Source organism: Rhinichthys klamathensis, unplaced genomic scaffold, assembly GCF_029890125.1.
Source record: "Rhinichthys klamathensis goyatoka isolate OS25496 unplaced genomic scaffold, OSU_Roscu_1.1 h1tg000692l_1, whole genome shotgun sequence".
Lineage (NCBI taxonomy): Eukaryota > Metazoa > Chordata > Actinopteri > Cypriniformes > Leuciscidae > Rhinichthys > Rhinichthys klamathensis.
In genome coordinates this window covers 2,117-290,474 of record NW_026607119.1, presented here as the reverse complement: position 1 = coordinate 290,474, position 288,358 = coordinate 2,117, and the positions used below count along the sequence as shown (strand labels likewise).

At 41.7% G+C, this 288,358-nt stretch overlaps 1 protein-coding gene across 2 annotated transcripts; it reads left to right on the top strand.

The window, feature by feature from the left end:
• Nucleotides 1–117,011: 117,011 nt before the first annotated feature.
• htr2cl1 (5-hydroxytryptamine (serotonin) receptor 2C, G protein-coupled-like 1) lies at nucleotides 117,012–280,930 on the top strand. 2 transcript variants are annotated; one of them, XM_056242058.1, is made up of 5 exons: nucleotides 117,012–117,146; nucleotides 249,209–249,310; nucleotides 265,666–266,271; nucleotides 278,255–278,455; nucleotides 279,929–280,930. In XM_056242058.1, exons 3-5 carry the CDS (start codon nucleotides 265,881–265,883, stop codon nucleotides 280,885–280,887), a joined length of 1,551 nt encoding a protein of 516 aa, XP_056098033.1. In that variant the 5' UTR covers nucleotides 117,012–117,146; nucleotides 249,209–249,310; nucleotides 265,666–265,880; the 3' UTR covers nucleotides 280,888–280,930. The 2 variants fall into 2 exon arrangements, with proteins under 2 accessions (XP_056098033.1, XP_056098034.1); XM_056242059.1 differs by lacking the exon at nucleotides 249,209–249,310.
• The last annotated feature ends 7,428 nt before the right edge of the window (nucleotides 280,931–288,358 follow it).

The following is a 288,358-nucleotide window of genomic DNA, read 5'->3' as shown; positions in this document are numbered from 1 at the left end:
CAGCCGAAGATACAAGCACCGTGGGCCCTGTTCTTGGCATCACATCCATTAGAGGTGGTTGCGATGGATTTCACCACACTAGAGCCTGCATCGGATGGGCGGGAGAATGTCTTAGTTGTAACCGATGTATTTACTAAGTTCAGCCAGGCGTTCCCCAACCCGCAATCAGAAGGCGGACACTACCGCTAAGGTCCTTCTGAAGGAATGGTTCCTTAAGTATGGTGTGCCACAGCGTCTCCACTCAGACCAGGGGAGGAACTTCGAGAGTGCTGTTATTGCAGAGCTCTGTAAGCTGTACGGGGTAAGAAAATCCCGCACTACGCCACATCACCCCCAGGGAAATGCGCAGTGTGAGAGATTTAACTGCACTCTGCACGATCTCTTGCGTTCATTACCACCTGGTAAAAAACGGAGATGGCCAGAGTACTTACCTGAGCTGGTGTACGCCTACAATGTGACTCCCCATTCTTCCACCGGTTACTCTCCATACTACATGCTGTTTGGAATGCAGCCACACTTACCAGTAGATGCCTTGTTGGGTCAGGAGACAGGAGGGGGGATAGAGCCTTCCTGGTTGTCTGTCCATAAGGAACGGCTTCAGGAGGCACACTCCAGAGCACGAGAGTATGCTGAAAGAAAGGCAGCGGACCGTGTTGCCAAGCGTGAGAATGTGGTGTATTGTCCAGAGGTAGCAGTGGGTCAGCAGGTGTATTTGAGATATCGCCCCCCAGGAAGGAACAAGATCCAGGATGCCTGGGCCCCCACGGTGTATACGGTGGTTGAGGTGCATGGAATAACATACACCGTGGAACCGGTGGGAGGTGGTCCTGCAAAAAGGGTGCATAGGTCAGACATCAGGCCTTGTCCGAGACCAGTCCCAGTGCCAATGCCTAGGAAAAGAGTGACACCTGTAAAAGTTCCTACCACGGAGTTGGTAGAAGGGATGCCTACACTGGATGCAGAATGTGTGCTTGTGGAGGAAACCAGATGGACTAAGGAGGATCCAGTGGACAAGGTGCTTGGGAGGTTGCAGCAGCCAGTGGTGCAGCCAGAGGATGATGCTGAAATAAGAGAGACAGAGGGCAATGATGAAGTGCAAGTAGATGATGAGGCGAGTATAGTCAGACAGCTCCCTCAGCCTGCAGCAGAAAGGAATGATATAGCGTTGGATGTGGTGGTGACTAGGCCAGTTCCTGTTCCCCGAAAGCCCAGGGCAGAGAGTGCCCAGGTGGATGCACCCTGTCCTTCACCACGCAGGACCCAGCAGTCTACTCAGGGTTCATAGCAATCCAAACAGGCTGCCTAAGTCGGCTTGCAATTCTGTGTCTTTCAGTCCCGATGTTCTTTCCCAGGTGTTCGCGGGAATCGTTTTGTACACATATGGAAAACTACAAGGGGTAGTAGATGATTAAAGCATGTTTGCAGTCATCGAGGACGTTGACTGTAGGCAGGGGAGAGTGTAACCGGGGCAGGAATAGCCTGATATTTGATTAATTTCCCTGGTGATTTGCCCTTATGGTTGCTTTGACTCAGCCGCGTGCGCTGTCCCCTTTAAGAGTGTGTGCATGCGCAGATGAGAAAAAAAGAGCACGTCAGACTGGAAGAGAGCGCAGTTTGAGACGGAGTCACACAGAGGGAGAAATAGTCGATTAAACTGTTAAAGAGAGAACATTTCCAGTTTGATTTTGACTAGGGAATTTGTGGTGATAACAGTCGTGTGGTAGTATTGAGTGTATCGTTGTTTCCGCTGCTGATACCAGTGTGGTGTTCCTGCACGTGAGGTCTTCCGTGGGGAAGGGAAACTCAGACGTTGTTGGTGGAGATTGAGCGTGAGTTAATCTGTAATATGTTATAAAAAGTTGATAGAAGGTTAAATAATACTATTTATTTCTTATTAATGGAACATTTAGTAATTATTGTTTTTTATGCCGTATTAGAGGGGAGAACAACCACACGTGATATTGCACGTGTACCAGCTACCGCGTGAGCTTTTTCTGTGTGCTTCAGAGTCTCGATAAGAGTGAGTTTTCCTCATTTTATTCTCCTAAGGGGTTTACATATAAGTTATGAAGAATATTTTGTGTATATACAAGTGTATACTATTTTCTTGAGTCTATTTACTGTTTGATTTGAACAAAAGGGGTTAAATTGTGAATTGTAATGTATTCATTAGGGGTGCACGATTCAGAAAATGTCACGATTCGATTCGATACCGATTTTTTGTCTCAAGATTCGATTCAAAATCGATTTTCGATTCAAAAACGATTCTCGATTCAAAAAACGATTTGCAGCATATAAATGCAGTTTACTTTTTCCTATGTGATTGATTGCAGTAGACATAATTTAAAAGAAAAGAAACACAACAAATTAAATGTAGTTTGATATTACTTTATATGTCTTCATACAAAAATAAAAACTTAAAACTTGGCACTTTGCAACTAAAAAGTGCAAAGTGCCAAGCTTTGGCCAGCTTTCAAATACATTTAATTCAAGTTTAAAATAAAACTTAAATAAAAAGCTTTTACATTTAGCTTTAAAGTGCTGTAGTTAGATCAAACAAACAATTATGCTAAATGTGGTTTAATAAGGACTACTTCAGCTACCAGGTTGACTGTTGAAATGTGAACTCGACTGGGCACATTGAACTTCCTAAAAATAGGCTATATACTAATGTCATAGAACCCTTGCGAAAATATTTTAAATAGATTTTAAAAAGCCACCGCTACTGGTAACATCTATGGTTAGATTGATTTGTTTAGATCCAGTGAAGTCGTTCATAGGCGTAATTTGCGGGTATCTCCAGTTAACTAGCAGAGCATTCATTTAGTTCGCTATTAAATAAGAGATCTGTTGTTTTTGAAATCAAGCTGCGCGCTCGTGTCCGCTGCTATCAGTGTCATGGATACAGTGTTCTCTGTGGCTCGCGCAGTCTTCACTCGGACACGCGCTTCAATCCATCGCTGTTGTGGAGACTCCGGTGCAATCACAAAATAAAATGCACACAAACGTGATGAACATATTGGGTTTTGATGAGAGAGAGAAAAAACTATACGAGTGCGGTTTAGAACCCGTAACCTCTGACACGCTTGGCAAAAGATCTACAGAACTCAAACATAAGATCTGCGGATCGATGCATTCATTTACGGGTTGAGCAGAGAGGCTGCAGTTTGACCAGTGGGCGGCAAGAACTTGCAATGTAACTATTTATCAGACCGGCCCTCGCGGCCTCGAAACACTACCGGACCACCGGTAAAAGTCCCGACTCACCCGATTTCCACCCCGCCCCCGCCCCTGCACGCCATTAAAAAAAATATATATGAATCGATTTTTGGAATTCTGTGAATCGATTCTAAATCGGTAAAGATTGAATCGCGATTCAAATGTGAATCGATTTTTTTGCACACCCCTAGTATTCATGTGGTGAAATGTGCAGATTTCTCATGTATGCTGTGTTTTATTTCTTTCATTAGGCACATACAGGCCACTACCGTTGTTTTTGGCACTCATTTTATTTGATTTCTGAGATTATAAATGTAAAAAACCACCCTCTTATTTGTTTTTGTTTTGTTAGACTCTTATTACTTTGTTTTCTGCACTCATTGGAGTCTATTGGGCAGTTTATTTTGTTATATATGCCAATTTCTCATATTAATTAGAATACTTTTCTAAAACTGTTTTTCTCCTGAAAAAAATACATTAACGCTGTATCTCACTTGAGGCTCAGTCGGGAATAAAATAATCATTTTTCTCTTTAGATGTTATGGCTGTGTCTTATTCTTTGAAATAACATTTGAACGGCCACATATATATATATATATATATATATATATATATATATTAGGGCTGGGAAAAAATTAATCGTGATTAATCGCATCCAAAATAAAAGTTTTGTTTACATAAAATATGTGTGTGTAGTGTGTATAATTATTTTGTATATATCAATACACACACATGCATGTATATATTTAAGAAAAATGTGTTATTAATATAAAAAATATGTATATTTATATATAATATAAATGATGTATAAATATATATACAGTATATACATGCAAATATTTCTTAAATATATACATGCATATGTGTGTATTTATATATACAAAATAATTCTACACACTACACACACATATATTATGTAAACAAAACTTTTATTTTGGATGCGATTAATCACGATTAATTTTTTCCCAGCCCTAATATATATATATATATATATACTGTATATATATTAGTTGGTGATTGGAACCCATAGCGTGATCATATACTGTAACGCTAGCCAAAGGATGCCAGGAAGGGGAAAAATGGATGCTGCATTAATTGCGTTAAATATTTTTAATATGTTAAGAAATTATTCTTTTTACACTCCTAATATATTTTTGACACCCCTAATATATATTCATATATTTAAATATTGAATCATAAAAAAACTGGAAAATCTCTTTCTGTAATCAGTCCTAACAAACACAGCCATACAAACACTATAAGCTCTCTGTTTCTCCATCTCTTTGTGTGTTCTTCTCTGTTTCTCTTTTTCTTCACCAGCTGTCAAGAGACAGTGGTTATAAAATATCATTAAACCGATCTGAAAAGACATGTTGTTCCTCCACAGGGACGTCCATAACCAAAATAAAGCCACAGATGTGCATGCGTATGTGCAATTTCTCTGTATGCGAGTCAATTTAAAATTCTAGCAAAGAGCACATCTCGCCATTGAAAAAGTCCTCTATTTGGAAGCAGAGTAATCTGGAGCAATGCCTTTACAGTAACACCGCCCCCCACGCTAGTTGATGTTTCAGCTATAGGGTCGGAAATGTAAAAATACATATAAAAATGACATAAGTGTTACTCTTTTTCCCTTCTGTCCTTAATTCTAGACATGCTGTTCCTCAGACAGGACAGATGGTACAACATATTAATAAGAAAAGGAAGGTTTAACCCTCTGGGGTCGGCGCGGTCTCGCCGGCGATACCAGCTCACTTTTTTTCCTTATCAGTGCAAAAGAGACTCAAATTACTCTGTTGATTTTGATCTTACATATAAGTGTTGTACATCATTCGATCCTGTTAAGTTTGTATTTTTTTTGTGGAACCTCATAATAAAAACAAAGTGTTGTGCTTTTCGCCTAATAAAGAAAAATAAACATGATGCGCGTTCTGCGTTCTCTCTGTTAGTGAAGTCCATTCTGAAACGCGTCCGAAAAATCAACTGTAACTCTGCAAATACTCAGTTAAACAAGTATACAGGCACACAGGCATGAAGCCTGAATTATCTTCTTTTAAATGAAGTAATTTATATAAAAAACAAATTTTCTCATTTTATGTAATCTGTACGAAAAGAGAGAGATGATAGTCGTTCTCGTCTCAGCTCATTAAAGTTAATTTGACCACGCCCACGGAGCGCGCGCTCTATTCAAACACAAACGCTCTACCAGCTGGATAACCCACCGAAAGAGACTCAGATTTACGACGCTGTGAGGAATAATAGTACTATCTTAATAATAATCCTGGAAAAAAAATACCTCAGAAGTAGGCTACAGGTAGTTTCATTTGGAGGAGCAACGGATCCAGCCGAGGAAATAGGTACATTATTTATTTTCAAGTGCTTTGTGCTAATCGCGATATGGAATAGTGTCTGTAAACAAAAATACTGTTTGAATCGCGTTTTTGTGTGTGAATGAATGAACAGCTTTTACCTAACTATATTCCAATACTGAGATGAGTAAAAATCGACTGAAATATGTTGAAATAAAATATTTTTGTATAAGCAACGTATTAAACTGCAAATTAACATTTATATGTCCTAATCATAAAAACGATATGTTACATATGAAAGACAAGATGTCGTTTTTACTGTAAAATACTGCCACATCAAATAAGCTTGTTTGCTAAGATGTTATTATAGTGTTTGTTCGATTGTAGGCTATATTCAAACTAATTAATCCGCAACTGTGAAATATGTGATAAAATGTATACTTTAGTATATAATACAAAGAAAGATTACATTTGAAATATAGTTAAAATTTTAATTGTTGTTGTAATTGTAACCTTTTTTTTTAAATAGCAAAAATATATGTAGGCTACATATAAATAAATCTTAGGTAAATCTTAAAAGCTCAATATAAGCCTCCTCTTTAAATTATTTGTATTGTGTTTTATAAGTGACACATTTGGGATATATTCCCTAACTTTCTGTAAAAACAGTATGATAATTAACTGCACAATTACTAGAAATTTTTACATTTAATATTATACAATTTGCAAGCACAATTTGAAAAATAAATAAATAATTGGAACTGTGAACCAATTTTGTATTATATAGGCATATTTATATATATATATATATATGTATATATATACACTCACCGGCCACTTTATTAGGTACACCTGTCCAACTGCTCGTTAACACTTAATTTCTAAGCAGCCAATCACATGGCGGCAACTCAGTGCATTTAGGCATGTAGCCATGGTCAAGACAATCTCCTGCAGTTCAAACCGAGCATCAGTATGGGGAAGAAAGTTGATTTGAGTGACTTTGAACGTGGCATGATTGTTGGTGCCAGAAGGGCTGGTCTGAGTATTTCAGAAACTGCTAATCTACTGGGATTTTCACGCACAACCATCTCTAGGGTTTACAGAGAATGGTCCGAAAAAGAAAAAACATCCAGTGAGCGGCAGTTCTGTGGGCGGAAATGCCTTGTTGATGCCAGAGGTCAGAGGAGAATGGCCAGACTGGTTCGAGCTGATAGAAGGGCAACAGTGACTGAAATAACCACTCGTTACAACCGAGGTATGCAGCAAAGCATTTGTGAAGCCACAACACGCACAACCTTGAGGCGGATGGGCTACAACAGCAGAAGACTCCACCGGGGTACCACTCATCTCCACTACAAATAGGAAAAAGAGGCTACAATTTGCAAGAGCTCACCAAAATTGAACAGTTGAAGACTGGAAAAATGTTGCCTGGTCTGATGAGTCTCGATTTCTGTTGAGACATTCAGATGTTAGAGTCAGAATTTGGCGTAAACAGAATGAGAACATGGAACCATCATGCCTTGTTACCACTGTGCAGGCTGGTGGTGGTGGTGTAATGGTGTGGGGGATGTTTTCCTGGCACACTTTAGGCCCCTTAGTGCCAATTGGGCATCGTTTAAATGCCACGGCCTACCTGAGCATTGTTTCTGACCATGTCCATCCCTTTATGGCCACCATGTACCCATCCTCTGATGGCTACTTCCACCATGTCACAAAGCTCTAATCATTTCAAATTGGTTTCTTGAACATGACAATGAGTTCACTGTACTAAAATGGCCTCCACAGTCACCAGATCTCAACCCAATAGAGCATCTTTGGGATGTGGTGGAACGGGAGATTCGCATCATGGATGTGCAGCCGACAAATCTGCGGCAACTGTGTGATGCCATCATGTCAATATGGACCAAACTCCCTGAGGAATGCTTCCAGCACCTTGTTGAATCTATGCCACGAAGAATTGAGGCAGTTCTGAAGGCAAAAGGGGGTCCAACCCGTTACTAGCATGGGGTACCTAATAAAGTGGCCGGTGAGTGTATATATAATATATATATATATATATATGTATTGTCATTGCATTCTTGTGGCTGACACACCTGAATGAAAGGGTCATTAGTATGCAGCCCCATTATGCGCTCATTATGCGGGCCATTGTCTTCTCAGGTGTGAATCACAGCAGGTCACACCCCTGCGCATATTGCCTTTCCAAATAAAAAGTGTCATTTTTAAATTTAAACCAATCTATTGTTTTATGTGAATGATAAGGCAGGATGATTTTCAGATCATTTTGAAGAAAAAACTCTAGGCGACAACATCCATTAGTCAAAAGTCTTGTGGACACATATTTAGTATGTGTTTTGTGGCCTTATTTCAGAAACTTTAAGTTTTAGTTTTTTCAATAACCACGCATAAACAATATTCTCTCAAAAATACAAAAATGTACATACATGTTGATAACACATTATGGTAGCCCTGTTTGTGCTAAATAGAGTGTAATTACACCTTTGCCAGTAATATGTTTATAAGCAACTGAAAAAAGCACAAATGTCAGAGTATGTCAAAACATCTCAAGGACCCCAAAAACACCTTAGACCCCAGAGGGTTAAACACCCAAACATCACATTTATTTTATTTTCTGTGACTTGCTTACAGCTCATCTGGTTGTAGTGCCCTCTGAATGGAGGGAGAGACAGATAATGAAAGTCTGATGAAAATAAACAGCCTGTGAGGGATACTAGATGAGCTGATTTATTTTCTTTATGGACTCTTTATTCTAAACCTGCTTAGTTGTACTGAAGAAAGCAGATTTGGTTATGACACATACATAACACCATAACTATTCCTTCTTTTTTAGTTTGATCATTTTATAATAATGCCCTTGAGCTGCCCACATTCCCTCTGCTAATAAACAGTGTTGTGATGATAGCATATGCACCTCTGCAGATCTGACTCATACATATATTTCCAACAGAATTCAGAGACAGTTTTATACTGTCACAAGCCGTTACACTCGGATTTGAAAATGTACTTTGAATTCACTCTGAATTCTTGATTTCTAACTTCACTTTCTGAGCCACTCTTTAAATTATTTTTAACAAATTGGTCTTATGGTCTTTTTTAATGGTGCATGAAATCAGTTCCCATTAAGTTCACTCAGGTGTTACAGCAGAATAACCAGCGGTGGGGTTCATTATGTTAACATATAAACATGTTCCACAAAGTTTGACAAAAGTGTCAAACAATACATTTCTTGCTTCATATTTTGAAACCTTAACAACATTCGTTTTGTGAATTTTGATGGAAAAGTGTGCTTGTTGTGTCTTTAAAATAAATGGCACTTTTTTTTTCTTTTCTTTTTTATATAATGCAAAGACAATTTAATTGTGGCTTAATTATCCAAATATTTGTATTTTTCAGAAGCCGAAACAATATATTTTTTTTAAGCAAAGGTGTTTGGATTGAATAATAAGCTGTCTCTTTACACTGAGTGCAAATAGCCATGTGCAATTGAGTGTTTTCATTCAGAGCTGAGAGAGGAATAAAGCTGTAAAGCTTTTTACTCTGAATCCCGCACAGTGTTTTTAAACATCTGTGGGAAATATATGTGACAGAAGGACTACACTATGTCATGAGGGGAGAGAGAGCAGGCTGTTTAAGAAACAGTCGTACAAAGCGAGAACCTCCTCTTGGGGGAAAAAAACCCCAGCAGACACAGACAGACACACGCAGACGCAGACAAACACGTGCCCATAACACACACACTTGCTTCGGGACATAATACATACATATTTGCCTTGGACAGAGAAAGAAGCCCTCAAGGTTGCAGAAATAGTAACACAATAACAACTGAAATGTCAGGCATCTGTAAAAGCATTGGAAGTTAAATACATAAAAAAATTGACGAGCACATTTTGTTGTGTTGATGTATTTCCTATTGAACTATGAAGCTGGGACAGGACATAGCTGAATGCAATGATCACATGCTGTCTCCCAATTCACCTATACTTATACTATGCCCTACTCTTTTTGTGAAGAAAAAGTAGATACTTTTCGATTGTGTAGCAAAAGAGTTGGCAAGCTTTGGGATGCAAATTGCATCATGTAACAGTTAACATCCTCATATACACACTCATTTGATGTACCGCTAATTAAATGAACACTACTCAAAAAATTCCTCATGCTATATTACAGCGAAAAGTAGCTGTTGATCTACTGGTTATGGGTCTTTCCCCCTTTCAGGGCATTTCTACTTAACTATTGGTCTCACGACCCGCATACATCCGGCATGTTTGTAGTTCCTTTTATTCACGTTTGTAGTTCTGAACCGAAACCTCCGCCAAAGCGCAATGGGTTGTGGGCAATATCAGCCGAGTGTGCATGGATCCACACTTCGAAAATCGAAATAGTTGACCATCCGGGGACTGGGACATTCATTTAGGATGAATAGTATGCACATTGAGACGCAGGCAGTTTAAAAATGATAAAACTATGAGCGTTAGTATACAACAAAGACAGTTGCTAGTATAAATAATTTAACTGAAATATGCACATTCTAGACAACATTCTGATGAACAAATATTTGTATTTGACTTTGTGTGCAAGATGAGTCATCAATACTTTTTTGGTCCAGAAGACTTTTATGAGTACAGACATGGACTAAAAGCCACAAAATTAAAATTTTCAGATCTTTCATTGATTTGATGCCTTTATCCATACTTACAGAAGCCTACTCAATTTACCTTTGGCTAAGCCCCGGCCCCCCTTAGTTACTGTTGCTACGTCCGACAAATAAACTTCATCTGGGCTCTGGTATCAACATGGCTTCTGCTGTGACAGCTCTTCCTGCTGAAATTTTATCAAACTTTTATAAAGCAGCAAATAAAGTGTCCGATAGAAGTAGGCAAAAGGGGCTGCAATATCCGTTCGAAGGCTATATTCACGACATACAGGTGAAACGCAAGGAACAACAAGGCATCCAAATAGAGGCAAAAGCATACCGGTCACAGTCAAAAAATGAACCACCGCATATCCTTTTAATCGAGACGAAGGCTGGGACTAACAATATCAAGGAGCAACACTGTTCATGCAAAGCTGGGTAGGTCTCTATTCACTTCTATAATCGTTATTACAAAGCAAACGGACTACGCGAGTATAACGTTTTATTTATTAGCAGTGCTAGACGACACTTGTCAGGATTTGACTTAGGTTTTGGGAAGGGAAAAAAAACGCACACCCCCCTCTAACCTCTCTGGGAAACGTGTATCTGTGTTACAAATGCCCCAGGCACAATGTTTAACCATATTTTTGATAAAACTATGACGGTAATAGCCTGGCGAGACCAAAAATATGAGACGCCTGTGTTAAAGTCAATGGAGCGCTGTGAAAAAGTGTCGGACCTCTGTGGGAGCTCGTTCTTGGCTGCGCTGTGATTGGTCAATCTACATTCTAGGGTGTGGCTTAGCCAAAGGTGATTTTTCCTAGAGTAATTTGAGGTTAAGTAAGTGTCTTTCTCCAGAAGGGCACAATGGTGATGGGTTATGACTCTCCTTATAGGGACAATGTGTACTTTTTTATGTATTTTATTATTTAAAATCAATATTTTTATTCATAAATATATCCTCAATGGTGTACAAATACCAATTATCTGACTTATCCTCGTAAACGAAGAATGTATTATTTTATATACATGGGACGCAGGGCTGGACTGGCCATCGGGCATACCGGGCATTTGCCCGGTGGGCCGACGTGCTTTGTGGGCCGATACATCTCATACTTCTTTTTTTTTTTTTTTTTTTGTCTGAACGGCCCATAAAACTCGTATATCGGCGGCCCATTGCGTTTAGTTTTGTTTAATTGGCGGCTCTGGGATCTTTGTGCCGGTGAATGCATTGGACAAAAAAGTCAGCGTAGGTTTTTCTTTTTCTCACAGACCGGCGCATGATGAAACGCATAAATCAGCAGTCCATTGGTTATTTTCTTGATTGACACTGGGCTGGTCCAATCACATCTTTAAACTCCTGCCCCTTTGAGCTCTGAGTGAGCGAGCAGTGTCAGTGTGTATCTGTCAAAATAGTCAGAGCGATGGAGAAGAAACGCAAGGAATGTGCAGAGAAATAGCGTGAAAAAAGAAACTTCAAACTTTCAAAGGCTCTTCAAGTGTCTGATGAGGATAGTGAGGAGGATAAGGAGAGAGATGAGTGAGTGCAGAGAACTGTGGTAAGCAGAACTAGGCTACTGTCACAACAACACTTATGGTGTGTTCACACCGAACGCGAATAGAGCGTCAAATACGCGTCTATCGCGTTTAGTTAGACGCTTGAACATTCGCTCGAGTTCAAATTTTTCAACTTGCGCGAAAGACATTTGCGGCAAACGCGTCGCCCAATTCGCGTCATTCGCAACGCCCGGCGCGAATGTTGCGTCTATTCGCGTCTTTGCATTGACTTTGTATGTAATCTACTCGCCCAAATAATTAAATTCGCGTTCGGTGTGAACACACCATTAGGCTATGTAGGAACCCACTACCCAGTTACGCATTATTTACACATCTGCATATTTGACGATTACGCATTTTATTAGAATTGTAATGAGACAATAATGAGTAATGAGTTTGTAAACCATATTTTTCTTCAAAATAAAAGCTCGATGCCGTTTCCGTCAAAATAAAAGATCATGTGCTTATCTCTGTATAGAAATTAGTACGAAACTAATTATGAAAGTTGCTTTTATTTTTCAGTGCATTTGTTTTACAACATATGGCTATTACTGCCATGGGATTAATATTATAACTATTATTATGTAGTAGTGTAATGTAGACAGACACTATATCACAACTAAAAGAGTTTTGAGTTTTTCTTTGTTCAATTTGCACACTGAATATGGGTTGGAGCTCTTTATTTTTAACTCTCAAAGTGCACCAGATTGATGAATTTAACATTAAAAAGCACAAAATTTTCTTACGGGGGAGCATGCCCCCGAACCCCCCTAGAGGGACAGAGGTGCACTCACCACAGATTTCCAAAAATCCTGTGGGAAAAACCCGTATTGCTATCCCACCTTATAGCTTTCTTTAGGATTCATCACTGTGGAGTATAGTTCAACTTAGTAGTTATTTTCATCGGTTAACTCTTACTCACTCCTATTCACTTATGGCATTAGTGGTTTTCATAGGAGTTGGTATACATATTCAAGGGCGTGCAAAAGTTTGGTTGTGTTATATATTGGGCCAGTCTGGGCCAAAATGCCCGAGCCGATTTTTTGTCCCAGTCCAGCCCTGATGGGACGGTTAGGTCCACGGAGGCTTCCATGTAGTTACGCCATCTTGAAAACTATAATAGCAGAGAGGGACAAAAAGTACTAGGCCAACGCGTTTCCACAGCACGTTTTTGTTCAGAGCCAGCGTCACGTAACTTAACGCAGCAGAAACGGACGAGCAGAGCAGGGAGAGGTGCTTGTCACTGCCCCGGCAAGTTTAAAAGGCTGCATTGCAAATCCTCGTCGCCAGAAAAGTCCAAAATAGATCGTAAAAGGAAACGTGACCGGAGATTACAAAAAACACGAGTTAATGTCGGGATAGCTTTTTCCAGGTGGATAGAGCTAATGCAGGAGAAAGATTTCAAAAGAGACGCTGAAGTCCTGCTTTCTTCTCGACAGGTAAGTCAATGTTACAGTCTTAATTACAAGCTTTTTTTCATTGTTTGGTTGTGTACTTTATTTTATAGACAGATGAACATTCATAGTTAAAAGTTGATGATATCTAACAATGCACGTTGCCTACTTTAGAAAATATAACGAATAAAGAAGGCATAACTACTTATTGCAATAGTTCATGTTTTTCACAGTCAGTAATACAGTAACATTCGTTTGTTCGTTGTGTCAAGTTTCTGTTTGTTTGAAATAACAAACCTGTTCACCCGAAGGAACACTCGACAAAGTGCTATTAGAAGACATCCTGTCATAGCTTTTTGGTACATAATGGCTACCGTAGATGCAACACGCATTTGAAAAAGCTAGGCGCTGGAGAGCACAATTCGTTTAAATTCAAGATGGGAGAAATTCCTACACAATGTCCCTTTATAGAGAGCCACTTTCTTATTACCAGAAATGAGCATTAGGCATGATGCCATGCCATCTACCTAAATATAAATACTTTATGACAAAGTGTGCATTAACCATAGATATTTCAATATCGATCAACCAACTATCTAAAAGTCTAGCTATATTTGCTTGTTTTAATGTCCCCCAGTGGGTGCAGCCCCGCAAAATGCCTGTTATATGTATTTGAAATAGCAGTTGTGCTTCAATGCAAACTATTTGATGTTTTGGGATGAATAAAAGTGGGAATTGTTATTTTGTGATTGTATTATTTGAGTGGTTTAGGGTTCTCAACATGATTTTGTTCATTGTGTGTAGGTTGTTGGTTTTCATTTCCTTTTCATTATCGTTGATTTGATTATTTAATAACCCAATTTGTGTAATATCTTCAGGACATGTTCAATTGTGCTGCCATTCCCTCCTCTTATTTGCTGCAGGTGTTGTGCTTATAAAAACAAATCTCACAGGTCTCGGCAGAGTATGGTGATTGTGTGTGGGCTTGAAGTGATGTATTTTTGACTTCCAATATTTTTAATTGTAATATTACACTGGACTCTTCTGAAAGGTTGTCAATTGTTGGTTCTACATTGGGCATTTTTAGGAATGATGTGTAGCCACCATGCTGTCAATTAGTGCTTTAATTTTTTAATTACAAATGCATCTTTTTATGCTGTTGAACTTTGGAACTTTATATAAATGTCATAAATGTACTGATTTAAGTGTTGAGGTTTTAACATGTTTTTATGTTTGTATACTTACTACTTGTTTTAGTACCATTTCTCTGATACAAGTCACTTCCCTCACAAGAAACTGATTAACAAAATCACTTTAACTTAAGTATTAATATTACTTAAACTGTTTTCTTTTAAGCTTGTTGTGGACCTATATAAATTACAAGTTGCACAAATAAACTTGTATAATTTCACAATTTCAATTGGGTAAATTAATGCATTATTAGGTATAATGAACATACTGGATTTATTTTACAAAATGTATTTGTCTAGATTAATGTTAATTCCTGTTCATTCATCAATTTTAATTTCTACACATTAATATTAAAAAAGTGTTACTATACAAAGAAAGTAACATTAACACATGTTATTTAATGTTATCCATTTCATTAATTGTACAGAATTTAACCTTATTGTAAAATTTTACTTGGTAATTTATATACTTAACTTATAGGTGTTACAGAGACTCAGACAGGAAGAACTGTTTTGAACCCAAAACAGTTTATTAAACAATATGGAAATTGATGAAACAGTGCAGCACTGAGAACAGGCAACAGGTAAGTGTGCAGGTAAGGTTGAAATCATGAAATGGCAGAGTTATGACAAGAGTATGAGTCTTAACTCTTTCACCACCGTTGATCATTTGGACAAAAATGTCATGGCCCCCCGAATATTTTGTTATATGAATATCTGAATATGCAATATATCAAAAGAAAAAACAGACCCTCTTCCAAACAAAAAAACAACAACCCAGTTTTAATCTAGCTTCATGCATTTTTGAGCAAAAAGCTGAGACATTTTTTTGTCAAAGACTACTGGCAGGGCTGCCAACTTTTGAGTTAGGTGTAAAAAAAAAAAAACTTTCATCACAAACAATAAGTGTAGGCTATTGTGATTGTCAAAACTTTTGGTAGCCTACCTAAACATAATTGTATTAAGTTTAGTGACAGCATGGTGCAATAATTGGTATAGGCTACTGCTTTTATTGTTGCTTGATACAAATTTTACAATTTCAATTTAATTCTTGTGGTTTTGTTCCGATCTTGATTCAATTTGGATGCATATTAGGTACTGTCACAGTCATCGTCTGCACCATCCTGTCTTCGTCTTCACTACACTTCCCAGAATCCCTCGTGTCTCCACACCTGAACTCACTCCCTCATTGCCCACCTGTTCATCTTCATCTTCATCTGTGTCACCTATCTTCATCTGTCACCTGTCCTCACCTCATTAGTGTTCATTTGCAGACTGATCTCATGAAATGGCGTATGTATGACACGCCAATTCGTATTTCCATTTTTGGCGTGGTATCAACACGCATAATCGCTTTTCAGTGTGTTTATTAACACCGTTGACTTAACGTTACATTACTGTACAGGTCCTTCTCAAAAAATTAGCACATTGTGATAAAGTTCATTATTTTCCATAATGTAATGATAAAAATTAAACTTTCATATATTTAGATTCATTGCACACCAACTGAAATATTTCAGGTCTTTTATTGTTTTAATACTGATGATTTTGGCATACAGCTCATGAAAACCCAAAATTCCTGTCTCAAAAAATTAGCATATCATGAAAAGGGTCTCTAAACGAGCTATTAACCTAATCATCTGAATCAACTAATTAACTCTAAACACCTGCAAAAGATTCCTGAGGCTTTTAAAAACTCCCAGCCTGTTTCATTACTCAAAACCGCAATCATGGGTAAGACTGCCGACCTGACTGCTGTCTAGAAGGCCATCATTGACACCCTCAAGCAAGAGGGTAAGACAGAAAGAAATTTCTGAACAAATAGGCTGTTCCCAGAGTGCTGTATCAAGGCACCTCAGTGGGAAGTCTGTGGGAAGGAAAAAGTGTGGCAAAAAACGCTACACAACGAGAAGAGGTGACCGGACCCTGAGGAAGATTGTGGAGAAGGACCGATTCCAGACCTTGGGGGACCTGCGGAAGCAGTGGACTGAGTCTGGAGTAGAAACATCCAGAGCCACCGTGCACAGGCGTGTGCAGGAAATGGGCTACAGGTGCCGCATTCCCCAGGTCAAGCCACTTTTGAACCAGAAACAGCGGCAGAAGCGCCTGACCTGGGCTACAGAGAAGCAGCACTGGACTGTTGCTCAGCTTTGCATGTCATTCGGAAATCAAGGTGCCAGAGTCTGGAGGAAGACTGGGGAGAAGGAAATGCCAAAATGCCTGAAGTCCAGTGTCAAGTACCCACAGTCAGTGATGGTCTGGGGTGCCATGTCAGCTGCTGGTGTTGGTGCACTGTGTTTTATCAAGGGCAGGGTCAATGCAGCTGGCTATCAGGAGATTTTGGGGCACTTCATGCTTCCATCTGCTGAAAAGCTTTATGGAGATGAAGATTTCATTTTTCAGCACGACCTGGCACCTGCTCACAGTGCCAAAACCACTGGTAAATGGTTTACTGACCATGGTATTACTGTGCTCAATTGGCCTGCCAACTCTCCTGACCTGAACCCCATAGAGAATCTGTGGGATATTGTGAAAAGAAAGTTGAGAGACGCAAGACCCAACACTCTGGATGAGCTTAAGGCCGCTATCGAAGCATCCTGGGCCTCCATAACACCTCAGCAGTGCCACAGGCTGATTGCCTCCATGCCACGCCGCATTGAAGCAGTCATTTCTGCAAAAGGATTCCCGACCAAGTATTGACTATTGAGTGCATAACTGAACATAATTATTTGAAGGTTGACTTTTTTTTTGTATTAAAAACACTTCTTTTATTGGTCGGATGAAATATGCTAATTTTTTGAGACAGGAATTTTGGGTTTTCATGAGCTGTATGCCGAAATCATCAGTATTAAAACAATAAAAGACCTGAAATATTTCAGTTGGTGTGCAATGAATCTAAAATATATGAAAGTTTATTTTTTATCATTACATTATGGAAAATAATGAACTTTATCACAATATGCCAATTTTTTGAGAAGGACCTGTATATATATAAATATATGACCTACCCCAACCCCGTCCCTAAACCTACCCGTCACTGAGGTTAATACTATTTATGAGTCTTCCCCTACCATCCTAGGAAAAAAAATATTGCTCCACAGATGTAGATTTTAATTTTGCTTCGTTTCGCTCGGACATTTAACGGCGTACACATACACGCGGAATCACTCAGATGTTTAACGGCGTAGACATACACGCAAAAGATGACGGTTCGTTTCGGCGTGGACATACACGCGGATAGCTCAAAATGCGTATAGATAACACGCCACTTGACTTGAAAGTGGCGTGTATGTTTACGCAAAGTCATGATGTCATGTTGTCATTTGTGTCTGTATTTGGTTTCCCTCTGTTCAGTCAGTCCTTGTCGGTTGTTAGTTGTTAGTTGAATTCAGTGTGAGTTATCATATCTGCTTGTACCTGTGAGTTATAAGTAAATCGTTTGTATTGGAGCCGTTGGACTTTGAGTCTTCTTCAACCCACACCACACCGTGACAGAACAACCGACCGCCCTAAATGGACGACGGTGTGAAAATTATCGTCCTGGCCCAGGAGAGCCACGATCTCCTAACGTTTTCTCTAGGCTTTTGCCGTCTTGCTGCCCACAGCGACCTCAACGATGAGAGACTGTGTACTTTGTTCCGGATCGGGGCCACTTTCAACCAGCGTATAGACCTCCCAGACACCATCGGACTGGACTGGAGAACGGCCGTCATCCGATGTCTGGAGAGTGTCGGGCCTCAATCCGGGACACAGCCAGCCCCAAGAGATCGTCACGTCATGCCTGATCACCACGCCATGCCAGATCTTCTTGGCAGTCTTGACCGTGATCTCCACGTCTTGCCCGAGCCCTTGTCGCCAACCAAGATTGCAGAGCCCTCTCCGCTGGTCCCGTCCGGCGCAGAGCCCTCACCGCTGGTCCCGTCCGGAAACCATAAAAATCCTCTCCGCCGTGGCCACCCGAGGGGTCGTCTCTGTCGTGGCCGCCCGCTCATCCTGCTCCGCCAAGGCCGCCCGCTCATCCTGCTCCGCCCTGGAGGCTTCCTGCCCCTGTTAAGCCACGCCCTGGTCAGCCTTCAGGGCGCCCACCCTCCCACCCCTGTTGATGTTCTACGGCGCGAGGTCGCGCCTTTTTGAAGTTATGTCACAGTCATCGTCTGCACCATCCTGTCTATGTTTTCACTCCACTTCCCAGAATCCCTCGTGTCTCCACACCTGAACTCACTCCCTCATTACCCACCTGTTCATCGTCATCTTCATCTGTGTCACCTGTCCTCACCTCAGTGTTCATTTGTATCTGTATTTAGTTTCCCTCTGTTCAGTCAGTCCTTGTCGGTTGTTAGTTGTATTCAGTGTGAGTTATCCTGCCTGCCTGTTTGTACCTGTGAGTTCTAAGTAAATCGTTTGTATTGGAGCCGTTGGACTTTGAGTCTTCTTCAACCCACACCACACCGTGACAGGTAGAGTAGATGTATTTAAATTTTTCTCAAGAAAGAAAATCTCACCTAATGGTGTAAACAGGCTACAGAGAGCCCTGTCAGCTGGTATAATTAAAGGTTAAAATAACAACTCAAATTAAATATAGGCCTAATGTGGTTTTTATTACAACAACAACTTTATAATATTTTAATAATGTAAGTAAAAAGCTTTTAATTGTACTAAGCCAAGGTTTTTAAGATCGTTGTGACCTTCATAAATAAAAAATAAACCTATATTAATTAATTTAATGTACTTGTACTTTGTGTAACTTTTTGTTGTGTCAATGTGTTTATATTCTTTATATCTTTTAAATGTTCTCTTGATCTTCTGTGAAGTGCCTTTCTCTCTTCATGTTTTTGTTTGGTATTGTGAACTCGAAACGTCTCAGGTTACGAATGTAACCTCTGTTCCCTGAGAACAGGGAACGAGACAATACGTCATCGACGTTATGGGGGAACGCCTCAGGCGTGACAGGTGTCTGAAATCACTATCAAATCACGTCAATCACATTGACCGGCGACAGCCCGTGAATCATTAGCGTGAATGATTAACGTGCGACCTGGAAGTATATAAGGGCGCCTTGCAAACATGACAAATCACCTTATCGTCTGAAGGGACTGTACGGCAGGCAAGCCCCGAGGCATGGCAGGGAGACGTATTGTCTCGTTCCCTGTTCTCAGGGAACAGAGGTTACATTCGTAACCTGAGACGTTCCCTTTCGAAGGGAACTCAACAATACGTCATCGACGTTATGGGGAACGAAATACCCACTCCGCCATGCTGAGGGGAGTGCATGCCCTCAGGCAGTGACAACTGTCCGAACCAGCAAATTCAAATGAAATGCTAGAACCACTCACCTTCAGGTCACACTGGGCTGTCAGTGACAGCATTCCCTACGGTCATAGCCCAAGCTATAAGCCTAGCAGGAAAACCTCCATAAACATGGTTAAATGAAAAGGCCTACCTGGGCCTGCTCAAAGGCCTAGGACCACAACTTCAATTAGAAGGGGTCCCTTCTAGGGAATGTGGCTAGGGAACCCGAAGGAACTCCAGCCAGTCACTATTCAGGGGAACGTACTCACCCCGAAGTGCCACCAGGACGGCCTGACCTGGCGTCAGAGCATAGACACTTAGTCTGGCCACTTCCTGTCTGTCCGAAGACAGAGCCTCTGGACACTTGCCTTAAGTAAGGCATCCAACCGGAGGGACTGCAAGCTGGCAGTGAACCACTCGGCCCGGATCTCAGAGACGGGACATCCCGGAGAGTATGACTCAGCAAGTGCTTTCCAACCCTTACCAGCGAGGGAAGTTTCTCTACTCGATCCATGGATCTACCCAGTGCTTGTGATTCAAACACTGAGGAGGCCTGTGAAGGCCTAAGGGCTGATCTAACTGGGAGGCCTCACGAGAGGCCTACGACCGTCTGACCAGACTCAGGAGTCCGCGTGCTCATAGTGACCCTCTGTGAGGGGAGCACATGGTCCGCCTGGTACACTTTAGTCGAGCCAGGGCGCAAGCTCGCCTTCAGCAGCTGCCTGATAAGGCCAGCTGAAAATGATAGCAAGAGGCCACTAGCCTCCTGAACCCAGCACCACTAGGAAACCACTCACAGGGAGGCCTGGAGAGGCCTACAACCTGATAACCACAGTATGTGGGGACCCTCAGGGAGGCCTGGAGAGGCCTACAACCTGATAACCACAGTATGTGGGGACCCTTAGGGAGGCCTGGTGAGGCCTACTACCTGACCGTACTCACTCAGGGAGGCCTGGGGGAGCCTACTACCTGATAACCATAACCTGTGGAAACTCACCGTCAGAGAGGCCTGGTGAGGCCTACTACCTGACCGTTCTCATTCAAGGAGGCCTGGAGGAGCCTACTACCTGATAATCACAGCATGTGGGAACTCACCCTCAGGGAGGCCTGGTGAGGCCTACTACCTGACAGCCATAATATCTGGAAGCATTTTCTGCTACCCGATAGAAAGTCAGGCTAGCTGTTCAGTTACCTGACCTTGGGCTTGTCTCCAGGGAGGCCTGGTGAGGCCTACTACCTGATAACCATCTCAAATGGGAATTCACCTTCAGGGAGGCCGGGTGAGGCCTACTACCTGATAGCCAATGTAGGTGAGGATTCGCCTTCAGGGAGGCCGGGTGAGGCCTACTACCTGATAACCATCTTAAATGGGAAATCACCTTCAGGGAGGCCTGAGTGGCCTACTACCTGATAGCAACTGGTAGCTGAGTTCGGGTGACAGTTCCAAGGCGGCCTGTTAAGGCCAACCAGCTGGGGACTCGCCTATCAGGGAGGCCCGGTTGGGCCTACCAGCTAATAGCAAGTCAATTCCTACAAAGGAACACTGTTGGGAACCATACTACACCAACGTAACTATTGGGCCCACCCACAGGAGGCCTAGTACGGCTAGTTACCTGCAGCAGCTATAAAGTATGTCCCACAACGTTGGGACTCACCTCCGAGGAGGCCTGTTTAAGGCCTACTACCCACCGGTGAGTCAACTGCCCGAACCACCAAGGCCAACTATTTCTCTCGAGAAGTGGCCTACAGCGCCCTATTGGGGGCTGCCCATACAAGGAGGCCTGCTGAGGCCTACTACCTGATGGCGCAGCCTTCGTTGGCAGATAAGCTGTTTACACAGCGCCTACAGCATCCTGGTGCCTAATCACATTGCCCACGGCAGTGTACTCAGCAAGAGAGCTCAGCAAGAGAGCTTAAAAACAAGGGGAGTACAACATACGCCACTCTGCCTCAACGGAGGCCCCAGTTAGTCAGGGGCCTACCATCTATGAATGGGCGTCAGCTCAGGGCAATGCTCTGGCTACAGGGGAGCGTACTTCGACCAAAGAAGAAGTGAAGGCTTACTTCATACTCGACCCGAGCCATAGTGGTGCGAGGTAGGATAAACAGAACTGGGAGTGAAGTACTCAGACCTACCCTGAATCACAGGGGAATACTCACACCTCCCCCTGAGGTTACCAGGGGGCGGGCCTGCCAGCGGCTCTAGGGGTGACAGAAATGTATCTGTGCCCAACCTAGGGGAGTGGGGCTTGAATGAAAGCCACCCACCTACAACCCGGCGCTCGAGCAGTAGCTCAGCGAGGTAAGTGAAGCCCATACTGGCGGCCTAAATCCGTAGCCAGTTCTGCACGGCAGGGTCGGGCAGGAGACTCAGTCTTCTTCGTGAAGCGAAAGACGGCCTAACCCTGCTCAAAAGGACTTATATACCACGGAGGCCTAACTGAGGCCTACCGTATCCTTATAAACCATCCTCTGCACCACGCTGCATTACTCTAGTCACCCCGGAATGCAGAGAAGGGGGCGGGCCTTGGCCTAACGACTCCCATGGGAGGAGGCTGATTATACAGGGATGCCAAAAACCTACATTCACAAAGTGAAGGGTCAGAGGAAGAAATGCTAATTTTAGCAGAACGCCTCTAATATCCCTAGCACAGCCTAAGCCAGCTACAGAGGCGACCCTGGTGAGGGCCAACCTGTAAGCATAGATCTATCTGAGGGCTCAGAGGAGCCACAGCCTAATAAGGAATAAAATCTGTATTATTCGATACAAAAGGCTGCAGAATCGCTCAGCCTAATGAAACCCAAACAGAGCTCAAAGGGCGAAATACTCAGGAAAGTCAAACGGTACCGTGGGCCGGACTTAAGATCTATCTGAAGCTCTAGCATCAGTCAACACTCTAAATAAATTTTTTTAAGAGAGAGACCAACTACTCTACCCTGAGGTGGCTGACAGCCCGAAGGCTAACATAGTTACCGTTCTGGCCACCTACCGGGGAACTTCAGGGCCCTGATATCCAATAAAGTTCTCTTACCTTATTACCTTGACATGGCCCCATAACTCTATACAGGGAACGAGGTCTGTAAAGAGAAATATGTTATTTTTTAATCACAAAAAAAATACTCTTTGAGAAGACCAGCAGGTCACCTGCGGCGTGCAAGGCGAAGATTCACCAGACAGTTCTTTATGAACCTGGGAACCGCCACTTTACATGCCTGAAAGGAGCGTTTCCACCAACCAGGCCCAGGTGGGCCATAGGCCCATCCCCAGGCCTGATGTAATGAACGCCTGGGGGTCAGAAGAGAGAGGGCAGATTTCGTGACCCTCCGGGGAAGTTATCCACTACCGACGCTGTGAGCGTCTGTTCTGGATAACCTCCCTCAAATCTCTTCTGTTGCGGGAGTCACGCCTCCTCTGCGACCTGCTCCTCGAGGGAGGGGGCGCACGAGAGGCGACTGCGGACGCGGATCTCAGCGGTATACATGTCCTAAATGCTGCTGAGCGCGCCTTCGCCTCCCTGAACTTCCCCACCACCTCTTCTACAGAGGTGCCAAAGAGTTCAGAAGGCGAAAACTGGCGAATCGAGGAGAAAGGTCTTTTCTTTCTCCCCGATGTCAGCCAGGTTTAACCACAGATGCCTCTCCGTGGCCACCATCGCCGCCATCGACCGACCGATCGCGGCAGCGGTTTGCTTGGTAGCCCGGAGAGCCAGATCTGTGGTGCGGCGCAGCTCAGCCACCGCCTCAGGGGACATCCCTGCCCCCTGGTCGAGATCCCCCAGCAGGTCGGCCTGGTACGCCTGCAACACTGCCATGGTATGGAGTGCAGCACCGGCCTGACCTGCTGCCGTGTATGCTCTGCCATTCAAACGAGCCGATGTTTTCAGCGGCTTGGATGGCAGGGTTTGAGCTCTCAGTGTCGATTGTTTTCCCATCGACGCATACCCACGCTCTCCTATCCTCTCAACATCAGCGAGACTAGCCTGCTGATGTTGGTGGATACAGGCAGAGTATGGGTTCTTCCATGTCTTCTCGATCTCAGTATGAGATCGGGAAGAAATGAAAGGCTCACCTGAGCTGGTGGTTCTATGACCGGGGAAAAACCGCTCTCCTCGCGAGCGATCTCTCCCCCAACGAGCAGCCACGGCAGCTGCAGCCTGTCCGCGGCGCGTTCTATAATATCCAACCAGCTCAGCATACACGGGGCAGGGTGGCTGAGAAGATACAGGAAAATATCTTATTATTACCACCCTCATCAGCCATCTCCTGTTTGTCCAGGAGAGCGCTTGCTGCCGGACTAAGTTTTCCCTTTTTTTTTTTTGTGGAAAACTTCACCCAATTGCAGCTTCTCGTCAGCCGCCGCATCGTCTGAGAGGATTACACCCCTCTCAAGGCGATCGGCGAGCTTCATCTGTGACATCCAGACGCTGAACCCTCTTCTCTCGAGAAGAGGGACAGGCGCGATCACAAATTTGTACAGGCAGTTCCCTCGAGAACTGCCTGTGCGCGTCTTCCTTCCCAGACAGAAAAATGCACAGTTCGCGTGTGTCACCCGGCTTCAGATATCTTGAGCACGGGTCTGCACACTTCTGAAAGCATTTCATAATTACCTGATTTTCAAAGCAGTTACAGACAAAACAGTCCCTGAAGACGAAAAGATGATTTGTCATGTTTGCAAGGCGCCCTTATATACTTCCAGGTCGCACGTTAATCATTCACGCTAATGATTCACGGGCTGTCGCCGGTCAATGTGATTGACGTGATTTGATAGTGATTTCAGACACCTGTCACGCCTGAGGCGTTCCCCCATAACGTCGATGACGTATTGTTGAGTTCCCTTCGAAAGGGAACCACAGTTTGTTCTGCTTGCTTTGTTCAGCCTCTGGACTTGAAGTGTAGTTATACCTACTCACCTATTTATTTTATTTAGCAAAAAAAAAATCTATAAGCTACATAACTAATGTCTCTCCCTCTCTGGATTGGCAGTGGAATATGAAATATTCAATGTGAGGCCCGCTGAACTGCATTCCCAGCTGTCCCAGGTGGTAGTGGTATCGCGTCTTTATTTTTACCTCCCTGTAGAAACTCCATTTGGTATAACTGAGTTAAGTGGCAGCAGTAGCACCTCTCTGCCGCTCGGAGACTCATTGTCATCCCATTCATGTTGGGAAATAGCTGTTGTGACATTTCTCCCTGGTACATTTTAAATGTAATTTCCTGAATTAAAAGCACTCCATCACAGCTAACTCAAAGAACCACTTTTCATTAATAGTCTGAGAGAGTGAGGACTGAATATTTGAGCTTGTTGGAGATGAGTAGGTGTTTGCATACAAAGCTTTAGATTGCTATACTGAGAGTGATGACCTGTCCTTTGACTCTATAATAGGATGTGAGCACTGTTCCCTTTTTAAACATCTCTCTCACACCTTCCTCTTTGTCTATGTCTTTCAAATAATGGCAGCAGAAACTGTAATTTTGTTGCTGGCAGGTAAGTACCACTATTGGGCACCGGCACAATGGCTCATGGGGAGTGTTTGAGACTACTGAGATGCTTTTTAGTTTGATGAGAAAAAAATGAGAAAATAGTGACATTTTATAGCACTCTTCTTCTTTCTCCCTCCCCACCCTTTAATCTCCATTATAACCAATGTGTCACTGAGCACATTTCTTATCTTTCTTATCTCAGTTATCTGAGTGATGATTATGGAATCACAAATTTTGAATAGCATGTGAATTTAAACACAATTTAATGCAAATCCACCCAAAGGCCTCAATCCAGTTTCTCAGCTGTTCTGGACAAAGTTTAACATCGGCTGAGCCATAGACTTTAAAGAGCTCATTGAAATTTTCACAGCTTGACACGTCCAGTGCAACAGAAATGGGATGAGTTTCTCTTTCCCTCCCACTGTTGTTATGGTTAGAAAAATACTGTCAGCTGAATAGACAAGTTCTTGCTTATTTAGCAATCAGATCCTTAAAGCAACAGGTTTTTAAATGTGACATGTAAATAACCGTAAAAAAAAAATCCAACTTCAAAATCTATTTTAAAGGTTGATTGAACTGTCAAATGCTGAAAGAGTTGACATTACATAAAACTATAAATAAAGTCAACTTTTATGTTTTTTAGTACAAGTAATTTGAAATGTCAAGTTTGGTGGTCAGGGTTGGTGGTCACTAACATTGAGCATGCTCAGTTTGGTCACCAATGATGCACTAGAATAATTTGTTTTTTTTGTAATACCATGGGAACTTGATGACATAAATATTTGTTATTCAGAATTAATTTGTTTTAGCTGTGTGTGTTTTTTTTTCATTTTAAAAAAAAATTGTTGTAAGTTTTGTGTTATGTTTAAGATCAGCATTAGAGTGATTAGTATCCTCTTCAGTGAAGTTTCTTCCATTTCAATGAGTAGGCTATGTACAATTGTTTTGGTGGATAGAAGTAACTATATCCAGTATAACCTTGTCAGTTTGCTTGACAAACTGATACACAGCTTACACAAATTAAGTTAGTTCTACATCACTTTCATAACATCTTGGTTACTATTGTAACTTCCGTTCCCTGATGGAGGGAAATAGACGTTGTCGATGTAATGACACTAGGGGTCGTAATTGGAAGCCCCAAACACCTCTGATACTTCAGAAAAGGCCAATGAGAATTGGCAAGTAGAATTTGCATGCCACTCCCCCAGACATATGGGTACAAAAGGAGGTGGCTTGCATCCACTCATTCAGGTTTGTTTTCATATTTTCAAGCTTGTCAACAATAGCAAAAGCACACCTCCATGCACTTAAGTTTTTAGCATGGAGACTATCAGGCAAAAGCGTGCACAGCCTTTACTTTTAAAATAAAGTAAAATACAGTCTTAGGCCCCGTCCACACTACTGCGTTTTCGTTTAAAAACGGAGACCTTTTGCTACGTTTGCACCTCCCGTCCACACTAAAACGGCAAAAACGGAGACCCAAAACGGAGAAGTTTAGAAACGCTGCCGACCCGTTTTTCGTTTTGAATCTCCGGAGGGCGTTTTAGTGTAGACGGGTCAAAACAGAGGACTTTAGAAACGTTGACGTAGTAGAGGCTCACGCTCGGCTCTATGATTGGGTGTCATCATCAGTCATGGCGTATATCTTTGCTAGCAGCTGTTGTACAAGTAAATTCTGCATTTTACAACGCTATAACTGCCTACATGCGCCGGAGTCAAGCTATTATTCGAGTGATCTGTGACAATTCCCATGTGCAGCGGCGGCGTTGACCGTACGGAGCGTCGGTTTGTGGTTAATCCAGAGCATGGTGGGATAATTTTATCAATGAAGTTGTGTTTACACCGGGACGCGCATGCCCAGTGTTGGTGAATGGTCACGTGATCCACGTTTTCAGTCGTTTTAATGTGGACGGAGATCAATTCTAATACGCAGCTAAAACGCTGGTGTGGACGGAGATCGTATTCGTTTTAATTATCCGTTTCTAAACTAAAACGCAGTAGTGTGGATGGGGCCTTAATGGTGCTCAGCCACTCTCTCCTTTAACAGTCAGACGCAAGGCATGTTGGGAACTAGAAATTTGCTGTAAGTGTAACTCATTTCGGTAATGTGTGTATATATGTGTGTACATACATTCACATTTATATGGGAACATCTATGTGAAATATATGTGCACAATAAAGGATACAAATTTATGAATATTATATATAATGCTATTTTTGTCTTCATTTCTAAATGTTTTATATGTATCAATATATAGCCATATGTGGTCAATGCATATAATGCAGTATATTGAAAAATATAAGCACTAGTTTCCCATATAAATGTATTATGTAATTTATCACATTATATTTTGCAGTATATTCGCATACGTTTTTGTTCCGTAAGGGTATGGCGGCCACATACACTTTTAAGGTGGACGGGGACAGCCGCCCCTCCAACCTCTCTTGAAGGGAGACTGCGCATCTCTGTGGATCTTCACTTCACTTCACTCAAATCATACAGCTGCCTCGTAGAGAGAGCTCTGGCTTGAGTGATAGTGTATATCACCACCGGTGATGGTCCACTTAGGTTTTCCGTGCCAAACGTGGAGGTTCCACAGGCTCACTGGGGTAAACGCATTTTGCGCAGGCCCTGGGGCAAGCTGTGTGTCTGTGTTGAGAGGGGTCTCGGTCAGTGAATTCCACAGTGGCCATGGGAAGATTCCCTTTTGAAAATAAACTAATATTTTAACTTATAGTTTTATAATAGTAAAAGTGTAGTGAGTGACCATGTTTTTTTTTGTTTTTTTTTGGCAGGTTTGATTACCATTTGTATAACCACAGTTTTACTACAAATACCATGGTTAACCTATGTATGGTTAGTGTAGCAAAACGTACTCGGTTACCTAATGTAACCTCGGTTCTCTCTAGAAGAGGGAGCGAGTATTGCGTAAGTTGCTTACGCTACGGTAAAGTCATCTTTTCTCGAGATCTGAAGCCCAAAAAATATCCTTAATTTTGTATTTATTGTCAACGCAGTGCAGCAGACCATAGCAGACTGAGTAAGTGTGCTCATTGGCTGTCCTGCGGCAAATGCAGCAGCCTATCGGTGAGCCGCCCCTCTGCGCGTCACGGCCCGCCAAAGTCGGAGTGACCAACGTATATGTCACAAGGTGACAAATCTAGCGGAACTAATTTCCGCTAGGAGTGTGTTTCCCCCCGGGACGATTTCACCGGCACACCGTGCTGGTTTGCTGTTGTCAGTTGCCATGACAGCGGCAGCTGATTAGCTAAGCGGTACCAGGTGCGGGTGTTTGGTGTGGGGATTTGTGATTGGGAAACACGACCAAAAGAAGCAGTTAAAAGGAAAAGGAAAAGGCATTCGAGGGTGGTACTCCCCCGGGAGAGATCGATTCCTTTGGCAGTGGCTTGGCTTTGCTGGGATCTTTGGAGCGGCTGTGAGGATCTGACTGGAAAGGGGTGCAACGGTGATTGAGGGAGTGCAAGCTGGAACGTGAATTGGATGTGAAGTGAGTGAATTGTGGAGATTGAGTCAGGATTGGAGAATGCCATCACTCGAGGGAGAAAGATAAGTAATGAAACACCGGATCCGTGTGAATGCATGTCTTGCACTGAATTGGATTAGGAATTGTGAAGTGTATTGACCACAAATATAATTACCACTAAGAGTGTGAACTGATTCATCTTTGAAACCCTGATATCTTCTTCTGAGTGTGAAAGAGTGTTGAAGACGCTGTGTTCCATGCGATGCGAAATCCTCTGCATCCCATCCGCTTCTGAGTGTTGAATCAGCGCAACAGTGGAAGGATTGAACATTGGGTGAGTGCTGGCCTTATTGCACTAAGATTTGAGAGTGGATTGCGGTGCCTGAATTGAAGTGTCACACAGTATTGGACTTGACGTGAAGTTGCAGTGTGTGGATGTACATGTTTATTTAACCGCCAGTGTTCTCCAGTTCACAATCTCGCCAGTGTTCACGGAACGAAGCCCTCAGGTTGGATGTGTATGTTCCACTTTCGCCACCAGGTCCTGTGATATGGGAGAGGAGTGTGATTGTCCTGTTTAACTTGTCCTGTCTATCTAAATAGAACGTTCCTCTGCCTGTTCGGAGGAAAGACACACCCCAGCCTTCGTGTCGCTGTGGGAACCACCCAGCCCAGCCGGTACCCTTGTCTCTGGCTGGAGCCGTCAAGGGCGGAAAGGCACTCGGAGGACCTCACGCTTGCTGCTCAGTGACGCCACGGGGGAGAGCACCCTGCACGGAGGAGACTTGCCTACCCGACCCCCTACCTGATCGGCAGCGAGTCCCCCTTCTGGACTCCATCGCCCCCTGTGCAGATCATCTGCCGAATAGCTGACGCTGGGAAGAAACTTACCTACTACCCACCTGTCCTGTGGAGAGAGTCCCCTCCTGGCCCGTGGTCCCGGCCCTGGTCTGTCCGGACCATTGTCCGCCTGTATTACGCCGAAAAGAGCCGCCTTACCACGTTACTTACCTGCACGCCAGACGGGCTTTCGGTCTCCTCCTCCTCTGTGGCTGCCAGTAACCCGGGCCCCCGCAGTGAACCCCTCGGCCTCCTCCTCCCAGGAAAGAGAGACGAAGCCCGTATTAAGACTTTTAATTCTTGCTTTTATTCAAATAAAGATTGTTACTTTTAGAAAATCTTCTTGTCTGTCTGGTCTCTGGTACGCTCCTCGAGGTGGTCCTGGGTTTGAGGGGTGGGCGCAGTCTGGCTTGGCCCCCCCGACCTGTGACATATATAAAAGAGGGGCTCAACAGGCTGAACAGGGGCTCTGGTTTTCATTGACTGAAGCAAATAAGCTCGCGGCGCGAGCATGGCAGGTTACGCAATACTCGTTCCCTCTTTTAGAGAGAACTGAGGTTACATTAGGTAACCGAGTACGTTCTCTTACGAGAGGTTGTATTGCGTAAGTTGCTTACCGTAATTCCTCAAATAAAAGCCGGGGCCTTTATTTACCTAAACTGCAGAAGATAACCGGCTTTTATTTGAAGCAGGCTTTTATTAGAGGCAGGCCTTTATTAAAAATAAAATCAAAATCAAATTTCCGTCTGGGTTCCAAATGCTCCTCAAGACATTTTCGTTTTCAATAAAGTTGTTGAAAAGACCGTTATACTTACTAGCAGCACTAAATGATATCTGTGTTACATCTATTACTACCATCTATTGGCTGTACGTTACGATGAACTTGAATGCACATAAGGGGGGTGTTTACACGTGGCCACCTCATGCGTTTTCTCAGATCGGAAAGCTATCTGATTTATCAAAACAATTCTACTTAAATCTGCTCACAAATGCATTTTCGCAAAATGGATATAAATCGCGCTATGTGCATATTTAATGGAGTTCACGCAACCGAAAGCAACAGATATGAGCTGCTGCATTTGATAGATCAGCTAATTTCAAAATCAAAAGACCGCAATAAGAGAGCGCGGCAACAGCCCTGGTAAGATCATTTCGTTCCTTTACTTTTAATGATGAGGAGTATTGTCTGCGACTTACTTTCACTTTAATTTGCAATAGTTTGCTTTATGAATAGATGCTCAGCTGCCGTAATGCGTGTTGCAGTAGCGTTGTCACAACTTGCTATAACATTACATAGCCTATAACACGCTTTCACACATTTATTTCTTAGAGTTTTTGGGAGGAGTAAAATTTAGATACGTGGTTTCAACAATCAGATGCATTTGATTTACACTTGTGCAGTTTCGTCTGGGATCTTGTCTCAGATCTCCTCCTGAAGAAGTGGTTTGAGTGATCGGCTTTAAATCGTCTCGAATGCGCTTCGGATGGCATTTATACCTGGTCTTTTCACAATCAGATAGCCATCAGATCACAGAACACGCATGAAGTGGACAGGTGTAACATCTCTTCAATGAAAGGCATTTAGGAGATTATCCACACTAATTTCCCCCCGGCCTTTATTTGAGACCGGCCTTTATTTGTCCGCGTTGATCACGCACCTGGCCACTATCAGAGGCCCGGCGTTTATTTGAATACCGGTTTTTATTTGAGGTATTACGGTACGTTACGGGAACCCATTGTCAACGCCGTGCGCGCCAAGCATCCGCTGTATGAGACCCGAGGAACAAACATGCAGAACAACGGCGGGCAGCAATGCGGGCCAGCACATGTAATAGACACTTGATATCAGCACAGAGCGGCACTGCCGGTCTATGTATAGACTTAGAGTAAAGGCGGCCAGCAACGCGGGCCAACAGTGTTCACAAGCACACAATAGAGCAAGATTTTGCTGGACTATGTAAAGCGAAAAAAAAGCTTCGTGCAGCTGTTAGGGAAATAGGCGGCCAGCAAAGCGGGCCTGCACATGCATACTGACGCGTCATAGGGAAACACGGACGGACTCAGCCGGCTTACATACGGCGAGGCGAGGCTCCCTGAAATGAGAGTGGTCTGCACATGACAACTGGGCAGAACATACACATCCCCTTAGACTGACAAAAGTCTATACAAGCCGCGAACTTCCAGGTTATAGAACCTCACGAATGTAGAGGGGGAGGCCCAGCCTGCCACCATACAGATATCGTGAATAGAAATCCCGCTGGACCAAGCCCATGACGAGGCCATGCCTCTAGTGGAATGGGCCCTGATGCCCATAGGGCACTGCAGGTGTTTTGACGCGTAAGCGGCTGCGATAGCGTCCACTATCCATCTGGACAGGCTATGTTTCGAGGCGGCGAGACCCCTGGTGCGCCCTCCAAACGAAACAAAGAGCTGCTCAGAGTGCCTAAAGGCCGCGGAGCGTGTGACGTAAAACCTCAGCGCTCTGACTGGGCACTAGGGCTGGGTATCGATTTCGATACTTTTTAGGTACCGACCGAATTGGACCTCGGCGGCGTCCATGTTCAAATCATCCGCCTCCTCCTCTGAAGCGGCGGCGACGCGAGCGGGAACCGGCGGCTGCGCGTCAGAGAGGAGGGGCGGGGAAGGCGAGAGAGAAGCTCGAGGGAAGGGTTCCGGCGGGCTTCTGGGCGCCAATTCGGTCTCCGGTGGTCTCTGGGAGCAGCGCTTCTTTTTGACATTTCTATTCATCAAAGAATCCTGAATAAGAATGTATTATGGGTTCCACAAAAAATTAAGCAGCACAACAAGATGAGTTCCCTTTCAAGGGAACTTCGAGCTGCGTTTAGAGACGCGGTGGGAACGCTCTGCGTGATTACGTCGTGAAGCACATGTAAAATCAGTCCAATGGAAGCCCGAAACGTCATAGGCGGGTGACGTCATAGAACAGGAAACTATAAAGCACCCCTGAATTCAGACGCGCCAGCTTCTACCTTCAGCAAGCGCTCTCTGTGAAATCTGTCCTTGTCTATTTATTGTTGTTTGTCAAGCCCAATATATATCACTATCTATCATTATGGCGAGCAAGCAAGATTATAGACGTTGTGTTGTTCCCTGCCCTCGTTACATCACGGGTGGGGACACACATCAGCTTTTTTGTTGCTGTTTGGGAGTGGAGGATGCCAACAGTCAGTTCTCGAGGGAGCTGACTGTGAGCATTGCGAGAAGCTGTCCGTGAGGACGCTCCACTCCCGCCGGGCGTTCTTCGAGGAGGGCGGTTCGGTTCGGTTCGCGTTCCCCGCGCGGTTCGGTTCGCGTTCCCCCCGTCTCTCTGTTGCCGAGGCACGGAGACGGCTCGCATTTCGGGGTTCGCAAACGGATCTGACAGCGGGGGTTGGAACGGGCTCCGCCCTTTCTCAGCTTTCACATGCCAGATCTAGTGTGCTGCGATTTCCAGTTCCGAGGAATTGGTATCGTTAGTGTTTTGTTTAAAAAGAAAGAGAACAAAACAAATAAAAATCTTAAGAAAAAGGCAGATGTTTGAGTTTTCAATGAATAAATAAGTCAGCTCATAACTCTGCTGAATAAAGAGGAGCTTTTTAAAAAAAGGAGGTTTTATCTAGTGCTGTTGCCAGTTAAATATTTACTGGCCAGCTGAACATTATGAGATTGAAAATAAAGAAGAGTTTGTTAGATGAACTGTATCTTAAAACAGGAAAACTCTGTATCTCAGCCTCCTCGTCGGGGACTGCGGTTTTTTCCCTATCTCCCCACTGAGGTGTCGAGATCGTGGAATAAACCGGTTTGTATTTTATGTGTTTAATCCCCAGATGTCTAACTATAGTAATGTTTGGGTATTAAGTATCATAGTATGACAGTGCCTCGGGTTAAAGAGACGCTTGCGAGCTTTCTCTCTCCCGAGTCGGCGTCATCGTTATTAACCCCGACGTTTCCCACCAGCCATCTTAAATAATGAATACATTTTTATTAGGCAGCGCTGGTGGGTAAAGTATATAAGGACATGGATAAATGTGAGGGGCGACTCTCTGAGGTCGCTGCGCTGCCAGTTCAGTTGTTTCCTGCTGGTGGCCACAGAGTGATATATATGTATATATATATATACGTTTTTCTGATATAAAGATAAAGGAAAATAAAGATATAATTATGTCTGTTCTTCTGGACGCTCCGCTTTCAAGAAAACTAAGAAATAAACCATTCAGCGGCGTTCCAGTCGTTTCTTCCTCACCAATCTAATGTTCCTGAGACTGCTGGGCGGGAGCAGTCTCGGCCTATTAAGCTCCTCTCAGCACAAAGTGCAAAACAGAGCGTCGCCATTCAGGCTCCTCCGCAATTGAGGGGTACCTGGGTGGCGGTCACAGTCTAGCCAGTTAGAGACATGCAAGATCTGAGGACTGTTTTATCTCTAAAATAGCTTGGACAAAGAAGAAGCCCTGACGCCGAGGCGATCAGGCTTCTAAGGGTGGTCCACTCTGGGGTAGGGGCGGTTTTGAGAAATCGTTTCCCCTCAGCGCCCTTTGGGGTGCGACTCTCTGAGGAGGGTCGCAGCACTGCCAGTTTGGTTTCCCTGCCGGTTCGCCGTTTCAGGGCACCAAGGTGTCAGTGTCCCCAAACGAGCCTTCAAATAAGAAAAAAGAAGAGCAGTCAGTTCGGTTTCCCTGCCGTTCAGGAGGAGGATCAGGAGTTGTAACTGTTCTTACAACAGTTACCAAGAGCTTTCGTACTTCTTTGGCAAATAGTACAGTGACTGACTACAGAGAACTAGCACAACTGGCAGATGTTTATCAGGCAGCATCACACAAGTGTACAACTGCTGACTCAGTGGCTGCGGGTCTGTATACCCGGTTATGAGAGCTGCAGCACAATGTTCAGATGAACAACCAACTTTTGCTGCGCTACAATCAGCGGAACAAGGACTATGTTACTTTCATGCCCGTTTCGGGGCGAAAGCCAAAAGGTGCCGTCCACCATGCACGTTCAAGGGGAGCCATAACACACCAACAGTCAGTAGCATAGTAGCTAACGACAACGCTTACCTACTGTTCGTCACTGACTCATTATCTGGCCGACATTTCCTGTGTGATACAGGGGCGCAGGTTAGTGTCATCCCCGCATCCCCGGTGGACAGATGCTTGGGTGAAGCTGGCTCACCGCTCGAGGCGGCCAACCAAGGCAAGATACGCACCTATGGAAAACGGCTAATACCACTGTGCTTCAATGGACAACGTTTTACATGGGAGTTTGTCTTAGCGGATGTGAGTAGGCCCCTCCTGGGTGCAGACTTCCTGTGCACTAATGCAGTGGTTCCCAAACCTGTCCTGGCGACCCACCAACACTGCACGTTTTCTTTGTCTCCCTAATCATACACACCTGATTCAACTCATTAGCTCATTAACCCATGTGATAATGAGCTGATGAGTTGAATCAGGTGTGTTTGATTAGGGAGACAAAGAAAACGTGCAGTGTTGGTGGGTCGCCAGGACAGGTTTGGGAACCACTGCACTAATGGACTGTTGGTTGATGTCAAAAATTGCTGTTTAGTCACGGTGGAAGGTTTTAATGTCTTACCCTGTTCGAGGAGCACTTTTCCCACAACCACCCTGTCTAGCGCATTGACAGGGGACTGTGGGTTCGGCCAGCTGCTCGGGGAATTTCCTAATCTCACCAAGCCCACTTTCTCCTCAGCACTGGCCAGTCATGGGGTCATACATCATATCTCTACATCTGGGCCGCCAGTTCATGCCCGGCCCCGTCGATTAGATCCAGTGAAGCTAGCAGTTGCCGAAGCAGAGTTCACAAACAAGGAAAAACTGGGTATAGTGCAACGCTCCAACAGTCCTTGGGCCTCACCCCTCCACATGGTTCCCAAAGGAGACGGCGGTTGCCGCCCTTGTGGGGATTATCGTCGACTCAATGACATCACCATGCCTGATCGATACCCGGTTCTACACATTCAGGATTTTTCAGCCCGCCTGGCTGGGAAAACTATTTTCTCAAAGGTGGACCTTGTTCGAGTATACCATCAGGTGCCGGTATTCCAGGAAGACAGAAGTGATAACACCCTTTGGCCTTTTTGAATTTTTGCGGATGCCTTTTGGCCTCAAAAATGCAGCACAAACCTTTCAGCACATGATGGACTCAATTCCTATGAGATCTGGACTTTTTATTTGTGTACTTGGATGACATTTTAGTCACCAGTACCTCTAGATCAGAGCACCTGGCGCATCTGCGATTGATGTTTGCTCGTCTCAGCCAGCATGGCTTGATAATTGACCCCACTAAGTGTCAGTTTGGCCTGACTGCTATCGACTTTCTTGGTCATCGAATCACAGGCGAAGGGGCAGTTCCCCTACTAGACAAAGTCGACATCATTACACAGTTCCCTGTTCCCAAGACAACCAAAGGCCTACAGGAGTTTGTGGGGATGGTGAATTTCTATCACCGTTTCATTCCTCGGGCAGCCAACCTCATGCATCCTTTGTACAGGGCCCTCAAAGGACATGGCAAGAACAAAACGATTTCCTGGTCAGAGGAGATGTCTAGGTCATTTGAAGGTGCTAAACTCGCTTTGGTGCAAGCGACCTTGCTGTCCCATCCAGTTCCAGGTGCCCCTATTGCTCTCACTTCTGATGCTTCAGACCGCACTGTCGGCGCTGTACATGAACAGCTGGTTGGCGGTGTTTGGCAACCCCTTGCATTGTTTAGTCGCCAGCTACACCCAAATGAGCAGAAGTACAGCGCATTTGACAGAGAGTTGCTTGCACTGTACCTTGCAGTAAGACACTTCCGTTTATTTTTGGAGGGACGTGTTTTCACAGCATTTGTAGATCACAAACCCTTGGTTCATGCCATGTCTAAAGTTTCTGAACCCTGGTCGACACGACAACAACCTCACCTGGCTTTCATATCCGAGTTCACGACAGATATTAAGCACATCGAAGGATAAAGCAACGATGTGGCAGATTGTCTTTCCAGGGCCACAGTGCAAGCAGTGCACTTGGGTATGGACTTTGTTCGTTTAGCAGCTGACCAGCACTCTGATTCCAAGGTACAGGCGTACAGAACAGCTGTCTCAGGTTTGAAAATGGCAGATGTCCGCTTTACAGAGGTAGGAGTTACACTGATGTGTAATGTCTCCAGGGGCTACCCTCATCCAGTGGTACCTGGACAGTGGAGGCGAGCTCGTTCGAGGCGAACAAAGTCCACGGTTTGTCACACCCTGGACGGAAAGCTTCACAGAAACTGGTCTCTTCAAAGTTTGTGTGGCATGGATTGAAGAAGGACATCCGAAACTGGGTCTTGGCTTGTGTAGCATGTCAGCGAGCTAAAGTACAAAGACACGTCAAGGCACCACTGGAAACTTTCGAGGTACCAGAGCGACGTTTCGACCACGTCAACGTCGACCTGGTGGGACCACTGCCACTATCCCGGGGGTTTACTCATCTTCTGACTATGGTGGATCGAACCAGCAGGTGGCCGGAGGCAGTTCCTTTGACCTCAACGACAACAGCGGATGTAGCACGGGCCTTCATTGACACTTGGGTTGCACGTTTCGGCACACCATCAGACATATCTTCAGACCGCGGACCCCAATTTACATCTGATTTGTGGATGGAGGTGGCTCGGATTCTGGGAGTGCAGCTGCACCATACTACAGCATTCCATCCACAGGCAAATGGCCTCTGCGAACGCTTTCATCGCTCTCTTAAAGCTGCTCTGAGGGCCAGTTTGACAGATGACAGATGGACCGAGCGGCTACCCTGGGTTCCGCCCAGAACGAGTCACTGTCGATCGACTCAAACCAGCTCATGCGGAGCTGGGTCAGCCGATGGTTCCAGCGCAGCCACCATCAAGGAAGCAGCCTCCAAAGCAGAATCTCAGACTACGCAAGAGGTTCAAGCTGCTTCCGATTCGCGTCACTTCACACGTTCAGGGAGACAAATTCGAGCTCCAAGCAAGCTGCTGTTGCCGGTGTTGGTGAATTCTGGGGGGACCTGTGTAGGGGCAGATACAAGCTCACACATCACTGATCTGCTGACATAATTCACTCATCACCGACACGCATGTATATTGGACATGTCCCCCTTAAGAAGACGTTCATGAGAGTTTGGGGGTGGGTTAATGCGCGTCTTTCTGACGCATTAGTTCAATAAAAAAACTGTTGTTGTTCTGACACTGCAATCCTGCCTCCATGTATTTTTGATAGCACAAAAGCTACATATGCATATTTTTTAGAATTTATGCGCATCTTGGTGTTTCCATCCAGTGTTTATTTTTATTTTTTATGCGATATCCCAAAATTTGCATAAAAATAGGTGGATTGAAACATAGCTACTGATGGCCATGACCTTGTTCTTGCAGAGGTTGTTGCTGAGTGGGTTGTGGCGTTGTTCTAAGGAGAGGAATAGAGAAGACTGCAGATGGTATAGGTAACTTGTAATTTACATGTGTGGGTGCATGTTTGTGAGGGAGATACACACTGACAATTCAGTTATGGTGCTGAGTCACCTGTCTCTCACACTCATTCACTTTGAATGGTACATCTGCTCAACAGCCTAACATCTCTCTCTTTTGATTTTTTTTAACTGACTGGAGATCATTTGTGCCCGAGCCCCCAGAATCTATTTCATCCTGTTTGCCTGTGAGCAGATGTATATTTCAGGCTTCTCAGCAGGAGAAGACCAAATGGGATGAACTTTTCCTAGACATCTAGTCATGTTGAGTTACCTTTGAAAAGGAGAGAGAGAGAGAGAGAGAGAGAGAGAGAGAGAGAGAGAGAGAGAGAGAGAGAGAGAGAGAGAGAGAGAGAGAGAGAGAGAGAGAGAGAGAGAGAGAGAGAGAGAGAGAGAAACCGCTTTGGGGAAATTTTATGTGCTCAAGCAATTTATTGAATATTCTATATTTGAATATACTTGAATATTCTCTGTGGTAGTACTAGTGTATTTTCAAAGTCTATATTCAATATATTTCATTTTTGTCTATTGTGTAAAGACTTATTTATTTTTATTTTTACTCATAAACAATTTTTTTAAATTACATTTTAATTGTCCCCCCCCCCCCCCCCCCCCCCTGCATTTAAAAAGTCAGTGACTCAAAATGATAGAAGGTTTCCAGTAATTCCAGTAATGCAATTGGTTAACTGCTCATTTTAGTGCATCTACTCCTGTCTTGGCATCATACTGCGGTGCCTTTCAGCTTATTGTAGCAGGAGTGCTGTGTTATCTCTCCCAGAGTTTTCCAATAAAAGCTTTTTCTATTATATTTACATTTATGGCCTTGCCTCAACCAAATAATTCGGCCATTATTATATCTTAATAAAATATGGATGCTGTACTGATGTGTAGAATTTGATGTTGATTTCATCCATTGAACAGCTTATATGCAAGCAGAGCTATCTCTTTTGTTCTGAATAAAATTGGTACCATTCCTCTTGGTTTTCCTTGTAGAAAATATCCCCAAACAGTCTACACCATCAGTTGAGTGAAGTCAACATGTTTTTGTAGGTGGTTTAACCCTTGTGTTCTGTTCGAATTCTGTGTACTCCCCTTATGGACCGGGTCAAATTGACCCTAATTGGATTCAATACAATTCCTCAAAAACCACACTATGAAAAACAACAAAGATTTAGATACAAACTGTAAACTTTTAATATCAGCATTTGTCAAACATTACAAAAACATTATATCTGAAAATATGATTTATGAAAATGTTTTTAAAACATTTTTTAAAACAGTTTTGTTTTGACAAAATTGGAAAATAAACAGTATACTGATTTTTTTTGCATATATTTTTTTTTCCTTTTTTTTCCTTTTTTTTTTTTTTTACATTTTATGCTTTGAACATCGTAACTGAACAAAAAAAATTGCTGTATAATGAAAATTTTTCAGTTTCCTAAGTTAACTTTCCCTAGTTTCCTAAGACCTATTTTCCTAGTTTCATTATTCACTCACTGGGAAGTGAGAAACCAAACATAACAAAAACATACATCAAATAAATGTTTTTTATTTATTTTTTGGCTCTGTGAAGCTGCCTTTGAAAATCCTACATAAACGTTTTGGTTAAAAGCTAGGTATTTTACATATTTTGAATATTGAAATGAGAGCTTATTTTATCTGTGTCTGACAAAGATTTTCATCTGTAATTTGCAAATAATTCTGAACACTGTAATTTTAGCTTTTTCAAGTGTGTTTGGTTAGGGTTAGAGCACTTTTAGATACACTTGCACGTTAGAACTGGAGTTGAAGTGCCCTGACATACAGAAAATAAATGTTTTTATTTTGTGTCTGTATATGCTTTTGAATGGCTGTCTATGAGGGTCAAATTGACCCGCGAACATCACAAACGTAACAGTAATTTTGTTTGTATATGTCAAAACACATCAGCATGTTGAAACTTTGCATGCATGGTCATCATGATAAATGAGAAAAAGTCACAAAATATCAAGAAAAAAAACAAAGGTTAACCAGTATTTCCAACAACTTGAAAATCGAAACGGGTCAAATTGACCCGCAACATAACACAATTAAAGGGAATGAGGGAAATCATAAGTGTTTGGCAATGTCAAGCATTTAATGCATCCTAAACCATAAGATGCTTTGCTGAAATGCATCCTAAACCTATAGGATGGAGGTCTAGTAGGTTAGTTTATCTGGTCAGCCAGATAAGTGCTCAAAAGTCCTAAACCCAGCAAATTAGCTGTTTTTTCTCTTTTTTTTTTGTTCAGTGGGGAAGTTCACAGCATAGCTAATAGTATAAGCAATGAATCTCTTAAATCTTTATTGGTTTTGTTTTAGAGGGGCTTTCTGTTTCCTTTTGACTTCGTGTCATTGAGTGGGATATTCCCTCTAAATACTGTGGAGGCCCAGAATGGGTGGCTGCCTGTAGCCAGGCCAAGCTAATCAGACACAGATCGATGACCTGTTAGCAAAACTCGGCATAGCCTGAGATGTTTCTTTAAGGTTGTTAGTGCAGGGCAGTGATAATGAAGGGTCTGTGTTTTGCTAGATTGACCTTTTTAAATCAGCTTAGTGGCTAAACGTTAGTTATTTGTGTCTACAAATGGACAGAGCAGGGTCTTGCTTCAAGAAAATAAGCAAAATGTCAAAACTAATCTGTGCGGCAGCTTAACAAATTAGTTCATAGTTCAGTGGCTAATGAAATTCAATGGGAAAAGGAGAGTGTGCCGCCAGACTGAGCGCTCGGTGTGCTGTTTAATGTTGAAAGATACTGCCAGTAGTTTCTTTACAAACTACAGAAAGAGAAGATATGTTTTCCACCATTAGTGTGTAAGCTGCTTAGAACAAAAAAAGCAATGAGGTGAAAAGAAGATGAAAAGAGGATTCGTATTCATTGATGCAGGTTCCCCCCACCCCTGGCATTGTGATTATCCGACATATCCCAAGATATTCTTCCTTAGTGCCACAACAACATCTTTATAACCACTTTTATCCACATGGGGTTGAAGACTCAGCTACAGCTGGGTTTAATTATGTTCATTAACAACCAATTACAACCTTTAAAGTGATAATGAGATTTGTGTGTGTCTGCGAGGGTAAACTAATATAAGAAAGTGTTGCTAAACAAACACGCTCAGAATGGAACACTAGTGTGCTGTTTACCGTGCAGTATACACTGTATAATGCCTACTTTTAAGTCGGCATTAAATTAAAATTCACCCTATCTATTTTGTGAATGCATGTTATAGATCGTATTGCGAACAATCATCCGTGGGTGCACAGAGGTGTGCCATTTTAAACATTTTTTTGTTCCTGAGCATATAACAGAAGATATATGTACATTTTTAATATTTGATATTTCACTTAAAATTTAATGTTACTTGCATTTTCTTTGTAATTATTTGTGAAATTATTCTCTCCGCTTAAAGGGTACCATGTGCGTCGGTATGTTGACGCATTGTCAAAAGTGTCAGTTAAATGACGCCTTGGGATGAGAATGTGTTGTCGTTGTATATCAGAGCAGAATATCAAAACAAATCTTTTTTTTTCTCTCAAATTTTCAATATGCTGTTCAGTGTTGGTGTTTTATGATCAATCGTTTGTTTTATATTGCATCACAAAATGGAAAAAGCAATAATTTCCCCTATTCTTTTACCAGGGTCTCAAGTGGTATAAAAGTTTCCATTTGTGATCCTTTTATTTGTTTGTCAGGGAACTTGAGAGGATCCGGGCACATAAATCTTTGCTTGAAACCATTTTTTTCAAGTGCTGAGTGATGTTTTCGATCATACTAGTGTTGGTATCAGCAGCCCACTGCTGATTAATTGTTTGCAGGACCCAGGTGGAGGAGAGGAAAGGAACAATTGTGTTCTTAATCTCCCCTTTACTCTCTCTGCCTCCCTGTTTCTCTTTCCCAGGTCTGACAACAGGGCTGATGAAGGTGCTCATCCCATGAATATTAATGGCACCATGTTTCAACAAGATACTGCCTAATCTTTTCTCTTTCTCTTTCTCTCTCTCTCTCTCTCTCTCTCTCTCTCTCTCTCTCTCTCTCTCTCTCTCTCTCTCTCTCTAAAGTAACGTTCTATCGCAGAGCTGTCATCTGCAGAACAGGAGCTGCCCTGCTGGAGTTTTCCTGGACACTCTATTTTTATACTGTATCAATTAGTTTGTGGTGTTTTAATATGTGAGTGTGTCATCTTTTTAACTTTTTTATTTGATACTTTTATATTCACTTTAGTTGCCCTCATGTAACCAAGACTCCAGAAGTCATCTTGCGACAAAGCCAATGTTTAATGACACCACAAAGTCTAACTAACACTGTGAGTGTGTAGAAATGTGCCTACAAGCAACCGCAGGCTAGCAGTACATGATTGTAACTTCTGTTGATTGGTGTGTCAACACAATGGTGACAAGAAATTATGTTTTATTAACAAAGTTTAGAAGGAACACATTCAAATGATCTATCCAATCAGCACGAGAAGAGGCCTATGTATGTATGTATATGTATGTGTGTATATATATATATATATATACATAAATACATACATACATACATACAGTTAGGTCCATATATATTTGGACACAGGCACAGTTTTTTTTCCAGGTATTTACCAAAGCATATTCAAGCTATAGTTATATAATGGATATGGGCTGAAAGTGCACATTCTCAGGTTTAATTTGAGGGTATTTAAATCCGAATTGGAGGAAGGGTTTAGGAATTACAGCTCTTGAGAGTAGCCACCCCCCTTTTTCAAGGGATCAAAAGTAATTGGACAATTGAATCAAAAGTGGTTTCATGGACGCGTTTTTTTTTTTTTTTTGGTACGGTTCGCTTTCACACTGCTCTTTTTGCAAGTGAACCAAAATTTGTAAACAAAACCACTCGTGTGGTAAGGTCGTCCATTCACTGGACAAGGATTCTCAAGTAGGGAAATCAGGAAGTGCAAAAAAGGCTCAGCATGGAGATATTTCGTACTGCAATATTTGTTATTTGACTAATTTTGTGTTATTCTGTACAAACGCAATATGAAGAAACTGCGCAGAAGACGGATAAGGAATAAAGTTTTCATTCATAGAGAGGGGCTATGTTCACACATTCAAATAATGAGATTCTTTTTGTATATACTGCTAACAAGTGCTGTCAATGTTAATGCTTGCGATTAAGTTTGTCCAGTTTAACGCAGCATCATCCTTGTATTGTAACTATCGTTACATTATATGCAGCAGAGGTGGAAAGAGTAATAAAATATTCTACTCAAGTAAAAGTACTACTACTTCAATGAAATTTTACTTAAGTACAAGTAAAAGTACCGGTCTAAAAATCTACTCAAGTAAAAGTAAAAAGTAGCTCATTTAAAATTTACTCAGAGTAAAAGTTACTAAATTACTTTTTTAACAGCGGGGGTGGGGGAATCCCCCGTGTAGGGTTATATTAATGGTATGAGATTTTCACAGTATGATAACGTCTCAGAAAATATCACGGTTTACAGTATTAATCAATTATTAAAGGTGCTATATGTATTTTTTAGCGGGCTCTATCGGTGATGTTTCAGATTGCAACCAATTTTTACAAGAGCGCTCGTGCTCTTGCGCGTGCTCGAACACAAGAGCGAGCACTCGTGGTACCGGCCACACTGAGACTTTCAACACACTGGAGAAAGCGTCACACAACATGCTGGAAACTCATGTAAACTCCCACTGCAACGTTACAATAATAGGCTACTTTTATCAGCTTGACGTTGAACTAATGCTCCATGCTCGTACCATGATAACGTTACATTTGTGGTGTTATCTAGCATAAGGCATTTCACTAACTATTCGTGTATCTTTCACAATCAGCAATGTCAACATAGATGAATGTGACAACGAAAACGGTTAGTGAACTAGACTGAACAATTTCAGTGTAACAGTAAGATAGTAGGAAGTAACATTACTGTACTGAACGTGTCTGGAAATGTGTATTATAAACAATATGATAGTGGGATGAGTGACGTTAGACAGTAGATCTAGTACATAAAATAAAAGTTACATCCTAAAGCACCTACTTTTTGTTATCCTGGAACAGTCTTTTGTATTAATTTCATGTCTCATGTATGTTGTAGTTTACCTTGCTATTTCATTATAGTTTAACATTGTTTCAGCATATCTGAAAACTTGTAATTTATCGCAATAAAAATAGCGGAGGTCTCTCCATAATTCAAATGCTCTGCCGATGTTGATCCGTGTTTTCGTCCTAAGTCGATCCGATTCACGTTTGGCCTGACGAGCTTCAGCAGATACATTTTTGTTTTGTTTTTTATATTTTTGTGGTGTTTGTGTTGGAGTGTGTGTTGTGCTGGAGGCAGGTCGTGTTTAGTGTTATCAGACTCAATGTGGTCAGCTGCAGTGCCGTCGCATAGACTGTATATAAAAAGGACAGAGGCTCGGGAGCACACATGTACGTCACATCCGATGGCTTTCGCAGAAAATCCGACCCGGAGACTTCACATAGAAATAGGAATACCGGCCTTCAGAGGTAATAGCTAAACCCGACAAGTGGATCATTGTAATGTGTGATTACAACCCCTTTACACACAGGCAATAAAAAAAGGATTCATTTTAGAAGAAAAGTTACATATAGCACCTTTAAATAAATAAACGGTATTATTAAATTATGGTTATTATTATCATTAGTTAAAATGACAGTTAAATTAATGAAAACAGGTTTTTTTTTGGTTGAACAAATGCTTTTACTATAACAAACTTGAAACCATTTGTTTGTTTTGTTTATTAAAATTTCAATAAAACATGTCTAATCAATTAAATTCAATAATTGATAATGAATTAGATTAACAACTTATTTTTAACATTAATAATTTATTAAAATGTTTAAGAATAATATAGTCCTATGAAATGTATTTTATTCAGAAAATGAATGTTTCTTTTTATGATTTAATCCAAATATATTATCAAAAACGGTGGTAATCAAATGTAAATTTAAACTGTGTCCTTTTATTTTTTGGGGAAGCGCTGCAAAAACAGATTTACTAAATTAAACCATGGACAAAAAAATATATATTCCTTTAAATAATGTTTAAATAAAATGTATTATTGTTGTTATTATTATTTTGAGAAGTTCGTTCTATTGTATGCCCAGAATTTCTCCTTAGTAAAACGTACTCGGTTACTAACGTAACCTCGGTTCTCTCTAGAGAGGGAACGAGTACTGCGTAATAGCTTACGCTAGGGGAAAAACTCTTTTCCGCGAGATATTGAAGCCAAAAATTATCCTTAATTTTTTATTAATGTAAAACGCTTTGCAGCAGCAAGCAGACATAGGCGAAACAGCTCGCGCGCCTATTGGTTGCTCTGCAGCAAATGCAGCAGCCTATCGAGAGAGACTCTGCGTGACGTAATGACCAATGGGGGCAATTCGCGCCCATATCGTCACGTCCCGCCAGAAGGGGCGTGGTCTCACCCTATAAATATGCTCGTTAGGCTGATACAAGCTGGTTTTTATCACTGAAGCGAACCAGAGCGTATACCAAGCACGGCAAGATACGCAGTACTCGTTCCCTCTCTAGAGAGAACCGAGGTTACGTTAGTAACCGAGTACGTTCTCTTACGAGAGTATCTCTCGTAGTGCGTAATAGCTTACGCTAGGGGAACACAATGCAACACGCCGTGCGTACAGGGATCCAACACCAACGTCCCGGGGGCCGAAGCCCAGGGCTCATGTAGTGCATAATTACCATAAACTCACATAGAGTGTAGGAAGAGAGGCTGGAAGCGTCATTCCCTATAAAAAAGCACCTATTATATGACAATAAAACGCGCAGCCAGGGTGAAAGCTTTCAGCCTGATCTGGGTGGCCATACGTGTGTCAACACTCATGGGGCTGCAGTAAACTCAGCATCTGGGCCGCACAGCGGGGCAGATAGTACTGAATTTTAGACCGCCAAAAGCTTAGCTTGTAAGGCGGGTACCTCCAGGTTATAGTATTTTATAAATGTAGACGGCGAGGCCCAGCCCGCGGCCGTACAGATATCTTGCAGGGAAACCCCGCTCGACCATGCCCACGAAGAGGCCACGCCTCTCGTGGAGTGCGCTCTGACACCCAAGGGGCACTGTAGGCCCTTCGCAGAGTAAGCGAGCGCAATGGCATCCACTATCCATCTGGATAAACTCTGTTTTGAGGCGGCGAGTCCCTTGGAACGCCCGCCAAACAAAACAAAAAGCTGCTCCGTCTGTCTGAAAACAGACGAGCGTGACACATTGAGACATGACTCCTCACTGAGAACCGGAAGGGCGGACAGGAAAATTACCTGGGCCCTGAACGGTGTATTGAGGGATTTCGGGACATACCCGTGCTTTGGTTTGAGAATGACCTTCGAGTCATTAGGCCCAAACTCCATACACGACGCGCTTACTGAAAGCGCCTGTAAGTCCCCTATGCGCTTCACTGAAGCGAGAGCCATGAGAAACACTGTTTTGAACGACAGGTGTTTCATGTCCACCAGCTGGATTGGCTCGAACGGGGCGCCTTTCATGGCCTCCAGGACCGTGGAAAGGTCCCACGTCGGGACTGAAGGGGGCCTGGGAGGGTTCAGCCTCCGAGCTCCCCTAAGGAAACGCACGACTAAGTCGTTTTTCCCCAGCGACTGGCCAGACACCGGTTTTGCAAACGTTGCTATGGCCGCCACATATACTTTGAGCGTGGATGGGGTCCTGCCCTTATCCAGTAGCTCTTGAAGGAAGGAAAGCACTTCCGAAACCCCGCATTCCACAGGTGAAAAGCTCTGGGCTTGACACCATGCAGAGAAAACAGACCATTTCGAGGAGTAGAGCCGCCTGGTAGACGGAGCTCTAGCCTGCGCGATCGTGTTTAACACTCCTTCTGGGAGGCTAGCGGGTACCCGTTGATGGGCCATGCGTGCAGGGACCACAACCCCGGGCGAGGGTGCCAAATCGAGCCCTCCGCCTGAGAGAGGAGGTCTCTCCTCAATGGTACAGGCCATGGGGCAGTGCTGGTCAGCTGCATCAGGGCAGGGAACCACGTCTGGTTTGTCCAGAGCGGAGCTACGAGCAGCACTGGGCATCCGTTCTCCCTGATTCGTTCCAACACCTGAGGCAGGAGCGAGACAGGAGGAAAAGCATATAGGGGGCAGCGGGGCCAAACATGAGCCAGCGCGTCCTTGCTTTTCGAGAAAAACTCCGGGCAATGAGCGTTTTCGTGGGACGCGAATAGGTCCACCTGTGCTCTGCCGAACGTTTTCCACAGCAGCTGGACCGTCTGCGGGTGCAGCGACCATTCCCCTGCTGGAACCTTGTTCCTGGACAGTCTGTCTGGTCCCACATTCAGGTGACCAGGCACGTGCGCTGCTCTCAGTGAGAGCAGGTTGTGCTGAGCCCAGACCAGGAGGCGTTCCGTCAGCCTGTGAAGGTTTCGTGACCTGACGCCGCCCTGGCGATTTATGTATGCCACCACTGACATGTTGTCCGACCGGACCAAGACGTGGTGGCCTGTTACCTGGGGACAAAAACGCCGTAGCGCTTTGTCGACTGCTATCATCTCCAAGCAGTTTATGTGAAGGAGCTTTTCCCGTTCTGACCACAGGCCAGCTAGCGGTCTGCCCTCGAGCAGCCCTCCCCACCCCGAGGTGGAGGCGTCCGTAGACACCACCTTCACACTCGAAGCGGTCCCCAGACTCACACCTGACTGATACCAGTCGGTTATTTTCCAAGGTTCCAGAGCTGAAACACACTGAAGGTCGACCCTGAGGCGAAACAGACCCGCTGTCCATGCCCTGGGTGGAACCCGCGCTTTCAGCCACATCTGCAGTGGGCGCATGCGGAGTAAGCCCAACTGGAGTACAGAGGCTGCTGAGGCCATCAGCCCCAGCATTTTCTGAAACCTTTTGAGCGGAACTATCGCGCCGTGGCGGAAGGATTTCACGCCGCGCTGAATATTTAGCACGCGCTCTGGTGACAGGCGTGCTGTCATGGACAGCGAGTCCAACACGGTTCCCAGAAAGGAAATTTTCTGACTGGGAGACAGTGAGCTCTTCGCCCAATTGACTGTGAGGCCCAGCTCCTCGAGGTGCTCGAGTAATGCGGCCCTGTGTTCTATGAGCTCCGATCGTGATCGAGCTAGAATCAGCCAATCGTCCAAGTAGTTCAGGACTCGCATGCCCTGAAGTCTCAGGGGTGCGAGCGCCGCGTCCATGCACTTCGTAAATGTACGAGGTGCTAGGGACAGGCCGAACGGCAGGACTGTGTATTGATATGCCTGGCCCTCGAAGGCGAATCTCAAGAATCGCCTGTGATGGGACGCTATTTGTATTTGGAAATAGGCGTCTTTCAGATCTATCGACATAAACCAGTCCCCGTGGCGCACTTGCGCGAGGATTTTCCTGGTCGTAAGCATTCTGAACTGGCGTTTGACAAGCACTCTGTTCAGCTGTCGTAGATCTAAAATGGGTCTGAGACCCCCATCCTTTTTCGGCACCAGAAAATATCTGCTGTATAGGCCCCCTTCGCTCTGAGCCTGAGATAAAGGTTCTATAGCCCCTTTGCTCAGTAGTTTCGCTATCTCGGCACGAAGTAGATGAGACACTTCGTTTTTCACCGTAGTTTCGACACGCGCCGTATAACGGCGCGGGCGTCGAGCGAATTGTAGCGAATAGCCTCTCTTTATAGTGTTCAGCACCCATTCTGATACCCCGGGAAGCTTTGACCACGCATCTGCGTGAATAGCTAGGGGCAGAATGAAATCCGGGCTCTGGTCGCGGCAAAACGGCAGCTCGAGAGCCCGGGCATACTGGGAACACAACACCGTGTTTACAGCGTTCGAGGCGGGGGGCGCGCTGATCACAGCGGGCGGCCTGACCGCGCTCAGCTTTTTTATGGCAGATTGTGCAGAAAAAGCGAGCGGGGGAGATCCCGTAGGAATCGGCGTGTCTGTGAGAAAATGTGGGCGCGGGGCTGCGGGCACATTTATTACACTGAAAACACTGTCGTTCATGGCCGACTGAATGTGTGTTGGTTTCGTTTTTACAGAAACCAAGGGACACGCAGCATGTAGTGTGAGCGGGCATGGTGACATGGGCGCGTTTACTACATTGTTTGCACAATCGACCGGAGTCGATTTTATTTGTGCTAGCCCTGCACCGTGGCGGGCTGTGTCTGTGTGTGTGAATGGGCACTGGGTGGGCATTCTTACAACACTTATAACACCATCGGCCGTGGCCGGAACACCAGAAAATGCACTCTTTATTGGATTTATCTGGGTAGCCGTAAAAACGGCTTTTGTGCGCAGGCAAACGGGCTGAGACACTGGCTGGCTCACTGCGAAATACACTGGGACAGTCGCGATGTTTGGAACTGACCGAGCGAGAAGTTTTGGTGGAAATCCGGCCGCAGCGGGATCTGAACACCGTCGCTTTCCTAGAATGGCTAGGAAGATTTTGAGGCCTCGGGCTTGATCTCAATCCTCGGCCGGGGCCCGCGCCGAGGGGGGCGGCGTCCAGCAGAGCGAGAGCGCGGTCTTTGGTCTCGGGCATGGCGGCGCTGTGAAGCGGCGGCGGCAGGCGGTGCAGGCTGCGGCTGAGAACTGCGAGCAGACGGCTGTTTTGAGCGGCCTGCAGCGGAGCTCGAGCGCTTCGGAAGGAAGTGCTTCATGGCCTGCGAAGTCTTTTGCACCTCCATGAATCTGTCCGCGAAATCTTTGACGGCAGATCCGAAAAGGCCCGCTTGTGAAATGGGCGCGTCGAGGAACACAGAGCGCTCGGCTTCCGTCATCTCGGACAGCGTCAGCCACGGTAAGAGAGGCCATGTTTCGTCCAATGGCTTGTGCAGCGGCTTTAGTAGCGCGAAGAGCGAGGTCTGTAGCGCTTCTCAGGTCCGCCACGCAGATCGCTCCGGGTCCTTCCTCGTCCAATTTAAGGAGAAGGTCGGCTTGGTAGATCTGCAGGATAGCCATAGTGTGCAGCGCTGAAACTGCTTGCCCGGCGGCGGTGTAAGCGCGACCGTGCATGGTTGACGTCACTCGGCAGGCTTTAGAAGGTAGCGTCGTGTGAGCGCGCCGTCCAGCGGAGGGCGGGCAGAGATGAGACGCTACAGCTGGTTCCACAGGAGGAACAGAAAGGTATCCTCTGTCCTTCGCGCCATCCACCGAGGAGAAAGCAGCAGAGGCAGAGGTACGCAGCCTGGCGGAGAAGGGAGCGTTCCACGATTTAGTCACTTCCTCGTGAAGTTCCGGGAGGAAGGGCGCGGGCCGCGATTTCGTCGGAGCCTCGTCATTTCCGAGAAAGCGTCCGTCCATTCTGTTGCGCGGCGGCTGCGCGGGCGCCTCCCAATCGAGGCCGATGCTTTCCACGGCCTGAGAGAGCAGACGCATCAGCTCAGTCTCAATGCCGGCTCTCTTACCAGTGGTCTGGCGGGAAACGCTAGCGGAGGGGAGATCCACGGAGCTCGCCCAATCCTCACTATCGGATGCCAGAAGAGAACACGCCTCGGTGGGTTCGTCAAACTCGTGGATGGACGCGGCGGCAGGTGGCGGCCGTTGTCCGTCAGTGAGCGACTCGAGCGAAGCCGGCGAAGCTGGCGGGCGAACCGGCGAGCTTTGGCGGGCTGGAGAAAGCTCGGGAGCGCGCTGGGCGCTGCGCTTCTTGCGGCGCGGCACCACGGCGGGCTGCGGTGAAGGCTCGGAGAATGATGCCAGGCGAGTCCTCAGAGTCACCATAGGCAAAAGCTCGCAATGAGGGCATCCGCCGTCAGCGAGCGCGAGAGCCGTGTGATCCTCACCCAGGCAGGAAACACAGATGACGTGCCGGTCTCCATCGCTGAGCGGGGCGCGGCACGAGCCACAGGAAGGCATCTTTAAAAAGACGCAGCTCTTTTTGTGAGAGAAGTGTGAGTCGCATCAAGTAAGCGAGCAAACACTCTCAACAGAGTAAATACACACAGAGTATGAAAAGGATATAGAACGCCGGAAAGCGCAGCAGGTACGGCAGTTGAAGGCGGCGAGGCCAGCGACTCCAGAGCTCGTCCCGCTGAAAGGCTTGCTTCGACGGCGCGGCTTCTCACTCCGGATCCAGCGATGCGTGTGCTTCGCTGAAGAGGTAAAAATCAGCTTGTATCAGCCTAACGAGCATATTTATAGGGTGAGACCACGCCCCTTCTGGCGGGACGTGACGATATGGGCGCGAATTGCCCCCATTGGTCATTACGTCACGCAGAGTCTCTCTCGATAGGCTGCTGCATTTGCTGCAGAGCAACCAATAGGCGCGCGAGCTGTTTCGCCTATGTCTGCTTGCTGCTGCAAAGCGTTTTACATTAATAAAAAATTAAGGATAATTTTTGGCTTCAATATCTCGCGGAAAAGAGTTTTTCCCCTAGCGTAAGCTATTACGCAGTACGAGAGATACTCTCGTAAGAGAACCAAACTTTTATTTTGACAGGTTGTAGTGAAGACCCGTTTCAAAGTGTATTTTGACAATGGTTTTTCTCAAATAAAATTATGAAAATGCTCATTAGGCGTTCTCTCAGAGCAGCTCTGGAAATGTTCATGTATTCATGTCCTCAAATTGTTTGTGAGACGCTGAAAACACCATGAACGTCACGCGTACTTGAGTATGTAACGTTAGTAGACAAAGCGGCGCAGCTCAGCAGAACAAATATGTTATATATTTACATAGCAGTATTTTTGTGCTTAAATATTCACAGACCATGTCGCGATTGGATTTATTGCACAGTTCTACTTTCCATGTATTCATCCATCCATTATTTTGCGTGTTTTACGTGACATCTGCGTTATGTGAATAATTCCATTTTCATGACTGGATTCCGGGATTCCCTCTGCATCACGTAAGTCATTCGGCCTTAAGTTATACTAATCGGGACATACCTTTATCTGCAGGAGGGATGGTGTCCTATATGTATCCTCCTTTTGCAGCCACTTTGCGTCCACATTTTTTGCAAATTAGATATCTATCCTCGAGGACAACCACTCGTTTTTTCTACAAAGTATTTCCATACTGGCCATAATTCGCTTCATAAGAATTCGAGGGCGCTTTCTGCTCAGCTGGGTCTGCGTCACCTTTCTTGCGCGTTTGTTCTCCCGCCCTTCAATCAATGCAGTAGTTTCCGGAGTGTGATTTTTTTTTCTCCCTTGTATTATTATTTTTTACTCAGTAACGGATATGATTTCAAATGTAGCGAAGTACAATACTTCAAACAAAACGTACTTAAGTAAAAGTAAAAGTACAGATTTTAAAAACTACTTAAAAAAGTAGAAGTACACAAAAAAACTACTCAATTACGTAACGCGAGTAAATGTAATTCGTTACTTTCCACCTCTGATATGCAGACTGATCTCATGAAATGGCGTATGTATGACACGCCAATTCGTATTTACATTTTTGGCGTGCTATCAACACGCATAATCGCTTTTCAGCGTGTTTATCAACGTCGTTGACTTAACGTTACATGTATATATATAAATATATGACCTACCCCAACCCCGTCCCTAAACCTACCCGTCACTGGGGTTAATACTATTTATGAGTCTTCCCCTACCATCCTAGGAAAAAACATATTGCTCCACAGATGTAGATATGAATTTTGCTTCGTTTCGCTCAGACATTTAACGGCGTACACATACATGCGGAATCACTCGGACGTTTAACGGCGTAGACATACACGCAAAAGATGACGGTTCGTTTCGGCGTGGACATACACGCGGATAGCTCAAAATGCATATAGATAACACGCCACTTGACTTGAAAGTGGCGTGTATGTTAACGCAAAGTCATGATGTCATATATAAACTGCAAAAGCTTTTTTTGCATTTATGCGCGATTAGACTAAAGAGAACGCTCTGTATGTGAATGTCCTGATGCACACACTCATTCATTCATTCCATTCCAATGATGCACACACGACGCTCAGAAAGACGCGCAACAGTATCGTGTGGCCGAACAGCGCGCCGGAATGGAATTCTCTTTCGCACTTGAACAACAATAACACAAACTATTATGCCAAAATCTCCGACTACGGAAGCCTGTTAACTCAAAGGCGCAGCAGTGCTTTCTTGCAATTGGGTCGGTTCATGTTCACACCGTAAACGAACCGTACCAGAGTTCGTTTGGAACCGTACCGAGACCACCTCTTCAGCTGGGTCTCGGTTCGGTTGTTTGGTCCGCACCCGAGTTCGATTGCTGTTTTCACACCTGCCCAAAAGGTCCGCACCAAAGGGGGAAACGAACTAGAGTTCGATTCAATCGAACCAAACAAGGCAGGTGTGAATACACCCTAAGTGTGGTATTTGCATTTGGAATCTATTGCTATGAACCTACATCATGTGTTCAAAGGAGCTCTCCATGCAAGTCAAACAGGCCATCATTAGGCTTCAAAAACAAAATAAATCCATCCGAGAGATAGCTGGAATATTAGGAGTGGCCAAATCAACAGTTTGGTACATTCTGAGAAAAAAAGAATGCACTGGTGAGCTCAGCAATATAAAAAGGCCTGGATGTCCAGTCCACGGAAGACAACAGTGATAGATGATCGCAGGATCCTCTCCATGATAAAGAAAAAACCCATTCACAACATCCAGCCAAGTGAAGGACACTCTCCAGGAGGTAGACATGTCATTGTCAAAGTCTACAATCAAGAGAAGAATTCACGAGAGCAAATACAGAGGGTTCACCACAAGGTGCAAACCATTCATAAGCATCAAGAATAGAAAGGTGTTTATTGATGATGTGACAGAAGACAGAAGCAGCCGGATGAATGCTGAAGTGTATAGGAATATACTGTCTGCCCAGATTCAGCCAAATGCAGCAAAGTTGATTGGAAGGTGCTTCACGGTACAGATGGACAATGATCCAAAACACACTGCAAATGCAACCAGGGAGTTTTTTAAGGAAAAGAAGTGGAAAATTCTGCAATGGCCGAGTCAGTCACCGGATCTCAACCCGATCGAGCATGCATGTCACTTGCTGAAGGCAAAACTAAAGGCAGAAAGACCCACAAACAAACAACAACAGAAGACAGCTGCAGTTAAGGCCTGGCAAAGCATCACAAAGCAGGAAACCCAGTCTTTGGTGATGTCCATGAGTTCCAGACTTCAGGCAGTCATTGTCAACAAAATATTAAAAATAAACATTTTAATGATTATATTAATTTGTCCAATTGCATTTGAGCCCCTGGAAATGGGGGACTGTGTATAAAAATGGTTGCAGTTTCTAAAATGTTAACTTGATATTTTTGTTCAACCTCTTGAATTAAAGCTGAAAGTCTGCACTTCGAATTCATCCTGATTGTTTCATTTTAATTTTATTCTGGTGGCATACAGAGCCAAGCGTATGAAAATTGTGCCTGTGTCCAAATATGTATGGACCTAACTGTATATCCATATACACATAGCCGACTCACCTATGTTCATCGACAGTTTTCTGCATCCCTCTGCCACTCCGACTCCTCACTATTGACTGGTTCCTATCCCAGCCAGAGATAGTGGGTGGGGGGTACTCTTGGTTTGGCCCAAATTCCAAGCTCAGAGCCCTCCCTCGGACAGCATACTCAAATATACTTTTCTATACTTCTATCCTCACTTTTAGAGACGTACAATGACATGAAAGAACATTAAAATTAAGTGTAGCGTCAGTTCTGGCAGGTCACGTTAGTCATCTCGCATTAGCTGATCCACGTCTATCTAGAAATACGACGTCTATCACTGTATACACAGCGCCTCAGTATTATCATATATATCTCTCCTATAATATATCTCTCCTTCCTGGTCCTGTTAGCGGGAGACATCCGGCTTAACCCCGGCCCAGACGCTGACTGTGCGCCGCGGGTCCATACTGCCAACGTGGGGCCGGGTCCCAGTGCGGAGACGGAGCGGGGAGTGGCAGGCTGGATTGGTGGGCGGCGGGAGCCTCCAAGGCGGAACTAGAGCGTCATCTGCGGTGGCCGGCGGACCCGGAGGTGGTTGGCGGATTTCCAGCGGGAGACAGCTCTGGGCGCTCTGTGCGGGCGAGTGTTCGAACGCCGGCACCGGAGGACCCGGAGGGAGTGGATCCGTCTGCCTACGTCGACCGGGCTGCGGCGGGGGTTGCGCCCACAGATGGCCCGGCGGACTGTTGGAGCGACCTGGCCCAAAGTAGCGCCCTTCTTTTTGCGGATTCTTCTGTCGACAAGGCGGAGGAGGCCACACTGGAGACGGATTTAAAGTCCCTGTGAACCGGAAGTTGCAAACGACTTTTCTCCAGTGTTGTGACGTATTTCCGAGAGAAACGGAATACTAAATGAGGCAAAATAGTGGGCGTGGCTTTTTTTCCAACTAGCACCTGATTGGATCTAGAAAAGTAGGTGTTTTCATTCAGCCTGTCTGCTGTCAGTTGGAGGGGTGTGGTTACGGATGTTAAGCAGACACCCAAACCGTAAAGCCTACGTCATCAGGGAAGGTCCTCCAATGCAGAGGGGAGGGGCATTTTCAAAATTTGATTAAAGATTACGAAGCCAAAAAAATTTTTTGTGTGGATTGACTTGCATGGATGAATTGTTCACCACAAAACGATCAATTTAGGCAAACAAAGTAAGTATGGTCAATTTTGATTTCATGGGGACTTTAAAATCATTGTGTGCGCGAGGATCCAGAGGCGCTCCTAACCGTAAGACTGACTATACTAAGGGTAAAGTCAATACAACTCATAAAGTCAAGTATAAGCGAACAAACAGAGAAACTACTGACAATATAAAAACTTTGCAGTCACAAGCAATAATAAAGCAGAGACAATATTTATTTTTCCAGACAGTAAATCACGCAAAAATAATCTGGGATCCTACAGTAAAGCCTAAGGGTATTTTGGGAGGGTATTTAAATATTAGAAGTCTGTATCCAAAATGTGATTAAATTAGAATTCTTTTAATTGGTTCCAATCTTGATTATTGATGCATAGGTGAAACATGGATGCATGATAAAATCCCCACCTCAATGATAGATGTGCCTGGATATAAGTGCTATAGAAAGGACAGGGTTACTGGTAGAGGAGGTGGAGTTCTGGTTTATATTAAAGACTCCTTTAAGACTAAGGAAGTCCAATTAGATGAATCTCTATCAATTGAAAGTCTATGCGTAAATGTGGCTCTATCCTCACGCATGATGTTTAACATCCTTGTGGTGTATAATCTATGGGATGATTATAGTATCAAAATGATTAACACGTGCAAGCACACTTATCAATGAACTTGATACATGTTGCAGAAATGTTTTATCCATGCCTTTCAACTTGTGTGTGCAAAATTCAAAATTGAATGAATGTGAAGCAATTTGTACAAATAGAGACATTTTTGTGAATACAAATGTTTTCCTTTGTATTAGTGTATCATAATTTGCACATGCAACACAGAAGACGTGCATGTGTGGATCAGGTGACGCGCGTGCATTCATTGACTCGATTCATTGAGTCGATCCTATTTGATTCATTTGGATTTTGAGACTTTCATTTCGCGGGTTTCGCCTTGCACGATCCACACACAGCTGTCTGAGAAAAGCTGCTACCACTAGATGGCAGTATTCTGCTAAAACAGACAACGGCAGCATAATCAAGCGTTCTTCCGCATTTAAGACGCTTAATGAGAGTGATATTGAAGCACCAAATTTAGTACACAATAATATAGGCCTACCCTATTAATAAAGCATACTTTATAGAGGCAAACATTACGTCAGATTATGAACAACACCCATAGAAAACCATTATAAAACGCTTAACGTGCAATCGCGCGTTGCATGTTCAGTAAGGTGTATTGGCTACTGAGTTTAAATATCACCGTCTTACTGCATTGACGTTAAGCTTTTTCTTTATAATATGCTCTATGGGAGGAAAACTATATAGCCTACAGACAAGAGACTACATGAACGCAACGCACGGCGTTTCAAGTTAATACAATTTTCCTTCCTGTTAAAAAAAGGTGAAATTTCGCAGTTGCGTTCATATTATATGCTTATTTTTATCTGACTACACATTGTGTACATAGTATACAAGCAGGAATTTGAAAATGTCTGTTTTTAAATATTAAAGACGATTTTCGCAGTAGGCTACATTTGTTTTCCCTTGACCCTTAAGCCATAGGCTATAGTCTTACTATAGCACGATGAGTTTTAACAATATGCAACCATTGTATATCGACATGAAATATTAATTGAAAATCAACTGGCGTAGCGGGCCTGTAGCTGCATATTTCTACACGAGAATGCTTTGACGCGCTAACCACAGCTCATGATGCACAAGGGAACGTCTGCCAATTCCACTAACTGCGTTAAAACCACTGATCTATAATGTCATTCTATATAGATCAGTGGTTAAAACGTATAATTTGTTTTAATTCAAATTACTTTTTAAATTTAATAACAGACATTTTCAAATTCCAAAGCTCGTAGAAGGTTTCTGTAAGACTGACTTACAAGTAAAATTTGGACAATACTTCCCTTCATGTAGCCTGTATTCTGCAGAAAAATACTGTAATTCACCAAAAGGGTTTTTTCATGTTCAAAATGGTTGTAGTATGTTCAGTGACTAGACTGGCTTACTACAGGTGAAATTGCCCCAATAACTCCCTTCATGTAGCCTATTTAGTAAACAATTATTATTTTATAAAAAAATTACTGTAATTAACCAAACGGGTTTTTGGTGACTTACTACAAGTGAATAATGTAAAATTTCACCTGACTTGTCACTAGGAACGTACTACAACCTTTGGAACATGAATAGAAAAACAATTTACAGTAAATTAAAAAATTGTAGGCTACTGTTCAATCGAGATATTGGCTGGACATAGTACAGTAACAGTAGGCTAAGTCAGTCTGCCCACTAGACTTCCAAGGTTATAATATAACCTTGGAAATATGTTCATTTGAATGAATGACTGGACGTTTATATTTTTTTGACTGTGAGTGGAGTTTGCAGATGGTCCCTTTATAAAATGAGGCGAATATCAAACTTCACTGCACTCTCGGACCGGTTGCTCTCCCATTCACATGCAAAGTTAAACGCAACTGCAGAATTTTTATTTCATGTTAAGCTTTTTCTTTTTAACAGGCTCGGGAAGGAAAATGTTATTAACTTGAAACGCCGTACATTGCGTTCATGTAGTCTCTTGTCTGTAGGCTATATAGTTTTCCTCCCATAGAGCATATTATAAAGAAAAAGCTTAACGTCAATGCAGTAAGACGGTGATATTTAAACTCAGTAGCCAATACACCTTACTGAACATGCAACGCGCGATTGCACGTTAAGCGTTTTATAATGGTTTTCTATGGGTGTTGTTCATAATCTGACGTAATGTTTGCCTCTATAAAGTATGCTTTATTAACCCTCTGGGGTCCAAGGTGTTTTTTGGGTCCTTGAGATGTTTTGACATACTCTGACATTTGTGCTTTTTTCAGTTGCTTATAAACATATTACTGGCAAAGGTGTAATTACACTCTATTTAGCACAAACAGGGCTACCATAATGTGTTATCAACATGTATGTACATGTTTGTATTTTTGAGAGAATATTGTTTATGCGTGGTTATTGAAAAAACTAAAACTTAAAGTTTCTGAAATAAGGCCACAAAACACATACTAAATATCTGTCCACAAGACTTTTGACTAATGGATGTTGTCGGCTAGAGTTTTTTCTTCAAAATGATCTGAAAATCATCCTGCTTTATCATTCCGTAAAACAATAGATTGGTTTAAATTTAAAAATGACACTTTTTGTTTGGAAAGGCAATATGCGCAGGGGTGTGACCTGCTGTGATTCACACCTGAGAAGACAATGGGCCCGCATAATGAGCGCATAATGGGGCAGCATACTAATGACCCTTTCATTCAGGTGTGTCACTGAGCCACAAGAATGCAATGACTATATATATATATATATATATATATATATATATATATATATATATATATATATATGCCTATATAATACAAAATTGGTTCACAGTTCCAATTATTTATTTATTTTTCAAATTGTGCTTTCAAATTGTATAATATCAAATGTAAAAATTTCTAGTAATTGTGCAGTTAATTCTCATACTGTTTTTACAGAAAGTTTGGGAATATATCCCAAATGTGTCACTAATAAAACACAATACAAATAATTTAAAGAGGAGGCTTATATTGAGCTTTTAAGATTTACCTAAGATTTATTTATATGTAGCCTACATATATTTTTGCTATTTTAATAAAAAGGTTACAATTACAACAACAATTAAAATTTTAACTATATTCCAAATGTAATCTTTCTTTGTATTATATACTAAAGTATACATTTTATCATACATATTTCACAGTTGCGGATTAATTAGTTTGAATATAGCTTACAATCGAACAAACACTACATTTTAGCAAACAAGCTTATTTGATGTGGCAGTATTTTACAGTAAAAACGACATCTTGTCTTTCATATGTAACATATCGTTTTTATGATAGGACATTTAAATGTTAATTTGCAGTTTAATACGTTGCTTATACAAAAATATTTTATTTCAACATATTTCAGTCGATTTTTACTCATCTCAGTATTGGAATATAGTTAGGTAAAAGCTGTTCATTCATTCACACACAAAAACGCGATTCAAACAGTCTTTTTGTTTACAGACACTATTCCATATCGCGATTAGAACAAAGCACTTGAAAATAAAGAATGTACCTATTTCCTCGGCTGGATCCGTTGCTCCTCCAAATGAAACTACCTGTAGCCTACTTCTGAGGTAATTTTTTCCAGGATTATTATTAAGATAGAACTATTATTCCTCACAGCGTCGTAAATATGGGTCTCTTTCGGTGGGTTATGCAGCTGATGTGTGGGCGTGGATCGCCTCAGAGCGTTTGTGTTTGAATAGAGCGCGCGCTCCGTGGGCGTGGTCAAATTAACTTTAATGAGCTGAGACGAGAACGACTGTCATCTCTCTCTTTTCGTACAGATTACATAAAATGAGAAAACATTTTTTTTATATAAATTACTTCATTTAAAAGAAGATAATTCAGGCTTCATGCCTGTGTGCCTGTATACCTGTTTGACTGAGTATTTGCAGAGTTACAGATGATTTTTCGGACGCGTTTCAGAATGGACTTCACTGACAGAGAGAACGCAGAACGCGCATCATGTTTATTTTTCTTTATTAGGCGAAAAGCACAACACTTTGTTTTTATTATGAGGTTCCACAAAAAAAATACAAACTTAACAGGATCGAATGATGTACAACACTTATATGTAAGATCAAAATTAACAGAGTAATTTGAGTCTCTTTTGCACTGATAAGGAAAAAAGTGAGCTGGTATCGCCGGCGAGACCGCCGACCCCAGAGAGTTAATAGGGTAGGCCTATATTGTTGTGTACTAAATTTGGTGCTTCAATATCACTCTCATTAAGCGTCTTAAATGCGGAAGAACGCTTGATTATGCTGCCGTTGTCTGTTTTAGCAGAATACTGCCATCTAGTGGTAGCAGCTTTTCTCAGACAGCTGTGTGTGGATCGTGCAAGGCGAAACCCGCGAAATGAAAGTCTCAAAATCCAAATGAATCAAATAGGATCGACTCAATGAATCGAGTCAATGAATGCACGCGCGTCACCTGATCCACACATGCACGTCTTCTGTGTTGCATGTGCAAATTATGATACACTAATACAAAGGAAAACATTTGTATTCACAAAAATGTCTCTATTTGTACAAATTGCTTCACATTCATTCAATTTTGAATTTTGCACACACAAGTTGAAAGGCATGGATAAAACATTTCTGCAACATGTATCAAGTTCATTGATAAGTGTGCTTGCACGTGTTAATCATTTTGATACTATAATCATCCCATAATAATCCACCATCTAGTTGCCTACAAACTTTTTATCAAAATCTAGAAAAAATTCTCAAATCTTTTAAACCGAACAGTGAGGTGCTTATTTATGGAGATATTAATGTTAATTGGTTAAATAAATCCAGTAGGAAACAACTCAAAGAACTAGCATCAAAATATGACTTTCATCAATTTGTAAAGGGACCCACTCGCCTGACAAAAACATCACAGACAGCAATAGATTTAGCTTTCTCAAATAAGCCGGAAAGAGTTTTAAAAACATACAATCTGGTGTGTGGCTTATCAGATCATAACATGATATTAATTTCCAGAAAACTCTCAAAAAAGCGTCTAAATGAATATAAAAATCACCAAAAGGTAACCAAGTTAATAATTCCCCGTAAGGATCTTATTAAAGTTGAGAATGAGTTAGCAAACACTAATTGGGATGAAGTCTCACAACATAATCAAGTGAACGAGTGTTGCGATATATTTACTTCCACAATGAGTAACATTTTAAATAAGTTCTTAAAACAATGTGAAAGGCCACAAAGAAAAGTACAGCTTCCATGGGTAAGTGATTCAGTACGACAGTTAATTAAAAAAAGAGATTTTGCTCTAAAAACCTATCTTAGAACCAGATATGACACAGATCTGATGTTATTTAAAGGTTTACGAAATCAAATAGTAAAAGAATTGTGAAACGTAAAAGCAAACTATTATATGAAAATTCTAACTGAAGCTAAAGGAAATTGTAAAGCAATATGGAAACAAATAAACAGCCTAATTAAACCTAATGCAAATATAAATAATTCATATGAACTAAAATGTGAAGGAAAAAACATATCAGACCCTGTCCAAGTTGCTAATGTTTTTAATCAATTTTTCATCAAATCTGTTGAAGATCTTGCTTCTAATTTTTTAGATGAGGAGCCCAATAGTAGCAACTTAAATATATTGTCACCAGCAAATGAGAATTCTTTTAAAATTAGAGAAGTGGATCAGGCAGTGGTATTGAAAGCCATTTCAGACCTGAATACCAACTTTTCCAAAGACAACTACAACATAGTTGCAACTTTCCTCAAACAATATGCTCAAATTATCATTCAACCTTTGACCCACATTATAAATGTCTCTATTAAAACGGGGATATTTCCAGATGCTTGGAAAAAGGCACTGGTTAAACACATCTTTAAGTCCGGGAATACCACAGACGTTAGTAACTATCGACCAATAAGTCTAGTTCCGGTAATGTCAAAAATACTAGAAAAAATAGTTTCAGAACAGCTAACTCAATACTTAGAAACACAGAAATATATACACCCTCAACAGTATGGTTTCAGACAGAACCATTCTACTGAATCAGCTATCTGCGCTTTATTGGAAAATATTGTGCAGCCACTTGATAAAGGAAACATTGTGGGTGCAGTATTCCTGGACTTAAAGAGGGCATTCGATACAGTAAACCATAGCCGTCTTATCTCAAAACTGTCATCCTATAATACGTCACACCAGGCATTATCATGGTTCGAGTCATACTTACAGGGACGAGAACAATGTGTAGTAATTGATCATGTAAAATCTGCCCCATGTAAAATTAAGACCGGAATCCCTCAGGGAATCATACTGGGGCCTATTCTCTTCAGCCTGTATGTGAACGACCTGCCTGAAGTGTGTCCTGAAGTGGGTCTTCAGATGTATGCCGATGACACTGTGGTTTATGTGTCCGGCAAAAGCCCTGCTGTTGTCGGCAGTACACTGACCAAAAGTCTTGTGAAAGTGTTTAATTGGCTAAACAAATCATGTTTAACACTTAATCTGAAGAAAACTAAGTCTATGTGTTTTTCGATAAGAGCTCGGACAATAAATGACCTTAACATTAAAATGAATGGCGAACTAATCGATCAGGTAGAACAAGAAAAATATTTAGGAGTGATTTTAGATTCTCAGCTAAATTTTAAAAGTCATATAAAAAACATTTAAAGAAAAATGAGGGCCAGTATGAACTGTTTCAGAATGATCAGGAGCTGTCTTACATTTGAATGTGCACATGTATTTCTGAACACTATGATCATGTCCCACCTGTCGTACTGCACCACCGTTTGGTCCCAGACCAGCCAAACTACCCTGAAGCCTATTGAGAGGCTTTATAACCGGGCCCTAAAAATTATAGATGAAAAGCCCATTCGATTCCACCACTGTTATATTTTAAGTAAACATAAAATATTACATTTTGTAAATTTTGTTAATCTCAGACAGATTAAGTTGTTTTTTAAATGTTTAACTGGACTTGCACCTGAGCCGCTTTGTAAATTTGTGAACAGGCTGGAACCCTCCAGATCAACAAGAGCTGCTACTCGTGGAGACTGTAAAGTTCCATTTTTTAAAACTTCTTTTGCCCAAAATGTTTTTTCAGTGAAAGGAGCCAATCTGTGGATATGGCTTCCTACAAATATAAAGATTTTAACTAAACTATCCACCATTAAAAAACTAACAAAAGCCTGGTTCATACAGCAGCAGCAGTGTGATCATGCCATATGAAATGTATATCCGTGTGTATGTGAGGTGTGCATCTGTGTAAGTTCCCTTTCGAGGGAACTCTACACTGCGTCGAGAATCGACACTTTGGGGACGCTCCCTAAGCGTGCGCCTCTGAAGTATGAATTAAACTAATCCAATCCTGATTGGTGTTGCGTCGTGACGTAACATGTGACGGCATACCCGGAAGTATAAAAGTGACACTGTCACAACACACACTAGCTTTCGCTCTTCAGCAAGCGCTCTGTGTTGAAACTGTCTGTCTTATTTGGTGTTGTTTGTCAATCAGTTGATCAGAATGGCCAGCGAACAATTTAAAAGATGTGTGCACCCTTGCCCTCGTTTTATTACGGGTGGGGACACACATGCTTTGTGTGTGAATTGTTTGGGAGCACAGCATGCACAAGCAGCTCTTGAGGGAGCTGTTTGTGCAGACTGTGAAGCACTTCCTATTAGAGTGCTGCGCTCCCGGCTGGCGTGCTTTGATGAGCACGGTCAGGCTCGCGTTCCCCACGGTTCTGGTCCCGCGTCCGTTGAGGCGGCGCGACGATTGAGATCGCGGGGTTCGCAGCGGGATCTTACAGATGAGAATGAGACTGCTGCGGCACTTTCTCATTCTTCGTCTGAGGATCCCGTAGCCCCTGAGAGTGGTATAGGAGCCCGCATCGCGGCTTCTCCTGCCCACGATCAGGTCCCAATGCTTGAGCTCTCTTCTTCCGAGGAAGTGGATGTGCTCAGTATTGATGCGGATGACCGTGATTTGGGCGCGCCAGTTCACGGCCAAAGCTATGAGGAGCTGGTAGAGGTTGTGACTCGTGCTGTGGCCAGACTTAACATCAGCTGGCCACATGATGAGCAAGGAACGCAAGTGAAAGCAAGCTTGATGAGCGTTTCCTGCAGCACAGGTCACAACCACAGCGCCGGGCTAACTGTTTTTCCCCAATCTTACAAATAAAGAGATAAGATCTCTCCTGAAGAGAGGAGATCTCTCCTGATCTCTCCTCGTCGACAGGTTTATGAATAAATAATAAAAAAAAAAAAATATATATATATAAAACTATATATGTTGTCCCGCCGTTTTTGAACGTTTCGGGCTACATCGATTTCCAGCGAACGCACACCGTGGCGTTCACCCCAAGAGCTTGCAACCGGGCACCGACTATGATCACAAAATTTTTCTAGACTTTTTCCTGCCGGTCATCTGCTTCAGGAAGTCGAGAATAGTGCTCGAGAAACACCCGAGGCCGGTCCCAAGGGGCTGGTTCCCTTAGTAGATTTTGTAGAATGGCAACGCCTTCCAATTATCTCTATGGGTCCTGAATATTTTTAAATATGGGTACGGACTGCAGTTCGGTTACCGACCTCCCAGCTTTGTTGGGGTCGTACCGACCGCAGGGGTTCCAGAACAGGCTCGGGTTATGGAACAAGAGGTACAGACTCTACTGGAGTTAAGGGGCCATAGAGAGTGTTCCCCTACCAGATAGAAAGTCCAGGTGTTACAGCCGTTACTTTTTAGTTCCAAAGGAGGATGTTGGACTGAGGCCAATTTTAGATCTAAGGCTATTGACTTGTTCTTTGAGGAGATCCAGGTTCAAAAGGCTTACAATTTCCATTATCGGAAACCAAATCAGATCCGAGGACTGGTTTGGCATGGTAGATCTAAATGTTGGGGCTGTCCACTCAGTTGCAGGGCAACCGATGTTGTTCTTGCAGCGGGGCCCGGAAACGATGTGTATTGCCCGCCGTCTATGACGCTTTGGGCCGCATCATTTTCCAGGGAACGCACTCTGCGTCGTCTGTTCTCGAAAAATTAAAGACGAGCATCAGTTATGGTCACGAAAACCGTATCGACTACAGCCTGCCGGTCTTCCGCTTCAGGCAGTCAAGAAGGGTGCTCGGAAACCACCAGAGACCAGTCTCGAGAGGCTGGATCGGATGTGGTTCTTGCAGCGGGGCCTGGAAACGATGTGTATTGCCCGCCGTCTATGACGCTTCGGGCTGCATCATTTTCCAGCGAACGCACTATGCGTCGTTTTTCCTCAAAAAAACAAAAACAAAAAAAAACGAGCATCGGTTATGGTTACGAAAACCGTATCGACTACAAATACTCTCTATCAGAGCAATGTATATTCCGGGGGTTCAGAATCAGGGAGCAGACATCCTGTCGAGGCAGGGGCTGAGGCCCGGGGAATTTAGACTTCATCCAGATGTGGTGAAGTCAGTATGGGAGAGGTTTGGACCATTGGAAGTGGATCTGTTTGCGTCTCGAGAGACGTCCCACTGTCCACTTTGGTTCTCCCTCTCACATCCAGCCCCACTGGGGTTGGATGCCATGGTACAGGCCTGGCCGAGGCTTCGCCTGTACGCATTTCCCCCGATCGCTCTGCTTCCGGGAGTCCTGGAGAGGGTCCGTCAAGAGGGCATCAGTCTACTTCTGGTTGCCCCAATGTGGCCGACCCGAGTATGGTTTTCAGACATAATATCACTCCTGATAGCTCCGCCATGGCAGATTCCTCTGAGGAGGGATCTGTTGTCTCAGGCGGAGGGCACAGTCTTCCACCCTCACCCAGAGCTGTGGAAGCTGTGGGTCTGGCCTCTGAGGGGGTTCAGTACCTAGATGCTGGTCTATCAGCTGGAGTGGTTGAAACCATACTTAGCTCTAGGGCTCCGTCCACTAGGAGATTATATGGCCTCATGTGGAATGTCTTTTTCACTTGGTGTAGAGAACAGGAGTTAGATCCAGTTAACTGCCCAGTGGCTTCAGTTCTGGAGTTTCTTCAAAATCGTTTTTCTGCGGGTCTCTCCCCTTCCACACTTAAGGTGTACGTGGCTGCCATTGCGGCTTTCCATGCGCCTTTGAGTGATGGGCCTGGGACCTGGTTCCTGCCTGGGACCTGGCAATAGTTCTTGAAGGGTTATCCCTGGCCCCCTTCGAACCTTTGCAGTCGGCTTCGCCTAAGGACTTAACGCTAAAAGTGGTATTTCTCTTGGCTATTACCTCACTTAAGAGGGTGGGAGATCTCCAAGCCCTGGTACACCAGCTTGCTCGGAGTTTGCCCCTGGCAGAGTAAAGCTTTTTTGCACCCGAGTCCGGGCTACGTGCCTAAAGTATCGAATACGGCTCGGTCTACAGTTCTTCAGGCATTCCATCCTCCACCTCATGTGTCGGCAGAAGAAGAGAAGCTTAATTTGCTCTGCCCCGTCAGAGCTCTGAGCGTGTACCTTGAGAGGTCCTCTTCTTGGAGAAGGTCGGACCAATTATTAGTATGTTTTGGGTCACCTAAGAAGGGGCTCCCGGCATCCAAGCAAACTATTAGTTTTTGGATTGTTCAGGCTATTACTGAGGCTTACAAGGTGCGCGATTTGCCTTCACCTTTAGCCGTGAGGGTTCACTCAACTAGAAGCATGGCTTCTTCTAGGGCCCTTCTTTCGGGAGTTCCTCTACAGGAGATCTGTGAGGCAGCCGGTTGGGCTACTCCACATACTTTTATTAGGTTCCACAGTCTCCACCTTCCTAGTACGCCTGGCACACACATGCTCAGTCCTTGCTGAGTGCCTAAACAGTTTCACTCCGGGACAGGCCTATTCGGTGCGTGGCCTAGTGGGCACTCGTTCCCCAAAGTGTCGATTCTCGACGCAGTGTAGAGTTCCCTCGAAAGGGAACGTCTCGGGTTATGACTATAACCCTTGTTCCCTGAGAAGGGAACGAGACACTGCGTCGTTCTGCCACGCCCCTTGAGGCCTTGGAGCGTCTTGCTTCATCGCGAGGCTAGTGTGTGTTGTGACTAGACATGTGCCGGTATTCGGTAATGCGATAAATCGCGGTAATGAATATGCACGATATTGTTATCGCGGGGACTTCGAAATACCGTGAAAAATAATAGATCCGAATTTAGATTTTTAGAACGCGCATCAGCTTATTTTCCATCAACCGCTTAAAAAAACAATGCGTATATGCTGCGCAAAACACGTGCGCACTTTGATGTAAACAATCCCCACATCACATGTATAAGCACTGTGTGCATGCAGTGCGCACTCTAGTCTAATGTAAACAATCCTCACATGGAAAAGAAGCACGGCGGAAGGAGGAACGCTGCCGACTATTTATCCCCCGCATGGCTGCCAACTCTCACGCATTCAGCAGCTTGAGACTCACGCAATTGACACTTTCACACGGTCTCGCGCCACACATCCATTTTCTCACGCAGAGAAAAATCGCGGAGCAAAGAGGACACTGACACCGACAGACTAGACAGAGCAGGTTACTTTTGATATGAAAAAAATATCAGCTCTCAGGTTTTATAACGAAATTCAGACAATAAATACTGTTTTGGTGCTTGTAAATGACGTGACAGATCGCGCGCCTCAGTTCAAGTAAACAGATCATCTGTTACTTTTTATTAAAGATACAGTACAACCCACCGAAAGGTACGTACTTTCGATCAATCAGTGTTTTTCAACCACGGAAAGAGGTCAATAACACTGCAGGAGAACAATTATGTCACAGAACGTTACATTTACCTCAGGAAAGCCATTTAATGTTAGTTGACTATAAGAAAATAGCTATAAAGAGGAGTATTTTGCTAAATATGTGCACTATATTACATATTTTAATATATGTTTACTTGTCATTATATAATTGTTATTATAATGAAAATTACGGCATATTACATTTTTATATTTATATTATTATTATATTTATATTGTATGCATTATATTTAATTTCTCTCTGTATGTTTACAGCATTATGTGAGATATATTTTTTCTTGAGAAAAAATTAAATGCAGGCTATCTACTGTAGCCTACCTAATATTTATCCAAATGAGTCAATATTGAATCAAGATTGAAATTAAATCCAAGAATTTAATTGAAATCATGAAAATTGTGTTAAGCAATAATACAAACAGTAGCCTCAGTAACTGTACCATGTAAACATTATAACATGTTGTCACTAAAAAATAAAATTAATGTTTTGACAATCACAATTACACATTGTGATGCAAGTTTTTTTTAGATACCCCCAATCGGTCTGTTTCTCTTGTGCAATTAAAATATCGTGATAATACCGTATACCGTGATAAAAGCTCAATCAATTAATCGCAGCATGAAAATTTGATACCGGCACATGCCTAGTTGTGACAGTGTCACTTTTATACTTCCGGGTATGCCGTCACATGTTACGTCACGACGCAACACCAATCAGGATTGGATTAGTTTCATTCATACTTCAGAGGCGCACGCTTAGGGAGCGTCCCCAAAGTGTCGATTCTCGACGCAGTGTCTCGTTCCCTTCTCAGGGAACAAGGGTTATAGTCATAACCCGAGACGTTCGAGTGAATGTGTTTATTTACTAATTTTATTAGTGCTAACTGGTTTCTGGACATTTTATTGTATTCACTGTCATTTTTTTACTCCTTTATTATCCTAACTGTTAAAAGCCCTTCTAGGGACAGGTGTTGCGAATTAGCCTTGGCTATAAACACTGTGATACAGGCATCAGATTGTTCTTTATGTAATAATCTATGTTTTTTTTTTGTATCTGTCACTATTCAAATAAACAATAAATAAATAAATCAACAGCTATCACGTTTCTCAGGAGCCAATTCCCTCCTCCATCCCCAGCTTCTCCTCTCGTCAGTCAGGATTTGGCATTCTGATTCCACCTGAATCAGACTAAATTTCTCTAATTATGTTGTACATTAAAATGAATTAATGATATCTGCAATACATTCATGTTGGTTCTGTTCTGTTTACCCTAAGGGGGGTTATTGCTGCTCTCCCTGCTCTTATCCATGCTAGGCTGCATGAATGCGTAGGGAGTTCTTGCCCAGAACAGAAACATACCGCCAATTCAAACTGTATGCTAATTGTCAATCGTATTTGACCATAGTGGTCCTGACAGAAACAAGGTTATAAAGATGTTTTTTGAAGAAAAAGTTTAAGCGTAGCTGTTGACAGGCGTTCTGACCAAAATGGCTCTGAGTCTTAAATATTGGATTTTCACAGTGCATGAAGTAAACCTTAGAGTTTACAGGATTGATTTTTGGAATTTCTTTTTTTACTTCAGGAATGGGTTTTTGATAGTGCACCATTTATTTGTGACATAGACAAGTGACAGATAGGCAGCACATTTGTTGGTTAATTTGCAGATAACAGGATATAAAAAGGTCAAACTTTTTTAAAAGGATGTAAAAGTTAGTAACCACACTGGCAAAAGATAAAACTCCTCTTTCACAAAAGTCGCTCTATAGAATATAAATAACTTACACGCAACCATGATGTGGTTTTTAAATCATGTTTAAATAGATAAGATACAAAAGTATGTATTTTTGTAATAATTATTTTGTGAGTCTGATTTAAGTACCGTCCTGCTTTATATGTTATAAAGTGGAACTGTAGCTTTTAGAATAGATAAGATTAAAGTTTATTGTCATTACTGGCATAAACAGGTATACAGTGGAACAAAATATCAACTTGTTGGACTGACAAACAAAAAATTCTTCCACCATGTTTTTAAACCTGCCCAGTTGTGTAAGATGACACACTGTTGTACTATAATATATGTGCCAGATGGTCAGAGTGGAAGAAATGTAATTTAAAGCATATACATTACAGTGTAGTATGATTTAAATCCATAGTGCTCCACATTCGGTTCATGTAAATGTAGCCAGAAATAGGTACTGTTGAAGCAAATAATCTTCATGCAAATTATCTGGATTTCATTTTGCTTATCTCTTGCACTCAGTGTTCTTGTGCCCTGAAACTTAATTCAAAGTTGTTGTTTTTCTATAATTCACAATAAATGTGGACACTGCAGGTAGATTAGCATAATTTATCATAGACAAGCTATTAGACAATATTTTTTTTACATTTTTATATTCTACTTGTTATTCTAATAGTAATCGATCAAGGCATAAGGCTCAGATTTTATCTTCAAGACCAACTTTAATTCTTCAAAATAATAAATATTCCACGTTTTTCAGTATATCTAGTAGCAGTTTTTGGTCGACAGAGATATGTGCAAGCCTGGTCATTGAAATTCTAGTACTAGCTCATGGCACAATTGGGTCATTGCTTTTTAGTGCCACCCTTCAAACTCTGGGGCAGATTTTTGGTTGTTGTTGTGGAAATTGCTGGTGGATTGGTAGGGGAAGAAGGTCCAGGCTTTTTCATTCACTCCCTATGTGACTGTGCATTTTGATAGCAGCACCAAGGATTTATCTAATTCATTATGAGACTTTTATGTAAAAGGGGTAAATGAGCATGAACAAGGGTTTGCCCAGTATGCCTCCCTTTTTGTACTTCCCCTTTGTTTCTCCATCCTGTTCTTTTCTTTCTTTCAAGCATTTTCCACTTAAAATGTAGTCGACTCACAGGTTTGTTTACCCAGTTGAAGGAAAAAAACTACGAGTTTTCAACTATTGAGTGGGACACACAAAAGCAAACAGTAATCAGGCAAATTAACAAACAGTTCTTCCTCCTACATGGTTCTCTACAGCTCTAAACAATCTGGCCCAACATAGGAAGAGCACAGACACACATACACTCACCTAAAGGATTATTAGGAACACCATACTAATACTGTGTTTGACCCCCTTTCGCCTTCAGAACTGCCTTAATTCTGCGTGGCATTGATTCAACAAGGTGCTGAAAGCATTCTTTAGAAATGTTGGACCATATTGATAGGATAGCATCTTGCAGTTGATGGAGATTTGTGGGATGCACATCCAGGGCACGAAGCTCCCGTTCCTCCACATCCCAAAGATGCTCTATTGGGTTGAGATCTGGTGACTGTGGGGGCCATTTTAGTACAGTGAACTCATTGTCATGTTCAAGAAACCAATTTGAAATGATTCGAGCTTTGTGACATGGTGCATTATCCTGCTGGAAGTGGCCATCAGAGGATGGGTACATGGTGGCCATAAAGGGATAAACATGGTCAGAAACAATGCTCAGGCAGGCCGTGGCATTTAAACGATGCCCAATTGGCACTAAGGGGCCTAAAGTGTGCCAAAAAACACCCCCCACACCATTACACCACCACCACCAGCCTGCACAGTGGTAAAAAGGCATGATGGATCCATGTTCTCATTCTGTTTACGCCAAATTCTGACTCTACCATCTGAATGTCTCAACAGAAATCGAGACTCATCAGACCAGGCAACATTTTTCCAGTCTTCAACTGTCCAATTTTGGTGAGCTCTTGCAAATTGTAGCCTCTTTTTCCTATTTGTAGTGGAGATGAGTGGTACCCGGTGGGGTCTTCTGCTGTTGTAGCCCATCCGCCTCAAGGTTGTGCGTGTTGTGGCTTCACAAATGCTTTGCTGCATACCTTGGTTGTAACGAGTGGTTATTTCAGTCAAAGTTGCTCTTCTATCAACTTGAATCAGTCGGCCCATTCTCCTCTGACCTGTAGCATCAACAAGGCATTTTCGCCCACAGGACTGCCGCATACTGGATGTTTTTCCCTTTTCACACCATTCTTTGTAAACCCTAGAAATGGTTGTGCGTGAAAATCCCAGTAACTGAGCAGATTGTAAAATACTCTGACCGGCCTGTCTGGCACCAACAACCATGCCACGCTCAAAATTGCTTAAATCACCTTTCTTTCCCATTCTGACATTCAGTTTGGAGTTCAGGAGATTGTCTTGACCAGGACCACACCCCTAAATGCATTGAAGCAACTGCCTTGTGATTGGTTGATTAGATAATTGCATTAATGAGAAATTGAACAGGTGTTCCTAATAATCCTTTAGGTGAGTGTATATCCACACACAATCAGCTGTGACCACCAACTTCTGTTCATCTCATGCCTCTTAGTCTCGTTACCCGAAAAAAAAAGTGTGTGTAATGCACCATGGGCATTTTACCCGATTAAGATGTGACCTGCCGTTCTTTTGTTTCTAAAAACAAGGCGGTAGGTTAAAAAATTATGATAAGCATGAGTAGATACATTCTGCCTGAAGCTTGCTGTGACTCATGCTAACAGATTAATTGAGATGATTTTGGCAGCTTTCTTTGCCCTGTTGTATTTATTTTAAGCTGGTTTTACTCCCTGGTTGCACCAGCACTATCTTTTGGCGGCAGAGCAGGTGCCAGATTAATATCTCCAGTAAATGCCATGGTATGAAACACAACTCTTGCCCCAACTCTTGCAAACTTAAATTTAACTGAAACGGCAATCTTGGTCTTCCTTTCCTATGCACCTATCACCTACAGGTGTGCGATGGCATTTGTTTATTGTAACTCTAAAGGTAACATTTTTGCACAATACGGCTGGGCTTTGCATATAACACTCGAAAGGGAGAGTAAATGCTATAATTAAGTGTAATATAATGTTTTTTTTTGTGCAAGATTAATGTTAAGTGGGAGATTTAGTACTGATTAATGTTTTATGCTAATTTAGAAGAATTTCTGTTAATGTTGGTTTTAGGATAGTTACCATCATGGTGACAAGTGGTGCATGAGGCTTGGTTTGAAAGCAAGTATTGTTAAAGCTTAATATTGCTGCACTCATACAGCACATGCTGTAGCATGCTATTGTTAACATGCAGAGAGGAGCCAGGCCATAACCAGAGGACTCGGACAGATGGCAACTTTGATAGCTGACACGTCTTCATTGTCAAATGCTTTGCATTGATTTTTCCTGCTTTATATACCTCTATCAATCTGTCTCACTCAATCTGTCTGTCACCCTTGTTAAAATGAATGTCTTACAGAAGTGCTTGTTTATCCTGCTGTTGTCCCATGCATGTTATTAATTTAGCTTCTATTTTTCCGCCTTGTTTACAACCAACCCGCCTCCATAACAATGCCAGTGTCTCGTTCTTTTTCACCTTCTTTTCGCCCGTGGACACAATTGTGCAGATGACAACCGTTTTCCCTACCTTAATTAGACAAGTGATGCCTCCCGCAGACACCCCCTTTGTTCCACTGTCACAACCATTGCTGCTAACATGTATCACCTCATACGCCTCCCTCCCAGCAAGCGACAAAAATATGAAACGGTCGCAAAAAAAAGAGAGTTTTCCCGAGGCAAAAATCATTGTTAGTTAATATCTGTTTGTAATAGTGTAATGCTAATTCATCTGTTTTTCTTCTCTGTTAGGAACTACACTGAGCTAATAACTCTCTTAACTCTAATAACATGCTCTCACCTTTTTGCTCTGAGGTGTCTGCAATGAGGGATCAAGACATGGTTGTCACTTCTAACTCCTTCGATCCGCTGTCAACGGGTCTGAAATCTAATGCTGCTAATTTCATACCCTGGGAAAAGCTTTGCACAGCTAGATGAGAGGAATAAAACTACCAGGAAGTTATCACAAGCATCTTAATTAAAGTCTTTCAGTGGCAGAAAGCGATAACAGCTGGGGTAACACGATCTTGAAATGCATAGGCACAGATTTATCAGACTTATCAGTCGTACGTCTGATGCGTCATTTTAGCAATGATCTCTAGAAGTCATTAAAAGTAAATCTCGCTGTCTTGAGTCTGCTGAAAACTTTCATATTTCTGTACTGTTGCTCTGAACATGCACCTCACAATTATCACATCTTCAAAAATCCACATTTGACCGGTATATGGTATCACAGCTGTTTTATTTGTGAAAGTACATTTGATGTTCAGAGTCGAGCAGCTGTACAATTATCCCTATTTTAATCATCTGCGCCTGCAATATATTATCTCTTCTGTGCACAGAAGCATTGACTAAAACATTACTCGTTACTCTGGAACTGAAGCATGTTCCGAATCGTAATGTTCAGTGTCTTATAAAACACCTGCCAATTATGTCATCAAAAGCCATTAGCAAAGTGCACATCTTTCATTCTTTTCTATGATGCTTTGTCCTTTGTGGCCTGTGATATTAATAGGCTCTCTTAATAGGCCTTGTGATATTGACTATGCCCATATTTGCCATTTGGGATTCGATAGAAATGCCTTTAGAGGGTCATTAGTTTCTGCTTCTAATAGTTAACAGGAATTTGAGATATACTTGGAGGACAAAGTCAGTGTGACGTGCTGTGTAGTCACCCTTGATCACATCTCCAGATCTGGTTATTATTTGTGACGTTGAAACATATGGTATTCCCAGACCATGAGCGCTGAGCCCATGAGTGCTTTGAAACTGATCCAAGTTTAGTCTATTATTCCAGCCTCCAACAAGAGCCACAAACACCGCTATTTACCTCGCCACTGTTTACTGTAGAGCATTAAATTCCAGGGGTAAATATTTGATCTGATGGCTCTGATAACCTTGGCAGCATGACAAAGCTTTTTTTCTCTTTCCAACTAAATTATTATATTGGTAAAACAAGCTATCCACCCTCTGGGTATTTAAAAAAAAAAGAGAAAAGTCAGATTTCCTCAGGAGGGTGAGGAATGTCAACCAATGTTCTGATCAAAGATATCGACCAATGAAATAACCAAATGTCTTTTATCCTCCCCTCCACTGAACCTTGTATTGTTTCTCAGGCGTAACTGAGAATTCTGTAATTCTCTTTTCTTTTCCCTCTGTCTTCCTTTCCTGTTCTTTTCTTAGTTCTTTTTCCTTTTAGAAATGGCAGTGAAGCGACGTAACTGACGCTGATGATAATGACATGCTCAGTAAAAACTTCAGTAAAAAACACTCAGAAAATCATTGGCAAACAACTACCAGCAGTTGGGGACATCTACATTACACACTGCCTCAAGAAGACAAAGCTTATCATGAACGACCACAGTCACCCGACACAGGCTCAGGATTATTCGTACACGCAAAACACGATTCAGGAATAATTTTCACTCCAATGCCGTAAGACTGTTCAACACGAATGTTTAATCAACACTAAAGTCTAACACTTATGTTAGTATTAGGTAAGAATACTGGACACTCATAAAATCAAAAATTTCACACTGTCACTTTATTGTTTAATGTCACTTATTGTCTTATTTCTTTTTGTCACTGATTATCTTATTGTCATATGATTTAGCAATCATTTGCTAATGTGTGTAAATATGTATATTTGTTTTGTTTATATAGCAGTGAGGTTTATTGTATTTGGTTTGTCTATAGTCTGTGGAGTAGCATTCAAGTAAGTTTTCCATTGTACTTGGCAACTTACATGACAATAATAAACGACTTGACTTGAACATGGCGAACTTCCGGATTATTCATACACTCAACAAACATACTTTTTTAGTGCCCGTCAAGTAAAACCTACTCAAGAGAGTATGAGATTTTGGATGCAGCCTTAGTTTCTTTTCTTTTATTCTTTTCTTTCCTTTATTTCTTTTTGTCTTCCTATTAATACCTTTTCTTTGTCTCTGTCTTCCTTTTCTTTTCTTAGTCATTTTTTCTTTTCTTTTTTCTTTCCTTTTGTTTCCTTTTTTCTTTTCTCTTGTCCTTTTATATTTCTGTTCCATTTCATGTTTTCTCTTTTCTCTTTCTTTTCCATTTCCTTTTTCTCCTTTCCCTTTTCTTAAAGGGCTGCATTTTCTATATTGTATGCAAATTCAAAGAAAGGAGGATTCTGTACACAGAACTCATTCAAAGCAGTAAAATGCTGCAACCAGTTCCTTGAATTATCGGTGTATTTCAGAGGTAGATCAAAGGCAGCAATAATTGAAACTGTGTACTGAAAGGTAGTTTAATTTGGTGTGTTGAATCCGTCTCAATCGTGGCTTTCACACTGTTCTTAGAAGGTGAGCTATAGGGAAAGGAGGCGAGCTATATATTGTTTTTTTTTTTTGTATTGCCGAGGCATAGAAAATCAGACATGCAATTACCTTATGGTGTGATCACTCATGCAGAGGCATTGCGAGAGAGAATAAGCCACGGTGCTTCCTGTAAAATCAGGCAGTAGATTATCTCCTCAAGACATAGACCTCAAATGGCCCAGACCCAAACAACATTCCCTGGATTCCCTAGACAACCTTTTATTTTTCGCACCTAACCTTTACTGTACAGAAAAGCCCATTATGAGCCTTTTTTAAAGCTAATTAAAGCTGTATTTGTAACTTAAACAGAAAAATAGTTTGTAGAGAAGATGTAGAATGAGGTGAAGGTTTTGAGTGAAGTCATCTGTCTGTGAGTTTGCTTCAAAGCTTCTGCAATAATTGATAATAAGAGATTTTTTTGGATCAGTACAACAGCTCAGTATCTTGTCAGAATAAATTTAAAATAGTTTTGGCAAAACAAGCCTGGAACAGAGCTAGATTTGTCGTATCTTTCGCAGTGCTGTGTCTGAAGGCTTAGTGTCACAAGAAGCGGTATCAATTTTTTCCTCTGTTTCCTCTGTTTTGGCAGCTATAAGCATGCAAACTGGAATATACTTGTTGGTACATCACTCATTAACTCATTGCTCATTTTCTCTCTTTTTTATTTTATAATTTATTTTTATTTTATTCTTACTTTTTGTATTATATAGGACATTTACATACACAACAACTTGTCCAGAGAAAGCCTGATTGTCACACGCAGCCTGTCTTGAGTCATTGAAAAGGAAGAGGAAGTTGAGAGCAGGGCTTATCGATTATTAATGATGATGATATGGCCATGACAATGTCTCTTCAGCTCTCTACATATCATTTTAGTACCTCTTAGCACTAACCCTGTCAACTACTTATCCTGAACATAATAACTTCATGATGTCAGCTGTAAGATGGTAAGACAGTTTAACAAAACTATTTTACTCTGAATGCACAGGCTATAGATGGGAACTGTAAGAGTATACAATAACAACATCATTTAATTAATGAGCCAAATCTCAGGGCCTAAAATAATTGTTATCTTAAAGTAAATTAAATTATGTCGCCATTATTTATCAAATGCAGCATATGGTCCTATTTTGCTGGTGGTTCAAGAGATGTTTACTTAGTTTTATATGGGGACATAGGCCTTTTTTATAAGCTGTTTATTATTATTTACCTTTTTGATGAGTTTTTCTTGTTACACAATTTATGTCAGGAGTGTAGGATGAATTTTGAGAAGGATACAAAGATGGCCCTTTTGAGGGTACTGCCCTTGTGAAAAGCTGCTGTACCTCTAAAGGTACAAATAGGAACTCCCGCACAGGCTAAAGCAGGTCGTGCATGCCTGATGAAGGTCGTAAGACCGAAACGTTGCCGCTAAAGTAAAGTTTTATTTGCAAGTACTGATAGTGTGCGGGAGTTCCTATTTGTAGATTGTCGACCAATCTTGGTCTTCCTTTCCTACGCACCTATCACCTACAGGTGTGCGATGGCATTTGTTTATTGTACCTCTAAAGGTAAATTTTTGCACAATACCCGAGTGCAACAGCAGGGTTCTGGAAGTAAAAACTCCAATCCTTTTCTCCAATAGATTTTTAACGATAACCTTTAAACCTTTAAAAACAGCCCAACTGTGAGATACGAGTTTGTTAATCACTAGTATTTGCTTCAAAGCCATCAGCCCACAATATTTCAGCAAATTTTTTAAATAATCGTGTTTAACGTTTGTTGTAAAAACTACCTTACCCATGCTGCTGTACAGAAAATTCCACCAATCAGTGTCTCGACAAGCAAAACACACCAAAAGAGCTATTTAGCTCCGCCACTCCCACGAAGTCCCGCAAATGACGTAATCGAGTCGATCTCTATACGCTCTTCATAGTTTTTAGTTTGATTATGCTGTTCGCAATGCTTCCTGGGATTGTAGTTCTTATACTTTACTCATACTTTTTTGCTTCAAATCAAAGTTTGCAATGTTATGATTGACCTAGCTGGTTGGCTTGGTTCATGGCTTTAGCGCTTTAACAAAGACTTTTTTTAAAATCCCTATGGGAGAAATGAATGGGAAAAATACTTCTGGAACCAACGGCACTGAAAAAGTGGGTGTGCACTGTTGCACTCTGATTCACCCTGTATTCAAACTGACATCATATTTAGAATGTTTAAATGACATATTTCACTGAAAAGGTTTTGTTTTATTTTATATTTTTTTTTACTGCAGATCTGACATCTATATCCATTTGTGTCCTTAACATCAGGGTTTTTTTCTCTCTACAATGCTGGACTCTGAAAGGCAAATTAATGGTCAATATACATACCAAATGGACTCCTATGTGAGCTGGTCTGTGGTGTGGCTGCTAATGGATTCTAGGACAAACAAAATGTCCATTACAAGGTTGTGTGAAAACCTTTTGAGCTCTTGTTTGCTGTGAAATAGTTGATGAATCACACAATAAAGGGTGATTTATTAAACCTCTGATGTTTTAGGCTAATGGAGGGTCGCTTGAGGTTTTACAATGACAGCTTCTGCTACTGTGCCACTCAGTCTTTTATTTATCGTATGAAGATTTGTGCAGAAAGGGACATAGATCAGCACTGGTCATTTTAAGTCTAATGAAAGTCTCTTCATTGAAAATTAGCAGAGGTGTAGTGTTTCCTATTCACTCTCTTTCTCTGCTTCTCCCCTGCCGGTCTTGACCATTTCTCTGAATTTCATCATTAAACAATAAAAGTTTAAACTCTGGTGAAAACATGAATATGATATTAAAAGGAAGGCAAAAATTCTCTGTCCTCTCATTCATTATTATTTCATATTTTCTCTCTAATTATACTGCCATAAGTATTATTGATCAGCTTATTTGACTATGGATATTTGTATTGATTAATCGCCTCGGAAGAGTGGCCTGTTGAATGAGCAGCAAATGTATGCAAATTTGTTAGAGGATGCACTCTGTGTCATTAGCCATTTAAACAGGTCAGAGTAATTTGAAGAATCATTTTAAGGTGATTGTATTCCTAATCCAAATTTTTTCTTCTTACAGAGTGAAGAACATCCTCTCGTTCAAGCTTCTTGTCTGCATTCCCCTACCTTCCACGATTAAAAGTGCTGACCTAAAAACCATCTTTAGATCCTGCATATAATTGCATTCGACAACCTATAGAAAAGCCCAAACTAATCCAGGACTTTGGCAGACCTGCTTCCCTGTCTTACTTCTGCATTAGTATGCTGTCTGTAAAGCGTATATGCGAGAATCTGAGGCAGGTATGCAGGAGGCAGGTATGCTTGGTTACTCTCTCATCCTTGACTGTGTGAAGCAGTTTGAGTATTTTGCCTGGCTTCCCTCATCCTATTTGTGCAGCTTTTCATTGGTTCAAGGTGTATAAAATTATATGGAAGAGGAGTGTGGTCAAGAGCTTTCAGCAGCTCTCAGTTCAGCTGCACAAAGTATTCAGCTGTGCAAAATTGTGCAGAGAACCTTTTGTAAGCTCCTTGCTGACTCAAACTTACTTTTATGTTTGTGTGTGGTAATTCTGCTTCTGGGGTTTACACAGCAAGGAATTATTTCTTATAGCCTAATATTTAAAAGGGAAATCAGTATTGCAGTCAGATCATAATCTTTTTGTACCATAAAGACCTGTTTTGACATTACATACAAAGGATTAGAGATGCAAGTGAACTGTTACAGAAAAATAACCTAAAATGAATGATTAATATACACCCATGCAAAAGTGTGGGGGCGGTAAGATTTTTAAATATTTTTTAAAGAAGTCTCTTTTTAAGGATGAACTCATTTGATTTTAAAACACAGTAAAACAGTGTTTTAAAATCAGTGATATGGCCAGCAGCCATATCACCCTGTAGCCCAAGACTGGTTGCCCACTGAAGCTAAGCAGGGCTGAGTCTGGTTAGTACCAGGATGGGAGACCTTCTGAGAAAACCAGGTTGCTGCTGGAAGAGGTGTTAGTGAGGCCAGCAGGGGGCGCTCACCCTGTGGTCTGTGTGGGTCCTAACGCCCCAGTGTAGTGATGGGGACACTATACTGTCAAAGAGCACCGTCCTTCGGATGAGACGTTAAACCAAGGTCCTGTGGTCTGTGGTCATTAAAAATCCCATGGCACTTCTTGTAAAAGAGTAGGGGTGTAACCCTGGTGTCCTGGCCACATTCCCTCCAATTTGATTGAAAAAATTGAAAAAAAGTTATATTGTGAAATATTTTTTACAATTTAAAATAAGTGTTTTCCATTTGAATATATTAGGGCCACTGAAGTGCCTTGAAACATGCAGCATTATTACTGTAAGTATGTTGACGTAATTTCTCCTGAAACAGGAAGACGGGACATATCGAACAGCTCCTCCCCTTTTTAAAAATAGCCAATAGCGTTTGGTTTATATCACAGCTGTGCTCGGCCAGAGCCGTTGAGTCGGTAAAGCCGCAGTTTCCTCCTAATCTCAAACCGTTTCTTCTCCTAATCTCCTTCATATCGCTTTAAAATATAGCATTCTGTGCAGAATTCAAATGAGTCTGATATTTTTCTGGTATGCGCCGACTCGCACATTTGATCCACTCTGTGCTGTTGTGTCTCTGGACTGGAGCAGACTGTGTGTGCGCTCTGCTGCGGTTCGCGAAACCAGAAACGTGAAACCAGACTTCAATCGCCCCAATGGAAAGCATAATCTAGAAATGCTAGATTTAGGATTCTTTGATGAATAGAAACTTCAAAAGAACAGCATATATTTAAAATATGAATCTTTTGTAAAAGTATTAATTTCTTTAAAAATATCCCTCTGACCCAGACTTTTGAACTTTATTTGAAACTCCAGATTTCATCCTCCTAAACAATTAGATCAGACTGGAGATCTTATTTAGCCAATCAGAAAAAAGCTCTGTTGGAACAGTAGGAGAGAATTTACTTGGCTTTTATGTTTTAAAAAATTGCTTTCAGATCAGTGCAGACATGTTCTGTGAACATAAGTTTGACTCGACAACAAGTGACCTGAAATAATCTTTAGGCTTCATTTCTGCAAACCGTTGTAATCATTTAAATTGACATTTATTCATTTAGCAGACGCTTTTATCCAAAGCGACTTACAAGTGAGAACAATAGAAGCAGTTAAACTAACAATAGGACAACAATATGCAAGTGCTATGACCCTTCCCTGATCATCAGATCATTTATTCACAAACATTTCTTGTGAGGATTAATGTGGTTGTTGAGTGATGTAATAGGCGTTACCTGTGGCCTCTGTTGCCCTGCAGCTCTTCAGCTTACTCTTATCCACTGACCTTGAGATATTTGACTCTTTAATAAGGCCCTGAGGCTTCACCAAAAGGCTTGTGAGTGCTCTCTCTCTCTCTCTCTCTCTCTCTCTCTCTCTTTCTCTCTCTCTCTCTCTCTCTCTCTCTCTCTCTCTCTCTCTCTCTCTCTCTCTCTCTCTCTCTCTCTCTCTCTCTCTCTCTCTCTCATCTTCATCCTCTCAGTACATTTCAGATTTCACTCTGACCTGTGTTTCAGAGCAACGCTCTGAAAAGATCAGATCTCTCCGGTCAACTGCTTTTAATCTGTGGGTTTCCATATCGCCACTGTCAATGGTCAATGACTGCCGTAACATCAAAATGAAACCACTGCTTTAAAATCTGGTTAACTGCAACACTTCCAACTGAAAAAATTATTTAATCGGTTCACTTCCGAGCAGAATCAGTATTTTAAAGTTTCTGTTCATACGTTCCTTCTGTAACATTAACATTCTGAAAATGGTTTGATTAGAAAACATACCGGTTAATAACGCTTTTTTTTGCCTATACTTTATAGCAGCGTGAATGTAACTTTATAGCTTGTGACTAAACCTCGTAACTCAAGTGGATCCTCAGTCTTTCAGCAAAACCTCATACAGTAGCTACACCCGCCTCAATCGTGAATGAAAGTCCTGCTGTAACTGTCACCCTTGAGAGCCACCAGAGGGCACTCCACATCAGACTATTGTCATTCCCTCACAAACTACATCTCCCATAGTTCTCTGCCTGGACTCATCAGCACTCATTGTATCCACCTGTATGTCATTATCTTGTTTATTCACCCTATATAAGCCTGGTTCTTTCTGTTATTCCCTGCGAAGTCTTGTTAGTGTTTACACTGCATCTCTGAGCGTTTTCCTCTGTTTTCCATGTTCAAAGGTTTTTGATATCTGCCCATGTCCTGGTTTTCCCGTTCCTGTCTCACCCTCTGGATTTGTTTGTTTGATTGGACTGATTTACTGTGCTCTGACCTCTTGCCTGTTTTCGACTACGATTGTGGATTACCCTTTCAATAAAACTACATTTGGATCCTCAACCTCCTCGTCTCAGAGCAGTTTGTGACACCTGCATGCATTTTGGAGACTTTCTCTGATTATTTGCATTGCAAGGGCAAATAAAAAAACTGCTTCTTTAAATAAGTACAGCGTTTAAACTTGATTTTGTTTTAGGTTTTTTTGTTTGTTTCTGTTAAAATTTCATTCGTTTTTGTTTTAATTCCTTGAACTGGGTCCGACCCCTGCTTCTAAGGCTCTGTCAGGTGGAATCCTAGGAAAAGTGTTAGATTATCCTCCATTTTTTTGTTTTTCAGTATATCTGATGCAGCGGTTTGTAACAACATCTGGTGGCGATTGATGTCACTTCTCATCAGTTTAAATGTAGGGCTGGGTGACATGACCAAAAATATTATCACTGTAATTTCCCCCCATATTACTAACTCATTATCAAAATATTCAGTGCATACCATTAACGGGGAAAGAAGGGCAGAAGAAGCTAAGGGGGAAGGGCAGAGGCAAAGAAAGAGGAGAGGGAGGGAGGTTATTTTGGCTGTGGGATTATGTTCCAGGTTTTTGTCCAAAGCATCTACGATTTTTGGCAACGACCTTTGTGTCCTGTCCAATTACAGGCTATCATGTCAAGCTCTCAGTGCTCTGTGTGTGCGCATGTTTCCAGAATTTATGTGTGTCCACAGCATGCTTTCTGTTTTATTGGAGTGTAGATCTTGGCAACTAACTATAGACTTGTAAATCAGATTCCCATTATGTTAATGGAAAGATCTTATTCTGCTGTCCAGTTAGCATGTCATTGCTTTTGGCTTCATCTGTTTTCCACCTCCTGTTTATTTATACTGATCCAGGAGAAACCACGAGTCAATATAAGCACTCAAATTGCGTAACTGCGAAAATATTTCACCCGCCACACTGAAGTCAATGCAAGGAGTTGCATTTCCCGGTTTGCGTTGAACCGTATAATTAATGAGTGACGGGCTGTAATCTCAAGACATTTCCTGGCACTTCAAGTAGCAGCACTCTGACACAGGTGGATCAAACGCCCTGCTGAAAATCACTGTAATGTGTTAGTTTAGAAGAGTCTGACACTCTGGCTTGCTGCTGGTAGACACAGCTCTAATAGCTTCACTTTCACATTGTTGTTAGGCGATATTGCTGAATTCTTGAGGGGATGTGTGGGCCGGTGTAGTTCCCGTAGCAAGATATTGTACCTTAGTGTATCTCACCACCAGTCCGGAATTGCCTATTTAGAAACTTAAACATGACCAACAGTGTTTGGCAATGTAATTTTCAAAAGTAACTCATAACAATATTGAGATACTTACTATAAGTACATTAGTTTTGCTGCATCCGAAATTGTGTTCTAAATTCCTCACAAATTGTGTCAGAGTAGGTAATACATTCTATGAAGACCTTATGTCGTGAGTCATGACCATTAAAAAGTATGTTTTAGAAAGTATGCAGGTGTGTAATATGAAAAAATCTGGACATGCTACATACTGACCTATTACATGAGTTGTGTCATGCACGTTTCTTGTTGTTTTTTTACCCACTGTTTTGTTGGTACTGTGAATTCAGACAGACCTATAATTTGACTCACTGCTTTTCAAATACTAATTAAAAGGGATAATGGGCTTATTTGGGCAGTTACTTCTGTATGTAAAGTGACATGTTAAATTACTTTCATAGGAAATCTATTTTAAAACCCACGTAAATTATTTTTGCAGTATGGTTCAATGGCTACATATACACTCACCTAAAGGATTATTAGGAACACCATCTTAATACTGTGTTTGACCCCCTTTCGCCTTCAGAACTGCCTTAATTCTACGTGGCATTGATTCAACAAGGTGCTGAAAGCATTCTTTAGAAATGTTGGCCCATTTTGATAGGATAGCATCTTGCAGTTGATGGAGATTTGTGGGATGCACATCCAGGGCACGAAGCTCCCGTTTCACCACATGCCAAAGATGCTCTATTGGGTTAAGATCTGGTGACTGTGGGGGCCATTTTAGTACAGTGAACTCATTGTCATGTTCAAGAAACCAATTTGAAATGATTCGAGCTTTGTGACATGGTGCATTATCCTGCTGGAAGTAACCATCAGAGGATGGGTACATGGTGGCCATAAAGGGATGGACATGGTCAGAAACAATGCTCAGGTAGGCCATGGCATTTAAACGATGTCCAATTGGCACTAAGGGGCCTAAAGTGTGCCAAGAAAACATCCCCCACACCATTACACCACCACCACCAGCCTGCACAGTGGTAACAAGGCATGATGGATCCATGTTCTCATTCTGTTTACGCCAAATTCTGACTCTACCATCGGAATGTCTCAACAGAAATCGTGACTCATCAGACCAGGCAACATTTTTCCAGTCTTCAACTGTCCAATTTTGGTGAGCTCTTGCAAATTGTAGCCTCTTTTCCCGATTTGTAGTGGAGATGAGTGGTACCCGGTGGGGTCTTCTGCTGTTGTAGCCCATCCGCCTCAAGGTTGTGCGTGTTGTGGCTTCACAAATGCTTTGCTGCATACCTCGGTTGTAACGAGTGGTTATTTCAGTCAAAGTTGCTCTTCTATCAGCTTGAATCAGTTGGCCCATTCTCCTCTGACCTCTAGCATCAACAAGGCATTTTCGCCCACAGGACTGCCGCATACTGGATGTTTTTCCCTTTTCACACCATTCTTTGTAAACCCTAGAAATGGTTGTGCGTGAATATCCCAGTAACTGAGCAGATTGTGAAATACTTAGACCGGCCCGTCTGGCACCAACAACCATGCCACGCTCAAAATTGCTTAAATCACCTTTCTTTCCCATTCTGACATTCAGTTAGGAGTTCAGGAGATTGTCTTGACCAGGACCACACCCCTAAATGCATTGAAGCAACTGCCATGTGATTGGTTGATTAGATAATTGCATTAATGAGAAATTGAACAGGTGTTCCTAATAATCCTTTAGGTGAGTGTATATAATCATATAATTTAAAGGTGCTCTATGTAACTTTTCTACTAAAATGAATCCTTTTTTTATTGCCTGTGTGTGAAGGGGTTGTAATCACACATTAAAATGATCCACTTGTCGAGTTTTGCTATTACATCTGAAGGCCAGTATTCCTATTTCTATGTGAAGTCTCCGGGTCGGATTTACCACGAAATCCAACGATTGTGACGTGCATGCGCGCTCCCGAGCCTCTCTCCTTATATACAGTCTATTGTAGACGGTCAGGGAGTTAAAGGCGCACGTTTTTCGGCTTATATCTCAGTCTATCTTTGATCAATATTCCCAAGACTCTAATCGTTTGTAGTGCTGGACGGGGCCTTTCGAACGAGCCCACCCCCGAGGTCCAACTCGCCCGGCTCCCCTAGTTATAGCCATTCGAAATTGGGGGTCCCAGCGAACAGCGATCCGGTAGGGGGCATCCCCGAGGCCCGCCACTCTAGCGTTCGGGCAAGGGTTCCCCTGGGACCTCCTCCCCGGAATTTGAGCTCTCTGTGTCTTTGCGCTCCAGAGATACGAGCGATTTTCTTCTGAGATCGTGACGTCACCGGCGTCCGCAATTTTGCAGTGCGCCCGATGGTTTTCTGCTAATATCTCCGCGAAAACACCACCAAAAACTATGGAACTTATATGATTCTTTTCAGCTCGACTAGATGGTCCCAACGAGCTCGGTGCTCGCCGAATCCGTCTAGTATTCGCCGAGATATTTGCGTAATAGACGGTATTGTCTATGAGTTCGAGCACGAGCGCTCTTGGAAAATTTGGTTGCAATCTGAAACATCACCACTAGAGGCCGCTAAAAGTTACATAGAGCACCTTTAAAGCAGTCATTACACCAGTCTTCAATGTCACACGATCCTTCAAAAAACATTGTAATATGCTCATTTGGTGCTCAAGTTACATTACTTATTAATATTATATATCATATTATTATATCAGAGTGATGCTTAATATTTTTGTGGAAAACATAATTCATGTTTTTCAGGATTTTGGAGAAAAAAAGATTAGGAAATAGATGTTTTTGAAATATATAGGTCATTTGAAAAATATGTAATTTCTTTTGTCTTTTTTTTTTAATCTACATGAACACTAAATAAACAGTACGCTCTTCATCAATTTACAGTGTTTTAGATGGAGAACTCTAGAACAACAATATCCATCATGCTCACCTAAGCTATGGTTTTGCAATCGCAATTGTTAGTAAATTAATTAAATAAATAAAAACCGGCACTTGTTAGTTTAGTTATTTGAAAAAGTCCTGACATTAGCTCATGGCTAGGGTTCTGTTTTGTCCTTGTGTGTGTTGATACACCTGTCAGCGAGGGATAACTCCCATACAGCAAACATACTCTCAGGAAAACCTCAGGCAGTTTTATGCTTCCAGCACACCAATAAAGATTCCATGAGCACCTGAAGGATCTTTGACTGGAATTTTCTTGTTTTCTTTGTGTCTCCTATATTTTTATACTGGCCTCTCTCGTCTCCTCACTTCTGCACGCGCCATGCAGGCTCCCGCGGGCTGTTTGAAAAGGGAGCTTGTGAGATGCCGTCCAGATGGAGTGCATTGAATACTTAGTTCCCTTTCGAGGTAACTTAACACTGCGTCGAGAATCGACTCTTTGGGGACGCTCCCTTAGCGTGCGCCTCTGAAGTATGAATGAAACTATTCCAATCCTGATTGGTGTTGCGTCATGACGTAACATGTGACGGCATAACCGGATGCATAAAAGCTGCGCCGGAACAAACACAAACTAGCTTTCGCTCTTCAGAAAGCGCTCTGTGTTGAAAACTGTCTGTCTTATTTGGTGTTGTTTGTCAGAAAATATTGTATATTATGGCCAGCGAACAATTCAAAGCTTGTGTGCCTCCCTGCCCTCGTTTCATCACGGGTGGGGACACACATGCTTTATGTGTGAGTTGTTTGGGAGCGCAGCATGCACGGGCAGCTCTCGAGGGAGCTGCTTGTGTAGACTGTGAAGCACTTCCCATTAGAGTGCTGCGCTCCCGGCTGGCGTGCTTTGATAAGCACGGTCAGGCTCGCGTTCCCCATGGTTCTGGTCCCGCGTCCGTTGAGGCGGCGCGGCGATTGAGATCGTGGGGTTCGCAGCGGGATCTTGTGGATGAGATTGAGACTGCTGAGGCACCTTCTCACTCTTCATCCGAGGATCTCGTAGCCTCTGAGAGTGGTGCAGGAGCCCGCAGCGCGGCTTCTCCTGCCCATGATCAGGTCCCGATGCTTGAGCTCTCTGCTTCCGAGGAAGTAGATGTGCTCAGCATTGATGCGGATGACCGTGATCTAGGCGCGCCAGTTCACGGCCAAGGTTATGAGGAGCTGGTGGAGGTTGTGACTCGTGCTGTGGCCAGACTTAACATCAGCTGGCCACATGATGAGCAGGGAACGCAAGTGAGAAGCAAGCTTGATGAGCGTTTCCTGCAGCACAGATCGCAACCTCAGCGCCGGGGTTTGCCGTTTTTCCCCGATCTCCACAAAGAGATTTCGAGAGAAATCGGAGAGACATCTGTGGCTAAATTTATCTGGCATGAAGGAAAAGGATAGATCCTTTCTGCTGGATGCGCCGCTTTCGCCTTCTGGCCTGTTCGGCGACGCCGTTACATCGGTCGTCGACAGGTTTCAGGAGGCGAAGAAACAATCTGCGGCGTTCCAGCAGTACCTCCCCCGTAAGGCGAAATCCAAATCGAGTAGGGTGGGGCCAAAAGATCAGCCCCAGCCATCAGCCGGCTCCTCACACCGAGCAGAGCAGAGAGAGAGCGTTTCCTCTAGAGCCCCTCCTCCTGGAGCTTGGCAATAGAGGAAACACTCTCAAAAGTCGAAGTCCTCCAACCAGAAGGGCGACCTGAGGGACGTCATTCAGGCTAGGAGGGCTTCGGGGAAGAGGTCCTAACCGAAGTGGTAGGACCTCTGAGGGCTGTCCCCTCCGCTGTAGGGCAACCGAGGTTGTTCTCGCAGCGAGGCCTTTAGGAAACGATGTATGTTGCCCGCCGTCCACGACGCTTCGGGCCGCATCTCTTTCCAGCGAAAATATTCTAATAAAGAAAAAGCATCAATTATGGTCACAAAAGCCGTATCGACTACACCCTGCCGGTATTCCACTTCAGGGAGTCGAGAAAGATGCTCGAAAAACACCAGAGGCCAGTCTCGAGAGGCTGGTACCCCTAGTAGATTTTGTAGAGGCATGGTATCATCTTCCCAACATATCTGCATGGGTCCTGCATATAATAAAATCAGGGTACAGACTGCAGTTCGCGCGCTGCCCCCCCAGGTTTTCAGGGGTAGTGCAGACTACAGTGGTTCCAGAGCAGGCTCAGGTGATGGAACAGGAGGTACAGACTCTGCTGCTAAAGGAAGCCATAGAACGTGTTCTTCCTTTGGACAGGGAGTCCGGGTTTTACAGCCGGTACTTTATAGTTCCAAAGAAGGATGGGGGGTTAAGGCCAATTTTAGATCTCAGGGTTTTGAACCGGTCTCTGAGGAGGTTCAGGTTCAAAATGCTAACCATTCCTGCAATCGTGAGTCAGATCAGGTCCGAGGACTGGTTTGTCACGATAGATCTAAAAGACGCTTATTTTCACATCTCCATCCTTCCATGTCACAGGAGATACCTGAGGTTCGCTTTCGGGGGCGAAGCTTACCAATATCGGGTTCTTCCGTTCGGCCTAGCACTCTCTCCCCGCACATTCACCAAATGTATGGATGTAGCCCTTGCTCCACTGAGACTTCAAGGCATTCGTATATTGAATTATCTCGACGACTGGCTCATTCTGGCTCAGTCTCGGGAGATGGCAGTTCGGCATCGAGATGTCGTCCTTGGCCACATTCAGAAATTGGGGTTGAGACTCAATACAAAGAAAAGTGTGCTAGAACCATCCCAGTGCACGATGTTTTTGGGAGTCGTGTGGAACTCGATTACGATGCAGGCACGAATATCTCCCGCACGTATCGAGTCAATTCTGGGGATGGTATCCAGGTTAAAGCTAGGCCAAGCCATCACTGTAAAGCAATTTCAAAGAATGCTGGGCCTCATGGCAGCGGCATCCAACATCATTCCTTTGGGCCTTCTACACATGAGGCCCCTTCAGTGGTGGTTAAAAACCAAGGGGTTTTCTCCCAAGGGAAATCCGTTTCGTATGATCAGAGTAACGCGCAGATGCCTTCGTTCTCTACAAATATGGAAGAAACCTTGGTTCCTGTCCCAAGGGCCAGTGTTGGGAGTGTCTTGTCGCCGGAAAACCGTTTCGACAGACGCCTCCCTCACTGGCTGGGGCGCGGTCATGGACGGCCGCTTTGCCAGGGGTCTGTGGCAGGACCATCATCATTCTTGGCATATAAATTGCCTGGAGATGATGGCTGTGTTCAGGGCTCTGAGGAGCTTCCTCCCAGACATCAAAGGTCACCATGTATTAGTACGATCAGACAATACGTCAGTGGTAGCCTATCTGAACCGACAAGGGGGACTCAGATCGCGCCCTCTGTGCAGACTGGCGCATCAGATTATTCTTTGGTCCCAGGGGAAAATACTGTCTATCAGAGCAATGTATATTCCGGGGGTTCAGAATCAGGGAGCAGACATCCTGTCGAGGCAGGGGCTGAGGCCCGGGGAATGGAGACTTCACCCAGAGGTGGTGAAGTTAATATGGGAGAGGTTTGGACCGATGGAAGTGGACCTGTTTGCGTCTCGAGAGACGTCCCACTGTCCACTTTGGTTCTCCCTCTCACATCCAGCCCCACTGGGGTTGGATGCCATGGTACAGGCCTGGCCGAGGCTTCGCCTGTACGCTTTTCCCCCGATCGCTCTGCTTCCGGGAGTCCTGGAGAGGGTCCGTCAGGAGGGCATCAGTTTACTTCTGGTTGCCCCAAGGTGGCCGACCCGAGTATGGTTTTCAGACATAATATCACTCCTGATAGCTCCGCCATGGCAGATTCCTCTGAGGAGGGATCTGTTGTCTCAAGCGGAGGGCACAGTCTTCCACCCTCACCCAGAGCTGTGGAAGCTGTGGGTCTGGCCTCTGAGGGGGTTCAGTACCTAGATGCTGGTCTATCAGCCGGAGTGGTTGAAACCATACTTAGTTCTAGGGCTCCATCTACTAGGAGATTATATGGCCTCAAGTGGAATGTTTTTTCCGCTTGGTGTAGAGAACAGGAGTTAGATCCAGTTAACTGCCCAGTGGCTTCAGTTCTGGAGTTTCTTCAAAATCGTTTCTCTGCGGGTCTCTCCCCTTCCACACTTAAGGTGTACGTGGCTGCCATTGCGGCTTTCCATGCACCATTGAGTGAGGGGCCTCTGGGGAGGCACCAGTTGGTCATTCGGTTTCTCCGTGGTACTCGGAGGATGAGACCGACAACCAGGTCCAGGGTTCCTACCTGGGACCTGGCAATAGTTCTTGAAGGGTTATCCCTGGCCCCCTTCGAACCTTTGCAGTCGGCTTCGCCTAAGGACTTGACGCTAAAAGTGGTATTTCTCTTGGCTATTACCTCACTTAAGAGGGTGGGAGATCTCCAAGCCCTGGCAGTAACACCAGCTTGCTTGGAGTTTGCCCCTGGCAGAGTAAAAGTTTTTTTGCACCCGAGTCCGGGCTATGTGCCTAAAGTTCCATCTAGTACGGCTCGGTCTACAGTCCTTCAGGCATTCCATCCTCCACCTCATGTGTCGGCAGAAGAAGAGAAGCTTCATTTGCTCTGCCCCGTCAGAGCTTTGAGCGTGTACCTTGAGAGGTCCTCTTCTTGGAGAAGGTCGGACCAATTATTGGTATGTTTTGGGTCACCTAAGAAGGGGCTCCCGGCATCCAAGCAGACTATTAGTAATTGGATTGTTCAAGCTATTACTGAGGCTTACAAGGTGCGCAACTTGCCTTCACCTTTAGCCGTGAGGGCTCATTCAACTAGAGGCATGGCTTCCTCTAGGGCCCTTCTTTCGGGAGTACCCCTACAGGAGATCTGTGAGGCAGCCGGTTGGGCTACTCCACATACTTTTCTTAGGTTCTACAGTCTCCACCTTCCTAGTACGCCTGGTGCACACGTGCTTAGTCCTCGCTGAGTGCCTAGACAGTTTCACTCCGGGACAGGCCTATTCGGTGCGTGGCCTAGTGGGCACTCGTTCCCCAAAGAGTCGATTCTCGACGCAGTGTTAAGTTCCCTCGAAAGGGAACGTCTCGGGTTATGACTATAACCCTTGTTCCCTGAGAAGGGAACGAGACACTGCGTCGTTCTGCCACGCCCCTTAAGGCCTGAGAGCGGCTTGCTTCATCGCTAGGCTAGTCTGTGTTTGTTCCGGCGTAGCTTTTATGCATCCGGTTATGCCGTCACATGTTACGTCATGACGCAACACCAATCAGGATTGGAATAGTTTCATTCATACTTCAGAGGCGCACGCTAAGGGAGCGTCCCCAAAGAGTCGATTCTCGACGCAGTGTCTCGTTCCCTTCTCAGGGAACAAGGGTTATAGTCATAACCCGAGACGTTTTGTAGCAAGAAATAGACAAAGAAATTTGTTTGTAATGATCTGGTCTGTTTTTTTTTTTTTTTTTTCTGTTTGTTCGCCAATTTGCAAAGCAGAAGCTGAAATTAAATTAGACTTAAAGTAGCCTATTCGAAAATATGATAAAAAACAAAGTATTTACAGTTTTAGTTTTTTGGTCATTTAAAATTGTCCTTAAACTAAGTCAATATTTTATCATTTCATATTCCTTAAAGGTGAACTAAGTAACTTTTTTACCTTAACCAAACAGCTTTGGAGTCATTGTAATGTTTATATTACTGATTTCGTGTTGAATAGGCTTTATGCCGAGCGTCACGTGACCAAGCCGGAAAACAGCTCACATCGCTTCCGATTCAGGTCTTTTGTATGTGCTTCATGACATTTTTTGGCGGTTTTACTCAAGATAACTTAAAAGGAGCAAGCAAAAATGAGCATAACCAATGTCCATCGCATGTGCAGATTGATATTTAAAAGTTTTTCAATTTTTCTTCTTCACACTAACGTTTAGATATTTAAATAGCATAAAACACCAATAACAAAGTGAACTCAGTAGGTTAGCTGATTACCTTAAAAATCCATAGATATCGTAGTTAGTTCTTACGGCCGTTAACACTTTCTCTGACAAGCGGATGCAATGAGACCCGTTTTCCGGTTTGGTCACGTGACGCTCGGCATAAAGCCTATGGTGGTCGTCTCGCACCCCCCTGGTGCCTGTGAGCCGTAAAACCACCCTTGCAACTTTGGGCCGGCGAGCCGCCGGCCTCAGTGTTAGGAAGTATCGTGTGATGTCAGGTCTCGCGAGGTAACGAATTGCTTTACGGCAAAAAACAGATCTGATAAAATTCTGATCAAATGAGCATCAAACAGAAATAACCCAGCGCCGAATACGGTGTTGGGTGCGCGCAGCTCTTAAAGGGGCCATACCTTATTTCCACTCGTTACAGCGTCCATCCTACTGAACAGGTACCGGTGTACAGGGGAAGGGGATCCGGCCGTGAGTGCGAGCCATCTCTGCGTGAGTGCTATTCACGACAGTACAAGTACTCCACAGCGACTCTAGGGGTCGCTGTTTGACAAAAACGGAATTCCTACTTAGTGCTGCTTTAATTATCATGAACCAAATATTCAAACATTTTAAATGTAAAAACATTTATTAAATGAAATGTATAAACATACTTTTTTAAATCAACATCAACAAAATACAACTTAAAAAACTGTCCTTGGCAATCCTTAATACCATGATTAGATTATTTCAATCAATTATATATTTGATTTTCTTTTTCTGAATGTATTGATAATGCATTGGTAATATATTGCCGTATCCCTTCAATCAACGACAATCAAAAATCTCTAAAAATAAAATAAAAATGAGTATTTTCCTAGATGTGATTAATGCTGGCAGTCTCTTTTTGGCTTGGAAACTTCCAAAACTGACCTTTGAATGTGCATTGGTGTTCTCTGCCACAACACATTTGATGCACTGTTTGAATGAAATTAATTAAAAATCAACTTCATTCATGCTTAAACTCAGTAATGCTATTCAGAGGCAGATTGACAGAGTTGGACTGTGAATTATAGAGTAGGGAGATGTTCTTGTTACAATATTCATACAGGTCACTAGCAGTTTTCCATGGTGAAATGTGTGATGGCACGTATGAAAGACTGGTCTTGTATGAATATCCCTTCACTGGCATAAGTTTGTTTGGAGACAAACATAAAACTTTTAATTCCCTAGACCTGATTGCAAATAACCTTTCATGCATGGATAATATATATTAGACTTGTGCCTAAATTTTATTTCCTGAGTCTGACGATTAGTGTTAGAATCACTCAACTGATTGAACAAACCATCTGTGACTCTGTTGGGTTATTTGCACTGCTGCTTTGATTGCTATGTGGAAAAGGTATGCAAGATTCTTATATAACCTTGATTTGTAAATTATTATAGGAAAACTCAACTGGGTGTTGCCTGCGGAAGTTGCTTGGTTACAATTTAAATCTAAATGTAAATGAGGGATTCACATTGTAGTAGACATTGCCAATGAATAGCAACATCTGTTTGAAGCAACATCTATGAAAGTAGCAAAACCACAAATCTGACAGAACTGTCAACAATTGGAAAACCAGCCTTACAAAGCTATTGAAGACCTGTGTCTTATTCGTTGAATATTGTTGTTAAAACATACTGTGGTGTAGGCTTCCCCTTGAGCCAAGTGTATAATAGATTCAATATAATAATAATTCAAAATATATGATAATATTGTATGTGACAATAATATTAGGAACAGCCTATTTTGCTCATTGGGGTTCTGCTTTAGTCTAAGGGAATAATCTGCCTCACAATTTTAATAGAGCCTGAAACCCGTCCTGGACGTGCAAACACAGACAGCTTAGAAAAATTGTAGACTCAGTTAAATATAGTTTATTTTTATTTATCCAGAACTTTGTCAGTTTTTTGTTCTTAATTTGGCAACTTCGGTGACATTTCTTTGCTCTTATAAGGTTCTAAAATCGTATCTATATTCACTTTTTATACAGTTGTGGTCAGAATTATTGGAACCCCTGGTGATCAAGGATGGCTGTAAAAATAAATTAGCATTGTTTATCCTTTTGATCTTTCATTCAAACAATTTGCAAAAATCTAACCTTTCATTGAAGTAAAATAATTGAAAGTGGGGGGGAATCAATTATTTTCTCCAAAACACGTTGGCCACAATTATTGGCACCCTTTTATTAAATACTTTTTGCAATCTCCTTTTGACAAGATAACAGCTCCGAGTTTTCTCCTATAATGCCTGATGAGTTTGGAGAACACCTGACAAGAGATCAGAGACCATTCCTCCATACAGAATCTCTCCAGATCCTTCAGATTCCCAGATCCATGTTGGCGCTTCTTCTCTTCAGTTCAGCCCACTCATTTTCTATAGGGTTCAGTTTAGGACTGGGATGGTCTTGGCATAAGCTTCATTTTGTGCTCAGTGACACATTTTTGTGTTGGAATTTTGATGTTTGTTTTGGATCGTTGTCCTAAAGGAAGATCCAACCTCGGCCCATTGTAAGATTTCTAGCAGAAGTCGTCAGGTTTTGATTTTTTATATATTGGTATTTGAAAGAATTCATGATACCATGTATCTGAACAAGATGTCCAGGACCTCCAGCAAAAAAATAGGCCCACAACATTAAAGATCCAGCAGTATATTTAACCGTGGGCATGGGGTACTTTTTATCCCTGTTTGCACAAAACCAATCTAGTGTTTTTGCTGCACAAAAGCTATTTTTTTGTTTCATCTGACCATAGAACCAGGCTACTTTTGAAGTTCTAGTTGTATCTGAAAACTGAATATGCTGGAGTTTGTTTTTGGATGAGCAAGGGGGATTTTTTTCTTGAAACCCTCCCAAGCAAAATGTGGGGATGTAGGGGTTGTTTGATTTTTTCTTTTCTTTAAGGCTTTCTGACCCCAAGACTCCACTAATCTCTGCAATTCTCCATCTGTGACCCACGAAGAGTCTTTGGCCACTCAAACTCTCCTCCTCACCGTGCATTAAGACAATATAAACTCACGACCTCTTCCAGGCAGATTCGTAACATCTTTAGTTGATTGGAATTATTGCCCTGATGATGGAAATATGAATTTTCAATGCTTTTGTTATTTTCTTACAGCTGCTTTCTATTTTGTGAAGCTCAACAATCTTTTTCTGCACATCAGAATTATATTCTTTGGTTTTACTCATTGTGATAAATGATTAAGGGAATTTGGCCTTTGTGTTTCCTCATATTTACACTTCTGTGAATCAAGAAGTCATAGCTAGACAATTTCATGTTCCTAGTCACCCTGGTGTGCTAAAAATGTAAATATTAATGGGAATATACTTCAGAGATATTTTACTCATAAAAAATTCTAGGGGTGCCAATAATTGTGGCCAACGTGTTTTGGAGAAATTTCATATTCAAATTTCAGAAATGTTTCATATTTCATAATGTGACCCCCCCCCACTTTCAATTATTTTACTTCAATGAAATGTTCGATTTTTGCTAATTTTTTTAATGAAAAATCAAAAGGATAAACAATGCAGATTTATTTTTACAGCTGTAACGCTCACCAGTGAGAGTGCCCGGGATAACCATCAAAGAGCACTCAAACCCGGACAATCACCACACATCCACAAACTACATTTCCACAATCCTTTGCCCAGACTAATCACCCATGATCACATTCACCTATGTCCTTACCTTGTTTAGCTCACCCCATATAAGCCTGGTTTTTACATTCATCGTTTTCCTCTGTTTTCCATGTTCCTGGTTTTTGATATCTGCCTGTGTCCTGGTTTTCCCGTTCCTGTCTCACCCTCTGGATTTGTTTGTTTTATTGGACTGATTTACTGCTCTGACCTCTTGTCTGTTGTCGACTACGATTGTGGATTACCCTTTCAATAAAACTACATTTGGATCTTCAACCTTCTTGTCTCAGAGCAGTAAGTGTCAGAAGCCATATTTGATCATATTTACCAGGGGTGCCAATAATTCTGACCACGATAAATATATAGATACACATACAGCACTGTTAAATTTTTTTGGGTTGGTAAGACTTTTTAAAAATGTTATAAAAAGTCTGGTATTACTCACCAAGGCTGTATTTATTTGGTGCTCAAGAAACATTTCTTATCAGCTGTGCTGCTTAATTTTTTTTTTTAATAGAATAGAAAGTGAATAGACAGCTCAAAAGAACAGCATTTATTTGAAATAAAAATCTTTTGACATTGTAAAGGTATTTACTGCCATGTTTGATCAATTTAATGCATCCTTGCTATTTAAAAGTATTAATTTCTTACTGACCCAAAATCTTTGAATGGTAGTGCGTATCAAATCTGGCCCTTATTAGAGCAAAGGAACACCATCAAATTGGTCTGTGTCTGTTGGTGTGAATTGGCCTTTAAACAACTCAATCTAGATGAGTTTCAAGAGCCAGAGAGATATTATCATGATTAGAAGATCTGTGTGCACCATTTTATCTTGCATGTATAGAGATGCACAAAGAACGGGCAAATCCAGTTGCTACTATGTGTGGATTGACTGACACTCTGAATAGAAAGTGTGTTTCATTAGTATTGCATGATTCCTTTGGCAGTGCTCCATTATTTGAACAGCGATCTATTGTGTCATCATTGACTTGAGATTTACCTAACCCTAAATGTTTACTGTGTAATCTAGTTCATGGAATAATATATAATGATGAGCAGACATTTCGCTAATATTCACAAGTTTGACTATACTTTTAAGTAACCAACAGCCATCTCTAGTCTAGACAGTCTTTATTTAGGGTCAGTTGCATAAACATAGGCATTATGTTAAGACTGTGTCTTAAGAGCTAGTATGAGCAACTAGCAGTTAGTTAGGGGCAATCAGTATTACTTTTCAGTATCAAATAAGACCAATCAACGTTTTTATGTAACTGACTTAAAAAGTTTTGAACAGTCTTAAAGAAAAAGATTGGATGACTAAGTAACTTTAAAGACTAGTCTTGGCAGTTTATGCAACCAGCCCCAGGTATTGAATGAACCGGCAGCTGCATCACAGCGTTACCCTAACCCTAAAGCGTTAGCCTCTTTTTCTGCAGTATAGACCCAAATCTAAGCCTGCACCGTTTCTTTTCTATTGAATGTTTTAAAAGAATGTTTGTATAAGCTTGTATGGACATGTTTTCAATCTTGTTTCAAGCTTTCACGATTCAAATGAATTCTTCCTCTAGGTGAGTCATGCACACTATGTAGCGTAAGCACCAAAAAGTATATCTTAGATCAACAAATCCTACTTAAGCATGTACCACGGAGGCTTTACAAAAGCACAAGCAGAATCCAATTTATGTAAACACTTTCTGGCTGATTTTAATCTCGTATATCTCCAAAAAGGTTCTGCTATATCCTATTTGCCAAAACATCAAAAAGTCACAGTCAATTAACGTCTTTAAGAAGTAGGATGCTATCTGCAGGATTTCGGTTTAATATATTTGAGACAAAGCAAAGCAACTTAAATCCCTCTGCAGCTCCCTAAGACCTGTCATACCCCTGCTGGGAACTGAAAGAAAAGGGGGGAAATGGAAATGCACAGAAAGAAAAAGAGGAAGAGTAAAAGGAGACACAAGGAGCTCTAGGAAAGCAACAAACCGAAAAAGAACAGGAAGCATGCAACAAAGACTTCGCCGCTTCGCAAGCATGATTTAGATGTAGTCAGTGAGATAATATGACAAGCCGGACGACAACAAAACAATATGGCGAGACAAGACGTTCCCGAAGAGCATCAGCATGTGTAAACTGATAAATATTGCATGTCTGACATGTTAAACTCTTTCTTTATTCCTTTATGCTGGTGAGAAACAAGCTGTATTGTGTTGTCCCTCTGCAGGGCCCAGGTTTACTGGAGCTTGTCACAATTGTTATCTCCAGCCAGGCAGGAGGGTCTGGCTCTCACCCTGGGGGATGCTGGGATTCTGGGTTTCACTTTGAGAATGACAGTTGAAGCTGCTATTGTTTTAGCATGTGCTGGATCATTGTTTTTCACTGCTGGCTCTACCATTATTCAGGTAGAAAGGATAGATATTGAGGGTATGATGGTCTGTGTGACAGATAGCAATGGCCAATGGTAGCCGTGGTGGTGTGGTGCTCTGCTGATAAAGGATCACGCTTTCACTCTGAGGTTGGCTTTCCTGTTAGAAGATGGGATCTGGACAATGATCAGCTGGAGAAAATAACACCTGGAACCGGTTAATATTTTTTCCATCAATGAATAATGTCAGCTTGCCTGAGGAAGAAAGAAACAGAATGAGAATTGATCAGCAAACCGTAAAGGTATTGTCGGGTCAGGCTGGAAGAAGCTTCTTTAATGCACCGTTCAGGGACTGACACAATGCTGCTGTTGATTGATTGTCCACACTGCAAAAAACTCTGAATATTTTTTTTCAAAGTTATTTATTCCTGATGGCAAAGCTGAATTTTCAGCATCATTACTGTCACACGATCCTTCGGAAATCATTCTAATATGCTGATTTGCTGCTCAAGAAACATTTCTTAATATTATCAGTTTTGGAAACTACCATTCAAAAGTTTAGAGTTAGATAAAAGAAAGAAAAGAAAAAGACATTAAAACTTTTATTTGCCAAGGATGAAAATGGATCGAGTGATTGTAAAGACATTTTTTAATGTTACAAAAGATTTTTATTTCAAATAAATGCTGTTCTTTGGAACTTTCTCTTCATCAAAGAATCCTGAGAAACATCACAGTTTTCACAAAAAAATTAAGCAGCCCAACTATTTTCAATATTGATAATAATGTTTCTTGAGCCCAAATCAGCATAATTAGAATGATTTTCGAAGGATCATGTGACACTGAAGACTGGAGTAAATTCAGATTTGTATTACAGGAATAAATTACATTTTAAAATATATTTACATAGAAAACAGTTATTTCAAATTGTAATAATATTTCACAATATAACTTTTTTTTAACAAATTGTCTTACAAAGTCAAAAATGTCTTAACTCAGTTTTTACATTACATTTAAAAAAAAACATGTCTGGTGCAGGAAAGATTTATAGTAACTTTTGTAGGACAGCACATAATATTGCACATGTTTAAACTGAAACATTTACAAATGACTCTGTGATCTCACAAATTTTTTTTTGATCTAAATAACCATTACAATGTCAGATTTTCAGTTAAGCAACTTGACAAATATATTCATTTATTTACAGTTTGACAAACTGACTGCAGCACTGCTATTTCTCAGTCTATTATTCATTTTGCATAGCTGGAACAAATTATTTCTCGTTGTGCAAGTAATTCACCGGATTTCCAAAATGAGCGTGGAAACACAGCCTTATCATGTACAGTACGCGTGTGTCTATGCACATGGATTCAGCTACCTTAAATCAGGTCAGACGAAAAGCAAACTCAGTTCATGCTCCATACGGGTTTTTGCCCTTTCCTTTGTGTCCAGGATAGGAAAAAGGCGGCATTTGGTGTCTGCTCTGAATAAGCCCCCATGCCGTCAGATTTAATAGTACATGTTGTTTAATCTCATTTTCTCTCCTTGCACTAGGGAATCTGTCCTAGGGGAGCAAACCAAATGACACCACATCGCGCCTGCAGAGGATTTAGCTATTTACAGGTGTTCTTCTTTCTCTCTCTTTCTTTTCCCCCTTATTTCTCTCCTATCTCTCTCTAAGCACTCTCCTATTCCCATTCTACAAGAGGTGTAATTGGTCTTTAGTGGCTGGAAGAACTGGCTATTCACGGACTGAACCAACGTCTGCCCCTGAAACTTGTGTGCAGAAGGTTCTGCTTGTTTTTTTCTCTCTCGCTCAGATACATTTAATGTGTTTGGCCCTCTGTCTCTTTATTCCATTACTTTGCCTATAGTAGAGAAACTAGGACATTCTCTTCTGTATAAATTCTGCTGTGGACAATTTGAGATAATGTAGTGACCCATTCAAACATGAGAGACAAAAAAAATCTGTGTTTACCTCAGCGAGGCCAGAGTTCTTCCTAGGGCATTATGCAAGTTAAACGGGTTGAGTGCAAATCAGGTATTTCCAATCTAATTCTGGGATTTCAAATCTCTCCCACACACACATAAAGAATGACGTTTGCAAGTTTTCTTCTTTCAGTTAAGGACATTGAAATGTATCGCTCTTTAGAGATTAAACAGGATGGTTTACCCATAGGTGCCCCGCACATAATATACTATAATCCTCAGTCTGAAAGAGGATTACATGGACTGGACTGTGGCTGAACTGGGAGAAGTGTGGAATCCTTATTTTGAATGTACTAGGTCAAGTTATTGCTGAAGCTCAGTCTTTTCATAGAAGGTGAAACATAGTGTCACAATATATTGCAATACAAAAATTTAACAATATGTATTGTGTATAGTTTAGCTTTTATTTACATATAAACAATGATTAATGGACATAAAGAGTGCATCAAATAGGTAAACCAGGACATGTTTATTAATTATTATTAATAAATAAAATAAAATATTAAAACTGTCTAAATGTATGTATTCAGAAACACATATTATTGTCTAACATATTTCTGTATTTTTTAGCTAAGCAGAATCATGAATATTTCTATTCTGGTTAATGAACAGTACTTTTGTTAACTGTTTATCATATGTCTTTTACAATTAAACAAAAGTAACAATTAAAAAACTTGCCATTTTAATTTTGGCTTTCTTTGAAGTATATCGTGAGAGAATCGTATCCTATGTCAAACCGAGTCATGAGTGAATATCATACAATTGTATTTAAATGCAATTTGAAAGTTACGTTCAATAAATAATTGCATTCCAGTTCATCCGCTAAATAGCCTTCCGATGCAACACACACACACACACACAACAGTCTTCACTGCGGCAGGGAGAACGGATCGATCAGTCAATCTCTCAGATGTTTGGCTCCAGGGAGCCTTGCTTTTAAACCTCTTACCTCCAGACCTCTGGAGTCAAGCAGAAGCAACGGGCTCTGCTCATTTAGTTTGAAATTGAAACATGATATTTTCAATACATTGTCAGAGACTTTTTAGAAGCTTCACTTGTGGGATATTTCCTGGTATGCAACAAAACTTTGTTTTTGTTTGGTATTTTACTCTTGTACCATACCATTGTGTGCAAAGTATTCTTGTTTTTCTGTAAAGTTTGCCTCTCTGACCAACTTTATGGAAACACTGCTACAACTTTCCAGCTAACTGTCACGACACATTTGTCTGCCAAATGTCATGACATGTCAAATTCCAAAACTGTCTTGGTGAGAGAAAGAGAGAGAGAGTGTGTGTTATTATTTACGGTCTTTGTGCCAGGTAAGTGTACATGCAGACCAAAAGAAAATCAGAGAAAGAGGGAGAAAGGGCTAAGTAAAACAATATTCTTTATATGTTTATAAAAACGTAATAAAAAAAAAACATTCTACGTAAATCTTCCTGTGCATTTTTAATATCTTGCATTTTTTCTTGTATTTGAATCATATTTTTGTAAACTCAAAATTTTATTTTCTAAAGTTATTGTCATGATGTATAGCATTCCTTTTTTCTTCCTTGTCATTGAAAAAAGCAAAAAAAACAAAAAAAACATAACAACTAAAGTTATTATTTTGTAATTGGGACGTATACTATTGAAGGGGCTTTTTAAAGAAGAAAAAATGTTGGTCGGGACTTGATTTGGGGAATTGGGAATTACATGTATCATTGGATCAATGTGGTTTGCTATTGCTGCGATCTCATATGAGTGACAGGTTGTCCCGCCTTTGCGCTTGTACACACGTCACTAGAAAAGAGATGTCGCTGCAAGAGGGAGGGGAAGTTATTTTGATTAAAGATTACGAGGGCACATGATTTAAAAAAATTATCCATGATTTGCATGGATAAATCATTTATAATAAATGCTGCAAAATTCTATAAAAAACCCCCGAATTGTCCATTTTGATTTCATGATGACTTTTCCTCAATTTCGTTATTGCTCATTTACTACTCTTACATGTCACATGCCTCACCCACCGTGCCATGGCTCAGACCAGTGTATGGAGGCTTTTCTGAGAGCTTTTTTTATTATCGTAAGATATTTACATGTGAGACAACATGGTGGTTATGGCAGGAGGGAATTTGCATTGTCACTAATAAAATCTCTCTTTCTCTATTTCTTTTGCATATGAGCAGCAGTGGCTGAGCCAGGATATTTTTAAGTGACTATAAAGTAATAGACTCTTTTAGTGCCTACAACACAACTGAATACAATTAATTTGTAATTGTACTTGAGATAGTGGTGGATTAGATTAAGTAATACTGAGTGATTTTGACAATTCTTGTATTATTCCTCACCTCCAGGAATATTAATAGAAAAGAAGCTCACAGCTAAGTTCAACTTGAGCAGTCTGCTTGGTTCTGGTTCTCAACACCCCCTTAAGCTTGTTCTCCATTGTTGCATCCTCATTGATGAGACTTGCAGGTAACATAGTTCAAAGATTAGTCAACCTTCACTGAATTATATAATCAATGAACTCTTCTGATTCTGAAATATAATCACTGAACTCAATTCTGAGTTGTACTGTAGATATGTTTTAAAAACTTGCAACTGAAAAAGTGAACATTTTCATGCACATTTAAATGTGATCCATTTTCATTTGTACTTTACAAGCTAACGCAAATTACAGATGGAAAATGACATATCAATTTGAGCCTTGTACTGCTCACATAGCAGTATATTTTAGCCCAAACTTTGGAGAGACATACTGAAATGTGATATATATATATATATATATATATATACACTCACCTAAAGGATTAGGAACACCTGTTCAATTTCTCATTAGTGCAATTATCTAATCAACCAATCACACATGGCAGTTGCTTCAATGCATTTAGGGGTGTGGTCCTGGTCAAGACAATCTCCTGAACTCCAAACTGAATGTCAGAATGGGAAAGAAAGGTGATTTAAGCAATTTTGAGCGTGGCATGGTTGTTGGTGCCAGACGGGCCGGTCTGAGTATTTCACAATCTGCTCAGTTACTGGGATTTTCACGCACACCCATTTCTAGGGTTTACAAAGAATGGTGTGAAAAGGGAAAAACATCCAGTATGCGGCAGTCCTGTGGGCGAAAATGCCTTGTTGATGCTAGAGGTCAGAGGAGAATGGGCCGACTGATTCAAGTTGATAGAAGAGCAACTTTGACTGAAATAACCACTCGTTACAACCGAGGTATGCAGCAAAGCATTTGTGAAGCCACAACACGCACAACCTTGAGGGGGATGGGCTACAACAGCAGAAGACCCCACCGGGTACCACTCATCTCCACTACAAATAGGAAAAAGAGGCTACAATTTGCAAGAGCTCACCAAAATTGGACAGTTGAAGACTGGAAAATGTTGCCTGGTCTGATGAGTCTCGATTTCTGTTGAGACATTCAGATGGTAGAGTCAGAATTTGGCGTAAACAGAATGAGAACATGGATCCATCATGCCTTGTTACCACTGTGCAGGCTGGTGGTGGTGGTGTAATGGTGTGGGTGATGTTTTCTTGGCACACTATAGGCCCCTTAGTGCCAATTGGGCATTGTTTAAATGCCACGGCCTACTTGAGCATTGTTTCTGACCATGTCCATCCCTTTATGGCCACCATGTACCCATCCTCTGATGGTTACTTCCAGCAGGACAATGCACCATGTTACAAAGCTTGAATCATTTCAAATTGGTTTCTTGAACATGACAATGAGTTCACTGTACTAAAATGGCCCCCACAGTCACCAGATCTCAACCCAATAGAGCATCTTTGGGATGTGGTGGAACGGGAGCTTCGTGCCCTGGATGTGCATCCCACAAATCTCCATCAACTGCAAGATGCTATCCTATCAATATGGGCCAACATTTCTAAAGAATGCTTTCAGCACCTTGTTGAATCAATGCAGCGTAGAATTAAGGCAGTTCTCAAGGCGAAAGGGGGTCAAACACAGTATTAGTACGGTGTTCCTAATAATCCTGGTGAGCGTTTATATTTATATATATATATATATATATATATATATAATAGCAAATACATACATACATGCATGCAAACTTTTGACTATGCTTTAATCGTCTCCATATTTAATCATGTTGTATTAACAGTTCCACTATTTCGTATATATCTATTGTTCACTGTTCATTTACTGAAGCTACCTGGCAAATTTCAGTGCTCGCCTGAAACATTTCCTGTGTGTTGTGGTCATAAAGAGAAGACTCTACGTCTAAATAAACGCAATTCTTATCAAGAAAAAAGAGACAGAAACAGCAATTGTGAGCAGGGTGGCCAAGCTTAGGTCAATGATCGCAGCTCCTGATGAGCAGATAAATGCCTCTCTTTATATTTTTCCTGCCAATTACAAAGCCCCAAGCATGGCCTGTTCAAATAAGAAGCCTCTTTATAGCACAAATCATCATATCGCTGAAGCCGGGAAAACACTATCAGTGAGGAGACCCATTAAATAGGGTGTCGCTTGGGTCTGCATGCTTCGCCTGTTGTGGTTTATTCAGTTGTGCGTGAAGAAGGGGTTGGGGGTCAGTCAGTGGGACTTGTGCAGTGAGGATGAATCTTGACCCTTAGGGCTCAGTCTAGGCTGTCTGGTAAAGGCTGTTCCAGAATCAGCTCTTCTAACCGAACTCTGAACATTTAATCACTAGAGGAGCGACTGTAAAATTGAGCCCAGATCCGCATTTAAGAGGAGCTACACGTGAACAGTCAGCCCTGGTCTTGTTCAGATTCTAAATGCAATCCTCAATGCATGACTGCTCTGCTCTCGTGGCTGAACATGAAACAAGTTCCAGGGAAAATAAAACACCATTAATAAAGAAATTCCGGGCACTGTTTTTGCACCGAATCTTGAAAAAAAATATGCCGATTAACTCAGTGACTAAAGTATGTACATGCTGTGTCCTCAGGTGACGTGATTGGATGTCATTCTGCGGTGCGCATCTAATTGTAACAACATGATTTGTTACGCTAAGCTGATGCAAAATAACGATAATGTCAAATGGTGCTCAATTACTTGTCATCTCTTTTCTAAGACAGCCTTGTTATGACAGCTGCTGCTTTCTTCTCTTACATAAACCAATTGCTCTCTTGTATAGTTGTGCGATCATTTTAGCTGAGCAATAGTGTATATATATACCATCATTCTAACTGTTCAAGGCAACTGTTTCTTGAACTTTAAAGGAATAGTTCACCTAAAAATGAAAATTCTGTCATCATTTACTGACCCTCATACTTTCCAAAACCTGTATGACTTTATTTTTTTCTGTGAAACGCATGGAATATTTTGAATACTGTAAAGAATATTTAATTTTTACACAAAAGCACTGTAAAAATGCTACAGTAATCAAACGTATTTGGTTCACTGTAATTTGCCTTACCATGTACAGTGAAAAATTGTAAATGTTTAACATTGCATACACTGAAGAAAAAAAAGAAGAAGTAAATTGTACTTAATTATTTTTTTGTAATTATTTTGTAAATAATTGTACTTAGTTATTTTATAAAAAATAACAAAGAGAATAAGTACATTTAACTTGTCCAGTTAGTTGGTGTCACAATGTCAGTTTGTTTTGATTTCTGTTCTGGGCTGCGCAGGGGCGGAGCTACGTGGTGGCCAGGGGGGGCCACGGCCACCACTGGTCAAGGTTCGGCCCCCCTGCCTGCCCATTGACAGCGCTTAATGGAGATGTTGCCCACTGAATATACCACTGTAACTAACAGGTGAGTAAGTTGGTGATACTTGAAAGCATAATTGAAATAAGATCATATAGTTATCTTCTAGGGGTGGAACGGTAGCCTACATGTATTCGTATTGAACGGTACGGGCGTCGACGGTTCGGTGCACGAATTTGCACGGAGAATACAAATAAATAAATCTCTAAATGGCAATACATTTCGCTTTATTCACTTTTGGTGTGAACGCAGCATAATGAACAGGTTGCGATGTCAAGATTGCAATGCTGGAGTGTGTGTGTGTGTGTGCGCGCGCGCGCGCGGGCGCGATCGAAATTGTACTTTTGTCACACTCTAAACTCTTGTCAAACTGTAACCTTAACTGTCACCCAACCAAACACACAAGCAAAGAGTGCCCCTTCTAGACCTGGTTTGTCGGTTTGTCAGTGTGTCAGAGCTGTCTACTAACCACCAGTGCTGTGTTATCATTCTGCATCAATCTCTTTGATGCAGTATGCAAAATCGATATCATGCAGTAAGCTTGTAATAATGTTCATTGTTTGTGATACTGTTGTAGTCTACTACTGTTTGTAGTGATACTGTTCACTTTACATTGTACATATTATTGATATTTTTTCTTCTTCTAGTTTTTCTTGCCTATCTAGAGTGTATTATGGGGCATGAGCCTGCAATGTTATTAAATGTGTGTTCTATTTAGACATACTATCTGCTCTTGTTATTTATTTGTGATGTAATGTTTTTTTCTTTTCTCTCTCTCTTTAGATATGTTATGTTATCACAAATAAATTGAATATTGCACTTAAAATGCTATGGTTTACCTAAATAAATTATCGCCTAAAATGACAATTCATATTGTAACTTTCTGTCATTTGCACTAAAAACATCCCCGTCTCATGTTAACGTCTCTAACCCCTCACATAATCATGACGGATCGCACTCGCACATTATTTAAGCACCCATCCCATAACATGGATTATCAATAAGACATTAATTTAGTGTCCATAAGGAAGTTCAATCCATTGTTTATGGCCTGACGAGCCGCGAGAATACCCTGAGTGACGTGGTGCGTGTGTTTTAAAATAGTAGTTTTTGACAATCAAGTGCCACCCCAAATAAAAGACTGGCCCAAGCTGGCCCCCCCAGAAATAATGTCCTAGCTACGCCCCTGGGGCTGCGTTCAGCGCCGACAAAACGTTGCAGAACGTTTTTTAAACAGAAACGGTGATGCGTTGAACGCACTGTTGTGATGACGCAAGAGTTGCAACTACGGCAGCTGAGAAGGCTTTTTGTGTTCTTTGTGAAGAATTTTCGAAGCCTGATGAAGTCGGTATAAATATGTTTAATACTACAAAATATGCCCGATGTTACAGTTACTGCACTTACCGCCCAGAACACAAGAGAACATCCCAATCGAGTGAAGGGATTTGTGGAAACTGAAATGGAAGCACATCTTACAATAAAGACTAAAACACATTTATTTAGCCTCACATTCTTGTTGTTCATAATGTTTTATTAATACCCTGTATTTTCTTTCTCATTTTTAGGAAAAGCACTTTACATGCATTGTTTATTTCTATACCAAATGTTACACACTTGCAATGAAGCTAAAAATATAAACAACTACATCATTATGTTGATATCCTATATTTTTACAATAATACTTACCACAAACATGTCTTCTGATATCCTTAGTTGTTGCGTATCGAACACATTTGTAAATTACTTCCATAGTGCGAGTTCTCTTTAATACCGTGTGCTTTATATACATGTTGCTGCTGATTGGACTGCAGTTGTGACACGCCCACCAAACAAGAGAAAACGCATCTCAAACACCGGTGCACGCCGTTTCCAGGAAACATGAAGTTCAACCCGGAAACCGTAGCAAAACGTTGCGCACCGTTGTGATCTTGAACATGCCCCTGGTCTGTGTTTAGTTTATCTGTTAATTAGTTCAGTTCTGTCTTTCTCTGCTCCCTGCCTGTTTGTTTCTATAGTTTCTGATTGATTGTTAGTTCAGTTCAGGTGTGTCTTGTTAATTTGCTCTTCAGTTCTGCCTATTTAAACCCTGTGTTCTGTCTTGTTTTTTTGTCTGTTCTTAATGTTGCATGTTGTTGGTTGTTCTGTTCCCCGAACTTGTTCCTGATCCTGAGTATCTGTTTGTTAAAGATTTGAGTTCCCCTTCAGGGACTACCGCTGCGTGTAATCGCAGTGGGAACGCCCCAGCGTGACGCGTCTGAAGCATGAATGAAATCAGTCAATGGAGAGAATGAGCGTACGGCGAGTGACGTCATAGACCAGGAAGCTATAAATATCCCCTGAGCACACAACACGCCAGCTTTTGTCACTTCAGCAGCTCTGTGCGTGTGTCTGAATCTGTCGATTGTGTTTGTCTGTTCTGTCAGGAGTTTATCACTATATATATATATATATATAAAAAAACCAATATGAGCGAGCAGTATAGAAAGTGTGTTCCCCCCTGTACTCGATACATCACGGGTGGGGATTCACACGAGTTATGTGTGGCTTGTTTGGGTGTTCAGCATGCTCAGTCGGCTCTCGAGGGAGTCGACTGTCAGCATTGCGAACGCTTTCCTCTTAGAACTCTGCGCTCGCGGCGATCGCTCTTTGAGGAGAGTGGTTTGCTGCGAGCTCCCCAAGGCTCGGGTCCCGCTTCTGTTGAGGCAGAGCGGCGGCGCTTGACTTGGGGTTCGCAGATGGATCTCACCGGCGATGTTGAGACGGGCCCCGCCCTATCTCAGCTTTCTCCGGCGGGATCCGGTGCCTCTCACCCGGCTTCGGAAGCACGCGCTGCGGCGGTTACTTCTGCCCAGGTGGAGGCATATGATGATGTTGAATTAAGATTATCCAGTTCTGAGGATCTGGATGTCGAAAGTTTTGCATCAGAGGGTTCTAGTGTCACACATTATACTGCAAATGAAGAAGGTTTGATGGATGTGTTATCTCGGGCTGTTGAAAGGCTCAGTATCGAGTGGCCAGCTGATAGACAGGATTCTAAAATTAAAAGCAAACTAGATGATAGATTTCTGTCTGCACGTCCTCAACCGTCTCGCCGGTGCTTACCGTTCTTCCCAGACCTTCATGCTGAGGTTTCAAAGACCTGGGTTAGACCGGTTTCTAGCAGAATTTACACGAATCAGTCAAATGCTTATGGTAACATTTTTGGTGCTAAATCTGCTGGTTATGTGGCGATGCCGAAGGCGGAGGAGACGCTCGCGAGCTATCTCTCTCCTGCTTCTTCGGTTTCACTTAAAGCGCCGGCTCTTCCATCTAGACCACTAAAGAATACCTCTGTGCTGGTGGGGAAGGCTTACTCGGCGGCTGGGCAGGCGGCTGCGTGTTTGCATACGATGGCTGCTGATCTCACTCTGCGTGCCACCAGAGAGTCCGCTAAATCTATTGGTCGATCTATGGCAGCCATGGTGGCCACAGAAAGGCACTTATGGTTGAGTCAGACATCGATGAAGGAAAAAGATAAGTCTCTCCTTTTAAATGCTCCTGTTTCGCCTGTGGGCCTCTTCGGTGACGCTCTTCACTCGGTCACGGAGAGGTTCCAGGAAGAGAAGAAACAGGCGGCTGCTTTTTCTAAATTCATCCCTCTCAAGATACGTGTCACTGGGGCTGCTGAGCGAAAAGGGCAGTCCCAGCCGTCGAGTTCTTCCTCTTCAAGAAGAGCACAGCAGAAGCGGAGTGTCGCGTCTCGTGCCCCCCCGCAGGGAAACTGGAGGGACGAGGCGGGGCGCTCTCCGGCGCGGCCGTCTCGGGGCAGGACTGATCTGAGGACAGTCATTGTCGCCAGGAAGGCCGCGTCGAAAAAGTCCTGACGGGCTGAACGTCAGGACTCTGAGGGTGGTCCCCATCGGGAGAGACTTGAGTTCACCGCACAAGAACACGGTGCCCTGTCTTTCCCGATGCCCTCAGGGGTCTGTTCTACTAACCCTGCCTACACAGGGCGTAGAGAGACTCGGCGAGCGATTTCCCGAGGGACGCTCGCCCCCTCCGAGGAGGGTTGTGGAGTGTTCAGACCAGCTGTTTCCTGCCAGTATGTTACAGGGCGCTGTGTCTGTCACTCGGGATGTTCATCCAGAGGCCAGCCTCGAGAGGCTGGTTCCCTTAGTAGAGTTCCTGGCGGAATGGGAAATGCTTCCCAATGTTTCTCAGTGGGTCCTGAATATTATAAAGAACGGGTACGCTATTCAGTTCAGAACGCGTCCACCTCAGTTCAGAGGGGTTCTGCCCACGGTGGTGGGCCCCGAGCAGGCTCTGGTATTAGAACAGGAGGTAAAAACTCTGCTGCAAAAAGGGGCTATAGAACGGGTTCCTCCAACCAGCAGGGAGTTAGGATACTACAGCCGGTACTTCATCGTTCCGAAAAAAGATGGAGGGCTGCGTCCCATTCTAGATCTGCGTGTCTTAAATCGCACTGTAGGAAAGCTCAAATTCAAGATGCTCACTCTCAAACAGATCGTGTCACAAATCAGATCCGAGGACTGGGTTGTCACGATAGATCTAAAGGACGCTTACTTCCATGTATCTATCCTCCCTCAACACAGGAAGTTCCTGAGGTTCGCTTTCGGGGGCGAAGCGTACCAATATCGGGTTCTTCCGTTCGGCCTAGCACTGTCACCCCGCACGTTCACGAAGTGTATGGATGCAGCTATAGCTCCGCTCAGGCTGCAGGGCATCCGTATTCTGAACTATATAGACGATTGGTTAATCCTAGCTCAATCGGAACAACAGGCGGTTCGGCATCGAGATGTCGTTCTGGCTCACATCAAGAGGTTGGGGTTGAGACTCAACGCCAAGAAGAGTGTTCTTTCTCCATTACAGAGAACCACTTTTCTCGGTGTAGTGTGGGATTCGATGACGATGCAGGCACAATTGTCACCTGCTCGTGTTGCTTCGATTCTTGCCACAGTAGATCAAGTCAAGCTAGGCCGGTCATCCACTGTAAAACAGTTCCAGAGACTGTTAGGTCTCATGGCAGCTGCGTCCAACGTGATACCTTTTGGCCTCCTGCACATGAGACCGTTACAGTGGTGGCTCAGAACCAAGGGGTTCTCCCCGAGGGGAAATCCGCTTCGCATGATCATGAGTTCGCGACGGTGTCATCGCGCCCTGGTTATGTGGAAAGATCCTTGGTTTCTGTCCCAAGGCCCTGTGTTGGGAGCTCCTTGTCGTCGCGTTATGCTAACGACAGATGCCTCTCTCACGGGTTGGGGGGCGATCATGAGTGGTCGCCCGGCTCAGGGTCTGTGGGGGGACCATCACCGTCTATGGCACATAAATTGTCTAGAGATGTTGGCAGTGTTTCAGGCCCTGAAACATTTCCTCCCAGACCTAAGAGGCCACCATGTTCTTGTCCGGACAGACAACACATCGGTGGTCTCTTACATCAACCATCAGGGGGGTCTGCGTTCTCGCCCGCTTTACAAACTGGCACGTCAGATCCTTCTATGGTCCCAGGGGAAAATTCTCTCTCTCAGAGCTATTTATCTCCCGGGGTATTTGAATCAGGGGGCAGACATCCTGTCGAGGCAGGGGCCGAGGCCCGGGGAGTGGAGTCTTCACCCCGAGGTGGTGGAGCTCCTATGGGGACATTTCGGTCGTGCCGAGGTAGACCTATTTGCGTCCCGAGAGACATCACACTGTCCACTGTGGTTCTCTCTCAGCCAGCCAGCCCCACTGGGGTTGGATGCTATGGTACATCCGTGGCCGAGGTCACGCCTGTATGCTTTTCCCCCGATCGCTCTGCTCCCAGGAGTTCTGGAGAGGGTTCGCCGGGACAGGCTCAGTCTCCTGCTTATAGCCCCGTTCTGGCCGGCCCGAGTATGGTTTTCGGACCTAGTGTCTCTCCTCGACGGTTCTCCCCTAGAGATACCGATCAGGAGAGATCTGCTCTCTCAGGCGAGTGGGTCGATCCTTCACCCCCGTCCAGAGCTATGGAGGCTGTGGGCTTGGCCTCTGAGGGGGCCCAGCTCATAGATTCTGGTCTCTCGGCTGAGGTCGTTGAGACCATCCTCCAATCCAGAGCTCCCTCCACGAGGAAGTTATATGCCGCGAGGTGGAAACTTTTCACCTCTTGGTGTGGAGAGCGCCAGCAGGACCCAGTTAACTGCCCGGTTGGTACAGTGCTGGATTTCCTGCAGGACCGTCTCTCCACAGGGTTATCCCACTCCACACTGAAGGTGTATGTGGCGGCCTTAGCTGCTTACCACGCCCCTTCAAGTGGAGGTTCCCTCGGGAAACACCCACTTATATCTCGCTTCCTTCGTGGCACCCTGAGGCTGAGGCCTGCAGTTCGCACAAGGGTACCAGCTTGGGATCTGGCCATCGTCTTAGAAGGCCTCTCCCTTGCTCCTTTTGAGCCCATCGAGGAAGTTTCGGAAAAGTTTCTTACTCTTAAGACTATCCTTCTTCTTGCTATTTCATCTCTAAAAAGGATTGGTGATATTCAAGCACTTTCGGTGGCTCCCTCGTGCCTGGAATTTGCTCCTGGTATGGTTAAGGCCTTTCTCTGTCCGAGACCAGGTTATGTTCCTAAGGTGCCGACCACTTTGGTTAGACCTATAGTTCTGCAGGCTTTCTGTCCTCCGCCTTTTCTGACGTCAGACCAGAGGAAACTTAATTTGCTGTGCCCTGTTAGGGCTTTAGATGCGTATGTCCACAGAGCTGCTCTGTGGAGGAGATCGGAACAACTGTTTGTCTGTTTTGGGTCACCTAAGAGAGGGTGTCCTGCATCTAAGCAAAGGATGAGCAAGTGGGTGGTCGAGGCCATCTCGCTTGCTTACGGTTCGGCCCATCAGCCTTCACCTTTGGCTGTAAGGGCTCATTCCACCAGGAGTATGGCTGCCTCTACAGCTCTTCTTTCAGGAGCTTCTCTTCAGGACGTTTGTGATGCGGCAGGCTGGTCCTCACCGCACACTTTCGTCAGGTTTTATTCCCTTGACCTTAGCTCCACTCCCGGGGCTCAGGTTCTCTCGTCGGCTTGTGTCTCCTAATGACACACGACGGGGATTTGGTCGTATGGGGATGTGGGTATTGCGTTCCCACTGCGATTACACGCAGCGGTAGTCCCTGAAGGGGAACGTCCCGGGTTACGTATGTAACCCTAGTTCCCCGAAGGGACGGACGCTGCGTGTCCTGCCATACTCTCGGCATCCCCTTGGGTCGCTGCTTCAGTGACTTTTAAGCTGGCGTGTTGTGTGCTCAGGGGATATTTATAGCTTCCTGGTCTATGACGTCACTCGCCGTACGCTCATTCTCTCCATTGACTGATTTCATTCATGCTTCAGACGCGTCACGCTGGGGCGTTCCCACTGCGATTACACGCAGCGTCCGTCCCTTCGGGGAACTAGGGTTACATACGTAACCCGGGACGTTTGTTTTTGTTTAATAAAAGACTGCTGCACTTAGATCCAGTTTCGTCTCTGCCGCAACCTCCACAGTAACAGTTGGGCCATTTCTACTTACTCGTTTGAAGTTTACTTTGCAATACTCTGGAACGTTTGAGTACGATAAAACTGTACAACTAGAAAACTGTGAAAAATGCAACCTTATTAATTCTTCATGACCCAGTGCATGATGGGAACAACAGTATTAGAATGTTAGGTTTTACTTAATTTTATAACTTTGATACTTACTCAAAGATTCATTGTACACATAACAAACAATTCCAAGCAAAATACACTTGTAAGTTCAAGCTTTGGTTTCTACAAAATAGAATTGAGTACTAATATAGAATTTATTAATTATTTTTAAAGAAACTAACTTATTCAATATAGAAATTACATTTGGGTTTTTTTCTGTAGTATTTACTTCACCACAGAATCATTTGTATAATTTATCAGACCAATTAACAGCACAATATGACTGAAGCCTGGTTTATTTTACTGTGTCTTTCTGGTGTGCGAATCACTGTATACTGTGCTTGCGCCAAGATTAATAAACAATAAACAAACAAAGGAATAAAACCCGCTAAAACTCCCCCAATGTTCAAACCAAAACTACTCCTTTTGACATGAGTAAATAATGACAGAATTTCCATTTTTGGCTGAACTAAGCCACTTGCTAGCCTCAGCTGTACACCGAACAAAGCTGTAATCACAGCATAAGGTAGCTTTTCAGTGGCTTTTCAGACCTTGATATTTATTACAAGCCATTATCCCTCATCAATTCTAGGGCATCTTTACATTTCCTTGCAGTGAACATAATATGTGAACCTTTGTTTCTAAAACTGACTTAACCCACACAATTTCTCCCACCGGGCTTAGCTTGTTATTAGTTTAGTAAGGTCTGCTCAGAGAAGCTCTAGTGCCATATACAGCATATGACAGGAAGATGAGGAACCCAGGAGAAAAGGTTATAATACCCTTGCTTCTCTGTGTCTTTTTCTTCTACAAAGCCCTTAATGATAGGTGTGCATGCAGCAGGTGCATATGTGGGTGTGGAAAGCAGGAATCGTCGTTTGACATTCTCCAAATGTATCTTTCCTGAAAGTGGGGGAAATGTGCCTCAAATATCCCTCATCATTGTTGAGTAGTCTAATGATCCTGTTTGCTGGTAAAGTTGGAGAGGGAGGCCAGATTACCTTTCAGCTATTTTGATACGCTTTGTGTGTGTGTGTGTGTGGTGCGAGATGTTCCTGTGAGGCCCATTAGACTTGCCTGTGGCCTGGGTAAGAGAAGGGAAAATTTCTTTCCTCCAGGGGTCTGCACTCATCACCTCCCATAAAGGTCACTTAGACAAACGCTAATGCACATAGGAGGCGTTGATGGAGGGCGGTACTCAGAACAGAACTAAAGGTAGGAGTTGCGCTTTTATGCTCTTCTAGGATGAGATTTTTTCCACTAAACATCCCGGACCATTATATGGTCTATTTCAGTTCTCTCTTACCCCAGTAGACCCAGTAATGAGTGTTGGCTTTTATGATTATACTTGAGACATTTGAGTTGGATCTGGTTGACCTTTCAAATCCCATAATCTTCATTCATAGACTGGCTATTTTATTGCTCTGCTCCTCTTGCCCTCCAACCCTCATGGAGCTCCATTTGGCCTCTGTGCATTCGGTCGATCTGTCCTAGCTTGGCTTTAGGGGAAGCTCAGGTCCCCGCTGTTGTCACAAATGATATGTCAGAAGCACAACGAAGCCATTCGTAGGAACCATGCTGGGTCTGTATAATTTAACACGTAGCACTCAGCACTGGGCTGGTGCCAAAATGCTCAACTGCAGATCTCATCTAATCGTATTCTACTCCACACAGCACCATGCAGTCCTTCATAATTGCCTCTTTGAAAAGGTGTTTTGTTAGGTATGATTAGTCATACCACATAAGAGCGCAGACGCTCCTGACTGTATAGAGGATTGACTGCATTTGGGTGAATCTCATAAAACCATAAAAAGTTTTGGTGATATGTTTGCATTATATATAACAAATTAGCACCCCTTAAATATAGTATTAGAGTAATGAATCATCACTGAGAATAATGTGAGGTGTTATGATTTAAAAATAATGTTGTAAAAAACAGAAAATGTTTTGCATTTTCTTTTTTGAATCTCGCTTGACTGACAATTTTGCTTTAATAAACAAATGCCATCTGTTTATCAGTAGATGTAAATCAGTTAAGGTGAGACATTTAGTTGCATTTGATGTTGTGATTTCACTGGACCAGAGAGCGTTCTGATGAGACACAGAGAAATGAAGTGTGCTTCTGTGAACAGCTGTGTGCGGGTACAGTGCTCCATGCAGAACACTGCCAGCCTGCCTATGAGCGAGTCTGCCACCGACTAAGGAGAATACCTAATGTAACCATCGTTAAAGATTTTTTAAAAGATAAGGGACTGGTAAGGGTTGATTCTAAGGGAAATAACCACCGATAGCTCGCTGCAGCTGTTTGGTTCAGGCAAAGTGAAGAGAGATCACATAATCGCAGATACTTCAGAGTGTTGACAGCTATAATCTCAGATTTTTAGGGGTGGATTGCGATGAAAGACATAAAAATAGGGTCTAACAATGCCTATGGCCCGAACTCTACTCCCCATCGTTTTTTGTCTCCAATGTCTTTGCCACCATGAATAAAATGCACATGTGTGTGTGTTTGTAAAACTAAGTACTTGTATATGTACTTACAGTAATTGTACATAATTATTTAGGATCCATAATTGTATAAGAATAATTAGGCCTACTCCAGTCGTCTGTGTCACATGATCTTAAAGAACTCACCCTGTTGATTTGGTGCTCAATTATAAATAATGTTTTTTTTTTTTTATCAGTTTTCAAAACCATTTTTTGCTGCCTAATATTTTTCTAAACTGGGATGAATAAATTACATTTTAAAATATTTTCCAATAGTCATATATATATATATATATATATATATACCGGGTATATAGCTATATTACACAGTATGTACTGCTTTCACTGTATTTGATCATATATATGTGTGTGTTATTTTTATGTACACTGCAACAGTATGCACAAATCTGTACTGTAAATTTGATTAAATTTAAGTCATGTAGCCTGCTAGTAGTTAAAGACGCATTATGTAAATTGGTTTGTGAAGAAGTGACATTTACAAAACTGGCTAATTTAACTTCTGGTATGTTAGCTTTTGGCTCTGGATTGATTTACACATGCACTAAGACGACTTTATTATGAAACGATCTCTGTGCGTGACTTTCGGTTTTCTTGATGGTGGGAAAAGTGCTCAGTCGTTCACTAATTGCACATTCAGAGTAATTAAACCGGACCGTCGAGTACTGTGAGATGCGTTACAGATAAACTGGCTGGCCACCACCCTTGCTACCCGTTGCCGTGCGCCAGAGCGCAGCTGCATTAACACACAGCCTGTGGATCCTCGCGCGTTATTTGGTGTGCGACTGGTTGCAGGCAGTGACGGCGCGCGCGCGCGCTCTCTCCCCCTCTCTCTCTCTCTCCCTCCCTCTCTCTTTCCGCGCTTCAGTCTGAATGAGCACACCTCGTCCTGCCACGGGCTTGCGTTCTTGAGGAATTCGTCATCAATGAAAGTGAAAGAAGACTAAATAGGAGAGGAGAAATGCAAGGATGCCGGCAGGTCAGAGGAGACAGACGATTCCTTAATGGGTGAGTTAATCATAAATAACATTTATTCTTTTTACGTGCGAGAAAACACTGGTGTTTATTTATTTAATTCGTTTTAGATGGATGTAGTCCATATCTTTCTTCTCACTGCGAAGTATCACGTATTCCTTTAACAATTATTGTATTTTTAAAATTAATTTACATATTAATTTGTAGAAAAAAAAGTATTTAAAAAAGCCTGATTGAAGAATTCACAGTTACTTATGTCTGAAAACGACTGTAAGTTCGGAAAGTGAATGAATTCTTAACGTTTTAAAATGTGGATTTAAGCCATTTCAAGTAATTTAGCTTCTCTTTGTTTGGCTATGATCCTGCGCGCAGGATAATACAACACATCTTGTAAATGCTATATAAAAGCTTATTTTAATGACGGCAGTGCTGGTGATTTTGCTATTACCGGTATATAGTTGGAGATGAACCTCAAAGATTGTATTGAATGCGCTGTGATGTGTAACAGAACTTTAGTGTTTCCTCTGCGCATCGCTCCACATCTATTACGCATCTTGTTAATCAAGTGATATTAACACATTAGGTCAAACATTTTCATGAAATAGAGTCATGACCTTACTCAAGTCTTTCCTCCGTTGTTCGCAATTTACTGTCAATGTCAAAGAGTGTAAAATTAATCCCCTTCTAGCGGCATTTAAATGGGTCTTTGCCAGAAATCCAGTTTTATGAGTCAGATTCAGTAATAGCCTATGTAGAGACAAAATGAGCATTGGTCACGTTCATTGTAGTTGCTGAGGTATATTTGCCTTGATCTAATTAAAATAGATGATTAATTGGTGATATCAATTTAGTAAGTGGGATCTCTCTGAGACTAGCAGTGAATTTATTACTGCAGGTTTCGTGTGGTGACATTATGCGACGCGATGTGTCCAGATTCCTTCCAATTCCTTATTATGAGTGGGACTTGGAGAGGCGCGCGCCCGCGTGAAAGAGTGAGGACGCGTACAGGTTTGAAAAGTGGACGCTGTAATAAGATGAAATGACGCAATACGGTTGACATCATCCGCGCGCAGAGTTGCATACGTTGTTCCACATTTAGCGTAGTTTAAAAATGACATTAAGTCAGATTTTTGAGAATGAAAGTGAGTTAATTAGCATCCTATTGTTTTATAGAAAGGTGTTTCGATTTTGATACTGTTTTTAAGACATTTAATTATTTGGTGCTTTCATGATGCAATTAAAATTGTCTAGATGAAATATTGTTTTAATCCACATTTTCTTTGCCCTGAGGTCATATGTAACCAATATAACCTATGGATAGGCCTACTTTTCACAGACTGTGGTGATAGTTTCTACAAGTATTAACATCGTAAATCAAGCAACACTTATTTTTATTTTCACTATTTAAAAAAATAAATAATAATAATAATGTACATTTATATCAAAATGTATTTGGCTTTAAGTTACAAAAACTTGCTGTGTGTTTTTAAATAAAATGGCTGATGGTAAATGTATAATTTTTCTCTCCTCTGACTACTGTAATCCATCTCTTTTTTTTTTTTCCTGTTTTGGAAAGTCGTGGAAATGCTATTGTGGATTATTTTTCTTTTACTATTGGAACAAATGGAAACCCAACAATCATATTTCCTGAAGTAACCTGCTCACCACTATATACATTTACCCATCTATGGTGACTTCCACTTCTGATAACCCCGAAAAGGGTCCATTAGAAATTATCTACATGTGATGTATGTGAATAATGCATTTCCCTGGTTGTGATTTTTTTTTTTTTTTTTTGCTCATACTCATTCCAGATCATTTATAATACATCTTAGCTCATCTGGAATCAACCTTCATAATTTTCTTTCTGATCTCATTAGTTTATGTATTGAAGTGGACAACTGATCTAGAGTCAGCACCCTGGAGAGAAATTGATGATGTGAGGCTGTGCTGGAGTGTGTTCTGGTGTTCTGGGCTTTGGTTTTATGTTTAATGTTCTGCTTCTCTGTGGGGTTTCTCATAAATATGAATCGACTGCCTGGTGCAGGCATTAGGGCTTTGTCTCAGCGGCCCTGGACCGTGCTTATTCAGTGTTCTGTCAGGTCTGATTGTACCCAGTGGGAATGGCTCACCACTATGAATGAAACACAGTAGTTTGTAGTAGTTTTGGCTTGTTTGTGGTTCCGTTTTTTTTAAATAACATTTTGTTTTTGTTGCATTTAAAATGTTTGTTGTCATATCTTTTCAATGCGTTTGTTTTTACTAACATCCAGCGGGATAAAGAATGTCAATAATCTTAAACCTTCAGTTTAAATTCATTTGCTGGTGTGACGATCACCATGAGCATTAGAAGATCCTCTGCTTAATCATTTTGTGTTCTTTAATTTCTTTATGCAAAACGAAAGCTGCCCAAACAGGCACCGAACACAAAAACACACATGGATAAATACATGCGTGTAGTGCACGGAAAGCGTTGTGTGTGTCCACAGGGGAAAATTCCCTTTCTGCCTGTCTGCCTTTTTCTCTCTTTTCCTCTCTGTCGGTCTTTCACACATCCCCCCCATCTCATCTGATCTTGTCTTGGTGTGCTCTCGTACCCATGTCCCCAGATTACAGCCCCGGAGACAAGCTACAGAAACAGTCTACCTGTCACAGAGTTCAACCCTTGGGACTAGAGACATCCCAGGTTCAGTGCCACAGCATGTGGGAGCTTCTCCGGCCGTTTCCATCTGAGTCTGTCTTTTTTAGGTCCCAAATACAAGAGATGCCCCATATGTCACTTTTCTTCCCTGGGCAGCATCAGTACTGGGATGAATCACACAGAGGCATTTTGATATTCTGAGAGGTCATACTTGCCACACTTGTGACTAAACGTAACATTTATTGTTCAAAAGTTTGAGGTCAGTGAGATTTTTTTTTTTTTTTTAAGAAATGAATAGGCCAACTTTTATTTAGCAAGGACACATTAAATTGCTCAAAAGTGAAAATTTTTGAGCACCAAATCAGCATATTAGAAAGATTTCTGAAGGATCATGTGACACTGAAGACTGAAGTAATGGCTGCTGAAAATTCAGCTTTGCCACCACAAAAATATATATTTAATGTAATATATTAAATTAAAAAATATATTAAAGGTTTTGAATTGTTATAATACTTCTCAATATTACTGTTTTTACTGTATTTTTGATCAAAAAAGTGCTGCCTTGGTGAGCATAAGATACTTCTTTAAAAAAAAACATAAAAAATATTGCCAACCTCAAACATTTGATTGATAGTGTATTTGCAAGGGTTTGAGAGGAGTGGCATAGGTAGTGCTATTTTTAGATTTAATATATCAAATGAAGCTGACAAAGTTGACAACTGTGTTATCAGGAGTTTAGTTCATCAAAGACTTTTGGCTTCCCTCATGAAGGGAATTGACTTTCCAGAATAAGAAAAATCTAGTGCCAGTTTCCCTTCAGTTGTTCAGTATTCACGAGTGTGGCTATGTCTTTGGCACTGTCACTGCACCTCTCTCTTTCCTTTCACATGACTTGACTGGTGAGGTGTTTCTTTGATGAAACATGCCTTTGGAGACCCCTGTTCATTCCAGCAGCCTGTTTCCAGTTGTTACACCCTTTAACTGTGATAGTGTCAGCAGTTCAGATCAGAACCTCAGCAATAGCATATGCAGTATTGGCCTGATATAATATAGCTTATACAGCAATCTGTTTATTAGCAAAAGGACGAATGGAAGTGACAACCACATTTACTAGTGGGAGTGAATCTCAAATGTTGATTTTCTGCATGTGTACTGTACTTAGTGTAGTGATAACTATAGAAATGTCTTGCAGTTTTTTGCAGGGGTTTCAAACGGGACAGTACTAGAATATCATGTTGAACCTTTTGAAGGTATTAAAGAATAGAGTAACAAAGAGTGGAAGGGCACACAATCCATACAGAAAAAAATGACTCTGCCCCTTGAAGACACATTGATTCATGTAATTCTGATTTTCATGTCTGTCAGCATGTTCCAAGTCCAACCGAGTGAGGAGTCATCATTAAAACATGGTGTCTTGTAGAACCTGTTTCCCCAGCTACTAGGAATCGTTTAGAATATACACAGGAACATAACAGTTTTCATTGTTTCTTTGTGTTTGCATACCAGGCCTAAATATTCAACTACGGTAAATATTCCCCACACACTGCATCATTCTCTACACTGATGTATTCGCACGATTACATCTATTAGAAAGATCAGTGAAACACATTTCTAATGTCAATGTATGAAAGTAATAAATTAAATGCAGATTGTTTTTCAGTGTTGCTGCGCTCAGGAATCAACTCTGGGCCAAGCAATAGTTAATTAGTTCACTGTACTTGAACTAATGTGCCTTTATTTATATGTAATGTATTGGCAGACATTAAGCGTCATACAAAGCAACCCTGCATTCAAGGTGTACCAGGGGTCTTCATAGGGGGTCCTCAACCTGTAGGATGTCTGTGGTTGTACTGCAGGGGTCTGCCAATTGTTGTGCAATATTGAAGATATTTTTATGTGAGAATTTTTTTTTATTATGTGGTGGCATGAATATATTTACATAATCTTGGAGTAGGTACTTCTTTTGAATAAGTAATTACTTTCTGACCGTTATAAGTATGTTCTTGTACTAAATGTATCTGTCATGTTCTCATTGTCATGTGACCTACCAGCATCAGTTGCGTTATTTCATTACTATTCACAAATTCTTAGTCGTGTCCATCAGATTCGCTCTTCAGAATCTTGTCGGAAGTTGTAAGTCATCCGGGTTTAACTAGGCCTACTGTTTTATGAAGAATCGAACATACTCCCATATACTATTTAGTAGGAAGTATGCTAATTCAGATGCAGCCTAAAACATTTCTATTTCTTTCCTGTTCCTCATAAAAATAAAATGAAACCGCTTTGGAACGACATAAAGATGAGTAAATGATGACAGAATTTTTATTTTTGGGTGAACTATATGCCTTTAAGTTCACTACAACCAAATATAAACAAAGCTAAAGTTAAAATGGCCACATAAAAATTGATTAATAATTTTACAATTTTTTTACTTAATTTTATCCACCAAACAATCTGTAAAAGGTTAAAGGCCCCTGAGCTATTAAATAAATAGAATATTGTTGTGTATTGTAAACGAGGCATCTGCTACATACGTTCTTTGTTCATTTTTGTTCTTGTTGCTGAGAGGCTTTTCAGTGGTAAAAGAGAACGTTGTATCAGTTGTTTACAAACAATATTTATAAGAAGAGTTGGTAACACTTTATAATAGTGTTCCATCATTAATGAATAACTACACAGGAACAAAGGAGTAACGCAATATTAACATTAACTAGTATTAACTAACAAGCAACTCCTATTAAGGAATTATTAAGTAATGGCGCTCAGTTGAATGAGGTAGTTCACTATTAGCTAATATTAGCTAAGTAACTACAATTTTTTCATACCTCCCAAAGGACTACTAAGAACTAAGAACATAATGTATAATTACAGTAATTCTAAAGTGAAGATCATGGGAACCCACTAGGAGTGATTCTGATAAATCCCTGGTCATGACTGAAGTCAAGTTTTTAAGATTTCTTTAAGGATTTGGATAGTAATGTTGCTACAATAGAAAGTGTTGCTACATCCTTTTAAAGGAATTACGAATTATCATGGTTACCCACTAGTAATGAATCAAGTGTTACCAAATTCATCAGAAGCAAGTATTATGCAAATCCTTACAAAAACCTCAAAAGCTTACAATAAGTGATCACTCGGATTTAGACCTATCTATATTGTATTTATATAACACGTTACAGGCTAATTTTCTTAATTTATTTCCCCGGTGTCGAAAACAGGCACATATAAATGTCAGGAAACATGATTCCTGGCTGCATGTCAATATCCATGGATCACTGGATCTTTGATAAGTTGTAAGGAACACTATATCGAGTCCAACTTTTAGTTTAAACTGATAATAGTTTGTTTTAATCGCGTTTTCGCAGTTTCCCCTATTAACTCCAGTCACGAAGAGTTGTTGTGTCGTTTTCTGTACTGCCAATATAAACAAAAATTATACATTGAAGTTCTACAACCAACAAACAGTTACTTTTACAGTAAAAAAGGTGTGAGCCTCCAGGGATTTGTAATTTTTGAGATTACTGTGTAAGTAGATCCTTGTGTGATATAGTAGTGGGTGTTAAACTCGTATTAGGCAGTGGGCCAGATTTGTCGACTTCCTTTACGAAAAATAACTATAGTAATCCTGTAAGATTTGTATTATAATACTTAATAATTCCTATAATATTTGTATTATAATACTTATGTGATGTTCTGTAATACCTCCATAGTACTTCTAGTTTGTCCCAAAATACTATAGTATTCCTATAGGATTACTATAATATTTTATCCTAAAATACTACAAGATTCCAATGGTTGTTTTTCATAAGGGATGTCTCATTCACATTAGCGTTATCAGCTGAAGATTGGCTTGATAGGCCAATCGCTGTAGCCGAACCTGTCAGCTCAACGCTATCTCACGATACTACTGACTGATCACTGTTTTACAAACGCATTATAGTTTGGAGTGAAGCATACGTACAATTGGTAAGTGACAAGGTTTTAAGGAGTTATAGTGTGCAACATATGATTGAGTTATAGGCTAATGCTACCGATAATTTAGCTACCGCGATGTCTTACCTGGAGATTCAAGCAGATAACAGAATATATCTGGAAACGACCTCCGGCCATTTGGTTGGGTCATTGACCCAGTTTTTAATTAAATAAGGGCAATCATATCCTATTGCAGTTAATTTCGCAATGTATCGTTGCCGGTCGGCAGGCGTCAATCCCTCGCAATAAGACATTTTTGTCATTCAAATACACACAACGTTCGCGGTGTTTTCCCCCACGCCGACCACGCCCCCCAACTATGACTAGTGGCCGACTGTATGTATAGCTTCAGTCATTACTGGGTAGGGACTTTTTACAGTCTGTACTTTTTACAGTCTATGGAATTATAATGCTTTTCACTTTAGAATACTGTTCCAAATAATTAGTAATTCCATCTGAAAGATTTGGTGATACTTGAGTCATTACTAGCGGGTTACCATGATCATCACTTTAGACTTAATTATACATTATGCACATTAATTATGACCCTGTAAATAGTAGTTCTTAGCAGTGCTCCGAGAGGTATGAAAAATAATTAAAATAACTACATCATTCAACTGAGCACTATTACTTACTAATTAATTAATTCGTTTCTTGTTAGTTCATAATAATTACTAGAATGTTAACAATACCTAACTCCTTTGTCCCTGTGTAGTTATCATTAACGATGGAACATTATTCTAAAGTGTTACTAGTGAGTAAGACTTTTTAAATTATACAGACACATGGCTATTTTGTATTTGTAGACTTTGAGTGGATCATTTGTAGTCTTTGTAGCTCAGTGGTATGCTTAGAAGTGCTACAGATGTCCTTTTTTTGCTTAATGTCTCTTTTGTTTACCGTAATTTCAAAATGTGCATGACACTTTAAAACAATGGCCTTGACTTTTTCTCTCTTGTCTTGATGTTCTATTTTCATCATGTTCTAATTTTAAATCTGGACATTCTGTTTCCATTGTACTTACTGGAAATACTTCAGCTGGTGTCAACAGCAATTCCTCATATGCATTCTGTCTGTCTCTCACTGTGAGGGTTGAAGCTCCGACTGTGGAAAAACACACAGAGCTTTGCATGTAGCTTTGGACCCTGCCTGTACGAAATGTGTGGGACTTCATTGTATAAATCGCTGACTGTCACCTGGAATGTTAGCCGGACCACAATGCAGCCCACCGTGGTTTTCACCATTTTGCCATTTACAGAAAACACACACACACACGCACGCACGCACGAACGCACACGCACACACACACACGCACACGCACACGCACACGCACATGCACACACACACACACACACACACACACACACACACACACACACACACACACACACACACACACACACACACACACACACACACACACACACACACACAGACAAACACATTAGACCCAGATTGATTTGTGTGTCAGTGCTGAATTGATCTGACAAAGAGAAAGCACGTCTCATCAATAGACTGACAGAAGCAGGTAGGATATTTTAAAATAAGCAGAAGGTTTCAAAGCATGAAAAAGTGTTACTGTAAATTAATGAATGAATAATTGTGTACACATGTGTATGTATTTATATAGCTCATCAGTTCCCATCCATCACAGTCCCTACTGAAAAAAAAAAAACAGCTTAAGCCAGCCTTAACTGGTTTGCGTGTTTCAGCTGGTTTAAGATGGTCTCTCAAACAGACCAACTGAAAAGTAATCAAAACCTCTCTAAAAACAGCCAGCTTGAGTCTAGATGGAAGACCGGATAAGACTAACAAACAAGTTTAGACTAGTTTAATGTTTTTCCAGTATGGCTATGTTGTCTGAAACGTGCTTTCAGCCCAGAAAATACATCTTCACGATTGGCAAACGTTATATTGCGCACACAGTGAATCCTCTGCTTTACAGCTGCACCTGTGGAGTGTCCTGTAGTCGTAAAAATGCAAGTATATTTAATTTATGAAGCAGAAAGTGCTTAATACCCATAAAGTTGTGAAGCATGGAGTAAGGCCAGGAAGAGTCATTATTTTTATCGTGCATGGCTACAGACATTGGTGGCGTCCAGATACTTTGTAAAAGTTTCCGAAAACAAACTCCTCCACAAAAGGGCTCTAAATTGACATGGTTCCTCAGACAAGCTCCATATCTCATTAGAAAGAGCATTCAAACCTTTTGAAGAATGTGAGTGGCGCTTACCAGTGCAAAAATGGATGCTACAATGTTATGTTTTTATAGTGGTTGCCAGTGCGTTACTATGTGGTTATTTTCATGGTTTTTAGTGTGTTACTAGGTGGTTGCTGTGTGGTTACCTAGAAGCCCACGTCAAAACCAAGCAGCAACATTCTAATCTGAAAAATGAAGCCTACCCGGAAGTGCGAAAAACTGCAATACATCGAAAATCCGCTAGAGGGAGGTCCCAAAAGGGAGGACATATCCATAGACCCCATGTTAAAATGTCCGTTTTCACAGCAGTCATGTTTTTACAGGTTGGTCCCATGGACTTTTATTGTATTTTTCGATAGGTTCCGAGTGCCTGACAACTGTGAGGGTGGTGAATTTTTTTCTAACTCGTTAGTTTAGATCGACAATTACATGCATGCACTTTAATGGTCCAGTGGCAGAACTTTTGCCAAGCGTGTCAGAGGTTCTGGGTTCTAATCCGCACTCGTATAGTTTTTTTTTTTTTTTTTTTTTTTTTAAACCGATTATGTTTATCAGTGTGGTTGTATATCAAGCAGGGACACGTTTGTGTGCATTTTACTTTGTGATTTCACCGGAATGAATAGAGAGTCTCCACAACGGATTAAAGCACGCGTCCAAGTTCAAAATTGGTGGGGACAATATCGACCCTGGCAAAAAGTGGTGGGGACATGTCCAGTGTTGGGGAAAGTTACTTTGAAAAGTAATGCGTTACAATATTGCGTTACTCCCTTAAAAAGTAACTTATTGCGTTACTTAGTTACTTTTTTAGAAAAGTAATGTGTTACGTTACTTTTGCGTTACTTTTTTTCCACCTGGGCTGGGCTTGTTTTTTTATACCAAAAAAAGATATATTTTTGGGCAAATGTAAAGACTCTTTCACACCAAAAGTGAAATAATAAGCCTCAGACTGAAGGAAATGCAGATTTACTCCTGTACAGTAGAGTACAGTAGTGTTCAGTAGAGGGCGCCGCTCAAACAAACCTTTCAGCTGCTGCTGTTCTGGGTAACAGAAGAAGAGGATGCAGGAGAAACAAATTTAACACTTACTTTACCAATAAAAACATATAAAAAAATCTAAAGTCATTTTTGCTTATGGTTTAACTGAAAAATCGGAGGTCAGAAGCAAGTACTTTGGTCAATAAAGATTAAATGCATAAAAATGTATGTTTTATTTAACATATTTAGGTATTGGAGGTTTGCATAGTGTTCTGATTCTGCATTTCACTGATTTTATTCATTATGAGGAATATTGAATCTTTTTTGTCCAAGTGAGATGAGTAAATCCACGCTTACATTTAATCTAGAACTATAACAACCTTCATGTTTACACACAACGCCTCTGCACTTCGATTTGTCTCAACATTAGGACAGAAGAGCAGTCAGTCAATAAAGGGGAAAACAAAGTAACTTGCGTTACTTATTAGAAAAAGTAACTCAGATATTTAGTTGTAAATTTTAAAAGTAATGCGTTACTTTACTAGTTACTTGAAAAAGTAATCTGATTACGTAAATCAAGTTACTTGTAATGAGTTACCCCCAACACTGGACATGTCCCACCTGTCCCACCCGCAAATTACGCCAATGCCTACTATGGTTATAACCGGTTATAACTGACGTTTGAAACACTGTAAATGCGTCTGCCAAATGAATAAATGTAACATAAGAATAGACTGATATGTCCCACATTGGAGTGTTCTTCAGCAGCTTTGCAGTGAATGTAGTAGCCATAGACTGTAAAAAGTAGCAAGTCGATCTTGTAACGTTACAGATAGCTGAGGCTGCTTGGCTGAAGAGGCGCGTCCACCGGCCGGCTCAGTCTCACACAATCCCTTTTACCCATATATGGATTGGCCAGAAGGTGGGCGGGGTTAGGATTTCCCAAGAATTTCAAAAGATGGCGCCGCCCATACCCCCCATAAACGGTCTCAAAACCGTTATTCAGAAAGTCTATGGGTGATGTCACAGACGCTTTGTCCATTTTTTTTACAGTCTATGGTCAAAACAGCATACCATAAAGTCTCTATGATATGCTTCATCCTGCAATGGCCTTCCTGTAGCTCAATACCTTATATGCAATGTAAATCACTTTGGATAAAAGTACCTGCAAAATATAATAATATATAAGTATTTAGTTGTCCACTTGATCGTCCAGCAAGTGAAAATTGTATGTCTGTGATGTTATGTGCCAAAGTTTAAGAATGAGTAAAGTAAATGAAGTACTTCAAGTGTGAGCAATATGGTTGGCTTACTAACGACAACTGAAATAATATTGACTATGCTAGATATTTTGGAAATTTGGGGCCAGGTGTCAGTTTAGAGGTCATTGACTTCTGGGGCGTTTGTGTGTTTTTGTGTGTTCATGCGTGTATGCACACGTTGTGCCAAATAGAAAAAAGCGTTGAGTGTAATTGCCTCTCTGTTCACACTGTGTCCCTTTCTGTGACATTGAGAAACCCTGTAGATCAGAGTGTCAGAAGGAGGCTTTAAAATACCTCTCAGACTTTTACAGGAGGTGTGAGCTATTCAAACATCTATCCTCCCACACATGGGCTTTCGGTTCAATTCTGTACAATCCTTCCCCCCTGCAGCCGTCCTCTTTCAACCTTTCACTTATACCCATGCTATCTTTTTTATGAATTTGAGATCTTTTACATCAATTTTACCGGCGAATGTGTGTGCAAAACTGAACAGCCATTTTAAACACTATTAAATGCAGTGGTGTCCAGTGGTGTTTTAAAATGACGATCCTCACAGTTTAATTTTTTATATACTGTATATATCAAATGTAAATTCATGTCTCTTTGACTTCATGTTTTCACATTTTCCTAGTTAAATGAACATTACATAAAGACCAAATACAATTCTATTTTTAATTTTTTACACTATGTAATGTTCTATTTATTAAAACCATAAAATCATAAGAGGGAGACATCTCCCCAGGTCGCTGAGAAAGTGAGTTTGTGAGCTGTGTTGATAATTGTACGAGTGATAGAGCGAGAGAATTAGTGATTAGGACATTTATTTATTTAGTTAGCTATTTAAGTTAGGTACCCTAGTTAGTTAGGTATACGCAGGTGTATTTTCACGATGGTGAAGTACTGCGTTTGTGCTGGGTGCAAAAACACTGTTAAAACCGCAGTCACAGAGTCCACTTTTTCCCAAAAAGCAGGTCAGTGTTCCGTGCCTGGGTCAACTTTGTTTGGACCAAACGCGCTGACTTCAGTGCTGCTTCGGTATCCAAGACTTCGGTCATTTGCAGCGCACATTTCTTCCAGTTTTTATGTTTCCACTGTTCGATCGTGCCCGCGTCTCTCTCTCTCTCTCTCTCTCTCTCTCTCTCTCTCTCTCTCTCTCTCTCTCTCTCTCTCTCTCTCTCTCTCTCTCTCTCTCTCTCTCTCTCTCTCTCTCCACTTCGGTGCTGCTTTACACACACACACACACACACACACACACACACCAACATATTCCAGCATTGCAATCGTCTCAGGTTACGACTGTAACCTATGTTCCCTGAGAACAGGGAACTCAACAATACGTCATCGACGTTATGGGGAACGCCTCAGGCGTGACAGGTGTCTGAAATCAAATATCAACTCACAGCAATCATGTTGACCGGCGACAGCCCGTGCATCATCAGCTCGAATGATGAGCGCGCAACCTGGATGCATAAAAAGGGTGCCTTGAAACCGTGACAACATCCTATCGTCTGAAGGGACTGATGCAGGCAGGCACCGAGGTATGGCAGGGAGACGTATTGTCTCGTTCCCTGTTCTCAGGGAACATAGGTTACAGTCGTAACCGGAGACGTTCCCTTTCGAAGGGAACTCAACAATACGTCATCGACGTTATGGGGAACGAAATACCCACGCCGCCATACTGAGGGGAGTGCATGCCCAATGGCAGTGACAACTGTCAGAACCAGTAATACAAAGGACATTAAAACCACTCACCCTAGGTCACGTTGGGCTGTCAGTGACAGCACTCCCTACCGGTCATAGCCCAAGCTAATGAACCGAGAAAACTGCCAGAACATAGTTCATGGGAGGAATATCTGGGCCAGCTCAAAGGCTTAGGACCACAACTTCCTAATAGAAGGGGTCCCTTCTAGGGAGTGTGGCTAGGGGAGTCAAGGGACTCCCAGCCAGTCACTATTCAGGAGAGCATGCCTCCTGACATGCCACCAGGCTGGCCTGGTGATCTATACTAAGAAGTACAGTCTGGCCATTGCCTGTCTGTCCGAGACATAGCCTCTAGAAACTGCCTTGGAAAAGGCATTCAAAACTGAAGGCCTGCAAAGCTGGCAGAAACCATTCAGTTCCGGATCACAGAGACGGGACTACCTGGAGAGTGTAACTAAACCTCAAGAAATGACGGAAGTCGTCCACTCAATCCATGGGTCTACCCAGTGCTCGTCCTGAACACTGAGGAAGTAAGAGAGGGATCAAAAACCAGGAAGGTCTGCTGAGGCCAAAGACCTGATTACCCCCTATGTGGGGAGCTCCAGTACCTGAGAGCTCACATCCGGAAGGCCGGGTGAGGCCTGTAACCTGACGACCACAGTATGTGGGAGCTCACATCAGGAAGGCCGGTAAGGCCTGTAACCTGACGACCACAGAATGTGGGAGCTCATAACCAGGAAGGCCGGGTGAGGCCTGTAACCTGGAGAGCACAGAAGGTGAGAGCTCATATCAGGAAAGCCGGTGAGGCCTGTAACCTGGCGACCACTGTGTGTGGGAGCTCATATTCAGGAAGGCCTAATAAGGCCTGCAACCTGACAACCACACCACGTGGGGGCTACATTAGAAAGTACATGAAACCAAAGTGCATGTGCTTAACCATTCCGAATCCAGAAAAGGCCTGGATCAGAATGAGGAAGTTAGCCAGAAAGGCGTCTGTCGTAGCATACCTTGACGACAGAACGCATCTAGAGTAGGACCCGAGGTGAAAGACTTGGGTCTGTGCCACATAGAAAGGGACCGAAGCGTACAGCGCATGACCCTTACCATAAAGATGGATTTTAGAAAGTACACAAGATGTTCCATCATGTGACTTACCATAAGTATGGTTTTGACATGACCAGGAAGGCCAAATGAGGCCTATAACTTGATAGTCAAAATGTGTGGGAGCTCACATTCAGGAAGGCCTGATGAGGCCTGCAACCTGACATGTGAAAGCTCACAACCACACCCTAGCGACCACAGTGAGTGGGAGTTCACATTCAGGAAGGCCTGGTGAGGCCTGAAACCTGACATGTGACAACTCATAACCAGGAAGGCCGAGGGGGCCTGAAGCCTGGTGACCACTGAATGTGGGAGCTCAAAACCAGGAAGGCCGGCGAGGCCTGTAACCTGACAACCACAGTAGGAGGGAGCTCATATCAGGTAGGCCTGAGAAGGCCTGTATCCTGACAACCACACCATGTGGGGGCTACTTTCAGAAAGGCCATAAATATGGATTTTAGAAAGTACATGAAACAAAAGTCCATGTACTTAGTAATTCCGAATCCAGGAAGGTCTGGATCAGAAAAAGGCGTCTGTCGTAGCAAACTTTGACGACAGGACGCATCTAGAATGAGACCCGTGGTGAAAGACCTGGGTCTGGGCCACATAGGAAGGGACCGAAGCATACAGCGCATGACCCTTACCATAAAAATGGATTTTAGAAAGTACACAAGACGTTGCGTCGTGTTACTTACCATAAGTATGGTTTTAACATAATCAGGAAGGCCAGATGAGGCATGTAACCTGATAGTCAGAAATGTGTGGGAGCCCACATTCAGGAAGGCCTAATGAGGCCTGAAACCTGACATGTGACAACTCATAACCAGGAAGCCCGAGGGGGCCATAAGCCTGGTGACCACTGAATGTGGGAGCTCATATCAGCAAGGCCGGTGAGGCCTGTAACCTGACGACCACAGTAGGTGGGAGCTCATATCAGGAAGGCTGGTAAGGCCTGTAACCTGATTCCCAGTATTTGGGAGCTCATAACCAGGAAGGCCGGTGAGGCCTGTAACCTGGCGACCACAGCATGTGGGAGCTCTTATCAGGAAGGCCAGGTGAGGCCTGTAACCTGGCGACCACAGTATGTGGGAGCTCATATCAGGAAGGCTGGTAAGACCTGTAACCTGATACCCAGTATATGGGAGCTCATATCAGGAAGGCCGGTGAGGCCTGTAACCTGGCGACCACAGCATGTGGGAGCTCATAACCAGGAAGGCCGGGTGAGGCCTGTAACCTGGCGAGCACAGTAGGTGGGAGCTCATATCAGGAAGGCCGGTGAGGCCTGAAACCTGACAACCACAGTATATGGAAGCTCATACTCAGGAAGGCCGGATGAGGCCTGTAACCTGTCGACCACAGTATGTGGGAGCTCATAACCAGGAAGGCCTGACGAGGCCTGTAACCTGGCGACCACCGTGTGTGGGAGCTCATATTCAGGAAGGCCTAATAAGGCCTGTAACCTGAAACCCAGTGTGTGGGAGCTCGTAACCAGAAAGGCCGGTGAGGCCTGTAACCTGGCGACCACAGTATGTGGGAGCTCATATCAGGAAGGCCGGTGAGGCCTGTAACCTGGCGACCACAGCATGTGGGAGCTCATAACCAGGAAGGCCTGGCGAGGCCTATAACCTGGCGACCACCGTGTGTAGGAGCTCATATTCAGGAAGGCCTAGTAAGGCCTGTAACCTGAAACCCAGTATGTGGGAGCTCATAACCAGGAAAGCCGGTGAGGCCTGTAACCTGGCGACCACAGTATGTGGGAGCTCATATCAGGAAGGCCGGGTGGGGCCTGTAACCTGATAACCACAGTATGTGGGAGCTCATATTCAGGAAGGCTGGATAAGGCCTGTGACCTGACATATGGAAGCTCATAGCCTGGAAGGCCTGGTGAGGCCTGTAACCTGGCGACCATCACATGTGGGAGCTCAGCTCACTTTACAATACATTACCTTTGCTTGCCAAACATGTCCCCGGCTCTGTACAGGAGACGAGTTCTGAAAAAGAAGAGAAAAATGTTATTTGCGCAGAAAAAACATTTTCGCTCAACATAAAACCTGCAACATGCGGAGGTGAGGTGATGTCTAACGTTCAGTCTGAGAACGCTTACTCTGGATCACCTCGCTGAGATCCTGCCTCCCGCGGGAGTTACGCCTCCTGCGCGCCCTGCTCCCCCTGCTAGGAGGAGGGGGTGCACGGGAAGCGACACTGGCCTTCTGGGTCCGTCTGTGATCCTCAGACCACGACGGACCAGGCCCTCCCGCCTGCCTGGGCTGGGCCGAGGACCTCCGCGGTATGCAGCTCTTAAACGCCGCAGAGCGCGCCCTCGCCTCCCTGAACTTATCGACCACTGTCTCGACAGAAGGTCCGAAAAGCTCGGAAGCCGAAACCGGCGAATCGAGGAGAAAAGTTTTTTCTTTCTCCCCGATGTCAGCCTGGTTGAGCCACAGATGCCTCTCCGTGGCCACCATAGCAGCCATCGCACGACCGATGGAAACCGCAGACTGCTTGGTGGCCCGGAGAGTCAAATCCGTGGTGCGGCGCAGCTCCACGACCGCGTCAGGGGACAGGCCGGCCCCCTGATCGAGGTCCCGCAGCAGGTCGGCTTGGTAGGCCTGAAGGACCGCGAGGGTGTGCAGAACCGCACCCGCCTGACCTGCTGCCGTGTACGCTCTACCATTCAAGCGCGAAGTTGTCCTGAGCGGCTTGGATTACGGGTGGGGAGGAACCGATCGTCCAAAATACCACGAACAGGTTCCTCCGGGACGCGCCTCCACTGCAGCTGCAATCTGTCGGTGGCGCGCCCCATAACATCCACCAGCTCAGCGTACACTGGGCAGGAGGGCTGAGATGGTTCGGTCTCAACCAAACTAACATCATCAACACCCACCTCCTGCCCGGCCCGAAGAGAACCAGTTACAGATCCATCAGAAAGAGAAAGAACCAGTGGAGAGTTGGGCAGGTGTAACTTAGAGGTGGAACGGTACATGTATTCGTATTGAACCGAAACGTTACGGGCGTCACGGTTCGGTGCATGAATATACACGAGTATAAAAATAAATAAACTCGCGTGCAAATTAATTCATGCGGAACTACTGTTACGCGGGTTACGCGGGTTATTTAGGGACACATAATCTGTAGCTCCGCCTTAGCTCTGACGCTCCGTGGACCGTGGTGGCTATATTGAACAGGCTGCGATGTTCCCTTTCGAAGGGAACTCAACAATACGTCATCGACGTTATGGGGAACGCCTCAGGCGTGACAGGTGTCTGAAATCAAATATCAACTCACAGCAATCATGTTGACCGGCGACAGCCCGTGCATCATCAGCTCGAATGATGAGCGCGCAACCTGGATGTATAAAAAGGGTGCCTTGAAACCGTGACAACATCCTTTCGTCTTCAGGGACTGTTTGTCTGTTTTTTTAGTAGTCAACAAAAAGAAAATGAAGCGTGCAGAGAAGGGGAAAAATACTTTCCGCAAGTGTGCCGACCCGTGTCCTAGATATTTGACACCGGAGGATTCACACGATCTGTGCGTTTTCTGCCTGGGAGAAGAGCATGCGCGGGGAGTTCTCGAGGGAGCTTCCTGCGCAAACTGTGAGCGGTTTTCTCTGAAAACGCTCCGTTCTCGTCTGTCCCACTTCTCGAGGGAAGTGGGCGCGGCATCTGAACCCCGCGGTTTTGGTCCCGCTCGGGCTGAGGCTCAGCGGCGCTTGAGCTCGTGGGTCTCTCAGATGGAGCTGGCAGATCAGCTGGAGAGGGGCGTTAACCTCGCGGATGATCTGCCAGCTGACGAGGATGAGTTACAGGTCGATGTAGAAGAGGTTTTTTCTTTATTTATGTTTCTTCAATAGGAATTATTTAAATTTCTGTTTGGCTCCTCATCTGTCTCACGCCTGGGAGGCTCAAAATTGTATGGCCCCATGGGCCATTGTAGGTTTGAGGGGGATTTTGGATCTCCTTAGACTCAAAATTCTCCATACGTCTCCCTCTTCTGACATCACAGCTCAACTGTGTTTTAAAAATATGATCTTGACAGAAATGGCTATAAAGCTTACAGTAGGGCAATTACAGTAATAATTTTAATGATAATTACATTTTCACTCAGACATCTAACCCTTATTTAATATATCTAAAAAAATTTTTTTTACCTGACATACACACTTTAAGGTAGTGTTTTATGTATTTTTTTACATCTAATCCAAAAGGCAGTACCCAATTTAAAATATATATATTTGTGAACCGATGTTCAGCTGTTCTTTTTAATAGTCATCAGACTTCATCAGTCATCAAGCTCTGTAAACACTGGTCACAGACACAAAAATGTACCTCATATTTCCCCAAGCTGATTTCTCACTAAAACCCCCCACAGTCATCACGTTTTGCATTTCAAGTTTGATTTTGACATGACATAAAGCAGTGATATCTAAGTGGGGGAGTTGTTTACTTACTTTTAAATAGTCTTCCCTATAACGCCATCATTTTCTTCATTCAGGCCGATTCTCAAACGCGATTTAACGCACAAACCAGTCATATCCAATCATAACAGATCATATCCAATCATAGCGTGATGGAGGCATTGCCTCTTCTTACGTGACCCCATTCATTCACGGCACGCTTTCGGGGGTCTGTTAAAACTCAATGGGCTCAGTAGCCTGGCTAAAACCAGACCATTCTCAGTTGTAACTGAGTTATGGTCTGGCAAAGCTTCATAGACAAATCATTTCCAAAGGGGCGTCACCAACGGACGTAGCTCAAATGCCTCTGAGCGCAATTGTCCTTTCGCCGGCCCCTCCCCCAAAACGGCCATTGTCCAATCACACATCATAGCAACCTTTACTATGTGAGCAGGTCCGTCAAACATTGACTCCAAGCAAGATGGTGAAGCGGTGCGCCCACAGCGTTTGTAAATCGGACACTAGGTACCCCGAGAGATTGTCTGGAGGAGTTGTGTTCTTTCCGTTTCCAAAGCCGAAAACACAACGTGAGCGGTGCCTACAATGGATAAAAACAGTGTGGACAGCCTCACTCCCAGTTAAATGTGTCGAACATGGTTAACTTGCATGCAGCGTGCGTGAGACTGAGACACTGAGATTAGTCAAAGAAACTTGGAGAAAGCAGATCAAGAGGATCCACAAAGGAATTACGTTTTCTAAAGGGTTGTTGTTAACATGATATTCTCGGGGGAAAATGAGCAGCAGTCAACTAGCAGTGCAGCACCCGTAGCTACAGTTTAGAGGAGTGCACGCTCGCAACGGGGAAAGCATGAAGCATACTTGACAACATCAGTTCATATATTAATATCGTAACGAATAGAAAAAACCTTAAATAAAGTAACTTATGGTTATCTGCATCTTTCCGTCTCTTATGTATAGTTACTTTTTAAAAACGAAAATCGCATTCAGCATGACACGCAAGCTGTTGCCGTGGTAATGAACAACCTGCTTGTTAAAGCGAATGTATAACGTTAATCCTGTATCTGAGGCAACATTACTAAATATGCAGAGCGAGTTTTATATTTCGAACTCCAAACAATTAGCCACTGAACCAGCTTATAAAATCTTCTTCAAGGCTGTGCTGGTTGCATTTGAGGTACAGGTCAGGGGGTTTCTCAGATTTCGCTTGAGACCGGTAAGCATTAGCTTCGATAGTAGTCGTGTCTCCTTCATTGCGTATTTTTATATTTTGAATATATCCCTCCACTGCATACTGTAACCCCTTTTGCCTCGATCTGGAGGATATCGCTGAGGTATTGCTCCAAAAAATGTCACTGACACGCACAGGTATACCTCTTCCCGTCATGGCAATCTGTCGCGCTGGTCGTGTTTGACCATTTGTTTGACGGGCGTAGTAACAATAACTAGGGGGCGTGGCTTTTGCGAAAGGTCAATTGCCAGAACGCCTTCTGTGTGAACGGGGACCTAGTAACATTGCCAGGATCAGTCCCGGAACGCGCGCTGTGTGAAAGTTATTGATATCAACCGTCCTTAACAATCCGGCTACCCTCTATGTAACCATAGGGACCACGGTAGTACGCTTTCTTCCCAGCAGCTCTTGCATCACTAATTCTCGACCATAGTGCAGCGCGGGCTTCCCGATCTGCCTTGGATAAATTTTCGGTGAACTTCATTCCTCTGAACTTACAGACATCCGAAACTTTGGTGGAGCGCCAGAACTCGTCTCTGTATTTTCGCATGCAGAACTGAATGATCACTTGCCTGGATTTATCCTTCATTTTGGGACCAACGCGGTGGACTGTAGCCACGATGTCTTCAAGTTTGTGCCACAGGTCTATCTTCACCCGCTGTTTCTTTCATTCCGATAACTCTGAGGTTCCATCTTCTTTTGTAGCGTTCGAGCTCCGACGTGCGGCCTATCAGATCTGTTTGTAATGTGATCACAGAGGTGAGTTGCTTGTCGAATAAGTTGATTCTAGTTTTACAGTCCTTTATTTCCACAGCGTTGAATTCCACAGCTTTTGTCAGGTTTACGATCATTAGACTGTTCTCAGTAATCTTCTGCTCAATGCTGCTCAGCTTCTCGTCTTGTAGGTCAAATCTGGCAACTAAGGTTTCCAAAAGCGTGGAGTTTGAAATTTCGGGGATCTCTTCACCTTTCTGTTTTTTGGCTGAGGCTTTAGTTGGGGTGCTCTTTAAGGAGGAAGATTCTTTGCGTTTCTCTTTGTGATCAAGGTGGTCGACTTCCATGACGTATTCATGTTCGGCAAGAGCACCCGAGGTTTTTACAGCTTTCTGTCCTCCTGGGATAACTATCTTTGGGTGGTTAGATGCCTTTTTTGCTGACATAGTCTATACCAGGAGTCTCCAACCTTTTTTCATTTGAGAGCTACTTTTTAAAAATGAAAGTGGCCGAGAGCTACTCATGTAATACAATACTTAAATCTCCTAAATAATGTCTCATAACTCATATTAACAGCTATCCAAACTGTTTTAGACCTAAAATATTTTTTAGGCCTATATATGTCACCCTTAAATGTCAGAGAAAAGAACAGAATCAGAGATTAATTTTTTTTTTATAGAAAATTGCACTTTGCATATTATACTGTAAACACATAATTATAGTTGATTTTATAGTGCATCATAACTAGAGATGAAATGGCATGAAAATTTCCTTTCATGATTATAGTGACCAAAATGATCACGGTTATCACAGAATTCTGTTAAAAAAATACTACTAAATAAAATCAATTCACCAAGTTATATGTCGAAAACCAGCAAATAACAAAAAAATAGCATCAATATGCTCTTTTTGTTTAAATAAACATTAAAATAATAACATTAAAAATGATGGCCAGATTTTAAAGGAGTGTCTTGCAACATGTTATCTACTAACATGTACAAGTTCAAATAAAGTTTTGACAAAAAAGGTTTTATAAAAAGATAAACCTCACATATTTCAGCCTTTAAATCATTTTTATAAAAAGAATGAGTAAAAAAAGATAAATTACGGACATTTACAATGCACATTAGCTTATCTTTTATTATTAATAGTAAAATTCATGTTGACTGAGCTTTCAATGTTGTTACGGAAAGGGTGAAGCTGATTGGTTGGATCTTGTCACATGACCTGCGGTGCGCTCGCGGCATTTGAGGTGTTTTCATCTCGCTGCGCCTGGAAAAAATGAGCGCGTCGCCCAAGCGCCTACATTTGAAATAACGAACTTGAGCGCGCAAAAGACGCGATATGTGAACGGCCCCTTGGCGAGCTACTTCCAATCAGGCCACGAGCTACTGGTAGCTCGCGAGCGACGTGTTGAAGACCCCTGGTCTATACTCATCGATACACAACAATAGGCTTTATGCACAGCTTCACTACTTCCTGAACTTCAGCCAGCCCTTTGTTTCCTGTCTGTCATTATTGGACAAACTGATTAATCCAGGTGTGCCTGATTATTGTTACTGAGGCCAGGCACACCTGGATTAATCAGTTTGTCCAATAATGACAGACAGGAAACAAAGGGCTGGCTGAAGTTCAGGAAGTAGTGAAGCTGTGGCATAAAGCCAATTGGGATGGTAAAAGGTTGAAAATTGTTATAAGATTCAAAATTTGCTGTAGAGCCGAGATAACCACATGTGTTTAGCCCGCCATCTTGTTCCAAGGCCTTGTTTCGGTCAAAGCGAAATGGGGTCTTGCCGGTCTTGCCCACTGAACGCGTCATTTTTGTCGCGCGCACCATCGCGCTCGTGCGGACGCGTCAAGTATAAACAAGGCTTTACTCCGTGTCAGCGCGCGCTCTGATCGGTAAAGGGGCAGAGATTTCAGACCTGCGTTTATTAAGGAGATCTCCAATATTTCTCTTCTTGGGAGGGGGGGTGCACAGACCTCCCCGAATCATCTCCAGCAGTAGCAGCCTCCGAAGCACCACTAACTCCGCCTCCGTTTCCCTCGTAAGCTGATATTAGTATTTAAACATTCTCTATGATAAAAAAATGTTTGTGAAAAAAATATTTTAATAACATGGTTTTGGCAGTTATAGTGTTCAACTATAACCGTCACACCCCTAGTTCCACGGCGGCAGCCATCTTTGTAAATGTACAAAATCTGCTTCACCGTCGCTGTGCTGTCGTCATCGTGTAAAGCCCGCCCAAACGTTTCTGATTGGTGCCGCGATTTCGACGGATTAGAAATGGGCTTGAATGAGCTCTTTGCCAGACTAACTTGCAGAGCAAATCTAAATTTGACGGAAGTTGTCTGGGTTTTCCCAGGCTATGGGCTCAGGGGAAGGCAAGAGAGATGCGGCGTCCCGCTGTATCTTTACCTGCAGGTGTCGCTGATGGACAGTATTACTTTTGAAAAACAAGTGATTTATACACTTTTTAATGTCACATTTTGTAATATTTGCATTGTTTTATTTTTGTAATATTTTCTCATCCAATTTTTTTGAGGAGACACTGCCTCCCTTGCCTCCTCAGAGGAAACGCCCCTGATACAATGTTATCACTACACAATAGTATACACTATATAGGTCCACATGACCAAAACTGGCAATTGTTTTTGATAAATATTATGATTGCACTGTGATATTATTGAACAGTTGTAAAACTACGGCCTGTTTTACACATCGTCTTCAGTTCTTGTTTATTTCACCGCCTATGTAAAGAGGTCACTTGTGGTGCTGCACCCCAAAAGTGTCCTGACATGGCACTGAGAATAGAGTTTAGGCATAATGTAAGAACAATGCTGAACTCGGCAGAAAACATTGAAAAAACACAAAAATATATATTTATTAACAGAATCTAAAAGTTTTTTTACAAAACGACATAAAATTACAGCGTGAATCACTCTTCAATTGTTTAAAAAAGGCATCTGCATGTTTCACACACATTGACAGGTACAGTATACAAACACTTTCTATTCAGTAAATGAATTGAGTAGATATAAGTGGACTTAATTGAGATGATGTGCGGTTTATAGCTACGGTTTGAGGTTCGGGTTCTGTGTAGATTAATTATCATTTGGATGTAAATGTGATCCCCTCCTAATTCCGTCCATCCATCTTCTTCCGCTTATCCGGGGCCGGGTCGCGGGGGCAGCAGTCTAAGCAGAGACGCCCAGACTTGCCTCTCCCTAGAAACTTCCTCCAGCTCTTCCGGGGGAATACCAGGCGCTCGCATGCAAGCCCCAGCCCCGGGCCTGTCTCCAGGGTGAGGCCCCGGCTGCGCCATGCCAGGCGACGTCTCATCCTTGATTTTTCTTGGATCTTAATGGGCTTCTGAAACCGCTCTTAGTCTGACCCGTCACCTAGGACCTGTTTGCCTTGGGAGACAGGGGCATACAGCCCCGGACAACATACCCAGGTAGAAGGTGACGTTCCCGCGACCATGGGTAACGTTTCCTAAAAGTTCTCTAAAGGTGACGAACATTCCGAACCTTTACAGAACATTAGGGACGTTCCTGAAACGTCCTCTTTTGGTAATGAAAGTGCTGCAGTTCAGTACGTTCCTTAAATGACTTTAGGGGGACGTTCCGTAATGGTAATCTTATGGTCACATAACAACGTTACAAAGAGGACGTAATCAAAACGTTCTCATATGGGTCTAAGTTGGTCCTATTATAATGTTCCTTAAATTACTTTAGGGAGACGTTCCGTAATGGTAATCTTATGGTCACATAACAACGTTACAAAGAGGATGTAATCAAAACGTTCTCATATGGGTCTAAGTTGGTCCTATTATAACGTTCCTTATAGGACTTTAGGGGGACGTTCCGTAATGGTAATCTTATGGTCACATAACAAGGTTACAAATAGGACGTAATCAAAACGTTCTCATATGGGTCTAAGTTGGTCCTATTATAACGTTCCTTAAATTACTTTAGGGAGACGTTCCGTAATGGTAATCTTATGGTCACATAACAATGTTACAAAGAGGACGTAATCAAAACGTTCTCATATGGGTCTAAGTTGGTCGTATTATAACGTTACTTATAGGACTTTAGGGAGACGTTCCGCAATGGTAATCTTATGGTCACATAACAACGTTACAAAGAGGATGTAATCAGAGCGTTCTCATATGGGTCTAAGTTGGTCCTATTATAACGTTCCTTATAGGACTTTAGGGGGACGTTCCGTAATGGTAATCTTATGGTCACATAACAACGTTACAAATAGGACGTAATCAAAACGTTCTCATATGGGTCTAAGTTGGTCCTATTATAACGTTCCTTATAGGACTTTAGGGGGACGTTCCGTAATGGTAATCTTATGGTCACATAACAACGTTACAAATAGGACGTAATCAAAACGTTCTCATATGGGTCTAAGTTGGTCATACAATGACGTTCTTTATGTGACTTTAGGGGAACATTCCATATTGGTTATTTTATGGTCACATAGCAACATTACAAAGGGGACAGAATAAGGACGTTCCCATATGGTTCTCTGTTGACCATATGAGAACGTTTTGTGACTAACTTAATGAGAACATTCTAATATGGGTCTAAGTTGGTCATAAAAATAACCTCCCTTATAGGACTTTAGGGCGACATTCCATATTGGTTATTTTATGGTCACACAACAACTTTACAAAGAGGACATAATCAGAGCTTTGCATATGGTTCTAAGTTGGTCATATTATAACGCTCCTTATAGGACTTTAGGGGGACGTTCCGTAATGGTAATCTTATGGTCACATAACAACGTTACAAATAGGACGTAATCAAAACGTTCTCATATGGGTCTAAGTTGGTCATACAATGACGTTCTTTATGTGACTTTAGGGGAACGTTCCATATTGGTTATTTTATGGTCACATAGCAACATTACAAAGAGGACATAATAAGGACGTTTCCATATGGTTCTCTGTTGACCATATGAGAACGTTTTGTGACTAACTTAATGAGAACATTCTCATATACATCATGTTTTGTGCGCGGTGACGTGGGACGAACCGAGGTTCAACTTCCGTCAACTTCTGTCACGTTTATCTGGTTGAAGAAAGAAGAAAGAAACTCATGCAGGTTTGGAACAACATGAGGATGGATGAGTAAATTATAACATAATACATTTTTTTTGGGTGAACTAACCCTGTAACTTAAGTAAAAATTTTTAACTTGACTCAACTAATATCCATTAACTTCCTCAATTTAGTGCATTTTTAATGTTATAAATCATATTAATGTATTATGCATACCAAAAATGTAAAATAACTTAAAAACCTTAGTAGTATATCTTCATTGCACATTTTCTGTAATTTGAGTACCTGCCCAGGTAGAAGGTGACGTTCCCGCGACCATGGGTAACGTTTCCTAAAAGTTCTCTAAAGGTGACGAACATTCTGAACCTTTACAGAACATTAGGGACGTTCCTGAAACGTCCTCTTTTGGTAATGAAAGTGCTGCAGTTCAGTACGTTCCTTAAATGACTTTAGGGGGACGTTCCGTAATGGTAATCTTATGGTCACATAACAACGTTACAAAGAGGACGTAATCAAAACGTTCTCATATGGGTCTAAGTTGGTCCTATTATAACGTTCCTTCCTATTATAACCTACCGTCCCAGGGTCTCCTCACGAAATCTAAGCGGCATAAAGTTCAATGCGAGGGTCTTTAGAATATGTTTGTATTATTTTTGTCTCTTTTCTTTTATTGTAATTTTTTCCTATTATTTGGTAAAGGCTACACCACTTTTCCATGGGAAAAAAGTTGTGGTGATCCCGCTATTTGGCTCGTTGATGTAAAACAGTCTTTTACAATTGTTATTATAAAATCAAGAATGCAGACGTTTTAAGCTCAGCAACAACGGCAGCAAAATGTACACAGTATATTAAAAAAAACTCCTGACACACACACAGAGCCTGCAAATCAGGTTGAAGCGGAGAAGCATCAGCTTCTTATTCTTTAAATATAACAGAAGACCTTAATAGGACAAAAAAATAATATTCTAAGTTGGTCCCTAAAAGTTCTGCAGGACGTTCTCAGAATGTTTTGGAAACATTGGATTTTTGAATTAAATATGGTCTTCTAAACGTTTCCAGAACGTCCTGAATGTTCCCTGAAGGTCCTCCAAATAACGTCCCCAAACCCTTTAAAGAACTCCACATCGTGACTGTCTGTGAACGTTGTAGGAACATTACTGTAACGATCAGCTGGAGTGCCCTCGAGAGCCACCAGAGGGCGCTCCACAATAGACTATGATCACTTCCTCACAAACTACATTTCCCATAACTCACTGCCCGGATTCATCAGCACTCATTTCATTCACCTGTGTCTTATCACCTTGTTTCTCTCACACCATAAATACCTGGTTTTCACATTCACTCGGTGCAAAGTATTGCTTTCCCAGTGAACTATTCTGAGCGTTTGTACCCTGTGTTTGTTTACCTGTTACGACTTTATCTGGACCTTACCTCTCATTGTCTGCTGCCTGCCTTACTCTCTGCCTGGACTCTGTATTCTGATTGTTTCGCCGCCTGCCCCGACCCTTTGCCTGTTCTTGGACTCTGATTGTGTGTATTCTGCTCTGCTTATATCCCTGGTATTCGACCCTTGCCTGTCTGACCCTGTTATTTAATAAAGCCTGCAAATGGATCTCTCCTCGTCCGCTGCATCATTACAATTACCAAGCGACGTTCTTGACACCATCGGGACGTTCTCAGAATGTTTTGGAAACATTGGATTTCTAAATTAAATATTGTCCTCTAAACGTTTCCAGAACATCCTGAATGTTCCCCGAAAGTCCTCCAAATAACGTCCCCAAACCCTTTAAAGAACTCCACATTGTGACTGTCTGGGAACGTTGTGGGAACATTACCAAGCGACGTTCCTGACACCAGCGGGACGTTCTCAGAATGTTTTGGAAACATTGGATTTCTGAATTAAATATTGTCCTCTAAACGTTTCCAGAACATCCTGAATGTTCCCCGAAAGTCCTCCAAATAACATCCCCAAACCCTTTAAAGAACTCCACATTGTGACTGTCTGGGAACGTTGTGGGAACATTACCAAGCGACGTTCCTGACACCAGCGGGACGTTCTCAGAATGTTTTGGAAACATTGGATTTCTGAATTAAATATTGTCCTCTAAATGTTCCCAGAACATCCTGAATGTTCCCTGGAGGTCCTCCAAATAACGTCCCCAAACCCTTTAAAGAACTCCACATTGTGTCTGTCTGGGAACGTTGTGGGAACGTTACCAGGCGGCGTCCTTGACACCAGCGGGGACGTTCTCAGAATGTTCTGGGAACATTGGATTTCTGAATTAAATATTGTCCTCTAAACGTTCCCAGAACATCCTGAATGTTCCCTGAAGGTCCTCCAAATAACGTCCCCAAACCCTTTAAAGAACTCCACATCGTGTCTGTCTGGGAACGTTGTGGGAACGTTACCAGGCGGCGTCCTTGACACCAGCGGGGACGTTCTCAGAATGTTCTGGGAACATTGGATTTCTGAATTAAATATTGTCCTCTAAACGTTCCCAGAACATCCTGAATGTTCCCTGAAGGTCCTCCAAATAACGTCCCCAAACCCTTTAAAGAACTCCACATCGTGTCTTTCTGGGAACGTTGTGGGAACGTTACCAGGCGACGTCCTTGACACCAGCAGGGACGTTCTCAGAATGTTCTGGGAACATTGGATTTCTGAATTAAATATTGTCCTCTAAACGTTCCCAGAACATCCCGAATGTTCCCTGAAGGTCCTCCAAATAACGTCCCCAAACCCTTTAAAGAACTCCACATCGTGTCTGTCTGGGAACGTTGTGGGAACGTTACCAGGCGACATCCTTGACACCAGCGGGGACGTTCTCAGAATGTTCTGGGAACATTGGATTTCTGAATTAAATATTGTCCTCCAAACGTTCCCAGAACATCCTGAATGTTCCCTGAAGGTCCTCCAAATAACGTCCCCAAACCCTTTAAAGAACTCCACATCGTGTCTGTCTGGAAACGTTGTGGGAACGTTACCAGGTGACATCCTTGACACCAGCGGGGACGTTCTCAGAATGTTCTGGGAACATTGGATTTCTGAATTAAATATTGTCCTCCAAACGTTCCCAGAACATCCTGAATGTTCCCTGAAGGTCCTCCAAATAACGTCCCCAAACCCTTTAAAGAACTCCACATCGTGTCTGTCTGGGAACGTTGTGGGAACGTTACCAGGCAACGTCCTTGACACCAGCGGGGACGTTCTCAGAACGTTCTGGGAACGTAACATTTCTAGCTGGGATAGCTCCTAGGATCGTTCGGGTACTCAAACCCCTCCACCACAATAAGGTGGCAGTTCAATCCCCTCCTAGTGTAAATTCAATTTCACCATGATCGAGGTTTAATTATTCTCAATGGCCAACTCATATTAATCATGTTGTAATTTATGGCTGAAATTCTCAATGTGGTAATGGAGAAATCACTTAATTTTCTTTTTAGAGTTTTCTCTGTTATTGAAGTACAGTACACAGCGTATATTGGTTATTTAATATATATATATATATATATATATATATATATATATATATATATATTAGTTGTTTTAAAAAAGAAATATAAAAAAAAATTAAAGTTTTTGTAGTATAATTTGTTTTTCTGAACATAAAGTTTTGTATCAATGAATAATAGTGATTTTACGTTTAGAATTTAAAAAGATTCATATAATTCATATAACAGAATTCATATAACAGAATTTTTATTATAATGTGATTTATTTGTGGTTTAACAACTTCCATTTATATTAAAAATACTGTATGATATATTATTAAGGGGCATCTTCCCCATCTTACCCTACTACACTATACTACTATACCATACTGTATCGAATTACATTATAGCTATACAGTATTATCCTGTACATTGCTATCCACCTTATTTTCTGTGAATGTGTGAGACTTTAAATTCATTGGCTGCTATAGGTAAATAACTAGAAGAATATCAAAGTGCTGAAAACTGTAAAACTATTTGTGCTACAAACCAGTGTTCACAACAATAAATAAAAATAATATGGTTAGAAATACTTTTCAATATCATAGTTTGCAGTATCAGTTTTTTACAGCTAAAAATAACTGGAAGTTGAGGACACCGGAAGCCTTGCACATTCACTATACAAATGGCCACATCCTCTATTAATTAATAAATAAAAAAATCGTATTAAAGCCAAAATTATATGTAGCGACCCATTCATTGACAACAATATACACATTCACCACGCTATCAATAGTGGCTATCAATATTCTGGAATTTCGGTGAAATACAGGCTATTTTCGCTGTGTATAAAACAAACAATAAACTTCAAATGACTACTCATATATGTAAATATGCGCTACTTTAACGACAAGACAACATGATAGCGGTTGTGGAAAAAACTAATAAAGAATACCAGTCACAGCAGCAATCATTCTCCCCTTTGCCATGTTTAAAGTTTGTGACCCGCCCATCTCGGGAACTAAAATTATCCCAGAACTTTACCCAGTGGTAAATAAGACTTGAAAGGGGCAATTGACAATTCATGACCAATTTTTAACTATATTATACTATATTACTTATCGTATTTACAATAATTCCGATAGCATGTGAAGGCAACATTACATTAAAAATAAGGTGGATACTATACTACATTAATACACCACATAATAGCCATAAATAGGCTTTACACGGCCATGTCTTTTCTTTGTGTCTTCGTGGGGAACTGACATTCTCTCTGGGGTGGCATCAACAGATCCAGCATGTTCATTTACTGTGCCGCTGTGTATCACAACTCGCTGGTATGTGCCAGGCACTGTGTGCTTTCACATCGGCTGGTGTGACTTTGAGATTTCAACCAGTGTGGAGAACATGAATTAACATTGTCAAGGGCAGGAGTCTTTGCTTGTCTAAAGTTCAAGGCCTCGGCACAGGACACGAGGTTATGTCTGAGGCGGGAATTTATGCTGTGAAGTAGCAAGACAGACAGGGAGAGAGAGGGGGGCAGGATTGGAGGACAGGAAGGAAGCCAAACATCAAAGAAGTAATTGAATAAAGAGGATCAGTCTGTATCCAGATCAGTCTCTGTCCCTTGTTGAAAGGCCATATATCAAGACTTGTTTACCACTGTTTGTACCTGCACATGTAATCAGATGAACCTAACTGTCCTCAGAATAGTATCTGCTTTATAGCAGAGTTCACTGGGTGGATATTGATATTACGTATCAGTTACCTATATTAGAGATGCTCTGATATTTAAATTCCGTCCTATACCAATAAGTTGATCATTATTTTATTGTTATGGTCAGTAACTGATTTTAGTATTTGGTTGATATTAAAATTTTTTCCTAATAAATTAAAAATTAAGTAATAAAACTAAGCCAACATAGTCATCGCAAAATTACAATGTACAGAATAGAAATTAAAAATGGAAATACTTTTTTAGATTTATTAAAGACTACATGCAAACGGCTAGTTCACCCAAAAATTTAAATTCTGTGCTTTTTTACACTTAACTCCATGTTGTTCCAAACCTGAATGAGTTTTTTCCGTGCAACATAAGATTTTTTTCTCTCTCTCTCGTCCATACAGTGACAGTTAATGGGGTCCAGTGTTGTTGTTTTTTTGGACCCTGTTGACTTTCATTTTTATAGTAAAAAAAAGTTGATATTCTAAATGTAGGGGATATGAAATGGCATAATTAAACATCCATTGGTACTGTATATCCATTAAATATTCAATTATTATCTAAATATACAATTTCCAAATATCAATCAATATCAATATGTTGTACATCACCAATAGTAAAATTATCTGGAAATGCTTTGCTTGAGCTTCAGCTAAATACATGTATTACAAACAATGTAAGGCAAATTTTCATTCATTTTAACCCGGTGTGCATACTTTGTGTATGTCAAAAATGTGGAATACACTGTTTTCTGCGCATTTTCACCAGTTGAGGAAAAACTTGAAAGATACTGTTGTTTCATTTTTGGTAGAATGGCATCAACTGCATTTAGATGGTTTTCTGTAATCAAAATCTGGCTGGGTTACATCATTTTTCTGCTTGGGCGAGCCATTCCAAGTAGATAAACAGCTCACTAACTTTGTTGCACCTTAAATGACAAGGAAATTTATATTTATGTTAAAATTCATTAGCAAATCCCCACACTCATTCTCTTGAATGACTTGCAGAGCATCGTTAATGTGGAGCTCATGCCGCTGCAGCATGGGCTAGTATACTGGAGGGTTTGGTAATTTACTCATAGAGGCACAGATTGACAGAGCGGAGAAGGAGATAATAAATGTTGCCATTGGGGTCTTGGGTAGAACGTCTCGGTTACTGATGTAACCCTCGTTCCCCGAAGGAGGGAACGGGAGACGTGACGTCGACGTGACGACGTTAGGGGATCGCCTTGAGAGACCAATCTACTTCGAGAGTATTAAAACGAGCCAATGCACATTGGCATGCGATAATTGCATCAGCTGCTCTGCTTGCAGCGCGAGCATATAACGAGCAGCAGGTGTGTCGCATATTGTTTTACGCTGAGGAGCCGAGACGTGTTCGGCCGTACAGCGATGGTCAGCAACTGTGGCGGCGGGACGTCACGTCTCCCGTTCCCTCCTTCGGGGAACGAGGGTTACATCAGTAACTGAGACGTTCCCCTTCAGTCGCTCACGTTCGACGTGACGTCGACGTGACGACGTTAGGGGATCCCATGGAAAACGCCACGGTTGCTGCCACATCCAGTGCCCTACGCAAGACTCTCAGGCCCCCAAGTGGGTGGGGCGGAAGGCCTGCGTAGAGGGAGTTCGAACTGCTGTTCCATTATAACCCACACAGTGGAACTCTTGGATAACACTGGGAAAGCGTGCCCCTCCAGGGGAGAGGGACGCTGCGGAGCCACATCCTGCCCGAAGGGAGGTACCATGTGGAGAATACACATATGGACTGGCCGAAGGGGCAGTGCAACATATGGAATGTCACTGGGGTGGCTCCAGCCTGAGAAGGGGGAGACAACACCAGGCAGTAACGGCAGAGCGGGCTCTGCCAGGGGAAAGACACGGGCTCACCGCAGGGAGCTGGTCGTGGAAGAATACGCATATGGGATCGCCGCAGGGATCACCACATATGGAACCCAGTCTAGCACAAGTTACACAAGCATACGAGCACTAGACCTGGCGTCGGACACTCCGCAACGTCTGACTGCCGAAGGGATGCGGAGGAACTCTACAGGGTTCGCCTGATGGGGAACTCGACTGGAGCAGAAAGCGCACGTATCCGCTCCATGTGGAGGGGAGTGGCGCAGCAAGCCGACACAAGAGCGGAAACTTCGGTGTTACCGGCTGGTTGAAGCAAGCACACAGGAAGAAACCGGCTCAACACGTAGGCTATAAAACCTAGTGAACGTGTTAGGTGTCGCCCAGCCTGCAGCTCTACAGATATCTGTCAGCGAGGCGCCGTGTGCCAGCGCCCAAGAAGAAGCGACACTCCTAGTGGAGTGGGCTCTCAACCCGGGCGGGCAAGGCACGCCTTGGGCTTCGTAAGCCAAGGCGATGGCATCCACTATCCAGTGGGCCATCCTCTGCTTGGAGACAGCCTTTGCCTTCTGCTGGCCTCCGTAACAGACGAAGAGCTGATCTGAGGTCCTGAGGCTTTGCGTTCTGTCCACGTACAAGCGCAGAGCGCAGACGGGACAGAGAAAAGCCAGGGCTGGGTCTGCCTCCTCCGAAGGCAGCGCTTGCAGGTTCACCACCTGGTCCCGGAAGGGAGTGGTAGGAACCTTGGGCACGTATCCGGGCCGGGGTCTCAGGATCACGTGAGAGTTATCGGGCCGAATTCCAGGCACGATTCGTCGACCGAAAATGCATGCAGGTCCCCTACCCTCTTGATAGAGGCCAACGCAACCAGGAGAACTGTCTTACAGGACAAGATTTTTAACTCAGCTGATTGCAGAGGCTCAAAGGGTGGTCTCTGAAGTGCCGAAAGGACCAGAGACAAATCCCAAGAGGGTATAGAGAGTGGGCGAGGAGGATTCAGTCTCCTCGCTCCCCTCAGGAACCTGACGACCAGGTCGTGCTTCCCCAAAGACTTACCATCAACAGCGTCGTGATGTGCGGCAATAGCGGCAACATACACTTTAAGGGTGGAGGGAGACAGCCTTCGCTCCAACCCATCTTGCAGGAAGGAAAGCACGGCTCTGATCGAGCAAGATCGGGGGTTCTCCTCGTGAGAAGAACACCAATCAACGAATAGGTTCCACTTCAATGCAAAGAGGCGCCTCGTAGAGGGGGCTCTAGCGGAAGTGATGGTGTCAGCTACCGCTGGGGGTAGGTCACCTAGAACCTCCGCGTCCCGTCCAGGGACCAGACATGGAGCTTCCAGAGGTCTGGACGCGGGTGAGGGTGCCCCGTCTCTGAGAGAGCAGGTTCTCTCTCAGAGGGATGGGCCAGGGAGGGGCTGTCGCGAGGAGCACTAGTTCCGGGAGGTGCTACCGGGAGAGCTTGTCGGCTGCACGGTTGAGCAGGCCCGGAATGTAAACGGCATGAAGCGACCTCAGATGCTTCTGACTCCAAAGGAGGAGATGGCGGGCGAGTTGTGACATGCGGCGGGAGCGTAGACCACCCTGACGGTTGATGTACGCAACGGTCGCAGTGTTGTCCGTACGGACCAGTACATGCTTGCCTTGTAGCGACGTTTTGAAGCGGCCCAGCGCAAGATGTACTGCTAACAACTCGAGGCAGTTGATGTGCCAATGCAGTTGAGGCCCCGTCCACAGACCTGAAGCTGCATGCCCGTTGTACGTGGCCCCCCAGCCGGTGATAGAGGCATCCGTGGAGACCACAGAGTGCCTGGACACTTGTTCTAGGGGAACACCTGCCCGCAGGAACGAAGGGTCCGACCACAAGCTGAGAGTTTGGCGACAGTGCGGGGTTACTGGAACCCGGCACGAGCCGCTCTGCCACGCCCATCTCGGGACTCGATCGTGAAGCCAGTGTTGGAGCGGTCTCATATGAAGCAATCCGAGCGGCGTTACCGCGGCTGCAGACGCCATATGCCCCAGGAGCCTCTGAAACAGTTTCAGTGGTGCCGCTGTTCTGCGTCTGAGCGTACTCACGCAGTTCAACACTGACTGGATGCGGGCCTCGGTGAGACGCGCTGTCATGTTGATCGAGTCCAACTCCATACCGAGAAAAGAGATCCTCTGCCCGGGGGTGAGTTTGCTCTTTTCCCAGTTGACCCGAAGCCCTAGGTGGCTGAGGTGACTGAGCACCAAATCCCTGTGTTCGCACAACTGCTCTCTCGACTGGGCGAGAATAAGCCAGTCGTCGAGGTAGTTGAAAATGCGAACACCACGCTCGCACATGGGAGCAATGGCCACCTCCGCGACTTTCGTGAAGACACGGGGCGACAGGGCCAGCCCGAAGGGTAAGACTTTGTACTGATATGCCCGTTCCTCGAACGCAAAGCGAAGAAACGGTCTGTGTCGAGGGAGAATCGAGACATGAAAGTACGCGTCCTTCAGGTCGATCGCTGCAAACCAATCTTGGGGACGGATGCACTTGAAAATGCGTTTCTGCGTAAGCATCTTGAACGGCAGCCTGAGAAGGGACCGGTTCAGGACACGCAGGTCCAAGATAGGTCGTAACCCACCTCTTTTATTGGGTACAATGAAGTACGGGCTGTAGAAGCCGGTCTTCATATCGGCTGGAGGGGCCGGCTCGATTGCGTCCTTCGCCAGTAGGACTGCAAAACTCCGCCCGGTGAAGGCCGGGGGACGCGGGGCGAACTGAATCGCATAGCCGAGTCTGACGTACGGATGAGCCAGCGAGACGGGCTGGGAAGCACTAGCCAGGTTCCCAGACACCGTACAAGCGGGACCAACGGCACGACAGACGTACCCAAGGTGGGGCAGCGCGGCGGAATGCAGGGACCCATTGAAGGCATAGCGGCCCGAAGTGGGGTCTGAGTGTACAACACTAACCTGACTCCACCGATCGGCAGGGGATGAGTGAGACGGCATAGGTGCGGCCTCGAGCACATCAGCTACCGCTGGCGAAGCAAGAGGGGGCAGAGGGTGGCAAGGCATAGCGTCGCACACCGCCAACCTCGCTCTCTTGGGACCCAGAGATAGAGAGCTGCTTTTGCTGAGAATTTGGTACCGCTGGTGAGACGCCAGTGGCGGAACAGAATGATTCAACAAAAGTTATCCACCCGGCCCTCGTCCGGGGAAGAGCAGCTAACTCTGGGTCGCCCGTCTCAGGCTGCTGAGACGGGTGGTGCCGTCTTCCTGCGAAAGCTCAACGTCGCAGTAGAGCTGGCTGTGGCGGAGGTTTTTTTTTTTTTTTTTTGCAGGGGACTGACACCCTTGGCGACAAACAGACTGAGGGCCCACCAGTGACTCAGGGAGCACACTGTGGCAAGCTTTTGGTTACCTCAGCCTGCTTTTGAACTGGGGAGAACCGCTGGGCACAGTCTCCCACAGTGTCGCCGAAAGGCCACCTCGTGAGATGGGGGCATCGAGAAAGCGAACTTTGGCGATGTCTCACACCTCTGCAAGGTTTAGCCAGGGGGTGCTTCTGGACCACTAGGGTGGACATCATCTGGCCGAGGGCCAGCGCTGTGACTTTAAACATGGTCAGTCACCAGGCGCAGCTCAACCTCGACTCAGAACTACCCTCATGCATTATGACTGTTTGGTCGCATGCAGGGAAGAGGCGGCCTGCAGTAGCACCGCCGCCCCACCATTGAGGGTAGTGAGAGAGGAAAAACTTTTTGCAGCTTTTGGCACGTTTGGTATGCCATATTGGCACCAAAATGCTTCCATACTGCAAAAAGGTTTTTCTCACACATCCGGGAAGGCACGGGGCGGGGCAAGGCGATTACGCGTTGCACTGCGCCCTCGTAACCCGGGAAAGCATGGCTGTCAAGTCTGAATCTGATTCAGCATGAGCATGCACACCATTTTAGTGGGAGCTCAGCATCATCTTCATTTCCAGAGCGTAACAGCCCTCTCTCTGATGCAGCGATCGACGTCTAATCCTCCCTTGGAGCCCCGAATGAAATGCTAGGTTCATCATGAGAATGACCAGCATCCCATCCAGAAGCTGCCAGACATGCGCGACAGTGAATGTGGCCGTCAACTTGATGGCACACAGCAGGCTGATCGCTTAACCTTAATGAAAAGGCAAGACGAACAACGTGCTGACGTGATTATGTTCTCATTAGAGAACATAACCACCCACAAACAGAGTCTCAACATGTCTGCGATGCGATAGAGGAGTGAGGGGCCCACACGGATTGGTTATCGGGCGGGGAAGCCCTCACTATAATCCTCCGGTCACCCTGGCTATACGCAGAAGTAGCCCTTTTCTGGTGCACCAAAAAAACAACTAGATCGGGGCATAGGCGAGGGGACTCCACCTCGTTTGAGGCACTTGAGTCTCGACCGCGCATCTAGAGCGCCGGACGACGCGCGCTGGGTTGCCGTGACAACCCGCGCTGTCAGCCAGCAGCTCGACGGCACACGGCACGCTGATCACTTAAACCTTAATGAGAAAGGCAAGACGAACAACGTGCCGACGTAGTCATGCTCTGAGAGAGAACATAACCACCCACGAGCACAGCTTCAGCACACTTAAGCCCAGGCATGTGAAACAGTGATCGTGGCCGTCACATGAGGATAGGAAACGACCGCATCCAGAAACACACGGTTTGAATGACGTCTTGAAAAAGACGCAGTGTCAAACCGTGTATGCTCTTTCAGGAAAACTGCTCTCTCTGGTGCTGAAGCACCCAGGGATGACCGCGGCTACACAAACAGGACGATAGTGCAAGCCTGATGTGAGCACTCACATTCTCACTGAAGGCGCAACATTCTGAGCTGTGAAAACAGCTGTTTTGCCGGCTCTCTGTGAGATCGCGGCCAGCGCTGTCTGCGCTGTCACACCAACACCAGCTTTGAAGAGGCGTTCTCCTGAAGAGCAGACTCGTTTTCTTCTTTAGAAGTTCAACACTGTCAGAAGATTGTAGAGCAGGAACAGTAGAACCGCTCGGCTCCGAAGCGAAAGACAATGTGCGACACACCTGCTGCTCGTTATATGCTCGCGCTGCAAGCAGAGCAGCTGATGCAATTATCGCATGCCAATGTGCATTGGCTCGTTTTAATACTCTCGAAGTAGATTGGTCTCTCAAGGCGATCCCCTAACGTCGTCACGTCATCGTCACGTCGAACGTGAGCGACTGAAGGGGAACCCCGGGTTTTTGGAACCAAGTGAACCAGTGAAGACCTATTTTTTTTATAGGTTGTGACAAGAGATAGTTAGTCTTACAGAGTGTTTGTGAATGTGTTTTTCATGCAGTGGGAGGTTATGATAATTTGTGAGAAACACACACTCACATACATATTTACAATTAATAATAATAATAATAATAATACATTTTATTTGGCCGACGCCTTTCTAAATACCCAAGGACATCTTACATGTTTCGGAGGACATAAAAGAAGGAAATACATTAAAATACATTAAATTCATAGTAGGCTAATACATGTTACAAATGAGACAAATCAGAAAAGTGTTAAGAACGCCAGAAGAAAGCACTATAAAAGAGTGTCTGGAGGGTTAATATGGTAGTGTAGAACTAAAATGTTTTAAAGATTAAAAGCTTTCCTAAAGAGAAAGGTCTTTAACATTTTTTTAAATAAATTGACTGTGTCTGCCTGTCGAATGTGGGAGGGGAGGGCATTCCAAAGTCTTGGAGCAGCGCAACTGAAGGCCCTGGCCCCCATGGTGGAGAGGCGGAATTTGGTGGTGACAAGTAGGCCAGTTGAAGAAGAGCGGAGGGAGCGTGTAGGAACATATCCTGATAGGAGGTCAGAAATGTAGCTGGGTGCAAGATTATGGAGTCCTTTGTAAGTGATGACGAGGGTCTTAAAGTCAATACGGTAGTGCACAGGGAGCCAGTGTAGAGTGATGAGGATAGGTGTGATATGATCAGATGGTCTGGTACCAGTGAGGATTCGAGCGGCAGAGTTCTGAATAAGTTGAAGTCTATTTATCAGCTTAGAAGGGAGACCGATGAGAAGGGAGTTGCAGTAATCCAGACGAGACATGACAAGGGCATGAATTAAGGTTTCAGTACTGGCTTGTGTCAATGAAGGTCTAAGCCTGGAGATATTTCGGAGATGAAAGAACGAAGTCCGGGTAAGTGATTTAATCTGAGATTTGAATGAAAGGGAACTGTCCAGAATGACACCAAGGCTTTTTACTTGAGTTGATAGAGAGGCCGTGGTCTCATCTATGCTTAAATTTAGGTTTTGCTGTTTTGAGAGAGTAGATTTGGAACCGATGAGCAGGACTTCTGTCTTATTGGCATTAAGTTTTAAAAAGTTTGTGTTCATCCAGATTTGAATGTCTTGAAGACAGTTGCTGAGTGAGGTGGGTGGAAGAGGAGATGAAGGTTTAGTTGAAATATAAAGCTGGGTGTCGTCAGCATAGCAGTGGAAATTAATTTTATGGTGTCTCATGATCTTGCCCAGAGGAAGCAGATATATAATGAAAAGGAGTGGACCCAACACTGACCCCTGGGGGACACCCTGAGGCACAGGCGCACAGGCCGATCTATAATGTTTGAGTTGAACGAACTGCTGACGATCCGTGAGGTATGAACAGAACCAGGAGAGTGCATCCCCCATGATACCAATGCTGGCCAGACGTTCAATGAGGAGTGGATGTGAAACGGTGTCGAAGGCAGCGCTCAAGTCGAGTAAAATCAGGATGGACAGTAGGCCAGAGTCAGCAGCACAAAGTAGGTCATTGGTGATTTTTACCAACGCTGTTTCCGTGCTATGTTTAGCACGGAAACCAGACTGAAAATGTTCATACAGGTCATTGTAGATGAGATGGTGATGTAGTTGATGTGCCACGACCCGCTCCAGTATCTTGGAGACAAAAGGAAGATTGGAGATGGGACGGTAGTTGTTCAAGTCATCAGGATCAGCATTGGGCTTTTTGAGAACCGGAGTGACAGCAGCAGTCTTAAGAGTGGGCGGTACAATGCCTGTGGAGAGGGAGGAATTTACTAATGTAGTGAGTAATGGTGCGATGGAAGGCAGGCATGCTTTAAGAAGACTGGTAGGTATAGGGTCTAATTGTGAAGTAGATGTTTTTGATTTACTGACAAGTTCATTGATCTGGTTCTCTGAGGCCAAGGTGAAGTTTGAGAGGGAGATGGTTAAAGCAGAGCCCTGCGGGGCAGTTATGTAGGTCAGGTTATGAGCTGGAGTGCTAGGAATATTAAGCAGATGGTGATGTATTTCTTGAATTTTTGCAAGAAAAAAGTTTAGAAACTTGTTGCAGAGTTCCGTTGAGGGGTCTGAAAATACATTTTCAGGTGGCTTAAGGAGCCGGTTTACTGTTGAAAACAGGAGCTTAGAATTGTTATTTCCAGAGTTTATAATGTTTGAATAGTAAGATGTTCTAGCAGCAGAAATGGTGTTATTATATTGCAAAAGGTGTTCTTTGTAAGCCTGCGCATGAGATACAAGGCCTGTCCGTTTATACAGGCGCTCGAGGCGTCTCCCACATCTTTTTAACTGGCGGAGATCAGGTGTGTACCACGGCGCCGAGTGGTTGAAGGAAACAGAACGAGTTTGAATGGGAGCAAGGGCATCAAGAGAAGAAGATAGGCAGTCATTGTAATGAGTGATGAGGCTATGGGGACAGAGGGAGTCAGTAGTCGAATATGCATTTATGAGGGTCACAAGGTCAGATGGATTAATGTGTTTTACATTTCTGTAGGCTATGGTGCGTTGATGTTTATACCTGGAAACTTGGACAGAGACTTCAAATAAAACAGCTTTGTGATCAGAGATGGGTAACTCGGCATGTGTTACATTGCAGGGAACAATACCAGTTGAACAAACTAAATCTAGAGTATGACCTTTGTTGTGAGTAGGAAAATTGACATTTTGGGTGACATCAAGACCATCAAGTAATGACATAAAATCAGCAGCAAAGGAACAAGTAGTAGTGGCATCAACATGAATATTAAAATCACCAACAAGTAATATATTGGGAGAATAGACAGAAAGTGAAGTCATTAATGCAGAAAATTCAGATAAGAACAGATCAGATGGTTTAGGTGGCCTATAGAGTGTTAAAATTACCAATGGTTGAAAGCCAGAGAGTTTAACAGCCAAGCATTCAAAAGAAGAAAAATTAGGTATAGTGATTATTTTAACTTTGATCGTGTCACGATAGACAACAGCAACACCACCCCCACGCCCACTAGAGCGAGGATGGCTGATGTAAGAATAACCATTAGGGGTTGTTTGATTAAGATGAAAATAATCATTAGGCTGTTGCCAAGTTTCAGTGAGGCACATTATATCCAGTTTGCCATCACTAATAAACTCACTTATCAGCAGACCTTTATTTGTAAGAGATCGAACATTAAAAAGTCCACATTTAAAACAGTCAGTAAAACTAGCGTTTGGCGTTGCCTTGGTAACTGGAAACAAATGATTTGGATTAACTCCACGGCCGGTGGAGGAAACGGGACGAACGTTAGACCAAATCAAACTAATAGCAGAGGATAACTTACTGGATGTATAATATCGTCCCGATCCGCGGTGGATGTATCTCGGTCGGGAAAGAACATCACGGTGGGCAAACAGAGCCAGTGGAGTCCTGAAGTTCATTGAGTTCAAACGCAATAGCTCCGCTGCCGAGTATTTTAGTGCTGAAGTGGCACTGACAGTAGAGCATAGAAGAATCCACCAGAGACACATATTAATCCTCATATTAACAGCAGTATTTTAGAAACCCCCTTGGTAGGTTGAATTTCGAAGTTCAGTAGTTAGGGATGCCGGTAAGTAACTTATCCGCGTGTCACCGCCGATGAGTGTGTATGTGCGTGCGTGCGTAAAAAAGCACCAGGGTAGACACACACAGTGATCCGCCTCGTAGATGGCCCGGTAGCAGGCAGGCCCACCAGGGCAGAACACCACAGCAGGCACGGACGTCACCTGGGACAGCTTTCACAAACCACGATCAAGGAATGAGGACGTTTCAGTAGGAACCAACAAGCTTGGTGCTGAGATGCCAGTGAGTATCAGCGCGTCACAACCGGCAGCACAGAGCGGACCGGGGAAGACACCAGTGACAGTTTTCCCAGACCAAGGTCGTGGAACGAAGACGTTTCAACCGGAGCCAACAGGCATTCAGCAACATTTGTACGAGATGCCAGTAAATGTGACTGTTTTGCACTACTTTTTTGACTAGCGCAAATAAACGTCGACAATATTAATATTAAATCCAACAGTGTTAGATAGTCACGGAGGGAGAAGCGGCAACCAAACCGTGCCAGCGTGCTCTCCGACCGGAAGTGAGCTGGCGTACCCAATGTATCACAATTGATCCATGAAGCTGCCCACTCTTCTTTTAATCCTCTTTGCTTTGTGATCTTTTTATCTGGGGTGTTACGGATGGGAGAGCAGAGTGAGGAGGGAAGACCTGTCTGCCACAGTCTCAGGGAAACTCTGTAAAAAAGATCTCTTCCAAGCTGTTCTACAGCAATCCCAAAGATTCAGTGTAATGTGCAACAAGCAATGCGCCTACTGAGAAATATCCCTCTCTCACACACGTAATCTGGCATCATGCCCCTGGAGATACAGGCACCTCGCTGACTTTGAGACAATTTTTGTTTTTGCTATTCCTGTGTTTGTGTAGGTTGGCACACATGCACACACATGAACATGTGCACACACCTCACTGACTCTGTGATGTTCCTTCTCCTCCTAATGTCACTCAACAGTTTCAACTCGCACAGCAGTCCCACTGAGGGTTATGGGACACAAAGTTTTCTGATGGTGTTATATGCTTGTCGGCTTGCAGATCAGCATCGCTGAGCGTATACATCCATAACTCCAGAGATAAGAGACTAAGAAATGGAGAATGTGAGAGAGAACCACAGATTAATGGGTTGCTTTCAGACATCCTGTTCCTCTGCAGTAGGTTTTTTTTGTGTCAATGTCTGTAAGACAAAGGTTGTCATATATAGTATTTGTTATTCATTTTGTCAATTTTAGTTGCTTTCAGGATCAGAATAAGCCAACATTAGACCAGTGGTTGTCATCTGATGGGTTGTAACCCAAAAAATTGATCACAAGTATTTTCTGATGCAGGGAAAGAAAGCAATGCTAAATGCTACTAGTAAAATGTAATTGGCCATTTAATAGCGCATATCTAGACAATGAAAATAAATAGGCTTATCAGTTTTTGTTTCTTTGTTGAAATGAAAGGCTGTGTGTCTCTTTATGTCTTAATATATACAACCAGGGTTTGAAATTAACTTTTTCACTCAACTGCCAATTTGGATACTAAATTAAGTTACTGCTTGTGCCAAGTAGGGCGGGGCCAAGAGGCGTAGGAACGGAATGAAGCTCCGGGCTCGAGTGCTGAGGAGCGTCACTTGCGTGCCACACCAGTCTTGAGTCCCACGGAGGAGCTCCTGAAGGATAAATGGAGGAGTGATGACAGTGAAGGACAAGAGAGGAGCAGGCCTGGATTTTATGTTTTGTTTTATAATGTTTACATGTGGCAGTCGTCCGTGAGGGGCTGCCGTTTTACTTTCGTTTTTTTGTTAGTTTATTTGGTTATTTAAAGTTATGTTGAACATTTGCCGGTTCCCGCCTCCTTCTGCACTGAACACAAACCTTGTTACATTGGTGCTGAAAACGTGGGAGAGAGGAGGAATGCGCTGTCAAGGACCCCTTGCCCAGTGGAAAATCCGCAGTGCCATTGAGCACGGCTGAGCAGAGTCTGCCGCCATGGACGCTCGGGGAGAAGAACGAACTCGCTGCCATCCGCCTGGGTTGTGAAGGTGCGGCTGCTGTGGAGGAGTTGCTGCCATTAGCCTGAGGCCAGAATCTACTACCTGATTGGGAGGAGTAGAGAACAGGGGACTTGTTGTCGGGTGCCTGAAGACGCAGGAGACGTTGCCGTCCACCAGGGGGCGGAGAATTCAGAGGGCCGTCCACCGAGGGGTATCTAGTACCAACGCCAGGCATCATAGAGGAGTTCACCCAGCTTGTGGAGGACTGGATGGCAGTGCATTTTGGGAATGGGACCCAGATTTCCAGACTCTCCCCTATGTCCCTCTTCATTCTTCCATCTCCTTTTCTCTCGCCTCGTCTGTCCTTACCCCCAGGTGCTGCGGCCGCCGTGACGGCCCCAGGTTGAAGGTGGGTGTAGCGCGCAGTCTCGTTGATGCCCCCTGGCCTGCAAAGGGTGATGGGGGTATGTGTGACATGACGTGAAGGCCAAGTATTTTAACCCTTGCTCGGAATTTGTCCTCTGCATTTAACCCATCCAAGTTAGTGCACACACATTAGGAGCAGTGAGTAGTGTAATAGATTAATTACACTACTCACATTTATTTCTCTTTGACTATTAACTTACACCAAAAAAACTGCCTTTAAAAAATTATTTTGCTTACCTTTAAGTCACTCAATTCTTTTGCTTACCTTTAAGTCACTCAATGGTCTTGCTCCAGCCTATCTCTTTGACTTACTTTCTCCTTATATTCCCCCTCGAACTCTGCGATCCTCTGGCTGTGAACTCCTATGTGAGCAGAGATCCCGTCTATCATCTATGGGTGGCAGGTCTTTCTCTGTTATAGCCCCCAAGCTTTGGAACTCTCTTCCGTTGGCTGTCAGGACAACAACCACATTGCATGTATTTAAGTATAAACTCAAAACACATTTGTTTAACCAGTATTATCAGTCATGAAATGTTAATCTGACATAACACAGTCACAATGTTAACCTAGGTTCCAATAATTCTATTGCATCTTCACTCCAACTGCCCACTATGTTGTCTGTAATTAATGTTCGTTGCCCTGTTTTATGTTTGTATTGTAAATGTAATGTGATTTGCAACTGCAATCGCTTATTACTTGGACTGGGCAAATGCCCATTGTCTGTCTATCTACACTCACCGGCCACTTTATTAGGTACCCCATGCTAGTAACGGGTTGGACCCCCTTTTGCCTTCAGAACTGCCTCAATTCTTCGTGGCATAGATTCAACAAGGTGCTGGAAGCATTCCTCAGGGAGTTTGGTCCATATTGACATGATGGCATCACACAGTTGCCGCAAATTTGTCGGCTGCACATCCATGATGCGAATCTCCCGTTCCACCACATCCCAAAGATGCTCTATTGGGTTGAGATCTGGTGACTGTGGAGGCCATTTTAGTACAGTGAACTCATTGTCATATTCAAGAAACCAATTTGAAATGATTAGAGCTTTGTGACATGGTGGAAGTAGCCATCAGAGGATGGGTACATGGTGGCCATAAAGGGATGGACATGGTCAGAAACAATGCTCAGATAGGCCGTGGCATTTAAACGATGCCCAATTGGCACTAAGGGGCCTAAAGTGTGCCAGGAAAACATCCCCCACACCATTACACCACCACCACCAGCCTGCACAGTGGTAACAAGGCATGATGGTTCCATGTTCTCATTCTGTTTACGCCAAATTCTGACTCTAACATCTGAATGTCTCAACAGAAATCGAGACTCATCAGACCAGGCAGCATTTTTCCAGTCTTCAACTGTTCAATTTTGGTGAGCTCTTGCAAATTGTAGCCTCTTTTTCCTATTTGTAGTGGAGATGAGTGGTACCCGGTGGAGTCTTCTGCTGTTGTAGCCCATCCGCCTCAAGGTTGTGCGTGTTGTGGCTTCACAAATGCTTTGCTGCATACCTCGGTTGTAACGAGTGGTTATTTCAGTCACTGTTGCCCTTCTATCAGCTCGAACCAGTCTGGCCATTCTCCTCTGACCTCTGGCATCAACAAGGCATTTCCGCCCACAGAACTGCCGCTCACTGGATGTTTTTTCTTTTTCGGACCATTCTCTGTAAACCCTAGAGATGGTTGTGCGTGAAAATCCCAGTAGATTAGCAGTTTCTGAAATACTCAGACCAGCCCTTCTGGCACCAACAATCATGCCACGTTCAAAGTCACTCAAATCAACTTTCTTCCCCATACTGATGCTCGGTTTGAACTGCAGGAGATTGTCTTGACCATGTCTACATGCCTAAATGCACTGAGTTGCCGCCATGTGATTGGCTGCTTAGAAATTAAGTGTTAACGAGCAGTTGGACAGGTGTACCTAATAAAGTGGCCGGTGAGTGTATGTGTAAACTGCTTGTTATCTACTGTCAATGTGAAGCGTCCTTGAGCTTGGGAAAGGCGCTATATAAATTAAACTTATTATTAGTGAACACACACACACCAGCTGCAAACCGTGGACACACACCCAGAGCAGTGGGTAGCCATTTTTCCTGCGGCCCCCGGGGAGCAGTTGTGGTTTAGGTGCCTTGCTCAAGAGCACCTCAGTCATTTCCTGCCGGTATTGAGAATCGAACCAGCAGCCTTCGGGTTACCAGTGTAACAATCTATTACACCACGACTGCCACTGTGCCAGGTGGCAAGCAGGGCGCGGCCAGAAGCCACGGGAACAGAGTGATGCCAGTGCAAATGAGCGCCACGCGCCACACCGGTCTCGTTTCCCACAGGGAGCTCCGGAAGGATAAAAGTAGAACTGACAACAAAGGATTATGTTTATACACGGCAGTGGTCTGTGAGGGGCTGCCACTTTTCTTTCGTTTTGTTGTTTTATTTTGTGATTAAAACTTTATGTTGATCATTAGCCAGTTCCCGCCTCCTTCCCTGAACTTGAACATCGTTACACCCAAATATAACTTCTACGAGCCAAAACAAAACATCATACATAAATATATATATATATATATATATATAAATGGAATAAGTGGAATTAATGAGTTTGAATTTAATAGTTTACTCACACTTACAGAAGATTGTGTTGGGTTTTAAAGGGATACTCTACTGGTTTTTCATATTAAACTATGTTATTCCCTTAACTAAGATGAGTTGATACATACCTCTCAGAATACCATAGCAAGTGCTTGGGAGCACTTCGACTCGGTGCAGTAATATCATCACTCGTAAAAAATCCTCTCCTCCTCTCTCTCATTTCAACGGGAGCGGACTTTTCACGAGAGATGATGTTACTGCGCCGAGTCGAAGTGCTCCCAAGCACTTGCTATGGTATTCTGCCATACAATATAGTTATCCATTTTACACGCCTGGAAAAGCGCAACGTTTTATTTCACCATTCTTGTGTCACCATTCTTGGTCGAGTTACACTACTCTAGTAACTGTATTTAAATAGGGGAAACGTGGAGGTGTTTGGTCGCTTCTCTTCTTGGCACGTATTGAATGAACAGGGCTGAGATAAGATCTAACAAAGTTTTGCCGCAAGACAGAGCGATTGAGTGCACGCACTGAGACAAGAGAGGTATGTATCAACTCGTCTTAGTTAAGGGAATAACATAGTTTAATATGAAAAACCAGTAGAGTATCCCTTTAAAGACTTTGCAACCTTCTTTACACTTTAGGTAACACTTTATTTTGATGGTCCACTTTAGACATTCTACGAACTATTAGAAACTTTGCAACAACATGTCAACTAGCAGTCATATCTGCAAACACTTTATTTTAATGCTTCCTAAACAAACATTCTACTAACTATAACTTTGCAACTACTACGGTCCACTAATACACTAATGAGAGTTAGATGACATGTAGTTGCAAAGTTACTTATAAATAGTAGAATGTCTGAAGTAGATCATTGACATAGTAACCACCACGCTTTGTTTTGCTAATGTTGAAGCTCCTCTTGGGGGAGGAGCTCTGGTAGCGATGGCATGCAAAGTGATAGGACATTTTTTGAACCTGCCAAATTGGCTAATGAGTTGATATGCTTTCCCCGCCATGGTTGATTTTCATCCGCATTCGACAGGTGTTAATTTCAAACCCTGTATACAACCCATATAATCTAGATTCTGTCTACTGAAATTACATGGAAAGTTTTGTTAGCTTAATGTAAACAATAGTGACACATTGAGCTGACATACTGTATTTATAGCATCTGATCAATTTATAAAGAGTGAATTTGTAGCCGGTGATGCTCTCTACTGAACTGATGTGATCGTCTGTTTCAGACAGTTATAAATGAGGCATGGCTGGCCTATTGGTTGCAATGTGGTCTGTAGAAGATTGAATTTCTTTAATTGTCTCAAAAAGTCAATCCTTTGGGTTGTGTTTTCTTTTACTGTAGAGCCAATGATTGCCTCCCACTTGAGGCACTGTGAAATTATGTGTCCTATCAACCTGAAGCTGTGTTAAAGTGAAAATGGTGTTAAAAGGTTATTGTAATAGCTCCAGTTCTGCCTGTAGGCAGCTTCTTTGCAGTTGCTCATGAGGCCAATCAACATTGTATCTTTAAACAACTTACAGGATCTTATGGGGGTGGGCATGCTATTTTCCAATGTCATGCTACATTAAAATAAGTATTTATGTTCAGTGCATGCAAGTTAAGCTCAATCGATAGCATTTGTTGCATAATGTTGTTTGCCACAAATTTTGACTCATCCCTCCTTTTTTGTGAAAAAGCAAAAATGGAGGTTACAATGCGGCACTTTAAATGGAAGTGAATAGGGTCAATTTTTGGAGGATTTAAAAGCAAAAATGTAAAGCTTACAATTATATAAAAGCACTTGCATTAATTCTTCTGTAAAATCTAGAGCATTACTTGAGCTGTAAAGCTGTTTAAATATTTTTTACAGACATTTTGGGATTTATGGCATTACGTTGTCATGGCACTAAAATCATGTTAACGTGCATATTGTTTATGTCTTGTGGCTATACTTGTGAAAATTTGAACATTTATGAATTGAGGGAATGGAGTTAATTTTTTATTGGGGGGGGATCAACACTATTTCCCAAATGCTAAGATTGTGCTTGAAAAGATAGTTCCCTCAAAAGGAGTGTTGAGCACAGAGCTAAAATCCACAGAATACTGATCCTAAAATAGATTCTGTGGGCACATAAGAGTAGGTCCTGTAGATGAGTATAAATGTGTGAATAGTGCACAAAAATTGTTTTAGTAAAGGTGGACAGAGTGTGCCAGACATTGCAGACTCCCATTCAAGCGATCATTTGAGAGAGAGGGAAAAAATCTTGACACTGGAAACACACTCCCAGATCTTACACATAGACTCCAGTGTGACTTCTCGTCATGTGGCAACAGTAAATCTTGTTTTTGGAATTCCATTTCTGGTGGTCCCTTCTCAGTGGTCATCAAGCCACAAATATTTCTGTAATGTGACCAAAAGGGATTAGACCTGTCAAACTGATGAATGACCCGCTGCCCAGATCTGTAATGAAATGCATCCTGGACATGATACAAATGATTTTATGTGTGGGAAAACACTAATACAATTGGTCTGTATTCAGGTACTTGTTCCCTTGTGCTGTTTTGTAGGGTAATGGCTGGATCTCCATCATCACAGAGATTTTAGAGAGAATTTAGAGAGTGATTGAGACTCTAAGAAGATTATACATTCAAAGGTCTTGAAACTTTGTCCGTTTATGGACCATCAAGAGGTATTTTTAGTGAAATACCAGGTGGATAACATTGAAAATCAGATGATTCGGATTGACTACAATCTTATACATTAGTTAAGGCTTTAAGTTAGATGTGAGACTTTTGAAAAACGGCAAAAGGAGCTCATTTTTAATGGAAGGGGATAGAGTGAAATGAGTGGAACGTTTTTTGGAAACTGCTGCATGACTTTCTCATAAAACAGGAATGAGTTTACCAGTTGCTGTAACAAGATGTAAATTCAAATCCAAGATCCTTTGTGGTGTTCTGCTTCTGGGCCAAACAATGCTTAATATGCAAAGCCTGACAAGAGAAAATTAGTATACATTGATGGATGACTTGCATTGTAGACATTTGTTTTAAGACCGATGACTTTGATTTAGAAGCTGATATCTTGGATGATGCAAAAAATCATGGATTGCAGCATGGATTGACCTATCAAAAAACACAAACAAGGAACATAACTGAGAAAAAGAGAAAATTTTATCAAGAAGGTACATTCCTTTCAGGTTTTGTTATGGCCTATTTTGCAATTGTTCTTCTTTTGAATTTCTGCTAGAATGTGGTTCACTGGCCTTAAAGAAAATCTTGTGACTGTGTAAAGCACTTGTCTGTTATCATTACTCTTGAAATTAATGGCTTTTCTTTTTTAAAACCAGGGAGCATATTTCTTGACAGAGAAACTTCAAAGCTGGTTCAAGATTATTCCAAACTTCAACGTTTTACCCATCAACATTAAAGGTTTCAAACTCACTACAAATCTGTAGCTTAATCTCCAGGCTGTGACCCCACATTCCTTGATATAAAATATAAAATGAAAATATAGTTAATAACAACAACTGAGATTAGGAGAGGGTGCTTAATCACGCACACACAAGACTTGTACCATCTTAACACCATCAAACACCAGCTTTTACCATTCTTTGGGAAATCACCTCATATACATACATACACACACACACACACACACACACATGTCAAAACATTATGATCACCTGCCTAATATGCTGTTGCCAAAACAGCTCCGACCTGCCGAGGAATGGACTCTAAAAGACCCCTGAAGGTGTCCTGTGGTATTTGGCAACAACACAATAGAGACAGAACCTTCAAATCCTGTAGGTTGCGAGGTGGAGCCGTTGAGGATCAAACTTGTTGGTCCAGCACATCCCACAGATGTTCAATTGGATTGAGGTTTGGTGAATTTGGAGACCAGGGCAACACCTTGAACTCTTTATCACTTTAACAATGTGTTCAGTGTGGCAGGGTCCATTATCCTGCTGAAAGAGACCACTTCCATAAGGGAACACCATTGTCATGAAGGGGTGTACCTGGTCTGCAACAAAGATTAGGTAGGTGGCATGTGTGTAGGGTTTCCCAGCAGAACATTGCCCAGAGCATCACACTCCCTCCACCAGCTGTCGTTCTCCCACAGTGCATCCTGGTACCATCAGTTCCCCAGGTAAACGGAGCACACGTACACAGCTGTCCACATTATGTACAAGAAAACCGGACACATCAGACCAGGCAACCTTCTTCCATTGCTCCATGGTCCAGTTCTGACGCTCGCGTGCCCATTGTGGGTGCTTTTGATGGTGGACAGGGGTCATCATAGGCACTCTGATTGGTCTGCAGCTACGCAGCCACATAATGAGTGTGATGTACAGTGTTGTGACACATTCTTCCTATAACCATCATTCAAATTTAGTGTGACTTGTGCCACAGTAGACCTTCTGTTGGCTCAGACCAGACGGGATATCCTTGCCCTCGTACATCGATGAGCACTGGGTGCCCAAAACCCTGTCGGCGGTTTGAGCTTTGTCCCTCCTCCGACCACTGTTGCTAAATTCTCACCACTGCTGACCGGAAACAACCCACAAGCCTTGCTTCAGAGATACTCTGACCTAGACGCCTTGCCATAATAATTTGGCCCTTGTCAGATATGCTCGGATCTTTATTCCATTTCTCCTGCACCCAACATGTTTATTACGAGAACTGATTTTTTTGCTTACCATCTAATCTACCCAGACCTTAATATGTGGCCTTGTTTAGAGATGATCAACAATTTTTACTTCACCTATGACTTGTCATAATGTTTCTGCTCATCAGTGTACATACACACTCTTAAATAAAAAATTTACTTGCAGCAAAACTGCACAATATATTAAGACTTATCTTTTTCTTACACATTTTCAAATTATTGTGTTTTATTTTAAGCTTGGCCTTGATCTAACATGTTTGTTATTTTTTAAGGCTTATGCTATGGACAAGACTTAAAGTTGTAGTCTCTTAAAACAAGTACAGTAAATATCTAATATGTATATACTATATATAAATTATATAGTGTTTAGATATTTTTACTGGAAAACAAGACAAAAATACTGGATAAGAATTGAATCGTCTCTGTGCTTCTCAATTCCCGTAGTTGTGCACTATTCTACGACGTTTTGTATTATAAATGGTAAATGGACTGCATTTATATAGCGCTTTCACAGACCCAATGGCCACCAAAGCGCTTTACAATTTGCCTCACATTCACCCATTCATTCATACACCGACGGCAGCCATGCAAGGCGCCATCCAGTTCGTCGGGAGCAGCTGGGGTTAGGTGTCTTGCTCATGGACACCTCGACACTTGGTCAGGTGGAACCGAGGATTGAACCACCAACCTTCCGGTTTGTAGACAACCCACATGAACCACTGAGCCACTGCCGCCCTGGTGCAAGTGGTGCAAGTGGTGCAAGTAGTGTGTTCACGCTGAAAATTCCAAAAAGAAAAAGTGCACTTTAAATACCCGGATGATGCACTTAATTAGTGTGGCATGTTAGACAGTTCATGCACTCGACTGTCACAGCTTTAATTACATAGCGGAGGGGGAGGGGCTATCAGACTCAATGTTGGATGATAAAAAAAACATATAAAATTCATACATTGCATAGCTGAGTACATAGTAAGTACATAGTGTATAAGTGTATAGTGTATTATTTGGGACACAACTAGAGACCATCTTAAGCCAAAATCAGGCCACTTTTATGGGAGGAAAACCCACATCACTGTTATGAAACATATTTAAAATAGGATGAACAGAAAGCGTAATAAAGACAGCAGCTTGCGTGAAGGCGGCAGTGTGGTTGGAGAGGTCACTGAAGCGTAGAGCATCTCTGTCTATTTTTTTCCTCCTCACTGGGATTGATTCACTAAAAAGGCTATAAATGGGATATAAATATTTAAAGAGGTGCAAATGGTTACTCCAAACAAAATATTTAGCTTTTGTGAAGTCGCGGAGTATATCCTCTTTTTTTTCTTCGTGTGTGTGTGGCAAATGCTCATGCTGTTGGACTAGTTCTGCGCTCTGTCTTTTCCCAATTCATCTCTTTGATGCGAACTGCTTAATTTGGGTGACAAAGCAGAACTAAGAAGAACTCGCCTCTATTCCAAGCAAGAAAGAGGCAGCCAGGGGCACAGGGGCAAATTAAATCAGTAAATCATTTGTTTGGAAGGACGATACTAATATGGATGAGTAAGAAGTTGCATATTCCATATCTCTACCTCTTTTGGCTTCTTTGTTTTATAAAGCGGTTTTTAGCATCACCATGAACAGTAGCAGTTCTTTCTTGGTTGCTGAAAAGTTTTTGCTCACACGTCCAAATTTGATTTGTTCACATCCCTTTTATGATGTCACACCTTGTCCCTTATCGCAGCACTCCCACAGTGACTCAGAGATCACAGCTTTTCTTGCAGGTTAGTGCCAATAAGTTGTCGGATTAATACATAACTTTTTTTCTCGGGGGCTTATTTTATTAGTCAGAAATCTGTCTATTTTTTAGGCTGTCAGTTGTTTTCCATAGAGGCAAATTTGAGGCATCACATTCTGTGACACTAAAAAACAAGCACATGCTGCCTGTCAGCCAAACCGGGTCTGTCACTCTGATGTGTCACAACCAACCTTAACCAACCTTTCATTCTCTGGCTCTCCGATCCTTGTCTCTCACACAAGAGATGGATGGCATCAATGACAAGTCACTGATCTGTGACAATTCCAAGGAACATTCTCCCTCTATGCGTGTGTGTTAAGTGCAAAATCAAGTCGCTAGCCTTTTCAATCCCCAAGGACCAGAGTTGTGTACGGTAGTGTGTGAGAGACACCCTACTATTCTAAACCACGTCATAGATGGAGGATTTAGTGTGAATAGATCTGTCCTTCATTCTGTCTGTTGATTGTTAGTTCATTGTTTCTTTCTATTTTGTTTTAGTTCATCATTCTTTAGTTCTATCCATCTCAAAAAAGAAAATGACAGAATTATATTGTCTGTCTGTTGCAAGTGTAGTTCAGCTCTAAAATTTGATTGAATTACACCACATTTTAAAACAATCACCCATAACACTAATGTAAAAAAATATGTATTTTGACATCTATATCACTATAATATCATTCTATTTAACAGTGTTGTGTGGTGTTCAGTTAAGATAAATCCATTTTATAACCTTATTGTGCCATAGAATCAGAGAACACTTTGTAATTGTAAATGCGTGTAAGTTTGTATGTGATATGTATATATTTAGCCCCTGAAATCACACGGCTATGCCCCACTGCCCATTCCATCAGCCAACTGATGCACAAAGTCATTCAGGAGTCATTTAAACCATCACACTCCAATGCCAAGAGTCACTCAAGAGTCATTCAGAAACAACTCACACTGAATGAATCTGCTCTCTAATGCAAAGACTAATTCAAAATACTCAATGAATCTCCACACATGTTCAAAGAGTCAATTGCATTCAGTTTACTTAGAATTACTTTTTGTTTTTGAAAACTGGGACCTCAACGATTTCTTGATTAATAACTGAAGTATTCATTAGAATGTCTTAATAATTCTTTCGATTGAATGAATTTTGTCGTTTCCGTAACATACATGTATATACACACAGTTATTTGTAGCCTATATACATTTACAAATACAGTGCATTTACAATTGTATTTTTATTTCATTTTCTGATAAAAAAAAAGAGTGAATGGTGCTTTCCTATGACTATATTACATACAAAAATACAATGCTAGGGTTTCTACAGTAATTGGTTAAAATCATTTGAACCCTCAACAAAGTGTCTATACTATTGCTTGAGCCCCTTGTTTAATGGAAGTCATGTTGTTTTTTAACCTGTTTAATTTTCAGGCTGAATCAAGAGAGAGATTGAATGCGAATACTCCAGGTATTTGTTAGTAGTCAGACTAGGTTGCTTCCTCTGTAAGTCTCCCAGAGGTGCTGTGGATGGTGAGTGATGCTTTTAAAAGATATTGTTTACGCAGTTTTAAATGTATTCGCCCTCTGTGGTTTGGCAGGAAGGATGGCCAGCAATACCGGTAGAGAGATCGAAACACTTGAAAGGCTAAAAGAGAGGAGCTGTTCATCTGTCTTTCAACTGCTCTTTGTGTCATGTGATGTGTGTCTGTGTGCAGTTGTTATAAGCAGGAGGATGTACACCTTCAGTAGAGGGAGGGAAAGAGAAAGACAGAACAAGTGTGTGAGTCTGTGTGTTATAGATATTTAAAAATTCTCATTACTGTAATGTGTTGAGGCTTTTCTTTGTAACTCCCATTATTCTCGGTTGACTCATCGGTGTAAAAGTGAAAAATACATTATTTAAGTATTAATAATAATAATACATACATTTATTTTATATAGCACATTTAAAAGTTGCTTTCTCAAAGCGCTTTGCAGGCAAACATAACAACAGAGAAAACTACACACTTTAAATACAAAAATAAACAAATAAAATGGATAATCAAGTAAAAGCAATCCTAAAATAAAACGTTTTAAGAAGAGATTTAAAAGTCACGAATGTATTTGCTTCCCTGATGTCGGCCGGGAGAGAATTCCAAAGCTTAGGAGCATAGGAAGAAAATGCTCTATCACCCCTAAAACAAAGCCGTGTCTTGGGAACAACCAAGAGACCACTCAGAGAGGAACGCAGATTACGACGTGGTGTGTAAGGCATTAATAGATCAGTCAAGTACTGAGGAGCCAGATTATGCAAAGCCTTATATGCCAACATAAGGATTTTAAAATCAATACGGTACCTGACAGGTAGCCAGTGCAAAGACTCCAAGACAGGGGTAATATGATCCCAAGCACTGACCCCAGACAATACTCTAGCTGCCGAATTTTGTAAATATTCCAGTTTGTCAATTGATGATTTAGTTTAGATACCCCAGCTAGAAGACCATTACAGTAGTCAACACGTGAAAAGACAAAAGAGTTTATCAACCTGTCAGCAACTGAGAAGGACAACATAGGACATAAACATGCTATATTCCTGAGGTGATAAAAGGATGTCTTAACCGTATTCTGCACAAAAGGCTCAAATGACAGTGTGGCATCAAATATAACACCAAGATTTTTTAATTTGCTTTGAAACTCCAAGGCAACACCATCAACAGACAGAGTGAGAGACCCCGCCTTTCACAGTTGATGAGGAGAGCCAAGGAGCATAACTTCTGTTTCCGAGCCATTTAAAGACAGAAAATGATTAGACATCCAAATCTTGATCTCAACAATACAGTTCGAAAGATGCACAAAGTCCACTTGCTGACCTGGTCTTGAATGGATATAAATCTGCGTATCATCAGCATAAAAGTGATAGTTAAGGTCAAGAGATCTTAATCATTGACCAAGTGGATAGATATACATTCTAAAAAGTAAGGGACCCAATACTGACCCCTGTGGGACGCCAGTATGAACAGAACCAACTTTGGACCTATAGCCACCCATAAAAACAAATCGACTGCGGTCAGTGAAATAGGACTTGAACCAGCAAAGAACTGTCTCTGACAAACCAAATACATCTTCAAGACGATTGAGTAACAGTGCATGGTCAATAGTGTCAAAGGCTGAACTAAGATCCAAGAGATTGAGAAGGGACATGGAGCCGGAGTCGGAGGCTATTAGTCAGTCATTAATGAATTTAACCAATGCAGTCTCAGTGCTGTGTAATTTCCAAAACCCAGATTAAAGGCCATGGTGCAGGTTAAACACCACTGTCGATTAATGGGTACATAAAGCAGTTAAGATATGTATATAAAGTTAGAAATGTCTCCAAAATTGTGTTAAAGTCCAGTTTTTGACGTTTTTGGTTAGTAACGGTTATTTTTTTACGCGACTCGGCGATGACGTCACATGAGGTAGACGCAGGCAGCGGCGCGCTTGGTTTGGTTACAGTTCTGATGGTTCACAGCCGAGGAGATCGATGTTCTCGTCAGGGCCGTAAAATAAAGAGAAGTGACATTGGGCCGGGGATGGGACAAACCCACCCAAATTAGCTTCGGTTAAACATGCACATAATAATTTGGGTAAATGTGTACGCTTTATGCCTTCCTATCGTCATGAACACAACAATGATTTCACTCGTGTTTAAATAGTTTTCCTTATAATAATGTATCATTTGCAAAAAGTAAAAAGCATCTGTGTAGATGAGAGAATCATCTACAGTGTATGCGCGATTGCGCGTTGTTCAATCTGTATTATGGCCAAGCATGCGCGCTTAAAATAGCATCTGAATGTACGCGCTAGACCTAGACTTTAGACTAGGTTAGGGTGACCAACAGTCCTGTTTTCACGTCCTGTCCTGGCTGTTTTTTTTTTTTTTTTTATTATGAAAATGTCCTGGTTTTCAAAACTTCTGGGAAAGATCAGCTCTAAAACAAAACATAGATGGGCAAACAAGGAGAATGAGGAAGAAAAACAGGATAAAGAGGAAGACTAAAGATACATTTTGTTAGTTTGTTTTTGTAAGCTTGTGAGAGCTATCTTTGTTAAATTTGGAGGTATTTCTTTTAGTTATTTCTTATTTATATATTTATTTTTCTAATACAGAAGAGACATTATTTCATTCATTCAAACCTGTAATAATTATATATTTATTTTTCTAATACAAGAGACATTTCATTCATTCAAACCTTTAATAAAACAGGCTCTGAGAAGGCTATCTGAATTTGTGTCTTGTAATATAACCATTTTCTACAGAGGAGGCATAGGCTACTTTAAATATACTGAAATTAATAAGGCATCGTTGAGTAAATTTCGAGTATAATTTGAGTATCTGTTTGCCAGGCCGAGTGTCCTGCTTTCACCTCTATCTCCAGTGAAAATGTTGTTTGCAAACGTAGCTGACGACGAGTAGGCTGGTCATGTCTTCAGTCAGTGTGATTATTGTTGATAGTGCTAACTAGTTTTCCTCGTGACTGTCATTGACACCGTCAGGCTTACCGGGAGAGGGAGTGAGTTGCGGGCGGTGTCGTCCCATGGAAACTGTGGTGGAGAGCTTGTGTTGTAGGGAGGTGAGCGCGTTTTGGTCGCTGGTCGAGGACCTCACCCCGCGGCCAGCAGTTGTAACGTGCCTAACGCAGCATCCTGGATATGAGGCATAATGCCTGAATCCGTTTGTGCTACACATAGCATACTCTCACTTCATGCAGGATAATGGTCCCCTTCAAGCCAGCACGCACGAGTATGTTCATGGTTTATGTTTACTTTACCTTTTTATTTTTTACACTGAGTCCTTTGAACAACAGCTATAGGTGACAGGAGATGTGTTGCATACACAATAAACATGCATCAGAGACGTTTCCAACCTACTTACAGAGTTTAAAACTTAAGAATCTTTCCTACTTATCCCTAGGCAATACCGGTACACTGCGTACAGGCAGGCTATACGCTGGCCTGGGCTTATGGAGTTTTAGGCAGGAGTATAAGAAGCCTTTCGTGTGGTTTCAACCATCAGACAACAATTCCAAAGTCGTGACCAGACCTATCAGGGCTTTCAATCGCCTCGTTTGGATGAAAATGTATAAAAATAATAATTGCTTATTCTGTTGTGATCGCCCAATTTGCCCTCAAAATGTTATAAAGTACACAGAACACATGAATTTCTATAAGAAAAAAAAAACTGTTTATTGGCATTGCTTGTAATGGTTACTAAACATTTACTGAACAAGGACAAAGATTACTAAACAAAGACACAGGTTGCAAGTAAACAAATCTATATAAAAAAAAGCCCACTGATGTAGGGCTAGACCTGAAACGTTTGCACATTGTTTCTTTTGCCTGCAATAGTGTGGTCCAGAGCCATAGAGAGAGAGAGTTGCGACACTCCCATAGACCGCCATAGGAACTTAAAAATGCGCAAGTAACGCGTGTCGTGGAGCAGCCAATATTTCCAAACACTGATAGTTCCAGCATTGAACCCCATTCATTTTCAGTGCTTCCGAAGTACGCTCGCTGGTAAAATAATGAAATTACTGTATTTTTTTTACTTTTACACACATTAGCCGACCTCTCGTGAATCTAGTCAGTATATTTTATGTAGCCAGTTTTAGTTAATACGTATTGGAAGATAATGGGTTACTTGCAGCTAGCTATAGCTCACATGACCAACTCTTCATTAAAGTTAGCTAACTTCTGGTAACCCATTACATTATTTTATATATATATTATATTATTTATAATATATATGCATAGCATATGCATGTATGTATGTTTGTACGCCTATGCATATATACACACATAACCCTAACCCATTTAAATAAATGAATTGTGTGTGTGTGTGTGTGTGTGTATATATATATATATATATATATATATATATATATACACTCACCGGCCACTTTATTAGGTACACCTGTCCAACTGCTCGTTAACACTTAATTTCTAAGCAGCCAATCACATGGCGGCAACACGGCCGCATTAACAATAGGGCTAGGCGGGGCTAAAGCCCCGGGGCCCGAACAAGGAGGGGGCCCTTGATTGGCTGTGGAGCAGATAATACTAGCCATCTGATTGCCAAAGCCTTACCACGCAACGCCCCCCACAAATTAGCCCTGTTATTTAGTAGCGCTTTGCGGAATATTCCATGCATTATCATGGAATCATTATCATTAATATTATAGTGACCGTTCCCAAAGACCCGCCTTTTTTTAGTTACTGTGTGACAAGCCAGGCGGCTCTCACGAGTCACGCACATCATGTTCTCACTCACACACTAACGTTACACAATTGACTACGAGAGAGAGTTCAGAGCAGCTTACTGTTGATATGAAACAAAGTCTCAACTTTCAAATATTGTAATTAAATAATTTAAACCATACCGTTTTCAAGTTCAAGTCCACCGACGTTAATCTACTGACAGCTTTGTTGTCTGACAAAATTGCATATTCGGCGTTATGATTGGACAGGTCGCCTGTCAATCAAACCCCCGTGGGCACCAGGACAGGGCATGGTGAAATGAAACGTCACGTTTTAATTTAACATAATACATTTATTCTATATTTAACTTGTGAACGATCGACCTGCTGCTGCACATAGGCCTATAGATAGCTGCCTGGAGTGCCTGCGCCTTATTAGAATATAGCTACGCATCAACCAATAAATCGCCTCCACCCTTCACTTCATTCTAGAGTCTAGACTATTTTTTAAAACACAGCGTCATCGTCGACCCCACAAATTTTCGGTAAGTTTGATTATTAACTTGATGGATGTTTGATCTTGCTTTTTGTGTTTGATCAAACTCTATATTCGCCTAAAGGGCTGGCGATAATATATCCGGTAGAAATATGTAAATTTTGCTGAGACATCATGATGTAAGTTTATAAATTAAACGCGTTTTTAATCATTGTGGTTTGGATGCAAATTATTTTAAATGATAACTTGAAGCGGTTTTGCACAGCGCACTTGAGTTCCGACCCTGAGGTCTTAAAGTGACAGTAGCTGCTAATAAAGCTGCTGTCGCCATTTGTGTCCATAATGTTAATCAAACATCAGAAAGAAAGTAATTTACTGCCCTTGAATGAATCACTTTTGTAAAATTAATAAGAATGAATGTTGAATTTATAGTGAAAACTATGTTTTGTATATTTGATTACTTTATACAATATAATATTATTCAGTGCTTTACATTTTTCAAGGTCGATTTCTTATGTGCCTTTGTTCTATTGTTATTTGTGACTCTTGTCATCGGTAAGCTTGAGATTCTTTTCTTAAGTTACTATTATTGAAATTGGTCACAAGAATTATGAAATGTTAGTCCCATTAAATTTTGATATGATAAAAAATCGTTTTAAAAGTAATATAACTTAACTGTGAAGTATATCATAGATGGATAAAATGACTCGTATAATGATAGAAAATTTCGCTCATGTAGTTGGTGACCTGTAGTGGTGGGGGGCCCTGCAGTAACTCATAGCCCCGGGGCCCAGTGAGCTCTTAATGCGGCCCTGGGCGGCAACTCAGTGCATTTAGGCATGTAGACATGGTCAAGACAATCTCCTGCAGTTCAAACCGAGCATCAGTATGGGGAAGAAAGTTGATTTGAGTGACTTTGAACGTGGCATGATTGTTGGTGCCAGAAGGGCTGGTCTGAGTATTTCAGAAACTGCTAATCTACTGGGATTTTCACGCACAACCATCTCTAGGGTTTACAGAGAATGGTCCGAAAAAGAAAAAACATCCAGTGAGCGGCAGTTCTGTGGGCGGAAATGCCTTGTTGATGCCAGAGGTCAGAGGAGAATGGCCAGACTGGTTCGAGCTGATAAAAGGGCAACAGTGACTGAAATAACCACTCGTTACAACCGAGGTATGCAGCAAAGCATTTGTGAAGCCACAACACGCACAACCTTGAGGCGGATGGGCTACAACAGCAGAAGACTCCACCGGGTACCACTCATCTCCACTACAAATAGGAAAAAGAGGCTACAATTTGCAAGAGCTCACCAAAATTGAACAGTTGAAGACTGGAAAAATGTTGCCTGGTCTGATGAGTCTCGATTTCTGTTGAGACATTCAGATGTTAGAGTCAGAATTTGGCGTAAACAGAATGAGAACATGGAACCATCATGCCTTGTTACCACTGTGCAGGCTGGTGGTGGTGGTGTAATGGTGTGGGGGATGTTTTCCTGGCACACTTTAGGCCCCTTAGTGCCAATTGGGCATCGTTTAAATGCCACGGCCTACCTGAGCATTGTTTCTGACCATGTCCATCCCTTTATGGCCACCATGTACCCATCCTCTGATGGCTACTTCCACCATGTCACAAAGCTCTAATCATTTCAAATTGGTTTCTTGAACATGACAATGAGTTCACTGTACTAAAATGGCCTCCATAGTCACCAGATCTCAACCCAATAGAGCATCTTTGGGATGTGGTGGAACGGGAGATTCGCATCATGGATGTGCAGCCGACAAATCTGCGGCAACTGTGTGATGCCATCATGTCAATATGGACCAAACTCCCTGAGGAATGCTTCCAGCACCTTGTTGAATCTATGCCACGAAGAATTGAGGCAGTTCTGAAGGCAAAAGGGGGTCCAACCCGTTACTAGCATGGGGTACCTAATAAAGTGGCCGGTGAGTGTATATATAGTTTATATTTACCGAACATTACTGCAAATTTGTACATGCACACTTATATTTTATGTTGGTTGTAATTCTGAACGGACCGCCTCTCCAGACCTCTTTGCGTGATACAACTAAATCATTGGACTTGTCTGTGGAAAGAAAATAATGTGAAATTAGGTTCTTGTAGCGTGACTGCCGGGCTAGGTAGAGGCTGACGGCCTCCTCAGGAACCTGTTTGAAGGATGTGGCGATGGGGGCGGGTGCATCAGGACAAACTGGCGCTAACCTCTCGAAGAGCTGCAGGTGAATTGGTGTAGCTTTCCCGAAGGGCCTTCATTAATGATGTTGCATAACCTGCAGACATAATAATAATACTGTATAAAGATCATTGCCACTAATGGAAACACATGAAATTGTCCTGCATATGAATTATAGCAAACATAAACAGTAAACAGAATGTTACGAGATTGCCAGGGAGATTACAGTACAGTGGACCCTGATATGCGCTACTAAATGTTTTAAAAAATACATAAAAGAAATTCAGAACATATTTGATGATTTGAATGTTACAATTAAATGTTTACACCAATACTAGTGGTAATACATGTGGTAAAGTTACATAAACTCTACGAGGTAGTGAATTTACTGAGAGGTAGCTAAACTCTGAAGTGAGAAGTGGATAAACTGTTTCTGACATAATTTCAGCGGTGGGTAAACTGCGTTTAGCCTCCACTACAGCCCTGACGACACGGTCACGGTCAAATGTGAAAGAGAACCGTAGCAGTCTAACACAAAAAGCAAACACACGATTGCGAAAGCCGCTTGATGATCATCACCACTGATCCAAACACTAGCCATGAAGCTTTCATGACGATATGGACATTTACTTCAGGGCAATTTTGTTTTGGCTCAAATTCGTGAATCACGAAAAATGCTCTTCTAATGTCAGAGTGATCGTGCTTGTAGTGGAGGCTGTGTCAAAGGGAACACGGTAGCTATACAAAATACACACAGAGCTTGCTAACACGCAGCTTGTAAACATTAACGTTAGAATGAACTTACCGTGGCAATATCTCGCTTGCGGCAGACGGTGTCTCTCGACCTCGGGACAGGGCAAGCAGAGAGGTTTGCATTCACAGACGGCACGGCGGTAGGAAGTAACTTAGCCATCCTCTCACTCTTTAAACTAAGTGAGACCATCTTGGCATCCCCTGCGTGGTAAATTAATCCTCCTCTTTGAAATGCGCGCTGCATATTCTCGAGTAGGCGGCGACAGAGCTAACTTAGCTGAAAAGTCTGCTCGCCTAATCTTGACAAATTGCACCCAGCTTCGGAAGCTCCCTTTGTCCTTGGGGAAACAATGGACCCCATGTCCAGTTTTGATAAAGTTTTTGCACCCGCCACAAACACAGTAGTAAACCATTTTGTCTACTTATTATCTAGCTTACTCTTCTCTATCTCTAAGCTGTTATGCTATGCTATCTCTCACTATCTATCTATGTTATGCTTATGATATCTATCTATCTATCTATCTATCTATCTATCTATCTATCTATCTATCTATCTATCTATCTATCTATCTATCTATCTATCTATCTATCTATCTATCTCGATATATTTACTTATCTGACACTGTCACTCTTTCACTAGCTACCGTTAGCTAAGTTACTACTCGCAGGCTTTCGTCTGTTGTCCAACAGCGAGTACCTCATGTGACGTCATGCAATGCATTGTGGGAGAAATTAGAATCCTCGCTAGGCTAGTGGTAAATGCTAACACATCACCGACTTTTCCGTATTATATTTCTTTTTTGTAATCCCCTACAACATAAAATACAAAGGATAACTGTTTAAATGTTTATTACCAACTAGAAAACTGGCACAAAAAAAAAAAAAAAACCTGCACCATGGCCTTTAATGAGGCTCAAATAGATTATTTTCAATTAAGTGTTTGTTTAATTGGGCCGCAACCACACCCTCCAAGATTTTAGTCAGGAATGAAAGATTTGAGATTGGGCGATAATTTGAAAGATTTTTCATATCAGAGTGTTGCTTTTTTTAAACAGGAGTGACAGCAGCAGTTTTAAGTGCTGCTGGTACCTCCCCAGATGACAAAGAGTCATTTATTATAGCAAGAACTGAGGGACATAAAGGACCAAAGCAAGATTTAAACGGGCTACAAGGCATAGGATCAAGTATGCAAGTGGAAGCTTTCATACGAGAAACCTGCTTGCAGAGCATCTCAGATTGTAATATAGTAAATTTGGAGAAAGGAGTGCCAGAGAGACTTAGTGTATTAGCTGTAAGATCAGCAGACCCAAATGAAGTACGAATATTTGTGCGAACATTGTACATTTTTTCACTGAAAAATTTGAGAAACTCATTACACAACCAATCAGATGAAGTCAAAGAACTGACACCATCTGCATTAAGTAGACTGTTAATTGTATGAAAGAGCTGTCTAGGATAGTTTTGATTATTTTCAATAATATGTGAGAAAATATGCAGTTCTTGCAGTTTAAATAGTTACTCTGTAGTGTGTCAAGCATTTTTTCCAAGCTTGGTGAAACACATTTAAACCAGAGCAACGCCATTTTCGCTCCAATTTTCGACATGCAGCCTCTGTAAAAACAAATCATCCTTATACCAGGGGGCTGACTGTACAAATGAGACATTACGTGTTTTTATGGGTGCAAAGATGTCCAAGTTGGCTGTAAGAACATTGTTAAATACTAAGATTTTATCCTCAAGAGGAGTAAAGGACATAACATCTAAAGAAGAGACAATCGAATTTACAAAAGTAGCGTGATCAATTGATTGCCATTTACGGAATGAAATAGTTTGTGAAGTCTCTCTACTAGAATTAAATATCCCAATATTAAAAAAGATTGCTAGATGGTCAGAACGTCCAACATCCACAACAGAGAAATTAGAGAGAAAAGAGTCATTTGCAATAACTAAATCCAATGTATGACCTTTACAGTGAGTAGGGACGTTTACAAACTGAGAAAGATTAAAACTGTCCAAGAGTGATAGGAAATCCTTGGCCATGGCACAGGTTTTCTGATCTACATGTATAAAGTCAAAATTCTCTTAAATTTGACAGACAATATAGACAGTAGATCAGCAAACTCAGACAAAAAAATCCTTATTCTGTTTTGGAGGTCTATAGATGGAGCAGCATGGAGAGCATATGTGAAGCAGATACGTTTAAAACAAGACATTCAAATGTTTGTTTTAAAAGAGGTGTATCTTGTATTGCAGTTTATAGACAACTATAATACCACCACCTCTGCCTGTGGTCCGCAAGACGTCGATAAGTCCAAAGCCCGCTGGAGTCAGCTGATTAAAAAGAAGACCGTCGTCCTGTTTATGCCATGTTTCCGTAAGAAGAAACAAGTCCAGCTTTTTGTCCATGATAAAATTCGACAGCAGCCAAGCTTTGTTGATCACAGAGCGCACGTTAAGTAAAGAGCTTTTAAAGGGTTTGCAGTCACCGCATCACAGGGATGCCAGTTAGTAAAATCAACACCAGAGTAAGACAGTCTTCTAATCCTTCATCGGCAGTTCAAAACTGGGATGGAAGAAGACGAGGAAGAGACGTATCTTTGTCCTGATCTCCGAAAACCAAAAGAAGGCCACCAGGCCAGCACCAAGAGAAGCAAATTCCTGGCGTGCATAAATAAAATATACCGCATCACAATGTCTGTTCGGAGAGCGGAGCGGCAGCCAGAACGCGCCAGAGTACCCAACTCGACCGGAAGTTCGATCTAAAAGTGAACAGCAGTAGTGTATTGACAGCACCGTAAAAGTTTTATTTATGAACAACTTCATAAACATATAAATTGTTTATGATTCTTTTTAGGTTTGTAGAATATTGTAATCATATGTTTTATTGGTTGATAAAAAATAAAATGTTAGGTTTTTATGTTTAAAGTTGTGCGTGCACAAATATTTTTATGTTTTAGATGCTGTCAAAATGAATACTAATGAGATCCGGCTGCAGAGGCATGTTCTTGACAGGATTCGTGAGATTAGGGGCAGTTGTGGCCTAATGGTTAGAGGGTCAGACTTGTAACCCGAAGGTTGTGGGTTCAATTCTCAATGCCGGCAGGAAACGACTGAGGTGCCCTTGAGCAAGGCATCTAACTCCCAATCACTCCCCGGGCAGCAAGAGATGTGAAGGCCAAGTTCCTCTACATTTAACCCATCCGAGTTAGTGTGCACACATTGTGAGTAGTGAACATTCACTGCTCCCAATGTGTGCACACTAACTCGGATGGGTTAAATGTAGAAGAACTTGGCCTTCACATCTCTTCATTTGCCCAGAGATGGTGGTTGTGCTGTATGTGCACACAGGTGTGAGGACAGGCCCGGATTGGCTAATCGGGAGCACCGGGAGAATTCCCGGTGGGCCGGTATGTTTTATTGGCCAGGAGGGCCGGTGTTGTCATGGCACTGGGTTGAATGCTTTAGGCTCCAGGCACAGCTTTCTGAGTGTATATTTTTCTGAGTGTATAATGAACGTTGTGAAATAATTTACTAATATTAACTCTAATTTGGTGCTGCAATGATTTGCATATCGCGATGATAACCGACCTCATAATCTGAGCTGCTTGCGTATTCAAACACCACTCGTCGGCAATGGCAAAATGTTTGAGATGACCGATCAAAGTAAGCGGGATTTATGTTCGCGAGCCGCGGCCGCGAGCGAATCCAAACGCGACGCTTCACAAGATAAGATGCAAGTGGCTAAACTAAACAGCTGTTTTAATTACGAAAGAAGTTTTAAACGACCGAAAGAAATAATCAGTTTGTGAAGACTGTATCAATCAAAACTCAGCTTCGGGTAGGGGGTATTTAGCCTAACCTAAAGATAAAGAGACTGAGAGAAGAAGAATGAGAGAAGATGGAGATGAGAAATGAGAGCAGAGGAATAGCCTATTGCATACTGTGCCCAGAATGAGAATAACTTTATTACAATGGATTCCTATTTAACACAGACATACATATGTTCTTTGCCAATGATGATCAGCTAGTGTAAAAATAAACTCAATTTTAACAACACAAGAACATATATTATATTATATATTATTATATTATATATTGGCATTGTTGTATAAATATATATAGGCTATTTGTATACCTCGAATGTGTTTATATTTCCCCATATCAGCACTGGGACATTTCACTGTTTGTATTAGGCCTACTTCACTTGTCTGGGTGGGCATATGCCCCCGAACCCCCTAGCAAGATCACTTTTCGGACCTCTGTATTTTTAAAACACTGTACAGCTATTGCACTGAATATAAATTTATATATATTTTAAATAAAATGAATAACAAGGCTGTACAGAACACTGCACTATTGCAGACTTATATACTGAGGTTTCAATTACATTATTTTAATATAGTCAGACGGGAACTAAAGTGGGCCGGTCTAAGGCAAATTCCAGGGCTGAAAATGAGTCCCAATCCGGCCCTGTGTGAGGAGATGGAATATGACCTAAAGTGCACATCCCACTGTGAAGGTGATGTGTCTATTAATGGAATGGGTGTGTTTGGGTCAGTAGAACCTGCCTGAGATAAAATGTTTGTTCTGGTCCACCTAATCTCTCGCCCCTCTCTCTCTCTCTCTCTCTCTCTCTCTCTCTCTCTCTCTCTCTCTCTCTCTCTCTCTCTCTCTCTCTCTCTCTTTCTTCACTTTATTATTTTAAATTTTATCTTCATTTACTCACTGAACACAGAACAACTGTATAATCTTTGAAAGGTCATCTCAAGCGCTGTCTCTGAAACATTACCCTTTCTATGGAAAGTGCTTTGCAGATAAACACAGATGACGGTTACAATGAAATGCAAATGTACACTCTCGATGGCTTCTGGAGTGGAGCCACTAGAGAAGGTGGAGGGACCGTAAAGAATAGAATCTCTTGGTGAAGTTTAGTACTCCTAAATGAAAACGAGGGATCCGTTAGATGGGTTCACATACCCAAACATCCGAAACCCGTTGGGGAGCAAGTGCAGTTGATGCCGCAGGCTTGAATCAGTAAGAGGTTTGAGAGCCTTTTGGTGTCTGTTTTCCTTCTATCTATCCGTCTTTTTTCTTTGCTTCTTTTCTTTTGAAAGAATAATCTGTGTTGTATTTCTTTTGCAACCAGTTCGATTTGACTCCCTTTCATCCTGCAGGCTCCCAAACAAAACAGATAAATCACTCTTGCATCCATCCATTTATTCTGCCTGCCCACAATTCCACTCAGTGATTAAACGATTCGCTTAAAGAAGCGGGACAGACTCCACTATTAATGATTTTCTGTGGTTCCATGAGGAGATGAATGACTCGTGTTCTGACTGGTCACGTCAGGCTCAGCGGTCTGGGGAATAGAAGGAATTGTTTGCTCTTTCCCTCTCTGTCCCCAATGCTTCATCTTTCCCTAAACCAAGTCAACATTGCTATTTATTAACATGATAAGTGATGTACTAATCATTATCATTCGATGTGGGATTGTCAATATGAGGCTGTAGTGCTCCTCCATCATTCCTTTGAAATTGTGAAAGCAGGTCAATGACTACTGAAGAGGGCGATTGCTTTGGTGACCTTCAGGACATACAGTTTTATAGTAATATATTCTAAGAAAAATAGAACCGGTCGATTGTACATGACATTTATGTGTGGATTATGCATGGTTGAGGAGTAATTGATATCCATCTCATGGGAATGTGTGTATACACAGGTTTGGCTACGTGTGAGGGCCAAATGTCCTCACTAATATACTGAAATATTTTGACAACCGACTAGTGAGGACATTTTACTGGTCCTCACTAGTTAAAAAAGCGTATAAATCAGCCAAAACATGTTTTTTTATTTTTTTATTTAGTGTTTTGCATGTTTATGTGATGGGTGGGTTTAGGGGTAGGCGTTGGGTTAGACGATAGAAAATATCATTAACATTATATAAAATCAATGGAAGTCTATGTAGGTCTAATGTTCTCACTAATATAGTGAAACAAACGCATTTGGGTGTGTGAAGCAGATCAGATCAGACTGAGGTAAGATTCAAGTAGACGAGACACTTTACTGTTATTTTACAGGGATGCAATTTGTGCACCATATCCTCTGTGTTTTTGGTCAGGCCATGATACATGCTTACAAATAAGGCAATTAATATTTAGCGGGTGTGTAAGGGTTTGTATGTGATTTCAGCTCCACAGTCATGATCCATTGCAACATATGAATTTGGTTGATAGCAGCAGCATTTGTTCTTCATACTGTGAGATTAATTAAAGTTCTGCTGTGATCATGTTGAATTTAATGAGAATTGTTTTCTTCTAACAGAAGGTACGGGGAGTATTTCCTCTGAATATTCATCTTACTCATGCTGTTTTCTCTCTGTCTGTCCGCTTCTCTGGTGATTTGTCAGTATGTGGTGTAACGAATTAACTCTATGGAATATTAATAATCAATAATAACTGGTTTTTATTGATTATGAATATTTGGATCAGTTAATATAATTAACTTAATGTAGTAAAATTAATTTTACAATCAACCCACCTGTTCGTCATGAACACTCCGCGTTAATTGTTTATCAATTCTAAGAAATATTCATTTCCGGGGAAGGGAAATGTCTTTCTTACTGTACAGTACTAAGAGCCTGTAGTCAAAATCTAAATCGTAAAGTAAACTTTGTTGCAAGCAGAGAATCAGAACCAAATATATATTGTGCACAAGTTTTATTAACTAAATCACAAATCTAAACACATACATATATGCATGGGTAAAAGGGTGAGTGACAGAATGGAATCGGAAGCGGGAAATGGAACTATGGGAAAGATCCATTTAACAATGAAAAGAACCACCAGCTTATCATTTTCAGAGCACCTCATTAAATGTATATTCTTGCATGGCATTTGCAGTGGACATATTTCTTGAAGATCTTGGAAAAATGTTGATGTTTCCTTTGAGTGTCAAACATTGAAGTTGCAATCGTTTTCTTCTCCGTTGGATGAAGAAGAGATGATGAACTTGCATGGGTAGTTCGACTCTGTTCTGGATGAAGGTTTTCTCTCTCTCCATGAGCACATGGCTGAGCACATGGAGATTGTGACCTGCCGGCCCTGGGTCGGAGAGGCCACGCAGGCAACCAATGAGTGAGGAAGTCAGAAGAGTTGGTTGCCCATTCAGTGATGGTAAAGTTGCAGTTTTCTTCTGAGTTGGATTGAAGAAAATACAGTCTGACTCTGTTGAGAGAGTGAAGGCATAGCAGGCTATGGTCACAGCCTGCCGGGGCTCATGGGCCCTGGTGGGGGGTCCCCACAGACATCAACCCGAAGAAGCAGCAGTTTAGGCCAGAGGAAGAAAGGACTAAGAGAGGGCTGATCTTGTGATCAGTGATTTTTAAAGCGTGAAGATGTCACACCCTCTGGAGGTGTGTGAGCCAATACCAAGTTGTCCCTTTGGAGGGAGTTTTTACGACCCATTGTGTTCTAGCAGGGCATTTGAATGTGTAATTTCATTGGGTGATTAAGAAAAGAAACTGTGAAAGATTATTGTAATACAAGAATCAAGCTATCAACATATCATATACACGATCATTTCGGTCTTCAAAGTACCAATTTATAGAGACCAAACATGGTATAGGTCTACTGATTCTATTGTAAAATACACAGCATCAACAAAATAATAGTATTAAAAGACATTACACAAGACAGTAAATCATTCACAAAATGTTCTGGGATGTATGCTCATTTATAGATCAGTTCGCCAATAAATGAATGCCGGAAAGACTGTCTTAATGTCTGTAAGTTCTAATGGCAGTGGCCCTGACCACATTTTTAACAGCAATAAAACCAACGTATCTGATCGTAGTCATGATAGCTAAGACCTTCTTGCCCTCTTGGGGGGTATGGGACCACAGATCCCAGAGTGAGTTTAAATATTATTTGTTAACTATAACAAATACTTGTGTCTGATTTGTCTCAGTCGTTACAGTGGGAAAGGTTTTCAAAAACAGATTCAGAATCCTTTTTTATTGTTATTACTATAATTGACTTTTAACTCTGTGTGGAGTCAGCAGATTGTACTGTAATGTGTTGTTGGATTAGATGAGCATGGTCTTTTTCAGATGAAGCTAGATGACCAAGAAAGGCTAGCTGGTTCAGTGAGTTAAGAAGGTCCCAGCCTCCAAAACAAAATATTTGTTTGCTACCAGTGCTGGTTGCTTTGGTACGGAAGAGGATTAGGGCCAAGCAATAATAAAAAAATAAAGCCATCTCGAGATTAAAGTCATTATAATGCGAAATTAAACTCGTTAAATTTCAAGAAAAAAAAGTCGAAATACAATCTTGAGAATAAACTCATTAAATTTCGAGAATACAGTCGTTGTGTTTCGAGAAAAAAATTCGTTAAATTTCGAGAAAAAAGTCGAAATAATCGTGAGAATAAACTCATTAAATTTCTAGAATAAAGTTTATTCTCGATATTTAATGAGTTTATTCTCAAGATTGTATTTAGACTTTTTTCTCTCGAAATTTAACGAGTTTAATTTCACATTATAATGACTTTAATCTCGAGATGGTTTTATTTTTTTATTATTGCTTGGCCCTAATCCTCTTCCGTACTTTGGTTACATATGGTTGCCAGCATATGTTTTTTTTTTTTTGCCACCATATTTTATGTTCTTTTATTCAGCAAAGATGCGTTAATTTGATTAACAGTGACAGTGAATTATGTATAATGTTACAAAAGATTTCTATTTCAATACAATAAATGCTGTTCTTTTTAACTTTGTCATCGAAGTTGTCATGAGTGCACTGGGCTCTCCCTCACCGTCATCCACCCACTCTCGCTCGCCAGATTTCTAGCTACGCACACCTGCTGTCCATTATCTCATTTGAACCACTATTTAAAACCTGCATGCACACTCGGGCTGAATTAAACCCTCAATCACTATTCCCCACATTAGTCCACTAATACAGTTCTCTTGAAGGAGTGAATGAAACTGAGAGAGCAAATTTGGACAGCTGTTGAGTGTACATCGACTGTACACTTGTTATTGCGGTGCAATGTGGGATTGAATAAGTTTACTCGATAACGTCCACTATGGTTTCGGACACCTCTACAAATGGATGTCCCCTCAAATAATACCCTATTTGAGGGTATAGGGGACAATCTGGGATTCAGCCTCAGTTGGTGTCTGTCTAAAGGATTATAGGTCTCACTATTCTATCTGCTGGAAAGGAAAATACTTATCCGCAAGTATACTGACCTGTTGTTCTTTGTGTTTCTGCCCTTGTTCCTTTATCTGGATATTTGTGAGGAAAACGTCTCAGGTTACTACTGTAACCATAGTTCCCTGAGAAAGGGAACGAGACGATGCGTCATCGACGCTTTGGGAAAGCCCCCAGCGTGAATGCGTCTGAGCATCAATGTCAACTAGTCCAATGGAAAGAATGAGCGTCACGGGCGGGTGACGTCATGACCAGGAAGGCATAAGAGCACATCCGGTGAAACGCGGCATTAGCTTCAAAAAGTCGAAGCAAGCCGATCACAGGGATGCAGGAAGTATGGCAGGGTGACGCATCGTCTCGTTCCCTTTCTCAGGGAACTATGGTTACAGTAGTAACCTGAGACGTTCCCTTTCGAGGGAACTCGCGATGCGTCATCGACGCTTTGGGAACGAGAATACCCAAAACGCCAGAATTCCAAGTACCTGAGTGTCAGTCTGTTGGAACTAAGCACTAAGCACCTGAGAACCTGGGGCAGCATCCAGGTCCAAACTGTAAAACCTGACGAATGTGAGCGGTGAGGACCAGCCTGCCGCATCACAAACGTCTTGGAGAGAAACCCCAAATAACAAGGCTTTAGAGGCCGCCATACCCCTCGTAGAGTGAGCTCTGACCACCAAGGGACACGGATGGTCAGAGTACTCGTATGCAAGTGAAATAGCCTCGACTATCCACTTACTAACCGTCTGTTTAGAAGCAGGAAGACCCTTCTTAGGTGATCCAAAGCAAATAAATAACTGGTCGGACTTCCTCATTGAAGATGTCCGATGAACATAAGTATCCAGTGCTCGCACTGGACACAAGAGGTTCAGCCTTTCCTGGTCCGCAGATGTAAAAGGAGGAGGACAGAAAGCCTGCAGCACAATAGGCCTCGGAATCAAGGTCGGCACCTTAGGGACGTATCCCTGTTTCGGATATAAGAATGCCTTGACCATCCCCGGTGCAAACTCAAGGCAGGTGGGGGAAACCGAAAGGGCCTGAAGGTCTCCAACTCTCTTAAGGGAAGAAATAGCTAGCAGAAAGATAGTCTTGAGGGTAAGAAATTTCTCTGAAACCGAATCTAAGGGCTCGAACGGAGCCCTAGACAGGCCTTCTAGTACTATAGCAAGATCCCAAGCTGGCACCTTAGTGCGAGTTGCAGGCCTCAGCCTCAATGTGCCACGAAGGAAACGTGTAATCAGGGGGTCTCGACCCAACGATGTACCCCCCACCAGGGCGTGGTAAGCCGCAATGGCCGCCACCTAGACCTTGAGCGTGGAAGGACATAGACCTGACGTAAAGCGCTCCTGCAGGAACTCGAGTACTGTGTTCACAGAACAGTTAACTGGATCCCACTGATGTCGGTGACACCATACAGAAAAAACTCTCCATTTAAGCGCATAAAGTTTCCTAGTAGCTGGAGCTCTGGAGCTTAGGATGGTCTCAGCAGCCTCAGCTGAGAGACCACTCTCTATGAGTTGGGCCCCCTCAGAGGCCAAACCCACAGGTTCCAAATCTCTGGTCGAGGGTGAAATATTGTGCCCCCGGCCTGAGACAGAAGGTCTCTCCTGATCGGGATCTCCAAGGGAGGACCGTCTAAGAGATGGATCAGGTCCGCAAACCAGATCCGACTCGGCCAGCGTGGTGCTACAAGCAGTAGGCTTATTCCGTACTGGCGGACTCGTTCCAGAACTCCTGGGAGCAGAGCAACAGGGGGAAATGCGTACAGACGTAGCCTCGGCCACGTCTGCACCATAGCATCCAGCCCCAGGGGGGCTGGGTGAGTAAGGGAGAACCAAAGTGGACAGTGCGTCGTATGCTGAGACGCAAACAGATCCACCTCTGCTTGGCCGTAAAACTCCCAAATTTTCTCCACCGCCTCGGGGTGGAGTCTCCAGTCCCCTGGCCTCAGCTCCTGCCTCGACAGGATGTCTGCCCCCATATTCTGGTCCCCAGGAATATACACTGCCCTCAGGGAGAGTACCTTCCCCAGAGACCACAGGAGGATCTGGTGCGCCAGTTTGCAAAGCGGACGCGACCGCAGACCCCCCTGACGGTTCAGATAAGAGACCACTGATGTTTTGTCTGTTCGTACAAGCACATGATGGCCCCTCAGGTCTGGGAGAAACTGTCTCAACGCATTGAAGACACCCATCATCTCCAGGCAATTGATGTGCCACGAAAGATGATGACTTTTCCACAGACCCTGAACCGAGCGGCCTTCCATTACCGCTCCCCAGCCGGTGAGGGAAGCATCTGTCGAGATCGTAACACGATGGCAAAGAGCTCCCAATACCGGACCCTGGGTTAAGAACCAATGTTTCCTCCATATAATTAAGGCACGAAGGCACCGCCGCGTGACCTTGATCATAAGAAGTGGGTTTCCCCTCGGGGAGAACCCTCTGGTCCTTAGCCACCACTGTAAAGGTCTCATATACAGCAGGCCAAAAGGTATCACGTTGGACGCTGCCGCCAAGAGACCCAACAGTCTCTCGAACGGTTTCACAGTGCGTGACTGGCCTAGCTTTAGCTCTTTGGTGGCTGACAGGATAGCAGCTACACGAACGGGCGATAGAGTGGCCCGCATCGTCACTGAATCCCATACCACACCAAGGAAAGTGGTTCTCTGTACTGGAGAAAGAACACTCTTCTTGGCATTGAGCCTCAACCCCAACATCTGCATATGAGCGAGAACGACACCTCGGTGCCGAACCGCCGACTGCTCTGATTCCGCCAGAATCAGCCAGTCGTCGATGTAGTTCAGAATACGTATGCCCTGAAGCCTGAGAGGGGCTAGAGCTGCATCCACGCATATCGTGAACGTGCGGGGTGATAAAGCTAGACCGAAAGGAAGAACCCGATATTGGTATTCTTTGCCCCCGAAAGAAAACCTTAGGAACTTCCTGTGCTGAGGGAGGATGGAAATATGGAAGTAAGCGTCCTTCAGATCTATCGTGACAAACCAGTCCTCGGATCTGATTTGAGTCACGATCTGTTTGAGTGTCAGCATCTTGAACTTGAGTTTCTGTACTGAACGATTCAACAGACGAAGATCTAAAATGGGACGCAACCCCCCATCCTTTTTTGGAACAATGAAATAACGGCTGTAAAAACCCGACTCTCTGTCGGGTGAGTACACCTGTTCTATAGCTTCCTTTGCTAACAGGGCCTTTACCTCTTGCTCCATTACCAGAGCCTGCTCGGGATGCACCACTGTGGGCAGCACCCCGTTGTAACGAGGAGGACGAGAACCAAACTGGATTCTGTATCCTTTCTCTACAATCTGCAGGACCCAATGAGAAATATTCGGCAGAAGCTTCCACGCTGCCAGAAAATTTACTAAGGGAACCAGCCTCTCGAGGCTGGTCTCTGGTGTTATCGAGACAGCCAATTCCGGAGCCTGAAACATAATGGCAGGAACTTCCTGAACTGGCCGCTCTAAAGCCCCCCTCAGAGGGCGCGAAACCGATGCTGTGCCGCAGCATAGCATCAGCGACTCGCTGGAGACCGCTGCGCCCTGAAGCACCGAGGGTGGCAGGGTTGGCAGAACGGGCTCGTGAGGACCCCGAAATGGAACGGGCACCGTATAATGAGGTGTACACCGCTCTATTTCGGTCGGGGCTGTCCTCACAGGCCTGATGCATGAACATCAGGACCTTTTTTTTTTCTGAGCCGAAGTCTTCTTCGCCTGAAGAGCGGTCCTCAGATCCGGCTTCGACTTAGAAGACTTCGGCTGAGAGGGTTGCGTCTGTCTCCAGTTTCCACGTGGAGGTGCACGAGACGCAACACTCTCTTTCTGATGCACACGATATGATGAGCTTGATGGCTGGGGCTGCTCACGCCCAGCAGCCCCAGGGGGCTGGACACGGCGAGGGATAAACTTTTTGAAAGCGTCCGCTTGCTTCTTTGATTCCTGAAATCTCTCGACGACCGTGTGGACTGCGTCACCAAAGAGACCAGAAGGTTCAAGCGGAGCATCTAACAAAAAAGCACGATCTTTTTCTTTAATCTCCGAAAGATTCAACCATAAATGTCTCTCAGTAGCTACCAAAGCTGCCATAGACCGCCCAATTGCTCTGGCGGTCTCTTTAGTAGCCCCGAGAGAAAGATCGGTAGCCCGACGAAGTTCTCGAATATCGTCATGACTAACTCCCTCACTATTATCCAGATCCCCCAGCAGGTCAGCTTGATAAGCCTGAAGCACTGCCATAGTATGCAGACATGCTCCAGCTTGACCTGCTGCCGTATAAGCTTTGCCCACTAACACCGACGTGGCTTTGAGCGGTCTAGTGGGCAAAGCCGAGGCTTTCAGAGACGATGCGGGACCAGGGGAAAGATAGCTGGCTAAATTCTGTTCCGCCTGGGGCATCGCCTCATAACCATACTCTTTCAGCCCTCTAATTCTTGAATAAATATTAACTTGAGGGCTGAAAAGTCGTGATGAGTATGGCTTATTCCATGATTTAGAAATCTCATTGTGAAGATCAGGAAAAAATGGAAGCCCTCGTGGTGGAGATGAAGCAGTAGAAGATAAAAAGCGCTCATCTAATTTACTCTTAGGACGAGCTATTATCAGATGGCCATTCAATCTTTAATTTATCTACAGCCCGCGACATAACATCCACCAGCTCCTCATATGCTGGGGAAATAAATTGTGAATCTCTTTCCCCCATGTGTGTGCTTTCACTCTCCAAACTCATAGCATCGACCTCCTCTGAGGAAGAGCAATGAAGTAATGGAGGGCTCTCTCCCCAGGCGGAAGATACCGCAGAGCGTGCTTCCGACACCGGGGGGGGAGCGCTGGATCTTTCGGGTAAGGAAGGAGAAAGAGCCCTCGGACCCGTCTCCAACCCCTCCGAAAGATCCTTTTGCGATCCCCAGGAATGCATTCTCCGCGCTGCCTCGGCAGACGCGGGTCCTGATCCCTGCGGATCGCGAGCCTGCCCACTCTCTTTATCAAAGAGTGACAGGCGAGAGCGGAGCATGCGAAGCGGTAACATCTCACAATGCTGGCACTCAGCCCCCTCGAAGGCTGAGACCGCATGCTCCACTCCCAAACAAATGACACAAAGCTCGTGTGTGTCCCCACCCGTTAAATAACGCGGGCAGGGAGAAGCACACTGTTTGTACACTTGTTTAGTTTCCATCCTTTTCCGCAACAGACAACAGTAAATAGACAGAGAAAAAATGACACAGATCGCTTGCTGAGACACAGAAGCTAATGCCGCGTTTCACCGGATGTGGTCTTATGCCTTCCTGGTCATGACGTCACCCGCCCGTGACGCTCATTCTTTCCATTGGACTAGTTGACATTGATGCTCAGACGCATTCACGCTGGGGGCGTTCCCAAAGCGTCGATGACGCATCGCGAGTTCCCTCGAAAGGGAACTGAGAGTGTAGGCCTACTCTCCTATGATTCACTATATGAAAGTTAAGTGCTCTGCCTAAGTTCTGAGTTATCCTATGTTCTTGAGTTTGGGCTATTCTAAGTTGAATTATAAAGCGTTAAGAAAGTATTATCTCTGAGTTTTGCTGCATTTGCTTGCCTGCATTCCTCATTGTTTGCCAAGACGGTGGATTTCCATTGCGATTGTTACATCACCAGATTAAGATGTTCTCCGCATTCACATAAGACTGTTTAAAGATGTGGTCACCTCAAGATATGTGGTCACCTCAAGATATTTACCTGCTTAATGAGTTTTGTTCTCATCTGGGTTTGTCATTAACTGCTATGTTGGTGTCATTGTTGGTGTCATTACAAAAGTATGGTAATTTTCTGCAAGGACATTATCCGTTAAGTTTTCAGACATTTCCTTTGACCCCAAAACACAACACTGTAAAAAATAAAAATGTACAAATCTGCTGGTAAGTTTCTGCTAGGATGTTATCCAGTAATTTTATGGAAATGTACGTTAACCCTAAAACAACACAGTGCAATGCATAAATCAAAATACAGGTAAAACTGTAACGTGTATGTCATGTTTTAGTTTCGTTTTCACTCTGTTTGCTCTGATCCCATTCCCTAGTTAGTTTCCTTGTTTGTTAGTTTCCATAGTTCCTAATTCCACATACCTTTTTGGTTTCTCTTTTGATTACGTTCTCTGTGTGTGTACATAAGCCTGTCTGTTATCGTCTATGTTAAAAGTGGTTGTTACATCAATCTCCAATGATCTCCTGTGTTTTTCCATTGTGCAATTATTGATTAACCCTTTCATGCATAGTGGTCACTACAGTGGACAGCTATTAAAAAAGCATTTTCTTGAATTTGCAAGGGTTTTGATGGCAAAGTTGCACATCAATCTCTTCAGTGGACCCTGGTGCATCATCCTATACATTGCAACCAAGTTGCAAGCCGTTGTGTTTCGAGTTTTTCCCCCTCCAAACCAAGATGGCCAATGGTCAGTCAGACATGCCAAGTTGCTCCGGAATATCCACCCATTCCTTCTATCCTAGGAGACTCTTGTAGGTAAAAAAAAATATTGCAGCATCAAGCAATATCTAATGAGTCATATCACAGTAAAAATTTTCAAGTTTTGATTTTAGATTGGGAGAAAAATCTGATTAATCACCTGTCCACTATAGTGGACCTCATGCATCAATGGCTATATTTCAGCTACAATTCATACTTATACTGTGAATATTGTTTTTGAAAATACTTAATCTGCAGTGACGTTTTTTTACTGTAAATTAATGTAGTTGTATTATTAGAATGTTAATTTCATTGACATCGAAAAAAGTTATGTGATTACATAATTTATGTGACTTATGTATTACTTTACTCATTTCATCAAAAAAGTAATCTAATTATGTAATGCATTACTTGTTAGATCAAAAAGTTATCTGTTTACACAATGAATGTTGCTTGTAATGCATTTATTTACTCGTAACATCAAAAAGTAATCTGATTACGTAATGTACTATATTGTAATGCTTTTCTTTACTCGTAACACCAAAAAGTAATCTGATTATGTAATGCATGTTACTTGTAATGCGTTACTTTACTCGTAACAACAAAAAGTAATCTGATTACGTAATGCACATTACTTGTAATTAATTACTTTACTTGTTAGATCAAAAAGTAGTCTGATTAGGTAATATATGATACTTGTAATACATTACTTTACTCGTAACATTAAAACAAATCTGATTATGTAATGCACGTTACTTGTGACACATTACTTTACTTGTAACATCAAAAAAGTAATCTGAATGCGTTATGCATGCCCCAACACTGCTAATTTCAGTTGAGATTGAAAAATACGTATCGCTAGGTTTTCTCAGAAGAGGCCTATGCTAGAAATGTGTCTATCTTGAACATAATCAGAATTATCAGCTAATAAAGGTAAATTGACATACTCTGGCACACTGGAGGGAGCATCTGAGTGGTTTCCACTGTTGTACCTTGACAGGCTGTAGAAATTTCTGATGGAATGTTCTGATATTCTGATATCAAAGATACACGAAGTGCAACTTGTATGAAGTTCAATTGCATTTACAATATTATTTCGAATTTATATTTTTTGTATATATTTTATAGTTTTCACATGATTTGACATAATTGTATTGATTAGTTTGTTAAATACACATACTTTATCTGTTTGATTATTGTATTATGTTTAATATAGTATCTCTTCAGTTTAAACCATAAATGCATGCTGTCCACTCAAGTGGACACCTGAAAATCTCTTTGGAAAATTTGTAAGAAAAAAAAAAAAAAATCAAATCTTGTTTTTCATGCCCTAAGAGCAATAAAAACACATAGGAAAAAAATCCTGACTGAGGTTACTTAAAGACGGTTTTGTTTCTACTCCCGTGTAGTGCGCTTCATAACAGCCCCACACCTAACAGAAACACCTGTAAAAAAAAGAAAAAAAAACAATACGGAAAAATCCTTATTCCATATTGATACAGTACATTATGCCATATTTTCCATTGACTTTTTTTTACAGTGAATATTTTGCAATGCATAATTAAAAATTTGGGTAAAACCTGTGCAACTCAATACAGAAAAATCCTTCATATATAGCCTATCATATCATATCATATATATTATAATAGTACATTTTGCCCAATCTTTTTATATTTTCTAATGGATCATATGACAGTGAATAGATTAATGGTTGCTGAACATTCAGCTTTGCCATTACATGAATAAATTAAAATTTTAAAACAAGTTAAAATAGAAAAAAAAAATTTATATTGAAATATTACGATTTACGATGATCTATTTTTTTGTGTATTAAAGGTGACCTATAATTCAAAATTGAATTTACCTTGGTATAGTCAAATAACAAGAGTTCAGTGCATGGACATGACATAGAGTGAATCTCAAACTGGACTGTTTTCACGTTCTCATTTAATTCACGTTTATGAAAAACACCCCTGAAAAACGGTCGGTTCTCCACACAATACCGACTGTGACGCAATAGTCGGGATCATTAATATGTACGCCTCCAAATATTTGCATAATGCCAGCCCTCAATGCCAGGCGGAACTGCGCAGCCGAAGCATGGCAGTTGCTCAGTGTGGATGTACACATGAACACAAAAGTATTTTTTAGTTCCTTCATCTGAGCCTCTGAAGAAACAATGGGTTAATTTTATTTTCTCTGGAAATTTCCAAACATTTTACCGACAGTTTCCTCAACTTGGGCCAATACAGAGCTGGCCTCGGATCGAGCTACCAAGCAACACTTTCTGATGTGTAATTGTTCAAGTTCAGACAGGTAATCTTTCTCTCAAAATCGTTCAATACTGTTTATGCATCAGTAAGTCAAGCCAGTGACTAAAATATCAGCTTCACATCGTTTCTTTTAGTAGGATGAAAATACTCGTATTTAAATTGTGAACAAATTATATACAGAAAGCGATCAAAGAACAATCTTTCCACACAGCGCTAGTTGATCTGGACACTTGCCAAACTCGTTATGAAATCAATGACGCACGTTACTGCACAACGAAGCTCTTACTGTGTTTACATCATCGTGTTTGCATTGGTGAAAGCAGAGAGAGTGCAGAAACTGCTTTGCAATGATAAGATCTTCATTCTCGCGATCAACACACTCATCTGCTCAATGCTCATCACGGCAACATTTTATGTGATGGGAATAGATCTAAATACTTTAAAAACATCTCACGATTCGTTAATCTCAAAAGCTGTTATAGTAAAAACGTATAATGGCAGTAGTAAAAGTATTCGGGAGAGAGTTTCACATGTAATGCGTAGCAATTTCATATGCAAGCATGTCAGCCAATCACAGCAGTGGCCGCGGTTACACTGAATCCCACAGCAGACACGCCCCTTCAAACAGAGTGTTCAAATCAGAGGCTAAAAGCAGGCTAGGAAAAATGCCATTTATTTCTAAATTATGATTATTTTTTATCTAAAAAACATACTAACATTATAAGGGTAACCCAGGAAACATTATAAAATAATAAAAAAAAAACATTCTAGGGCACCTTTAAGACCCAATAGTGTGTAAGGATTTTTTTTTTTATATATTACAAAGGGAGTGTGATATTTGCAAAATTAAATAATTGCCTTTTATAACTAACTGTTGCTGAAGCCAAAGCATATATTATATATATTACGGATCAGTTTGGTTTTGGGTTTTTTTTGTTGACTTCTCATTTATAGGTTGCCAGATAAGGACCCACACCTGTCTGGAATTTGGGAAGCAGTATTTAAAATGGCTGTCCTTGTGGAAGGGGTCTTTGCCCCCTATCCTGTGGTGCTCAGGAGCTGGACCTACATATTGTTTTTCCCCTTTATTGTTTGCTTACTTTGCTGTTGAACATCTTTTTTCTGTATTATTTAACCCCTAGACTTAATTAAATACTTTATTAAATATATTTTTGGACTCTGATCCCTTTATTTTGTTACTTCCTTGAGCCGGAACTTAAAAAATTGGGGGCTCGTCCTCAAATGTTTTGATAGAATTTGGAAGGTCCAGCTTCTATTGAAAGGAACAAGGAAAAAAAAAACCTTGTAAAATTTTCGCTAGCGCCTGTGGGTAGGCTATAGGCGGAGCATATTTGACGGGTATTCGATTCACCTGCGTGTTTATTGGCGTGCTAGCGCTAGCAAGCAGTGGGTGTTTTGTTTGTTACTGGGAAATGTGCGCGAGAGTTTTTCGGTGTCTTTGAAACAGTGGATAATAGACCATATTAAAGATGGTAAGTGTATTGACTTCTCTTAATATTTCCCTTTGTAAAAACGTTTTTTTTTCTTTCTCTTTGACTCTTTGATAGTAGGCTATACAGTGTAAGTTAAGCTACCTCTGGCAGGATTTTGTTGTGTATGTTTACTCTACTCGGTAAGCTAATATTGCTAATTTGTCAGCGAACTCTGTATTTTGTTACACTAATGGTGATGTTCCCCGGTAGGTTTAGCAACGCACTGCGTTGATTGTTTTATTTTATTTTAGTTTGTTGTTTTTGTGCTGACGCTGAGTTGAGAGCGCTGCTGCGATTGTATGTCTCACTGGTTTGTCCGTGAGTTTATACATCTGACGGTATTTGAGTGCTTAAAAATACTCGACTCTTGGTGGAGGCATGAAGACTAGGGTTGAGTTATTTTAGGGGAGGAGGAGAGAGTAGGGGGAATTATCACTTTTTGGTGTTTGTAAATTCGAGTGAACGATTACGAGTTTTGCTGAATAGAACAAAGTAGAGAATGGCTACTAATTTAGACTTATTTTTTTAGTCTCCTAGTGAGGAATTGTTTGACCAACTGACGAAAGAACAGTTGTTGGAGGTGGCAGCTAAGTATGAGATTTGTTTAACCACCAAAGAAAGAAAGTTAAAGGAGTCTGTTGCACTAAGTGTTAAAGTTGCTCTAGTTAAGTTAGAGGTCTTTGATCTTGATGAGCCTGTTGGTTTTGATGAAAATGATGATAGCGCTGCACAATCTTCAGTTATTGCTTCCACATTCTCTTTTGAGCAACGAAAAGAACTAATGCTTTTAGAGATAGACAAGGCAAAATTGAATCGTGAAATTGAAATTCGTAGATTGGAGGTTGAGGCTTTGCGATTTCAGTTAATTGGTGAGGGTAAACTGGGGGACAGTGCAAAGGGTCTAAAGCCCCGTTCACACTACACGCGACCAAGCGACGCGATACCATTCATTTCAATGGTGAGTGGGCGAATTCCGGCGACACGCGCGACAGCGACCGGATGGGGCGTGTCTGGCGACGCGACAAAGTTGAGATCTGTTTAACTTTATGCAAATGGGGAGCGACTTTCGGGAGCGACAACCAATAGAAGCGGAGCGCGTATGATCCTGCTCCACATCATTGGATGTCATTCATAAAGGCAACCAGTAGTGGGAACTCCCACTAGCGACCTCATCGCCAGCCACTTGCGACATGCAGCGACAAAGTCGGTTGTAGTGTGAACGGGGCTTAACCAGTTCTGTCAGAAAAGGGTTGGATGTAGCCAATAATATTGAGCTGATACCCAAGTTTAGTGAAACTGATGTAGACACATTCTTCAGTTTGTTTGAGCGCTTGGCAGATGTTATGAAATGGCCAGATACTGAACAGACTTTGATGTTACAGTGCGTGTTAATCAGTAAGGCACAAAAAGCTTATTCTGCCTTAAGTGTTCTCGATAGCCAAAATTATCATAAGGTTAAAGCGGCTGTACTGAAAGCTTATGAGCTGGTACCAGAGGCCTATCGGCAGAAATTTAGAGACATGCGAAAGCCTGCAGAACAGTCGTATTGTGAATTTGTGAGAGACTTAAAAATCCAGTCAGATCGTTGGTGTGCTGCTTCAGGTGTAACTAGTCGTGAAGATCTTCATGAGTTGTTCCTGTTAGAACAGTTTAAAAGCACTCTGCCTGAGCATGTTTCCATCTTTCTGACTGATAGAAATGTTACATCTACGGGAGAGGCTGCCATCCTTACAGATGAGTATGTGCTTAATCATAAATGTGAAGTCAAGAAAAGCAGGTCAAAGTTCAATGATAGTCCAGAGAGTGTAACTGTCCGTCATACCTTGGCGAATGATAATAAGGTTGAGAGGAATTTTAAAAGTTACGCTGATAGAAATGACCGGTGTGCTTATTGTCATTTAAAGGGACACTGGAAAAAGGATTGTTTAGCACTTAAAGGAAAACTGATGCGTGTTAAATCTGAACCCAAGCCTGCTCTTGCTTTTTCATCTGTTCAGACAGATAATAATTCTGACTGTTGTCTTGATATTTTACAGGATCTGGAGAACCCAGTGGTACCTTGTGATACACTCACCTAAAGGATCATTAGGAACACCTGTTCAATTTCTCATTAATGCAATTATCTAACCAACCAATCACATGGCAGTAGCTTCAATGCATTTAGGGGTGTGGTTCTGGTCAAGACAATCTCCTGAACTCCAAACTGAATGTCAGAATGGGAAAGAAAGGTGATTTAAGCTATTTTGAGCGTGGCATGGTTATTGGTGCCAGACGAGCCGGTCTGAGTATTTCACAATCTGCTCAGTTACTGGGATTTTCACGCACAACCATTTCTAGGGGCAGTCCTGTTGGCGAAAATGCCTTGCTGATGCTAGAGGTCAGAGGAGAATGGGCCGACTGATTCAAGCTGATAGAAGAGCAACTTTGACTGAAATAACCACTCGTTACAACCGAGGTATGCAGCAAAGAATTTGTGAAGCCACAACACGCACAACCTTGAGACGGATGGGCTACAACAGCAGAAGACCCCACCGGGTACCACTCATCTCCACTACAAATAGGAAAAAGAGGCTACAATTTGCAAGAGCTCACCAAAATTGGACAGTTGAAGACTGGAAAAATGTTGCCTGGTCTGATGAGTCTCGATTTCAGTTGAGACATTCAGATGGTAGAGTCAGAATTTGGCGTAAACAGAATGAGAACATGGATCCATCATGCCTTGTTACCACTGTGCAGGCTGGTGGTGGTGGTGTAATGGTGTGGGGGATGTTTTCTTGGCACACTTTAGGCCCCTTAGTGCCAATTGGGCATCGTTTAAATGCCACGGCCTACCTGAGCATTGTTTCTGACCATGTCCATCCCTTTATGGCCACCATGTACCCATCCTCTGATGGCTACTTCCAGCAGGATAATGTCCCATGTCACAAAGCTCGAATCATCTCAAATTGGTTTCTTGAACATGACAATGAGTTCACTGTACTAAAATGGCCCCCACAGTCACCAGATCTCAACCCAATAGAGCATCTTTGGGATGTGGTGGAACGGGAGCTTCGTGCCCTGAATGTGCATCCCACAAATCTCCATCAACTGCAAGATGCTATCCTATCAATATGGGCCAACATTTCTAAAGAATGCTTTCAGCACCTTGTTGAATCAATGCCACGTAGAATTAAGGCAGTTCTGAAGGCGAAAGGGGGTCAAACACAGTATTAGTATGGTGTTCCTAATAATCCTTTAGGTGAGTGTATATATATATTGTATTAATTGTATCTTTTTAGTTGTTAAACCTGAAGAGTAATTAAAATTTATTTGAATAGTATTTTTTCACAGTACACCTCATTCTGTAGCAGTTTTACTGTTGACAGGCCCCAAAAACAATTTTCCACAAACCCCCTGCCTAGAATCTTCTTTTGAGCCTCCGAGGGACTCTGGGCTCTGGCCATGGTTGAAACCCCCTTTTGAAATTTGCCGATTCTGTAAGTAAATCTGGAGTTTTCATGGGTAGCAGGCACTAATAATTGTCTCCTTCAATCAATGAAATCCCTCGGAGAGAATTTTGATTTTTTTGGACACACACACACACACACATTCATACATGTATACATGAATGTCTTCTGTGGACCTTTCCTTTACCTGTTCATTTTGTACCCCATTCGGCTCCTTAGTTATCAGCAAAGACATCTAGCGGTTCTCTTTCATTAATTGTTGTTTGAGTGTCAGTGTGAAGCTGCCCATGGACTGAGTAGGCGTTCAAGCTGTCTCCATTCTGAAGTCTTTGACAGCAGCTAAAAAAGAAATAATAAAAAGGCACACAAGAAGGTAACTATACTTCCAAAACTGAACCACAGATCTTTGTCTGATTTTGTGATGTGAGGTTGTCTTATTTCTCCCATGTGAGTGTCAGACTGATTGGCTTGATCTCTGCATGAAGAACTCTAGAAGGTGCCAGAAAGTTCCAGAAGGTCAGTGAAGGTGGCTGGATGGCATAAGAGGCTGAGGTGTTAGGACTGACTCATAGGGTTTTCATCTCAATTACGCTTTTCCATGGGTCATTATGGGTCAACTTAGCTTCAGATTATTTCATTCGACTTTTATCAACACCTACACACTAACAACTGCAGGCTGTTTTTCCTCTCTTGTGCTTGTTTTATCATAGTAAAGAAGTTTGAGGATATGTTCGCTGACTACTCCAGGAAAAATATTACCGTTAAACTTGGACTGATGTGAAATTTGGCAAGTAACTGGCTTCTTCTTCACCTCCGTCCAAAGATTAATCAACCATACTGACTCCCTTTCTTTTAATGTGTTGCTCGCGGGGAAGAACTTGACCAAAGGGTTCGGCAGAGCTTTTTTTTTTACCCCAGATACCCTTAATGTTCCTATAGATGGACCAAGCGTGCTTGAATAAATCAATAGCCTCGGTTTCTGTGGTGTTAAGTGCTCACTCAGGGGAAAAGGTGGGCGGATTTATTTCTGAGAATAATAACAGGTCAGTCATGACTAGAATGACACTGGCCTCCAATTAAAAACTAAAATTTCAATAATTGTCATGTCACATCAAGCAACACCCCGAGGTCATGAAAGAAAACAGACTATGAAATTAAGCCTGGTTTGACTTGTGTCTGTGCAATAGCACAATTTAAGAAAAACGTTTTAAATACATCTGAGTAATTGCTGACTACTATTTCCAACAGCTGGATCTTTGAAGGTTGCGTGCAAATATGTCATTACTGAATCGAATATTGATTCATTGACTGAGCTTAATGGAACTCAGGGGTAAACGAGCATGTGGTAATTAATTTACAGTCCATTTGAGACAGTGAACTGAACCATACCGCTAATCTGAGTAGGAGATGTGTTCTTGGAAAATGATGGTCCTTATTTGTGGTATTTCTTCAATTTTTTGCTTTAAGAATAACCTCTATGTGGGTTTGTAGTTTATGTTGGTGCAAATACATTAATAGACATTAAAAGCCAATCAAAGGTTTTTCTGAAGGTCATCTGCAATGCCTCGAAAACCGTGATCATGCTATAGGTAATTCACTATTTGACCTTTTTGTTTGAAGTTATTTTCTTAAAGAGCATATTGCAGGTAAAAAAAAAATCTAAATTAATATCTAACCTTGTATGAAAATACCATATGAAAAGGTAATGCAGGATTTAAAATGTTTTAAAACGACATAAGGGCACACATTTAGTAGATAAAGTGAGCGTTTCTTTGACTGCTCGTAAAAACTGTTTGTTTTTCAGCATCGCGTCATTTTACGTCACCAGAGGGAGGGAGCCTCAGTAGCGCAGATAGGTTTGTATTCAGTAGAGCGGGTAAATTTGCTTTTTTATACTCAGAATGACAATTTGGAATGTAAAGAACAACATATTATACAGTTATTTGTTTTATTAGGAAAATACCATGTACATAAAAAGAATTGGGCTTTTTTCACGTTTTATAAATGACTTCACATTATGTACATCTTTTGGAACAAACAAACTAAAAACAAAAAAGCAATGAAAACATGTAATGCTTTGAAAGCACAGGATTTTATGTAAAACTTTTTTTTGTATTTTTTATTTCCTGGCAGCTAATGTTATGTGATATTGTGAATATGTAAAACCTCTTGTTCTTGTGGCATCGAACTTAAAAAAAAGTCAGTAAGAGCGGTCGTGAATCAGTGTTTTCGGTAGTTTTTATATTTTAATTTATCATCGTCATCATTGTAAATTATTGTGTTTGTGGAGGTTGCAAAAACTCCGGCCTGTCAGGACATCGAGTCAGGTTTCCTAACAAGAAAAGGGACGGTGCTGTCTATCGTGCCTGTGTGCGGTGTGTGCAGCTGTAGAGACAGGATTTCTCTTCCGCATCGGTTTCCAAAAACGCGATCGTGTGTAGCGTACACCAGATCTGAGGAACAAAAACGTGTATAAAAGGAATAAAAATATCTATCTGTCTCTCGATGAGCTAAGTTATATTACGTAACGTTAGTCTGGACGAATATTAGCCTAATGAGCATGACATACGCGCCTGATCAAAGCTTATATAGTTTATTCTGATATTGGTAAAATCCAATACTCCTAGATGACCAATAATAGCTTTGCTATTAACTGATACGATGGTAATAATCGATATACACCTCACATTTTACCAAACAGAATGAACGATGCACTGTTAACTCTACACTATTAATTAAAACTCACAGTGAACAGCATTAAATATAAAAACACATATGCCTTACCTTTTTGTTGCAGTGCAGTTTTTATTGCAGTGGTATAATGTTTTGCCGACAGCACTACAGTCCTCTTTTTTTTTTTGCTGCTTCCATTCTCCTGATTGCTATTATTTCATTTCTTCTTAAAAAAACATCCAGGGAAGATTGAATAGGCCTGTTCTTTTAATGTTTACTCAGTATCTGACAGCTAGGCTAATCAAAAATACGCGCGAAGTGATGCAATAAACTGCGGCTGCGCACAGTCACTCCACACAAGTTTTTTTATAATAATACTTTTGCAATAATGTGTGTCTCCTCTGACCGTTGTTCTGTCTAACATTTAATCCTGGCCTGTCCCTGCTCTCTCGGCAGCATAGCAGGCTCATAATTGTAAGGCTGTCGTCCGTGGTCTGTCAGACGAGTAAGTCCGAAATGTCATTGCGATCCATTGTTTTCCTGTTGTTTGAATGGTTTGAATCGACCGCTCTCCCGCCCGTTACGTCACGCCCGTCACGCCCATTTTCAGATGCAGAAGTAAAATTCTCTCACAAAAACGACTCCAGAAGCCAATGTAACGTATTTATAAGTATATTTTAAAGAAAATCTAATTACTACATTGTTTTTCTATACATTTACTCGTTGGGTCCTCTAACCTGCAATATGCCCTTTAAGGTTTACATTCTTAAATGTCGTTCCCGACAATATTAATTAAATGAAGATGGAGTGTTCCTACATCTTCTCTTTGAATTCCTAGATTTTCATTTTGAACCATCAAATGGCCTCTTTTATTTATCTGATTTTAAATATTAAGCTTTCATTTTTAAATACATAAAGCTTTCCATGGTAATTTTACACAGTCTGAAAAAACAGTCAGTTAAAACAACACAATGCAATTAATTTGCAGATTAACTTATTTGCAGTGTCTTTATTGACCAGGCGTCTAATCTGGGGTTCTCTGTTCTCCTCATTGTGCATGCTGTGTGTCTTCTGTCTGGTCCACACAGCGCCTGCAATGTGGAGGCCAGGGGACTCAGAGACAACAGATAAACAACCTCAGCTTTAACACAGCAGCTGTCATCTAGTTTAATATTATCTATTATGTTTTACATTGGTCTTAACGTACCTGTAGCTTGGGGAAACACCCGGTAATTAGATTTAGGCAAACACTGCCCTCATTAAAACAGGGCTTAACATTTCAACTAGTTTTTTTTTATTACACTCTCTCATTTATACAAAGTCTCAGAACCGTTTTCATCTTTTAAAAGATTCGTTTGTGTCAGTCAGCAAAAGAGTTCACCTAGGCAGCTTTTGATGGAAATTGGTTTGCAACTAATTATCAGTGTACAAAGGAAGTGCTGTCTGTTTTTCAGTTAAAGTGATGTTTTCAGCCACCTATTTCCTCTTATTTCATTAAAGTGGCTGAATGGAAAAAAAATTGTGTAATAATAAAAATCTTTTCAAGTGTTACAGCAGAGTCACTTATCCGTTTAATCAAAGTCTGTGCTCAATCTCAAAGCAAGAATGGATATATTCATGATTCTTTGGAAGAAATTCCTAAAATTTTAAATTAAAAAGATCTTTTTAAATAGCTAAAACTCAAATAAACTAATGAAGTTTATTATAAATCACAGTGCACCGTGACTTCAACCACTTTATTATTTACAAATATCATATGTTAATTGATTGCTATGAATTTTTACTCATTATTTAAATAACTTCAAATAAAAAGCGATGGCATGATGATAATTTTGGATGTTGAAATACGTTTTCTGGCTGTTACTTACAAATATCATCTATGAATTAAATGCTATGATTTTTATTTAATGGATGCATCAAAAGCAGCTTATATTATCATAAGCACACTTGTCTTTACATCTTCTTGGCTTTCAAACTTGGCTGCCTATACAGTAAAAAGGCTAAACAATTTTTGAAATCGATGCTACCTATAGAGAAAACAGAGAAAAGAGGCTGTTGTCTTCCCTTTTGCCAAATAGGTAGGAAACTTCAACAGCCGTAATGCACTGGGCATGTTGCCATCTGTCACAGTCATCTGGACTCATTCACCTTTAGTTTCGTTTTCATGGACTTTTAGTATGTTTTCAATTGTTTGTATTTTCCCGCTACTCATCAGTCACCCTTGACAATAATCCTCCATCACAGCTGTTCATCATTTAGTTGATGAACCACCTGTATTTAGTTCCTCCCTGTTCACTCTGTATTCGTTCGGTCTTATTTAGATTAGCACTTGTCTGTACCACCAGTTAGATTGTCATTAAACTCTGCTTTGGAACTATGCCTGATCATCTTTCTCTTCCTTGTACCTTGCTGACACCATCCAAGGCCACTCCCACCAGTCTGCTATGGCTAAGGCTGCATTTACACTTGGCATTAACATGCGATCACCGTGATCCGATCAAACAGATCGTATCATAAGTCAATCAGGACACGGTGCGTTTACACCTGTCCACATCAAGTGGCTTCTGTATCTGGATAACAGATCGGATCTTGCTTTCCCATGGAAAAAAACGAAAGGATGGCTCCGGTGCAAAGGAACATTTTACAAATCTCGCCAAATGAGGAGGATGAAGAGGCTACAAGTACTAATAATGTGGATAGATGCCGTAATGGAAACGGTACAGAGAAACGTATGGGTCCGAGTACGATGCCAGCTGTGGTGGGAAAATGAGCATTCTTTACAGAAAATGAATGGTTCTGCAACTTTCGGTTGCGAAGGCAAACATTTCTGTATATTTGCGATGTAGCCTACTTCGCACTCGACTGTATCACAAAACCACACAGCTCTCAGTTCCGGAGAGAGGAGGGGGAATAATGACAGTGGGCGGGGTCTTGTGCGACGTCCAACTGTGAATGTTGACACGATGGCTGGGTTGCGTTTATATTACACTGAGATCCGATCACAATGCGTCCAGATCGGATAACATTCCGATCAGAAGCGCGTTTACACTTGTCTTTTCAATGTGTATGTGGACAACATCCGGATACAGGTAGCATGTTAATGCCAAGTGTAAAAGCAGCCATAGTTTACCAGAGTCACATACCGCCTTGCTTTAGTAGGAAATACTCCTTAGCAAACTATTCGCAATAATGGTGTCGACTTGTATTTTTCCCGGTTGCAAGAATTAAAGTGTAAACGTTTATCAAGTGTATACTTTTGCTTTCCAGTGAAGGATCTAGTGGCTAAAGGCTACAAAGAACCGTAAATATCGTGAGAACGCCACAATGGAAAATTATTTGGTGGACACAATGTGAAAAAGATCATAAAAGAGTACAATGCTTCCATCGTCTTGAAAATTGCTACTTAATACCATTTCTACTGTAAAAATCTGTCTCAACCTCCTGCCTTCTAGATATACTGTAATAAAAGAAATACTCCCCCTTCCTGTTGGTTATTTTCGCAGGGCTCTCTTTCTCTTTATTGAGGGTCACATTGCTTTTAAAGGTAATAGAGCTCAAGCCTCAGCCTTGATTGGAAGCGAGATGTTCTGGGAGGAATGATTAATTGGGGTAGTTTGTTTGAAGCTCCAGTTTAAATATGTCCTCCCTCCACAATATCCCTTTATTTTCTCTCCCTCGAGAGGAAGTGCAAGAGGACCAAAGTCACAAAGGTGTGAAAGGCGTAACTTTATTTCCTTTCAAATAGTTCTGTGCTCTTCTTTTCTGTGTGTGTATGAGAGTTTATGTCTTTAGAAGACCAGTGTGCGTCACCACAATGAGAGTGAACTCATATATACAACCTAATATGCTCCTGTTACACTGTAAAAATGATCGTAATTTTAATGATGAAAATGCTATAATAAAAACTTTTAAATGGTTAACGGAATGTTCCCTTACTCTACACAGTGAAAAACTGTAAAAGATCTAATGAAACATTTTATGTAATTTCACACTAAAATACTGTTAAATATTTTTGGAAGTAAATAAGAACAAGTCATCTTATAATATAATTTAATTTAAGTGCGCCAAGGTCAGACTGGAAATTACATTAGAAGAGTCACAAATGTGTAAGGGAGGCAGCACCTGTGTTCAAAACTGGAAGAAAGTGGTCAGCAAAGAAAGCTGTGGAAGGCGCAAAGGCTGCCCTTCAAATTGGTGATATCGTGGGGCAAGTACAGCATGGAAGAGGGGGTTTTGGGCTCAGTTTAGCTCCTCCTAAATGGCACAAGGCAGCCCCAGCTCAAAGGAGGAAGCTGGTAGTCAACGAGGTGCGAAAGCAGGAGGAGAGGATGAGCTGTAGACAGGCCATTTCCCAGGCCAGGTAGGGAGAATGGATGAGATGGGAGAGTGTGGAACAACGCAAGATGGGTTGGCAAGACCTATGGTCAATGGAGCAGAGTAGGATCAGTTTCCTTATCAGGTCAACATGATGTTCTCCCATCACCACAGAACCTAAACCTCTGGGTAGGAGAGGATCCCTCATGTCATTTGTGTTCATCACCTGCCACATTAAGGCACATTTTGACAGGATGTAAGGTGGCTCTTAGTCAAGGACGGTTTACTTGGCGCCATGACCAAGTACTGCGATGTTTGGCTTTAGCATTGGAAGACAAGCGTAACATGACCAATAAGTTGCCACCTGTTCTAGCAAAACATTACACACAGAAGACAATATTCCTCCGCCCAGGAGAACAACCACCAAGAAAAGGTGTTAAAACCAATTCTCGCCCAGGACAACTGGAAGCTGCTAGAGACTGGAAAATGCTGGCAGATGTTGATCAACGGCTTATTTTCCCACCTGAGATTCCCACCACTAACCTTCGACCAGATATTGTCTTGTGGTCTGGATCAGCACGCATTGTTCACCTGATAGAGTTAACAGTGCCATGGGAGGATGCTGTAGATGAGGTGTATGAGAGGAAGAAACTGAGGTATGCTCATCTAGCCCCTGAAGCAGAACAGCGAGGATGGAGAGTCCGGGTTTATCCAGTGGAAGTAGGTTGTCGAGGATTTGTGGCACACTCTACAACCCGGTTTCTCAGAGACGTCGGATTCAGTGGCCAAGAGTTGCGTCGCACAGTGAAGAACTTATCTGAAGCAGCAGAGAGGAGTAGCAACTGGCTGTGGTTGAGACGGAAAGATTCTGGCTGGCTGTGTACAGGCCGCCACACTACGGTTTCGAAGAATTCTTGAAAAAATTGAAGAGTCTGTTGGATTATTTGTATAGTTTGCATAGTTATCATAGTTATTACAATCCTGTGTATTGTATTTTGCGTGAATGAGGATTTGTATTGGACAGATATTGTTGTGTTTTGCGGTACAGTAGGTTGAATGCCATACGGAACCGTTGCAACAGAACCAGAATTAACGATGACAGTGGGGCTTCGACAGCCTTAGTCAAATGGGTTGGCGCGTATGGTCGGTTGTTGTGTGTTGCAGTAGGTAGGATGCCATACGGAACCGTTGCCACTGAACCTGCTTTAACAACGACAGTGGGGCTTCGACAGCCTTAGTCAAATGGGTTGCCCACTGTGGTTGATCCCCGGAGCCAGCATCGCAGCCGTTGTGTGTGCTGACACGCCAGGAAATATACTTCAGCCATTAACACCAGACAGAAGAATATTCACATCACCATATGGAAGGAACCGTAAATGGATGGCGATGCATAGGTTACTGTAAAGCTACGTCTTAGTTGGTGCTTTTCTTGGCGAAAGCCGAGTGCAAATCAGCATGAAGTTTTAACATCTACTCTCGTGTAATGGAAAAATTACAAAAAAAATATGGAAATTGACTCAGAATTCTATATTTTCACTTACACTCACCTAAAGGATTATTAGGAACACCATACTAATGCTGTGTTTGCCCCCCTTTGCCGTCAGAACTGCCTTAATTCTACGTAGCATTGATTCAACAAGGTGCTGAAAGCATTCTTTAGAAATGTTGGCCCATATTGATAGGATAGCATCTTGCAGTTGATGGAGATTTGTGGGATGCACATCCAGGGCACGAAGCTCCCGTTCCACCACATCCCAAAGATGCTCTATTAGGTTGAGATCTGGTGACTGTGGGGGCCATTTTAGTACAGTGAACTCATTGTCATGTTCAAGAAACCAATTTGAAATGATTCGAGCTTTGTGACATGGGGCATTATCCTGATGGAAGTAGCCATCAGAGGATGGGTACATGGTGGCCATAAAGGGATGGACATGGTCAGAAACAATGCTCAGGTAGGCCGTGGCATTTAAACGATGCCCAATTGGCACTAAGGGGCCTAAAGTGTGCCAAGAAAACATCCCCCACACCATTACACCACCACCACCAGCCTGCACAGTGGTAACAAGGCATGATGGATCCATGTTCTCATTCTGTTTACGCCAAATTCTGACTCTACCATCTGAATGTCTCAACAGAAATCGAGACTCATCAGACCAGGCAACATTTTTCCAGTCTTCAACTGTCCAATTTTGGTGAGCTCTTGCAAATTGTAGCCTCTTTTTCCTATTTGTAGTGGAGATGAGTGGTACCCGGTGGGGTCTTCTGCTGTTGTAGCCCATCCGCCTCAAGGTTGTGCGTGTTGTGGCTTCACAAATGCTTTGCTGCATACCTCGGTTGTAACGAGTGGTTATTTCAGTCAAAGTTGCTCTTCTATCAGCTTGAATCAGTCGGCCCATTCTCCTCTGACCTCTAGCATCAACAAGGCATTTTCACCAACAGGACTGCCGCATACTGGATGTTTTTCCCTTTTCACACCGTTCTTTGTAAACCCTAGAAATGGTTGTGCGTGAAAATCCCAGTAACTGAGCAGATTGTGAAATACTCAGACCGGCCCGGTTGGCACCAACAACCATGCCACGCTCAAAATTGCTTAAATCACCTTTCTTTCCCATTCTGACATTCAGTTTGGAGTTCAGGAGATTGTCTTGACCAGGACCACACCCCTAAATGCATTGAAGCAACTGCCATGCGATTGGTTGATTAGATAATTGCATTAATGAGAAATTGAACAGGTGTTCCTAATAATCCTTTAGGTGAGTGTATATTACCGTAAAACTTCAAATAATAGCCTGGGCTTTTATTTTCCCAAATCGCCGAACTGCACCGGCTTCTACAGGTCCTTCTAAAAAAATTAGCATATTGTGATAAAGTTCATTATTTTCCATAATGTAATGATAAAAATTAAACTTTCATATATTTTATATTCATTGCACACCAACTGAAATATTTCAGGTCTTTTATTGTTTTAATACTGATGATTTTGGCATACAGCTCATGAAAACCCCAAAAATTAGCATATCATGAATAGGGTCTCTAAACGAGCTATTAACCTAATCATCTGAATCAACTAATTAACTCTAAACACCTGCAAAAGATTCCTGAGGCTTTTAAAAACTCCCAGCCTGTTTCATTACTCAAAACCGCAATCATGGGTAAGACTGCCGACCTGACTGCTGTCCAGAAGGCCATCATTGACACCCTCAAGCAAGAGGGTAAGACAGAAAGAAATTTCTGAACAAATAGGCTGTTCCCAGAGTGCTGTATCAAGGCACCTCAGTGGGAAGTCTGTGGGAAGGAAAAAGTGTGGCAAAAAACGCTGCACAACGAGAAGAGGTGACCGGACCCTGAGGAAGATTGTGGAGAAGGACCGATTCCAGACCTTGGGGGACCTGCGGAAGCACAGTGGACTGAGTCTGGAGTAGAAACATCCAGAGCCACGTGCACAGGCGTGTGCAGGAAATGGGCTACAGGTGCCGCATTCCCCAGGTCAAGCCACTTTTGAACCAGAAACAGCGGCAGAAGCGCCTGACCTGGGCTACAGAGAAGCAGCACTGGACTGTTGGTCAGTGGTCCAAAGTACTTTTTTCGGATGCAAGCAAATTTTGCATGTCATTCGGAAATCAAGGTGCCAGAGTCTGGAGGAAGACTGGGGAGAAGGAAATGCCAAAATGCCTGAAGTCCAGTGTCAAGTACCCACAGTCAGTGATGGTCTGGGGTGCCATGTCAGCTGCTGGTGTTGGTCCACTGTGTTTTATCAAGGGCAGGGTCAATGCAGCTAGCTATCAGGAGATTTTGGAGCACTTCATGCTTCCATCTGCTGAAAAGCTTTATGGAGATGAAGATTTCATTTTTCAGCACGACCTGGCACCTGCTCACAGTGCCAAAACCACTGGTAAATGGTTTACTGACCATGGTATTACTGTGCTCAATTGGCCTGCCAGCTCTCCTGACCTGAACCCCATAGAGAATCTGTGGGATATTGTGAAGAGAAAGTTGAGAGACGCAAGACCCAACACTCTGGATGAGCTTAAGGCCGCTATCGAAGCATCCTGGGCCTTCATAACACCTCAGCAGTGCCACAGGCTGATTGCCTCCATGCCACGCCGCATTGAAGCAGTCATTTCTGCAAAAGGATTCCCGACCAAGTATTGACTATTGAGTGCATAACTGAACATAATTATTTGAAGGTTGACTCTTCTTATTTATTTATTAAAAACACTTCTTTTATTGGTCGGATGAAATATGCTAATTTTTTGAGACAGGAATTTTGGGTTTTCATGAGCTGTATGCCAAAATCATCAGTATTAAAACAATAAAAGACCTGAAATACACTCACCGGCCACTTTATTAGGTACACCTGTCCAACTGCTCGTTAACACTTAATTTCTAAGCAGCCAATCACATGGCGGCAACTCAGTGCATTTAGGCATGTAGACATGGTCAAGACAATCTCCTGCAGTTCAAACCAAGCATCAGTATGGGGAAGAAAGTTGATTTGAGTGACTTTGAACGTGGCATGATTGTTGGTGCCAGAAGGGCTGGTCTGAGTATTTCAGAAACTGCTAATCTACTGGGATTTTTACGCACAACCATCTCTAGGGTTTACAGAGAATGGTCCGAAAAAGAAAAAACATCCAGTGAGCGGCAGTTCTGTGGGCGGAAATGCCTTGTTGATGCCAGAGGTCAGAGGAGAATGGCCAGACTGGTTCGAGCTGATAGAAGGGCAACAGTGACTGAAATAACCACTCGTTACAACCGAGGTATGCAGCAAAGCATTTGTGAAGCCACAACACGCACAACCTTGAGGCGGATGGGCTACAACAGCAGAAGACTCCACCGGGTACCACTCATCTCCACTACAAATAGGAAAAAGAGGCTACAATTTGCAAGAGCTCACCAAAATTGAACAGTTGAAGACTGGAAAAATGTTGCCTGGTCTGATGAGTCTCGATTTCTGTTGAGACATTCAGATGTTAGAGTCAGAATTTGGCGTAAACAGAATGAGAACATGGAACCATCATGCCTTGTTACCACTGTGTAGGCTGGTGGTGGTGGTGTAATGGTGTGGGGGATGTTTTCCTGGCACACTTTAGGCCCCTTAGTGCCAATTGGGCATCGTTTAAATGCCACGGCCTACCTGAGCATTGTTTCTGACCATGTCCATCCCTTTATGGCCACCATGTACCCATCCTCTGATGGCTACTTCCACCATGTCACAAAGCTCTAATCATTTCAAATCGGTTTCTTGAACATGACAATGAGTTCACTGTACTAAAATGGCCTCCACAGTCACCAGATCTCAACCCAATAGAGCATCTTTGGGATGTGGTGGAACGGGAGATTCGCATCATGGATGTGCAGCCGACAAATCTGCGGCAACTGTGTGATGCCATCATGTCAATATGGACCAAACTCCCTGAGGAATGCTTCCAGCACCTTGTTGAATCTATGCCACGAAGAATTGAGGCAGTTCTGAAGGCAAAAGGGGGTCCAACCCGTTACTAGCATGGGGTACCTAATAAAGTGGCCGGTGAGTGTATTTCAGTTGGTGTGCAATGAATCTAAAATATATGAAAGTTTAATTTTTATCATTACATTATGGAAAATAATTAACTTTATCACAATATGCTAATTTTTTGAGAAGGACCGTATTTGAGACAGGCGTCTATATGAGACAGGCCTTTAATTTAGTGTTAAGATGTTGTTCATTGAGTGTAGGCCTAGAGATAACGATCCAAATAGCATAGGCTGATAGACGGAAAGCATGACAGTAGGAGGTTACCACATTATATTACTTTTTATTTATAATTCGAATGTGTTTAACAAATCAGTTAATGCAAGAATTAGCCTACTATATTGTCTAAAGGGGGTCGCACACCGGACGAGAAGCGTTGCGCTGCGCCGCGCCGCACTGCGTCGCGTCTAGGACAACTCGAGGTATCGCACACCGGACGCGCACTTTCTCAGTTTATGGCCAGCATTGTTATGTTTAAGGACATTATGGAATTAAGATAATGTTTGTACAATGTTATGATTGTTCTGTACAATTAAATACAATCGTTGCTAAGTCTGCAGTCTGAACACTTTACCTCAGAGCGTCCGTTAACTGAATGAATTGAGAATATCATAATACCTCGAGTTGTCATAGATGCGGCGCGGCGCTTTAGATTATTGGCAACGAAACGATGTGACAGCCATGGACCGAACAATACAAGTTACAAGTTCATTGGCGAATTCCTACTCCTCGTCGCTGTCCTCCACTTCTCCCTCTCCGGCCTCCGCTAACTCTGCCCGCCGTTCTTGCGGTAACAGCTCCCACCCAGATGCGCAGGGCTCTCTTGCGTGCACAATCTGCACCATAGAACTGGCCTAAACAGACGATCTGACGGGTTTTAGAAGATTAAATACAACCCGAAACTAAAAAACAGACCAGGCCTCTATTTGAGACCGGCCTTTATTTATCCAAACCTGTCGCCACACCAGGCGTGTAAAAGAGACAGGCGTTTTAAGGTATTTATTAGCTATTTTTTTCTTATTTCTTTCTTATCAGTTATGTACATTAGGGTATTATGTTACATCCTATGTTGTTAAATCGATGTTTATTGCATTATTTTAGCATTGTGTTACCATTAATTTATTGTGTTACCATGACAGTGTTTTGTATTTGTGTGCATGTGCACTTTCTATATTATTAGCATGTACCTCAGCTTGTGGAAAAGCTAATTGTGATTAACTTTTTATCAAGTGGAATTTTCTTTACCACCTGTGCTTTTAAGGTGGTTGTCAGTATATTATGAAGGTGAAAAACTGATTTTATTAATTTGGTATATTAACATGTATTTCAGTTATTGAAATATGTTCATTTAAATCTGTAAAACTAAAAATGTTGCTACCATATGTTTTTACGGTAAAGTTCTGGTAACTACAGCTGCCGTTCTTTTACTGTATGTTTCACAGATTTTTTGTGTGTACATGTTTCTAGCATGCCAAGGTCAATGGTTCGATTTCTAAGAAAAAGATGCAAGGTTTGAATTCACTTTGTTTTTGATAAAAGCATCTGCTATATGCATCCAAATGTAAATGTAAGCTGAAAGTACTTTAAATAAATTTAAAAGCATCTGCTACATGTAAATGAAAAGTAACCACATAACTAATGTGGCCTTGTCTGCTGTTCAAGTGCCGACCACAGTCTCCCTTCAGTCTCTGGTGAGACCGCATGCGGTGAGATTGACGCTGTCAGATAAACGGCTCAAAGTCCACACACCTGAGAAGAGGGGAGGACGAGAGAGTGATTATTCTCCTGATTGTGTGTGTTTGACTGCAGAGGAATGTCAGCTGCGGTGTCCTGACTGACTCTCCCAGACCTGTTATCAAGTCCCCTTTATTTATATAGCGATTTTTACAATACAGATTGTATCAAAGCAGCTTCACAGTGATAACATGAACATAATACAATTTTTGTTTCTAGAAGAAAATTGTGTCATCGTCCACCTGAAGTAAGGCAGATCAATAATATTGTTGAATATTAAATGTCCCCAACTAAGCAAGGCAACAGTGGCAAGGAAGCAAACTCATCCTCGGGCGGGGGAGGGGCCACCAGCGGCTCGCTGGCGGCAGTGGGCCTCATCCCCGCTGTTGCCCTCTCTTCTGGCTCTGAGGGCGCGCACTGGGAGCTCGGCACAGTGAGTGCGGTGCACGTGTCGTCCGTGAGTGCCGCCTCGGCGGGGGCAAGGCCCAGGCAGGTAACACAGAACTGGTGTTTAAGGTCAAGCGGGTCAATGGAACCCGCACATATCTGGCATGTAGCAGTCATCGGATGCGGTGAGGAAAACAGGGGTGAGTAGTCCTCTATCGCAACTTCCACGATGACTTAAGACAAGACTTCTAGCGTGAAGAAAGAGATTCTGACATAATTGTCGCGCCCATGCAGTTTATACTGCCCGCGAACCTGTCAGTATTTGCATGCTTCGCGTCAATTGGCCAGCTGGCGTTAGCCCATAAGATTTCAGCGAAAGTGGAGAAGAGAGGAGTTCCCATATACGTCACAGCTGACGTAATGTTGAGTTACCGCCTTGAAAGGGAACTCCATCAGGTGACAGAATGGAGAAAAAACCTTGGGAGAAACCAGGCTCAGTCGGGGGCCAGTTCTCCTCTGGCCAACGAAAGAACAGTGTATGATTATGATTCAGGCAACATTACAGGTCAGAAGTCAGATTGGATCAGAACATTCACAATATTTATCCAGTTCCATCTGGTTGGAGGTCGGAGTCATCACGCCGGTATGTAGACGAGTTTGTTGAGGTGTCCATGAGGCCTTCACAGGGCTAACGAGGCTGGCACTTCAGGGATGGGTTGTCGTCGTGTCCAGGCACAGGTTCACCGTCTGATCTGGATCCGGCCCGGATCCGGCTGACTTCAGTAAACCTCGGAATAAATGGAAAGACTAACATTAGTGTAGATGAAATTCTTCTTATGATGTAACGAGTACATCGGGTGTTGTAGGTAGTGTCCCTGGTTCCGGCTGACCTAATCTATCCAGCCTAATATAGTTATCTACATATCACACCGTCAAGCACCATCTGTTGATATTCACGCTGACAGAAATTGATACCCCCAGTCAGATCTGTGCCCTTTTAAGGTTTGACCAAAGCTGGGATGACAGGTTATACCTACCTTCCATTCCCATTCCCATTAAACCAATTCAGTTATCCTGTTGAGTAGCACTGGAAGCTGGAAAAAAAAGAGTGGTTTTTGAGCTTGCAAAACTCTGCATGTTGTTGCCTGCGTCGCTTTCCAATTGGGTGTTCTGAGTGAGTTTAGTACATTGATATGCATTCACATTTATTAATTTAGCAATCTTTTAAATTCTTTAAATCCAAGATCCAAAATTCTTTTATCCAAGCATCTCACAAATGAGAAATATAACATAAGGATTCAGTAATTTGAAGTGCTGCAATCAACAAGTGTTGCTCACTCACCATACTGTATTCGCAAAATGGTCTGTAATGTTTAGATGCCTTTGCTTTGTGGTTGCCCAAGTCTCTACTATATTCATATATTCCCTTTAGAAATGATATATATATATATATATATTGCTATTTTATATGTTTTTGCTGCATTTATTTGATAAAATACAGTAAAAATAGTAATATTATGAAATATTATTACAATTAATACTTTTTTTTTCTATTGTAATGGTGGTGTAGAATGCTTTTAATACTTGAGGTTTGGTGTATCCCTGGGCTCAAGTATATACAATAATGTGTTTTATACAACTATGGGGCCAAGACAGACTTGGATATTGATTACCCTTCTTCTGAGCCTTTGGAACCATTTACACACAGACAGACATTGCTGAGAAACTTAGCCAGAAGCATCTGGAGGTACGCCAACACCGGCAACCAGTTCCTCAACAAATAATTGAAGTATTGGAGCTGAAATACTGGCCTGTGCAAAAGCAATTGGTCTATAGTCACTCCATTACAAAATATCCATTTAATAGATTTTTGGACTTGGCCGTGCGTTCAGTCACTAGGAGAAGAGCAGGATTAAAAACAGGGACTTTGCAACGTAGCTGTGATAAATTGTTATTCAAAACTATTTGGTGATTTTCCAGGACAAAACAATCTAAGAGAGCGAGGCTTGTAATCGCTTCTCTTGCTTAATACTCATAGGTGTCTGGTGCAGATGTCTAGTGCTGTGCTGATTTATACAGCGAGGAGCTCAGCATGTTTTGACATTATTGTAAATGCATTTCTTGTGCATCAAACCATGTTCTCTGCTCTTTTGTTTCTCTGCCAATGAAGACTGTTTTTGATTTAGTCTTTGAGTTTAGTGTTGATAACTGCATCTTGAATTATTTTTAGGGGTATATTTAAGCTCATTTAAAACTTTTTAGCAGTTGTTTACCACCCACACATGATATGGTTCTGGCATCTATACAACTGAGTGTGTATAATGCTGTGCTTGGTTTGTTATTGAAGCCAACTGTCTTGAGTAACACTAATTATTGATGAAGATGTTTGAACAGTTTCATGGTGTGTGGCATATATTCTCTTTATTTGTTTTCATTTTCTTTCTTTTTTTTAATTAATTTAAAACATTCAGGAGCTTCATAGAGACAGAAACTAAAAACTGTTACAGACAGATGGGAAGAGATGTGCTGTTGACTAAAATTTGACATAGTCCTCCTAATCCATGGTTCTAACCTTATTGTGCATGAGTCATTATCAAATAAATATAGGCATATATTAGAGACCTTCTTATATCACGATGCTCTCGTGGGTCAACATGACTTTCAATCCGTTTCATGCTTTTCATAGCCCTTCAAAACTATATTGGCCACTGGAATATTGGAAGTTTTAGTCATATATAGATTGCTAATAAACTAGATTTTTTTAATACAGATGTAGTTTGGAATGTGCTAATGAGCTCATACCAAGCCATGTCCCATTGGAATCCTTTTTTCCCTGTTTTAATCCTGTTTCACTCAAAGGTATGCTACATTACATTTGCTTAATGAGGTGTGAATGCCGCTTCATGTTGACTTTAACCTTTGTTGAACTGAAACCATTAATTCAGATGAAATTCCCTAAGGAAACATTCCAGTCAGGCTGTACAACTTAGGGCATGTAAGTCTTAATAAGTGATTATCATTTGCTGTCATATATGAACACCAGTGATTAAAGGATACTGAGCGAGATTAATTATTCATATATTGAATATGTGATCCTTTATGGCTTCAATCTGTATAGATTTATCTCAGGGCTGAAAGTAAATGGATGTTTGTAAACAAGCATGTCAAATCCCTGGTCTTTTAGGTGAACTATCCCTTTAAGGAAAGAGAGATGGAGAGCATTATGAAAGGCAGACTGTAAGCAGATAGTCACATCAAGTAAACTCTGTGAAGGCTATTGGTGGGGTAATTTAATGATATCGCTGGCCAATTAAGAGTGTTTTTCTGTTACAGAGCTGGTTATGCAGAGGCGGCAGCACAGACATCTACGACAGCCGGAAAAGAGGCTGAGAGAAAATTTTTGGAAGTACTGTTATGCACATTCAAATGCCGTCTGTACAACGCAAAACATCCATTGTCTAAATTGATGTGAATTAAATGGAAAAATGTCGAAAAGAAATCTAACCTAAAGCTAAATCAAATGCATGTTGGGTAATGAAGTGGTTAAATCAGTGTGTCGTTCATCCGGAAGAACATAATGCCAGGGCCTTCCTGTCAGAGTTGCTAATGACTATGTTTATGAAAATCACTTCAATATTGAATTCTATTGCTGTAATACAACAGTTATCTGCATTATTTTCTGCAAGGGAGAGAGAGAGAGAGGGGAGAAAGAGGTAGATGGAAAAAGAGAAAGACTGTAATTTTCTCTCTAGTCTTGGTTTGACAGGATCAATTCTTGTTTGTAATAATGGGTTCTGGGCGTAAGGCTGTCTGAAGACTCTCACTCAGAGTGCACACATTCGTATGACTCATAGTTTTACCTCTTGTTTGGTACAAGCGACTCAAAATGTTTGTGTGTGTGTGTGTGTGTGTGTGTGTGTGTGTCTGAGTCTGTGGGGGTTGCTGCATCTGTAGAAAACTTTGGCTCAGGGCATTCCAAAAACCGTCCACTTGATGATGAAGACAGTACATTTCATCCTACCTTGTCCCTTGAGGTAACACTTTGGATGTGACAACAAAACATACTCTCTCTCTCTCTCTCTCTCTCTCTCTCTCTCTCTCTCTCTCTCTCTCTCTCTCTCTCTCTCTCTCTCTCTCTCTCTCTCTCTCTCTCTCTCTCCATTTTGCTCTCGCTTCCATGGCATAAGGATAAAAAAATCTGTCAAGAACATGTCAGCGCCATATTTTACCCTCAAAATCAGAAGGGAACTATTGAGAGGAAAATTAGGAAGCTATCCATTGGAGGCATAGAATCTTCTATAAATGTGTATACGGTAAGGGACTCTGAGATTTGAGAGTGTTATGAGGAAAGAGTGGTGACTGAGAGAGATATGTGTCAAGCCCGGTCATGGATTTAACTGCGTGGTCAGTTCTGATTCTCCATTGAGAGTTCTTTCTTTGTCTTGGTCTTGGTTTAAGCTTTGTCCAAGAAACCATCATGAATGGTGACAGATTTAGTCTATCATACCTGTTCAACGGGCTGCATCAGGATCTTTACACCAGAGAGCCAGCAAGCTGCAGACAGACTTCATTACCTGCACACAAAGAAATCCTCCTCTCTCTCAATATGCTCTTTCTTTCGCTCGATTCTCCAAGGTCTGGCCCTGTTCGCGTCAAATCAGCTCACACTCTTTCCTCCATGTCCTCTCATGCTTTTTTCCCACATGCTCTCCAAGGACACTTCACAAAAAGTAAAAAGCTTATATAAACCATCCAAAGACAAGATTAAATGAATTTAAGTGAATACATAAATAAGAATGATAAAATAAGTTCTAGGTCTAGTTGTAGTTATAAAGTAATCAATTTAATCTATTTGAAAATAACATTTTATTTAAAAATGTACACATTCACTCTTATTTGCATGTCTAATATGTCAAAAATGCAAACGTTTCTTTACGTTTATTGTTTTTTTGCTGAAAGCTTGAAATGCTTGAAACATCTACTCATGGATTGACAACATCTAATTTAAAAATCCTTTTTGATTTGAATGGCACTAAATGACCAAAAACATTTTAACAAAGAACAGTGATGACAGTTGGAACAGATGAGTTAAATGGATAAGTTGGAGCTGAGAGTGAAGACAAGCATGCCAAGTGGCACCTCATGAAGCTGGTGTGGAGAATGCCAGGAGTGGGCAAAGCTGCTATCAGGGAAAGTGGCAGCTACTTGAAAAATGTAAGATTTTTGGTCATGCAAGTGATAGTTTTAATGGCTTTACTCTTATTCTGAAGTCTAAAAATATATTTTGAAAAATATATGAATGAGGCGTTGTGACCAAAATTTTAACTGGTAGAGTGTGTGTAGTCGACATGTATAGTCGATCACCGATTCTATTGCCCATCCTTCACCGACACCGCATTGAATCCCTCTGGTCTCTTATTGTTAAACGGGTTTCAGCAGACTAATTTACAGCAATTACATGGCTGATTTTGAATGGAGATTGATTCTCTGTGTGTGTGTGTGTGTGTGTGTGTGTGTGTGTGTGTGTGTGTGTGTGTGTGTGTGTGTGTGTGTGTGTGTGTGTGTGTGTGTGTGTGTGTGTGTGTGTGTGTGTGTGTGTGTGTGTGTGTGTGTGTGTGTGTGTGTGTGTGTGTGTGTGTGTGTGTGTGTGTGTGTGTGTGTGTGTGCGCGTGTGTGTGTGCGCGTGTGTGTGTGCGCGTGTGTGTGTGTGTGTGTGTGTGTGTGTGTGTGTGTGTGTGTGTGTGTGTGTGTGTGTGAAATCGAGAGATTGAGAAAGAGAGGGATTTTAAATGGAGACAGGGGAATAATGGAGAGAAGATTGTAATTGTTGCATCTGCCTGTCTTAACACACCTCAGTTACAAAGCGTGACACACCTCTCTCTTCTGAGTGTGTGTGTGTGTGTGTGTGTGTGTGTGTGTGTGTGTGTGTGTGGGTGTGTGTGTCAGTGAAGGCTCCATCACTTTCAGTTTATTGATCTCACTTCTGTAACTCTTTACACTTGTTGAAGAGCTATGGTTCTCTCAAGATGCTTGGGAAACAAAGCTTTAGGAGCAAAAAGTCTCAGGTTACGTATGTAACCCTGGTTCCCCGAGACGCTGCGTTGAGACGTTGCGTTGGGACGCGGTGGGAACGCCCTGCGTGATTGCGTCGTGAAGCACGTGTAAAATCAGTCCAATGGAAAGACGAGACGTCATAGGTAACGTCATAGACCAGGAAACTATAAAGCACCCCTGAAATCAGACCGCGATAGCTTCTGAAAAGCCTGAAGCAAGTCGATCAGGGCATGCAGGAAGTATGGCAGGGGAACGCAGCGTCTCGTTCCCTCTCAGGGAACCAGGGTTACATACGTAACCTGAGACGTTCCCTTTCAAGGGAACTCGAGCTGCGTTGAGACGCGGTGGGAACCCCATACCCACTACGCCATAATGACAAATGCCCGTTCTGTGTGAAGTCCTTGCGCACACTAAGAAGCAAGTAACCTAGCCCCAGGAGTGGAGAGGTCTAAGTCATAAAACCTGACAAATGTATGTGGTGAGGACGAGCCTGCCACATTACAAACATCCTGAAGGGAAACACCCGAAATTAGCCTTAGAGGCAGCCATACTCCTCGTAGAATGGGCCCGAACAGCCATAGGTGAGCAAGTGAGACACCCTCAACTACCCACTTGCTCATTACCTGTTTAGATGCAGGGCAACCTTTCTTGGGTGACCCGAAGCAGACAAATAACTGCTCAGATTTACGCCACAGGGCAGCTCTGTGAACGTAAGCATCCAATGCTGGACATTGGATGCTGGACTGGACATCCAATGCTGGACTGGACATAACAGATTAAGTTTGTCCTGATCTGGGGTATTAAAAGGTGGAGGATAAAAGGCCTGCAACACTATTGGGCCCGCAACATTAGCAGGGACCTTAGGGATGTAACCCGGTCTAGGGTAAAGAAATGCCTTGACCATACCAGGTGCAAATTCCAAGCATGAAGGAGCAACCGACAGGGCTTGCAAATCTCCAATTCTCTTGATAGAAGAAATAGCAAGTTTTTAGAGTCAGGAACTTTTCTGAAACCTCTTCGATGGGCTCGAAGGAGATAATCCTGCAGAGAAACGGTCTTGCAAGAAATCAAGAACTGTACCAACAGGGCAGTTAACAGGATCTAAGTGATGTTCACCACACCAGGTGGAGAATAATTTCCATTTCAATGCATATAGTTTTCTCGTGGAAGGTGCTCTGGATTGGAGAATGGTCTCAACGACCTCAGTTGAGAGACCGGATTCTATGAGCCAGGCCCCCTCAGAGGCCAGGCCCACAATTTCCACAACTCCGGATGAGGTTGAAATATCGTGCCCCTTGCCTCCTGACCGGAATCTCCAGGGGAAAGCCGTCTAGAAGGGACACTAAGTCCGAGAACCATGCTCCACTCCCAAACAAGCAACACAAAGCTGATGTAACGAGGGCAGGGAACAACACAACGCTTGAAATCTTGCTTGCTCGCCATTGACTTGATATAGAGATATATATATATATATATATATATATATATATATATATATATATATATATATATATATATTGAGCTTGACAGACAACAATAAATATGACAAGGACAGATATACAGAGAGCACTTGCTGAAGGCACAGGAGCTATCGCGGTCTGATTTCAGGGGTGCTTTATAGTTTCCTGGTCTATGACGTATGACGTCTCGTCTTTCAATTGGACTGATTTTACACGTGCTTCACGACGCAATCACGCAGGGCGTTCCCACCGTGTCTTCCCTTGAAAGGGAACCCAGATTATCATTATTCAGTTTTTCCCATGTTTCAGCAGTTCTATCAGTGAGTTGCTATACTGATAGATTATAGTGTACCTATAAAGTACTTACATGTAGTATAAGGGAACAATATGTAAAGTTTGGGGAATAAAGGGAAAACAACCAGGAGAATTAAAAAAATATTTATACTGTAAGTATTATAGAACTAAGGGGTACTTATTCTACTATTATGATACAACAATCTTACTTTTTTTCATGTTTCAAGGCAAGTAAAGCTAAAACGATTGCAATTTTTTTAAATCAGTGGTGCTTGTTACCCTCTTGTTTCATGTAGTTACAGAGTAAGTGTGACATTGCGGGCTGTAAATTAAAGTGGTGCTTGTTACCCTTTTCTTTCATGTAGTTACTGGGTAAGTACAATAAAAATACATACACAATCTAATATCACTGACTCGGAAACCTTTATTTGAAAAACAACTTATTACAGTTGGTCTGAAGCGATAGTCTACAGTTTAAAAAGTTTAAAATATCATAATTTTTCTTACAAACACTTATCGTTCTTCAGATTCATCAGTGGAAAGGAAGAAAAAGAAGAAGAGAAACAAAAGGAAGAAGCCAAGCAAGAGAAAAAAGGGGGGGACAAAACGTGCTACTTTCTGTCAAGACTTAAGCATTTGAAATGAATTGTTGATTAAAAAAAGCAGTTTTAAACCAAAAAAGTGTTGTAAATCTGTTTTTAATTAAGTTGTTTTTCAAATAAAGGTTCAAATAAAGAGTCAGTGATAATGGATTGTGTATGTATTTGTATTGTACTTACCAGTACCTACATGGAACAAGAGGGTAACAAGCACCACTTTAATTTACGGCCCGAAAATGTCACACTTACCCTGTAACTACATAAAACGAGTATCTTTCCCCAATATTTAAGCAAAAGTTGCAATAGGTTTAGGTTTCAGTGCACTTTTGTTAAAAAGGTTACTGTATAAATTAGGGCCGGGACTCGATTAAAAAAATTAATCTAATTAAATAGAGGCTTTGTAATTAATTAATCGAAATTAACTGCATTTTAATTGCATAAATATTTGACCTGAGAACAGTGAGAAGTAATTTTTTTCACATGGATTTTTAGTATACCATTGAATAATGACAATACATAGGCTTAATCAACAACGTATTGTTTATTTTTGTTCAACCAAGTCCAGCAGACCAGTGCAATTATTGCCATTAAGTGTAGCAATAGCTACACTAATAGCAATAGCGAATTCCTTGTTGCATAACTTGCACACAACCATGCTCTTATCGACGCTTCCATCCGTTCGTTTTTTATAACAAAATTTCCCATCCACGGGGCCAACCAAACCGATCTAGGCGATCTATATGAAGCAAGCGATCTCGTCAGCTTCTTCATCATGACCGCTAGTTGGTGCTCCAGTATAATCGGTCCGCCGAAACTCATCCAGTGAGAAACGTTCCGCGGTGCAAAAATAAGTGCGATTACAATTATTTTTTGTGTTAATTAACGCGTTAAAGTCTGTAATTAATTAATCTTAATTAACGCGTTAAAGTCCCGGCCCTAGTATAAATGCATAGATATGTACCCTATAAAAAGCCTATACAGTATGTATTGGTTCACCATTATTACAAAAAGGTATCTTCTTGCTAAATTGCTCTCAAATGTAAGATTGTTGTATCATAATAGTAGAATAAGTACCCCTTAGTTCTATAATACTTACAGTATAAATATTTTTTCTGTTACCCCTTTATTCCCCGAACTTTACATATTGTTCCCTTATACTTACATGTAAGTACTTTATAAGTACACTATAATTACCAAAAGTTAAACTGTAAAATCGCTTTAATTACGCAGTACTTTCCGCTATTATAATATATTTCAAAATGTAATTTATTTCTGTGATCAAAGCGGATTTTTCAGCATCATTGCTTTAGTCTTCAGTGTCACATGATCCTTCAAAAATCATTCTAATGTGCTGATTTAGTGCTCAAGAAACATTTCTCATTATTATCAATGTTGAAAACAGTTGTGCTGTTTAATATATTATGTTCATTACATATTTTAATGAATAGAATGTTCAAAAGAATAGCATTTATTTCAAATTCATTAAATTGATCACTTTCAAACAATGTAATGCATCCTTGTTAAATTCAATAATTCATTAAAATAAAATTGTAAATAGTAAATAAGTAAATAATAATACTAATAAATCTTACTGACCCAAAACTTTTGATCCGTAGTGTAGGCCGATATATAATAAAAAATGTTAGAATCTTTTTTATTTATGTATAGGATAGTAGAGGATAGACACATGTCCAAATTCCAGTATGGTTAATCCAGCCCTGCCATGCAGTTTCATTATATGTTGATCTTGAGGACTTTAGCATGCATAAACTTTTCCAAAAAAATAATAATAACATAGTATATGTTATTACAATAATAACATATAATAAAAAATAATAACATATAAAAAAAATGTTTTTAGTTGTTTGTTTTTTCAGCCAAATCAAAATGGACAATTCATATATTTTTTTATGGAATTTTGCAGCATTTATTCTAAATAATTTATTTGTGCATATCGTTATTTTTTTCACATTCATGTGACCTCGTAATCGTTCTTTCCTTCCTCTCTCTCTTGCAACAACTTCTCTTCTCAAATGATGTGGGCGGGACAACCTGTGACTCGCATGAGATCACAGCAATATCAAAAGACAATGATATATTCAATTCCATGGACAAAATCAAGTCCTGCCCTACATTTTTTCTTGTTCAAGAAGCCGTTTCACTTGGATAAACATCTATCACAACTTCTGTTTTATGCCGACTTTAAAGATGGGCCGCATACCGTACCCTCAGAGAGAGCGAGAAAGAGAGAGAGAGGGAACTGTCAAGGATCCCGGGCATATTGAGGGCTTTGGGGTCCTTTATGCCAGTATTCACTTTTCCTGGCATTCATACGCAAACCACCAGTCTGAATAATTCATCGCAGGGACTCGGGGAGTGAAATGTTCTCCCTAGCACACAACAGCATTGTGTAACCAAGAGCTCTGTAAGTGTAAGCACCCGCTGGGGCCCTCTGTCATTACATGACCCTGAAAACCGGAAGTCAACTCTGACTGCAGCGCTATGTTGTGAGAGCCGACAGATGTTCACACTGCATTTGCTTGACAGCGAGCGCAGGTCTGTGTTTTAGGTCTATAAAAGATTTACCTGTAGTACTGGTTTTCATGGAAAATCTAGTGAGCGGTCTAGAAAGCAGTTTAAAAGTCACATTAGTCCTTTATCTTTTGTTTTGTATTATAGGTCTATTGTCAATAGCTTAATGATGTATGATGCATAGCTTCAAGTCTCTTTCAAACTAAGCACCTTTCTGTTGTTTTCTGTTGCTGCAAATTTGCTTGACCAAATGAAGCTGGTGCAAAATCTACTTAGGGAAATCTTTCTCCCTCATGAAATTCCTGTAATTTCCAGTCGAATCTTAGAAAGTGTCTATAAACAGTGTAATCTAATTAAAACAGACAGTTTTGCACAATATTTGTGAGCACTGTTTTTCCTATGCTCATTAGAATATTGTGGTTTCATTAAAGTTAGGATGTAACTTACGTATAAATTACAGGATGAGATGTCATGAGGGAAACACTTTTAGCATTGCCATTAGTTTGTTTTCTCATACATTACATGTAGTTATACTATTAACCCTTGTGTTCTGTTCGAATTCTGTGTACTCCCCTTATGGACCGGGTCAAATTGACCCTAATTGGAATCAATACAATTCCTCAAAAACCACACTATGAAAAACAACAAAGATTTAGATACAAACTGTAAACTTTTAATATCAGCATTTGTCAAACATTACAAAAACATTATATCTGAAAATATGATTTATGAAAATGTTTTTAAAACATTTTTTAAAACAGTTTTGTTTTGACAAAATTGGAAAATAAACAGTATACTGATTTTTTTTTTTTTTACATTTTATGCTTTGAACATCGTAACTGAACAAAAAAAATTGCTGTATAATGAAAATTTTTCATTTTCCTAAGTTAACTTTCCCTAGTTTCCAAAGACCTATTTTCCTAGTTTCATTATTCACTCACTGGGAAGTGAGAAACCAAACATAACAAAAACATACATCAAATAAATGTTTTTTTTTATGTTTTTGGCTCTGTGAAGCTGCCTTTGAAAATCCTACATAAAAGTTTTGGTTAAAAGCTAGGTATTTTAGATATTTTGAATATTGAAATGAGAGCTTATTTTACTATCTGTGTCGGACAAAGATTTTCATCTGTAATTTGCAAATAATTCTGAACACTGTAATTTTAGCTTTTTCAAGTGTGTTTGGTTAGGGTTAGAGCACTTTTAGATGCACTTGCACGTTAGAACTGGAGTTGAAGTGCCCTGACATACAGAAAATAAATGTTTTTATTTTGTGTCTGTACAGTTGCTTTTGAATGGCTGTCTATGAGGGTCAAATTGACCCGCGAACATCACAAACGTAACAGTAATTTTGTTTGTATATGTCAAAACACATCAGCATGTTGAAACTTTGCATGCATGTTCATCATGATAAATGAGAAAAAGTCACAAAATATCAAGAAAAAAAACAAAGGTTAACCAGTATTTCCAACAACTTGAAAATCGAAACGGGTCAAATTGACCCGCAACATAACACAAGGGTTAACAAGGTCAAAGGCAAAGTATGGTGGTCATGACACCAAGAAAAAAAAAATTCTTCAGTTAGAATAGTCAGTTGCCTAGCACACTAAAAAACAAAGTTACAGTGAGGTTACAGCAACAAACCGCCCCCAGTTATTTACTTCAATTTCAGATGCAGAAACACAAGCAAATTAATAGTGTTAACTCATATTTGTTCCCTTTCGAGGGAACTCCAACTGCGTCGAATGACACTTTGGGGGAACGCCCCTCAGCGTAGCGCCTCTGAAGCATGAATGAAACTGAGCCAATCTCCGATTGGTGCAACGTCATGACGTAATGTGTGACGACACATAGGCGGAACTATAAAGGGACGCCGGCAACATAAAATGTCAGCTTTCTGTTCTTCAGCAAGCGCTATCTGTGACTGTGTGTCTTATTTATTGTTGTTTGTCAAACTGAAAGTATCTCTGGTGAAATGGCGAGCGCGAGTTTCAGAAAGTGTGTGCATCCTTGCCCTCGTTACATCACGGGCGGGGACACACACCGACTGAGCACGCACTGTCTCGGAATGCAGCACGCGCAGGCAGCTCTCGAGGGGGCTGCTTGCGAGGATTGTGAGAAAATGACAATCCGTGTGCTGCGTTCCCGGCTGGCTATCTTTGATGAGGATGGCCAGCCTCGCGAGCCCCGTGGTGCGGGACCCGCGTCCGCTGAGGCGGCGCGGCGACGCTCTTCATGGGGCTCGCAAATGGATCTGTCAGGGGATCCCGAGGCTGCTGAGGCACCTTCTCGGGATTCTTCTGACAGTTCCGATGTTCTCGAGCCTCGCGTGGAAGCCCGCCCGGCGGCTTCTTCTGCGCGAGCCGAGGACCCGATGCTTGAACTGTCTGCCTCTGAGGAGGTAGACGTGCTCAGCATCGAGGGCGGGGATTTTGGGGATGACTCGCCACCCCATGTCCCCGCATATGAGGAGCTGGTGGAGGTTGTCTCTCGTGCTGTGGCCCGTCTAAACATCAGTTGGCCACATGAGAAGCAGGAAGCGCTTACTAAAAGCAAGTTGGACGAGTGCTTCCTGCAGCACAGAGAGCAACCTCATCACCGGGGCTTACCGTTTTTTCCCGACTTACACAATGAGTTGTGTAAGTCGTAGAACAGACCACATTCATCTCGTGTGTCCAACCCCCCAGTACTTAATTATAGTAACATCTTGGGGGCACGAGAAAACGGTTATGGGATGATGCCTCGGGTGGAACAGCCTCTGGCTAATTATTTATCCCCCGAATCGGCGTCATCCCTGAAAGCCCCGGTGCTGCCCACTAAACCCTGTAGGGATACATCATCTTTAGTGGGCAGGGCATATATGGCTGCGGGTCGGGCTGGTGCGAGCCTTCACACCATGGCTCTGCTTCAGGCGTACCAGGCCGACCTTCTTAAAGATATTGATGAGGGCGAGGGACCAACTCCCGATGACGTCGTGGAGTTGAGGAAGGCCGCTGACCTGTCTCTCCGAGTCACCAAGGAGACGGCCCGTGCTATCGGCCGCTCCATGGCGGCGATGGTGGTCTCGGAGAGACATTTATGGTTAAATCTGTCGGGCATCAAGGAGAAGGACAGGGCTTTCCTCCTTGATGCCCCGATTTCGCCTTCTGGCCTGTTCGGCGACGCCGTAAATACCGTCGTCGACAGGTTTCAGGAGGCGAAAAAACTGTCGGCGGCCTTCAAACAATATCTCCCTCGCCGCTCAAAATCTAAGAAGTCTGCCCCTAGTGGGCAGCCGCAGCCACAGCCATCCACCAGCTCCTCCACCTACAGACAGGCCCAAAGAGAGAGCGTTTCGTCTAGAGCCCCCCCTCAAGGAGCCTGGGGGCATAGACGGCGCTCTCAGGCGAAGCCTCAACAAAAGCAGGGCGACCTGAGGGGCCGTCCTGCAGGCGAAAAAGGCTTCGTCAAAGAGATCCTAGCCAGTCTAGGATCTCTGCGGGCGGCCCCACCCGTGGTGGAGCGACCGAGGTCGTCTCCTTCGCGGAGCCCGCAGGAAATCGATGTTGCTCTCCCGCCGTTAAACACGCTTCGGGACACATCGGTTTCCAGCGAACGCAGGTTGCACTGTCCGCCCCACAGGCTTGCGGTCAGGCAGCATTCGCGTCCGCCCATCGAGAATCGTTTTCGGTTCAGCCCTGCCGGGAATCCGCTTCAGGGGGCCGAGAACGAATCCCGATTAATACCCGAAACCAGGCTCGAGAGCCTGGTTCCCTTGGTAAAATATTTCGAGGCATGGAAAAATCTGACGAATATTTCTCCTTGGGCCCTGCGCACCATTCAAAATGGGTACAGGCTGCAGTTCAGTTTCCGCCCACCCAGATTCAACGGGGTGGTCTGGACTGTAGTCGACCCAGTGCAGGGTCGGGTATTGGAGCAGGAAGTAAACTCCCTGCTGGCAAAGGAGGCTATAGATCGTATTCCTCCACCGGACAGGGAGTCCAGGTTTTACAGCCGCTACTTCATAGTTCCCAAGAAGGATGGGGGGTTGCGTCCAATAATAGATCTCAGGCACCTGAACCGTTCTCTGAGGAGATTCAGGTTCAGGATGCTCACTATTCCCATTATCGTGAGTCAAATTCATTCCGAGGATTGGTTTGTCACGATAGATCTAAAGGACGCATACTTCCACATATCCATCCTTCCATCTCACAGGAAGTTCCTGAGGTTCGCTTTCGGGGGCGAAGCGTGCCAATATCGGGTTCTTCCGTTCGGCCTAGCTCTCTCCCCTCGCACATTTACCAAATGTATGGATGCAGCTCTGGCACCGCTGAGGCTTCAGGGCATCAGGGTGCTCAATTATATCGACGACTGGCTGATTTTAGCACAGTCACAAGAGCTGGCGGTTCGGCATCGAGATGTCGTCCTCGCCCACATCCAAAGCCTGGGGTTGAGACTCAACACGAAAAAGAGCGTGTTGACACCAGCCCAGAGAACCACGTTCCTGGGAGTGGTGTGGGACTCGGTCACGATGTGGGCACAATTGTCTCCCGCGCCGATCGAGTCCATCCTGACCACAGTGTCCGGGATAAAGCTAGGCCAAGCCAGCACTGTAAAGCACTTCCAGAGAGTGTTGGGGCTCATGGCAGCAGCGTCCAATATCATTCCATTCGGCCTGCTGCACATGAGGGCCCTTCAGTGGTGGTTAAAAACCAAGGGGTTCTCCCCGAGGGGAAACCCGTTCCGCATGATCAGGGTTACGCGCAGATGCCTTCGTTCCCTATCTATGTGGAAGAAAGCTTGGTTTCTGTCCCAAGGTCCAGTGTTGGGAGCGTCATATCGCCGGAGAACCGTTTCGACAGACGCCTCCCTCACGGGCTGGGGCGCGGTCATGGACGGCCGCTTTATGACAGGCCTATGGCAGGACCATCATGCCTCCTGGCACATAAACTGCCTGGAGATGTTGGCGGTGTTCCGAGCTCTGAGGAGCTTCCTGCCGGACCTCAAAGGTCATCATGTCCTTGTGAGGTCAGACAACATGTCGGTAGTGGCCTATATAAACCATCAGGGGGGTCTGAGGTCTCGCCCTCTATGCAGACTGGCGCATCAGATCCTCCTGTGGTCCCAGGGGAAACTGTTGTCTCTAAGAGCAACATACATCACGGGGAGTCAAAATCAGGGAGCAGACATCCTGTCGAGACAGGGGCTGAGGCCCGGGGAATGGAGACTCCACCCCGAGGTCGTGGAGTCAATATCTCGGAGGTTCGGCCCAGTGGAAGTGGACCTGTTCGCGTCTCGAGAGACGACCCACTGTCCACTGTGGTATTCCCTCTCCCATCCAGCCCCGCTGGGGTTGGATGCCATGGTGCAGACGTGGCCGAGGCTACGTCTGTACGCATTTCCCCCGATCGCTCTGCTCCCGGGAGTTCTAGAGAGGGTCCGTCGCGACGGGATCAGTCTACTGCTGGTAGCCCCGTTGTGGCCGGCCCAAGTGTGGTTCTCCGAAATAATTTTGCTCCTGGACGGCCCTCCATGGGAGATTCCCATCAGGAGGGACCTGCTGACACAGGCAGAGGGCTCAATATTTCACCCTCGGCCCGAGTTATGGAAACTGTGGGTCTGGCCCCTGAGGGGGCACAGTACCTAGAGGCCGGCCTATCAGCTGGAGTAGTGGAGACCATACTCAGCTCTAGAGCTCCCTCCACGAGGAAATTGTACGGCTTAAAGTGGAACGTCTTCACCGTTTGGTGTAGGGAGCGTGAGGTGGACCCAGTTAACTGCCCAGTGGCTTCAGTGCTGGAGTTCCTCCAAGATCGCTTCTCCACTGGTCTTACCCCGTTCACACTCAAGGTGTACGTGGCTGCCATTGCGGCTTTCCACGCTCCTCTGAGTGATGGGCCTCTGGGGAGACACCAGTTGGTCGTACGTTTCCTCCGTGGGGCATGGAGGATGAGACCTGCGGCTCGTACCAGGGTTCCCACATGGGACCTGGCAGTGGTTCTTGAAGGGTTGGCTGAGGCCCCCTTCGAACCGCTGGAGTCGGCTGAGGCCAAGAACCTGTCGCTGAAGGTCGCTTTTCTGTTGGCCATTACTTCTCTGAGGAGGGTAGGAGATCTCCAGGCGCTCTCCATATCTAACGAGTGCCTGGAGTTTGCTCCAGGCAACATTAAGGCCATCCTCCACCCTAGGCCCGGCTATCTGCCTAAGGTGCCGTCCAGTGCGGCACGGCCTACGGTTCTGCAGGCTTTTCATCCTCCACCTCACGTGACGGCGGATGAAGAGAGACTTCACATGCTCTGCCCTGTCAGAGCACTAAGTATTTACATTCAGAGGTCCTCTTCATGGCGGAAGTCGGACCAGTTGCTGGTGTGTTTCGGGTCGCCCAGGAAGGGGCTTCCCGCTTCAAAACAGACCATCAGCAACTGGATTGTCCATGCGATTTCCACGGCCTACCAGGTGCGCGGTATGCCTTCAACTTTGGCCGTGAGGGCTCATTCCACCAGAGGCATGGCGTCCTCTAGAGCCCTTCTCGCGGGGGCCCCCATCCAGGAGGTCTGCGATGCAGCAGGATGGGCCACCCCTCATACCTTTATTAGGTTTTATAGTCTGGACATTCCGTCAACACCCGGCTCTCTTGTGCTCTCGTCCTAAGTGTGCCTGTGAGCAGCTTCACACTAGGGCAGGCAGGGCACGTTGTGGCGTAGTGGGCACTCGTTCCCCCAAAGTGTCATTCGACGCAGTTGGAGTTCCCTCGAAAGGGAACGTCCTCGGGTTACGACTGTAACCCTTGTTCCCTGAGAAGGGAACGAGAACTGCGTCCCTTGGCCACGCCTTCCCCTGCCTGGGAGCGCTTGCTTCATCACAGAGGCTGACATTTTATGTTGCCGGCGTCCCTTTATAGTTCCGCCTATGTGTCGTCACACATTTTCATTCATGCTTCAGAGGCGCTACGCTGAGGGGCGTTCCCCCAAAGTGTCATTCGACGCAGTTCTCGTTCCCTTCTCAGGGAACAAGGGTTACAGTCGTAACCCGAGGACGTTTTCTTACCGATGACAAGAGGTTCGCTATTAGCCTAATGAGCAGTCCAAATAGAATACAGCTCTTAAATAATGTCATCAGAGTAAACATTAAAGGTGATGTGTGTAATTTTAATGTTCAGTGTTTAAATATTTTTCCTCCACAATTTGATATTTATAGCCAATGCTCTGTTTACAGATATTCGAACATCCCAAACAGCCTAGCTTAGCAATATTGTCTCAACCGCAAGTTTTGGGTGAGTCTATCTGTTTGTTGAACAATGGAAGGTGGTAGGAGTGTTCATGAAACCTGTTTAAAAAAATATTTTTTTGCAATTCTGTGATGCTAGTGGTGCAGAAATAGAGTACTGCAGTGATGACATATTTTGTAGGCCAAACTGGAAGTTAGCATCACCCTGGTTCCCTTGTCAAAAACCCAATAGGATTCTTCCATTGGCTTTTGGATTATTGCAGAAAATAAGCTTTGTGAACACCAAACGTTTTTGATTCCAACACATTTTGTTCATCATGATAATATTCACAAATAAGCACAACTTTAATTAATTGTGAAGCCTAAATACAATCGGCAGAAGTAAAAACCTAAACATAGGGTATAAACAAACTACTCACGGGCGCATAATGCTAAGCTTTCGACAACTCTTTCAGTCTCAAAACATTTCCCCTGAAAGTTTAAGTTAGATTGCAAGAGCATGATTATAGCGGATTAGTGAGTATGAGTTTACCTGTTCAGTGTGATGATGTTTAATGTCCCCAACAACCTCTGTAGTCGCATTTAGCCACACGCTAGCAACCTCTGTAAAAAAATACAGAGGGTATTACTTATGTATTTTAATAAAATGGGAAAATATTTTGAGCTTGTTTTAACTACAGACCTTTCTACAGACCCCCCCCCCCCCCCCCCCCCCCCACACACACACACACACACACACACACAGATTATGGCAGATTATCTCTGAAATTATATGAATTTCTCATCTCTCTGGACCCTGACAGTAAAGAAGTATGGGTATTGCGTGATTTAAGTCTGCATGGACCTGTCTCTAACCAGCTGTCAGAGAAAATAAAAACATCTGTAAATTATTCATCTTCCAAGGTGTCGGTGGTTAAAATGACATGAATTGTACATTGGCATAACCCTGCTGATACCTTTACATTTAAGAAGTTGGATATATATTCTTAACCAAGGTGTTTTTGTTTTTTTTCTGTAGCTTACTGGCTGAAAGGAAATGATAGCACAGATCGATATCGGGTCCTATCTCACACAGCAGGGCCCCGGCTGCTGATTTTCTTAACCGTGCTCTCTGATTACTAAAGCCTGGCTGTCTATTTGACCCCCCTTTTTTTTTTTTGTGTGTGTGTTTGCGATTTGTGTGATAGAGTGTGATATTTGTAATATGACTGACTCTGATGGTGTATATGCTTTGGTATTGACCAACAGTGTGGGTTTAGTTAATGTCGATGTGTGTGTCTGTGTAGGCTTTTCTGGAGGAAAATAATATTGAGCTAGAGTTGAGTCTTAGACACCTTGTAATTACTGTAGTGTGCTGTGACTCTTGAGATACTGTAGCTGTGAAGGACATGAAACCACACCCACATGCACAAACACACTATTGCACAAACAAACACACATGTTCTTAAAGGCATACCAACATGCTGTGATTGTGCCATGCATCTCAAAAAGATTTGTTTCTACTATAGTGGGGACTTTATTGATTCTATTGTGATTATGATGTGTTCTGTCACATACAACTAAATATAAAAACCTCACAAGCTTTTTAAGTTTTTACATTTTCTTTGAGTTAATATTTAGTATATTTTAAAGACGTTTTCCTTGAAGGTATAGTTTATGGCCCCCACATTGTAGAGTAAACTGGACCCATACAGACACACACACACACACACACACACACACACGCACACACGATCTGAGGCTGATTACAAAGTTTAGGATTGCAGTTGATGGAAGAGAAGTGGTACTCTTCACCTTGAGAGGAACCTTGAGGAAGAGGAGAACGAAAGAGAGGATCGTGAGATATTTGTCTGAGTTCAAGAGATTGTTCTTAAATGGACAGAGTCGTGGAAGAAGTGAAGAGGAGGAGAGCAGATAGTGTTTGATTACACATGAAAGGAGTTGTAAGAGAAGATAGTTTCATATTAGAAGACAGTGTTTCAGAAAGAGAGATTTCTGATTGCTGGTGACCAGTATAAGGTTTGTTTTGCATGCTGGGACAAACACGGGAGGATGGTTGCTGGTTTGCTGGTCCCCAGCATTGGAAGTTTTGCTTGAGAGCAGCATGACTGCTGGTCCACCAGCTAGACCAGCATAAACCAGCCTGTCCAACATGGAATTCATGCTGGTTTATGCTGGATTTTTCACCAGAGTAATGACAGAGATGATGATAACAACTGGATTTGTGAATGAAAACGTTTGCTAAACTTGATGACCTCTTGCTAAGAAATTGGAGGTTATTCCCAGAGTCGATATATATGCACATTTTTTTTAAAATCATAAAGTAAATTTTTCATAAGCTTTTTTATAGAATCATAATAAAAAAAACTACTAAAAATGGTCTTTATGAACATTTCTAAAGTAATAGTAGACTTATCACAAATGTGATGAATTGATTTTTTTTCAAAAACAATAATGAAAATGGCAATTAATCCATACCTGGGGATCAATTAAATAATGAATATATAAATATTTATCTATTTTTTATAGATTAAAAAAATAAAACATTTTAAAACCAGTACAATTTCTGTGTCACATACATGGGGGTATTGAATAAATGCATGACACAGAATCTCTCACAATAACTTATTTTAATAAACTAGGAGAATATGCACAGAATACGCAGAGAATACTTTAACATTATAACACAAACTAGGACGAGAACTGACAAAGAACTGATCAAAACAGGGAGTACAAATACACAGGGAAAAACATAATGATAGACTGCTGAATGTAATCGATTACAAAGGAGACAAAACTAGAAAGCAATCAAGGCTAAATTGAACTGAAGCACAAAAAACAAACACATAGGAACGAAAAGACAACTAAACAAAACATAATCCTGACAGTCTGCTCCTAATGTGAGCTGTCATTCATATCACCTTTGCCAATCATGGTCTCCTAATAATCCCCATCCATTGAATTGGCTCTATCACTCTCTCTCTCTCCTCTCCACTAGCTGGTCTGTGGTGAGCGCACTGGCGCCTTTGTACTGTGGCTGCCGTCGCTTCATCCAAGTGGTGGTTGAGGAGAGATCCCGACATGATTGTAAAGCGCTTTGGGTGTACAGTAGTGCATATGAAAGCGCTATATACATGCCTCATTCATTCTATTCATGTCTATAGCACAAAAAGTGCAGGATGAGTTACGTGGCAAATTTAGGGGGGTTGTTCAAATCTCTTACACTAGTTATGGTGAAGCTTGATGATTATAATGCCTCAATAACAAAGACTAAACCATGGTTGTTCAAAAGTATTTTTTCTCTCTTTCTCTTGTGTGTAATCCTATTGTTGTGAAATTTCTCCTTTTTGGTAATGTTCTGGTGTTTGTTCTTGCTGGTATCTATGAATTGCAGATTTCCATTTCAAAGGGCAATTTTACCCCAGGGGGCGAAAAAAGCTGCTGTATTCTCTGCCTTTTCGTTATGTAGCGCACCACTCTAAATTTGACACAGACAGATCAGAAATCTTTTGGAGCTGAATGAATGAATGAAAATTTCTGCGAAAGAAAGGGTGATGGACAGAAGAATTTGACACCTCTCTGCACGTGTCTCTCTGGCGGCCTCATTCCTCTGGAAATTACACCTGTCAACCTACAGACTATTGGCCAACCTGACTCACAAGAGCAATGTACTATTGAGATGGAGAGAAATGGATGGATGGATGGATGGATGGATGGATGGATGGATGGATGGATGGATGGATGGATGGATGGATGGATGGATGGATGGATGGATGGATGGATGGATGGGTGGTTAAAGATTAAGAGACTGCAGGATAGAATGATCTCCAGGAAGATAAAAGGAAGAGTTTGGTGACAAATGGAGAGATAAATAGATACGGGAGACGGAACAAGACAAAGGATTCGTAGACAGACATAGTGGGGGAGAGTAATGGAACAACAAATCAAATCACTTAGAACAACAAACCACTTAAAAGGAAAGAGGCGCTCCTGTCTGCATTAACACTCCAGAGAGGCCAGGAAATGGATGTGTCCAACATAGACAACTGAAAAGTGAAGACAAATCACTTTACTAACAGCACAAATTCAGACATTAGTGAAAGAGGGTAGTCTGGACACACTTTACTTTTTAAATAGATCAGAGTTTTGGCACTGACGTACAGTATGAACTAATACAGAGGGTCTCAAACTGGGGTCCAGGGGTGCATGGTATTTATGTATTTATTTGTTTGTTAAATATATTTCTAAGAAGATATTATTTTTACAAAGTATGGGGTCGATAAAACTATTTTAGATAAACCCTGCACTCTTAAATGGCATGTAAAAACAAAATGGAGTAGTTGGTCACTTTACATGTCTAAGTGGGCTGTCTAAATAGTCTGAATAAGCGGACTAGAATTTATGCCGATGACTGTACATGAGAGTGAAAAAGAAAAGCAGGATGTTAATCAATTTCAAAACACCATATAGGTATCCAAACTTCAACATACAGTACTTGATGTAACTATGCTGAAGGGAGGGTTTAGTGCCTCTGTGTGTGCGTTTAAAGGTCCAAATTCACAGACAAACTCCATGTTTTTGGAATGGAATTAGTTTAGAATAAGAGAAAAAGAGGGACAATATCATCCCTTTTGTGTTGTAAAAAGAGCACACATCTGTGCATATATTTGCCTCTTTAAATGCACAGTAGGCTAAAGAAAGGTCAGGTTGGTGGGCACAGCTAAGCTCTGGTCTTAAGTCTTCACACATGACTATTTACATGACTACAGATGAGTCAGACAAAACACATCTCTCTCTGTGTGTGTGTGTGTGTGTGTGTGTGTGTGTGTGTGTGTGTGTGTGTGTGTGTGTGTGTGTGTGTGTGTGTGTGTGTGTGTGTGTGTGTGTGTGTGTGTGTGTGTGTGTGTGTGTGTGTGTGTGTGTGTGTGTGTGTGTGTGTGTGTGTGTGTGCGCGCACGCGCGCGCTTGAAAGAGGGAGGGCAACACATGCAGTCACATCTGTGATTCACAGCATGCTACACTCACTCACAGTCATCACAATCACAGTCACACACTCTTGCAGTAGATTAACAGAGGACTCCTCTTGAAACACACACACTTAACGGAGGGCTCAGCTTGAGATAAGAACACTGCAGGTTACTGCATTCTCTCCTCCACCAGTGCTCAACTGAACCCAGAAGCCCCGGCAAACAGAACACACAACTGGGTGACGGGGTATGTGGACCCGGGTCACACACAGTCACAAAACAGCTGCTTTTAGACTGCGGCATGGTACTTTACAGTTTACTGTCTCTTTTATTTTTTTGTCAGCCCAACCCCTTAGATGCAAAATATTTACTTTACTTTATATTTAATTTACTTTAAGTACCCCCTGAGATTTTAAGTTAATATTTCAATAATTTGACAACACATTTGCATATTTACTGTTCTCTAATGTTGGTTTATGGTTAAAGGACATGCAAGGTAAACAGATCAAATATTTAATATGTTTTTCAGTAAGTGTTTTATTTTGATTGTTTTTATTTTTAAATTATTCATAGGGCTGCACAGCTTGGACAAAAAAAATATTGCAACTATTTTGGCATATGACATCAAAATTACATTTCATGTCATGAAAATGTTTCATACTGCTGCTGCTGAAACCACTTCTTTCAGAGTCTTTATTATTATTAGTAGTAGTAGTCAAGTCAAGTCACCTTTATTTGTATAGTGTTTATTACAGATTGCTTCAAAGAAGCTTTACAGTGATAAGTATAATTAGTAGTAGTAGCAGTACTTTTAACTGTAATTATTAAAAAATAAAGACAAATATATTACTGCATTGTAAAAAAAACTATTATTTTACACTACAGGCTACCAATATTTGTGTCTTAAATTCTTCACTTTCAAATGTTCAAACCCACAAGCTTTTTACTTTTTTAATCCGCGAACATTTATTTTGTCAGAATACTGGTGAAATTCTTCAAACTTCTGTCCACAGAAATGTTAGAAATTATGCAAATGTAAATAAAGTGAATCAAGTGCACATTGCATCCCCAAAATGCATGTAAAACCCGCTGCAGTTAACTCACGAAGCCCCATTTGGGAAACCCTGCTGTAGACCCAGAGGACTGAGGCTTCTGTCACAAATGTGCAGAATTTAATAAGATTTCACAAGTTCACATCCATCTTAATTCTTAAAAAGCCATAAAAGTAAAGAGATTTGGTTTGTTTTGCGTAAAGGAGGGGCTTGAGCATAAGTGCTAAGCCCCCGCCTAGCTGAACTAATTAATGGATTAATGTTAATATAAAGTGAAGGCATTAAAATAACGGTTGGGGCTGAGGTAGTGCAGGGATGCTTGAAGAGCTGTCACAAGAGTGACGTGAGCGATTGACGGGACACGTACCGTTAAACCTAATAAATACTAAGGATTTTCTTAAAATTAATTTCGGATGATCTCCGGTAGTGCAAGCATTAAAGCAGAGGGGAGATTGGGAACATTGTTTTTAAGTAATTCCCGCGTAGCTTTAGATTTGGCCTCTGCAAACAAATGTTCTCTCACGTTGCAGGTGTCTTAGACTCCATGAGGTTTTCCTCCAGGATTTCCGTGTTGTAACTGCGTTCACAAGCCTTCCAGGGCTGCTGCAGGAAACCTCCTCACAGCATGTTGCTTCCGACACCATGATTCACAGTAGAGACATTATGTTTCCTTTAAATAACGTTGCACAGTATTTGGTTTGATGCCATGCTTATGACAAATATGATGTTTAGTAGTGATGCACCAAAATGAGTTTTGGGTAATTCAATGTGGGTAACTATCGGTATGCTGTTCAGGGTGTTGTGTTCTCAGTTGATAAATTAAGCCAGTTGTAGTTCTTCAGCAATGAGCCACCTCTCAATATTTCAGCCAAACAAATTAAAAAAATTGCTAATTTAGCATCCTTCTTGGTCACAGTGAAGAATTGCTGACGTGTCATCAGAGAAGCGCTAATAAAAAAATAAAAAAAAATGAATAGTGTTTAGTCTAATTTTCTTCAGTCAGGTTTTGAGGGCTGCTTTAGGATTTGCAGCTGTGCCATAATGTTCCCATTTCTTAATTACTGACTCATCTGTTCTCTAAGGAATACTTAATGACTTGGAAATGTCCTTGTATTCTTAAATGCCTTGTGCTTTTTAATTATTTTTTCGCAGTGTTGCATGGAACTGTGTTTTTTATTCTTCTTTATGCTTTAAGGTGTGCAACTAAACTTCATTTTTATTGAAATCAATTGAAATCTCATGATGTCTCAGGCGATTTCCATTAAAAAAAATATGTGAGTACTAAAAGCCAATTGGTTACATTAATTCTGTTGGATTAATTTATATTGTCATTGGATACTAATGTGACATTCAAGTGGGAAAAAAAATTCAGAGCACATGAATGACTAAGTGAAGTTATATTGTATTTACGTATGGGTAACTAACTTGGGATTCTAGATAATACACAAGTTGCCAAGTTGTGACGTTGGAAATGTTGATTTGAAACATTGTGGAAACACTGATCTATAATAGATAACATCATATAATATACATGTTATCTATATAGAGATCAATGAGTGCAAAGCAAGTCTGTAGAAAATTATAATGAATGATTTTGCAAGTTATTTTAATGCCCAACTCGGAGGTGCAAGTTTCCCAGGTGCACTTGAAGGCAGCATATATTATATTACATTACATTACATTCTTACCATATGGTCCGTGTACTTCCTGGTCATTTGATTTTCTACTTAAAAAGGGAATTAATTAAATGAAAAACAAATATTATTGTATAAACTATTTTTTTACTCCTGAACCAAAATTACAAAAAAAACATCTGTCAACCAGTTTTGCCTTTCACGTTTGCAAAGTTCGTTTCTTGAGGGGGGAATAGAAGAGGGAGCACATCCCCCCTATCTTATAGGTTACATTTACACTTAGATTTAGAAAATTTATTATTTATTATTAGGTTTTAACTTTTGAATTTAAAGCCTTGCTTGGCCTGGCTCCAGCTTACATTACAGATCTTATTTGTCCCTACTCCCCCTGGAGATCTCTTAGATCCCGTTGTCCGGGATCGTCAGTTAAGTGTGACTTATGCTCTTCACTTACCCGTTTGACGATCCAAAAGATCGAAACCTATCTGTGAATAAAAACCTGTTCAGTTAATCTCCGTGTCTCACCTCCTGTTTCATGACAATTATCCCCAAAGCTGCAGTGCATCTCGCTACCTCAGTCTGTTAGATTGTCTGCTTCCAGCCTGCTTCACTACCAGCTTTCAAATCATCCTTGAAAATGTACCTCTTTTCACAGGTTTTAGCTTTTAGCTTTTTTCGGGGCTTGTTTTTTGATTAATTTCTTTGGCTATTGTGGGTTTTTATATGTTGGTCTTTCTTATGGATAAAGATGTTTATTCTATTTATTTTTAACCATTATAGTTGCGTGATTTATTTATTTGTATTGTAAAGCCTTGGTCAGCTTTCATGTTGCTTAAAGGTGCTATATAAATAAAAAATGACTTTGACCTTGACCTTTTTAATTCTTGTTTTTCTGTTTTAAAAAAAAAACTAAAATCAAATTGTTTTTCATTTCCCTTTAAGTAGAAAATCAGATGACCAGAAGGTACACAGACCCTACAGACACTGTATCATGGAAAAATGTATAATCCTTCCTCTTTTAGATAGTTTGTACAATATAGACATTCATAATTTTATTTCAGAGGGATGGGGAAGATAAAATGGCTTAGTGAAATGGCTATTTGCAAGCAGCGCAACAAATAGTAACAGGATTTGTCTTCTAGAAAGCATCAGGGGATCCTGTTGCAAGATTCGTTGACTATAATAGGTTTCACATTTCAGCGCTCCACCTCTCACTGTGACGAATGTAAAATTAAACTATGCCTGTTTTTGATGCAGGAAACCTTGACTAACATTTATAAGTGTATTTCAGGAGAAACAATCATATAAAAGAAACAGCTCCAGATCAAAGATGTGAGCAAGTGTGTGTTGTTCTGATTGTGTATTTGCGGATACACATTCAGAAGATTCTATCTCTCACTATTTGTCAATTCTACCATTCTCTATCTATCTTATTTATCTCTCTGTGTGCTTTGTTTGTGTGTGTGTCCTGGCCACTATAGGGGAAATCGATGTAGTCTGAGGGAAAGGTCATATCTGTCTCTGTAGTTAATTAGCTACTTCAAACACCCAACCTACAGACCTCTCAGTCTCACACACATTGTTTTATGTACATAAGATAATTCTGCTTTTATCGCTCATTACTGGAGATGTCAACTTCAGAAGAGGAGAATAAGGGATGTTCTCACACTCAGCATATATTTATAACGCATATGCCATTTTAGATTAAAGTAAACCGTCTGTGACAACTGACCGGATTTAAACAAACATTAAGTGCGACACAAGCACAGTGAACGCCTGAAGCTATGCCCATGAGAGAAGCCAATTCAAACAGCTCACCTGAGGTGTTTTTAGCTGTTTGGGTGTAAGACGCTTAAATAAGGGACAAAATGCATCCTAGATGGATTTAATATGAAACGCAAGTCCGTTCCCTTCAGTCCGGAATGATTCCTTATTAGAGCGGATGGCAGCCCTACTCATTACAAGCATTTCCTTGTTTGTCTATGATCTTGTCTACCTCTGTTACATCTTTACTCTCTCTCTCTTCCTTATGCCAGTCCTGTTACTCTGTATTTCATCATTTAGCTCTATTTCTGCCATATGAATGCCTTATCGCCCATGTGTCATATCGCCACAGTAAATCACAGGTGTTTAAGGATATTCTCCAGAGGAGCGATTTCGCTTAAATTGGTTCAGTGAATCAGTGGATTCTGGCCAATGTCTTCTGAGAGATGAAGCACAGAGCCGGATAATGAGAAGGCCTAATCAATCACTAAACGTCTGCTGTAGGAGAGATTTGAGGAGCCCTCTGACCACACACACTACTGCTTTTCAGTTATAGACTTCTATTGTTTTAAATGGCTTATGACATTTTCTATCCTCTTACTCTAAACCTAATCCTCACACAAAGCTTTTTGCACTTTTAGATGTTAATTAAGTCGTTATTTAGTGTGTTTATTAAGACATTTTCCAAGTGGGGACTGTTGGCTGATTTACATAATGCATAAGATTTCAGGTTTTAGTTTCCTTCTGAGCAGTGGCGCCTGCAGACGTACGGTTTTGCATACTACGTGTATACCATAAGATTGAATAAATTTTTTTTTTACATACATTTTAAATTGATTATTAATCTATCTGTGTACACTCATGACATATTAAGAAGTCAAATGTGTGTATGTGCGTGCATGGGTGGGGGATGGGTAAAAATCAATTTGATTGGCTAGTTTAGTTTTGTTGAATTTTTCCACACTCAAAAAATGACATTACAGATAGTTAATGTTTAAAACCAGGTTGAAGTAAATACGCTCATTCAAGGATGTGCATTTATTGCTTGCACATCCTTATATATACATATAAATAACCACAACAATAACAAAAACACTGAAATAAGAGTGTGCAGTTTATCTGTCAGTCATGTGCGTGAAACTTGTGTTTGTTACTAACAAACCTTGCACATTTTCTTTCAGAACCATCATTGGCCGGTAAAAAGAAAAATAGAATACATACAAGCTTTTTATTTAAAATTAAGAAAAGTTAAAGACCCACGCGTCATGTTAGGTATGTTATGAAATATCCGGTACAGAAAAAAAATATTATGAATAATGCAATGAAATTTCAATCACCTGTGAACTAGCCAGAGAAAGAGAACAATCAGGGAGTGAGTGACTGGAGGTAAAAGCTTTTTATTTATTTAATTTTTTCATTCATTTTTTTTAATCTTTTTTAAAATGATTTAACTGCTTTTAAAACAATATTTATCTTGTTTTTTTTAGATACAAATGTAATAATTTTATTTTTGTGGATATCCCCATATTGAGACTTTTTTCAGCTTTAGCTTTATGCTTTGTAATAAAAGAGTCTTTCTCATGTACTGTACAATACAGTTGTGTAGCATTGTTTGAAGATTTTTTGTAACTCTTTCTCACACACATCCAACAGCCTCTCTCCTGCAGAACTGTGGGATATTGTGTAAGTGCTTTATGGATGTGTGTTAGCAAGGCATGTTTCCTCCGCCTGTTACATCAGAGCTGGGATTTTAATCAACTCGCTGTATTCCACACACACTCCATAAAAACATCTGTAGCCAGCTCTGAGATAACATTTCTAGCATATCCCCAGAGCTTCTGATGTGTTTGGGTTTCAGGTTAGAGGATATTTGATGTCAAATGTAATGACATTTTAAGGATTTATGGGCAATCTGCTTATTTATTGTAATCTGTGAATTGTGAAGTTAAAGCTACTCTAAGTGATTTCTGTGCTCCAAATGGCATTGCAAAAGTAATGGCCGTTTGCAAACAGATGTTCCAAACATTCCCCCATCTTCCAATTTATATCTAAGTTTGCAGATGTTTTTATCTAAATTGTCTGACATTGCATCTGAGATATAAATTTGATCAGTTATTAGATTTCCTGGGAATCGAACCCATGAGGGCATTGCTACAGTAGCTGCAAATTTTCTGTCTGGCTGCTATAAAAAGATCTGCTTTCATAGATGTGCTTGTCGGATATGAAACTGATATGAAACCCCAAATGTACACATTGAATTCAACGTCAGTCACTTTGAAATACAGGCAAAACCATCCAATGGCAAACAAATCCATACTAGTAATTCAAAAGTCACAAGAATGAAAACAATGGTCATAACAGTAATCATCAACAATGGTATGGGAGAACTCTTAGAAAAGGCAGTAGAATGGCAATACTTAGCAATGTGGGAGTGTAAAAACATGGCTTAAATACAAGCTGAACTGGAAATGACATGACAGGATCTGATGTGGCAGAACCAGGAAGTGACAGAGTTACAACATCTGATCAGATGTTACAACTATAAATGCTGGTTAAAATTGTGGGCCCTATCATACACCAGGCGCAAGGAAAGTGTTTTTTGCTAATGTCAGCCTGAGCTGAAATAGCAAATGCATTTGCACCCATCTGTTTGCCCATGGGCATGCAGTTCTGGTCTGAAAACGAGGTGTGTTGTTGGCAACTGAGGCAACTGAAATAGACTGCACCATTGACCAACAAAAACCTGGTCTAAAGTCAATGGTGCAGTATTTTTTTTATTATTATTTAAAGGGCTCATTATTAAAATGCGCCTATAGGCGGGTGCACAACGCGCATACACTCTGCTTATAGCACACACAGGGACGCAGCAGCACACAAATATGCCAAATATAAAAATTTAAAAAAAGGATTACATTGTAAAAGATTAGTATTGTGTACATAAAGATATGGTGGAATCCGAGTTAGATGTAGTCTACTTGCGCGCTTTAACCTCGCGCACGAGCTGATCCGTTTCCTCTCTGGAGACGCGTTCAGTCTTTCCAACGCATTCTCATCCTTTGGCGTCATATAGGTGACGCCATATGACATTTCGTCAAAATCTTACGCACATGGCATCCTTTAGCGTCAATATAACATGCACTGTTATGGGTAGGTTTAGGTCTGGGGTAGGGTACGGTAATGACGCCTTGGGATCTGCGTCTCATATTGACGCTAAACGATGCCATGTGCGTCGGATTTAGACGAGCGTCACCTGTATGACGCCTTGGGTTCTGCGTCTCATATTGATGCTAAAGGATGCAATGTGCGTAAGATTTCGACGAAATGTCCAAAGCGTCACATGTATGACAGCAAAGGATGAGAACGGGCTGGTCTTTCCGCTCGCAAATTCCGCCATGTCGAATAGCAACTGGCTTTTAAAGGGAATAGGAGATGAGACTCTGATTGGTTTATTGCACGTTACGCCCAAAACACACCCGTTACTCATTAAGAGAATAGGGACAACCCTTTAAGACCATGGCCGGGCATGCCGACCATTTTTCCCCTCGTTTAACTAGCAAAAGTGGATTTGGACACGGCCTTAGTGCACTTGCGCCGTGTGCTTTATGCCATGCGCTTAGATCATTAAAATAGGGCCCTTTATGTTAACAACATTGATTGGACAAATATAAGCAAAAAACAAAAAACAATCTATATTGTTAAAAGCGCTATATAAATGAAGGTGACTTGACTTGACATGCCTGTTTTAATACTCAGACTGTCTCATTACTTCAATGCATTTTTAGCTGCTTCCCTCGGACTGTAAAAATATATAAAATTTGATGAGGTAAGCACTGAGGAGGTTTATGATTGGTTGTCTCTTGTTACATACTCCACATAGTCTCACACTAAATAAGCTTGGCACTAGGGTAAAAACGAGCTTTTATCTCATTAACGTGTGAAAAGTCCTAGAAACCCATGTCATTTCTCAGGATTACTTTTTCAGTGGTTTCTTATAATTTAATACCTAGACATGTCAGGTAGTAGAGGGACATTTTGTGCTTGATACGTGCCTGATATTCAAAAGCAATTTAATTTTTCCAAAAGTTGACCACGTGACAGAAAAATGTTAAGAGTTGTTTTTCCTGTGCATATGCTGTGGAGGTATAGATGAGTGAATGATGGAAAAAAAAAACAGTAGAGAGAGAGACTAAGGCATTCCCTTCTAAACTGTCTTCTTTAGACAGGCTTGAAAACAGAACACTGTTATATTCACACTATGTTCTTTTCTGTAATTCGGTGAATGAATATATTTTTATTTTATTTTCTCTCTGAACCCCTCTCAGTTAGACTCCATCTTAAATTCCTAAAAGCAGGGCTTGTTCTCTCTGCAGACAAAAACTTAAAGCCACACTTTAATTGCCTTATAACACAACAGCTAAGCTTTTTTTTTGGCTTCACATAGTCATTCTAATTTACATAGATATTCGAATTCTGTTGTCCCCCAAAGGCTTGTTAAATCGTCCTGAAAGATAAATGATCACAGCCTTACAAAGAGGGAACTCCTTTTAATTTTAACAAATAATTTCTGGTCTTTAATGGTTCACATTTCAAAAAGAAGTGGATCAGAAATAGGCTGACAAAGCAATTGGCTCCTAGGCGTTTAATGAGGGGGCAAAGGTGGCACTAACTTTCCCGTTTTCCCTTAATTGCTTGTCTTTCATTATGTCCCCTTGACACTCGCTCTGCATCTAATTAATATCGGATGAATATTCAGCGTAGGCCAGGGATCCTTCATTGTTTGGGTGTGTAGAATTAGAACAAGAGTATAGGAAGGTGGAAAAGAGCTGCGTCTGATAAAGTGTGTATCTTTCCCACAGCGGGCGGCACTCAAGTCGGAGAGCAGACTTTGATTGACAGCTGACTGTGGATAAGCTCCTGACAGTTCACTCTGAAGTCCAGCACGCTGAAGGAGCTCTCAGGTGAACACTATAAAACACAGGGTGGAACACGTTAACCTACTGCCTTAATTCAAATCGCTAGCAGAAAATTGATCACAGAATGATTTTATAGGATGAATCGATGTGGGGACAATTCTTGTGACTTAATAATTATCTGGATGAATGCAAGAATGAGGGAACTAAATAGTTAAGAAAATCCATGAGAGAATTAGTTAATTATTTATTTATTAATTTTTTTAAATTAATGTATAATTAATTCAGTGAGTGATTAAATTATTGTAAAATGGGAGCCGCAAGTGAGAAAATGTCTGTGAAATGAATGGATGAATGTCAAAAAGTGAAGAGTGAGTAAAAGAATGAATGAATAAGAGAATGTATTAATTAATTGTTTAGATTACACTTTATTTCGATTTTCCACTTTAGACATTTACTGACATAATAGGTAACTTTCCAACTACATGTCAACTAACACTCATTCATTAGCATCTCATTAGAGTATTAGTAGACTGTTATGTTTGGGTTAGGATTAGTAGAATTTAGTATAAATTGGAATTATAGTAGAAGTTGGCATGTACTCGCAAAGTTACTTTAGTCAGTATAGAATGTCTGTTGGGGGACCATCAAAATAAAGTGTTAGCAGATGTTAAAGGGATAGTTCACCCAAAAAAATCGAATTATCCCATAATTTACTCACCTTCAAGCCGTGTATATGACTTTCTTCTTTCAGCCAAACACAATCAGAGTTATATTTAAAAAATCTTGGCTCTTCCAAGCTTTATAATGCGAGTGAATAGATCCTGAGTTTTTGAAGCTCCAACGCGAGTCTAGTTCCGGTGGAAGAGTGAACTTTGACCCGATGCATGACGTAATGATGAACACGGAAGTGCAGAGTATTGAGTAAAACAAAACACCGGACACAAATTAGAAGCCTAAAATAAGAGGAGCTTGAGTTTGTTGTCCAGCCCAATTTGTTTGAACCGTGAGAGGCGTCTACTCTCACCTAAGCTTACGATACTCCTACATCCTACGTCATACATCGGGTCAGAGATCACTCTTCTGCTGGAACTCGACTCACATACGGCCGTTTCCGGGAAGCCAGTGATTATAGTTGCATAAAGTTATAAATATTATAATATATATTATAATATTATAATATTTTTTCGAACAAATACGCACCGCTTCGTTTCAGAAGGCCTTTATTTACCCCTTGGAGCCGTATGGATTACTTTTATGATGGATGGATGCATTGGATCCCATTATAAAGCTGGGAAGAGCCAGGATATTGTCCGATAATAACTCCGATTATAATTGGCTGACAGAAGAAAGTCATATACACCTAGGATGGCTTGAGGGTGAGTAAATTATGGGATAATTTTAATTTTTGAATGAACTAACCCTTTAAGTGGACAGTCTACTAATAACTAGTTGACATGCAGTTGCATTTATAGTTTATAGAATGTCGAAAGTGGACTATCAAGTTTATTCATTAATTAAATAATAAATTAATTAATATTTGATACATTAATAATTATAAAAAAATTATTACAATAAATTAATGAATTCAGTAGTTTTTTAATCCATTATTGGATAATGAATTCAGTGAATGTTAATGGAGTAACAAGTGAAAAAATGGCTGAAATGAATGAATATGAGAATGCATGAATGAATTAATGTATGATCGACTGAGTGATTCAATGAGTTATTCAGTCATTGTGAGAGAGAGAGCATGTCACTTGAGGAGCAAGTGAGAAAACAACTGACTGGATGGTTTAATGACATTCGAAATTAATTAGCAGTTTATCGAGTGAGTCGGTAAATTAATGAGTCAGTGAATGAGCAAGAGAACGCGTGAATTAATTAATATGCAAATGAATGAGGGAGCCAGTAAATGAGTACGCATGTAAATGTGGGAGTGACGAATGAGTGAATGGATGGATGGATGAAAGCCTGACTGAAGAAATTAGCGTGTAGTTTATTGAGTGAGTGAGTAAGTGAGTAAGTGAGTGAGTGAGTGAGTGAGTGAGTGAGTGAGTGAGTGAGTGAGTGAGTGAGTGAGTGAGTGAGTGAGTGAGTGAGTGAGTGAGTGAGTGAGTGAGTGAGTGAGTGAGTGAGTGAGTGTGTGAGGATTTTGCACAGTTTCACAAGCGAATTTATGCAAATGCTGCATGTTGAATAATGATGAGCAAGAACAATAAAAAGACTGTCGCACAAAGCTATCTTAATGTTCTTCATTCTTCCATTCTCTTTTAATCCTAATGTGGCAGTACATTCAGTACTCCCTTGACAGACATCATGGAAACTATGAAGTGAGAACGACGCTCACCTCAGGTTGAATGCATGAAGCCAGGGACTTCCTGAGAGCAAACACTCAGAGAAAAAGCCCAGAGGGAGGTTCAAAGAGGTGAAGAGGACGGCAGAATGACACAAGCCCTGCAAACAGTCTCAGGGACCCTGTTAGGACACACCATTAGAAAGTTTTTCAAAATGAGCACTTGCCACTCCTGCTTGTTGTCTTGTTTGTTTATAGAGCAAAAAGACAATAAACAAAAGAAAGAAAGACTCACTCCCTCTCTCAGTACTTCAATTCCACAAAGCCAAAATCCATACAGTACCTTGACACACAGGTGGATGTGTGACTGTGTAACCAAGAGGCAGATTAAGCTTTAGTCTTAACAGTGAAGGGCCGCAATTGCGCGGAACAGTGTTGAATTTAGTGACATTTGGCTCGCCTGTAAATTCAGTTGAAGAATTAGCAGCTTTTTCCACCTTTTTTTTTCACCGAGCCAGAGGAACAGCTGCAAGCATGAGGTTTTCTTTAGAGCTGAATGGTCAAGTCAAAAGCAGCCTTGTTTACGTGCTAGAAATGAGGCAGAACACACAAACTGTGTCAACTATTATATATCCTTTCAAGTGGCTAGTTTAGTGAAAGAACTCAAAGAGATGTAGGACCTTCAGCACTAAAGCAGTTTCTTATCCATTTATTTGTTTGCTTGTTTGTTTATTTATTTATTTATTTATTCACTGTGTATGTGTGTGGGCAATGAAAGCCGTTGGATTTTTTTAGCAAGTAAAGTTTACAAACAAACAAACAAATCCTAATTAGCAGTCTCTCACAACATTCCTCAGCAAGTACACACTCACAAACTTGCGACATAATTATGGTTTAAGTGGCCTGAATGTCAAAAAACACAGGATTTGTCGGATGACATATAAAAAACAGAACAGGAGCCCTCAGTAAGTTATTTTTATTTATTTATTTTTCATATGAGGGTCCGCATATGGAGGGTCGGCGACCCATACACCCCTCAACATTTTCTGTGCTAGATACACCTTTCGTTCTCTCTCTCATCCCAGCCCATTCTCATCCCAAGGCGTCATGAAACTGACGCCTTGGGAATCATTTTGACCATGCTTCAATATTCGACGCTTTAGGCACCCTTTAGCGTCAGTTACATGACGCGATCCTAGGGCGTCATCTTACTGACGCTTTACCTTTAACGTCAGTTAGATGACGCTATCTAATCCTAACCCTACACTGTTAAAAATTGCTGTAAAAATACAGCCAATTTCCAACAGTAAAATACTGTTATTTCAATAAACAGTTTTATCCTGTAAATTTACAGTCTATGTTCCATAAATTAATTGCTTGCTGTAAATTTACAGCATTTATGTGTAAACCAATTTGTTCCTGGAAAAAACAGTCTTGGACTGTAAAAAATAGCACGTGTGGGCGGGGCATCTTCAACGCGGTCTTTTTTCGAACAGAAAGTCAAAGAACAAAATGGTTTCGCAACACTCCTGCTGTCTTAAAGAAGGCCACTGTTCAAGGTAAGTTTATTTCTTTGCTGTTATTCTATTGTGTTGCTCCAGAGTACCTGTAAAATCGCCTTTTTCATGAGGTATTTTTTTTTAACTGCTTACTGAGCGCGAATCGCGTTTTGAAGACAGAGCTCGACGGTTGAGACATTTCGCCTAGCTGCTAATGAATGCTCTCTGAGCTCCGATTACTAACGTAAATCTATGCGATTATTACTGCGAATTCTTTGCTTGGCTAAAGTTGTTACCATTTAGAAATTAGTTGGGCTTTCTTTTGTAGTAGCCTAACGATTTATATGAATTTGTGATTCAGTAACGTTACACGATGCGAATCTTACCAGATACATCAATTCGCATAATATCATGCACATAAGATGGAGAATAATTACAAAACAACTCGAAATATCCAGATCCAATGTTGTAATTAAAATGTAGTGGTCAATTTGTTTAGTTTCCATGCAAATAATATTAAAATTCCCAAAGCAAATTAGATATGTTTTTTTTTTTTCGATTTAGTGATGCAAGTACCTGCGTTTTTGTGAGATTCACATGTAAGTTAGGCCTAACGTTATAGTATTAAGTCAAAGAGGTTGTGTTTGAAAGACAAGGCAGAGACGGATATTCTTTGCGGCGCGAAACACGTTTTTGCAGACAGACAGTTATCAACAGCTGAGGCATTTCACTGTTCAATGTTCTCCGCACTCTGACGTCGATTTTCTTTGCTTGGTTAAAGATTTCGAAATAATTATTTTCTTCTTTTTTCCTAGGAATCCTTCACTTGATGTAAATTGTAAATGTTTTACTGAGACAGTTTGCCCTAATCTTTGGTGAGTTTCACGCCATGTATAACTTACTTGCAAACTTTGTGCACAATCATGGAGTAACGTTACCATTTTTGCATTTGATATTCCAGAAGTAACACAGAAGCAAGGATGACCGACACATGAGCTTCACAATTCTCTGTCACGTCACCATGTCCCTGGTGAACACTCTTATGGCAGTAGATCGTAAGTAATGATTTATAGTTCATTTAGTATTTATTTTATTTTTGTTTTTCTTACACAAAAATAAAATGAGTTAAAACGATTAATATTTTTATTACACACATCTATCGTTTGGCTTCAGATTTAGAAGACATTGATTCATCCACGGTGGTCTTGTGAATTAATGTTACGATCGTGGTGTTGTTTTTTAAGTGACAAAAGAATTAAGATTAGTTAAGTACATTAACATGATCATTTTATGTTTCTTTTAAAAGTGTTTGCAGAGTATGTGATCACTTTTTGCAGAGTATGTGATCACTTTTTGCAATGTGCTTTATTTTAGCACTAAGATTTTCTTGATTTTCTTTACTCTCAGACCTGGATTTCCTCTCAGACCAGATCTGTCAAAAGCTGATGTGGGACGTATTGGCTGTTTTTTGCTTCTTCCTACATTTCTTCACCCATTGGTTCTCGTGATTATGTCCTCTCAGATCTGGACTTCCTCTCAGGCCAGATCATTCAAAAGCAGGTTTGGGATATTTTGGCAGTGTTTTTTTTTTTTTTTTTTTTTTTCTATCAAGGATTTTTCATCCATTGGTTCTCAATGTTTTCCTCTCAGACCCAGACTTAATCTCTGGCCTGGTTGCTGATGTGACATTTTGGCTGGTTTTAGTGTTTTGTTTGTTCGGGTTTTTTGGGGGTTTTTTTTGCCTCTTTGTCATGTTTCTGTGTTTGCCTACTGGTTCCTCTCATTGAATTTTAAAATGTATTTTCTGTGACTTTTTTTCCTTAAATACTGTTAATGTATTGTTAAAACCTGTTACTTATTTTAAATAAATGGCAAACAATGTACTAATACATAATCTATTTTGTCTTTATTTTTTCCATTGAGTAAAAAGTCTGTTTGGAATGTCTGTATACATTATGCTACATATAGGGATGTTAATAGATATCAGACAATAGAGTAAATAAAAAACAGTATTTATATTCTAACTTTATGCTGCCAGTACTTTGTGAAATTACAGCACAGCCTTCAAATTAAAAACTGTAAAATTACGGTAAAGGGCTGGAACCACAGCTGCCAGTACTTTACTGTGAAATTACAGCATTGTTGAAACCGTAAAATTACGGTAAAGGGCTGGAACCACAGCTGCCAGTACTTTACTGTAAAATTACAGCATTGTTGAAACCGTAAAATTACGGTAAAGGGCTGGAACCACAGCTGCCAGTACTTTACTGTAAAATTACAGCATTGTTGAAACCGTAAAATTACGGTAAAGGGCTGGAACCACAGCTGCCAGTTCTTTACTGTAAATATACGGGTGAATTTTTTACAGTGTACCCCAGACCTAAACCTACCCGCGTCATCTAACTGACGCTAAAGGTAAAGCGTCAGTAAGATGATGCCATAGGCTCGCGTCATGTAACTGACGCTAAAGGGTGCCTAAAGCGTCGAATATTGAAGCATGGTCAAAATTGTCATTTTGGTGACGCCTTGGGATGAGAAAGCGTCTCATCCTCACACAAAGCCTTGCACCATTATCACAGCAATTAATACCTGCCATAAATCACAGAAAGAGAGAAAGTCAGAGGGAGATGAAACTTGTCATCTTCTGCACCATCTGTCTGTTTCACGTTGATCGATGGATTCCACTCCAGACATTGTTGTTTTTTCTACTCTTCTTTACAAAAGGATTCATTTCATTTTTCTTCCCTCATTAATCACCCCATTCAGATGATATTGACAGGCACCATTTAACTGCCATCGTTTATAATAGAGCATTACTGAGATACAAGTTAGGACATCCCGAAAAGGGAAGGGAGTATTTATAGACCACATGCCCTACAACTGAAGTGTCTCTTCGTTTTTCAAGTGGACTTTAATTTATTTCCCAACAGTACCACTATTATAAAATCAAACGAACACATATATACTATATGTATATTTCAAAGTATTATGGTATTGCTTTCTGATCCCATAACTGCACCACCGCAGTGTACCCATTTTGAGGCACAACTACAGGTTGTATCCTTAATGAAATGCAAGGTCCCCTTGTCCTATTGCTGTTTTGTCATGCCAAGGGAGTATGCAGGGGGCGCATTGAATGCCCTACGACAAGGGCTTTTTGCTAATGAGGATTCATGCTCTGTTCTTTTGCTTGCCATATCAGAGGCTTTAGTAACTCACTTTGTTGTAGGAAAATCATAGGGGATTGTCCACAAGGACAGCATGACTGATGCTAAGTGAAGACAACCTCACCTACAGCACATGCTAATGGCTGGGCTAGAGGATGTACTGTGGTTTGATGGCGGCCCACCACTCCAAAAATTATATGCTATCAGACATTCATAGTACTTTCTGTCTCTCTCTCTTTAGACCACAGAAATTTATTAGTATGGTGTGTAGGGTCTCCTTTTGCGGCCAATACAGCATCAGTTCGTCTTGGGAATAACAGATACAAGTCTTTTTTTAGCCATTCCTCTTCCAGAACAGTGGCCAGGTCACTATGTGATGCTGGTGGAGTAAACCATTTTCTCCTCCAAAATACCCCAAAGTGGCTCAAAAATATTTAGATCTGGTGACTGTGCAAGCAATGAGAGATGTTTAACTTCACTTTCATGTTCATCATACCATTCTGTCACAAATCTTGCTGTGTATATTGATGTATACAATAGCTCTCAATACACCACAAAGACTTGCTGTCCTGGTCACAGATGAGCCAGCGAGACGCCACCAACAATTTTTCCTCTTTTGAACTCTGATGTGTCTCTATATATATATATATATTATATGCAACGGTGCTATTGCTCAGCTTATTCAACCTTCACACTCTGTTCATTCTGACGGAATGTAAAATCAGTGAAGTTTGGCCACCAGGCTGTGCAAATACATATGCGTGAAACCTCCAACACTATATTGGCTATAGTGTTTCAGTGTCATCCATCTATCTATCTATCTATCTATCTATCTATCTATCTATCTATCTATCTATCTATCTATCTATCTATCTATCTATCTATCTATCTATCTATCTATCTATCTATCTATCTATCTATCTATCTATCTATCTATCTATCTATCTATCTATCTACACACACACACACACACACACACACAGAGCTATCTAAATGGGGACATTACATAGACCTAATGGTTTTTATACTGTACAAACTGTATATTTTATCCCCTTATACTAACCCACCCCCAAACCTACTCATCACAGAACACTTTCTGCATTTTTTTATAAACAAACAACCTTTAATTACTTTATTTTTATACCGATTTACAAATGAGGACGTTTTTGGAGATTTTGTCAGGTTTTGGTCACTTCTGGGAACAAATTTGTCCCCAAAATACAGTTAAGTATAGGTACACACACACACACACACACACACAAAGAAACAAACACAGATGCACAATAATTCATGGGTTATGCTTCCTTACATTCAAATTGTACAACAATTGTTATAGATAGAGGTCTATCGTCTCCCTCAGCTCACTTCTTTTGCTGTATCTCAAGAGTGTCTTTGATCAATGTTTAATAAAGCAGAATAGGCTGCCCACAATATGCTGCAAGGTAGTGCTTCTGAAAGCAATCAGCCCCAAGACTTGCATTCAAAGGCCAGCTCTGCCCGGATTATCATCATTCCCCCACATGCCTCTGTATGTTTGTTCCAGTGAACACTTTTAGATGATTTAATGGGTCAATCAGGACGGCAGAAGGCATTCAGAGGTTTCTTGCATCCCTCAAGGTCACTGATCCTTCAATCTGTGCGACGTTAGCATTAACCCAGGCCACTCCTCCGGTTAAACCTTGCTGTAGAGGCCAGTGTAGTGCTCGGGGTGATGGTGACTCGCTGATTACCCTTGAATATCCAAGCAACTCAAGTGTCATTGAAACAGCTTTGTAGAAAAGTGAACAAGGGATAGAGGAATGCATCATCGCTTCATCAGTGAACTGGGGGGTCACTGTGAGGAAGTGAAGAAACTGAAGTGGTCAGTAATTGGACTAGAAAAACATAGTTATTTATCTTTGATAGTGTGTTATAATTGTGAAAAACTAAAAACAGATTACTGTTCATCTGAATGTTGCTATAGCAAACAAGCAGCAATTATCATAAGTGTTGGTTCAGTGGAAGTCTACAAGGAAAGGAAGACTGATGCAGCAGGTCGGGAAGGGTATATAGTAGAAAGACTAACTCGGATATGATTATAGGATGAAGAGCTGCTAATGAAACCCTTAGTGTCAGTGTGTTCGGATAAAAAAACAGGTGTTATATAAACAGGCAGGCTCATACATTGAGTAAAATCATGAAAAAGCTCAAAGGAGAAAAAGAGCACCATTCCCACAGAAGAAGCAAAAGGTGTTGCTCTGTTTGATGGAAAAAGAGAAGAGAAAAGGAAAGGGAGGTGAAAGATAGAGAGAGAAAGGGGGTGAAATTATTGCCGATGGTGCTCAGTCAAGGGCATAGAGCACCTCAACGGGCTCTTCTTCACCAACTGCTCCTGAAATGTGGCAGAGAGAGAGAGCTTTAGAATTGAAAAGCTTGAAAGAAGTTAAAGAAAGATATATAGAAATCAATAAACTGTCTCCCTGGTTGCCAATATAACCCTTCCACTCCCCGAGGCCTGCAAAAAGAAAAAGAAAGAAAAAATATTTGATATTACAAATGGATGGAAACTAATAAAATGCAAAACCGAGAGGAAGACGTATTGTAGAAGATATTGTAGAAAATTGAAGATATCCGGCATTTAATTGTTTAAATTCTATACTGAATGCAAAGAGATCTCATTCATGCATTACTGAAGTCCAGATGGTTTAACTTCCAAAATTAAAAAGAGGCTTTATACTTGTGCATACATGCACAACATCAGTTTTTTTTTCCATTATTGGAGACTTAGAACTATTATGTGATCTGTATATGCTATATCTTTTTGATTTAAAAAAGTGCCTTATAATGAACTATTATACAATCCTTGTAGTCATTGGAATGGAAAGAATAGTTAGAATAGTTTTTAGAATACATTTTCTTTCTTTTGAACTGAAACAAAAAAGCTTCATCTTTGCATTGTAGCAAGAATGACAAATAGTTTCATCCAAGAGAAGTTTAAATTTCTGCACCTCACCCTAAAATAGCTGATCATGAGTGGTAGATTTCTAATATCAGATATCCAGCCTGACCTCATGCATAAATTTACAGACGGCTTATTTTACTTTTGTTAATAAATTTGGAGATTTTGGAGAGGGCAGATGTGCCGCTCAAAGGCATGCCAATGGCCATTGTAACTTAACGACAAAAGAAACAGGAAAATGCGGAGTTTCAAATGGAATGCAAAAAGGGACAAAGAAGACATCCCAGAATGCCATGTGTTGGGCTGTTCTTTGGTATTTGGTGAGGTTTTGCCTGATTTCAACTTTTTTTTCTTATAGGCCTATTACACGTATTTTGCAATAGGCACAAGCAGACATGAGATGTTGAGCCTGGAAAGGCATATGAGAGGAAACCTTTATGAATCGCACCAGTTCTGGTAAACAATAGCAGGTGCATTTTAAAAAGTTTGTGTGTGTTTGTCACCTTTATCAGATCCTGTCTACATATTCACCCATCCAGAAAACACATCTAATGAAAGAGATTGGTGTTCTATCACACATAAGCTTCGTCTCACAAAGGTGTCAGAGTGACTTACGCTGATCCAACCAAGTAAAGCCCCGTTTCATGGTTCAGAGAGGTTTCTTGTTCTCCCAAATAGTTAAGTTTGTATGTGTATTGTCTGTGTTTGCAAATATATGTGTGTATTCTCCTCATAATTAGCTCTTTATGAAACAGTATCGATTAGTCATTGATTTCAGCCTGTTAAATGCACATTAGCAGTCTGACTAGCCTCTGATTCAAAGAAAAAAAAGGTGGATGCAAAAACCTTACCACAAACCTAGACCTTTGTCACATCAGGATCTTGTTTCAGAATATCTGATGTGCAAGAAAAAGATGCTGCATGCTAATATTTGAATTTAGATTTCTGTGACTTTCTCAGTGTAATCACAGAAAGCAGAGGCCTTTTCATCTTTTACATTTTGTAATTGCCGGAATATTGAAGGAACATAAATTTGAGTTATTATCTGAATGACCTTCTCCAGAGATGTGAAGAACAGGGTGAAACAGACATATATGACTAGATTTCAAATCATTAGTCTGGGTTATCTTACAAGAGCAGATTTCAATGGTAGTGTACCGCAAGCTGCAGATTAATCACTGTATCATATGAAAGAATTGTACTGTAGTGAAGCCTAATATATACGTATATAGAAATAAGACAAAGTATTTGTTGTTGCAGTAAGGATGTTTAGTAATTTTGTTTCAAAACCCTGCCCTAAGTATTCCATCCTGGTAACAGCAAGATAAAATGAAAGGAAAAGGCCAAGGGCGAGAGTTAGCCGAGCAGTTTGTGTTAAGCTGTTTGTTTTGATTTTCTTTTCTTTTCAAGTGCTGTTCATAACGTGGCACACTTGACAAATGAATCCAGAAACGTCTTCCATTCTGTAGAAACAAGGTTTCAGTTTTTATGTCACGATTTTACCCTATACCAGGACAAATTGAGACTGGAATTTATTTTCTGTTCCATTAAAGTGCTGCACTGAACGAAACTTGGTAAATGGCTTTCTAAGCCTGCTGGTTACTTTCTTAACCCTCTGGGGTTGTTCGGCCCAAATGGACCCGAATCATTCAAATAAAAAAATGTTAAAAATCACAGCTTCTTCGGAATGGTCCGAAATTTGGTGACTTTGTTGGTATTTGGTATGTGAACACCCAAAAAAATTGGGGACAGGATGTGAACAGTCTAAGTGGTTGTAAAAAAAATAGTCACACTCAGGACCTTCGGGTCCAAATGGACCCCCATAGGAAATGAATGGGAAATTGGCAAAAATGTGAAAAAAACAGAGTTTTTTGGGGCGTACAATCTACAAATCAGCCACAATCCATAAAAAAAGCACACAACAGTGAAGGGGAGAATCTATAAAACATCAAGAGTGCAAAACAGACACATCCACACACACACACAAACACACACACACTTTTATACACATACACACTCATAAATTCAGATTACTGTACATAAATCTGTTTTGAATTTTTAAAAATCACAGCTTAATCGGAATGTTACGAAACTAGGTGACTTTTATGGTATTAGGTATGTGAACACACAAAACAAATGGGGACAGGATCTGAATAGTCTAAGTGGTTGTAAAAAAAATAGTCAAACTCAGGACCTTCGGGTTCAAATGGACCCCCATAGGAAATGAATGTGAAATTGTCAAAAATATGAAAACACAGATTATTCAATATGAAAACACAGACTATTCAAATAGAATAGTCTATTTGAATAGTCTAAGTGGTTGTAAAAAAAAAAAAAAAAAAATACTCACACTTAGGACCTTCGGGTCCAAATGACCCCCATTGGAAATGAATGGGAAATTGTCAAAAATATGAAAACAGTTTTTTTGTGCATACAATATACAAATCAGCCAGAATGCAGAAAAAATGACTCAACGGTGAAGGGGTGAATCTCTAAAACATCAAGAGTGCAAAACAGACACACACACACACACACACACACACACACACACACACACACACACACACACACACACTGTATTATATATTTATAAAAATCTGTATTATAAAGTAAAACTGGCACTTCAAATTACCATTTAAACCAACCAAACAAACAAAAAACAAGACAAAAATAGTCTTTGAGAATCTGTTATTATATTTTAAAAATCAACAACCTGAAAAAAAATTGGTATATATTTGCAAAAATCACTAGACTCCCCAAGCCTTTCTACAGAGAGCTGTAAATCCACTAGTGGTAAAAATGTGCTATTGCGTGATAAAAATGCTCAGTGTGTCCACCAGATGGCATCTATATTTTTTTTAAAAATTGCTTTCATGAGGCCTAGGCTTCACTCTAAAATGTAATACAGCTTTGATAAAACTTTTTTTTTTAAATAATAAAAAAAAAAAAATCTATTATGTTCAATGGGAAAAAATGGGTCATAATTATTGCATAAATATTAATTATAAATCATAAAATATCTCAAAACACCAAAAAAGAAAAGAAAAAAAATTATAGAAAACAAGTTAAAAAATAAATGATTATGATCATAAAAAATTATGATTTTCTTTTTTAAAATATGAATCCTGCCCTTTGGGTCCATTTGGACCCGAACACCCCAAGTGTGACTGTTAAACGAACAACCCCAGAGGGTTAATATACTACTATTCGGCCCTGCGGACAAAAACTGAATGTCTCAGTTATGAAAAGCAGTGCTGAGTTAAACAGAACAATAAATTAGGTGACATGAGTCTTCTCTGTGGGATCACAATTGGGGTCTGTTTCACAAGCACTTGCCGAGAAGAAATCTGGATATGCATATGTTTAGTGCCTGCACATTGTGTTATTAGGGTCCTCGGGAATCCCTGTAAATCTGTTTATTATTTATTTGTGCCAGACCCCACACGCACATGGCTACTCCCGCTTGCCTGATTTTACATTTCGTTTATAGTACCAAACAAAACGCGTGGGACCGTAATATTATATTTGTAATTCTACAGATTCCTTCACTTAGTGAGTCACTCAATCTAATCTTAGTCTCACAATGCCTTCCTCTGTTCTTCATTTGTCTCTGTTGATCTCGGTCGACAGCCCCAGGACTAATGAACTACTCAGCATTTATTTCGTATGCTTATTTCACACATACACACCACTCGGATTCAGCTTTGGAGAATATTTAACCCTCCTGTCAGGAAGTAAAAGGGTTTTTAAACCTTTCTTAGTGGGAGGAAATGTTAGTCTCCTCAGGCAGATTCACCTGCCCACAATTCCCATCATGTTAAAACATTTCTGCTTTTCATTTTCCAATTCAAATATGAAATGAGACGACCAGTTCTAAGAACACATTCATGTAGGTCAGTGCCTCAGAGTTTAAAACACTCTGAGGCAGAATCATATTTTGTACTCCTTTTATGTTTTGTTTTGTTTTGTTTTTGTATTCATATTATTATAATAGAAAATGTGGATGTTTATGTGTTGTTTTGGTGGATCATAAGGGAATCTCTGAATGCTTTGATAACATTTTCCCAATGAAAGCCTTTCCAAATGAACCTAAAATCTAATCTAGTACTGATCATTACCAGATTAAATGCTGGAGGGTATTTGGGCATTGTCCTTGTTTCCTGTAGTCGTTCTATTTCATGCCAATTTATCCCAATGCACAGTTACTTGATTGGCTTCTGCTGAGGAGGCTAATTACCCATTGTTGGAATGCAGGATCTCACTTAGTTTGTGAGTGCACTCTCATCCACTTCATTAATGGAAGATGAAGAGGTGTCTGAAGGGAAAAGAGAGTGTTTGAGGGAGAGCAATAGAGAGAGAATGAGAGTTAGAAAAAAAAGATTAGGATTCTCATCAAGTGAGCCACAATCAGCTTTGTTAACTTTATAATAACAAAGAGTTTTATAGTTCAGTGTTCTTTTCAATCAACTGCGTGGTTTTTGCTCGTTTTTGCACTTCGCCCAACACATATACTCTGAACCTATAGTATTTGAACACCTAAAATATTAATCTAAAATAAATATCAAAGAATTTTCTGACCTTTATGTGATATATAAAGTTCAATGTTTTTGAAACAAGTCTCTCATTCTCACCAAAGCTGCATTTATTTCACAGCGATACTGTGAAATATTATTACAATTTAAATAACTGTTTTCCATTTTAATGTAGGCCTATATTAAATATAGTGATGGATTCAAGTGATGGGGGAAAAAAAAAGATTTTTATATTATATTGATTTAAATGATTAGTGTTGAAAACAGTTGTGCTGCTTAATAATGTTGATGAATAGAACATTATAAATGTCTTAACTAGCTGTCATTTTTTTTTATCAATTTCCTTGCCGAATAGAAGGATTAATTTCTTTCAATAAATATATAAATAACTTAATGACCCTAAAGTGCGCGTGTGGTGTCCAAATACTTTTTGGTGTCACTGTGTAGTGAGACAGACTACAGAAATGCTACAGTTCATAAACAGACTTCTAGTTTTAGACCATTTCAGAGCCCCTTAATACTGATATTGTCTCTTAGCCCTCTGTAGCCCATCATGGTGTCCATTCTTTGTGCCCACCAGCATGTCTCCCAAGAGATGCTCTATTCTTTTATAATGGGGCCTGGAGTGTCATATTAAGATTCAGAGCTCACTGTAAATTTGTCTAAAAAAAAGTCTTGTGGCTTTTATGCACTTTCTTTGAACCTGTATATGATTGCATTTAAGATGCTCTCGTGCTTATGTGTATGTGTGTGGTACACAGGAAAGGGACTATCCAGTGATTTATTTATTGTAGGGCTGTTTTACTTTTTGCTGTCATTTGCTTTATCTCAAGTCTCCAGAGAAGAGGTTAACTACCGGGGTCTCTGCATGCATCTAAGGAACTTTACGATTTTGCTCTCTATTTAGATGCAGGGAAACATGTCTGTATATCAGAAAACTGCCCTCCCCTGCAGTGAATAAACCTATTTCTTAGCATTGTAGATAGAAGCCGGGACAGGTCGTGTCACATTTTCCTGTGCATTTCACATTTTCTGTCTATAGGGGACAATTTCAGCTGTTTAGAGAGGACCTGATTTAGGGATTTGTACTTTTGTTCTTCTCTTCTGCTAGTCTTAACTGATAAAGGTATGTTTAAATGATCGTTTTGTTGATCACTTAGTCATGACGAACGACAGCCATTGGAGAAGTGTTGTCAAGTTCTCAAACCAGAGTATTAGTGGTGAGATTCATCACGTTCCTCATTTTCAGCTGCTTTTTCCAAATTAAAGCATACATGCACAGAGCACTGTGGGTACTTGTTATTCCCACACACGTTACATGCCATCAGTACACCTACAACAATGCACAGCCTAACTGATGGGGTGAAAACTGCAATTACCCACATCGTTATTAGACATCGTTCGGTGACTGGCTTTATGAAGTGACAATTACCCACTTGTCCATCAGTAATAATATAATAATGTCATAATAATGACATTACATCACATTACCTTTGACAGGTGTCTTGAGTTATTAATACAGCTAATTTAATGACGAGTAACCTCCGATCTGGTGAATTATGATGACTCCCTGTAGGCCAGTACAGCGAAGTGCGGTAGGTTCGCAGAGATTCGGATTGTAGCGTATTTGAACTTGTGAACTCAATTACCTCTATTACCGCAGAGATAGGGTGCCGATGGTTGCCTGAAATGGATGGATCTTTCCGTAACTGATCATTTGTGCGTCTTCCAATATTACAATGGCGATATTCTGACTGACAACTGAAAATAAATTCAGCAAGTCAAGTCAACAGTGCTGTCAGTCACCATTTAGATGTAAATATTCAGCACAACCTTCAATTTTGTGCGACTTTGATTCCTATTATTATTTTATCTGAGCAGCTCTCAGTGATAGTCTTTTGTGTCTATTATCTATGAGTTCATATTGTCTGGTATTCATTGGTATTGTGTGTCTCTCATTGTGTTTTACAGATACAGTTTCCATGAATAAGATCCTGAGCCAGAAACTAGGAACAGGAAATGCTATGGATATCCTCAGCGCAGTGGATTTCTCCTTCACATAGCATTTTGAGTGGATCACTTCTTCATTTTTGAACTTCTAAACTCGTCTTCCCATACGTGGCCATCAGCGGCCATGATTGGAAGGAGCTCTGATTGATACAGGGGACAGGAAACGGCATCAGAGGATGGGGGCACCTGGCGGGCCAGTTGTGGGTGGGTTTAGCTCTACAACATCCTCCCTAGACCTCGTTGGCTGGATGGTCTGGCCTGGTAATACCACTGTGAGCCTGAACCAGAGCTTCTTCGGAACCGATTACAGCGTCAATCTCCCCTCCTCATCTTCATCTTCTCCTCATGGGGTCGAAAGGGAAGTGATGAAGGAAAAGAACTGGCCAGCCCTGCTAATTCTTGTGATTATCTTTCTAACAATAGGAGGGAATATTTTGGTTATTTTGGCCGTGTCGTTGGAGAAGAAGCTGCAAAACGCAACAAACTTCTTCCTGCGGTCCCTTGCGGTAGCGGACATGCTGGTCGGCATCTTGGTCATGCCCATCTCGCTCATTAACATCCTGTATGGTGAGTTGACACAGGGATTTAAACTATTTAATGCCATGGACCCTAAAATATAGAGATTTCTTTCCTGAAATAAAAAGATAGCTATATATTTCCATATAAAGACCCGTGTATATTATGAAAAATTATGAATATTATGTAAAACTTGTTTTACATTAATACTTATTTATTTGCATTTGAGCACTATATTACTCTGAATTTTTCTACGGTTGCTGTAGCACCTTGGGGACCCCAATTTGAAAACCTCTGATTGAGCATAAAGCTCACATTCGTACTCCACAACGTCATCAGGATTTGCAGTTTGGAGTGGTGTATTGTGGGTAAAGAGTTAAAGGAATAGTTCACCCAAAAATTAAAATTCTGTCATCAATTACTCACCCTCATGTCGTTCCAAAACCGTAAGACATTCGTTCATCTTCGGAACATAAATGAAGATCTTTTTAAGGAAATCTGAGAGCTTTCTGTCCCTTCATTGACAGTCTACGCAACTACCACTTTCAAGCCCCAGAAAAGTAGTAAAGGCATCATAATTCATGTGACACAATGGTTTGACCTCAATTTTATGAAGCGACTCAAGTGATTTGTTTGCTCAAAAAGAAAATCACTTTATTTACAAAATATTCATCTCACGAGAGCACCACGATGCCAGTGTTATGTTATGTTGACACGAGAGCAGACTTATTGCGTGAATGCGCGTAATATTTTCTAAATAATTGTGGGTACAGATTACTAAAATATTCCAAGCTGGTCTTTAAGCCAATGTGTACTGACTTTTAAGGTGTATAAAAATGCAAATGGTAACTTTAAAATAATGCATCCCATTAGAAAGCCCCCATCACCTACAAAATATAGCCTCACGAGAAGCCACACTTCCCGTAATATAACTTTAGTGGCATTTCCCTTTAAAACCCAGGGGCTTTTTTCACTGGTGCGAGGCAGTCCTTCTCCAAATAACACGGCTCATTATACAAATGACACGATAGAATATACCCTGCTTAAATAACACATTTAATTGGTCTCTTTCCACCAAAACTCATGAGATGATAACTTCTATTTTGAAAAAAAAAATGTAAGGGTTTAGGTTGATTTAGTTCGATTTAGGTAGATTGTACATGAGTTTAATTATGTTTTGTACAGAGCACTGACAAATTTAGAAATAAAAAGGGCCAGAGGTGGCAAGATTTAATAGCTTTATAGCACTGTATAGCGTGAAATCTCCTTTCACAGACCAAGAAAAAGAGAGAGACAGGCCATGGGGTGGCATATTTGGAGAGACAGAATCTTCTTTGGCATTGCTTTGCTCAGAAGCCCAGCACAGAAATATTGCCTGTGGCAGAATTCAGATCGTTTTCCAGTCCGGCCGCCTCGGAGCAACTGAGCTGTCTGCTTCAGAGTATTTCTGGCTCTTGCTATTCATACATGGGGCCACATTGTCCATCTCTCCTCAGCCATGGGGAGCTCTTTCATGATGCGTCACCTTGCCAATCTCTGGACATGAATGGGTTAGCCGAACTCTCTCAGACTCCTTTCATATTGATTGCAGAACATGTCCTACCTTTAAATGATCTTAGTTGCTTGTCAGCTGTAGATAGTGCACATGATGAGCTTGCATTTGTCAGTTTGAGAGGAGAGGACGTTATTGATCACAAAGAGATATTGATCAGTACAGCATCCTGCAGGCCCTCAGAGCAAACAGATCATTGGAAAAGAGGCGATTTAGTTGCGGGAGAGAGCAAACTGGCATGGATGCATGCACATAGACACTCTTGCACTGTGTTATTTTAGTATCACTGATAGTACTGGATAGTACGATAGTACAGTGGTGGGCCGTCAGGGCAAGCAGGGCCTTCTCTACTGGCCCTGTCAAAATCAAAAATATATATTTTTTCATACTTAAATTAAATTAATTAATGTGTGTCTGAACGTGTCTAAATTCAAATACTGTCTATTTCAGTACGCTACGATTATATTTCCAGAAAGAATATGGTTATTTTTTTGAGGCTGAGCTGGATTTTCCAGATGTCATCTAAACGGATCATCAACAGATATGTAGCCTACTATACATGTGTACAATAACAATTTTCTGAAAAAATAACATTACGATGTCCAGAAATAGCATTTTGTTTTGTGATTTCACCGGAACGAATGGAGAGTCTCCGCAACGGTGTTGAGCGATAGATTGAAGCGCGTGTCCGTGTGAACATATATATAGGCTATATATAAATATAGCCAGAATTTTATATACCTATTCTGGTGGGTGCGGTGATGCGGTGACGACTCATGTAACATGTAAGGGTGGCGCTACCAATAAAGCACCTAAAAGCTGTCACAACCGGCAAAAGTAATGATTGTGAATATGTAAAATATAGCAAGGAGATATTTTAATTGTTTATTAATAAACAAGTGTTTTCTCTGTCGGCTAAGGTGAAGTTGACGATGCTGAGTGACTCACGATCTTCAGTAGTGAACGCGCCAGAGAGAAATGCACATTTCATAAGGATTACATTAGCAGAGAGCAGTCTGTAGTCTGTTTTCTTTAGTTTTGAATTGATCTGTTTAAAAATAGACATGTGAGGCAAGTAGGCTACCTTATATGCTGAGTTTCGGTTCATTTATGTGACGAGCTCCAGTTCACGTGCCGGCGCCTCCGTTTCTTGATTAGGCCTATCTATCGTCTGCTATATTTACTTCTTATTTATTAAATCCAGGCAATTGGTTGATGAAACATTGATTAAAATTAAGATACAATTAATACAACACGAAATTCAGGTTAAAGTTTGATGTCTCTGTGGAAGTTTTAAAGCATCTTTTAGTGCCGCTTTCAGAGCGCTCACGTCCGTAACGGAGAACACGTCCGTAACATTGTGTTCCTCATAAATGCGAACACGAAAAATAAAATAAAATAAAATGAATATTTTATGTACTGTTGAGACTGAGAGGAAACCCTTCTTCATCCGGTGGGTAGTAGGCATATTACTTTGGTTTGCGCAGTGTAATTCACATAATCACTAAAAAAATATTTTGCCTCCTAAAGTTTTTTTTTTTTTTTTTTTTAGCAATCAGAGTCTGAGGGGCCGGACATGTAAATGAGGGGGCCTAGGCCAACCCAGGCCCCCTCGTGGCTACGCCACTGGCGTGAGCCAAAACAGAACAACTGTATCCGCGGCAACGAGCTCAGCAGCTTGATTTCAAAAACAGCATACTCTATTTCAGCGCTAGAACGCCTCTTATTTAACAAACGAATGAAATGAATGCCCTGCTAGTTAACCGGATATGTTTAGGTACATCCGTGCCGCGAGATGTTTCAAAAAGTGGTGGGAACATGTCCCACCAGCAAATCATTCCTATGTATATAGCATATATATAGTGCACAGTGTGTGTGACCTGTGGTTGAAGATCAACTGTCTCGTTAGTGTTACGCAGTAGTGCATACAGTGCATCATTGTATTTTTTATGAATCGGTGTGTGTGGTGTTCTTATGGTGGCAGGTGGGGGGTGGGGGGTTGGTGGAGATTGTTACTGAAGGCCCTAACTGAAAAGTACTATCGTTTTTGTTAATATTTTGAATTAGATTTTATTTTTATATGTTCTGTTTTCATTCATTTTAGTTCAAGTTTAGTTCTAATCATTTTTATTAGATTTGTTTAATATGTAATAATAGATATTGGCTATAGAAATTGAATAGAAAATAATAGATATTACAATAAATTAAAAACACGCAAATATTACAAAATGTGACATGAAAAGTGTAAAAGTCACTGTTTTTTATAAAGTATCAATGCCCAATGGTGATACCCACAGGTGAAGTAACAGCGTCTCTTGTGCCTTCTCTGATCCCATTGACTTAAAACAGACCTCCCAAAGCGTGCGCTGGGTTTATTGGGAGCTAATTGAGAATGACTGGGAGAAAGTCACCCCCCACTAAACCCCCTCGCACGCATTAGGGTGTCTGTTTTAAGTCAAAGGTGACAGAGGAGGTGCGCCTCCGAGTTACTTTTATACTTTTTAATGTCACATTTTGTAATATTTGCATGGTTTTATTTTTTGTAATATCGATTACTTTCCCATCCAGTTTTTTGAGGAGACACTGCCTCCCTTGCCTCCTATGAGGCATCTAAATATGCCTCCTATAAAGTTTTTATTAAGTTTTAGTTTTAGTTATTTTAGTTCTTCAGCTTAAACTAAACAAAGATTAGAGATGTTGACTCGGGAACTAGCTGAAATAAAATAAGTTTAAGTTATATTTTATGGAGCCTCATACATGACATGCAGACAAATATATCGTGGCCACAAATTAAGAATTTGTTCCTTCATCTTAGTTAAAGGTGCTGTGTGTAATTTTTTTGACCATACTAAATCATAAAAATTTAGAAATTTAGCAGAGATTTAAAAAAAATGTTCTCCAAAAAACAATTGAAATGTGCGTTCCGTGTCAGAGCGTCTGTCTTTGTTTTGGTCTGTGTGATCCCGCCCACTGCAAGTTTACCCAATAGTATTTCAACACCCCAGGTTTCCAGTTGGAGGAAAACAGCGTATTGCAGCTATGGAAGCCACCAAAAGAACTAGGTCAGAGATCGCAATTTTTACCCGACCTAAAAAGCATCGGCAATAAAACATTTCAAACGTATACATTATGAATAAATGATGTATATGTATGTAGCTCATTTCCTATGTACCACTGCACACTCAAAGCGCTTTACAATCAATGTCAGGTTTCTCTCCTCAACTACTACCAAATTTTATTACATTAGCTGATCAACTTGCAGTATAAGGCTTGTCGCTTTCGATTGTCAACTGCGCTCGTTCCTGTTGTGTGTCCTCAATCTGGCAACAAGTCTAAGGAGGAGGGGGTGGTATACTCTCTCCAATATTTTGAATTTGGACTGTGGTACCCATTTCAACCACCTACTGTCAATATTACATACTGCACCTTTAAATCATGGCCACAATTTAAGAATTTAGAACATTGTACTAACTTGTTCCCTCATTTGGATTTAACTAAAACAAGGGAACCAATTATTACTCCTTGTTCATGGTTTAGTAAAAAAGGGGGAACAAATTCTTAATTTGTGCATGATTTAACTAAAACAAGGGGATGAATTGGTAAATTGTGGCCAGGATTTACTAAAACGAGGGAATGAATGAATAAGGGACTTGGTTTAATTTTAGTTGATGATAATAACCTTGCTCTGGCATGCACAAAACATAGGCCACATAAAAGAGTGTTCATAAAGACTCAAGCATGCATTAAAATACAGGCAATCTTTTATATACTGTAACTGTACTGACACAAAATTGCAGCAACCCAACCTTGTGTGCCGTACATATGTTTCTTGGGTTTTGGTGTCTTACAACCAGAGGATAAGGAAAGATACACCCACCAACCAACACACACGAACACATAAGCACACAGATTGAACAGATAAAGATGGAGTGCAGGGCTTCTGCAGCATGTCTGCTTGTTGTCATAAACAGTAAGCCTGTGATGGCCATTACCAGGAAGCTGTCAGAGCAAAATATTATGAACTGTTAGAAAGTGTGAACGTGTACACTCAGACACCCACATACGAATGCTTTCACGCTCATAAACTCAGACACGCCTATGCCTACACACAAACACACACACTGACATAAAATAGTTTTCCACTGCAGTGGATGAGACAATGATGGATTTCACACTCCTCATTTCATTTACGGTGTCTAAAAGTGTGTGCGATTGTGTGTTTGTGTGTTTGGTGGGGGGAGTGCACCACATTTGTGATTGAGCTGGCATGTGACTTTCATAAGATACAGCCATCTGACCTTGATTCAGTCTGTTTAATCTGTGTGAGTTGGGTGTTAAAGTCCCTGTAAAGGCAATTTTAAAAAAAAATTCTAAACACATTATAAATGTTAGAAATGTATTGCTAAAACATATTACAAAGACTGTGAACTGTGAAGTACTGAATTGTGAAGTTAGACCGTTAAACAGTTTCTCACCATTGATATTTTCCGGATTTTTTGGGCGGGGCTAAAACGGGGCTCGATGACGCACTGGAGCCCCTGAGCTCCTGGACACGCCCCTACTTGATGACGCACTGGAGCCACTGAGGCTGTCCGCTCCCCTAACAATATAATAGAGCACATTCACATCAGTTTTGCCGCTCAATCGTGAGTTACGGTCAGCACTATTAGTTACTACAGCAGCCTACAGATTGCTAGCTAGCTATGCCTTCATCACGGAAATGCGTAGGCCTACTACCTGGATGCGATCACCGGATCACATACAAAACAGATCGGTGTCCTTATTTAAATTTCCGAAAAACGATTACATCAAGAAGAAGTGGATTAATTTTGTGAAGAGCCAACCTTGATGGAGAGCTGAGGATCACTGCCAAAACCCGCCTCTGTAAGTGATCATTTTACACGGGATAGTTTTATAAACTTTCGTCGGAGACAACTAAGACATTCACTGATAATCCGTTGTTACTGGTGAATGGGGCCGAACCGACTATCTTCTGCCTCAGCATTCATCCTCCCGTCGCGCCGACAACTGGTGCCATCATCGGCAGTGCGAGCATCTATTCCGGCTGTAGAGTTGAGTGTGGCAAATGCAGCTTTCCCGCGAGTGGGCGTGGTTTCAGCACAGCCAGCGGACACGCCCCCAGCGTTTGAGAGCAGAGAATACTGCTCATTTTTTCAAGATTTTGATAGCTTATTTTATGTACTTGCTGGCTTTTTTTATCATTCAAATTTGGCAGGGTGGCTAATAACACATTTTTCTGTGGTGTGACAAACTCAGAACACATACAAAATTTTGACTTTACAGGGACTTTAAGTTCCAGTGCATCATCTCAAAAACGGATGAAAAAGATGGTGAGATGGGGTTTATGATGGAGTGTTGTGGCCTTCTCACATGTATTACCTTCTGAAGGAAGCATAGAAACCTTATCGCTGAGGATCAGCGAACGACGGACAAGGAAATAGCGAGACAGTACAGTTGGAATGAAATCAGAGAGAAGCATTAGACTGATTACCTCTGGGAACGTACAGTGCCAAGATATGTTTAAGAGGAGCTATATACTGATACTCAGCCGCTCAGATGGTGTTGAACCGATAGACATCTCACAAACCAATTCTGTCTTACATCTGAAGGGTGGTTCTGGGCCTATTAAGGTCGAGTTCCTATTTATAATGTTACGCTGCACATCAACTCTAGCCACTTTTTTTCCAGCCCGTTTGACAAAATTATTTAAATTATTGTATTTATAAATATCATATGTTTACATTTATTTCTATGACTTTAACCATTACATTTATTGTTTTGTGTAATAGGTACAATACATACACTACCGTTCAAACTTTTGAACGGTAGTGTATATATATATATATATATAGTGGCTTGCGAAAGTATTCAGACCCCTTAATTTTTCAGAAACCCCTTCAAAAACAGATCTGTGACAACATTGCAATAAAAAAAAAAAAGGAAAACCTGAAATAAATTGCACAACATTGCACAAGTATTCAAACTCTTAACTCAGTATTTAGTTAAAGCACCTTTACAACCTCAAGTCTTTTTGGGTATGATGTGACAAGCTTTGCACATCCGCATTTGGCAATTTTAGGCCATTCTTCTCCTCAGATCCTTTCAAGCTCTGTCAGGTTGGATGTGGACCGTCGGTGGACAGATATTTTCTTCAAAAGATAAGTTTCTTCAAAGGATGTGCAATTGGGTTCAAGCCCAGGCTCTGGCTGGGCCACTCAAAGACATTCACAGAGTTCTCCATAAGCCACTCTTGCATTGTCTTAGCTGTGTGCTTAGGGTCATTGTCCTGTTGGAACTGTCAGAGGTTCTGAATACTCCGGACTAGGTTTCAATAAGGCTAACCTATACTTTCCTTCTACTCTGATGAGTCCTCCAGTCCCTGTGGCTGAAAATCTCCCCCACAGCATGATGCTGCCACCACCACACTTTACTGTGGTTATTTACTGTGGTTATAAGGTGCTTTACCTAAGTACTGAGTTAAGAGTTTGAATACTTGTCTATATGGACAAGCGGTCAGTCGGTGAACACAGCGAGAGCGCGGAAGTGTTCTGTTGTTGCTTAGTTTACTATTTGCTACTAGGTAGGGCTATTTTCGATTCTCTTCTTATTTTTTATTTTTACCTTCACAATAATCTGTATTTTAATTACACGCATTCCTATTTTGAATAACAGCCGCGTCTGATAAGTGTTGCAGTTGTTTTTTATTGCATTTAAGTGTAGCTCTGTCCAACAGTGTAGTTTCAATTTCTCCCATTTGCAGGATATTTGCTTTTGTTGTGCTAATTGCAAGGGCGGGCACAGCAGTCCTCACTCAAGCGTTTGAAAGCATTACCTTTATGTAGTGTGTGCGCTGCCACGGCCTACGCAAGTCAACTTGAGCCATAAGAGTAACACTTGACTATATGGCTGTAGGACTAGCGTAAACTTTGACGCCTCTCGCGGTTCAAACAAACAGGGCTAGGCAACAAACTCAAGCTCCTCCGACATTTCTCTTTAAAAATGTTCGTTTTAGACTTCTAATTCGTGAATGGTGTTTTGTTTTGCTCTATCCTCTGCGCTTCCGTGTTCGTCATTACGTTGTGTGTCAAGGGCAAGGGATATTTTTCTTACATGAACGCATCGCTTCGCTTCAGAAGGCCTTTATTAAAACTTCAAAAAATATACAGCCATTCTCTGCCATTATAAAGCTTGGAAGAGCCAGGACATTTTTTTTATATAACTCCGATTGTATTGTATTTGTCTGAAAGAAGAATGTCATATACACCTAGGATGACTTGAGGGTGAGTAAATCATGGGCTAATTTTCATTTTTGGGTAAACTATCCCTTTAACATAAGGCAGCAACATAAACATTTTTTTTACATGGTTTGAATTCTTTCGCAAGGCACTGTATATATTCCTATCCAACCTGATCTCAAGAGAAAATGAAATTATTTTACAGTTTGGTGAATTGGTGGCATTTTTTTAGCGCAAAAGCTCCATCCCTAACCGCACTGCTAAATCTAACCCTCATTGGGGTGAATTAGGTAATAATAATTCGTACAAATTCACCACCTATTTGTCTAAATGTAAATTAGTTCAAAACTGCCATTAGAGTGTGTTGTTTTATCCTAATTTTATTAACAGTGGTTTAATTGTTCAGTTTGCTGAATGATATTACTTTGGATGTTAAAATATGGGATATTAAACATCTACATTTATGCATTTGACAGCAAAATCAAGTACATTTAAACTATATATACTTGCACGCATGCATGTTCCCTTGAAATCAAACCATTAATCCTGATGTCGCTAGCACTACTTTCTGAGCTACAGGAGCATTATTAGATAAGTATTAGACTTATCATTAGAGAGTCCACATTTATCACTGAGAGAAAATGTGTGTTTAAAAAGAAGCTAAGTTGTTCATCATGGATGTCTGAAAATTGTTGAAAGAGCCTAAGGAGTTCATTAACTTTCAGTTATATCTGTGATGTACAGAAAGCAACAGTTGTTTTTTCATGTCTCTGTAGTGTTCCAACACTCCGTCTCTGTCTGTCTGTCTAAGAGAGAAATTAATCTACTAAACATGTAAATCAGGGCTGAGTTATCAGTTGTTCCAATTAATCAAAGCAAGATGCAAAGGGCCGGATGCAGCTGGACCAATCAAGGGATGAAAGACAGTTAAATTGTGTGCTTTCTGTCATCAACATGCAGATGAAGTTGCATGTTAACATGTGAGGAAATGTTGCCCCCCATGCCCTGTTAATTATGTTAAAAAAGTTGTCTGTAATATGTAAACACAGGTTGTTAAAGGAGACTTTTTTTTTTTTTTTTAATTTAGAATATTTTTAAATATTTTGCTACATAAAGGAATATGTAAAAAGCTGTGCAGGAATTTCTGCACAAGTATTCAAATGACATGAACCATTTAAACTAATTGATTCACTAATATGATTTGAAATTCCCAATGTTACATGAAAGATATTTTGGAAGAATGTTTGATTATTGCTCCAGTTGAAGAGCTGCATGCACAACAGAATGTGACAAAACAGTGTTAAATCAGTGATGTATTGTGATCACTTTGTTAATCCACAAGTCTGTCTTTTATTTTCTGCCTCTCCTCTTTATCCCACTTTGTCTTTTTCTCTTGCCCCTTATTTAACACCGTAATCTGTAACCTCACATATCTCCTCTCATTTAGGACTGGTGTAATTGCATGTGCTGTGGACAGCAGAACTTGAATGGAAAAAAACAAACGATACGGACAAATAAACGAGGAGAGGAAACCCCTCACTTGCCATCTGTGTCAGAACACTTGCTGGTCCCACGCTGGCAGAGAACTCTATTATCATTAATTTCGCTAACTTGGCATCAGACGTTTCCCTCATCTCCAGTCCAGGTGTTCTGAGCTCTAAAATGCTGTCTGGATTCGGACCAGTCTCATTCAGCCCATGATTGGAGTGCCTGCTCTTTCCCTGGGCTTCAATAAAATGTTAAATTGACAATGACTCACACCTCGTGTGGTGCTAATGTCTTCCGAACCCTCAGACATGCCCCTCCAGACCTGTAGACCTTGCTGTAAGAGTATCTGACCCTGCATTACAGCGTGTCCTTTCTGAGGAATGTTTTCATTTTGCCACTTCTGTCACCTAAAAGCGTATCAATTACTACAGGTTGTAGTCTAGACCACCTAAACCGAGACAAAGTCAAGACCAAAGCTGTGCAAGAATGAACACAATTCATCTTTGCATTGCAGAGTGGCAGTGCAAAGATGTTTTTAAAATCTATTTTTTATAAAAATCAATATCACGTTTGCAGTCGCACTTCAAACAGACCTCTTGCTCTTATAAAAAAAACAGTTCAATCATGTCTTGAATTTTGTGGGCATTTGTATTCATTTTGGTGACATTTTTCACCCTGTTCATTTCTGACCTGGCAGTTTATTAGTACAATTAGTACGTCCAATCACATGAATTATGTCAACAAATACATTTGGTGTTTTCACAATTTAGAGTAAGTTCTTCAAAAAAGACCAAGACCTTCAAAAAATGGTCTCAAGACCAGTCTCACATGGAACTAAAATTTAACAAGAACTTGAAAGTTGGTCAGAAACTCTTGATATATATATATATATATATATATATATATATATATATATTAGAGGTGCTTGCTAAAGCTAACATCACTATTACAATAGTCGACGAGCAGCTTGCCTTAAATAGACATGAATGCTAACTCAAATGATGAGGTTTAGGGATGGGTTCTTTCGATCTGAGCCAGTAGATTACCACCTAGCACTTAGAAACACATGGGCAAATGTCCTGGTAACAACCCAAAACATCCTAGCAACTGCATAGCAATTCACTGGCAGCCACCCACAACATCATAACATCTTGGCGGCGACAGACAAAACCACTCTAAAAATCTAGTTTTATTAAGTCACATTAAGGACACATTTCATTAAATGAAATCATTGTTTTACGCAAATAATGCAGGTGTTTCACATCACCCTGTTTTGAGCATTGTAGCAAGCTGGAAAACAAACTAACAAATAAGAACCAGTTCTGTTTTATAATTCTGGTATTATCTCTGAAGACCCAGTGTGACTGTGTGTATATCTCTCTCTCTCTCTCTCTCTCTCTCTCTCTCTCTCTCTCTCTCTCTCTCTCTCTCTCTCTCATCCTTGAACCTACACAACTCTAAATGACTTTCTTTTTACATAACCTGACTGTTTCTTAATGTTGGTTATTTTAAGCTTGCTGACATAACAGTCTTTTTTAGCTCTTGGTCTGAAGTCAGTTGTCTGGACTTTAATAATGTGATCTGCCATGCAGGACCACTTTGCCTTCTGTCTCTCTTATCTATCCTTTCTTTATTTCTCTCTTTCTTTCTGTCTTTCTTTTTCTTCATGTGTTTTATTAAATATGTTTTCAAAGCAATCTCTCTCTCTCTCTCTCTCTCTCTCTCTGTATATTTCCAGATTATGCCTGGCCATTGCCCAGTGCTCTCTGTCCTATTTGGATATATCTGGACGTGCTTTTCTCCACTGCTTCCATTATGCACCTGTGTGCCATTTCCCTCGACCGCTACGTGGCCATACGCAATCCGATTGAGCACAGTCGCTTCAACTCCCGCACCAAGGCCATGCTGAAGATCGCTGCAGTTTGGACCATTTCAATAGGTCAGAGAAACATTTATAATATCATTGATTATTTCTTACAAAAACAAGCATGTAGATGCCTGGAATGGTGCGGCAATCCCAGATAACCAGCAGAGAAGTAGCCTGAAAATCCTGCAGGAGAAAAGAAAGGACAAACACAACATTATTTTCCAATGACAGTAGAGGTCTTTAGATTGAACAGTTGTACCATTATAGCCACTGAAGTCAATGTCAGTCCACTGCAATCCTCTTGAATCTATTACTGGAATGTGTTCATATCTCACAGGACTCCTCAGAATGCCAGATTATGTTTTTTTCAAGGCTCCAGCTGGGTCTAAGAGGCCCGTCGGATCAGCAACAATGGAAATGATTTGAAATGACATTGTATAAACAAGCACCGGTTTGGTGATTGTGGTGATTTTCTCCATCACCAGAGCAGCTCCTCTAAATTCAGAGTAGCTTAGATTAATTTAATGTTTGTGGTCTGGTAATAACATAGTGAAGATCACCACCTACGGTTCAATACAGTAAACCACAGCCTGCCATTGTGTGTGGAATGCTAAAGGATTGGCATGCTTCTGCATTAGCGCCCTCTAGAGTCGTGTGACTCTAATGTAGAGTGACCATGACTGATCTGATCCAACAGCAGAGTTGAAGGATTGTCTGAATTTATTGATTGATTGATACAACTGGTGTTTGAAGGGTTAATGATTTTAGTGGACTTATTTATAGAAAAATAAACTCTTCTTTCCCTGTTTTTCTTTGAAATTAATGCAAGCCTAAACACTCTCTTGGACATAGTGTCTCTCTTTCTCTCACCCACATAGGCTTTCCCTTCCTCTATTGTTTCCATCTCAGAGTGTGGTGTAGGTATTTTAGTATTTTTTTTCTATACTATTATGGTTTTTATTAATATTTTCAATGATCTTTTATTGATATAAAGTTATTTTTTTATTTATTCAGCTAGTTGCCAAGGCATTTCATTTAGGTTTTTCATTAGATATTTATATTTTAATTTATTTCAGTTTTTTTTAATAGTTTACAATAGCAACAATGTTCTTTCTATCCTCCTTTTATGTTTCTCTTTGTCTCCTGTTCATCTCTTTTCTCCATAGAAGGTTCTTGTCTTATTTGCTAAAGACTTAGTAATGACAGTGCAGATGACAGAGAGTTCACACATCTAACCTCTCTCTAGTTTGAACTTGAGCCCAATGTTTATTTGATTCTTATCTGGATCCAAAACAGCATTAAGGTTTCTATCTGCCTTGACAATCTCATTCATCTGCTCTAATTAAATAAAATGTTCTCTCTCTCTCAACCATCAGGAATACTGATCTACTCAGATAAGAGAGAAGATTTGTCTCAGAATTCCCTGAGCCCGTTGGTCTCTTGTCTCCAGCATCTGTCTCAGACTTTGTTAGTCAGACTGTTTCTTTGGTGTTTGTTTACGTATATTTGTTCAATATTCTCTCTCTTACTTTTCCCCAACTCCAGGTATCTCAATGCCTATCCCAGTGATCGGACTGCGTAACAGAGATAAGGTCCTTATCAACGACAACTGTGCTCTGAACGAGGAACGCTTCATACTGGTTGGCTCTTTTGTTGCTTTCTTCATTCCTCTGGTCATCATGGTGGTCACGTATTGTCTCACTGTCCAAGCACTTCAGCGTCAGGCCACAGTCTTCCTCTACGAGGGCAAAGCCTCTTCTCAGCAGCCATTGCAGCCTCCAGCTCCACCTACTTCCCAGTTGGAGCCGTCGTCGGCTCCATCACGTCGCAGCAGTCTGAACTGTCTACGGATCAGCAACAGCGATGGAAACGCGCTCGGTCTGACCGTGCCCCCGGACACCATCTCAATAATCCCAGGTTCAGAAGCGCCGTCTCAAATGAATTCGCCCGCTGGACGGGACCCGAGTGGAGCCCGCGGGCGGCGAGGCATGATGCAGGCCATCAAGAACGAGCGGCGAGCATCCAAAGTGTTGGGTGTAGTGTTCTTCCTCTTCCTTTTCATGTGGTGTCCCTTTTTCATCACTAACGTTCTGTATGTCCTCTGCCGTGGAGCCTGCAACGAGCCTCTGCTCACGGAACTGCTCAATGTTTTCGTTTGGGTGGGTTACATCTCATCAGGTGTCAACCCTTTAGTGTACACTTTGTTTAACAAGACCTACCGAAGGGCATTTTCAAGCTACTTGCACTGCCAGTACAGACAGGTGGGGCTTAAACCCATCGCTATACACGTTCCTTGTCCATCCCATGCTGTCACGCCTATCCTGATCTGCGAAAAAGTTTCGATTGACCGGAACAGTAACTGCCGCAATGGGGACGGGAACGGAATCCGAAATCTGGAGCCCCATGACATGGACACTGACCCCGGACTGGAGCTGAAACTGGGAATATCAGAGCTCTCCATCAGCAGCGGTCACAATCACACAGAACACACCAGCAGTGTCTGAAAAATATATTTTAGTTTGACCTGGAACATAGGACAGGTGTGACAGAGCTTAGATCTTGAGATGTCACACTTACTAGAAGTTGTAACTCTCATCGACTGTATCACAGCATAGAATGTATGCTGAGTTAGCTACAGAAACAATAATCTGACCAAGGTCGGAAAAGGGAGATGGAATGTGTGTGTGTGTGCGTGTGCGTGTGTGTGTGTGTGTTAACAGGTTCAGATGTTTGAATGCCATTAAGTACTGCATGAGCACCCGGTCTTTTACTAAAGCAGCATTGGACATTATGAGACAGCAGTTTGTGTAAGATAGAGTCATAGCATCCTCATGTGGTCAGTTGAATAATTACAAAAAAACATAGTGTGAATCCAAAAAAGAGTTAAGGTGATGAGACACAGGGCAACTTTTTGAGCAATGTTGCTGGGCAATCTTGACGAGCGATTGTTGCTTGGGTACTTTCCCATTGAAAATGGGCAATACATGTCTATCTGGATACTTTAGATCGGTCGTGGGCCCTGTGTCTCATCTGGTTGCCCATTGACGGCAACATTGCCCAGCAACATTGCTCAAAAAGTTGCCCTGTGTATCATCACCTTTACTGTGTCATCCAAGCTTGTTGCATTACAATATGGATGAAGCTATCTAAATACATTTGTGTGTGTAACTTGTAAACACCTCCAGTACGACATGCTGAATTATTTGAGTGGCAGTAAAACGATTATACAGTTGGGGGTCACATCTTATTTCCTGGCCTAACAATACAGAGGAAATGACTGCAAACCACTTCTCACAGTGACCTATAGCAAACCAGACCTAACAGAACAATGGGGTGAAAGTCGTATGCCAAATTTACACTGTAAAGGTGGCACAGAAGCGCTTTTGAAGTGGTGGTTAGGTGTCTTTACACAAACTGTTTAATGCTGCTCAGAGGGGGAATAAATCTATTTACACAGCAATTTCAATAGAATACATTTATAGTAGGGGATAAGGTGGGTCAGAGCAGGCAAAATTTAGTCTGGCTTTTGTGCAGCATTACGAGCAGGCACTGAGCAGCCTTAAATCAGTTGTGCAAAGATGCCTATACCTAACATAAAACTTTGATCAAGAATTTCAATTTGCATCTTTAATGCTATGTAATGCAGTTTGAGCTTTAGTCCAGTCCAAACTGCTTCTCAAGGATTTCTTTTCAGCAGGCATTAAAGTGATTTGCCTCTAGCTCTGGGGAACACGCTGTCCTGTGAATGTAAGGCTAGTTGTGTGCTGCCTCAAGTGGTCATAACAGAATGAGAGAAGCAGCAAAAGTGCACAACAGACAAGAGTACTAAAACAATTTACTTTTTTTATGGACAAACTCTCCATGGCAACAGATGTTGGTCAGTAAGACCAAAAATGCTCATTTGAGGATGTCTATGGATATATAATGTATAAAGCTGTACATTTTTGCTGTTTTCCTGTGTAGAACCTTAGAATTTCTCCTGTATCACCTGCCCTTGTTCAAACTACCATTTTTATACCATAGCCTGTAAATGTTTTACCAGATCCTCTTTTTTTGTTGTTAAAAAACTCCCACCATCCTCACAATGTTATCATTTGGTGAAGCTGCTATTTATTTAATAAAAAAAAATATTATCATTCATTCTGCAATAAACCTCACTGTGGTGGTCATTGTGTTTGTAAAGTTTTGTAGATTTAAACATATCTTTAAGTGTTTGGGTACATCTACCTACAATGGAATCAAATTGATTCCAGGACCATGGACAGCGCCAGATGCATCAATGGGCGGGAAATCTTTACATCTTAAATCGTTTTGTGGAAATGACATCTATAAGCCATCTGTTTAGATATTTTACCTCAGAGGCTCAGACTAGAAAAAAACAATTCATCTTATAAATACAGTTTAAGTAACTAGCATGGAATTAATGTCAGTAAATTATATAATGTTAATACCTCTTTTACAAACTCTTAAAATGATTTTGGTGTAAACTGCTGGCAATAACGCAGGTTGTAAAATTAAAAGCCACACGATGATGTAAAGTTAATCAAAATTGTGCTTAAATACAAGTATTGCCTTGTTACATGTTTATATTAATTTATAAATATTATATACATGTTTACTTCTAAAATATTTTACAGAAAATGTACGTCTTTGGAATAAATATGTATATACATGTATGTATGTATGTATAATATATATATATATATATATATATATATACATATATATATATATATAAAATTATCAAGAGATGTACAATTTCTGTAAAATAAATTATATATATTTAACAAGGCAATACTTGTATTGAACATATATATTTATATGTATGTTTGTGTATTCATATATATTTAAGTGTAGCCTATATATATATATATATATATATATATATATATATATATATATATAGGCCTATACCTATATCATGTATAAATATAGCCTGCCTACTTAACGGTGCTGCCATCTACTGATAGAAATACAAATGTACGGAACAAGAAACTAATTATGCATAGGCCTACTCTGAACTCAAATTTTCACAATTTTAATTTACACAGTAATTTACAAAAATATATTCCTAACATCCCCGCAGTGGGGACATTTCTGTTTAGAAAAGCCCATTAATCTGTCTTTACCTGTTTGTGCTTATAATGGGTTCAACCGTAACTGGCATTTATCAAACGACAGTAGCCTACATAATGGAACAACGCAATGCAGTCTTATTGGACCGTCCTCTGTGTTATTTTGTAAAGATTTCTGAGGTAAAGTGCTAATTATTTTCTTTCTCTGCTGCTCCAGTCGGTCCTTATTTTGGTGGGAGGTGGTCACGGCTAGAGTCTGCGCATGCGCGCAGGGCAGCGTTTATCTTGCTCTAGCAGAAGACTCGACGCTGTCAAGGAAACGCGCACGCTGGGTGCATCGTTCTGAGATTTACAAACAACTGAACCTGTCTCGCCTACCGTTATTCATATTAGCCGTTGCAGATAATAGCCGTTGAGCGACGCATGCGATGTAACAATACAGTGGAAGAGAAACATACGGACCGAAATCAGAGAGACGCCGCGCTAGTGCTTGATATACACAGGTAAACGGTCTTTTAATCGGTTTTGCATCTCTCATGGGCTTGGACAAAGCTGAGCTGCTAACGCTAACATCGCGCGCAAGTGCTCTGTTTTGATCACCTGAAAGGCTGTGGTGTGTTTTGTTATGTGCATTATTGGTGTAACGAGGATTAATGTGATACCATGAAAATATTCGTAACATGTAGTGGGCATTTTATTATTATTTACCTTGGCGAGAAATCATGTGGTACTAACAAATAAAATATGTTGTCAATTGAGACTGGTAACTTTATTAGGGACTGCGACGTTATACATCCATATTTTAGTTTACATAATTTATAATAGGTCGATCTAGTTTGCCTAAGGGCTTGCTGTCTCCAGAATATATTATATATAACGTTACGTGTGTGTGTGTGAGAGAGTGAGTGTGAGTGAAATTTCTTGCATTAATCTACAAAAACAAAACTATGATAATTATAAACAAAAATAATGGGTTATCTTCATTTTTTCTTTGTTTGTTTTCTGTCCACCTCAAAGTCTGTCCATTTTTTCATATAATTATTCTCTCAGTTTTCAGACTCCTCAGTCTCAATTAGGGCATATCTGGTTTTGAGTAAATGTTGGACACTTTAATCTCTTTACCAACATTTGTTGCCTATACGTTGCATTTCTTATGAGCCTAAATATTTGGTTGGCATCATTTCTGAATAAAAAATAATCTCAACATTATTATTTTTTATAAAAAACAGTTATGTATATGTGAATTAATGTGCCCCAAAAAACTGCCCCAGACTCCAGAGGGTGTCAATTTGATCATGTTAGCCCAAGTAAATGATGCGTGTCCACTGTCTAGCGTTCTCACCAACTTTGAAACGCCCCCCTTGATTTTAACGGATCGGAATGGATCTGTTTTCTTGAACTTTAGCATTGATGTCAACTCGGTAAATTTACTGAATGGACATGTTCACTTTAACGTCCAAGTCAAGTCTCAACTCAAGTTTCTTTTTAGCTGAACTGTACTGTCTGTATTTGTACAGCAGGCCACCTCTCTGCTTTGTTGTGTTTTTGTGTGCAAATGTGTTTGTGAGCAATGCCTATGTAAAAGTGCTGTTGGCTGCTATTTTGCCTTTGCCTTTTGTTACCCTACACCAAAAAAAGAAAATGCAAGCATGGCCTATCTTTTGAGCCCATCGAAAAGGGCTTTCTAGGTCACACTACATATCAGGATACCATACAGCTGGATTAAACCAGTGCCTGTCTCATTTTCTCTCTTTTATTCACTTCAGTTGTCAACATGAGTAGGTACTTTAAATCATTTGTTTCCGGTTTTGTGAGTCTGTTTTACCAGCATGCTTACTCAGCAATTTCAGGCAGCAGTAGGCATGATCGATGCTATGTCGTTGCAGTTACTTTACATGGGTGTCACGGTGGTCATCATTGATGTTGTGAATCAATCCACTTCTGTACAGTGTCATCAATCTCAGACTGCTGGTCTGGATGTAGGCTTGCTGTGGTAGTCGGTGTTAAACAGTGTTCGACCGTACACCGATTACTTGCCCATCGCGGCACCGCCCCCATTGTCGTTTTGCTTTTTTATAGAAATAAAAACCATTTAGTTCAGTTGGACAAAGGACGCTACTAAAAGGACCCTATTTGAACGATCTTAGTCTTTAGTCTATGTCTAAAGCGCACGACGCAAGTCTTTTGCTAGTTTAACGAAAGGGAAAATGGTCGGCACGCCCGGCGCATGGTCTAAAAGGGTTGTCCATATTATTTTAATGAGTAATGGGTGTCTGTGTTTTGGGTGTAACTTGAAATAAACCAATCAGAGTCTCACCGCTGAAACTAGCAAACCCTTTCGTCGCGCCTAGCGCCGCATTGCGACGGGTGTATGATGGGGCCCAAAGAGTCTGCTCTTGGGGGGGGGGGTGCGGGGGGGGGGGGGGGGGGGGGGGACTATGATTTTTTGTGCAAGTTTTGTGCAATGATCCTGAATCGGCCTAATTATGTAGCACGTTTGGGACCTAGTCAACTAGCCTAGTCATTTAGACAACCCACCAACTAGCTGATTTAGAATATGTTTAGTCTTGCACATCCCTAATTTGTCCTTAAATTCCTTACCCTCGGTTTCACAGACAAGGCTTAACTGGAAGCAACTTGAACAGGAATTTCTTAAAAGGCCAGTGGGTGCCATTGTTTTGTCTCAAGATGCAAACCAGTAATCTTTTTTTCTAAGGCACATTTATAAAAGGTACTTAAATGTCCTAATCCTGACTTAATCTAAACCTTGTCTGTGAAACCGGGCCTTAAAGTCTCTATGTAATGGAAGTTGACAAAAAGAAAAAACACGTACATGTATGAATCGTTCACAACAACATTCTTTTAAAGAAAATAAATGAAATTGCATTCATTTTCATTTCATGCAGACTTTAAGTTTTTGTTTGAATATCAAACTGAAGTAATCATTCTTTTGGGTCATCTCTGAGCAGAAGGTTTCATCCATCTCCATTCAGCCCACAGCCATATTTCACTGTCCAGTTAACCCACCGCCTTCTCTCCAAACACCCCAGTTTTTCCTGCCCCCTTTACACAGATGAAGGGATCCATCCATGTCCTAATAAATCTACTGGAACTTCAGATACAAAGCAGGTCACAGATCAGAGCAGTCCTCAAAGCACTGGCTCCAGGGAGTGACCCCTTTTCCTCCAAGCCTTATCCAGCCAGGGGTTCATGCACAGGGACTCCAGCTAGGTCACATGGTGTCCTGGCTGATTTGTTCAGATTGTGCTGAATGCACCACATTTAATTGTGTGTGACGGAGTGAGAAGAGTTCATGGGAGAGAGACAGAGAGAGAGCATTGCTAACCCTCAAGCCCATCCCAGTTTAACAAATGAACTCTTATTTAATGTTAAAGTTTGGGCTTTAGGGACCCTTTTTTCATCTAACATTACAGCTTATGATACCATCAAAATCAGAGCTTTTGATTCATTGATATTTAATCTGTCTGGAGCAAGATTAATATAATTAACAAAAAGTAAACCAAAACTATTAAAACATTTGCATTTATTTAATTAAAATAAAATATAAATAGTAGATAAAAACTAAATAAATTAGAAATGTGGCTTAAGCCAGTGCAAATTTTTCTATTTAATTGTTTTGCTGTCGTACGAGCTTGCAGACAATTTTTCTCTCGGGAGAAATCTTGTGGAAATTGTTGATGCTTGTATGGTCTCGGCTAGCATTGTGTAAGTGGAATTACTAGCTAAGCTTAGTAAGTTATGAGCACATGTATTTTCTATTCTCAGTTTTCAGACTCCTCAGTCTGAATTAGGGCCCACCTGCTTTTAAGTAAATGTAAATGTTGGACCCTGCATTTTGAACTCTTTGTAGCCATTTCTTATGAGCCTAAATATTTGGAACTGAATAAATTACTGAATAAAAATTTAAAAGATAATCTCAACATTATTATATATATATATATATATATATATATATATATTTTAAAAATGGTGTGTGCATGTTAAAACATCTCCAGGGCCAATTCCCCAGACTCCAGAGGGTGTCAATTTGATCATGTTTATGTTTAAAAAATGTGTGGAGTCTGCCCGATTTTGACCAGTGTATAGGCTGTCCCTATTGCTAAATCATACACAACCACGTCACATAGTCTAGATCTATGAATATTATTAGTGGCGGCTACAAACCCTACAGTGTGCATGCGCTGACACACACACAAATCGGAACTAACATTGAAACCGAACTCGCACAGTGTATGCCCGCCTTTAGTCACCGAAATAATTGTAAGTTTAACTGAAAATAAATAAAAACTGAAATAAAAATAAATGTAAACATATTTAAAAACAAAACTAATAAAAATGACAAAAGCACATGAAAATGTAAACATGAAAACATATTAATAAAAACAATAATAGAAGGTCAAATATAAATAAAACTAAAATAGCACTTTTCTGAAGTCATTGACCTTGAAGGGAATAATGTGCATTTTGTTCTGTCTGTCTGTCTGTCTAACTATCTTGTCTGTCGAAGTGTTTGGCTTCTGCTTTTCCTTTCCTCCGCTTTTTTTGATCAAGCAACAATCGGGGGCATGAAAGGAAACCATGGCAACACTTCCTCTCAGTCTGCACTAATGACACTCTTGTTCTGTGTTCCGAACGCTACTGAATATTTAGGATAAGGGAACAGAATGCAGAATGTAATCGTATTTCCTTAAAGGTTTTCTTTTTTTTTGGGGGGGGGGGGGGGGGGGGGGGTGGCTTTTGTTGAGGGTTGATCAGCATGGTTCCCAGAGAGCATTGATCCCGGCATTAATGAGGTGAAGGGAAGCCAATGGAAAAGGGGGTAAGGGGGGATCAGGGGCTCTGGAATCTGAGCAGCACAAACACGTCTGCTCATCAGATC

What these genes read in the sequence shown, in the direction of transcription:
- htr2cl1 (XM_056242059.1), top strand. Translation starts at nt 265,881, where the DNA reads ATGGGGGCACCTGGCGGGCCAGTTGTGGGTGGGTTTAGCTCTACAACA. An exon ending in GCTCATTAACATCCTGTATG is followed by an intron (nt 266,272 to 278,254) that starts GTGAGTTGACAC and finishes GTATATTTCCAG; the next exon opens with ATTATGCCTGGCCATTGCCC. An exon ending in AGTTTGGACCATTTCAATAG is followed by an intron (nt 278,456 to 279,928) that starts GTCAGAGAAACA and finishes CCCCAACTCCAG; the next exon opens with GTATCTCAATGCCTATCCCA.